Source organism: Talpa europaea, assembly GCF_964194135.1.
Source record: "Talpa europaea genome assembly, chromosome: 6".
NCBI lineage: Eukaryota > Metazoa > Chordata > Mammalia > Eulipotyphla > Talpidae > Talpa > Talpa europaea.
In genome coordinates this window covers 60,360,608-60,648,965 of record NC_140072.1, presented here as the reverse complement: position 1 = coordinate 60,648,965, position 288,358 = coordinate 60,360,608, and the positions used below count along the sequence as shown (strand labels likewise).

The following is a 288,358-nucleotide window of genomic DNA, read 5'->3' as shown; positions in this document are numbered from 1 at the left end:
TTACCTAAAAGGAAGATGGGATCATTTGTGAACAATCTTCATATCTTTTCTTGAGTATGGTTTTATTAGAGAGAGTGGGATCTGAGAAGGTGCACTCTCAACTTAGTAAGAGGCTTAAAAATTTGACACAGAGGGGCAGGGCCTCCACTTCCTGGCTGAACCTGGAGGCTGTGCATGAGATGGTCGGTGTGGTTCTGAGAAACAGGTGTTGGAGGAAAGGATCTGGAAACTCAGGAAAGGGATGGGAGGAAATCGGAAGAGAGATGCAGGGCCTGGGAACTGCATGGGTGGAGTAGCAGTTTCCCTTTGCCAGGGCAATTTAGCAACCACTGTCTGAACAGAAGGGAAAGAGGAGCTCTGGGGAAGTGGGCATTGGGGCTGCTCTCTGGTGGGGGTGGGGAGGTGGGGGGTGTGGAGGGTGAGGGGGTGAGGGGGTGAGGGGGTGGGGGATGTCTAGGTGGAATGGGGACAGAGATAAAATCCATACTCCCCAGAGCCCATTTCCCCTGCCCAATTTACTCTTCCCTCTTTTCCTTGACCTTTTCAATTTGAGAACCTCATCACTGGTGTCTTTTCCTCCATTAGCGGGTATTAGAGGTCCTGTAGTTGAAGTAAATCTCATCCGTGGAATTAATATTTTGGTACAGAGCTTCAAAGCAAATAGATGGGAGCAGTGTGAAAGAAGGAAAGAAGAAAATGTAAAAAGGCTGTCCGTGAATGGAATGAAAAAATAAATTAGTGTTTGTACTGGCAAATTTTCATCTGCTGGCAATTCAATGGGAAAAAAAAAAAAAAAGATCTGAGAAAAGGAAATCATCAATGCTTGCTTGACTAAATCCAAGCAAAAATATTACTGCAGGTTAAAGGAGAGTAAATTGAAATGTGTAGGCTCTAAGATTAATTTGGTACCATGTTTAGACTACTTTTAGTATTCTGGACTTAAAGTAACATTCTATAAAAACTTTACTTTTTTTACATAAAGTTTAGCTTTAAAGGGAATTAAGCATTTCTTTGGAAAGTGGAAAATAAATTCCTTGTCTTTGCAAAATAGGAATTGTTTCCCTTTTAGAGTTATGCATTATATTTAGTGAAACACAGCTTTGAGGAATTTTGTTCACTTTTGAAAGAATAAAGCCATCATGAGAAAACAAATCTCCGCATGTCCCAGTTTGGTATAAATGCCATAAGGTAAAAATTCTCTAGAGGAATTAAACCCCTACTTAATGTTAACATCACATCCCTGTCCCAAACCTGTGAAGAAGGAATGAGTCAGGAGGAAAAGGACATTGAAATGAGCGATAGAGGAATCAAAATTATCGGTAGAGAAAGATTCAGTAATGGAGGGACAAAAGATTTCTGAGAAGCATGAAGCAATGAACAAATGGTCTATGGATTGTGTCTCAAGCTCCTGTTTATTTTGGAAAAGTAGAGAATTTGGATCAGTATTTTTAGTCTTAAACTCTAATCCTTTTTGAAGTGCAACTGTACTAATTTACAAAATCCATGAAAGAACATGTTAGTGAAGTGCAAGAACTGGGAAAGAGGTATTTAGAACATTAGAAATGTTTTCAGATAAACTTGTAATTTTTTGAAAACTTTTCCCGGATTTTTAGTTGATCATGTTCTGAACATGAATAGTTGATCAAGTTCAGTTAATTCAGTTAATTTTTATGTTGATTGCACTATTGTCATCAAACACTATTGTCATCAAACCATGATATATGTGGTGGTTTTTCAACTCTTTTTGGATCTCAGTGATGATATATCTATTTTTACATTTTTCTCATCCTATAGTGTTATTTTTATTTTTAATACAAGAGCTGGGGTATAGGCCAGAGGTGCAGGAAGGTAAGAGGATTCACCAGAGACAAAGTGGGGAACAGAACAGGCAGATTGACTGAAATACACTGCTGAGGGGAGCAGTGGGTGCCACAGGAGAGGTCTGCCGCACCATGTGGGATTCTCACTGGCTGGCTGGGATCAAACCCACATTGCCAAGGCTGTGGACAGCTTCACAGCACAGCACTCAACCCACTGCACCAAGGGGAGGCCCTATAGTGTTAATCTGATTGCTATTAGCTTGTTACCACTATTACAAGAAAGTGACTTCAACCCATAGTGTGTTCTCTGGTTGTTTTCTTTTCTTTTTTTTTTTTTTAAAGATTTACTTATTTATTTATTCAAGATTGATTGATTGATACAAGCACTGGGTACAGTCAGAAGCGCGGGAGGGTGAGAGAATTCACCAGAGCCAGAGCGGGGAGCAGAGCAGGCAGAAGGACTGAAGTACACTGCTGAGGGGAGCAGCGGGCGGCAGAAGAGGTCTGCGCGCCATGTGGGACCCTCCTCCAGTGGCCGGGGAGCAGCCGGGGATTGAACCGGCGCTGCAGAGGCTGTGAGCAGCTTCGCAACCCAGCACTCAACTGCTGCGCCACCGCGGAGGCCCTCTGATCGTTTTATATGTGGTTTCAGTCAGGACAGGGCGCTGTAAGCTGTAGTAACAAATGGCTGTCAATCTCAGTGGTTTGTCAAAACAAGTGTGTTTCATGCTATTGCTGCATTTCCAGTGTAGGGATGGAGGGAGGCTTGTCTCTGTCATCACCCAGAGATCCAGATTCATAGAAACTCCATCTCCACACCTGTTTGAGGGCAAATTATGCACTGGTGCTTAAAACGTTTCCCAGGAATAAATATACATCCCAACACTTAACTTCAAAGGGGGAGGGAAATGAAATCCTTCCATTATCCAGAAAAACTGGGTAATTTGTGAATGGTCTTATATTCATCCTTTTTCTTGTCTCCCCAATTAGATTAGACTTTCTTAAAGGTCAGAGATTAGTCATAATTTACTTGAAATTGGTGTAACATGTGCTTCACAAAACACATACTACCACTTATTGAAATCTGAATAAAAAGCAAAAAGTAAGGAATTTTGAATATCAAGAAACTGTCATCTCCATAGCAGCCATTATCCATTTATAAAATGCCTACTATGAACAAGAATAGCTATCATTTACCAAGTCTTGTAGTAGTTACTAAAAAGGTTAATTTACCTATATTTTCCCTAATCCAAAACAAAACTACAAAAGGGAATTTTTATTATATTATTGAGACATTAACTTGACAAAGGATACTCAAGAGGGTGGTCAAAATAGAGTAAGAGCCTCTGTGTGTGTGTGTGTGTGTGTGTGTGTCCTATGTTTCTGCTTTATCCACTCCTTTGCTGCTCCTCGAGCCCCCCGACATTCTGCTATCTCTGGGTACAGGCATTGGATGTTTCCTCAGCCTGAAAATTGCACTCCCATAGTGGCTCATCCCTACCACCTTTACATCTTTGCTCAAGTCCTAGACCCTGTCTGGTCCCTTATTTAAAATTTCAAATATTCACCCTCCTCCTGCTTTATTCTGCTGGAAAGCCTTGTCACCATCTGACATACTGTACATTTTTACTTATTTATTTTGTTCATTGTGATAGGTTTTATTCTGTTTTATTCACTGCTATATCTATCCCTGAACCCTTTCCTAGATCAGTACCTTACACATAGTAGGTACTCCATCAGTGGGTGGATATGTGAGTGATACAGTAAATACCCAGTGCTACTCAAAGTGCTTTTAGATGAAATAGTAGTTTATTTCTGTGTGTATTAGAAAAAGTTTAACTAGCATGATTTTTCCAACTTTATCTATGCTTTTAAAGTTATTATTGGTTGAGATATGATTTCTTCTTAAAATATAGTCTGTATCTTGGTCTCGCTGGAGACTGCACAGTGTGTGCATGTATAAAAATTTATTAAGGGCCTCCCCTGGTGGCGCAGCAGTTGAGCGCTGGGCTGCGAAGCTGCCCGCAGCCTCTGCAGCGCCCGTTCGATCCCTGGCGGCTGGCGGGGGTCCCTCATGGCGCGACAGACCTCTCCTACCATGCCCGCTGCTCTCCTCAGCAGTGTATTTCATCAGTCTGCCTGTTCTGTTCCCTGCTCTGGCTCTGGTGAATTCTCTCACCCTCCCGCATTTCTGACTATACCCAGTGTTTGTATAAATAAATAAATAAATCTTTTAAAAAAATTTATTGAGCAAACACACTTAAGATCAGTTCTTTTTTCTGTTATTTCTCAGTTCAAAACAGCAACAACAATTATGTGGCCAAAAAGTGAATATAAGTAAAAATATCAAGCATTTGATACTTTGGGCAGTAATTGGCTATAGCAGAAGCAGAAATGATGGGATTTCAGGACCCACATTTCTAGATCTTACTGTCTCTCAGATAACAACTGGGACTTTGAAGGATGGGGGAGATGAAGTGACAAATCCCAATATATTGCCACATATGGCATTTGTCATCTGTGTGACTCAAAGTGTGTGTAATTTCAGAGGAGGAGAACAATAATCTGGATGCAGTGGGGTGACAAGTGTTGGTCCTCAGAGGATGGGCAGGCCCAGGGGAGCAGCCGCAGGTGTTGCAGACCCCACTCTTACATTCCCCTTGGTAAGTGCTGCGCCTGGTCGGCCCCAGAGGAGAAGAAAACACCAGCTCCTCTCTGCTCCTCCCCGCTCCTTCCCGAAATGCCACAGGTCTGGGTGCCATAGCCCCCACCTTCTCTGTTGTGGATATTGGGCCCTGGGCAGCATTTTCTTTCCTGGCAGAAACTCCCTTTGGACATTGAGGTTTGTAAAGCCTTCATCAGCCTGTTAACTAAACACTACCTGTGAACCGAAGCAAGGAGGCCCAGTGAAAAACACACCGGGCACCAACACCAATTCTGACCTTCGACCATTGAGAGAAAGCCATAGGGCAGGGGACAGCCACTAGGGCCAAACAGCCACTGCGCCATAACGCAGAACCCCACATAAACTCTTACTCCTCTGAAGTTTTCCTTCCATGAGCAGTATCCTCTGGGACAGGGAGGGCTGCATCCAATGGCGGTATGGTTGGGAAAAATACATGTTTTTCCCCCAAAGTCATTACTGGGAGTTGGCTTCTGCATCATGCCCCCTGTTCCACACACCCCTCAGAGGCTCCAGGGTGAATGATCCTGCATCTTGTTTGCATAACACTAGTGAGTTATTGACAAAATAAATACAATCATCAAGCATTTCTGTTGAGATGCCCTAGCTTGTAGCCAATGAAAACAAGATATTCAGATTGGCACCCCGCTTGATCCTCCAAGTGGCTTTTGAGCTTCTTGGCTGCATTCACAACAGGGAAGGAAACCACTGGCAGGGAAAGTGGAGAGCATTATGAGTCACCGTCCAGAGGGACACCTCTGAAGCCACTGCCTGCTCTGCCTCCCTAGATGCACTTTCTGCCACACTGGAGTCCTTTCATCCTGCTTGCAAAGGAAAGAAAATGCAACTCTCAAGTATAAGTAGGAAGAAAATGCAAGCTCAGTAAGAGGAAGGAGAGGGAGAGAAGACCGCTGACACAGCCACCTGATTGCTCTCAGTTACTCAGGTTTAATTGTTTGGAGGGAAAAAAAAAGCAATTTAGAGAAAAAAAAGAAAAAGGAGAAGGCAAGCATTTTGCCATCTTTGTTTTAGAAAGAAATTCCTTCATTCTGATGCAAACCAATTACACTGGATTGTACTTTTTAAAATTACAGGCACATTAAGCTCTCTGGCAATGATTTTCTTCAACCTTGTCTGACATTCTGTTTACACACATCCAGGGCAGCCTTATCCTAACTGACCTGCAGGCCCCAAGTTAGTAAGAACCTGTATCTTTCCAAGAGCTTTTTGTTATTTTAGTTACCAGAAAAGACTCCTTATCACACTTCCTCCATGAAGCCTGCCGGGGACAGCACAACCTCAGTACCCAATTCTTTCACATTTATCTCTTTCTCCCTAACATAAGGCTCACTGGAGAAAAGGACAACACGTGTGTCCATCATGGGCTCCCTATCAGCAGTGTAGACACCTCGCGTCAGGTCTCTTGTATCCCTCTGACCCTTCCTTGGCCCACCCACTGAGGCCTCTTGTCAAACCAAATCCTTGCGTCAGCTTCCATTTTAACAGGGATCAAGAATGCAGTCACTTCAAATTTAAAAACGTGTCCCTCCAAACTCAAGACAAACCTACTGACAGTTATATGCTTCACCAACAGAGTAGTGAAATTCCCTCTGCTTCTCCATTCACCCTCAATCATCAGCTTTACCTTCAAAACTCCCTAAAAACACATTTTCCCTAAGAAGCTCACCCTCATTAACCTCACCTTCCCTGACTTCAGTTTTTTCTCCAATCCCCAAGTTACTTTGCACATTTTGGCATTATTCTTTGTAATTATTCTCTAGTCATTTCATGACATTAAGTGAGGTGATCCATTCAAAATGCTGTGTAAACCATAATACACTCTCTAAAGGCATATTATTTTTATAATTGAGGCTTGAATTAAAGGAGCATACCTTCCATTTCTTCATTATCGGCTCGCACTGAAGCAGTGCCCTGCACAGAGCTGCATTACCAGACACGCCCCTGTATGATGTCAGCTGGCCATGGAGATCGGGGCTGAACCACCCCAGACTGAGAGCAGCCCTTCTGGGGCCGAGTGCAGTGTGGTCAGCAAAGGAGCCTGTGGGCTCTGCCAGCCTGATGCTGCCCCTTCCTGCTTGTGAACTGAGGTTACGTAGTGTCTCTGAACTCGGGTTTGCTCATCTGCAAAATGGGGTACTAACAATGTTACTCATGAGATTTAATGAAACAGTAAGTGCTCCATAGGAATGTTACAGGGAACAGATTGCGGACCTCTGTCAAGCACTTAGTAGAGGACCTGGGGATGGTAGGAAATATAGCTGTAACTATTCTAATGACTAGAGACATATATCACACTCCTCAGGTGTCCCAGTGCTTATTCTGGAAATATTCCTATCAACTGTCATTTCTGCCAGAAATTAAGGAAAATAGTAATTTTAAAAAGCCTGCATAGCTCAGGGAGAAGAGAGAAACAAACCCATGTATGTAAATCTAAGGCAAAGTAGGTCCCTCTTGCTGCTCTCTGAATTTAAGAATACCCCCACCCCCACCATGGCAAAATGAAACACTATCTGTAGGTAGAGGAGAAAGACCAGGACACTAGCTTAAGATATCCACCAGGGTATCTCTGAATAAAGGAATTATAGAGGTATCTATTTAAGTAGCTGCAAGCAACAGAAACTGTCTCTACCTGATTGGAACAGAAAAAGAATTGACTGAGTGGGTGTTGGGACATCCAAGGGAGCATTGGGGGGAGCTGAACACAGACCTGGGAAACACCAGGGGATCTCTCGGTAACCAGGACCATGGCAAAGTCACCGCACAGGGTCCCAGAATGAGGCCCCTGCCGCCTCTACTGTCTCACCCTGGAAATCCCAAAGGGCATCGTAACCTCTACCCACACTGGGCAGATGCCACACCCTGTCACTTCAGGCACCTGAAAACACAAGTGCCTGCTCCTGCTTCTGGATTCCTTCCTTTGCTGCTTTGTGTGTCACTCGGCCCACATTCCAGAACCTGACCAGGGGTGTGTGTCACTGGCACCAAAGTTTTGTGCCATTCCAGTGCTTAACTCCTAAAGTGACCCCCCTGGTGGGAAACCACCCCCGACACACACAAAAGTGAGGCTTTGAAAGCTGGACAGACAAAAGAATGGCAAATGTTTTCTATGATACAAGTGAGTTTTCAGGTTCTTTCTCTACAGTGTATACATACACAAATATATTACTTCATGATCACATACAGTAATAAATGTATTTTGTGTTTAAAGGTACACCTTCTATTGTAGGATTTTTAAAGTCTTTCCATACATATTCAAAATCCATGGAGTTTTCAAAAGATAAAGGAGAAATAGTCAAAAGAACAGTTGAGACCAGTGAGTGGGCACAGGGGCATATGTATATTTGGATTTTAAGATGTAGCAAGAAAGAAATGATCAAGAGACCAAATTGAAAAACTATGTTTGACACCTTTTTTCCTTCCCCTGCTCTGAAAGCAGGGGGATATCTAATTGCTTCTGTTTCCTCCAATAATAATCCCATAAATAACAAAAAGGCCTAGCGAGGCTCTATTCCCTCAGTATCAGATAACTATCTCGACTGTTTATGCAGTCGATGCATTAATTTTAGCGCGGGTTGGCTTTTTATTTCTTTGAAAGGAGACTCGGACAAATCCTCTTTGAGCTTTGCATTGAGCTCGGCTTTGCAGCCAAAATAAATTAGTAAAGTCTAGAACTTTGTTTTCAGAGTTTGTCAAGTTCTTTCCAGTGAAATCTTTCCTCCTGTTCCAGATGTTGTGGTTTTCTTGAGTTCAGCGTCTGATTTTCCTGCCCACATCTCAACCAGGAGATTTCATGGTGACCCAGAAAGGGATGGACACAGCTCATCTGCTCAGACATGACCCTGAGGGATGATTCCAAGAGAGGTTCCTGCTTTGGTGCTTCGGGTTGTATTATTATGTAGATTTATTAACTTTTTAGAGTCCTTTCTTCTGATAATGGCCCTTATGTAAACTTGGTTTATTTTATGTTCTGCATGGGCAGAATGTGGTGAAGACTTGGAGCAAGTAGGGAATTATTCTGTTACAAACAAAATATCCAGATTATTGGACAAATGTTCATTTGAAGCTTGAACTACTCAGGAATGGTCTCAATTTTCCATTTCTCTATGTGTAGCGCAGACAAAAGTGTGGGCACAGCTAATGAGACCAGAACCACCTCAGCTGACCCACGCAGCACGTTTTACCTACAAGACTGTAATAAGAGACAAAATCTTCCAGCATCCAGATATGGCCACAATGCTCTTACATTCATATGACCAGTTAACCAGAAGCATGCAAATAAATTTGGATGTCTCTGTACTCCCTTTAACATTTGAGAGACTATATATTGTTTTCCGCTGGGACATTCACAAAATGTAACTTGAGAAGGAAATTACTAAAAAAGTGTTGGTGAGTTTATTCAAAGAGTGAACTTCTTTGAAGTTTGATTCTTTCTAGTTTAACAATCTGTAGCTTTTAAATGTGGTTTATTGTACATATATTTTATAAATTTATATAAAGATATGTATTTATAGCTGTCTGTCCTTGACTTTCATTGATTTTTTTATGAACTGTCCCTGCTTTAATATCCTGACTGTATCCATCTCAACCTTATTTTTATTATTAAGCTAGAATATTAGAGTTTTCATCCTCTGCAAGGACGGAGGATTGTATTTTGAAGACCACCACCTGCAAGCCTTTTAGGAGGTGCCATCGGTACTTTTTCTGACATTTTAATAAATAGGAAAATAAATGCTGCCCACCAAATTGTCTAATGTCAACACTTACCTCATTCAAAATGAGTGAGTCAGTTTTAATAGATTTTACAGCATGTGCTGAGTACCTACATTTGATTCAACACAGTGTATCCAACGGCTTTTCTCCTCAAGCTTTACTCTTGGAAACTCTAAATCACCTCAATTCTCTGTGCCTCAGTTTCCTTATCTGTGCTATGAAGAGGGGAGACATAATAAGTGCTTAAACTGTCTTTCAGTTTCAAGTTTCTATGATCAGGATTTCTCTGATTTTATCTTCTTATCTATAAAAGAAGAAAGTTGATTCCACGTATAAGTTATGCAGTGCGGTATATGTCCTTTTCTGACTTATTTCACTTAGCATAATGTCATTATGATCCATCCATGTTGTCACAGATGGCAGGAGATATCGCTGTTATCTCTCTCTCTCACACACACACAAACACACACACACACACACACACCCCACATCTATCTATCACCTATCTATGCTCTGTCTTCATTCACTCATGATGGACAAAGCTGTGTGGCATCATATATATGTGGAATCTAAAAACAAGGGTACAAACTGTCAGCTATATAATGAATAAGGTCTGAGGATCTTATATGTAATATAGTGAGTATAGTTGATAATGCTGTTGTATAGTTGGTAATGCTGTTGTATAATTGAAAATATCTGAAATAGTAGAATTTAAATAAATATTTTTGACAAAAAAGATAAATATGTGAAGTGGTAGTTAATTAGCTAAAAGTGGTTTGTTAACTAGAGAAGGGACTCCTTTCATAATGCATATAAAATGACCAAAATATACACTTTACCTTACAGAATAATTGAGGTATAATTTATATTTTATAAATAAAGCTGAAATAAAAATAACTTTCACAAAGAAGAGTTGAAAAAAGTGAAGTTTTTTGAGTTTTAAAATAATATGAAATTAATATGTACTTAAAAATCAAACTATGATATTTCATGAAATAAAATGATACAGTTTTCCCTCATTTCTTATTTTTTTCACCTCCCCAACCTATGCCCCAGATGTAAAATCCATTCAGATGTTGATCATTCAGATAGTTCCAGGTTTATTCAAGCATTTTATATTATACTTTAAAATGAAAGTTAAATTATATGGTGCATTTCTCTGAGTTCTTTTTAAAACAAGGTATGATGACCACCTTGCCTTAATAAATATAGGTGTACAACCTTTTTAATAGCTATGTAATGTTCCATTATATGGCTATGTATTATTTATTTAACTCAAATTCTACTTGAAATATTTAAATTGTTCCTATGGCCTGAATATCTGCACATACACACAACCCCCCCCCCGCCCCATTCATATATTTAAAAGCTAATGCTCAAGGTGATGGTATTAGACATTGTAAGCAAGGCCTTGGGCAGATGGTTAAGTCATGAGGGTGCCCTCATGAGTAGGGTTAATGCTTCTCTTTTTTTTTTTTAATAGATTTTTTTTTTTTAAGATTTATTTATTTATTTATACAAGCACTGGGTACAGTCAGAAGTGCGGGAGGGTGAGAGAATTCACCAGAGCCAGAGCGGGGAGCAGAGCAGGCAGAAGGACCAAAGTACACTGCGGAGGGGAGCAGCGGGCGGCAGGAGAGGTCTGCGCACCATGTGGGACCCTCCTCCCGTGGTCGGGGAGCAGCCGGGGATCGAACCGGCGCTGCAGGCAGCCGGGGATCGAACCGGTGATGCAGAAGCTGCTGGCAGCTTCGCAACCCAGCGCTCAACCGCTGCGCCACTGGGGATGTTAATGCTTCTTTAAAAAAAAGACCTCAAGAAAGTTAGCTAGCTCCTTCTACCATGTGGAGGATACAGGAGTCTGCTACTCAGAAAAGGGCCCTCACTTGACCATGCTGGCAGCCTGATTCTTGGAGTTGAGTGTCCAGAACTGTGAGAAATAAATGTCCATTGTTGATACGCCAGCCAGTCTGTGGTATTTTGTTATAGTAGCGAGAACAATTGTTTATTTATTTTTCCTTTTTTTTCCAAAGATTTATTTTTATTTATGCATACATGAACTGGGGTGTAGGCCAGAAGTGTGGGGGGGAGGGTGAGAGGACTCACTAGAGACAGAGTGGGGAGCAGAACAGGCAGATCCACTGAAATACACAGCTGAGGGGAGCAATGGGCAAGACAGGACAGGCCTGCTGTGCCGTGTGGGTTATCTCCCTGGCCGGGGGTTCGAACTTATGCTCTAGTGGCTGGCGGATAGCTTGATAGTATGAGACTTAACCCCTGGACCACCAGGGAGGCCCCTTTATCTGTATTTTTATTTGAAATAAATGATTTCTAAGATTTCTTTCAGCGTGAATATTCTGTAGTTGCATACCTATTTATTATTTTCCCACATTTCCTGCATTCATTCAACACATACTTACGAGAATATATCATGTAGCAGGAACTACTTTATAAAACTTCAAATGAATGAATCGTGAATAACCAATTTGAACATACAGTGGTTAGTAAATTTCCAGTGCAAGCAGCCCCGAATTCCAGTGGATACCTTCTTAGTAATAGCTGGGGGGTGGGGGGGAGTAAAGCAGGCAATCGATAACAAGGAAATGCCCAAAAGTCACAACTATTTTTAGTCTACATTAGATGGGTAAGCATTTGTTGTTTTCTTGAAGAAATTTGCTGAAAATCTTCTGCAATCTTTACATGTCAATACATCTAAACTTCTTCCACCTTTAAAATAATCCTAAATCTTAACTTTGGCACCGGGTCTACTTAATGAAAAATAAATTTTACAGGATAATGCTATATGTATTCTGTCTTTTAGTTTATTTATTTTATTCATCACAGTAGAGCAGTTTAAGGTGATACTGCCTTTGTGATATCATCACTAATGAAAATAAGACATTCTTACTTCTAATTATTAATAAAAATAAGACATGTCTATTATGGATTGGTTACTCATGATATAGTAGCGCCAAATGCTTTACATATATTTTCTCTAATCCTAATTATACTTCCTGCAAGACATATATCACAGAGTAAGAGAAAGAAATCAAGATTCCTCCATTATTCATTTTCTCCTCTTTAATTTGCCCCAATGCCACTTCAAGTTTACTAAACACAAGCTTTCTGTAAAACCATACGTAGATTTTTTTTAAGAAGCTAGAAGGTCTTTATATAAGGGAGAAAGCTCAGAAAAAAATCCATGGTTGGACTAATAGTTAATATACTTTGAAACTAGCATATTGACCATGTCTCTCCACCAACCTCAAGCCTTTTAACATCCTTGATAGAGAGATGTGATTTGAAATCTTTGTCTTTTGGATTTTGGTTTTTAGTTTACTTTACTTTTGCATTCATTGAGCAATGCTTTGCTGTAAAAAGTGAAGATTTAACTTCAACCAACCTAAGTACACAGCAGCATCTCACACTGTCCTCTGCCATAAATGCATTTCCCTAAATGCCAGTCAACACTCAATTATACATATGAGGATTATCCATGTCAGAATTGTGTCCTGCTAATTTTTAATCCCCAAATGAATTTCTTCTGCTGCCCAGGGTGGCCTTTCCTGCCAGCCATGAGTGTCTGTTGAGAAAGTCAAGCTAATATTGACAATAACATGCATAAGATCTAATTAAAGGATGTGAATCTGCTGCCAAAGATTTTTAAAAATTAAAAATATGATACCTCCTGAGGCCAAACAGCAATGATTTGGGGATTATCGGTTACGTTGGATTTTCTGTACTACCACTCCCTCCCACTGGCATGTAGAATTGAACTGGCTGCCCAACATGTTTTCAGTGTTTTAGGAGGGAAGCCGTTGATTAGCACAGGACTGTTGTCATAGCACATGTCAGGCTTGATAATTATCGTATTTTCTTACAACTTCTACAGCTGCTCGTCTATGGTTCATTTGTCTCTAAAACTTGGGAAATAATTGCTTTCGGTCAGGAGTTTACAAGAGCAAAACCAACTATTTAAGTACAAATGATTAGATAGTATGCATTTTCCACATGATATCCAAATCATGTCCTGAAGGGGGTTTTAGGTCTTCTGAAGCCATACCCAGCTATTCTTTCATGTGCACATTATGTAACTAGTGGAACTAGATCCTTCAGTGTTAAATCACCTCAACCCCTCCCCAAGAGAATGTTCTAGTGAAGGCATAGAAATGGCTAGCACAGTGCCAATTTCTCAGTCAGGCCCTTGCATTTACTAAGCACAAAAACCCATGAGCTGTTCTAGCTACAGGGGAACGCCTCAGGTGCTTGAGAGTGATAAATAGCAGTCGATGGATTGAGCAAAGCTGTGTTTTGCCACAGTGCCAGGCCTTCCAAACTAGAAGAGAAAGGTCTTGGTCTTTGTGAAAGAATCAAATAGCCCAGAACAATCAGAAAATGTCACATTTCACTTACATCTCGTGGGCAGTCAAATGCAAAGTTCGTATTGTACTCCATTGTGTTTGTGTTAACTTAAAATTGCTTTTTCTCAAAATTTTGAGTTAATTAATGCCCTGAAGTAATTCAGGGTATTATCCTGAGTAATTTATCCTATAGTATCCTATAATAGTTTATCCTAAAGTAATTTATCCTATAGTTTCCCACCACCACCTGGTGGGAAACTTTATTGACCACTGGGTAGTCTCAGGACACCTGCATTTTTTTTTAAAGATTTATTTATTTATACATTCAAAAACTGAGGTGCAAGTCAGAGGTGGTGGGTGTGAGAGGATTCACCAGAGACAGAGAGGGGAACAGAACAGGTGGGTCTACTGAAATACACTGCTGAGGAGAGCAGTGGGAGAGTCAGGTGAGGTCTGCTGTGACATGTGGGTTTCTCCCTACTGGCCGGGGATTGAACTCATGCTACAGTGGCTGGAAAGAGCTTGATAGCACTGTCTTTAACCCCTCTGCCACCAGGGAGGCCCTGACATCTGCATTTCTAATAATGCAGTTTCAGATATCAATGTGGGCAGCAAAGGAGATATTGCCAGGCCCCCAATACACAAGAGCATGGATGCCAACATCCTGACTCCCTGGCTCTCAGTAGGAGGAGAGGTAAGATTTCTGATGATTCCTTTTACCAAAGACTGTGTTGGGGATAAGTGGCCAGGCTGTGTTTCCACCTGATCAAGGTGTCAAAATACTTTTCTAAACCAGAGTGGTTTCCATAATCCAGTCTGTCTTACCCAGAGACTTTGGAATACTGAGTTGCTCTAAAGAATAAGTTGCTCTAGTTCATTACTCCTCTTTTAGTTTAAGATCCTGAGAGGTGCTAGCTCCCAAGGCAATAGCATCAATTTGTAGCAGTACTCCAAGTCCACTTGACCTCACTTCAAGGGGGAAAAAGTGAATCCCTCATTCCAGGCCTCAGGCACATGGTCATCCAAGAGCCTTGGACTCTTCTTATTTGTCTCCTTCTTGGGTAGAATCAGACCAGAGTCTGATTTTCCTTACCCTGGCCTGTTGCCAACCAGGCCAGCCATCATAAAGACTGGGATTCAAAGCATTGAGACAAAAAAGGGACAGACAATTCCTTGCAGTAGCCCCAAAATTGCCCACATTTCTCTAAAGTCTTACTACAGATGTTGTTTACAGATTAAATGTTTTCATTCTAAACCTCTGTGACATTCCTTCCATGTGTTTTACTTATCAAAGATTATTGTTGTCTGCTCACCCCTTTCTTCTTATCCTATCTCTCTAGAAAACTAGATCCTTGGGCCCATGTGATGTCTCTCAGAGAGCCACATCTACCCAAACCCCACTGTTCTAGAATCACATCTCCAGTTATACCAGGATGCACACAACACATGGAGCACAGCACATCTTCATCCCAGCTCCTCTGCTAAAGCCAGGTCCTCCTCCTGATATGCTCTTTCCCTAGATACTCATTCTCTCAGTCACCCATGGCAAAGAAAACCAGGTCTTCTCACATCTAATTTTTATCACCAGCAACGACTACTATGCAGGGCACATAGTACATACTTAATCGATAACTGAATGAACACACATTTATATGCATGCACACACACAAAACTGATGTGATTATTGAAGAAGGAATTTAAGACACTTAGATGTTTTAACAACAAATGCATCCATTTAATTTAATACCTTCTCTCTACTGAGCTCCTATCCACTGGATATTCAGATCCATAGGAAATAGAAGACCTGGGTAAGATGTGACTTCTGCCTTCAAGAATCTAGTCGGGAAAAGAAAACTATACGGTTGGAAACAACCCTGATCAATCCAAACCTTCATGCACCTAAGGGCTAAATCTCATGGTATGGGCTCTCAGGACAGAGACTTCAGAAACTTTAGAAACGGCATATGGAAAGAAAGCTGTGATAAACAATGGAAGAAGCCTTCACGGATGGTGAGAGGACTGGAAGGATAGACAGAGGGTTAAGCTGAGAGGGGAATAATAAAGCAAAAAAGGAACTATGGAGAAAAATCTCACTCAAAATGCAGACACAGGCATGGGCGTGGGGGTGGCAAGAGAAGAAGTTTCCAGGACTAATGAAACCAGCTAAACAAGTCCTTCTCAGCTCTAAGTCACTCTCTTGGCAGTATTACAGGCTAACACTCCTTGGACAAGATGACCAGCCTCTGAAGGACATTTGAGGTAATCTGATCCTGTCTGTAACAAATAAATATATAATGCCATCTTTATTTTAAAACAGGGAGGAAGAGATGCCTAGCTGAAGCCTAGCTGAACCTTCGTTGTATTCCCTCTTTATAAAACTCTGTAAAATCCTTCTGTAAAGAGAAATGTAGATTTGTAGGCACCCTGGTTCTTGCAGTTGCAGACTTGCATCTTAGGCATTTTGGAGTGTGCATCTTGGCTTGGGCTAGCCTGAAAACCTTGCCACAGTATTTCAAGTGGCATCATAGAGCCCGAAATGCTGAAGTGCCAGCAAGGAGTGATTTTACCCAAAAAAAAAAATTTACTATCATCTGCAAAGTTGCAAAATATGACAAAATGGGTTTAAGTTGTCTCTATTGCCCCAACTTCAAATTCAATAAAATAAACCAAACTGCTGATGTTCTTAATAAACTTGCAAAAGGGTTTGCCTTTTCTTGGCAGTGTAAAAAATGGAATGTAACTTAGATGGATCAGTGGGAAATGATTATGAAGTTATTGGTTCCATTGTGTATTTCCTTATACGTATTTTTCCACATCTTTGATTGAGGGACAGCTTTGACATTAAAAACAATTATACTTCCAATGTCTCCATTTGTTGTTTTGAAATGTTTTCCACTTTCCCCAGCCACTCCCTCTTTGTCTCAGCCATCATGACTTCCACTCAATTGGATCAGATGCTGAACAAAACCCAGCCCAGCTGGGCTGAATTAGTTTGTACGCAGTTAGGGTTAGTTTGGGTGCTGAACTAGACCCAGTGACTGAAAAAGGAAGAAGTTTTCCACAGTTGATTGGCATCATCACAGTGTTGAATATTCAGGCACTATGTCTCTTGAAGCTCTGCCATCTCCAGGTGTCAATTTTGTCAACATAGGCAGTGGTGCCATCGCCCTCTCTTTCATAGGCACATGGACTACTGTCATTAGCTTGAGGTGCTCACACAGTGGAGCTCCAGCTGGGACTCATGTGTTGGGGTGGAGGGCTGATGAGATGGAGGCACATGTGTAAGCACCATTTTTAAGCACAATACTTGTGGCAATTTAGTTTATCTACACAAGATCTCACAACTGGCTAGAAGGGGCTTAGGCAGAGAAAAAAAGTCATGCCTCTTCCTTCTAACATTATTGAGAACTAATTCTCAACATTTTTTTAAAATTTATTTATTTATGCTTACAAGAACTGGGGTACAGGCCAGAGGTGTGGGGAGTGAAAGGATTTACCAGATACAGAGTGAGGAACAGAATAGGCCAATTGACCAAAGTACACTGCTGAGGGTAGCAGCGGGCAAGTCAGGAGAGGTCTGCTGCACCATGTGGGTAGCTCCCTGTCTGCCTGGGGAATCTAACTCGTGCTGCAGAGGCTGCAGATAGCTTCATAGGCTGCATCTTAGCTCCTTGTGCACCAGGGAGGCCCCAATTCTCAACATTTCTGCCTGTATCCAATGGCCCAGGATGTCTAGGCAGACTGCAAATATAGGGTTTAGCTGGGTGGCCATGTTCCCCCTAAAATTCTAGCCCATCATGGAAGTGAATGATCAAGGAAAGTAACTTCCATAAAAGATGAGATATTAGTATCCTAAATATCTAATCATACACACTTTTTTTTTAAATAAGATGCTCTAATTTTTTTTAAGTTTTATTTATTTATTTATACAAGCACTAGGTATAGTCAGAAGCATGCGAGGATGAGAGAATTCACCAGAGCCAGAGCAGAAAGCAGAACAGGCAGAGTGATGAAATACACTGCTGAGGGGAGCAGCGGGCGGGAGGCAGGAGAGGTCTGCGCGCCATGTGGGACCCTCGCCTGGTTGCCGGGGTTCAAACCGGCGCTGCAGAGGCTGCGGGCAGCTTAGCAACCCAGCACTCAACCGCTGTGCCACCAGGGAGGCCCTAATCATATACTTTTGCATTTAAGGTGTATTACAAATATACATACATTATCACAAGATAAAATAAGTTAAAATTAAGAAGGAAATGGTGAGTTCATCTCTTAAAATGTGTTTGGAAGAATTCCTTCTTCCTCAATTTTTTGGAAGAGTTTGAGAAGGATGGGCATGTTCTAGAAAGTTTGGTAGAACTCATTAATGAAGCCATGTGATCCTGGTCTTCCGTTTTTGGAGAGACTTTTGACTACTGTTTCAAGTTCCCTACTTGTAATTGGTCTATGCAAGTTCCTATTCCTGATTCAGTCGCAGATGGTTGTATGTATTTTAGAATTTGTCCATGTCTTCTAGGTTATTCAATTTACTAACATACAAGTGTTCATACTAATCTAATAATCCTCTATATTTCTGAGATGTCTGCTGTAATTTTTCCTCTTTGCTTCTGAATCCATTTATTAGAATGTTCTCCCTTTTTTTTTTTGTGAGCCTTGCTAAAGGTTTGTCCATTTTTTTTCCCCCCAAAGGGGCAACTTTTAGTTCCATTAATTTTTTTTTGGACTTTTTTATTTCCAGCTTGTTAATTTCTTCTATTATTATTTTTTTATTATTTCCTTCCTTCTGCTGGTGTTTGGTTTTGTTTGGTTTTCATTTTCTAATTCCTTAAAGTATGAGGTTATATTATTTGAGCTTTCTTGTTTCTTGATGTGGTCCTGGATTACTATAAACTTTCCTCTTAGTACCACTTTTGCCGTGTCCCACAGGTTCACGTATGTCTTTATTTTTGTTTCTATCCAGGTGTTTTTTTTATTTTCTCCTCTAATTCCTCATTATCCCAATAGTCATTGAATAAAATGTTGTTTGGTCTCCACATATTAGAAGTGCTTTCTGTTATGTGTGTGTGTGTGTGTGTGTGTGTGTGTGTGTGGTTGATTTCCAGTTTAATGTCATTGTTATCACACTAGATATGTGATATGATTTTGATATGATTTCAATCTTTATGAATTTAAATGAATCCAAAGTAAACTCTGATTTCAAAATATGGCTAATAAACCTAAAAGAATTGCTAAATCATTCTCTTTCTCTGGAGTCAATTTGAGACTAGCCTTCAGAGAGGGACTGAAAGAGAAGGTTGTTGTCTGGGGCCTACTGCCAATGGCAAGGAAGATAATAATAACTAATGGGAGAGGTATCTTCTGTGAAGGACATAGCTGATGGAATTAGGGGTCTGATAACCAAGTTAAGTTTTCCTTTCTTGCTTTATAATTCCTTTAAGTCATCACCAGGAACTTGCTATCCTCAATATTTGAGAAATAATGGGTAGGAAGGGTTATATTTTTTAAAGCAACAAAAAGACATAATTATTAGTAGAACAGATGTGCATGGGGACAAGCTGGGTGCAGTGGCTCGGAGGTTAGCATGCAATATCTGTGAGGAGGTAGCATTCTTTGGAAACATTTAGGAAAGAGCTTTTTTCAAGTTATATGGGATGCAGGACTGGGATTTTGTTACTTGTGTAGAGTAACAGGAGATGGAGTTTTGGGGAAGTCATACTACACAAACATAGTGAAGAATTTATGCACATACCCTTGGGCAATGCAGCCAGTCCTTTTTTTTTTTTTCCCCCCAAATATCTCTCATCACTTTATACTCTGAGTGTTTTGAACTGAGACTAATCTAGGTCACCTTCCCATACCCAGTGGATGGGTGCTGTATCATCCCATATAGCTCTACTTTACTAGGAAGCATAGCCATGCCCCAGTGGCTGGCCCCCTCCTGTGGGGAAGCGTGAATGAATGAGAGCTTTCTCACCTGCGAGGTTCTCCTTCTCCAGCACCAGCCACCAATGCCTGGCTGACACAGAGATGCAAAATACTAGGCCTCTTGCCTCAAAGGAAAACCTGTGGGGCAGTTCATCCTCTAGTGCTAGCCATAGGAGAAGCTGGTTTCCAGATGAGAACTTAACCTTGCTTTGCTTTCTTCCTCTTGATTGAGGACAAGAATAGAGAAAAAGAAAAAAAAAACTGAAAAGGAGGTGCTCCACAAGACCTGGCTCACGAGGAGGTGGGGGTAGAAGAGATTAACATAGCCATTGACACAGCTATGGAAAGCAAGATCCTTAGGCACAGACCACATAGTTGCAGAAACAGACTAGTATCCGTAGGTGCCGATGCCTAGATAACAAAGCATAACATCCAAGCAGGTATCCGAGGGGGGGGCATATCCAAATATCCAAAGGTAAAGATGCGGAGATTGAGCCCATTGTAGAATCTCCAGTCCCCTTCAAATTCTACATAGTTATCCAAAATTAGCAACCAACTGATGACTCACAAGGAGTGACCCCTCCCAAACAGAAGAAGACTCTCTCAGTGCAGTGTCTGCACAGGCTTGGGGCAGCAATTCCACTGCCCATCTGTGACTCTCTCACTCTGCAGGGCAGCAGCTGTCTGCCTGCCATTGACCTATCAAGGCCGCCCGCCTGCAACCATGCAGACCTCTCTCAGCAAACCTGTCCCTTCTAGGGCAACTTTTCCTGCCTCCTTTTGCCTATGCAAGTGTCTTTAACTGTTTCATCCCTTCCCTAATAAACCTGCCCTTTAAATGTAACTTACATCTCTGTCTCATGGAGAAACTCGCCTGGGAAACTTGCCACGTATCGCTGAAATGGGAGCTCTGGTGAAACCTTTCCCAGAGTAAACCCAAGGACCCCACACTCCAAACCCACAGACTCCAAAAACGACATCAATCTGACCTTTCCTGTTTCTCTCACACCTGTCTCTTAGGGGCACTTTCCTACAAAAATCACTTGTCCAAGAATCACTGTCTCAAATTATGCTTCCAGGGATGAGTCATCGTAGAACACAAAAACACGCAGCAGGAAGAGAATGGATTTTGGACAGGGTCTGTGAGGTTCAGGGGAGAAAAAGAAGAAGACATTAAGCTTGTAAGTGGTGGAGGATGAGGGAAATTCAGTCCATAGAGGGATGGAGAGATGGGCATGAGGACAGCAAGACAGTGGCAGCAGTGAGTGCAAAAGGAGGAGACAGGTGAAGTCAGCAGCAAGCAGACTGTGTCAGCAAAGCTATTTCCTCTGTGACCCAGGCCTCTCCGGGGACACACCCTGCCCAGTGCCTGGTGGGTGTTATGTTCTCAGCTTCAGCAGAACCAGACCTTTCAAGGACTGTTCCTGCTTGAACTTGCCCCTTCTGTCACGGTAAGAGGAGGTCTCCAGCTGATCCATTTGTTAATCCTCTGGATTAAGCTCACATAGAGTGAAAACACCACTAGGGGAGAATTCCTACAGCTTCCTGCTTGCGAGATTTGCCTGCAGCATTAGCATTAGGGCATGCCTCGCTCCAACAGCTACTAGAAACTCTGAGGCAGGTTTGAAAGAAGAAAAAATAAAAGCTAAAGGGAAGACTAAAAGAGGAAGAGGAGCAGGACAGCAGAGAGGTGGGAGAAGAGCAGGGGGCTCTCTCTCTCTTCTACAGAAGTCTCTTCATTGCTGCCTCTGTACTAAGGATGGAAGGAGGGCAGTTTTTTGGTCTTGATCTTTTTAGCATCATTGATAGGGAGTGGAGAGGAAATCCTAGGCCCTCTTGATAATATTTTGAGCAGAAGTAGTTTGAGGAAGAAGAGGGTGTCTTCTTGCTCTTGCTTCTTTACTACATGGAGTAATTATTATTCATGCCCTTGAGAGAGAAAAAAAAAAAGCTTGTAAAATGAATCATTTCTTAATTTGAGTTAAAACTCTAATCAAGAGTTTGCTTTGATTTTGCTATCATTAATATAGCTCTCTATGAACTCTTGAAGAAAGTCATAAACTCAGGACTGAAACATTACGGAAGATTCTGCATGAAGCATCTTACTATTTGAGGCATTTGGGAAGGAGAATGTTAGTGAATTTTGGAGACGGTAGTCGGCTTGGTTACAAATTCAAACCAGGTTAAAATATATTAGGTGGTTAGAATCCATTCATTCATTTAACAAAAATTTATCAAGCATCGCTTATGAATTAGGCATTGTACTCAATGCTGGCAATAGAGAGGTGAACACAGTTCTTATCCTTAAAAAGCTCACAGTGGAGGAGAGACATGTAAGTAAACAAAATGTCAAGGTTTGCTTGAAGCTTTATGGCTATATTCAGATCTGGCCACACAGGTTCATGAGCTTTTCGCTATCATGGCTGGAATAACCCAGTATTGTAGAAGATATTCTCTCTAGGTGTTTGAAATTGGCAGACCTAGCAGTGGAGTTTAAGGTAAATCTAACTGCATTGCTCCATGATTACCTGATCCAAGGGAAGCATCACCACATTAGGAACTCAACAAGAAAAGGGAAGGAAGAGTAGAATCAAAGAACCCAGTTCTTCCCTTGTGCCTGATGATTCCCCTTTCCCAGTGATGATAAGAGAAAGACAGAGAGTTGAAAGGGATTATAGATTATCTACAAATCCCCTCTTCCATCTAATAGCTCTTTATCCCACTTTGTTTGACTGTAACTTTATAATTCCTTAGCAAGAAACATTATGTGAACACTTTCAGGATAGAGTCCTCACCATTATTCAAAGTAGCACCAAACACATTTATTTTTTCCTTTGAAGCCAACATTTTAAAAGGATGCTTTAAAAATCAGGTCAGATCTGTGGAGGTTCTCTCATCAGTTTTTTCATTATGACCATCTTTCCTTTTAAGTCCTTGAATATATTCATAGTATCTTCTTAAAAATCCTTATTTGGGGCCTCCCTTGTGGCTCAGCGGTTGAGCGCTGGCTTGCGAGGCTGCCCGCAGCCTCTGCAGCGCCGGTTCGATCCCCGGCCACCGGGTGAGGGTCCCACATAGGGTGAATTCTCTCACCCTCCCGCGTTTCTGACTGTACCCAGTGCTTGTATAAATAAATAAATCTTTAAAAAAAAAATCCTTGTCTGATAATTCCAACATATGAGTCATCTCATGGTCTCCATTGCTTGCCCCCTCCCCTGAATTGTGCTATAAGTCAAATACTATTTCCTTGACCACATTTTCCTTCTTTACATGTTAAAAAATGTTTAATTATATGCTTGATACAGTGAAAGATATGTTGTGGGAAATCTAAGTTATGTCACCTTCCTTCAAAGGATATTTATTATGTTCTGTCTGACAACTAAATTATTGGTCGAGCCTTTATATTTGATTTTATCATTTAATTATTTGTTGTTTGTTTTAACCTGTTCCTGGAATAATTCCTAGACTAGCACTATTCTAAGACATAGTTCTTATTCTTTTATAAAGCAGGGTTTTCCCTTATTCTCACCCAAAACATTTCTTTCTTTCTGTGGGTCAGAACTCCAACATCTTCCTAAAATGTATGGCCTCTGTTATTGCTATTAAGTTTTTATCTCTGAGGCAGCCTGTCTATGCCACATCTCATGGATTTGCGAGCTTTCGCTGCACAGCCCCAACCCTCAGCCAGCAATTTTTTATGAATTCACATACAGACTTTGGAAGCCACCTCTGCATAGTTCCCCCTTATCCAGTACTGCATCTAGAACATTCCAGTACTTCAGGAACCTAGAACTATGATCTCTGCTTCCTCAGCTCAGCAAGACTGTTGTTCTGTCTGGTTTCTCTTCCTTGTGTTGCAGTAAAAAAAAATCCTGCCAGGCAGAAAAATGCGGCTATTATCCAATACTTAAAAATAGTTACCTAATATATTTATCCAGTTTTTAGTTGTTTTCAGTGAGAGGGCAAGTTCTATACCAGTTACTCTGTAATGGTTAAAAACAAAGGCAATGTGTTCTTTAAAAAAATTATTCATGTTATCGTCTGCATATCCTGACTAGAACAATGCCCCTCCTCCAGTCTGTGTGAAAGAGGTAGAGACAAGTCAATATCTTGGGAGAAGATGGCAGAGTGGAAAAAAGAGAAGAATCCATGTTTTTAACTGAATTTACCAACCTAATACATCTTACTTCCAAACTTCTTGTTACAGAAGGTTGTAAATGTCATCTTTCTTAAGCCATTTTTGATTGGATTTTCAGTTATTTGAGGCTACTGACACTTAGAGTAACTGATACAAGCATCATGTGTGCGTCTTCTTTTTTCAATCTTAGACTGTTCTGTCTCCTTTACACATTAGTCACATGATATCATATGAATTCAAATCCTCTCAAATTTCTTACCTAATTATGATAGTGTGCTATAAACTAAGGAATGTGATTAACTTAAACTGTGGGGGTGGGAGAGAATGGAGAGAGGGAGGGGGCAGAGAAAGTTATTATTAAGGTTGCTGATTACAGCAAATTCACCCAGACAATGGAATCATACAATGTTTGACTAGAAAGGCAGCAGACTGAAAGATGATCTGGTTCAAGGTTCTCTATCTGGGATCCGTTGAATTCCAAGGATGGCTTGGGATGAAAGTACACATCTGTATGTGTCCTTTTCAGAGACGATCCAAAGCTTTAAGGAGGTTTATAAGGTTCTATGACCCCTATCCTCAAAAGTTAGGAGTCATTGATCTATACTAACCTTTTCTGTTCCTCTGTTATTATCCAAATTAACTTTAACTTTGGGAAAGACTTTGCTAGAAGTGAGACTTTAATCAAGGATGCCTAACTCTTTCTAAGGTGTAATCAAACCAATCTCACAGACTTGTCTTCCCTGCTTATATGAGGGTGGTAGATGAATATGGGCTCTCAAGTCAGCCTAGTTCTAACACCATCCCCTTAACCTGGCACAATGTATTAATATTTGTTTCTTTAAGCCTGGGTTTCCAAATCTATAAAATAAAGCTAAAAATAATATTCCATCAGAGTTCTTTGTTTCAAGTAGTATAAAATAACTTTGGCTGATTTAGGCAGTAGGGAATTTATTGCACAACGATGAGGGAGTTCAAGGATAAGCCTACTAATGTTGCTCAATTTCAGGAATAGCATTCATATTATATTTTATGTTTATAAAAGCATCAGGAAGTCTGGAAGAACCAGACTTAAAATGACAGAGGGTGTCTAGACAATAGCCAGAACCACAGCCAAAATAATGCCACAAATCTAGTTGGGCAGGGCACAAATCACTGGAGTTGCTAACACTGAGTAATGGGGTTTATCAACCACTGCTAATGGGGTTTATCTTAACCACTGGATGCCACAATCAGCACCACAACACAATCCCTGCAGACCCTAGAAATAATGCTAAAGTCACCTATGCTGCCATTACCTGAGAAATCAATTCCCTGTTCTCCTGCTTTTTGGAGCTCTAGCTATCCATTTTAAGTCTGAGGCAGGGAACTCTGTTTAACTAAGTGTTGGTTATGAGTCCACACCCTAGCTGCAAGGGAGTCTGGGGACAAGTATATGAAGTTTTCTTGGCTTCTATACTGGGAACTTTCACCAAAATTCATATTATAGGATTAGGAGAGTCATGTTATTCAGAGGTCTGGACCTCAGGGGATGACCTTCCCAATCCAAAGTGTCCATGCCTTGGATTCAAGACAAATGGAAAGACTTAGAAAGAAATGTTCTTACTCTTTTTGGAATTAACTCCTATAGCTTGTATCTGTTTGATAGTCATGCTGATAGCTTATTTTGCTTAAAATTTATAGTGAAGATTTAAAATTTAAATTTTAAGGGAATTTTTATTTTTTATTTTGGCAGCTCCCTTTGAACACTTCACATTTTTCTTCTCCCTCCCACGCACACTCAGGCACACAAACCATGTAAAGTGATAGGCTGCAAAAGCAATGCAACCCAGGGTATTCCCTTTGGTCTCATTTGTGCTTTGCTGACATCTAATGCATAGTAGAGATATTAGCTAAATGACCAGTTAAAATGTCAAAAAATAATAACTCTAGAACATGATTACCAAGGTTTATAAATTTAACTGTAAATGTGAGAACTCCTCCTTACAGTGGGCAAGCGTTGCTTATCTATTTATCACTCCTTTTTTGTTTGGAAATAGACTCCTCCCTCTCTTATTGACTATGGTATTGCTGTAAACCAATCTACCTCTCTTCCCTTTATAGGGGTGAGCATGTGATTCATGCTGACTATTCAGATAACTTTCTCCACCCTAATCCCTATAGTCTAGAACTAGATTCATAAACCAGGGCTGGCCAACCTGAACCCTGTTTTGGAGTTAGTTATGATATTGGGAGAAAGTTTCTCTTGAGGGGGCCTCCCCGGTGGTGAAGCGGGTTGAGCTCTGTGTTATGAAGCTGTCCGCAGCCTCTGCAGCACCGGTTTGATTCCCAGCCGGCCAGGGAGCAACCCACATGGTGCAGCAGACCTCTCCTACCTCGCCCACTGCTCCCCTCAGCAGTGTCTTCGGTCCATCTGCATGCTCTGTCTCTGGTGAATTCTCTCACCCTCCTCCCGTACCTCTGGCCTGTACCTCAGTTCTTGTATAAATAAATAAATCTTTTTAAAAAAAAGTTTCTCTTGAGTTCACAAGCCTTTAGGGCCATGCAGTCTTATAGCTAGGACCCTCTATTGGATCCACCTCATGGACAAAGTCTGCCTGAAAATGAAGTCAAGCAAAGGCAAGATGAGCTCAATATACCTCTAAGTTACTTGAGTAATAAATTTTCCTCAGGACTTTAGCTAGCTTGAGTTCGTTTTGAATACTGACAATTGATAGAGTTCTATATTTACCCATGCTGCAAAAAAGTTTCAGACTTCTATGTGATATGACTTGAACTTTTAGTATGACTTGGGAAAACATTTAATGACAAAAATTACCATAATTCAGTAGTTTTTAAATTAATGTTGAATGCTCTAATCATTCAAGTGATATATTTGACGTTCTTTCTATAGACATTATTTTAAAATAACAATCTATGTGTGAGACACGCTATCTATTCAGACTCTAGAGAATGTATACACAAGTGGATAAATGGGCCCTTAGCAATCATTGTACTGCTACCACCAACCACCCCCTACCTCTTACCCCTGCCCCATATCCATGGTTGAAAATACTGTTTTCTTAGACTTCCAATACAATGCTAAGGAAAAGTATCACCATATTTTAAAGAGCTAGAAACTCTTCAGCCACTTTTGCAGAAAAAAAAAAAAAAAGCCATCAATTGCTTTCTGATAAGTTTTTGTACCCAGGGTTTGGTGTGAAGGCCTCAAAGACACACAGCCACCATTTACAAAGACATGTTTATAAGGATTCACCTGTGAGCCACAAGAGTTCATGAGCTTGCCTGGAAGCCCAGGAGAGTGAGCAGCCACTGAGAAGTGACTGATGTTCATGGAGAACTGGGTGCTCAGCAGGGCAGTGGCAAGCCCAGCATACTCCCAAGACAAAAACTGCCCATACATTTGAATGTAGTGCCAGGATCCATTAATGGTATATTTTATACTCTATCAGAAAATTCCACCAAGCTCCCATTTCTATTAAAAACTATGCAGGGGAAAAAAATGGTGAAACCCCAACAATAAAAGCCACCACTTACTAGGAACACCAAACCAGCCCTTCAAAAAGCTGACTCTGACTCAGATTGGATGGTATAAAACTCACTAGCTGTTCAATTTCCTTTTTGACCTGTTTTTAAAGTTAAAACAGTTTTCAAAGCTATTTATATAGCTGAAGATCTCTATAAAAATTTCTACACATTTTCAATATAACAAAGAACAGACTGCTAGACTATGTTGGGGTCAAGAGGGACTACGAGTGAGGGGAGGAAAGTCCATTATACCCTACTTCAATTTAGCCGCGAGAAAAAAGAGTGCCACCAAACTGAAAAAATCATGGACTTGGGCCTCCCTCGTGGCACAGGCGGTTAAGCGCAGCACTGTGAAGCTGTCTGCAGCCTCTGCAGTGCCAGTTCCATCTCTACAGGCCGTGGAGCAACCCACATGGTACAGCAGACCTCTCCTGTCTCGCCTGCTGCTCCCCTCAGCAGTGTATTTCATCAGTCTGCCTGTTCTGTTCCCCGCTCTGTCTCTGGTGAATCCTCGCACCCTCTTGCATATCTGGCCTGTATCCCAGTTTTTGTATAAATAAATAAATCTTAAAAAAAAAAAAGCAAGATTTAAAAAAAAAAAGTCATGGACTCTTCAAGAAAAATGTTAGCATAAAAGGAAGGGACAATAAATATAGGCCCAAGCTCTATAGCAACTTGATGCAATGCCACTTGGACCTTTGGTATCTGCGTGGGCTAGTAGAACTAAGACAGGAGAGGGTTCCTTTCACAGAGCTGGGCCATGCCTCTCTTCCACCTCCTGGCAGCGCAGCATGGCAATCTCTGACTCCAGGCACAGTTCCTGTCGTGGGATCAAATGTTAGGATTTTAAAAACTAAAGTTTGATATGGATGAACAACTGCCTATAAAACGCATTAAGCTCTTTCCCTGTAATGTATTTAATTTCACACTGACTGCTGGTATTGCCCTGAATGGATTATGGCAGGGACTGCCATTGTCCCACTAAACCACCCGAGTTAAATAATACCTTGGTGTCTAGGACTGCTCCAGAACCATTTCATATGGGCTAATACATGAAATGAATACCCTAGCTTTTCTGCAAGTGATTTGGTTTGGTTAAAAATAAGGACACATTGAATTGGTTTACCGCGCGAGATCATTTACTGGCACTATTTGGATTGTACTTCTGCCTACAGTAACATTTGCACCTGCATTTCGCCATTCATGGCAGCGGGGCATAATGACACACTTAGTGCTCGAAGGCATTTGGTGCTCAGAGTCTATTTACTTAACAGGCCCGGAATACTACTCCACTCCAGGGTCAGCCACTTCAGTTTGGCTCCGTGTTTGGATAACGATACCGCTTTCTTGTCCAAGAAGGGGAAATGCTATAGATAAGCGCCAACATCGCCTGCGCCGCTCCAAGATGACTTGATTCTTTTTCAAGAGCACTTTTAACCTTTAAGCACATTTCCAAAGTTATCTCCTCACATAGGCAGGATAATCACCTTGTTTCAGGAAGCTCTTCTCAGGCCATAGACACTGGAATCATTTGAGTCGCAGCCAGACAGGGCCAGGAGGAGGCTTTACAATGAAGCAGTTTCTCTCTGTCCCTTCAGCTGCACCTGTAACATAAACAATCATGCAGGGGAAGCACTTTGAAAGCCACTTAGCTAGGCCACTGCTGCCAGGGGTTTTGCTTCACTATCCGCGTTGGTTTGTGGCTCGCCTGGCGCTGGGAGGCACACAGGCATTCTGGCACATGCTTGAGGACCTGACCAAGCTCACCTAGGGGCTAATTATACAATTGTAGATGCTTATTTTAAAAGTGGTTTCAAGTGCAAGAGAGTGGAGAGGGTTCTTTTCTTTCCTCTGTATTGTTGTCTTTTTTTTTTTTTAAGTTAGGAAAGTATTAAAGCTTTGCTCATCTTTTTTTTTTTTCCTCTTCCCTTGCTTTTGAGTCTGAAAAGAATGCTGGAAGTCATCGGAGGCCTGGATGGAATAGAGAGTGTTAATTCTTCCATATCTAAGCCTCTTTGTCGAAATTCCCTTTGTCTCCTGCCCCAAGTCATTAAACACTAATCCCATCGCTCTCCCTAATCCGACGCACTGGAGCTGGAGTTCAGTTTCCGAAACTGTCTTTGTGGCTCTCCTAATAGACAGCTCCTCTGGATTGCAGTTGGTTCAGACGCATTTAGAGCATAGCATTTCAGCTCCTTAATGAAGTGCCCTTAATGAATCTTTTCCTCCTTCATGCAGTGAAGCACGGGCTTCAATTGGTTTAGTGTTAAGTAGGGGAAGATGCCGAGTCATCTCAGAGGCCCTTGCAAAATATGACTGTCAAAGGCAAAAACCTAGGAAACAGGCCATTGAAGCCTCCAGCCACTGAAGTGCTCATTTAATTACTAAGGATTTACAAAAGAAAATCTGCCCTTTGTAGCTAACAAAGGACAAGGAACTAAGAAGAGATAGTAAAGGGTTTTCCCAACAAATGATAAAAGAGGAAACATGGTTGAGTAAAGCCATCAGGGCTTGTGGAGGGAGCCTTTCACATTTGCTGCACAGGCTGACCTTTCCAAATATTAGTTATGCCCAGAGATATTGAAATCGGCTTCTCGGGTCTGCCAAGTGATGGAGGCCATAGTGAGTGTGATAAATTCTTCACAGACAAAAAGCCATTACAATGACAATTCACTCCGCAAAGTATTTGCTCAGGACACATTGGTAATCCTGGGGGACTTTGAAAAACAACATGGGGAAAAAAAAAAACAATAGAAAAAAATGTCTCTAAGCAGCTTTGTTTGCCTTTTTTTTTTTCTATTTGAGTAAATTGTTTACAGTCTCAACAGTTAAAGTTAACTTGGATCCGATATCCCTCCAACACAACAGATTTCAATGAAAATGCTAAGTGGCACTTGATCACTTTATATTTTCAAAATATATTGACCCATTTCATGGAAAGCTCAGCACTGTTTCTCCTTCAGTGGGAATATTCATTACACCCCATATATCTATTATGTGATATAATCCATTATATGATGGAATTAGTTGTATGACAAAATTATAGGAGATTGCGATTTATAAACATACATTTTAAAATATTAAAATACCTCTGAACCTATACCTCTGAATAATATAAGCATTATCTACCAACATTACCTCAATAAAAAGTAGTATAATTTCTAAAAATCAAGTTAAAATTTTAAAATTTGACAATATTAAGAAATAAGAAAATTTCCTTAAAAAATAAGAAGAAAAACAAGTTAATGGGAGCAAAGGAGTGCCATCCTCGTGGTCATAAGTTATTTGGTACTAAAAGCACAGGAAAACAGTCAACAACAACGACAGTCACAATGATGGAATTCTTTGGTCACAGTGTATGTGTGCCAGTGAAGTCACATCAACTGACCCATAAATCACCTACAGGTAGTAGGCAGAAAGTAAACAAGTCTTATCAGATTGATGTGTTAACTGATTAATTGAACCAAATGATCTCATCCTGCAGAGTAGGCCTGGAAAGACTTCAACTTTTTAGAAAATGTATAAATGTTACCTAGACCCATGGTGAAATCAGTTAGTGGATTAGACAAAATTAAGTTCACAGGACACAAAAGGCTTAGTTTTCTGATTTGGCAACCCAGGATGGCCATGTAAAGATGCTGTCAGTATCTGACAGCAAAGTCTGGGGCTTCCGAAATCCCAAGTTTTCCTCTTAATGCCAAGACTCCAACTCTCTTCATTGTACATGGCAGGTGACATCTTGGCTTTATCTTCATCGAGCATTTGAATAAAATTTTGTTTCCTTGTATTCTTACCAAACCCGTAGTTTTCTTTACTGGAACAAAAACAAAACAAAACAAACTTTCAACTCCCTAATGAAAACAAATCAGATACATTTACTAGTTGGATAAATCAGAACACAGTGATTCATCTCAGAATGAAACCACAAAGTTCTCCTCGCGGATAAAAACAACTGCATTTAGCATTTGGGCTGCATTTCAAATTCCAGTGCACGTCTACTGTTGGCAGTAAAAGTTCCACTTGGACATTGTTAAAATGTGCTCATGTGTTCGGTGCTTCTACTTTCATCTTAACTGACTTGCCAAATCTTTTTCTTTGGGGACTCAAAGCTCTTACACGCACTGAGGAAAAATTTCCTGTGCCGCATGTTAAAAAAAAAAAAAAGCCTAAATAGCATCAGTTGAATTTATGGGAGATACTGAGGCAATATGAGGCCAGAAGCCTGACCAGCTGAGTGCCAGCTGTCCTCGGGAGCTCCAGGCCTTGAGACTCAGGATTCCCTGAAGCTGGGCTGCCCATGGTGCATTAGATGATGATGGCCACATCCTAGCAGAACTCTTTATTTAATCCTTCTCTTCCTTTCCAGACCCTAACTTTTTTTTCATTCTCATTTTGCATGAGCAAGCTGCATGAATCTAGTTTCAAATGAAAACGTTAAAAAAAAAAATTGAAAGCAGGGTGGTGTGTTGGAAAGATCTCCAGAAGGCTCTACACTAAGGATTTTTTACATCCTTCTGAACTTCATTCTCTTGGCTACAAATTGGGGGGGAAGGGTAGTGGTGGATTAGATTACAGCTCTTTTTCTAGGGAGAGTAGGTATTGGTAAAACTTTTTTGGACTCAAGATTTTCTTTTTAAGAAAGGATGTTTCACTGAGCTTTTGAGTTAATAAGGGTTGGAAATGGTATGTTTTTCCTGGTGTTGGTTGATATTCGTTTCCAGCGACCTACACCAGCCATCCACAGCTCACATTTACCAGCGATACAGTGATACAATTGAGAAAAGGAAAGCGAGTAGAAGAATCTCATCACTTTTCTAGGAATAAGTAGCTCACACCTTGATCTTAACTCCTTCAGAAAGTAAAACAATAAAACAATGTTCTATGGCTTCCATCATTTCACAGACACTAAGAGGCCAGGTGTCGTGTAACTTACAGTCCCCTCCATATTCCTAATGCGTGAGCTTAGTACTGGACTTACGTTTCTGTGGCCAAAAAATGCATGGATGAATCTATTAGGTTGTAGATAGTCTGTAACTCGATCTAAAAAGAAGCTTAAGTTGTACATGAGAACAATCTGAGAAATACTTTTCCCATGTCAACTGTGAGGAAATGGACCGCTCTGCTGTGTTTTTCCTTTGAAACATAGGCAGTATACAAAATGGGGAAGTCAAATAGCTGGCATTACTTAAGAAATGCACACACTCATTATAAACCAAAACTATGTGAATTGAAACAGGGATGAAATTTTTTTCCACACCTATCAGAAGGGAAAAGAGTTGTAAGGGAGGATAATGACATTTGGTGAGTTCCCTGTGATGTCACGTGAGCCCTCAGAATATAAATGGGCCCTAGATTCTAGAAAGTGATCTGGCTGTATTTATGCCTCCTGACCAAGAAATTCCATGGGTCTCCCAAAGAAATTCTCAACCAGGGCCTCCCCGGTGGCGCAGCGGTTGAGCGCTGGGTTGCGAAGCTGCCCGCGGCCTCTGCGGCGCCGGTTCGATCCCCGGCTGCTTCCCGGCCACGGGAGGAGGGTCCCACATGGCGCGAAGACCTCTCCTGCTGCCCGCTGCTCCCCTCAGCAGTGTACTTCGGTCCTTCTGCCTGCTCTGCTCCCCGCTCTGGCTCTGGTGAATTCTCTCACCCTCCCGCGCTTCTGACTGTACCCAGTGCATGCATAAACAAAACAAAGAAAGAAAGAAAGAAAACATGCCTCTATAAAAAAAAAAAAAAAAAAATTATAAAAAAAAAAAAAGAAATTCTCAACCAGACCTGGAAGGGGCACATACCATTTGGTGCTGTGTTACTTGCAGTGGTGGTGAGTCTAGAAGATGAGGTGGTAATCCATGCAACAGATCTAATTGACAAGTCAGACATATAAACTGTATAGATAGGTTATGAAAACTGTCTGTTGAGTGAAAATGTTAAGAAATGAGGAGAGGGCCTCTCTGGTGGCGCAAGGGGTTAAGCACCACACTATGAAGCAGTCCACAGCCTCCACAGCAAAATTTCGATCCCCGGCCAGCCAGGGAGAAACCACATGGCACAGCAGACCTCTCCTGTCTTGCCCACTGCTCCCCTCAGCAGTGTATTTCAGTCAGCCTGCCTGTTCTGCTCTCCACTCTGTCTCTGGTGAACCCTCTCACCCCCGACATCTCTAGCCTGTACCCCAGCTCTTATATGCATACATAAATAAATCTTTGAAAGAAAAAAGAAATGAAGAAAGGTCTATAGCATAATTTTATATAAGTAAATTAAGAATATAACAGACCACTGCTGTAAAAATATGTGCAGATCCAAGTGATATCAAACATCTTAGAATGTAGATCTACTATAGGACAGAAAGATTTGAGAGTAGGAGGATTGAAGGACAAGAATAACCCCTTTCCCATCACCTAGATTTAACAGTTGTTTGCATTTCACTGCATCTTTTTCCCTGGGGTATTTTAAAATAAATTTTATTCATGAAATGTATTACCTATAAGCTTCCACATGAATCTCTAAAACTAAGTGGTAATGGATGTTAACAAGACTTACTGGGGTGATCGTTTTACATAATATACAAATTCAGATCCTTATTCTGTATACCTAATACTAATATGATGTTATATATCAATTACAGCTCAATAAAAATTTTAAAATGAAAAATGAGGATACTCTCTTAAGTAAAGCTAACAATAGTTTATGTCATAGGAAAATGATTATTTGTAACTACAGTTAGTCTCTCTGATTCTTTGGTGAACATAATTTTTTTTAATTCAATTTATGATTCTATATTTATTACGAAGCAGGGAGTCAAAAACTCTAGCTATCAGGGTAGGCTATGAGTATACTTACAATGTATCCACTAAATCTATGGCACCCCCTTTTCTCCTTTGTGAAATAAAGGTATTGAGCTAAGTTATACTATACATACACATCCTACATGCCATTACATTTCTTTCAGGGCAAAAAGAGGAACAAGTGAATTTCCAAAACTAAAGAAATTTCAGGGTGGGAATAATGCCAGTAAGCGAGCATTGAGTCACTGGAATGAGGAAAATTTGAAATGTGGGAATTTGAGACGAGATATTGAGGAATTTTCTAATTTGGCTTCTAGGTAAGCTCACCTGTGACCTTTAGGTTTACTAGCACAAGCTGTTGAAAAACCTTCATGTCCCAGGCATGAGTTTCTCTATTTGAATTTTTTCCAAATCTTTGCATAGTTTTTTTTACTGTTTCACTCTTGCAATTTTTTTTTTTTTTTTCCTGTAGCAGGGCAGTCTGGGCAGACTTCTGCCAAGAACATATCCAAGGAGCCTTCTAACATTCAGTGTAATAAAAGGAAGGGCTGGGCCTAGGCCCCTCTCCCTGCATTTGCATCACAAAGCCAAGCATTCTGCACAGCTCTTCTCTGTAAGAGACTCCCTCCGAAAAGGTCACATTAAGATCCTGTTGGGGCACAACTGACTGGGGGCCAGTTCTCATGCACCCTCAGGCAGGGCACTAATCTCAACTGCTCAGTTTCCTACCCCCAAACTAAAATTACCTCCTCTCTCTGCAGGGAACAGGGCAAGAATTCATCATGTCAGCATTTATTCATGTGCTTGATTCTTTGTGTAACAAAGAGGAGTTGTACAGGATTAACTTGTGCTAGACACACATCACCTCAGTAGACAGGGCAGCATCCCTCATGTCAGGATCTAACCTGGCTCCCTGTTTGTGAAGAACACCAATGAGAAGTCTGGAAAACTGGATTTTTATTTAATCTTTGCTCTGAACTACTGTCTGCATAAGCCCCTAAACTTCTCAGATACTCAGTTTCTTCATTGGTAAATGGTTATTTTTCAGATACCTTTAAGATACAAAATTTAATGCTCCCAAGTGCAATTTTTTTTCCTTTTCTGGGAAAAATAGCATTCCACACGGTTTTTAAAAAGTTGTTTAAAAAACAATATGAATACCCTTTCACCCACCCCATTTTGTGCCCTAAAAGGAACTTCTTCCATAGTCCTTTCTTTGTATTCCAAACATAGACTATCAAATTAACAATACGTGTATCCCAAGATCTCTACTTTGACTTCTAAGAATTTACCCTATGGGTGGAGTTGAACATGTATCTGGAGATACATATGAGGTTACTTGCTGCAGTAGGCTAGTACTAACAAACCAGAATAACTTGCATATTCATTAAATATAATGTGATGTGTAAGGCCACCACAAAGAATGAGGTAGTCTTTATGTTGCAAGGAACAGAAAATCATCTGTAAACTGATTTAAATAACAAAGGAGATGTATTGCCTCATAAGTAGGAAATCCTAGAGGACTCAGTTTCTTCTCAACAAATATTTTGCTGTCAAGGATAATAGCTATATTCCAAGCTGAGTTTTCTTATGGTTGTGGAAGATTTCTCAACTATAGGTAGGGTTTCTTGTTCCATTCCGAGGGGAAAGGGTGTGTCTGACCAGCTCTCCAAGCAAGAGATGGAAAGTTCATCTTGATTGTACAAGTATAGATCATATGGGATGACAATGGAGAGTATTGACTAGCTTTGATATGTCAGTGCAGGGTGTCATGCTTCCCAAAACTTGTAAGGGACAACTACTTCAGGAAAGGAGGAGATAATAGACTCCAGTAGGCGGCCATTGAATGTGCACATAGTACCAGCTATGAAGTTATTTCTGAGAAACTGTTAAATGCAAAAGGCTTGGTACAGAGGTGTGAGTGCAATATGTTACTATTGGCATGGAAAAGCATGCTTATACGTGCACAGACTATTTCTAACAATAATTTTAATCTCACATACATTCATTCATATACATGAAAGTACCCCAGGGGAAAAATAATAAAAAGAAAACAAACTTCTAAGATTCGATCCTATGTTGAATATTTGCAAATTCAAAGCTTCCTAAAACGCATTAGCATTGCATCAACAGCCCCTTCTCTGGTTTTGCCTTCCCATGTTGAATGATACTGTTCTTCAGGGTTCCCAGCAGATGAAGAGTATGCAGCAGAAGAAAACAAACTAACTCATCATGCAAATGACAAGGTAATAAATTATATATATGTGTGTGTTTGCACAAATCAATTTACAAATGTCACTTATCCTGAAAGAGTTTTTAAACAATGCCCAAGAGCTAATCACTAGGAACTCCACAAGGTGACATAAATCCATGGATATTTCTTTTCGTACTGAATCTCAGAAATACCTAGGGCTGCTCCATCAGTCACTCACTCAAAACTGCAAAGAATCTTAGCAGTTTCTGAGAGTTTGCTGAATGCCTGCTATTCAGTGGGTATTATATATTCATGGAGTTAGATCCTTGGTATAAGTTGAGTTTTAGTAAACTGAAGGAAAATTGGAAAAACATCTGTGCTGTAGGGGTGTCCCCCTCCCAGGAAAGGATGAGAGAATTTGATGTCCTCAGCCCATAGTGCTACTGAACAAAAAGCCAGGAATGACTTCAAAAAACCCATCGCAAACTGCCAGCACTAACTTTGCAAAATATAAAATTAAAATGTTTGTGTGCGTATACAAAAGTGCTAGGTACAAAAACTGATTTTTACCATAGATTAGAAGGTTCCAAATGTTTTCATAAATGGAAAGTATATCAACAAGGAAAACTGGAGTTAAAAATATACAGTGGTCAAAGCAAATGATTCCCTTTGACATATGCGAAAGACTGCTTTGCGTGGAAATTACTAGGTATTCACTCAGTCATTCAACAAACTTTTCATTTAATCCCTGCTGTGTGCAAGTTACTGTGCTGAGAGCTCTGGTGAAGCAGACACATTTACCCCATGGATAGCAGTAGAAAAAAATGTATTTGCAAAGTGGGTAATTATGAAATGGGGGCCAGACAACAGGGAAAAGTTATAAGTATTCATGAATGACAAGCACTTACAGGAAAGAAAATATTACAGAGGGTAACTTGCTCATTCAATATTAATTCATTTGGAAATAAATGTGGATGAAATACTAACTAAACTTGAAAGCTCTGGGGTTAAAAGACCTGAATGCACTGTGTAGTACTCCACTACCTGATGCACTGCACTTTATTCCTAGGTCTATATGAGATTGTGGAAGTAGAATTGTTAGCATAATTTTTTAACATGAAATTTGTACTCTCAACAAATTAACTACTATTATATTTTTATTATTACAGTTTAGTTGAACCACTGTTCAGCATTATTTCTCTGCCTTACTTTATTATGCATAGGACAGGATAGACTGTAACAGGTTTACAGATATTTGGGGGGGGGGAAGAAGGATTGCCGAGAAATACCTATTTACATTAAAGTTATGTTTATATACATTTATTCATTAGCAGTCCAACAGTTTTACCTTTTTGATATCACTCTAGCTCCTTAATGTTGATTCTATAGCATTTTAATGAGCTACTTATTAGGCTAAAGATTTACTTATAATCTAGCAACTCATTTGGTTTGTTCCTACTTTCATTTTCCTCATATAGTGTTAGGTCATTTTAATCAGCTGTTTCCCTGATCTTCGTGTACAGCTCTAACACCATCTTTATGACATTCATTTTAAAGCACAGTGAACTTCTTGGGTGGACGTTTTTACAGGGCAATGAGATGGGGGGAAAAGATAAAATTTACAAACACTCTTAAATTAGCTGTAAGTTAAAGAATTTTCTGGAAGGCTGGTTTTAAAGTCTTTCTTTGTATTGCCTCACTTTTATCAAATTTGTCATAAAATGACCTAGTGTCCTGAACAACTTTTTGTAATAGAATGCAATTCAGTTTGAAAGCTAAAGGATGCAAGATCACCTTATTGAACTATTGTCATTTATAAAGCACTGATCTCCAAGAAGGGGATCCGAAAGCTCCAGAGTCAGTCATCAGTCCCAGCAACTGAAAGACTGAGAAGGGAAAAACTCAAAATAAATTGTTAAATATAGGACATAAAGTGATTTATGACTCATTCCAGCTGCCCTGTGAATGATGTTAAACCTCACAGAGAAGCGCCTGGCTTAGGAAGAGCCCTTCTCTCTGTCAGCCTCAGACTACATATTAAAATAATGTGAGGTGTCTCACAACCATGTTTAACCTTCATTAAACCCCCAATGTGACATACACATATGAGAGAGTGTGAGTCCTAACTCCTGGAGTGTATCATTTAAGAAAACAGTGGGAACTACTATACAAATGAAAAGGACCAGGCATTCCTGGGAACCAGAAAAGTCTTGCTGCACCCCCACACGCAACACACACTCACACCAAGAGCTAACTTTGTATTTATTCCTTAACACTGATTTTTTTCCTGCTGTCTTTGCTGCTTAAGTTCCCTGGTATGCCTCCCAGCGCACACATACACATAAGAGAGAGAAAGAAAGAGGGGGGAGAGCAAGAAACAGCTAGATCATCTGGATCCATTTAGGAACTGAATTTCCTAAGTGCCAGTGAGATAAACAGACCCTATAATATAGTTGTCACCTGAACAAACCAATGTTTGATCAATGGTCCATTTGCTTGGTGGAGTGTGAACCTTGCTTGAGAGCCAAAATGACAAGTATTAGTAAATTATTATCATCAGCTATCATCAGACAGTTGGTTCACTGTCCTGCATAGAGTGAATTATGAAATAGAAATCTGTATGTAGCTATAACTGGTACTGCAGCATGACCAGATCATTGAACAATTGATTCAGCTGCTCCATACTTTCTGAAGAGATCAAATCCCTCTTCCGGAACCCTTGAACCCACAGTGGCTTGCTCCTGGAGAAGCTCTTAACACCAAGGCAAGCACCAGTGGTCTTTATTTTTAATGATGAAAATTAGTTTAAAAGTAGGCCTTCAGGGCCTCCCCGGTGGCGCAGCGGTTGAGCGCTGGGTTGCGAAGCTGCCCGCGGCCTCTGCAGCACCAGTTCGATCCCTGGCTGCTCCCCGGCCACCGGAGGAGGGTCCCACATGGCATGCAGACCTCTCCTGTCTCGCTCGCTGCTCCCCTCAGCAGTGTACTTCCGTCCTTCTGCCTGCTCTGCTCCCCACTCTGGCTCTGGTGAATTCTCTCACCCTCCCGCACTTCTGACTGTACTCAGTGCTTGTATAAACAAACAAACAAACAAATAAATAAATAACAAGCCTCTATAAAAAAAAATTTAAAAAAAAATAAAAGTAGGCCTTCACCATCAATATATTATACTTGTTAATTTGTACATTAAGAATCACATAAAACATACATTATAAAACACAGTAAATAGAAATTAGAAAAGGATCTGCTAAGATGACATAAATATTTCAAGTCATTTCTATTTTATTTTATTTATTAACAGCACTGTCACCTCTACGGTGTCACCAGCTGCTCCCCCGAGCAGTGTATTCCAGTCAATCCGCTTGATCTGGTCCCCACTCTGTCTCTGGTGAATCCTCTCACCCCCTGCACCTCTAGCCTACACAAAAATTTAAAAATAACCTCAATTTTATTTTTAAATACTTGGTATTATGGTGTCAAAACTTAAAAGTCACTTCACATAGATGTGTAAATCTGACATCACTGGTTATGGTCACCAAGGCACTGTGTTTATGCTTCATCTTCATTTATACCCTCCAATTATCAATGAATTTTTGTTGAGATTTGGCAAGTGAATTTCTGCCTTTTCTGTTAAAAACATTTCAAAAGGTATATGTGTTGATACTGTTAACATTTAGTTCAAAGCTCACTAAAATGTATTTGGAAGATTTTAAAATAGATTAGAACATTTTAGGGTTTTTTTTTTAAGATTTTTTAATTTTTTTTAAGATTTTTAAGAACTGGGGTATAGGCCAGAGGTGTGGGGGGTAAGAGGATTCACCAGAGACAGAGTAGGGAACAGAACAGGCAGGCTGAATGAAATACACTGCTGAGGGCAGCAGCAGGTAAGAGAGGAGAGGTCTGCTGCACCATGCGGGTTGCTTCCTGACTGGGAATTAAACTCGTGCTACAGTGGCTGGGGATAGCTTCATAGGTTGTGTCTTAACCCCTTATGCCATCAGGGAGGCCCCAGAACATTTTAGTTTATAAACTGCAGGGATACACTGATACACTGAGTTTTGTAGGAGACATGTGTGATTTTTATCAGGAATGAAAATCTCCTAAACCTTTCTAGGCAGTCTTTTTCAAAGTGTTATCTTTAGGATACTGAACTTCTTTCAAAGTACAATTTCTTCTCTCTCCATGTTAAAAATATCATGAATTTAAGGGAATGTTCAGAGTGACTCTAACTACTTGTTTCAATAAGTAGTCTTGCTGAGGCCTCCCTCAGCAAGGGAAGGGTGACACAAGGGGTTAAGTCTCAGTGGGAGCTGACCCACATGTTGCAGCAGACCTCTCCTGTCTTTCCTGCTGCTCCCCTCAGCAGCATATTTCAGTAGATCTACCTGCTCTGCTCCCCACTCTGTCTCTAGTGAAGTTTCTCAATCCACCCTCCTCCCCAACTCTGGCCTACATCCCAGCTCTTGTATGCATAAATACATAAAATAAATCTTTTTTTAAAAAGTAGTCTCCCTGATCATTTGATTTCTTCCTTTTTTCTAATTTCTGATGAGATCTGACTCACCAGATCATCATTGCTATTGCCCAGTATAAGACTCACCAAGAATTTGCTCAAGGAGCAGAAAGCTTATTTTGCCATATATTTTGCCAAAATTTGCTCATTTGTGCTCGCTTTATTCACACAGTATTATCTTCAGTTTATGGGTTTTATTAATTTTTTAACTTTTTGTTTTCTTACATTGTTGTTCTTTTCAGTGAATTTATAGTTTTCTTACTGGAACCTTTTTAATCCACTTGCCCATTCATTGAGAATTCATTTAAACCAATATTATCAACTATAATTGCCACTTAGGACATCATAGGTATAAAATATAATATGTCTCTATGTGGTAAGTGAAGAAAGTAAGACTGCTGTGACTGACCAACGGGTTTGGGGGTTTTCATTCTTCCTAGAATATTCACTTACCAAATGAAACTATGGTAATGAATGAATAAGGCTACCCGTGTTTGCCTATATAGTAAATACTATTAAAGCTTAACTTACTCCTTGTTATTAGAAATACTTACAGGGCCTTCTACTTTCTTCCTATGTCATTGGATTATTTTTGCACAGCCCACTTTGAGAACTAATGCTGTACTCAACTCTTTAGCCTTCAGGGCCTGGGATGGCTAATTACTGTTCATCCTTCAGGTTCTATCTGCAATGCTACTTCCTCGTGGAGACATTCATAGGTCATCCCTGCCTCTTAGATTAGTCCAGGTCTGTCAGATATAAGTTTTCATAGAATCCAAGAGTCCTTCAAAGTTTTTAACTGTGTGATTAAGAATGGCCTCTCTACTCTAGAAACTACAAGCTCCATGAAAGTTAGGAGTTAATACATTTCCTATTTTATGTCCAGCCTCCTGTATTCTGCTCTAACACTCAGTGAATATTTATAGGATGAATTAATGAATGATTGATAGACTGAATGTGGGACTTAGTCATACAAGACATTATAGCTTATCTACTTTCACCCCTTTATTTTATCAATAAGCAAACTATAACATAAAAAAGTTATATACCGGTATTGGATATGGAGAAAGGGAAACTTTGCACACTGATGATGGGAATATAAATTGGTACCATCATTATGGAAAACAGTATTGAGTTTACCCCCCAAATTAAAAATAATATTACTATATAATCATGCAATCCTACTTCTGGGTATATATCTAAAGGAAATGAAACCAGTCCCTCCGAAAGAGTTCTCCCATCCTATGTTCTTGCAGCAATTTTACAATAGCCAATCTATGGAAACAACCTATTTCTGTTGATGGATATATAAATAAAGAAAATGTATCACAGTAACACAGGGGACTGTCGTGAGGGTTCATGGGTGAATTGGTGAAGAAATTCTATGGGGACTATACCTGAGCGGGTGGAGGAAAGGCAAACATTGTTTAAAAATGAACAATGATGCCTACCAAAAGCAATATACAGATTCAATGCTATTCCAATCAAAATTTCAATGTCATTCTTCAAAGAAATAGAACAATTATTGATGAAATTCATATGGAATCACCAAAAACCCCAAATAGCCAAAGCTCTGCTGAAAAAAAAAGAAGGAAATGGAGGCATCACGCTCCCAGACTTCAAACTATACTACAAAGCCATAATCATTAAAACTGCATGGTATTGGAACAAGAACAGACACACAGACCAATGGAATCGAATAGAAAATCCAGAAATAAACCCACAGATTTATGGTCAACTAATCTTTGACAAAGGAGCAAAGACTATGCATTGGAGCAAAGAAAGTTTGTTCAATAAATGGTGCTGGGAAAACTGGGTCGCTACATGCAAAAGAATGAAGCTTGACCACTACCTCACACCATACACAAAAATCAACTCAAAATGGATTAAAGAACTAGACATAAGACCTGAAACCATAAAATACATAGAAGGAAATATAGGCGAAACACTACGGGATTTGCACATCAAAGACATCTTTACAGACACATCATCCAAAGCAGTGATAGTGAAGACAAAGATAAACAGCTGGGACTACATCAAATTAAAGAGCTTTTGCACAGCAAAAGAGACAATAACAAAAACAAAGAGAAACCCCACCGACTGGGAGAACATTTTTGCACCCAACACTAATGATAAAGGACTGATCACAAAAATCTGCAAAGAGCTGATGAGACTCAGCAACAACAAAGAAAATAATCCAGTCAAAAAATGGGTAGAAGAGCTAAAAAGAAACTTCTCTGAAGAGGAAATGCAAATGGCCAACAGACATATGAAAAAATGTTCAACATCACTTGTCATCAGGGAAATGCAAATCAAAACTACCATGAGATACCATCTCACACCAGTGAGAATGGCACATATTAAAAAAACTAGCAACAACAAATGTTGGCGAGGGTGTGGAGAAAAAGGAACTCCTCTGCACTGTTGGTGGGAATGCAAACTGGTCCAACCACTATGGAGAGCTGTGTGGAGATCTCTGGACCTACTAAACATAGAGCTTCCATATGATCCAGCAATTCCACTCCTAGGTATTTACCCAAAGGACACAGAAACATCAATTCCAAAGAACACCTGCACCCCTATGTTTATAGCAGCACTGTTTACAATAGCTAAGCTTTGGAAACAGCCCAAATGCCCAAAAATAGATGACTGGATCAAGAAGATGTGGTACATATACACCATGGAATATTACTCAGCATTCAAAAAAGATAAACACATGCAATTTGCAGCAACATGGATGGTGCTGGAAGGGATCATGCTCAGCGAAATAAGCCAAAAAGAAAAAGAAAAATACCGGATGGTCTCACTCATAGCAGGAATCTAGAAAACTTAAATAAGGGACCAGGAAAATGAATATAAGAAAGTGAAAATCAAAATCAACAAAAAACTATGAACCAGAGACACTTTTTGGGGAGTGGGAGGCGGGAGGGGAGGGATTGGGGTCAGAATGGGGTGTTTGCAATTGTATGGGGGGATATAAAAATAAAATTTATTATTTAAAAAAAATGAACAATGATGTAAAATATATATAAATTTTAAAAAGTATCACAATGGAATATTATGTAACTGTAAAAAGGAAGGAAATTCTATCATCTCTGACATGTGGATGAAATTGAGGGGTATTATAAAAAGTTAAAAACCAGAGAGATTCACAAATATAGTATGTTATCATTTGTAGATGGAATCTTTAAAAAAGCCAAAGTAGAATTCATAGAAACAAAAAGTAGAATGGTGGTTACAAGGTGCTGGGGAAACTATATAACAAGATTCTCATTGCAGTATTATTCATTATGATAAAAACTGGAATACAGCATAAATATTTATCAATAGGACAATTGTTAAATAAACCATCATCCAAGCTATTACAAATTTTGCTGCTGCTTAGATTGCAGTAACTCTACATTTATTGATGTGAAAAGATCCATTACATTGCTACTTTTTTTGAAGTATCCTAGCAAGTTATCAGTAGCCACTGCAGCAGGGAGGTGACCCACATGGCGCAGGAGACCTCGCCTGTCACTTCCTGCTCCCCTCAGCAGTGTGTTTCAGTAGATCCGCCTTTTCTGCTCCCCACTCTGCTTCTGATGAATCCTCTCTCTCTTCACACCTCTGGCCTACACCCCAGCTCTTCTATGCATAAATAAATAAAAATAAATCTTTAAAAATATGAAGTTCATAAATATTTGATATTAATTCATAAGCTCAAAAAGAGTGAAATACTGCAGTAACCAACAGTGCTAGTTAACAAAGAAGTAAAAGCGAAAATTGGTTTCAACTAGAGAATGATGTCCGTGTTTCACATCTAATAAAATAAACATGAATAAATGAGGTGAAAACTTAGAAAGATAACTAGTCTTGTCAAGTAGAAGTAGGTGTGGGGTGTGTGTGTTTTAAATTAAAAAATGAAATTCAAGACTCCTTTGTTTAATGAAGCCAGTTCTTTCATCTTTTAAAATGACAGTTAACCTCAAAACTGGAGTTTGGGAGAAAGGAGATTTAGGTCCTCCCTTCAGACATTAATAAACACTACTCCACATTCTAAAACTATTAGACATAATTTGGCATAATTGCCAATCTTTCCTGAGCAAAGACATGCAACTCAGTTGTTTGAACTGCTAAAGTCATCACAAAGAGCGGTCACTTCAGTTCAGAGCTCAAGGTTCCTGTCTTGAGAAAGGCACTGGGGGAAAACATACTCTTGGCCTTATATATTACTATAAAACTTTCATTTTCACGAACTCACCAGAGAAGTGGAACAGAAACACAGATTTGTTGAGACCAAAAGATACCTTCCACGGTACTGGATTGAAGAAAATTCACTGAAGGCGCACAGAGACACTTTTTACTCCCTCTCAGCCGAAATCCACTCTGAGTTTGTTGAATCTTGAAAGTATGAAGTACTTCATTCTGTGACATATGCTCCCTTAAGGTGACTTTCTGTCTAGCTTGTCTCATCTAGTTTAGATTGTCACCCTTCAAAGTAGACATCATGTATTTTAGAGTATTTTTCTCAGAGCAATATTAGGTGGATGAGTTTAGTAAATCTTAAATAGGAAAACATCTTCTGTCTCCAGTCCCTGCTAACTGGCCTTTGTTCTGCGGACTCCACATTTTAACGTGTGTGGTGTACTATATCCTTGCATTAAACTATTGGGGTGGATCAGAATTTTTGAAGTCGGGATTTAGTTATTCATTTAGAATCTATTCCCTTACATACAGCAGAAAGAAGAAAGGAAGACAGGGTGGGAGGGAGAAAGGAAGCAGGGACAAGCATATTGATTGATTATAGTAAAACTGAAGGTAGCCCTTCTGTCTGAACTGGACAACACAGAGCCTGTTGAGGGCCACCAATATTTGAAAATGACATCGTTCATCTTTCTTATCTCTGACGTATTTTACAATTACCTATTCTTTCCTTCTCATCCTTTCATGAAAAAAAAATATTAGTAAAAACATTTCAATGCTGAATGGACTTTTCCCAAAATATTCAGTTAGAGTATTTTTTTAAAGTTATTTTATTTTTGTACATATTAAGAAGCATGAAAATTAATCAGAAAAACACATACAGGAAATCTGTCTAGGATAGTAGACAGTTCTCCCTGCTCATGCAAACTTAATAACAGATATTTCTTCAGGATAGCTCAGAACTTGCACAGTGGAAGATGCTAGTTCTGTGCCGACTGTATTGCTTAATGATGAATCACTGAATAAATAATTGCCATCCACCGAGCTGCCTCTTTGGATAATTAGCAATTTCAATCTAAGAAAGATACTGTAAAGTACACTTCAGCTTTGACATCAGTAGACAAAACGCTGGGGTAAGTAGCAAAATCAGACTGCTTTAAACACTATCTAGAACTTTTATTTTCGATCATATGCACTTGGGAATTTCTAACTAAAACAACATTATATGTAACCCTTTTGAGCATATAGTAGCAAACAGATTTCCTAACAGAAATGGGATTTCACTATCATTTTAGAAATTTGCCCAATAAAAGGTTTTAAGGTAGAATTTATTGCGTGAACATAAATAATGCATGCAGAAATTGTGCTCGCCATTTTCACAACTCCCCCATCAAGTTTTCTGTGTGCATTTATTAAGTGCATACAGAATGATAAGATATGAAAGATTACCTGTGGTCACTAATTTGATTATATTTCTGTCTATGAATTAAGTTGATGGGTGTTTTTCACTTGGGAAATTCATTGCTCTGTAGTTGAAATACAGGTTCTCTGACCTCTGTCCCAAGCTTTATTTTGCAGCTGAGAAGACCTATATAAATGTGACACTAGGCAGAAGGTTCTCTGAGACTTGCATATTTGCAGCATTTGAGTAAGACTTACACTTAAACAAGAACATAATCAAAGGTTTTGCAAGTTCACATTTCAAAACTATTTCTTATTTATTACAAACAATATAATCAATTTTATATAAATTATATCAATTGCTTTATAACTACAAAAAACAAAAATCAGGAAAAGTGGTGCATCAAGATATAAAACATTTGCCACAGATTTGGAACCAAATAGGGAAAATTCTTCTCTCAGACATGATCAAAAATAGACTTAGATAAAATTTAACCCAACGACTTCTCTTACTTCTAAACTTTCACAAAATTACCAGGAAATTTAGCAAAACAAAAATAAAAAGAATCAGTAAAAAATCATTTAATCAGCTTATTACAATGTACAGTCTTCACGGTGATTTATATAAATACATTGGTGTTTAGAAATGAGGTTATTATGAAATATAAAGTAGAAGTAATTTACAAATATGCATAATTAAAACAACACTAATAATGTGACATTCTCCAAAAAGCTCAAGAACTTTTTTAAAAATTTGACTCTCATAATAATCATTGTAGAAAAATATGTATTCACTATTTTGACCACTGGACTTAAAAACAGTAGTTTGTTGTTGCTGGGGTTTTTTTTTATGTTTTTTGGGATTTTTTTTTTTTAAGAGCAATTTTGTCTTGTACTCTGAGAAATGTATTTTCAAATGAAGTGACCAGAATGACCAGAAGACACTACTACTGGCAGAACATTGCCAGGGAAGAAAAATTAGCAATGAGAGACACTGAATCATTTCCTTTGTTAGTGAAAGTCATAGGCAAAAGTTCTAAAATTATACAATTACAAAAATAAATCAAGTCAGCGTGTCATTTCTGCTTTTCTACATTAATAAATTAACTATGTAACATTGTTCAAAATTATGTCAGTTACGCATATAATAATCTTTTAAATTAATGAAGTGATGAAGCAGTTTGATGACACCCATGATTTACAGGGCTGCTTTTAGCTAATGTTAAAAGCCTTTCATTTAATAAATTGCCCCCTTGAGAAATTACCAAAAATGAATATTTTCTATGCTAAATGTTTCAAGGTTTACACTTTTTCAATATATTAACAAATGGCAAGGGAGAAGCATTTTTCAAAATATATCTTCTTTTACATATATTTAATTGAAATTAATTAGTATATTACTTTAGAAGGAAATGATTATACAAAATCATTTATGAGAATTTTTGTGAAGCAATGAAGCTAAATTTAAACAATGAAATCAATCATATTCTTACAAAATTTGTATAATGCATTGCGAATCATTTCAAGCTTTTTGATTAAAGAGAAACATTTCTAAGGAATCTAAGTTCTTAAAGTCTAGCTAATGCTCTTCACTCTTAAATTAATTATGGCTTTCATTATTTGTTTGCAGTGTTTACTGAGATTGGAACTTTATTACTAGTAAGGCTTCATAATTTTTATAGTAATTTGTCTTGCTTTGTTTTAGCTAAATATTTCTTCATGAATTGTTCTATGTGATTTTAGCTCCAGTGTATTTCTCAGTTCAATCATGAATAACAATAATCAGATCTTACAAAGTACATCATTTCAATCATTTCTTGTGGTTTTCTGTGGCCACAGAAACGTGGCTGAATAAAAGAGAAATAATATCTTATCAAGAGATGTTATATAAGTTTGTAAGGAAAGAAAAATAGATTTCAGTAAAGCCAGGACATGCTTGCATGTGATAGCAGCAAGAAAGAAAAGGAGCTAAATATAACCAGCAAAGAACGTCTGAAATTGATGTTCTCTGTGCTTATGGATTTGTTTTCATAATGCGGAGACTGATTTTTTATTCCACTTCTGAATTAGTAATGTGCCTAGTACATTGGGCCAATTTCTTTTCTAAGCATTTGCAGCTCCAACCCTGAAAACAAGAATAATTAATTCGTGCTTCTTGAGTCCAATGGATGTAATTTTAGGCAAGCAGATGTCAAGGAAATAATTTTTAGAATTCTTATAATCGATGGCAATGTAATGGAGAACTGCCTGTTGGCATTTCAAATGATTTTAAGGAATTTCAAACTTTCATCAATGAATTTTTAATGTGTACTAATAATGGATGCTCAGGGCTTTGTAGTCTAAGCACACAGTAAAACAGAACTTTAAGCGTATTATTTTCTTTCTAAAGTAGCTTGAATAAAGTACTAAAAGTGTTGGGAATGCAAGACTTTCAGTTCTTTTATAACAATTAACTGCCTCAAATGAGTCACCAACACAATTATTTGAGTGAGCTACATTTTCAAGAGTTAATCAAGAAAACTGAAAGGAATCCATGGTTTCAAATGCACATAGCCCATGTGTGAATATTTGCAGGAGAATCCCTTTTTGTATTAAAGCTACTTTTACGATCATGATTATCATTCCCCCTATTGATACTGCACATCCACATGAGTCTCCAGACATTTTGGAAAGTGGCAAATTGCAAAATATTACATATCTCAAACTTTGAAATAGCCAATATTATTAGCACTAATACTGAACTCTCATCATTGGAATTATTTCCAGGAAGTAACTTCAGTGAATATAAATTTATATGGCTGTAGAAAATGATTAGGATCCTTTGCTGGATGAACTAATACCTATTGAAATCTTCGCAACAAGAGGGGTGGGAAAGATATCAAGAACTCTCAGTGGATTGATGATTATCATCAGAAGGGCAGCCAGCTCTATTTAAGAAAGAACAGTCTGAAGTAAAAGCTTAATTTCTGGTGAATCAAACATCATGTTCTAATCCACACTAACTCAGGGAGAGAGGATATGACATCTCTGGACTTTAGTTATATCTATTCTTTTTTTTTTAAAGATTTATTTATTTATTTATACAAGCACTGGGTACAGTCAGAGGCGCGGAAGGGTGAGAGAATTCACCAGAGCCAGAGCAGGGAACAGAACAGGCAGACCAACGAAATACACTGCCCAGGGTAGCAGCGGGCGTGGCAGGAGAGGTCTGTCATGCCATGTGGGACCCTCTCCGGTGGCCGGGGATGGAACTGATGCTGCAGAGGCAGCGGGCAGCTTCGCAGCCCAGCAATCAACCGCTGCTCCACCAGGGGAGGCCCAGTTATATCTATTCTTTTTTTTATTTTATTTTTATATTCCCCATACAATTGCAACCCCCTTATTTTGACCCCAAGCCCTCCTTTCCCCACCCCCCAGCCCCCATAGAGTGTCTCTGATTCATAGTTATTTGTTGATTTTGAATTTTACTTTCTTATAGTTATTCTTTTTCTTGGTCTCTTATTTAAGTTTTCTAGATTCCTGCTATGAGTGAGACCAGTTATATCTATTCTTAAAATAGAATCATGATATCTATTTTTAACAAGAATTATAGCATTTTCCCCCTTACCTCTGTGGAACTATAGAAACAAAATGAAATCACATATGAAAGCATTTCAACTCTTTGAAAGAATTATGCTTATAAACCTGAGATTCAAGTAATTTTGGAATTTTCAAAGTCTTTGAAAATAGATAATGGTATAATAGCTTACTGATTAAAAAATATATTTATAATAGATATATATATTTATATATGTATACTATATAGCTTTATGAAATACATATGGATATATATAATTGCATATATATTGTATATTGTGTATATATATATATTCGTGTGTGTGTATATATATACAAGTCAGAAATTTTTATGTGATTTTATGGCATGTTTCCTTTTTTAAATTTGTTCAGTTGAACTAGTAATTTTATTCTCCCAGTACTCACTTTGACAAAATACCTGGAGAAAGGGCAAGGAATTTTCCCTAGCCTTGGAAGAAAGGGTTTATTTTCCCCCCATCATGTTCTAAATGGCAATTTTACATCTTAAATTGACTCCTCATAGGAACAAAAATTTGTATCTGTACTCTCTACCTTCAGAGCTACACTTTAGATGTCAAGCAAATCTTTTGCTTTTACCACACAGAGAACTGCAGATCTGCCACTCTTTTACCAGCGTGCACTAAGGCCTCACAGACACAGATCTAATAAAATGTTCTATTTATTGGCGAAACATTATCTGGGTCTCCTATTTTACTCCTGTGATGCTATTTGGCAGTTGCTCACATGTTCCAACTGAGTAGATGCCACAAAAATATCCCCTCTGTATAAGGAGAAAGAAGAGCCTAATTAGCCATGGACCCCTCCCTTCAGCTTCCATGGTGTCACAACCCAGTAGCTTCAGATCTGTCACCCCAAGGACCAGATAGTCTGGGCTGAGAAGATGAAGACAGGCAAAGCTAAGCATGAGATTCAAGGCCAGGTCCTGCCCCACTCAGAGGCCCTATTTCTCTGGTCAAATCCTCAAGTCCTACCACCCCCCACCTCCCACTGCTTGAGTCAGACCTTCTCAAAATGGAGTGCATGTAGCACCAAGTTTCAGCAGGGCAACATGTATTATTTGGCTTTTATTTTGTTTTTACTGTTACCTTCTATGCATAGTAGTAGTATTGTAATCCCATTTATGGTAATGACATAAAGTTCTGTTTAAAAATACATGTATTTAGGGCCTCCCCGGTGATGCAGTGGGTTGAGCACCATGCTGTGAAGATGTCCGCAGCCTCTGCAGGGCGGGTTCGATTCCTGGCTGGCTAGGGAGAAACCCACACGGCATGGCAGACCTCTCCTGCCTCTCCCACTGCTCCCCTCAGCAGTCTTCTGTCTGTCTGCCTGTTCTGCTCTCCTCTCTGTCTCTAGTGAATTCTCTCACCCTTCCATGCCTCTGACAGTACCCCAGTTCTTGTATAAATAATCTTTTTTAAAAATTACATATATTTATATTTTCAAGGATATGATTCAAACAATAGCCTGGGGGGAGCAAAGATAGGACAGAAATAATGAAAGCTGTTTGTGAATAGCTGAAGACTAGAAAATACTGAGACAAAGTATACTAAAGCAATTGTGGGGGAAGAATAACCACTCTCCCCTTTCAGCTACAATTTTAAAATAATCATTAAAATTCAACGGTAAAGTGCTTTCCCATAATTTTTATTTGATATCTTTACAGCACTAGCTAAGTGGATAAAATAGATTATAATCACCATATCACAGATGGGGAAACTGAGGATAGAGGGCTGAAGTGATTCACTGAAAGTCACACACTAATAAAGTGCTAAGAGAGGAATATTAATCATCAAAATAATGCTCTCTTCTCCAAATAGAAGACAGCTTTTAGTTTAACTTATTATTCAGTTTTAAAAGTCACATAAGCACTACAGTGTTAAGTACTGTTTTTGTATTAAATGTGTGCATTCATCCCCTAAATACTATTTCAGCACATTCTCCAACTGTAGGGCAATCGTGACAAGAAAACTCCTTTTGAGCAATATAGGATATGGACCGAACTGAACTAATGCATTCACAATGGTGTTAGGAGGTTAATAACTATCTGATAGAGATAAAACAACTTACTGATGGGAAATGCCATATTAAATCCCCCAAGTTACCATCGCTTGTATTAATGTTTAGTATTTACATGCAATAATGTTACAGGTAAAGAAAAACTATGAATATCATGCAGTTATTACACTTCTGATCAGTCCTTGAAGAGATGATATTTAATCTTGTCTGTCACGCTTGTAGGGATATCGGCGTTTGTCAGTGAGGACTGATGGATCGGGTAGTCGATAGGCATTTAGAGACAGGCAAATACATATATTTAGGAGATGCTGCCACTTTGTTGTTTTGTACAAGATGTATTAAAGTAAACCTTGATCTGCTTAACATTTGTTAAAAAGCAGAAGTCAACAAATTCTGATAATTTGTAGCTTCCATTGCAGATTCAGTTACAGGAGCTATATACCAAGGCCACAATAGTATGACACTCTGAAATTAAAATGTTTCCTAAAAAAATGTAAATATTTCCATAAGTTACATAAACATATAGAATGCCAATAACATTTCTAATATTACCAGCTGACCAAATACACTGAAGTTCTCAATATGAAAAACTGCACTTTCTGATAGAGAAAAAGTAGATAAACAAAGACATATCCCTGGAGTTCTTCGATAAAGCAGTCCATCCGTACATTCTCTAATAGAAAGTTGAATTTAGCTTTTCATAAGAATAGTTTTACCTTATGATTTATATTTTTGTAAGGGACAAAACCCTGCTTGTTTAATCATGTTGTCTTTATGTTTTCAAAGAGGATGTTTCTTTTAGAGACAGAAACAATATCAGTTTGGTAAAATATAGACAATGAGATGTGAAATAAAGTTCTGAAGTATAAAGAATTGTAACCTAAACTCAAAGGGAAAAGCAAGAAACCAAGAAACCACTTATGCAGCATAATTTATTTGAGCCCCCTGACCTTTCATGCTGAAATTAGCGAGTATTTCATTTTCCATATGCAATCACTTACTGTCCTTTCCCCACTATTAGTGTTTCAAGAAGCAAGGACATTTAAATGGGGGTGGGGATGGAGGCAGGAGTGGGGGGTGGAAGGGAGCCCTATGCTGATTGGAAGCTGAGCATGCAATCCACTAAAACTGACAAACGTATTGTCATGATAACTTCCGTTTCCAAAAGTAAGACTTCACGGAGAGAGACTAACAAGGGGAGCGAGTCACTGGAAAGTAACATCTTTCTTTGCAAGCTTATTTTTCAAGCAGTTTGAAAATACAGCTGTCCTCTTGCAGATGAAACTAGCAGAAAGCTCATTGTGAGTGACCCTAACTGAACACTTTTCCACTCAACCTCAGTGGTAGTTTGGCACCTTACGTGTCCTTTAAAGGCCTCAGATGATGAATTGTTACGTGATGTAGACAACTCCAAACCCGCGATCTTTGAGATGCTCACGACAAGCAACTTGGCTGTCCCCAAAGTGTCCTAGTTCTGATTAAACAAGGAGAGTGAAAGGATTAAACACTGCTTGTAGTGTGTCAGTATGCTTCACTTATTGTTCACCTATTTAAGAGCATTTTATAAGGGGAAAGGGGCGGGGCAACTATTCCTGTCGTTAGTTCATAGTCTTACCCCCTGAAACAATGATTCATAGTCAGACTCCTTACAACTCTAGTGGGAAGTATTTTCCTCTCCTTCTCAAAGCAGTTGGAAAACTCCTCAAAATGATAATTTCTCACAAAGTAACAGTTAGACAGTTGTTAGCTATGCAGCTGTCAAACCTGTCCATATATACTGAGGAGGAATGACTCTGCTGAGGTAAAACATGGTGGTGGGCTGGACATCTGAGCAAGGGAAGGGCTGGACATCTGAGTGAGGGAAGGGCTGGACATCTGAGTGAGGGAAGAGCTGACACCACTCGTGGAGGTGCCCAGGGACAGAGAGAGGCTAGGGAGTCTCCAGCAGTAGAGAAAGGAGTCAGACTGTTTTCTGCCATATTTTACCTCTTTCCCTTGACACACAGAGTGAAGCTGGTTACACCAGTCTGTCAGAGCAGGGCAGACCTGAACATGTTTGTAATTTGGGTTGAATGAGCTTTTCAGAAGTGCATACGCCTCCTCAGCTTTTTCAACCACTTCTCCCCCACCCTCTGCCATTGTCAAGACCACCCTCCCCCCTTCCTGCTCTGCCCAGGCCCCTCTGCCTTGCCTCTGACTGCTTTGGAAATAGGTGGTCCTTGAAAATAGGAAGAAGCTACTTAATCTTGATGAGGGTAACAAAGAAACTCATGGTGGGGGAAGGGGCATTATAACCAAATAACGACAATTTAATTTAAAACATTTATTCAGCAGATCCTATATGCGGGCCTCTGAAATGTTTTTAGGCCACAAAAAAACATCAAGATGTGAACAAAGGATAATGAAACCATTACTGAGTCTTTCAACTCTGCCAGGGTAACCTCGAGGAGAAGTGGCAGGAAGGGGCAACCAAACCCACAATCAAGTGGTTTGCATAAGATTAATCTCCAAGGAAGGGACAGAAACCAAGGCTTCATTTATTACCGGTTTTAAAATTCTTCAGCCAGGAGTGAATAGCAGAGTCACATACACAGAAAACTTCTGAATCAGATGCCCTGGGGCCAGGAACAACACATGTGAACTTTAAAAGTTTCTCTGAGGTGATTTGGACCTATGTCTCTGGATAAGAATAGCTATAAACCAGTAGTTCTCAAACTGGGATGATTAATCAGAAAAAACACCTGGAGACTTAAAAAAATGTGGGTTCCTGGTCTCTGCTCACACTGGGTTGGTCAAAATCCTTGGAGCTGGGTACTTGAAGATCTGTAGTGTGGAAAGCCCCACACGTGATGCTGATTTTGAGCATGATTGGTTTCTCTCACAACCCAATCAAGTCCCAACATTTGTCCTAGAGTCCAACTGAATAGGTCCACATGGGGTCTGAGAATAGGTGTTTTGACAAGCATCCAAGGCCACCCTGATGTGTGTGTTGCGAAGTGTGGCTACGATGAAGAGATAGAGCTCAGGTACTGAACTTGAGCTTTACTTGAAGTCTTTGTGTCATCCAATCATTTACTTACATATTGAAAAAAAAAAAATTGCCAAGCATTACCTGTGTGCCAAGCACTGTTTTAGAACTCAAGGAGTTTGTAATCTAGTGATGGGGATAAAAACACAAATAATTCTAATGTACTACAAGTATAGACCTGAAGTTACAGGTTCTGTAAAATGTTATATTGACACCAAAGAGGCAATAACCCCACCCGGAGAAGTCAGGAAGGTTTTCCAGGAAAAAAAAAAAACAACTGAATTTAAAAATAAGGCAGGAGGGGGTCTCCCTGGTGGCTCAAGGGGTTAAGACACAACCTATGAAAGTATCCACAGCTGCTGCAGCACAAGTTTGACCCCTGGCCTAGGAGCTACACACATGGTGCAGCAGATCTCTTGTGACTTGCCCACTGCTCCCCTCAACAGTGTATTTCAGTACATCTGCCTGTTCTGTTCCCCACAATATCTCTGGTGAATCCTCTCACCCCCCACACCTCTGGCTTGTACCCCAGTTCTTATATGCAAAATAAATAAATCTTTTAAAAAAAACTATAAAAAAAATAAGACAGGAGTTCTGGTCAAAGGAAATAATGGATAAAATAGATGCTGTGCTTCCGGAAGTGTGGTCTCTAGCCCACTGTTATCAGAAGACCTGGGGATGTGTCACCAGCAGGGCCCAGAATGATGCAAACAGAAGTTCCTAGGGTGGGAAATTGAAATGTGCATTAATATGTCTTTCCTAGGTGATTTCAAAAAAAACTAGTTGGTGAAAAACCTACTGGAAGAGAAATTTGGGAAGTGAGATTAACTTGGGAAAATATAAATGCATGATGTCAAAGTGGGGACTACTCTTTTTTAAAGCTTTAGAAACCAAGAGAAACTGTTCTTCTGGCCAAGATAGAGTAACAAGGACCAGGTGATGCATGTACCTGAAGCAACCAAAAAACAGAACAAAAAAAAAAGAAAGAAAGAAACAATGTTTTCAAGGCACTGGGCTTCAAGGAATAAAGGAAAGTGATTCGCTAAGGAGAGGAAAAGATAAGGTAAATACTGGACTTGTATGGAGTTTCCAGGCTGTGGTAAAGGGAGGGGAGCCTTCACCTGGCAGAGTGTGGCAGAGTCCAGGATTACCAAACAGCCAGAGCTCACATGACCTAGCACTGGAAGGGGAATAATGAGACAGCACCCAGTAATATGGGTGTATTTTGATGAACACCTTTATGCCAACAAATTTAATAACTTAATTAGTGAACAAATTTCTCAAAAGACATAATTAACAGAATTTACTCAAAACTAACGAGATAACCTGAATGTCTCTATTAAAGAAATTATAATTGTAGCTGAAAAGTTTTCCATTCATTAAATAAACAAACAAACAAAGTTAACAAATAACAGGCCCAAATAGTTTCACTTGTGAATTCTACCAAACACTTAGGAAGAAATAATACAACTCTACCCAAATGATGCCAGAGAATTGAAAACAAGGGAGTATATCCCTATTCATTTTATGAAACCTCTTATTACCGTGATACCAAAATCACACACAAACATTATAAGAAGACTATGTTCTTCATGAACCTAGATGGAAACATTCTGAACATAATTTTTGCAAATCAAATCTGACAATATATTAAAAAAGATAATAATTGTGACTAAGAAGTTTTAATCTCAAGACTCCAGTTAATTTAACACTAAATGATTGATGCTCTTCATTATAATAAAAATTAATTTAAAATGATTGTTTCAATAAATGCAGAAGTGTTCAGCAACATCCAATACCCATTCCTGATTTAAAAATAAAAACTTTCATAGAAGGTGTTGTGGGTTGAACTGTGTCTCTGAAAATATATGTTGACATGCTAACTTTCGGTATCTCTGAACATGGAAATAGATCTTATTTGGAAATAGACACATTGCAGATTTAATAAGATGAAGTCATATTGGAGTGGAGTAGACCTTAATCCAAGATGACTGTTGTCCTTATGAGAAGAAAGAGCAAGGCAAAGAAGGTAGATGTTGGTGTGAATGCCGACATATGGAGTAAAAAACTACGTGACAATGGAGACAGAGCCTGAAGGGTAGTGGCTACAAGCCAAGGAATGCAGAGGATTGACAGCACCCCCAAAGCTTTGAGGGGCCAGAAAGGATTCCACCCAGGATACATAACATCTTTATTTGCATCAAACATAATGGTTTATGTTAGAAAATTAAGAAGAAGGAAAATTCCTCTTTCTGAAAAAGGGCACCTGAGAGAGAACCTACCACTAACTTCATACTTTATGATGAAAGACAATGCTTTCCCCTAAGAGCAGGAATGTGACAGGGATGTCTGCTTTCATTATGCCATTCAGCATTACACTGGAGGGTCTAGCTAGTGCAGCATAAGAAAAGGAAAACTCACCAAGATTGGCAAAGGTACATAACATCTTTATTTGCATCAAACATAATGGTTTATGTGGAAAATCTTTGCAATTTACTTATAAGCTACTAAACTAGTAAACATTTTTACCAAAGCTACAATATATAAATATTAATATATAAACTAATTTGCATTTCTATAAAGACTAGAAACAAGCAAGAAACTTTTAATGCTATTACAAAATCAAAAAATATGAAATATAAGCCTCGGTTTCACCTCTGATGTTTAAAGAGCTTGGGTACTATCACTCCCATCTTTACAAGAAAAAAAACTGAAAAATTAAAAAAATCAACAACTTTTCTGGACTCATGAGAGAGTTGAGGTCCCAGGACAAAACATCACTCAAAATCTAAGGAGACAGGTAAATGCAAAGAACCAGAGGTGAGCTCTGCCCAACTGGAACAGTAGCAACTGGAACTCTAAGCTAGCAAGAACACATACATGGTCATTTTGAGGATGCACCAGGGCTCAGTGTGAATAGCATGACTGAACAAACTGGAGTCTTAAGCCATACACATTTGTGGGTTTTATCTCTAGGAATCTCACCAGGTTCTTGTTTTGAAGAGCCAAGAACACATTCCTGTGATGCTTGCAGGAGAATAAAAGTAACCATTTTTAAAAAGCATCCAGAGTATTCTCCATACCAAAGACCTATTCCCAAGGCTAAAGACTTTCCCGGAACCTTCAAGGTAGGGCCATTGACCCACTGCAGTCCACCTAACTCTCCTGTTTCACCTAAGAGGGGAAAACACAAAGAAACACTCTATGAGGGTCACTGTCTGGGACACAGGCTCATTAAAAACTGAGATCCAATCATGAGATTATAGAACACTTCTTTCCCCCCAAATACTACAACCACCATAAGACTGTAGTATAATAAGAGTGGATTATAGATGAAAGAGCTAAAAGGCATGGACTCTATTTAAGGAAAAGTACTTAGAGAAGTCCAAAGACAAAGGAAAGACAAAATCCAGAACACTAGTCAAATCTGAAGCCTTGCAGACACCTATATTTATAGGAAATGTTAAACATAGCCCAAATCCAAGCCAAATTAATATAAAACCTTACAGTTTAAAGTAGCTATCATGTTTATATTCCTATCTACCATGTTTGTAACTGTTTTCTCTTGGTTGCATTATTCTTTGTTTCTTTTTTTTTTCTTCCCCTCTTTTTTGCTTTCTCTGGTTGATTAATAGAAGAATGTTAGAATTGTAGCCAACTGAAATAGTTCTCAATAGTCAAAACTGGAAAAATTTGAGCAACAAAATAAATACAGTAGTATTAGAGTTTACCCCACACTATAAAATTAATATCCCCAAGTTCATACTGATAAAAATAAAATGTTTGAATATATAAATAAGTGGGGGAGAGGAAACAAATTTCCCATGCAGCAGAATTCCAAATAATTTATAAAATACTCCGTCCTCAAGGAGAGAGAGCCTAACTCCACACTCCTTAAATGTGAGTGGTCTACAGTGACTTCTTTCCAAAGAGTGTGATATAGAAAGGGAGAATGAAGAGTGGTTGTACAATGGAGAAACTTGACAAACTCTACCTCAACCATGGAACCAGCATCAGCTTTACGTTTGTGGGCTTCCTCCCCCCAAACATGTAATAACTGCACTCTAAGCATGAGAAAAACATTAGACAAATTTCAACAGAAGGGTATTCTAGGGACACCCTGGTGGTGCAGGGGTTAAAGTCTCAGCCCTATCAAGCTATCACCAGCCACTGCGACATAAGTTCAATCCCCAGCCAGGGAGCTAGCCACATGGTGCAGGAGACCTCTCCTGTCTCCCCTGCTACTCCCTTTAGCAGTGTATTTCAGTAGATCCACCTCTTCTGCTCCCCACTCTGTCTCTGGTGAATCCTTTCAACCCCCACTCCTCTGGCCTACACCCACTCCTCTCGCCTACACCCCAGTTCTTGTATGCATAAATAAATAAAAATAAATCTTTAAAAGAAAAAGTTTTGAAATTAAATAGTGTTAGTCCTTTAACTTGGTTCTCTTTCAAAGTTGTTTTAAGCATTTTAGGTATTTTGCATTTCCATATGAATTGCAGAATAAGCTTCCCAGTTTCTACAAAAAAATCCCAATCAAATTTTGATAGAAATTGTGTTGAATTGGTAGGTCAATTGAGAGACAATAAGACATCCATTTGGCAAAGTGCTCCACTTCTTCCAACTTATTCTTATTTTTCACAAAATAAGAAGTCAACTTCAAAGGAAAATAAATACTTTTGGTTTAGCTATGTCCAAGTAAAGGGTTGCTTGGGCAAGTCAATTGGCGGAGTTGGAGAAAGAGATTAAACTTCTTCATCCATTAGTAACAGGGTTACCCTGCAATAGAGAGCCTCTGAGATGCTGTTCTTTTCTTTTTTTTTTTAGATTTATTTATTTATGCATACAAGACCTGGGGTACAGGCCAGAGATGCAGGGGTGAGAGGATTCACCAGAGACAGAGTGGGGAATAGAACAGGCAGACTGACTGAAACACACTGCTGAGGGGAGCAATGGACGAGACAGAAGAGGTCTGCTGTGCTATGTGGGTTGCTCCCTGGCCGGCTGGGGATTGAACTCGTGCTGCAGAGGCTGTGAATTGCTTCATATGCGGTGCTTAACCCCTTGTGCCAACAGGGAGGCCCCCTGAGATGCTGTTCTAACTTGAAGTTCTATGATCTCTTGTTTCTGTTTGTTTCCTATCTGGTTTGCATACAGGAATTTGAAAATTCAAAGTTCTTCTTTGCTCTCCACTGTGTGGAAGATTCCTCTTCCTTTCTTTGTGTGCCTCCTTTCAATATTTTTCTAAATCCTGTGCTATCCTATGTTCTGAACAAAATAATCCAGTGGCTTCTGGTTGCCCCAGATCAGGGGGAACCCAAGTAGCCCTGGAACTCACAAAAAATAAAGTGTTGTGTGTGTTTGTGTGTGTCTGAGTGTGTGTGTGTTGTGAGTGGTGTGTGGGTAGACTATGTAGGAAAACTCAAATCAATAGGAGCAATTTAGTACACTGCTGTTCCCTTACGAAAGAAAAATTTTTCCATGCCACAGACATACAAACTCCCCCAAAATTGTTCTATTTGAATAAAACTTATAAACCTAGAGAAAAAAGATTCTGAATGAGTGCAAATACAATCCAAAAGATATTTTTTCAGGTAGCTATTAATGTTGGGACTTTTTTTAAGGAACTTTAGAACTGTAATAACAGAAACTATATTCTTAGGTTTCCAGTTATATCAAGAGTTCATCCATAGAAAAAATAACTTAAATAATGGTAATAATTATTAGAAACTGAATTTAAATGTAATTTGCCGGCCTCTCTGGTGGCTCAAGGAGGTAAGCACAGCAGTGAAGCTATCCGCAGCCACTGCAGCACAAGTTCAATCCTCGGCCTGCCAGGAAGCAATACACATGGTGCGGCAGACCACTCCTGACTCACCTCCTGCTCCCCTCGGCAGTGTATTTCAGTCAGTCTGCCTGTTCTATTCCCTACTCTGTCTCTGGTGAATCCTCTCACCCCAGCACCTTTGGTCTATGTATGCACCTATTGCCGTCTTTACCTACTGTTTTTTTTCTTGCTAAATGAAGAATATTCAACTTAGCAAAGAAATACAGTTCTATTAATTCAAATCTCCCTTATAAGAGTATGAAAAAACTTCATAGAAAAATATACAATGTTCACATTACTAGGTTATAAAGATTTGGAAAGGAGGGTGAGCTTAAAAACAATCTTTTTTTTTTTCCTAATGTAAAGTGATTTAAATTCCTCCTGTGAAAATATGACATTCATCTTCTATTAACTGACTTTTTTGTTTTTGAAAACATAAACTTTAAAACACATAGCACAGGGGCCTCCCTGGTGATGCAAGGGTTAAGATGCAACCTATGAAGGTATCCGAAGAAACTGCAGCACAAGTTCAATTCCAGCCAGCCAGGGAGCAACCCACATGGTGCAGCAGGCCTCTCCTGACTTGCCCGCTGCTCCCCTCAGCAGTGTACTTTGGTCAATCTGCCTGTTCTGTTCCCTGCTCTGTCTCTGGTGAATCCTCTCACCCTTCACACCTTTGGCCTGTACCCCAGTTCTTGTATGCATAAATAAATAAAATCTTTTAAAAAATGCATAGCACAAACTTTATTTATTTTTTTTAAATAATAAATTTTATTTTTATATTCCCCATACAATTGCAGCCCCCCCCATTCTGACCCCAATCCCTCCCCTCCCGCCCCCGCCCCCTAAAAGTGTCTCTGGTTCATAGTTTTTTGTTGATTTTGATTTTCACTTTCTTATAGTTATTCATTTTCCTGGTCCCTTCTTTAAGTTTTCTAGATTCCTGCTATGAGTGAGACCATCCGGTATTTTTCTTTTTCTTTCTGGCTTATTTCGCTGAGCATGATCCCTTCCAGCGCCATCCATGTTGCTACAAATTGCATGTGTTTATCTTTTTTGAATGCTGAGTAATATTCCATGGTATATATGTACCACATCTTCTTGATCCAGTCATCTATTTTTGGGCATTTGGGTTGTTTCCAAAGCTTAGCTATTGTAAACAGTGCTGCTATAAACATAGGGGTGCAGGTGTTCTTTGGAATTGATGTTTCTGTGTCCTTTGGGTAAATACCTAGGAGTGGAATTGCTGGATCATATGGAAGCTCTATGTTTAGTAGGTCCAGAAATCTCCACACAGCTCTCCACAGTGGTTGGACCAGTTTGCACTCCCACCAACAGTGCAGAAGAGTTCCTTTTTCTCCACACCCTCGCCAACATTTGTTGTTGCTAGTTTTTTTAATATGTGCCATTCTCACTGGTGTAAGATGGTATCTCATGGTAGTTTTGATTTGCATTTCCCTGATGACAAGTGATGTTGAACATTTTTTCATATGCCTGTTGGCCATTTGCATTTCCTCTTCAGAGAAGTTTCTTTTTAGCTCTTCTGCCCATTTTTTGACTGGATAATTTTCTTTGTTGTTGTTGAGTCTCATCAGCTCTTTGCAGATTTTTGTGATCAGTCCTTTATCATTAGTGTTGGGTGCAAAAATGTTCTCCCAGTCAGTGGGGTTTCTCTTTGTTTTTGTTATTGTCTCTTTTGCTGTGCAGAAGCTCTTTAATTTGATGTAGTCCCAGCTGTTTATCTTTGCCTTCACTATCACTGCTTTGGGTGATGTGTCTGTAAAGATGTCTTTGATGTGCAAATCACGTAGTGTTTCGCCTATATTTCCTTCTATATATTTTATGGTTTCAGGTCTTATGTCTAGTTCTTTAATCCATTTTGAGTTGATTTTTGTGTATGGTGTGAGGTAGTGGTCAAGCTTCATTCTTTTGCATGTAGCGACCCAGTTTTCCCAGCACCATTTATTGAACAAACTTTCTTTGCTCCAATGCATAGTCTTTGCTCCTTTGTCAAAGATTAGTTGACCATAAATCTGTGGGTTTATTTCTGGATTTTCTATTCAATTCCATTGGTCTGTATGTCTGTTCTTGTTCCAATACCATGCAGTTTTGATGATTATGGCATAGCACAAACTTTAAATGTTTAAGTGAATTAAAAAACTTTATTATTTATGTGGAAGTTAAAAAATCTTGAAACAATAATGAAGATATTCAGCTCTTCTAATTGTTGTAGAGTGATTAATTTTCTATTTTTTCTATTTATAAAAGAGAATGACTTTTTTTTTTGTAGAAAATGACACCTAAAGTGAGAAAATAATATAATGAAAGGAGAATACTATATTCTATATAAGCAACTAACATGCAATAAACAGGAAAATACCAAAAGAGAAATAGGTTGAAATGAATTGATGATACTATCAATGAAACTTATAGTCAATAAAATTAAAAAGTAAGAGCAAATGCTACATTTTCCAAAAATCAAATAAGAAAAGGGTAAATAAAAAAAGAGTTAATATTATTTATAAATGCCAGTCCATCTTGAGTATTTTCTTATGAAAGTAATACATTTCTGATTTTTTTTTGAAAAGGAGAAACTGGAAAGTATAGAACTATATGAGAGAACATTCTAGACATTTTCTGTAAACACTCACATAAAGTCTTACTGAAATAGAAGCATATGATTCTTGTGCAATTTGTTTTTTCAATATGTTTTCATCATCATATACCATATAATGCTCCTTTTCTTTCACTACTTATAGATTTGCTTAGTTCATGTCATGGGTCATAACATTCTATTTTGTGGATATATTGCAATTTAAAGAATTGTCTATTTTATACAATTTTTCTCTATTACAAGAAAGGCTAAAATGAAAATTCCTTCACATTTATCTTTGCTTACTTATGCAATTCAACTGCAAAATAATATCCTTGAATCTCTGGATTCAAAGAGATGAATACAACATTTTAATAAGTACTAATAAATTGCTCTCAAAATTTTCTTCCAATTTAGAGTCATAGAGAATGTATGAAAATTCTTGTTTCCTCTGCCTGTCACCAATAAGTGGGTATTGATATTTTTCATCCTTGTCAAATTATTATGTAATATATCTATAATTTATTTGCTTTGTTCCTTGAATTTTGGATAAAATTGAGTATTCCTCTCATGGTTATTTATTATTTAGATTTTTTTCTCTTAAACCACTCATTCTTCCCTGATTTACTTTTCTATTAGATTTTAGCTCCTTTTCTCACCAATTTGCAAGATAAATTACAAAATAAGCCTTTGAGTTTTGTTAGCCATCACCTCTGATTTTGGTGTCCTTTTATTCTGCCTAATATAGTACAGAATATTTAACTTTTACCTAAGTGTTTTATCTAAGAATATAATTGACCCATTTATTTAACAAATATTTATGGTATATTTACTATATGCTAAAAATATAATGATGACCAAGACACTCATTGACATGCATCAACCTTAAGGATTCTTGTTGCTATAAATGAGGCATTTTATGGGGCTTCTCTGGTGGCGCAAGGGGTGAAGACACAACCTAAGAATCTATCTACAGCCACTGCAGCACCAGTTTGAGATCCCCGGCCCAGACGTTACCCACATGGCACAGCAGACCTCTCCTGACTCACCAGCTGCTCCCCTTAGCAGTGTATTTCAGTCAATCTGCCTGTTCTGTTCCCTACTCTGTCTCTAGTGAATCCTCTTACCCCACCCCCTCATACCTCTGGCCTGTACCCCAGTTCTTGTATGCATACATAAATAAATCTTTAAAAACAAATAAATAAAATACCACTTGAGGTATTTTCTTCTATTATGTATTCAAACTAGTCATTTTTATAAAAATATAAAAGATATATTTATATATATAATATATATTTTATATATAATAAAATTTATATAAAATATATGTATATAAAAAATATATAATATATTATATATAAAATATACAAGACAATGCCAGCCTGGACACTAGCTGCTTCTGGAACAAGAAACTAACATACCCACCACCCAGTGTGGCAGAACTTGACACATGGTCATTCTTATGTAAATCATTTAAAATAAGAAAAAAATATTACAGTACTGTTGAATCCTGTGTATTTCTACTACCATAAAGTTAAGTATTAATCTGATGTCCCAAGGTGAAGCTGAAGTTGATGTCCTAAGTGCTTTTCTTTTCATTTTTTTGTGTATGTGTGTGTCCATAAATATGTACAGTAACAGTTTTGCATGATTAAAAATATTTATTTAAAAATAAATGCTATCATATTATGTATCCTTGGAGAGTTGTTTTTATACCCAAGATTGTTTTAAAGACTTATCCATGCTGGAGCTGGAAGGGATCATGCTCAGCGAAATAAGCCAGAAAGAAAAAGAAAAATACCGGATGGTCTCACTCATAGCAGGAATCTAGAAATAAATAAGGGACCAGAAAAAAGAATAACTATAAGAAAGAAAATATCAAAATCAACAAACAACCACGAACCAGAGACACTTTATGGGGGTGGGGAAAGGAGGGCATGGGGTCAAAATAAGGGGGATGTAATTGCAAGGGGAATATGAAAATAAAATTTAAATAATAAAAAAAGAAAAACAAACAAACAAAAAAAAACTTATCCATGTTGATAAGTAGAACTCTAGTAAATTTATTTTAATAGCTCCAGATTGTATGACTACAACATAATTTATCCAATCCCCTAATTCTACTTGTTTGCTATTTATTACAAACATGGCTGCAAGAAACACTGTATTTGTCCATGTCAACTAATACATTTTACAAGATATACTCTAAGGTATTTACAAGCAGAATTGCTGGACCCATGGAGCAGGGTCTTTGAGTTTATTAAATATTGAAAAATTCTTTTCCCAATTTGTGCACCATTTTAAGATTCTTCCAAGAATGTATCATGGTTTTCTTTGATCCATATCCTTTATTATTGTCAGATATTTAAATTTTTTGCTAACTTTATGTGTGAAAAATGGCATTTCATTGGTGTTTTATTTTGCATTTCCTCAACTACAGCAGGTTGAGCACATTTTCATACCATTTATTTTCCATTTAGGTTTCTTTTTATGTGAATTGCCTGTTCATACACTTTGCTATTTTTTCCTTTACCTGAATGTCTGTTTACTTACTGATTTGTGAAGTGCTCTTTATATCAATTCTTTGTCAGTTTTCTGTATTGCAAATATTTTCCTATAGACAAGATTTGACTTTTCACTTTGCTTGTGGTGACTTTTGTTATGCAAAATTTTATATTTTAATTGCATCAAATATATCAATACTTTATATTTTGTGTCTATGCAAGAAATCTTTTTCTATCCAGAAGTAATTTAGATATTCTCCTATATTATTGCCAAATATTTCAAAGTTTTATTTTAATATCACTTTCTCTGTAGGTTAAGATAAGAATATAATTTTATATTTTTCCATATGAATAATTACTTGTCTCAGCTTATTTTGAATAGTACTTCCTTTCACAATAATAAATCGTACCTTTTCTGTGTGTCTGGCTTCCATAAATCATCTCTCTGGTTTGGTCCATTAGACTGTCTCTTGTTGTATTGTCATCACACCGTTAATTGAGATAGCTTTGTAATGAGATTCAAAATTTAGTGGAGCAATCTTCTGCCTTATTATTATTATTATTCAAAATCATCTTAGTTATTTTTTTCCATTGTGGGAATGTTAACATCTTTTATGAATTCAGTACATATTATCTATAACTCCATTTTCCACACTTTCTTTTTTTTTAAAGATTTATTTATTTATGCATACAAGAACTGGGATACAGGCCAGAGGTGTGGGGGGTGGGGGCGTGTGTGAGAGGATTCACCAGAGACAGAGTGGGGAACAAAACAGGCAGATCGACAGAACTACACTGCTGAGGGGAACAGTGGGTGAGTGAGGAGAGGTCTGCTGCACCATGTGCGAAGCTCCCTGGTGGGCTGGGGTTTGAACTTGCACTGCAGCAGGTGTAGACAGCTTCGTAGGTTGTGTCTTAACCCCTTGCACCACCAGGGAGGCCCCCACATTTTCTTTTGTGTTTAAAAAATATTTTTTCCGTGAAGTTTATATGTTCCTTTTATCAGATTTATATATAATCATAGTTTGATATTGCTGATATTTAAACTCATATCTTTTTAATCATTTAATTGTTTCTGATATTTGGAACATAATTAATTTTTTACAATTAGTATATTAAGCAACCTGTTAATTTTTGTATTATTCCTATATTTGTTCAGGCTGTCATAACAAAACAACATAGATGGAAGAGTTTAAAAAACAGAAATGCATTTTCTCATGGCTTCAGAGTTCTTGAAATGGAAAGTCCCAGATCAAGTTCCAGCAGGATTAATTTTTGTTTTAAACAATATTTCTTGCTTTTAGGTGACCACCTAGCTATTTTGTCCTTACAAGGCAGAGAGCGAGAAAATCTTCCTCTTCCTATAAAACCATAGTCCTATCAGATTAGGGCTCCACTCTTAAACTCTTAACTTAATCTTAATTACTTCCTAAATACCCTATCTCCAGATATAGTAACACTGTGGTCATACAGTCAACATATGAATTTGGGAGATGACACAATTCAGTCCATACCAATTTCTAATATTTTGTTTGTATCATCTCTTTGGTTTTCTATGTAAATAATTATTTAATTTTTAATTAGTTTTTATTTTCCTTTTCCTATTATATCTGTTAGGATCATGATATTAAATAACCAGCAAAAACTATCCTTTACCTGATTTTGAAAGAAATCTTTTGTTTGTTTCACCAGTAACTGTGACATTTGCTGTATATTTTGCTAGATAAATGATGTCAGTATTAGTAACCAATATTCTCCACCTATATTGCTGATATTCTCTGTTTAATCCTAAGTGAGTATTCACTTTTTTGTGTGTATCTACTGAGGTAGTATTTTTAAGTTTCCTGGATTCATCTTTAATGTGTAGGATTATAGTAATACTTTTTTAAATTTTAAACCATCCTGGAATTTCTGGAAACACAGGAAATTTTTGCAACAGGAAAAATAGGAAATGAAATGACCTAGAAATGAGAATGTTCTTGGTATATTTGAAGAACAGGAAAAAGAGTGTTAATGGTTCATAGTTAATGCTAAAGTGGTGGAAGATGAGGTCAGCAAAACAAAATGCAAAGGGAAACCACTGGAAGTTTTTATTTTTTTTTAATTTTATATATTTTTACATCATTTTTCCTTTTTGCACAATGCATGCATTTTCATCTTGGTTATAGTCCCCATATAATTCCCACCCCACCCCCTTGTTTGATCCTACTTCCTTCTCCCCGCCCCTTCCCCCACCCATACTGTGTCTCTGGTTTATAGTTGCTTGTTGATTTTGATTTTTACTTTATTATAATTAGTCTTTTTCCTGGTCCCTTACTTAGGTTTTCTAAATTCCTGCTATAAGTAAGACCATCCAGTTTTTTTCTTTTTCTTTCTGGCTTATTTCGCTGAGCATGATCCCTTCCAGCTCCATCCATGTTGCTGCAAATTGCATGAGTTTATCTTTTTTGAATGCTGAGTAATATTCCATGGTGTATATGTACCACATCTTCTTAATCCACTGGAAGTTTTTAAGCATACATAACTTTATTTATGTTTTCAAAACACTGTAAGCATGCCATTTGGAGAATTCATTACAGGGAGGCAACTGTGAAAGGAGGGAACACAGTCATGAAGCAGTTCCAAGTGTCCAGACAAGCAAAGAAGAATGTGATGTGGAACAGAATGGGAGGTATTTTGGAGAAAGTATCAACTAAGTTGCTGATGGGTTGCATGTAAGAGAGACAAGGACAGCATAAAGATGACTCCTAGGATTTGGCTATGTTTCTGATGCAGTACTCAGATGTATATACAGATTTTATTTGGCTTTAGTTCAATAAATTTTATTGAATTTTTTCCATGATCCACTAAATATGTTCCCAATATACATTTTAGAGAATACAGGAAACTGGAAATAAGAAAAAACACACACACACACACACAAAGTTCTCCCACCAAATACAGGTTCTCTTAACTTTTGATTTATTTCTTACTAGTCATTTCTTTGTGCATACTTTCATTGTAATAAAATATACATAACATAAAATTTACCATCTAAATCAATTTTAAGTGTATAGTTCAGTGACAGAAAGTACATCTAAATTTCCGTGTTACTATCACCACCATCTACCTCCAGAACTTTTTCATCAATACAAATTGAAACTCTGTACTCACTAACCTATAGCTTACCCAACCCCTATATTTTTCATGTTAAGATTATATTCTACCTGTCCTATTATATTCATTTTGATCTGACCTTTATTTGAAAAGTTTAAGAGAGAATTTTTAAATTTCATTTTGCTTTTTTCTATATTGAAAAAAAAGTACCAAAAACAAAGAACAAAAAGTGTGTTTTCCTTTTGCCTAATCCAGGAATATTATCCTGAAGGTGAAGACAAAATCCAGATTTTAAAAATATTCTCTCATGGAAAACTAACTACTGAAATGTAGGAGACCAAATACCTACACTGCTGAGAAATAATGAATTTATTATTTCTTTGAAATTCTTCTCACCATTTTTTTGTCTACCCTGGAGATTTAGAGGAATTTCTAATATATATTCCATTGCACCATTCTTGGAAATCAGACTTTAATGAAACTTTTCAAAGTTCAGCTTCCAAAAGGTTGTTTTCATTTCTCTTCATTGTTTGCTTGCAATGAGCACAGCGCCACAGAGAGAGCTTGGCCCCAGGGGACAGTGGAAAAGAAAGGACACCACATTTCCTTGGTAGCCTAACAAACCAAGAGAAAAATTCAAAAGCTTTTGACTTTTTATTTCTTCACATACAATAGATTTCTTTATTTAAATTGAACAAATATGAAAACTGGAAGGTTCATTGTATGCAAAAGGGCAAACATTTATTTATTTATTTATTTATTTGAATAAAATTTTATTTATTTGCTATTGATTTACAAAGCCATCTATTCTGGAGTGACAATTTCATACCTCCATATGTGCCCATGGTTCCCTTATTCTTCACCGAAAGTACTCAAGCCATCCCCTGACTCTCTCTGCCCTCCTCCCTGTCCCCACCTAATGACCCTTATAGTTTTCACAGAGTCTGAGTTATTTTCACTGTGTTTTGTCTGTTTGTTTTCTCTGCTTGTTTATATACCACACATAAATGAAACCATCCAGTAACTGTCTTTTACTTTCTGACTTTATTCACTTAGCATAATGAACTCAAGATCCATCTATAGTGTCACAAAGGTATTATTTTTTTTTAATATTTTTGAGTTAATATTTCGTACATCATTATTTGCATTATGAGAGTGCATTAGGCTCTCTCCCCTTCAGGTGTTATAAAAGGCACTATTTCATCTTTTTAAATAGCTGAGTAGTATTCCATAAAAGGACAAACTTAAAAAAAAAACAGACATCTAGGTGTATATTTCTGTGCTTCTTTGCCCTGTGATAACTCATCACAGAAGATACTGTGATGAAGAAAATTCACCCAGGACAACTTGGAAAATGACACCAGCAACTCCTGAGCAGTATTTTGTCAATATGGTTCAGTGACAGGAAACCTCACTTTGCATATAGATTGCCCAGTTAGAGGAAATGAGCTGGTCTCCTCTTCTCAACAATTTTAGGAAATTTTGGTTCCCAAAGGAAAAAAGACTCCTCCAGAGAGTACTTCTTCACTTGCCCACATCTTCCAAAGTTGGGAGATTCCCACTGGTTTTAATGAAACTCTAGGCCTTGAATTTTTCTAAATAAAAAAGATGTGTTGAGAGTAAGGAAGGCTTTTCTCAAAATAACTTCTTTTGATTTAAAGAGAAAATGCACGTTCATTATGATGAATCTGTTTTTAGCTTTGTCTTTTCATGTTTGTGAACATTTTTATTAATAATAAATAAATAATATGAAAAGTCATCCATGTTCACTTCACATATTCCTTCACATAGATAGTGGATTCTGAATTTTCATAGCTACAGAATCATTAATAAAAATTCACAACAAAGGTAAATGAATAATTCAAAAAGGAATGGGAAAAAACACACATACTAAACAGTGACATGTTAAAATGGACTATGGTGGAAGACTATGGGTGGTAGGTGTGGTGCACTGCCATACATCCAAAGACGTGTGACCTTATACCTCTGAATCATAATACACTGTTGTAAACCAATGTTACCACAATAAATAAAATTGCATGTCAGAAAAAATGCAATTAAAAAAAATAAAGGTTCATTTTTAATACAAGTGTTCATAGGATGGTAGGAGAACTATTTAAATCATTTTATACAATGCTGACAGGTAATTCATCAAGAAAAATTAAAAGCCATAACAGTTTAATATCATTTATTTTTTAAAGAGAAAAACTATATTAATATCTTTTAAAGACCCAGGATTCTAATTTCCAGGTATCTATCTAAAATGTATTGGGAAATCTATACATACAAACTTACCCACAACCTGCACATTGTAGTTTAATTTTCAGTAGTGAAAAAGAAAATTAGAAGTAAACAAAATATTGAAAAATATGAGTGTAACCATATTATAGTGTACCTGTATACTGTATGGGGCAGGCATTTAAAATAGATACTAAATTTCTGCAATAGCTTGAAACAAGATAAAATGGAAAGTGAAAACACGTAATTGTTTAAAAACATACACCTGAAGAAAGAAATTGTCATTGGCTATATTTGGTGGAATAATAGATTCTGTTCCGTTTTCTTTAATATATCTTTCTTTTTCAGAACAATTTCGATTATCTTAAACATCCTGGTTTAAGAAGTCTCTATAATTTTAACATGATCAGAAGGGGCTGGGGGAAAGAAGAATGGCAGACAATTACTATTTAAATATCTAAGCAGCTGCATACACTGAAAATTGATGGAATTCTCTCTCATTTCACTTGCCATACAAACTTCAAAATTGTGTGGCCTAAAATGGGTCATTTTTTTGATCATTTTCTATAGTAATGTTTCTTTTATCCTTGAATGTAATAAAAGTTCATAGAATGCCTGATGAATCGACCCCAGCTGTGGACTGAGGTGGGGTAGGGGTCATTTTCATTCAATGTGACAATACAGCTCTTCAAAACAACTTCCAAAATAAAACCAATGCCAAAATGACCCTGAGCTGGACATGAAGGCAAGTACAACTGACCCCACTCTCCTATGGTGCCCATAACCTGTTCTGTCTCTCCAGGTCTTTCTTAATCCAGATCCTGGCACATGGGTGATCAATAAATAATTTATTGGGCGAATGCACTAATTAATTAATGAAAAAGCAATGTCTAGACTGATCCATTTAAAACATGACAGGTAATTTCTAGTGCTTGCTAGGATACATTGAGTATCAATTCCATTTTTGGCAATTGTTTTGAAGGGTTGCCTGCATTTAAAAATGCTGACTAATCATGAGACTCCAATCACTAGAAACTGGGGCAAATCTCATAGACCAAATTGACACTTATCTTACAGCTCAAAGTCTCCTGTGATCCCATTCAAATTAATGACATGCTGTGTCCAGTTATTAATTATACAGCTGCTCCAAGAATGGTTAATGGTTGTACCAGATGCATCCTCAGAGAGAATTAGGTCTATCTGTCCTGTCCTTAGTATAACACTAGAGCATATTGTTCTTCACTATAATGTCCCATCAAAGCCAATGTGGCAAATATTAAACATTCTAAACCTACTGATGGGCCTTTTGCTTATGGTTAGGGAACACAGGAAAACCTACTTGCAAAGTAATTTGCAAAGTAATAACAAGGTTTCCTACCCAAGTGATAGCTCAGAGGAGATTTAATTGGATAAAATTACCCCATTCCAAGAAAAAACTTTGTACTCTATGTCACAATTATCATGTAAGGATCTTGAAGAGATTTATGAACATTGATTAAACATTAGAACACCATTTTAAAGGAGATGGTGTTAAAATTACTTTACTGAACCCAGAGAACAGTTTCCTATTCCAAAGCATACAGCAAACAGTCAAGAAAGAACGTAGTCTGTAGTGATTTGACATTTGGAAACTTTTTACTTCCATTACATGTTATAACTAAAATGCTAAAAGTGAAAAAAAGTTTTTGTTTCCCAATGTATCATAATTGCCACAAAGGAAAGCATTTCTGATTGTTAGAGTTACAAATACTTAAATCACTTCTCTTGACCCCCTGAGATTTTAGCTGGGATAGTTCTGTTTACAATTAGTTTGTCCTCCCCTCTTTCAGCTATAAACATTTGGCATCAGCAGAATCAAAAATGAAATCCACAAATCACTGGAAGGGGTCTTTGTCCAAATAGCAGAGATTCCACCATTGCTGCACTATCTCTAGTTGCAGAGAATGCCCCCACATGGCTCTTAAGGCCCTGATTGCATCCTTAGTTTGCTGGGCAGTTGAGCATCTTGAATTAAATGGATATAAATGATTATGTAACTGGGCATAAAAGTGAATCTGAAGGCAGAAGGGCCAAAATTTCAATTCAGCACAATTCAGCATAAAAGATATCAAACTCTGAAGTTCTAATTTAATTATTATAACAACCCTCAATAATCTTGGATGCTACCAAAATGAAATGTGTATAAAAGCACTTCTCCCAGTGCCTGGCATAAAGGAAGCCCTCAATAAGTCCTCCCTCTGATGTGCCAACCGATTCCCCTGTCCCCTCAACCTGTGCTCCCCCCAGGAGCCTGAGATGTAAAACTGCTTGGTCCACGTGTCTATATGCACCTTAAATACGACAGAGCAGTTTTGTTTGTATTTGCTGAAGCTTCAAGTTTGCTATCAGATGTTTCTTTAAAAGGTTATAAATTATTCTCTAAGCTTTCTTTAAAAACAAATAAACATTAAAATGAATATGTGTGCATTAAAGTTCATAATCAATAAAGTATGATCAGGAGTGGAGTTAGAAAAAGTATAGGCCCACAAAGGAGTCAGACTTACCGCGGTCACATGAGCCTGTGTTGGGGAGAAAGCCTGCGCTCCTAAAGACGGAAAACTTCAATTTTGTAAGTGACTTTCCTGGGTAAGTTCTGATTTGGGGAAGATAAGCAGGACTCCTCACTTTACACAAAACGGGCAGTCCTATCTATATTTGCTCAGCTGGCCCAGGGGAACATCAAAATATGGGAATGGAAATTACATTTGTTGTTACTGTTGTTTTAAACCCACCTCCACATACAGTTGATCAAATAATCACACAAAAATAGGTGCCGGTGACTGAGTGCTTCTTTTTTTTTTTTTCTCTAAATTTTGTTTAAAATAGTTTTCTGTCAATTACAATTTTTTAAATTCTGAAATGTAAAGGAATATGATGACAATGATGAAGAGTGGGTCATACGGCTACATCTGCGTACCTGCATGTAAAAATTTGAAACTGTGGCAAGGCTGATGATGGTTCTCCCTATTCTCTTTTGGAAGAGACAACATGCCTAATATTGAAATCTTGGTCTCCCCGCCTCCCCCACCAGCACGACATATTATTCAACCCACAATCAAAAGATTTTCACTATGTTGTAGGAGAAAATATTTTGGGAGTGAAACTATATCTTTAATATTTCTAAGTAAAAGAATTCATATCCGATAAAAGCAATACTTTGAGATATGTCATATGCAAAAAGGGTACCATATAATTAGAAGTGAATTTAGACAGAAAGACAGAAAGATGAGATGTAAAAGCAGATAATTAGTGCACTGTTATAATTAGCAAATACTTCTCAATCCCATGGTAACTGTGCTCTGAAAAGGACTCCTGCCGGTTAACTAATATTTCCTGAAAGCAGTTTTCTTCTCTTTCTTTAAATGGAAACTTTGAATTGCTGTCTCCTTGAAAATCATGCTATAATATGCTATACATTGATTTATTCTGTTATTTTTTTGAATGTAAAAATACATCAGCTATAAGAATAAAACAAATATAGATGTAGAATAAAATAAGATCAAAAATCTAAATATTAACCTCGTGCCCTGCATATAATTTTGAATGTGATCATTCAAAAATAAATATTATTTGCACAACAAAAAATAATTGAAATACAGGGAAAACAAATGTTTGATTTGATCATGGTTAATTGGTTCAAAATGTCTAGACAGTGAGAATAGTGATGCTTTCTGGAGATGTGTTCTAGGAGTTTAAATATTTCTAATTTTACGGAAATGATAAAGAGTGAAAGAGAAAATAACTTTAAAAATTCAAGCAAAAACAAAGTTTTAAAAAAAATTTTCTCCTGCCTCCCCCACCAAATGTTTAGCATATTAAAAAGTGTAGTCTCTGAGAAATCCTTCCAGATGGACACCAGGACTTAGTCCATGGCCTTTGATTCCAAACCACTATACTTTAAACTTTATCTGTGAAATGGGGATGATTAAAATAGGTTCTCGCAGAATTTGGGAAAGTAAAGTAAGACAACAGACCTGGGAGATGGGCATACATTGTAAACTGTGAAATGTTTTATTAAATTAGGGACAAAATTAATTCTTGATTTTCTCCCTGAATAGCAAAAATTTATTTAGTACAGATAATTAACTTCAACTAAATAATACTGTTCTGAATGAAACCAAAATGTTGGTCGAGTCTTACCAATGACAGACAACAGGACCCAAAAGTTACTCAAATACTTTCAGTCAAATTGAATTGACTGGGACAAGCAGTGACATATGGTGACATTAGTTAGAAGGGCACTGCGACAGCAGAACAGGGAGAAAACATTGATTTATGAAATTTCTAACAGATTTGCCTGTTTGTCACTATCAAAAAATGTCAGTGGTAGTGAGAAATCAGGTAAACTCAATTTTTGGAGTTCATATCTTATTAAAAGTTTCCCAAGAGAATAGGGGGGTAGAATAGTGCAGGTAGCCTTAATATCTAAGTTAGCATCAAAGTATAAGGTAAATAAATTACCCCAAGTACCTACTCTTGTGTAGGATAAATATTTCAATGTTTTGAGAAAGGATTTCTGGAGGAATCTGCCGTACAGTTGGAAGGACTCCTTACAGGGTTGGAAATAGCCCTGATTGTTGTTCAAATCTGTGCTGACATGTCCATGATTTCTAGGGTCTCTAAGGTCACCCCGCTGGCCTCATCCTCATGAAGCAGGTACATTAAGAATGTGCAGTGAGAAGCAGTTCATCTTAAAAAGAACTGGGTATGAAGCTTTTTAATTCTGCCCATTTAGAATTACGGAATTCTAAATATTTTGATAAACAAACCAAAATAATAAAGCGATAGGCCAAAACAGAATGCTGATTAATACCAGCAATAGGAAAAGACATTTTTAGAAAGTGTTTTTAATCAGTTCCCCAGTATGGGGTTAACCAACTGTGTCAGCAGAACTAAATTACAGACTCATAGGAAAGGGGAAAAAGCAAATGAAAAAGAAGAAAATTTGGAAACAAATTCAAACTATTCCCTCCAGGGGTAAAAAGCTGGAAGCGTTGAGGGAGGCTCCTTGGTTGAGTATCTCCTACAAATAAACTCTGGGAAGAGGTTAACGGGGAAGAGTATCTGAAAATATGTAATATCTTTCAATCCAAGTTGGGATTAAAAAGGGTGTTGGCTGAATCTCATAGAAAGGCAAAAGAACCAAACTAAAGGGAGTTAATGCTCAAAGAGAGAAATGGGCATCTAACGTCAGGTTCTGAACCAATGGGGCAACCACTTTTCTGTGGGCATAGGCTGCTGTCAGGTCTCAGGCAGGTCCACCCCATGGAGCTCAAGTTGCTGGGAGTGCATTATTGCTGGGAAGGAGAACATGGCTGAGTTGGGACTTCACAGCAGTTGTTTCCAGAGCTTGTGTCGCTCAACTACACTCCTCTTCGTGCTGGGATAAGGATTTTGAATCATGGTCAAGTGAGAGTTATTAAAAAAACTTGATCCACTTTTAACTTTGCGGTGGTGGCATGCTAATTGTTCTGAATGATGCTTTTATGTTTTTCTTTTTATTTTTTAAGATGTTCTGGTTTTTATGTTCTTTTAATGAATTAATATTTCATCTTAATTTTGTGTTTTTTTTGGGAAAAAACACAATAAAAGTTTCCAGCAAATGGCATTTGACTTGCTGAGATATGTAAGCATTACAAGACATAAAGAAAGAAAATCTTGCCCTACAAATTCAGCATGCATTGCTACAAAGAAAAGGGAAATATGAAATCAGGGAGTTAAAGAAAGTTCCTCCAAAAGCTGCCTGGCCAGTGGAGAAAGGATTAAGTGTTTCAACCTTCAAACCACACTGACTATGCAGACTAAATCTAAAGGTAACAACAAAAAAAATAGCTTCTGTGTTTTTGACCTTTCTGTTCACTGTAGTCCCTTCAAGTGTATCTTTCAACAAAGACCTAAGTCGTCATTTTCAAACTCAGAGAATAATATGTGGAGTTTACAATGCTTGAAGGTATTAAGGAATTCTTCTGACACTTGATTTCCTTGTCAGGAGAATCTCAAAAAAGGAGGGGGGTGGGTGTGCAGCATTTGAGAATGAATAAATTGGCAAAAAAAAAGTTCAAAGTAGAGGCATTTATGTTTTCCTTTCCTGGAATATAAAGCATAGAGTTTCAGATTTCAGTGTTTTGAAGACTTTTATGAGAAATTATTGTCATTTTTATAGAATCCGATATACTTTTCAAAAATTGCTCATTATTATCATAAATGTGAGCCTTACAAATGTCTAAAATTGCAGTGATTATATTTCAAAATGCTGTTTGTAAAATGGAGGCTACGTATAATTCACCAATATCAGTAAATTTGCAGTTAGAGGTTTATAAGACACAATTGCACTTTAAATACCAAAACTGGATTGTAAACATCAGTGCCAATTTCTTCCTAAAATTATTGCTCATTTTTTCCCCTAGTCATTAATCCGCAACTCTTTCTTTGTCAAAGACCTCTTCTTTCTGTATTCATTGTAGAATATTTGTTGAACAGAACTTGGACATGCTGATGTAGAAAACAGAACCTGTTTAGAGTATGACATACTGAACAGATTAAAATGTGTTAGGTAATTGCTTCCCGAAGTGGAGTAAAGATGATTTAGGAGCATAAATCCAGGCATATAGTTTCAAATTTTTTACTTTATTTATCGCACTCTGCATTAGAAAAAAATACAAAATAAATCCTAACTATGATATAAAACTTCATCTAAAAATGCATTTATATGTTTTATTTTAGGTGAGACTATTTTACTTGAAAACAAGTATTAATTCACCTAAATAGTATATAAATAGTTGAAGTCATGTTCAAGGGAAACTGGGGGTAATCTTCTCCAATCCAACTTCAAAATATTAACCTCTTTAAAATTTACTCTGAAACAGGTATTATGATGATGTCCCAACACTAAACATTTTTGTTCATTATGAAGATACACATCTTCTGTCTATATTTTAATAGATATAAGAATTAAAAGTGCAATAGAAAACAAAATAATGTAACCAATTCATTCTGCCGGTGATCAACTTTTCAAATTCAATCAGACCATTTGTGCCGAAGTTGAAATCTGAACCCGTGTCCTAAGTCGGCTTGCAGCCACCCTCTTAAAGCCAATATCCAGAATCATGGCTGGGAACACCTGTACATGCAAGGAGCTTTTCTTCCAATAGGTCCAATTTCCAAATCATTCTTCAATTTCAGCCTACAATGACTACATACTTGCAAAGAAAACAGTTTGCAATGCAGTGTATCACAAAGGTCTGGATTTCTCAAAAGATTTTTAACTGAAAGATAAGTGACTCAATCAGAATCTAAGAAAATGTATTACCTATGCTAGGCTAGGATACAGCACATTACTAAGTGTTCAAACTCAAAGCAATCAGGCTACTTTTTACTGATATTCAATAAAAAATCATTCACACAAAATAAAAAAATAACTATACATAAACTATAGGTAAACGACTAGAGCTAACAAGTTTACAAGCATGTTTTCGATGCCAAACACCCAACTCAACATGACATTTAATTTAACAAAAATTTTGAATGAGAGGTTAAAAATAATCAGTGAATGGAAAGAAGCGCGTGACAATAATTTTATTTTAGGAGCACATTTTGTAGCTGAAAATCAAAATATTTCAGGATTAGAAGTGGCTACTCGACAATTTATTTTAGCCATAAAAGCCTAGGATGTCTTTGTAGAGGGTATGGTAGCCTGGGTCTTCCTTGCAGTTGGGTTCAAGGGAGCAGGAATAAAATGCTGTTTTTGTAAACTTGAAATATCCCAATGGGGTATTATGTCCATTTAGCCTCTGGAGAAGATCTTCTCACAACCTTAAAAGGCAAGCTGTGGAGGAGGGACAGTGAGGGGGGGTGTTATTTTTAATCCTGGGGTACATAAAGCTTTGAGCGTCCCACTCCTGGGTGACTTCGGCCAGTTTTCTGCTTAGGGTCACTCAGTCACAGGAAGTGGAAGCAAAGGGCCTGCGTTTGTTTGTTTGTTTGGGGGCGGGTGGCAGTTGGTTGGAGAAGAGCAAAACCTAAGACTCCCTACCATCATCACTCCCAAAAGCAGCTGCTCCCAGCTCCGAGCTGTGGGGAATTTTCCCCGGTCAGCAAGGCTCCCGGGCTGGGGCCTCCTTAAGGGGCTCAGTGACTAAGTGGGCGTTGGAGCAAGGAAAAGGGAGGAGCCAGCATCCAGAACCTCACACTCACACACCACCGACTGCACACTCCGCTGCTTTGGCAGGAGACAGGAGGCACTCACCTCCAGTTTTCTTAGGGGGTGGGGAGGGAGAAAGGTTTCTTCCCCGTTGGGATTTTGTATACGAGTGGGAGTGGGTATGAAAGAGAACACGAAGATATGCAGAAAAGAAAGAGAAGAAATTGGATAGGTTACTTAATTTCTCTAGTTCTCAGTTTGCGCATCTGTGAAATGGGGAAGTGAAACTAAATGCCTCAACTTAACCTTAATATTCTCAGGTGCTTTGCAGGGGAAGGGGCTATGAAAATTGGGCCCGAAGCAGAGCACTCCCATCGCCCTACTTGTGATGGCGAACTTCTTGGAGCAGGATGAGATAGCCTAAGGGACATTTTGTCCCATTAGCAGAGGTCAAGTCTGCCTCTGGCCTTAGCTCTACTTCAACGACGGAACACGCACACCCGTTTTTTCTTTTTCTTTTCCCAGGGGAAATGTGTGCGACTGAACAAGGGGAAGCACGAATAGCTGTGCGGAACAGTTTAGGAAAGTCAATATGCAATTATGCAAAGGTCTCTGATAAGGGTCCCTGGGAAGCAGAGCGGCACTCGGGGATAAAGGGGGCGTCCTTCCTGGAGAGTAGGGCGCGGGGAGGCTATTTTACTGAGCTCGGTTGGCGATCGGGTCGGGACCGGGTCCGCTTCTTAGCTGACTGGGTCTCTGTTCCGCACGCCCCCTCTCTCCGCGTGTAGGTTTCCGTCCGCGTCACTCTGCCCGCCCTCCCGCGGCTCGCGCTCCCGCTCCTGCCCCGCGCCCCGGCCCCGCCCTCCCCGGGCGCTGCAGTGGCCGCGGGGCTGGGAGCTGCGAGCGCCGGCGCGGGGCGCACGGAGCCGGCGGAGCAGCGGGGAGAGGCTGCCGCGGCCTGGCTGCGCCTGCCCTTCCACCCGGCGGTGGCTGGAAGCCGGGGGAAGGAACCGCATTGATCCCCACACGGTTCACCCGCGGCCTCTAATCCCATTAGCGCACCTGAAATAATAACCTCGGCCACAAACGCGCGCTTCTTCCAGCCCCTCCCAGGGGAGCCCTCTGAGACTCCAGTGGGAAGTCGGGGGACAGAGATCCCCAAAGCCTCCCCGTGTCTCAGACTCCCAGAGCACATTTGGCCTGGGAAGAGGCAGGGGAGATGGGTGGCATCCCACGGCTCACGGCGCCGCCGAGAAGAGCCGTCCAGGAACGTAGGCGAGAAGCTTCCAGAATTAAGCTAAGAGGCAAGGGGGCGGGGTGAGCCCGAGTCCCCGAGTCCAGATGGGGGAAAAGGCGCCCTCGGGTGCTCAGTACCAAGAAGCGGAAAAAAAGACACCGGTGCCCCTGAGTCGCCGCGCTCGGGTCCGCGGGTCCTAGCGCTGCCGCTCCTGGGCTGGTAATCTTTGCGGCCCAGACCTCACCCACTCCCTCCAACAGAAGCGAACCCCAAAGAAGAAACAGGGTAGCCATCAAAAATGGCGGGGGAGGGGGACATCGGCTGGAGAGGGGATCATTTCGCCCTTTGCCCTTTCCAGAGAGGTTCAGGGTCCCCCAAAGGATACGTTCTTCCAAACTATCCACCCTCACAGCCAGTCCCTTAGCTCCGCGCCAAGCCAAGGGTGAACGGAGACCCCGACCTCTATCTCGGGGAAGTCTCGCCTGCCGGGACCCCCCACCCCGCCCAGAGACTGGCGCGCTCTGCCTGGAGGCGGCAGGCCGGGGGGACGCGGTGCGGGGTGGGGGGGGGGTACCGGTGGCGGGGCGAGCGGGAAGCTGAGTGCGCCGCAGGGCGCGGCGGGGACCGGGCACCCCACCGGCACAGGCTACGGGACCGCCCTGCTGAGAGGTGTGTGGTGAAAGGACCCCACTCCGTAATTCCCGGGGTTGGCGCAGATCTGCAGGTAAAAGGAGTTAGCGTAAACGAGTTAGGATGAAACCTCGCCTCAGGTCTGTGGGCTCGACTGCGAACCTATTTGTTTGCGACTTACACGTGGACTTGTCCTGTTAGTTGTAAAACTTTGAAATTGGCCCTTTCTCGCATATATCGCCTGGGAAAAATGTGATTTTTAGCAAGCACAGTGATAGTCTGAGGTTAATTTTTTTTAAAAAGACAAGGAAAGATGGTATTTATTTTTCATTTTTAAATAAGGGCACGAAAAAAATACGTTTTCGATATTCACAAGTGAGTAACTACTCAGCAGGCGTCCTTCAGCTTCTTGTTCTTTCCTCTGGATTTTTCACGCTACTAGAATTCTTTCTGAGCTGCAGGAAGCCTTCAATGTTTTCCCTATTCATTAGATAACGCAATGAAATGTTAAAATATTTATTTTTGAATAATCAGTACTTTTTTTTTTTTTTTTTTTTTTGCCTGAAGGTTTTTACAAAATCTGCCCCTTTATCCAGTTGAACGTGGATGCTAATCATGACCGGTTTGGCGCATCCTGTTGCTTCAAAGGTAAATGTTTGCATTGGGTGACTAGAGCACGTCTCCCAGACCTAGTCCAGCACTCAGTACTTGCCCTGTTAGTTTAGAATGTATGCAACGTTTCAGTGCGGGTGATTGGTTTCTCTTAAGAATTTTCTACATTTTCCAGCTATTGTTAGTAGGATGGTGGCAGTTGCTATTGTTTTCATCTGGATCAATGGAAACAAATGGCATCTGATAAAATAATCATCTTTCATAGCTCTGTTGATAATGCTGAAGTTTAAAAGACACTCACCACCACCACCACCAGTTCTGCAGCACAATTGAAACCACCTCACTGCTGAGTAGTCAGCCAATCCAGGCTCTCTGATATATCTATATTTAATACAGTATTTTAAAGTCATTCTGACAGAGTGTTACATCAACATGTATATTTTGAAGTAGATCACTGAGATATATTTATGAGTTAATAAAGTGTCCTAAATCTGTCCTTTCTACTATTAGGTTTTTATTAAAAGGGACCCTACCAGGTCTTATTAAAATGCAATAAGGAATTTTAACTTCAGAAAGGTATGTAAACAGTTTTAAGAGTCTTTTACCTAAGTCAGTGTCTCTTCCACCAAAATCATATTGACATCTACATATTTTATTGGTGGTGGATTTAAATTTTTTTTCTTTAATCACAAAATCACCTCTCTATGGTAATTTTGACTATTCAGAAACTATGTCAGTAGCAAACTGAAGTCAAAGTTAGCTTCATGCATTTTTATACAAAGCTCCCCTAATGCTAAAACTCCATAAATATTTATTTAAAAATTATAATCAAAATATATAGTTTTTAAATATTTAAGATAACATCAAACAGTCTGAGCTACATAAAGACATCTGACTGTGAATTTCACGCACACTTTCTCCTGCATGTGGTCTCCAAGTGAAAACACCAAGGTTTCACATTTTTATCTGAGTTTGCCAAAATAGAACTGTACCAGTTTTTTAAATTACCAATTTCATTTTCCTCCTCCAAAAAGTACTTTTCTTGATGACTGAACATCATATTCCAAATTCTAAGAATCCATATGGATTATCTAGGTAGTAGATACATTGAACTTGACTATCAAGTAAACTGTTTGCGACTTACACTGGACTTGTCCTATTAGTTGTAATAGCCAAGCAAATACCAATATTTTTTTTTTTTCGGAGATGCTAAGCTTATCCCATCATCCTTTTCTTTCTCTTCCCAAGTTAACATTGTGCACAGGCACACATCCACACATGTATAAAATGTAGGTTCTCACCTGTGCCTTACTTAGTCAAGTGGTTGAGGCATGCCTATACTTAACATACAGTTCTAAAGCAAGACAAGACTACAAGACCTATCCTGTGAGTCTAAGTTGGTTCCTGTGGTCTCTCTTATTACTTACCAACACCAAAGCACCCCTTCCCCCCTATCCCGCCCCCCCCCTCCACCTCATACTGGACTAGAAAAAGATTTGTCATAGAGGTTGCAGTTTTTCCATTGTCCAGTAGACGGCACAAAAGATCAAGCCTTCAAATGCTGAACAATCACCAAGGCTGTTAGGTTTGGAGTGTGCTGTTCAATTTAAATAATCAGCCAGTGTTGTATATGTGAAGCAGAGAGGTATCTCAAAACTTGAGATAATTTGCCAAGATTTTGAAATATATTGATATGAACACATTTCTGTATATCCGTTCAACAAAAGCCTCCTTCAAATAATGCAGTTAAAAATGAGTTTAGAGGGGAATGATACTGAGAAGTTTATTACTTAAAAGTTACATTTAAAGAACTTTGAGAGAAATTATAAGGAATTTTCTTTTTTATTATCTTCTAATGGATAATGAAAATATATACAACTTGAATCTTCAGGATTCTATTCTGGAAATTTGTATGCGGTATCAATCTATGCCCTTTCCTTTATTAAACATAAGATAGAACTCAGTCCAGAAACTTGAACATTGTACTTCAAATGGGCTTACATATACATGTACATATAATGTATATTCATGTAAATATAGTAGAAAAGGAAAATAAATTTTTCAAGAGTTTGGTGAGAAGCACTTGGGAGATATTGGAGGATGAAACATTAAAAATAACTGAGTTGAAACTTTGCCTTTTCTAAAGTAATGTGTGAGTTGGGCTAATATTTATATTTTACTAAAAGGCTTCTATTTCCCTTTTCATTCTGCAGACACTCCTTATGTAGAAGGGGGGAGTAGGGTAAAGTGTGGGCTAATAACTCATTTCCCAGTTAATTTTATTAAGAATTTATAGCACTGTTTAGAAAGTTTTAAGACAACCATAAATTTTATTAGGAATATTTTATTAAGCCCTCCATTTAATTAATAAAAGACCTCTATAACTTCTGAAAATGTCAGAGCTAGTAATTATGTTAACCAGTGTAATTTTTCCCTCTAGAGACCAAAGCATTTTAATGATTTGAAATACAAAGGTACTAAGGAAAACACCTCCTTCCCCAAATTCTTTTTCTTAACTTTCGTATTATTCAGTTAGAGTATAGTGACTTAGACATTTCCCTGGAAAGATTGGGGAGCCTAAGCTGACCTTTCATTGACTTCTGAGCTGGACTCAGACATTCTTTGTTTTCTGAAGCAAAATGCAGTAAACAAATCTCCCAGTTCTTATAGCCCGGATTGCTTTGGGACATTTGATTAACATCTTCCCTAAACCCCAGGGTTAACCCCCTTTCATATCACCTAGCCAGGTTTCTCTCTTTAATAGACTTCTAAATAGTTTATTTCACTTTTCTCACAGCCATTCATTAGCTTTGACTTCTTGGTACCTTTCTCATATCACATCCAGTCTCTTATCTCCAGCATTCCTCCATTATCTCTATTAGATTTTAAATCTATTTTCTTTAGACTGTCCTTCCCTCCTCTTATTTCTGCTTTTTTGAAATGCAAATGCTAATGTAGGGGTGAGATGTGGAGGATGAACGTTCTTAAAGTGCAAGCCCACAGCCTCCACACCACAGGGCGACCTCAAGAGCAATCACAACATTTTAACAGGCATCTTAAAGTTAGGTGGCAGATGATAAACCCTTATCATTCTGTGAGCACAGCTGCCAAACTATATTGATTAACAGGCTTTTGTTTATTCTGGGTGGGCAAATACACACACATTTTTACCTTAAGAGGTGTCTTTAATTTCTGAGAGTTTTCGGACTGACTCATCAGCATGAACTTTTGGGACAAAAGCCCAATTCAGGTTACAAGTCTTTCCAAAGATACCATTCCTTATAGAAGAACAGAAAATTAGAGAGGAATTCTCAAAGAGGACTGTAACAGCCTAACAGAGCAGGCTTTCTTAAAATGCCTCCTTGAGTAGGATCTAAATAATAGAGACCTAGGCCCCAACCTGCCTTTTTAAAGTCCTGGGGGGTTCTCTATCTCTGGGAAGTTCCTCTGGGATAGAAAGTGTGTACCCTGCTGAGTATGGTAGGCTCATGTCACAGGAGCTTGGACCAGTGTCAGAACCCTTCGCTAGACCAAGTTTTGCAAAATAAAAATCATATTGCATTAAAAAGTGAGTATCTGAAATAAGGATAAATACTGTCACAGAACAGGTATAAATAATAGGTAGCATTTTGCTAAGATACAGAGAGCTCTCCTTTATCTTTTCCTTTTAATAAATGATTAATTGCTACCCAGCTAAAAGTTTTTTTTTTTTTTTATGGCTACTATATTGCAACTCCAGACATCCTCTGTGCAATTTCTCTCAGCAAGCCCCAACTGTACTAACTGTTTGCTAATTGTAAAATCCTTATCCAGAATGAGGTTTGGGCAAACAATTTGTACTACTGTAATTACATTGTAAAAGTATTTTAGTCCCTTGATTGTTCAGAATTAATCTTTTAAAGGCCTAGGAATAGCATTAGGTTCCCAGTTATAAATGGAAGGGGGAAGGAGAGAAGAAAGACACTTTTCAAAACTAATGAGTTTATATGAAGCCCACAAACTCAACCTATCTTCCTATTTTCCTTCTTTAAGGAAAACCTGCATGTCAGTCATTTAAAGTACATGTATAAGGTAACCTGACACATTATGGTTAAAGCTTTACAATAGTCTTTCTACTCTTTGAAGTTTGGGGTTATATTTGAAAAGGAGAGACTTACCTGAACCTTCATTTTTCATCTCTCCTAGAAAACAAAAGAAAAAATAACCGGAAAGCAACAATGCAAAATAAATTCTGCCAAAAATACATATCAAAAATACATATCAAAACCTCCTTTCCAAATCTGTTGAACGTGGCCGAAGAGTTGAGGTAACTTCAAACTGGCTACCTAAGTCTTTGCGGGATACCTCGTAGGCTGTTCAAGACTAGAGTTATCGAAATGTAAATTTCTCTCAGTAAAATTATACTTACACACTTTCTCTCGCAGTTCATTTAGAGATCATAAACGTAGATGTGCCCACGTCGATTTTGGTTTGATTCCACCCCCCTCCTCTTTCCTACCGCCAGCCGCGAAGCAGCCTGGCAGGCCTGCTGGGGAAATGGTGCTCAAACCGGGTGAGCAGCCGTCGGAAAGCGCTCAGGTGTTAGCGGCAGCAGGCTGGGGTTTGGGGGAGAAATTGCAGGCTGAGGGCCCAGTGTGGTCCTCTCGGTAAGAGGAAAAGGATCGCGTTGCTTGGACCAGCCAGCGCAGCTTCCCGAGAATTAAACAGAGAAGTTGCCTTCCTGAGCCGGGGAGGTGCCATCTTGGCCTGAAATTCTATTTTCCAAGTTCACTTTGGGGTGGGGGGGGGGTGTTCGGGCAGCATGAAAGCCCTGGTAATTCACGCGGGCCTGCCTGGACGTCCCGTGTGATCTACCCAGGCGTTGGTGCCAGAAAACTCTACTTATGTTTGCGATGGGGAAAAGTAAAAGGTTCTAAAACTTAAGCGAAGGGAAGGAGAACAGAGGCGACAAATAATGAGATTCTAGGAATTTTTTTTTTTTTTTTTTTTTTTTTTTTTTTTAGAACAGCGTTGTTTCAAGGCAAAGCGCATCTGAAGGCTCTGGGTGTGTCAGTCCTTTAGACACACACGGGGCGCGTACAGTGTTGAGGCGGAGGTGGCGTGTGGGAGGATGGGCTGGCTCAGTTGCTCGACTGTGGAAAATACACTATTGGGGGGAACTGGGCGTTGACTCGAGCTCAGTACTAGAAGGAGCGTTAGCTGCCGCTTAGGGAGGCTGCTTGCGCGCAGTAGAGCCGAATTGCAGATCCAAGCTCTGGTCCTCTCCCTGCGTCCCCTGCTCCTCGAAAGCCCACTTAACAGCAACTTGAATCATAGCCCCCGGACTGACGCAAATTCTCTTTTAGTTTGCGCATTAAGACTCGGTTGGCTTGCGTACAGTTTGGAGCTCTTAACCTCTTTCCCAGTCTCCGCGGGGAAGAGTCCCCGAACCTTTTTCAAATTATCTCTCTCTCCCATTCGGGATGGGGATTCGGTCCGAATCTGGCGGGATGGGAGGGAAGGGCGCCCAGGGCCAGCTGCTTTGGGGAAGTGAGAGCCTTTTGGCCACCTTTGGGGCGGGAATCGGGACTGGCAGTTTGCGTTCCCGGCAGATCGAAGCTCCCTGCTGATCGATTATTTGATAATTGATTTTCCCCGCAGCCAATGCGCGGCCGCCGTGGCGCGAGTACCTTCTGATTGGCGGAGCCCTCCTCCCCGGCTGCCTACCGAGATTTGGGTGAGCTCATTTTCCAGCCGACCGCAGGGGGAGTTTTCTGCGAGGCTTCAGCTGGAGGGAGAAAAAAAATCCTGTTCCGAGCCGAGCGAACTGCGAGCCCTGCTCGGAGACGTGAGGTTTCCAACCCGCTTGTGGAGCTGCTTGCTGCTGAGCCAGCTCGGCGGGTCAGAGCTGGACGGGCAGAATATTAAAAAAAGAAAAACACCACCATTAAATATAATAATGAAGAGCAAGTTTAGAGTGGGAGAATAAAGAAAAATAATTTTTTGTTTAAATCACAGAATAGGTATTTAAAGGGGAAAAGTTGAAATTAGTGGCTGGTTGGAGACTCCGAGTTGTGGGGAGAGGCAGCTTTTTGTCTGAAATCTCAGCTGCCGACGTGAATTTCTTTTTGGCACTGGATTTTCGCTGAGCCGAGTCGGGGACCGGAAAGCGGAGCGGGGGGGTTGGGGGGGAGGCAGGGAGGAGAGCGCGGGGCGTCGCCCGGGAAAGAGCCGGGGGTGCGGGCAGGATCCTTTCAGGCCCCAGCGCCGCTGAGGTCGGAGCCCCTCGGCGCCTCGAAGACAAAGGCGGCGCGGCCGTAGAGGAGCGGAGCACGCCTTCCCGGCCGCGCCGCGCCCTGGGCGCACGGCCGCCGCGCCCGGAGCGAGCCAGAGAAAGAGCCTCCCTCCCGAGGCTCCACAGCCTCGGCTCCGCCCGTGAGGTCTGGGCTGCTCCAAGCCCGCGTCGGGTTTCGCTTTCCGGCGATCATAAATAGCTTCGTGTTTGTAAACAGGCACTGGGGGCACATTCTCGACTCTCAGCTCATTGTTTCCTCCCTTCCTTTCCCACTTAGCGCAGGACGCTCGAGCTGGGGTTGGGGGCCTCCGGGGTTAGGAAGTGGGGGCATCCAGACCCCCAAAGTGAGAAAATGCAAGCATTTCCTTTCCTTGGGCAGGGTGTCCATCTCTGACAGCAAAACAAAAACAAAAACTCTAAGCCTGTTGTGCAGAATGCCCCAGCCATCTCCACTCCTCGTTCTCGGGACTTAGCAGAGCCTCTCCCAGCCTTGCTCCTGTTTCTCCTTGCTCTCCGCTGGACTTTTCTACTTGGGGGTGTTTAGTTCTGAGCATCCGATACTTTCCGCATCACCCCCTCCCCGAAAAATACTGGCAGACCCTAATAATTTCGAGGAAAAGTCACGAAGTCTGTGCGCAGAGCCCTGTGCAAAATACTCCTGCTGCTGTTTGTCCCGCATTTATTCCCAATTTATTTCAAGAGAATTGGGTTTGGGGAGGGAGCTGGAGAGGGGAGGGCGCGAGGAGAATTCGGAAAATAAAGCCCTGGGCTGGGGGCTGCTGCCCGCGTAGGCGCGCGTGTGCCCGGGATGTGTGGATGTTTGTGCCTGGGCGTGCGATTTAATGGAGCGCCTCTCTGCCTCTCCAGCGCGGCCAGAGCTCGCTTCGCGCACCCACCCCTGCCGAGGAGCCGACTTGCTGCAGCCCAATGCATTGTGTAAGACGCGACCTGTTATGGCCACCACTACTTCCGGGTTCTAGCATTCTGGTCGGAATCCACCTCTCCGCCTGTGCAACACACACTTTACACACGCACGGGGACTGCAAGCGGGCAGCATCGATCGTGGCTCCTTTAAGACAAACTCAGACAGACATTTTTTTTAACCCTCCTCCTCTAATCTCCCTCCAGTGCAGCAGTTGCAAAGAGGGAGAGAGAGAGAGAAAGAGAAAGAGAGAGCGAGCAAGAGAAGAGAGAAACTGATTAGGAATTAGGACTGATTCAAGGGAAGCAAGCGCTAGGGCTTTGTGCATTTGAATATTAACATTTGAGGTGTTCTGACCAGAAGAAGACAGAGCGGATGATCATTCATTCACCACGTTGACAACCTCGCCTGTGATTGACAGCCGGAGTGGCAGAAAGCCATGAGATTTGGTAGTTGGGTCTGAGGGGCGCTCTTTTTTTTTTTTTTTTTTTTTTTTTAACTGATTTTTTGGGGAGAGAAGACCTGCTTTTTTTGCCCCCGCTGCTGTCTTGGAAACGGAGCGCTTTTATGCTCGGTGACTCGGGAGCTTTGCTTCAGGTCCCGTAGACCGAAGATCTGGGACCAGTAGCTCACGTTGCTGGAGACGTTAAGGGATTTTTCGTCGTGCTTTAAAATTTTTTTTTTCCGAGGGAGTTTGCGTGTTTGTTTCTTTTCACACTGGCCTTAAAGAGGATATATTAGAAGTTGAAGTAGGAAGGGAGCCAGGGAGGCCGATGGCGCAAAGGGTACGTATTAAAAAACAATGTGGAACTCAAATGTGAGATTAAATTGAAACGTGGCTGAAAGACACTGTTAAAAAGTTTCCTTTTTTCTCTCTGTCTTTTGGAATGAAGCTCCTAAAGCTGTGGCCTAAAGCGAGAGGATTTGTTCAATGCATTTATAGATTAATCTATGTTACATGTAATTTTTAATTCCAGCAATCAAGTTTTTCTATAGATTCCTAACCAGCAACTATATAAATGAAAAATACAAGTCGGGGCAATCATCTGTTTGAAAAACAAAAGCAAAAAAAAAAAAAACAAAACAAAACAAAACCGCTAGATAACTAATGTTATAATTTGAGCATTCAGGGATCTGAAGTTTAAAGCTATTTTTAAACTAAAACAAGCAGCTAGAAACTTCTGATACGTTATCGATTATGCTCATCTTTAATATTACAAGTAGTTAGCTTTTTAAGCAAATAACTGTCATAGTGCAAGCATTTTTGGGGATCAAAAACATTCTTCTTTTAAAAGTAATTTTGATGTGCATGGATTTTTATGCAAGGTGATACTTTGAAAGTTGTTCTTAGAAAAGTCTTGTACTAATTGGATACTGAGCACACAGCTACTCGCTTTAAAAATGCAATACTAATTTCCCCAATATTCCTATTTGAATGGAAATGTAGTGAGAGTAAAGTGAGACAATGACAACCCAACTGAGGTAGTTTCTTAAAAGAAAGGGGGTCTACAAAAAGCCTTCCTTGCATAATTTGTGTCCTGGCCCTCAAAGCCCTGTTTGCAAAAGAAAGTTACTAGGCTGACACATTTTTCTCTACTCCTTTGGTGCAGGCAAATGTCAGCGTTCTTCCAAACTCTTTTCACACCTCTGGCTTTAAGGAGATGAAAGTGCCAGTTCCTCTTTTCTTTGAAAATCATTTCACTCTCAGCGCCTCCAAATCTTGGGAAAAGAACTTGCCTGTAATGAAGCCCTGAGAAAAATCTAAATAGCTAAATTTTGCACACAAAAATAATGACAATCAATATGAAAGTAGTTTTTCTGGAGGAGGAAGATGGGAGTTGTAAGTGCCTTTGCTTTTGAATTTGCTTTAAATTTGATGAGTAACATTTGCCTCTCTGACTTCTAATCTGGGGAGAAAGTTCCTAAGAGTAGAAAAAATGGAATAACCAACTAATCCAGCTATAGTTTTTCTGTAACTTGGGAGGAAAATCGTCCAATTCTAAATTCAGCTGTAATGTACAAGAAAAAGCTACCCTTCTCTGAGTTTCACTTATAAGGAGACGAGTTAGTTTTGTGTATTTTTGAGGAGCTCGTCTTAGAAAGCAAAAAAAATGCAGGGTCTTGCAGGACTGCCTAACCCCGCACTGGCAGAGAAATAAAATGAGAAGTCTGTTTGAATTCACATGCTTAGGGAAGCTGTTCCCATCATAACTTTTTTTTTTTTTTTTATTCCCCCTGATGGGAAGGGGCTGTGAAACTAGGCGGGTTTGCTACACTGTCCTGGCACGTTTTATTATTGTGATTTTGAGTTTCCTCCTCTAGAGACATGCACGTTTTACCTTCCGCCCTCCGGGAGAGTGCCTCTTTCTTTCCTTCTTTCTTCCTTCCTTCCTTGCCAAAGGATCCTAAATTTCTGAAGTAGTCAATAGGGACACCATTTAGAGCAAGACCACTCATTGTAGCAGAGTTTCACCGAGAATCCTAGGAGTTTTACTTAAAAAAAAAATGTTTTTAAAATAAGAAGTCTCAACTTTAGAGATGCAAGGCCACCTAATTCCGGATTGAAGGATCCAGCTGGACTGACATTATATAAGCTCTGTGCCCTGCCTTTCCCCTGTTTGCCCGCCTGGCCTCCTGAACCTTGTTTCTCTCCTATTTGTCATGCAGTACGACGATCTACCCCATTACGGGGGCATGGATGGAGTAGGCATCCCCTCCACGATGTATGGGGACCCGCATGCGGCCAGGTCCATGCAGCCGGTCCACCACCTGAACCACGGGCCTCCTCTTCATTCGCATCAGTACCCGCACACAGCTCACACCAACGCCATGGCCCCCAGCATGGGCTCCTCTGTCAATGACGCTTTAAAGAGAGATAAAGATGCCATTTATGGGTAGGTACGATGGGCAGCAGGTTAAGCAGTTGAGAGGCGATATTTCCCCTATTCCCTTTAGCCTTTGGTGACAGCAAAGCCAGAGCTGTCTGGATTGGAGGTACATTATTTCGTGACTTTTCATTCGCATTGCATGGAGAATTCGAGGGAGGCAGCCTGCTATCCCAGACGCCCCCCATCTCCACACAGGCTCGGCGCCAAACCAGCGCTCAGCTCAGCCGAGGCCGTGCTGGCGAAGGGGTGGCCGTGCGGGAGAAGTTGCCCAAGGTCCCCCGTCCCTTCTGAGACCCCGGCTCGATAGCTCAGCGGCTGGGAGTTCTCACTCGCTGGACCCTGCTTGGGAGAGCGTTGGGGGTTTTTAAATGTAGGCGCCTTTGTGTTGGAACGAAACTTTTAGTGCAAGGGAAAATCTTTTAAGCCACTGATTGTTCTGACTTGCTAAGTTTACTCAGCAACCGTATGCTGGCTCTGCCACCGCACAATAAAATCAAGGGAGGACAGTTTCAGGTCAGGCAAGGGGGAACATGCTTTGCATTTAGGGAGTTTGACCACTGTAGTCAAGGAGAGGAACTCGCTCCGAATTGTTACAGAGACCAAGAAACTTCTAGCTGTTTTAGTGCTTGGGTTCAAAGGCAAAACCTGCAGGATTTGGACAGAAATAGGTGTCGGGTGCTGTCGGCCGGTGTTTTCTGACTGCGGTTTATATTGTGTTCTCCCGGCCATTAGATTATACCCTGGACTAGTAAAATGCTTAGAAAGTCACTTGTGCCTACTGTGTGCTGGTGAATTTGGGGACCTCTTTTTACTTTGGAGAAACTTTTATTTCTGTTTATTTCTTCTTTTGAAAAAAAAAAAATCAGGCAATACTGACCCCTCACCGACTGAGAGACCTTTCTGCTTTATTTTCTGGTCCCTGGTGCTTGTTTAAATCCCAGTGTTCTCTCTGCAGCATTAACTGCAAATGGTTTAGGCTCTGGGGCAGAACATTTGGGGAAGCTTTGAAAAGAACCCCAAACTGTTAAATTCCCAGCTGGACTGTGAGAGCTAATAAAAGACTCAAGACACCTCCTTGGGCATTAGAAGAAGCTTTTTTTTTTTTTTTTTTTATGGGCTGAGATAAGTGACATCTAGGCCCCTCGAAATACTAGCAGCTTTGCCATTCCACAGAGACAAAATGAAAGGCTTTACCACAGGAACATTTGAAGGAACTTTCTTCAGGGTAGTGGGGGCCAACGGGGAAGGAGGGGAAGTGTGTAGGGAGATGAAGAGGAGACTTCCAGCTCTCTGAGGGCCGTGGGGTCTGGATCAGGCAGAGCAGACCCTGACAGTTGATCCTGCAGCCTTAGAGGTCCTCTTCCCAAGTTAGCTCAGTGCCTGCCACCGAGATCTCCCTAGCTTTGGGCTTTGTGAAGTGGCTTTGGAGGAACCCACTTGAACCAGTTCCCCCAACCCAGATAGATGCCCAGCACCTTTCTCCTGCACTAGGTCCTGGATGTGCAGCAAAGGAGCGAGGGCTTGTCGGGGTGGGAAACTTAATTCAAAATGGCTGCTGGAACCGCTTGGGTTTTATTCTTAGCAAATGTTACCAATGTCTTCAGCCCGACATGCTGAACTGATCCTCAGATACATCTATGGCTTAGGGCCTCCGGCTTCTGGACCCTAGGAGGGAGGGAAGGTGAGCAGTCACCTGGGGGTGAGGTGGGGGGGAGTAGATGACAAAATCCGGGAGGGGTCCTTGCCTTGAGCTCCTCAGGCTGTTTTACTTAGACACTTTTTTTCACTGACTCCAGACTAACCATTGTGTTGTTTGTTACTGTTGTATTTTCTTGCAGACACCCCCTCTTCCCTCTCTTAGCACTGATTTTTGAGAAATGTGAATTAGCTACTTGTACCCCCCGAGAGCCCGGGGTGGCGGGCGGGGACGTCTGCTCATCAGAGTCATTCAATGAAGATATAGCCGTGTTCGCCAAACAGGTCAGCAAAATAAATGTTTAAAAAGAAAATGAGAAAAGAACCCTTTACCCCCACCCCGGCCAGTGCATTTCAAAAGTAGCCAGCAAATAGTCTACCCTGTTATATCTACCCTGAGCTTTTCCTCCTAAACTAGTGTCTGTTTGCAGACAACTTAACACCCGTATCCTTACCAACTCAATGTCCATAACCTAACCCAGAAAGCTCAGTATGTGAAATAAAATCACAAACACCAGGGCTGTCGCAGCCTTTACTTGGTGAACGGGGACGCAACCTGAGCAGGGCAGTTGCTGGTGGAAGTAATGTTGAGCTTTGGCTCGTTTTCGGCTTGTTTGATGCACATTGAAGTGTTTCTGCACAGGCCGAACTTGGTGTCAAGTCCCTCCCGGACGTTCCCTCTTGCCCGGGACAGTGTAATGAGGCAAGAAACTAGGAGGCGACCAGATTTCAATTTTTTCTTTCTTTTCCCCCTTCCCCCCTCTCCTTCTCACTTGAATTTAGATTCGCGCAGAAAAACCTCTATTTTCTTCTAATCCAGAACTGGATAACTTGGTAAGAGCGGACCCCTTCTTTCCTACCCCCCACTCCCCCCTCCCCCAAACCCCCAGCTTTGCTTTGAGAACCCTGAGGTTTCTAGACCAGTCTTCCCATAGCTGCAAGTCGGGTGCAAATATTTCTGTCCACGGACAAGTGGTCCGGGACAAGATCCTGGGGAAATAAATTCATCTCGAGAGGGGCCGGGCGAGCGGGCGCGGGGAAATGCGAGCTTTTGTTTTTTATGACAGCCGGGCAGCGCAGCTCTAATCTGCGAGGGGATTTATCTCCTGCCTGTCAGCGTGTGTGCTTAAACTTTGCGGACTTCCCAGCCCTCAGAATCGCGTCAGGAGGGCAGCGACCGGGCAAGAGCCCTCGAACAACCAGTTTGCCTGAAAGGTGTGCGGAAGGCAGCAGAAAGTTTGTTACGTGAAAAGCCACAATCTGGGGACTATCTGGAATGTTTTCCCTGCACGCCTTCTAAGGAAACATCTTGTTCAGGGATGTGGTCCTTTGGGGCTTGGGTGGGGGCAGTGGGACTGAGAAAGGGGTGAGCCATGGGGGAGGAGAGTGTTTATGGTCCCCACTTAGATGCTCTGTTGTTGTTTTAGCTATTTTTTTCTCCTTAAGAAATATAAACCTCTAGATGGTACCCAGTCGCTGCTATTAAGTTTTAGTGTTATTGCCATAAATCAAAATAACTCTATTTACGGGGGGAGAGGGGTGGGCTGGAGATGCGAGAGCTGTGACAGCCAATTTCCTGCAGACTAGGAATGGGGTGCTCATTCTTTTTGTATCTTTGCAGATGATTCAAGCCATACAAGTATTAAGGTTTCATCTGTTGGAGTTAGAGAAGGTAATTTCTCCAGCCTCTTTTCCTTTTGCTTCCCCCTCATTCCCAAACATAGGCTGGGGGGAGGACTCAGAACAACTGAAGTTCGGGCTTCTGAGACATTTGCATAAATGTCTTAAATGTCTTTCTTTCTGGTAATTAGTGTCAAGGCCAATCTTAGCATCCATTTCTCTTTGCAGTTTAATTACAATTTCAGCCACTAAAACCAGGATCAGAAACGCCCCAGCTTTGTATTTATTCTTAATACCTTGCTGGCTTTTATAAATAGTTGCAATTCTATGCATCTCCCCTGATGTTTAGAATGATCTTGTGAGTTTGCTTCACAGGTTATACTTCTGTGGTCTCTTTTTTTTTTTTACTTCCTTCTCTTCTTTGTTACCTTTGAAGGGATGGAGGGGAGTTTTGTTTAGTTTTAGTGAGTTTCTGAAAGACAGTAAGAGAACAGCCCCGGCAGGTCAGACACAGGAGAGGCTGAGGGGGGGAGGAGGAGGAGCGGCCAGGGAGTCTGGAGGAGATGGTGGGGGAGGCACATTAAACATTTTGCAGAGACAAAGCAGAGTTGATAGTTGTGTCAATTTCTTGAATCTGTGAATCCTGCGCACACCCCACCTTCACACTCAAGAAGGAGTGTGGAATAACATGATTTTGCTAGCTGTTCTATAAATCTCAGCAATAAAAACTTAATGCATTGTAATTTAAACTAACATTAAAATGCAAGCACACTGGGATTTCTTGTGAATTTTTGCATGTCAGTGATGCCTGGGGCCTGTGAGACCACTCCACTTACACCTTAACATTTTGAAGCATTGTTTTCCTCTTTATAAAAATCCATTTTAATACTTTTTTTGTGGGTGCAGGACTTTTTTTACATGACGAGTACAAGCAATTTGACTTTCTCCTTTTTTTTTAAAAGATGTACCCTAAAAATCTTCTTATAGATAGAAACCCTAATTACAAGTATTATAGTAACTTGTTAGACATATATCCTATGCTACCTCAGTGCTGCATTTCTGGTCTTTTGGAGAAAAATAAATAAATATATATATTTATAGATATATGCACACACACACATATATATGCACACAACATGTGTGTGTGTGTGTGTATATATATATACTCACATTTTTTTCCTTTGATATATTGGAGGGAGACTTATCATAAAGTAACTGGATGAAATTAAATAGTTTACCTTAAATGTCACCCACGCAGGTCACCTCTCTAATGGTCACAGCCCCGGGAGCAGATGAATTTAACACGGTGTTGAATATGTTGTAGCCTGTGAATCATCTTGTCACTGTCAATTTTCTGGGATATCTCTATTTTGTAAGAAAAGAAAGTTATTCCTAATTCTGGATGCGTCTGGGGGTCTCTGGAGGACAATTGCCCTGTGTTTCCCCTATCTGGAAGTTTGGATCTCACAAGGGGGTTGGATTGCACTTGTCAATGTCATTTATGCACTTCTGATTATATTTCCATTTTTTTATTTCTATCATGATGTAGGTACACGAATTATGTGACAATTTCTGCCACCGGTATATTAGCTGTTTGAAAGGGAAAATGCCTATCGATTTGGTGATAGACGATAGAGAAGGAGGATCAAAATCAGACAGTGAAGATATAACAAGATCAGCAAATCTAACTGACCAGGTACGAGCTTTTCAATTTCAACATCCCTGGGAAAAAAATCTGTATGCATATTGCTTGCTGGGTCACTACCACCTTCTTTTATTATTTGCATATGATTAAGTCCCTTTTAGATACATTTCCATCGAAATGAAAATTTTTGAATAATGTGGCTATTATTGCTTCATTAAGGCTGGCTCTGGGATTCGACCTGGAGAGATGAGCTTGTAAAAGCTTTGCCTGCAAACTTGACCTGTTTCTTGTCGCTTTTAATTTTTGTCTTTATTTTATTTACCCTCTATAATAATGGGAGTGTTAACTGCCAGTGACCGCCTCTGACTGTAGGGCTTTGTTCTGGAGCATTTCCCCCCCTTCTATCTTGAAGAAAAGAAAAGTGTAGGGTCTGCTTATTTCTTATTTTATTAGGAATAAACCCAAGATAGGTGGTCTAAGAGAGACAGCCAGGGTTTGAAATCTAGCAAATGCTGGCTATTTTCTCGCTGTCTATACGGTTCATTAGCCTGTCTTGTCAGTTTTCCTCGGCCCAACGCTTCTAGACCTCACTGAACATTGCTTTGTGCAGTGCTCACTGCAAGCTCGCCCATTTTATTGTTCTTAATAGAAAAAATAAGACCAGGCTGAGATTATAAAAACATATAAATACAGAGTTTTCTCCTCCTTTCCACGCATCTTCAGCTGGTATGTGCTCTGGGCCTTCTGGGTTGGCAGCTTTGGAGAGTGCTCCCATATGGGGCACTCCTAGACTCCCTCAGTGTGGTGGGTTGGGACCTCCCATTGTCTTCCTTCTCAACTGCCGGTCCTTGCCGACTTTCCCCCCTCCTCCTCAACCACCCCCACTTCCAGGCCCTTCTTCCGCTAGGTTGCTAAGTGGGGAGGACTTTTATTGGGAGCTGCTGGGGAAATTCTCTCCTCTCATCCCAACACCATGGTTCACTCCCTGTGTGTGTCTCTTGCTGTGTCTCTGGATTGGTCCAAAGAGTTGCAAAAGGCAATGAAAGTGAAAACGTGAGGAATGGGTGAGGTGAAACCCCACTCAGGACAATTCTTTGTTGCGAATTGTTGCAAAGCTCTGGAGATTTGGGTTGCAGGCCTCCTAGCCTCTCCATGTATTAGGGAAGACCGGCCAGTTGTTTCTTTTTGGCACTTGGCATGTGAGTCCTGTCTTGCCCGGGAGAGATCAGCCTGCTTTTGTTAAGCCAAGCGCCAGCCAGCCATGCGGGGGTTTTCCTTTGCACGCTCTGCCATGACACTGTTGGCCAGCAGTTATCTTGCAGAGTCCTTGCCTGAGTGCCTGACACTTCAGTGTTGGTGTCATCTTAAAGTTTTCTTCTCTCACCTCCTTAGAATAAATTCCCAGCATGGCTTTCTCTGAGTAATCCCGATCCAGAGGCTGAATTCCTCCTTGCTCGCTGAATTCCCTCTTTACCCACGAGAGAAGTGGAGGGCAGGCAGAGCTGAGCTTTAAAAGCACCAGCGCGCTGGGTCCTTACTATTGTCTGACAAGTTGCAAACTTTCCGCGATGTAGACCAGTGCACAGAACAGCCAGCCAGTGCAATCCCGGCGCGGCCCCTGCGAGGTGGGAAGAACCTGCAGGAGGCTTCGGGACTGGGGGACTGGGCCCGGGCCGGGCTTGCTACCGGCCTCCCGCACGGTTCAGCCCGACAGTCCTAGCCACGGAGCTGTTAAATGCAGATTCCACTGAGGAACCCTCGGTAGCTGCTGTTGAATAAAAATTGCAATCCAACAAGCCTAACTAGAAAATGGGATTCTAAAAGCTCCGGAGTGCTGGGTACATAAAGCTATTTGAGCAAATTACAAGAATCGCTTAGGGGCATGAATGAAATCAACACTTTAATTGCCTCCAAAATGAAGATTTATACCCCATTTTCTCAAGGAATCATTATTTTATTAAAGTCAAAGAACAAAAGTTATGTTTTCTTTTTCTGGGGGGAGAATACAAAATCGATAAAATATCTCTGAGTTTCCCCCTACTTCTTAGGTAAACTTGTGTTATTCAGTTCCTTTAATTTGAGACACGTAGTTTGGTAGGCTGTCGTACTGGGTAAAAATTCGTACTTTTTTTTGTTACTTCCATCCCTAAATTGAGAAGTTTACCTACCTCTCTCCGCCGCCGCTTATAGGCAGCCTTCGCATCTCAGGCTGAGCTCGTGGCGCTGTGGCCTGTGCGCGTGGGCGCGCTTGCGTGACCCCTAGGACGCACATGGGTCTCCTTCGGGGGCAGCAGTAAAATCAAGTTTGTTCTTTGTAATTGTCCGCTTCCCAGGAACTAGTGTGCTTGTATTCCCTTTGGAAAGGGGAGCGCACAGAGCGCGGGGCGCACGCGGGGCGGGACTGTGCGTTGGACCCGGAGTAGACTTTCCTATCCTGGAGGTGGGGAACGAGGGACAGGGCACTAGGGCCGCCCCGTGGGCGCTAGTTCTCCGGAACTGGAGTCTGTGCCGTCCCCCAGAGGCGCCAACCGCTAGTGTGGCACCCTAGGGACCGGGCCATGAAAGGATCGCCTGGCCACCTGTCTGCGATTTCGACCCAGTGAGTGAGTTTGAACTCGGGCAGAGGCTGCGCTTAGGCACTGCGTGCTTCAGGTGTGGTGCGAGCACTGGACCGCGTTAGCTCATTAACCTCTCTGTCTCTGGGGCCTGCTACAGGCAGGGTTTATTTTATTTTACTTTTATCTTGGAGGGCGTGAAAACTGCCACCAGCTCAGGGACCTGAGATCGACGACTTTTATACCAGCCGGTTTCCCGGAGGGTTAAGTGGGAGGAAATCCACTTGGCCTTGTAGTGTTGTTGTTGTTGTTTTTAATCAGATTAAGATGCCAGTAGAAGCCATAATCCAGTTCTTCCCCTATCTTCTCTTACCTCCCACAAGTCCCCCCCCCCCATCCCCCTCTCCCAGCCCAGGAGGCTGCCGGAGGTCCCAGGCCCAGATCCACTTCTGGCCAGAGCTGGCCTCCCGTGCGCCCTCTCCCGATGGCTGCACTCCTGGCTGAGTGGGAAGCTCTGCCAGCCCCAGAATGAGGGGCATTGGGAGACCCCAGGGGGTTACCGGCATGGGCCAGGCTTGCAGAGTTGGACCCCAGTGCTAGGCATTGAGGTAAGGGTTGAACTTGGTTGGTGGCAGCGGAGGATGAAGACCTGGGGCAGCCGGGAAGTGGGGAAATGTTGGGGGCAGGGGTGCCTTCAGGGTGAAAATGGAGGCACCAAAAAGCTTTGGGAAGTGTCTGGTCCCCCAAACACTAGATTAATTTAGGCTGTCCTCCAGGAAGGGGCCTTCAACTGAGATCCGCCTTCCCAGGGTTGTCTGTTGCTCATCACTTTTTGAATCTAAGTATTTCCCATTCCCAGAACCAGTGGAAAGAATGGGGAGAGTAGCTAGCAATCTCCAGGCCCCTAAGGTCATCTCTCCCAGAAAGTGGCTACCCAGCTTATATGGAGCAGGGACTATTTGGGTCTAAGCTTGGGGGCCTGGGGGCCAGCCGGAGTTCCCCCACTAGCAGTGGGAGGCAAAGAAGCCATCCCTTTGTATTACCATTTTTTTATTAAACAGCACTCTCCGGAGGTCCTCAGAACCTGCATTTAACATCTCCTGGGTTCCCCGTTGCATGTTAATCCAGATTTGTGTCTGACATCTGGAGAGAAGTAATATGGTTTTCAGAGATGGAACCAGAATGCTGTGCTCTTCAGGCAGGTTAAATGCCAAGTGCTGGTGAGCTCCCAGGGGAGGGGAGGTGGGCTGCGGCCTGGGCTGTGAGGAGGGCGCTGGAAAGCGCCTGTCTCCAGGCCTGAGGATCTAGGAAGCCAAGGGCCAGTGAGCTTTTGGTACGCAGGTGGGCCAGGAAACTCTGGTGGGCAAGGCTTTATTTAAACATTTTAAAATGTTTCTAAAAGCAGAGTTTGAGTTAAAATTCTTAACATTGAACTAGGGCTTGACTGAAAATGCCCCCTCCCTCCAAAGTGGGATAGGGATGCATCCAAGGTCTGTTTCAATTTTCTCTTTTGAGAGGTGTGATGGTAAGGCATGAGGAACAACCTAATGTCCTTGATGAGCTGGATCTGAAGTTTTAGAAAAAAGTAGACCTGCCAGGAGGATTTACTAATAGTAGAAATGCAAACAATTTATTTTCATCCAATAAAAAGACACAACGGGGGTGGGGTGGGGTGGTGGGAGGCCCCTTGGTAGAGTAGTTTATTTCTAAATGCGCACTTAAATTGTAAATACTTTATAGGATCTCACTTAATGTCTCAATCTTGGAAACTTTCAGGCAACAGGCCCTACAAGCCGTAGGGTCTTAGGATCACTTAACTTTACTTTTGATTGTTATTGTGGGTGGTGTGATATACTCTTAATTTATTTTTAAAAATATGTCAAAGGGAAATTATGGCAACATTCTCCTTAATGATTAAATAATAAGGCACTGGCTGCTTGTCACTACATTGGCTAATTGGGATGTTCCTTCTAACCCCCTTATTACTTAGTACCTTTTGAATTAAAAAGTTGTTTATCAGGTGTGTTTTTATTGTTACTTTCTGGTTGGCTTTTAGTCTGTAGTTGTATGTGAACTTTGAATAGGGCTATATTGATTCTTATTAGGGGTACTTAAAAATATTTTAGAAAAAAAAGTATGGGTGAGATCTCTCTCTCTCTCTCTCTCTCTCTCTCTCTCTCACTCTCTTGCCCCCCACCACATTGTAAGTGTGGTTACTTTATACAAAGTAAAGCGCCCAAATAGTAACTATTGTTCAGTGATTTCACTAGGTCTGTGCAATAGGTCACTCAAATAGCAATCCCTCTTCCACCAGATGACTCCATTGCTCACGATTTAGAAATATGTAGAGTGATTGTGTGTTCTATTGCCATCAGTTCTAACTTAGCAACTTTATTAGAAAACACAGAGAAATTTAAATAGTAGAGAAAGTTAAGGAGGAGGAAGAAAAAAGGATTAAAATATGGGCCCTGATTTCAAAAAAGTAACTGAAATATCATGCTATAATTGCCCAACTTCAAAAATAAACAAATTTTAAATCATTATGTTTTCAAACACTCATATGTTTAAATGTTAAAATGTTTGTCGCAGTCCGAAAGATTTAAAACACAGCTGTTGCTGGGTGATGGAAGGAAAATGATGCAGTAAAACTCCATATTCTTGAAAACAAAGACTATTTGTGGTCCCACAGTAGAAATGGGTTTATTAAGGCCAAGCAGATAGGCTAAAGGATTAGCATGGGGCCTACTGTTAGGAAACTAGCTTACCTTCCCGTGCAGGTGGAGTTGGAGAAATGGTGAAGAATGCATAACAAGTTATATTAAGACACTTGTCATAAACGAAAGTACTGTCAACATGAATTTAAATGAAGTATTTTCATATTGGTGATGTTATGCTTTCCATTGCAACAACAATATTTTCTTGTGAAACATAAATATGCCAAACAAATGTGAAATGCTAAAGTTTTAATAAATGATCATTTAATCATCAAACAACTCAAATATGTATACAGAAATGTTTAAAGGAAAGTCGGCCTATAGCCAAATTCCAATTGGCTGTCCCTCCCTATAGCAGGGAAATAATAAAAAAAAGATCTTGAAATAGGACTTCCTGTAAGAAGGTCTATAATTCAACATTATTTGACTCCACTGTCAGGGAACTACTTGAAGGATAGTAACAGATACCATTCTCTGTCGTTTTTGTTAAACAGTCTTAAATGTTTGTAGCTGTAGCATTTCATGTGACTTTTTGGATTATAATATCTGTTACATCGGTATCAAAGTAGTACTTAAATTTATGTTGTGATAGACACAAAAGTTTTTACCATTTCTCCTGAGTGCAAAAATTAGTTTACTATTTAAAAATTACATCAAAATGATAGGAAAGTATTCTTTGACAAACAACGAAATAAAAATAAAATATATGTGGCACAGCAAATCTGACAGTTGTGTAGATGTTAGACTTAGTGCTTTTCAAATTCAAGTAAAACAGACATTGCTGCGAATCATGTATGGCTTGCGGTTCTTACACTGCAGGAAAGAGTATAGTGTGGGTATGATACCTGTTTAAAAAGTTAGACTCTAAAACATAAAATAGAGTCTCATGGTTTAAATTTTAGTAACAACTGCAAAACTCAACTTTTAGGATCCAGTAAAAAGTTTGGATATTTCACTTTCCCTATTATTTGTGAATAAACCTGCATGTATAAAATCAGTTTTGAAAGGTTCAGGCAGATAAGTATGTGTTATAGTGTAAAAGATAAAAGAGCTTCTTTACTGTATCCTTAATTTAATGTGCCACAATTTCAGGATTATAGGAATTTGGGAAAGCTTTTGGAGCCGAAAACAGCCTCTCCAGGAAGTATACCTATATCGGAGCAGTTGCTGGTTTTCTCACTCTTACAAATTTGATGTTTTAATAAACAGTATAAAGGATACCTTGTGAAATAAGTGTGGGTACATTCATTTAAATATTTGTCACTAGAATCCAATTTCAATCAATTTAATGCATTCATGTGTGAAGAATTAAAGCAATTGGCAACACTTTACTAGACTCTCTCTGAACACTCTTTTGCCAAATAGCATTTCTTAATCTAGGAAATATGTTCTTGTTAAAGGAAAATACAAGAGTGCAAGTCTTTTGAAATTATTTTATATTTCTGGGGCTTGTGGATTCAGACTGCATAAAATCTACTAAAACATAGTATAAAGAGTTCATCCTCTAATAAACCAAAAACCTATTTCTACAGTCAGTGAATTACACCTGTTGTTTATTGGTATCATGAGTATTTATATAGTTAAATGCAAATTATAGCCAGAACTAAGTCATTAACTCTTTCAGGTACGTGATGACTTTTCCACCACTGTCATCCCTGTGTGTGGCGTAAACTAGTGGTAGATAAGTAAGTTGTGAAAATAACTTTGATATTATTCACAATGCTCAAAAAAAAAAAAAAACCACACTGCTTTTCAAGGGAGAAAATACGACATTTTAAATCTATTTCGACTATTGATTCCTTCCTTGATAGTTTTCATGATTCCATTTACAATTAATAGAACTTATAATCATGAAAAACCTTGCATATGAAATGGTTGTGGTTCTTTAAAAAGCTTAAATGAAATCATATTTTTCCACAGAAAGTAAATGTTGTTACTATTAATAAGTGTACTAAGTAATACTTTAAATGACTACAACTTTTTTTATGATTTAGCAAGTTTAAGCAATATTTTATAGTCTTGTTATTTTTTTATTTTGACACAATACAAACTCAAATTTAATTGGATTTAAATGTACATTACTTTCACTCATTTAGAAAATAGTAATAAGTAAATAATTAACATTTTTGGATGATGTTAGAATTATTCCCTGACAGCATTTGCTAACTTAGAATTAATTATTATTGCTGATGAATTCCCATTTCTGTGGATTTTTTTCTTACACTTCACAACACAACGTGGTAGCGTGTTTATTATTCATTAGTTGTAAATATCTAGGTTGTTGATTATTTTTTAGTAAGGTAGAACTGTAGCTCTTTCCTTTTCCTGATCACTTCTTCCCCACTGTTTGGATGAGCCTTCTGTCTGAGATTTGAATTTGAACTTGTTTGCTAGGTCTCTTTTCCCTGTTTGAGGACCTTGTGTGTTATTACCCATATGTGGATTTATTTTGCTGAGAAGATGAAAAATCTTACTTTAGGATGGGAATGAATAGAGAGACCAGAGTCATCAAATATTCCCAACCTGTGCTGTGCAATTAGGTAAAAAACTGAAAACTGTTATTCTTGTTTGACTTCCCTAGGGCTATGAATACTTGGTATAAAGATTCATATCAGTCCCTTTGTGTTCTTCCTCTTCAGGACTAAATGTTTGTTTTCAGTGACTGTATTCTTAGCTGATAGTCCATATTTGTCCCAGACCTCCATGATTTGCATTTTATTCTGCATTTGCATTCACATTATGTCCCTTAGAAACTCTTTAAAGTGAAGTGTGTTTATGACTATCATGAAACTCTGGAAAATGAAGTTTATAATGAAATCAGCATAGTTTTTGAAAGGACAATGAAGAGAGCAATTTGATGTAAACTCAGAGTTTTCTTACGCCATCCCAACTTACAAAAGACTTAGCTCTTTGCTTTTAAAAACATTAGAAGCTGTGAATAAGAATTTCTTTGATTGTAAAACTCCTCTTAATGTCCCCGTAGGATGTGTTCTTGAACATTAACTTAATTTGATAGACAAGCTATTATTGACCTGTGACTTATAATATTTTCCGTTATTCAGGGACTATTTCTTAGTGATTTAAAAACTTATTTTCATCCTAAATGCTGTAGAGTGTCTGAGTTTCTAAAGGTATGTTCACACTATTTACAAGTGTACATAGTTGTGTGGCTAATAAGGCTACAAAAGGAGACACTTTGGGGGTGGAGATTAACAGTTTTTACAAGTCCCAGTAAGCTAAATAGTGTAGGTGGGTTGTATTTGGATATTTTTTTAAACATAAACTTACTTTCTATTTACTGCGATATTAAATTTATTTACATGGAGAAAAAAAAAACCCAAACACTGTTTCAAGGGACAAAATATGACATTTTAAATCTAGCTATTTCATTGATCACCAAGACCTAGCAATGTAGAGAGAGAATTAAAATCACAGCAAATAGGTAAAAAGCTATCAGCTATGATGCTACAATCAGAACAGAAACTTTAGCAGCAGAATTAAATTGGACATTTTGCTTAGTTGGAAGATTAATGTGAAAGTTCGTACCAGATCTGGAGTTGTTTTAAGCTCTGCTTAAAATCCCTTCTTAAGACTATTTTAGTGTAAAAACTTGGTGATAACTCACCATTGAACAAGTGGTGAGTTTTTGAAATTGTTCATTCATAAAAGACTGAGTCTCAGGAGTAGCCACACTGCCCTTCACTCTTGAATAGTTCATATAAATGTGTTATTTATGTACCGTCTATTATATACATTATTTATGGGAAATATGCTATATCTCTGCAGAGCATATGGAATTTATCTTTGCATGATACGGGGGGCATCTTTGCCAAAAGTGGTATAGCCCTAAGTAAGATAATAAGGATTAAAGATAAATATCATCTCTTACAGAGTCGTTATGTGCTTGTGTTTCATAACTTCAGATGCAAATGCATTTTCCATTTTCATTTTAATTGTCATAGTTTTCTTGGCTCCCGCTTCTGCCGATTGAGAATCAAAGATTTTACATTTTGAATTGATTTTTGGTGATAAATTAATATGTTTGAGAGAGAAAGAGATTGAGTGATAGAATCTTTTAACCCCTTCATGTCTCTCAGCATGCTTCTCAGTCCCTAATGTGTTTACAATTTTCTAAGGAATATCATCCATGAAATTTTAATAATGCTGGTTGTATAGTTGCTGACCTGGTCTATTGTTGCACCATATTTGGGGATTTCACAAGCTGTATTCAGTACCAAAACCACCAGGAAAATACTAGATTCATTGTGTCCTGCACCTCCTTGCACCAAATAATGAGACTTGTAGACTGTGCTTGCTCTGTGCATATCAATTGTATTGTTGGTGTTCAAGTATTTTTTATTCTAATAATTATTCAAAGCCAGTAACAGTCTGCATTTGAGTGAGTATAAACATTTTTATTCTGGAATTTGGAATTTGTAGCAACTCAATTTTATTTTCCAAATTACCCTGCCATTTCAATTAGGTGCATTGTTCTTCACTCTACTGTTTCGACATTCTAAAGGTTTGCTTGCCACCCTAAGAGTGAGTTGTTTGAGTGTTTAATATTTATTGAGGGCATGTAAAGAACATGCCAATAGAAAAAGAGGAGAATAAAGCATTAACAAATCAATTATGGGGCTTTTCTTTACTTGTAGTATACTTTTAATACTCCAAATACTCTATAACTGTTAAAATAGTGTGAATAGCCTCAAGAATAATAGCCTTGGGTATGACTGAAGAATGGCTTTCCGATTAACTGGAATTCCTTAAAAAGTGCACCAACAGTATGATTTTGCCTCCTGCTTCTGAAAGTCACACTTGATTTGGTTGTTCTCTCAGTTAAATGCCTTGAAGTATAAAGAAATTTAACCATTCTAGAAGCCAGAAACTCTGATTAAATTTCAAGATGCTTTGAAAAAGGCCTCTCTGATTATTTTACCCTAAGATAAATAATGAAGGAAGAGGAATATCTTCTCTCCACCTCTAAATTTAACATTGTGAGAGAGCTTAGAGATTCAGAAATCCTTGAGTAATGACAAATATTTAAAACAGAAAATTTGATTAAAATCCAAAAAAGCTAGAAGTACTTCCAGAAAAAAACCATAGGGAAATTTGAAAGTACTCTATTGCTATTTTAAGTGGAAATCATTGGTAAATGTAAATTTCCATGATCCTTCTAAACAAAGTATAATGCTAGAAGGTGGCATAAAACAAAGTCTACGTCTTGACTTTTTTTTTCCTTCTTATATCAAAATTGTGAATTTTCTGGTTTGAGCGTTTAGAAGTAGAAAAAAGAAAATTTCAGAAACACTTGAGAAAGAACAATGAAGTGTGTTGATTGTAACTTTTAGTTACACAAACTTTCAAGATGGTGAAAATAGATGCCCCCCGCAAAGAGATATAGAGTTTAGAGTTAGAGCACTGGTGTTTGAGTCTGGGTTCTGTGGTTAGAGGTTAAGCCACTTCACCTCCAATAGCCTCAGTTATTTCATCATCTGTAGGGTGATAATAAAACTCACTTCACTGAATTACTATAAAAGCCAAATAAGAATGCAGGAGTGCATTTAGGATACTAAATCCTAATAAATAGTACATTAAAGAGTATTCTGTCTTCTTGAATTCTGCCCAATCTCCACAGCCTGAATTTGATTTGGAAAGGAAATACTGCGTAGTTGTTCATGTGGTGTTATTTGATAGACTATTTTATCATATAGTTAAAAAAAAAAAAAAACCTGTTTTCGTCTTGCTATGAGCGATCTCCGATTTCGTCATCATATAAAAGGGGACTGAACACTCAGATATGTTGCTGAGATAGTACAGTGAATCACTGCAGACTGGCTCTTGGTTAAACTTCAAATAACAGTCACGTGCAGATCTTGTGCTAAGTACTTTCCCCCATATTTCTGAGTGGAAATGCTTCATGGCTAAGGTCCACTTGCTTACAATGTCTCATTATCTTCTTGAATGCAGGATACAATGTTTTCTGTGCTATGGGATGTTCTTTTTACTAGGGTGGTTGCCTAGAAAATTTTGTGGTTTGAAGTTGTTTTATATGAGACGCTTTTGAGTTTATTTTATCTTAATTTGTTTGCAGAGTGAGGAGCACTGATTACTGAGTTACAAATGTAAAATAAAGCATTGGGAAGCAAGCAAACTTATAAAAAGGATTTTATAACATCAGGTATGCTGGCAAATAATTTATAGAGCCTTTTGCCACATCTAAATAGAAATGGTAGAAAATAATCTAAATTTCAGCAGGAAAATCCTAGCAGATAAGTAAAAAGTATGCTTTGAAATATTTAGTTATACATATCTGGAAACACAGCATTGCCAATTGGATTAGAGGTGTTAAAACATTTAACCCTGAAATGTCCAATACAGCTCACACATACAGTTTCAGGAATAAAAGTATATAGGCATTACACTATAGGAGTTTGTTTTTATTAAGTGTGCCAGCCATAATAGACATAGGGAAAGGAGAAGCTATTAAAACATAAATAAGTACTTTTACTTAGATTCCTAAGTGTAGTGAGGCTTTTATTCTGTTCATGAGATTTTTCTCTATAACAAACTACTTCATGGAATTTGACCTTTTGGGACATTTGAATAATTTCTAGATTATTCCACCTAATTTCCAGTTTTGCAACTAGTTGTCAACTTTTGGTAGCATATTCCCTTTGGTTCTAATAATTCTTTTCCTTGAAATTGTTGGAATATACTTACCCCATGTAGAAATTTCTCCTGTATTCTCAGACCACAGTGAGGTAAATGCTGTGTGGATTTCAGCAGGAAAGCTTTGGGGGAGTGTTTTACACCTGCAGACTTTTTTTTTTTAAGATTTATTTATTTATGCATACAAGAGCTGGGGTATAAGCCAGAGGTGTGGGGAGGGAGGGTGAGAGGATTCACCAGAGACAGAGTAGGGAGCAGAACAGGCAGATCTACTGAAATACACTGCTGAGACAGGAGAGGTTTGCTCTGCCATGTGGGTAGCTCCCTGGCTGGGGATCTAACTAGTTCTGTGCCCCGCAGTGGCTGCAGATAGCTTCTTAGTGCTGACATTTAACCCCTTGAACCACCCAGGAGGTTGTGAACTTTTGTTTAGAGTTGTTGTCAGTTCATTTTTTAGTTTCGTGGATGCATTCATTCAACTCTGCAGGTTACTAGAGATTTGAGAGTGTGAGAGTTGAGAGGTAAAGACAGCAGGCTGTGGAAAAGTAGGATTTTAAGGAACATAGGGAAAGTGACATAGTGCTGAGCCTAAGCTTCATGGCACTACCGCCTGCCACGGCAGCCAGCCTTAAATATTGAGAGGAGGAGGCTGGGCCACTTGCAGTAAAGTAGGCAAATATTTAAGGGCCAGTAGATTTTATTTTATTTTGTTTATTTATTTTTAAAGATTTATTTATTTATTTATACAAGCACTGGGTACAGTCAAAAGTGTGGCAGGGTAAGAGAATTCACCAGAGTCAGAGCGGGGAACAGAACAGGCAGACTGACTAAATTCACTGCTGAAGGGAGCAGCGGGCACAGCAGGAGAGGTCTGTCGCACCATGTGGGACCCTCACCCGGTGGCCGGTGATCGAACTGGTGCTACAGAGTCTGCGGGCAGTTTCGCAGCCCAGCGTTCAACCGCTGCGCCAGCAGGGGAGGCCCACCAGTAGATTTTAACTAAAGAATCTGACTGATAAAATGTTTTGTCTTTTATTGTAATATGACTAAAAACAATACAGTTCATTCTCCCCTTCTTTTGCCTTCATCCTCATACACGTGATGGTGTATGTTGTTCTGTGAGTGTGTGTGTGCGCGTGTGCATGTGTGCACATGCTGTGCAGCTCCTCATGCCTGAGCCCCAGGCTTCAGTGATTCCTGCAGCTCATACAATCACCTGATACAAAACTTTTCATTTAAAGATGAAATTACTCCTTGGAGAATTTTCACCAAAGGCAAAAAAGCACAAAAATTCTTCTCCTCCTCTCTGCATGCCTCATTACACAGAGATAGAGGATTCAATGTTTGAAAAATTATCATTTTTGTAGGTTTTATTTGTGGTACGTGAGAACTGGGAAGTAGAGAACTCCATTTAGAAAAGGCTGTCTGCCTCTACAAACTACTCACCACTACTAGCACACTTGTGTGTGTGTGTGTGTGGGGGGGGGATATATGTCTATATGTAGCTATATAGTTATTTTTTGTCTTTTGCTTTCAAAGCAATACATCAGAGTTGGCGCTAGTTTTGGGTTTTAGATATTGACCTTATTTGATTTTGAATTAGACACACTTACGCTGTGTGTAAAGATGCCGCTGGCACCAATGCAGTGAGCACCGTAACTAAGAGATAATTGGATAATCATTGAGTTGCATTTCTGGATTGAAAGTCCACAGTGGCAAATACGGTAGGGCCAGAACTGTGAGGAGGGGAAGTGTGGTGTGTTGGTAAGAGCCACAGATTCTGAGGGGGGCTGCTGGATTTCCATTGTATCACCACTAATTTACCATCTGCCCTGAGTCACCAAAATTACCCTCCAGGCCTTTATTAAGTGGGGTAATAAGCACATTTTATTGTGGCATTAAAAGGGGGCTGGACAAGAACCCTGGCAGGCCTACAGACTTGGCAGTGGCCAGAGAGTGGGGGCAGGGACAGGGAAGAATGAGAAAAAAGGAGGAGAGTGGTTGGAGAGAATCAGAAGAAGAGTGTAAGGGAGAACGCCCTTTAGGAGTCAGCCCCCCTGTGGAGGCAGGTGTGGGTCACCACCAGGGATGGCCTCAGACCTAGGCCTGTCCTCGCCCTGCATGACAATCACTTCTTGACACTTTGTCATCTTGCTGCAGGACAAAGTGTGGACTCAGAACAGGTTTCATCTCCAGACCATTGCCATGAGCATTTTAATGTAGCCCCTGAATCCACAGCACACTTGCACACTGACATGTTAATCTGTGAGCTTCTGGTATTTAAAAACATCTAAAAATTTAAAAGATAACAGAACAATTTTACTGCGTTAAAACAAACAAAAAAACCACACTGCTTAAACTTCCATTTAAATGAATTTTGTTTCATGATTTCCAGGGAGTTTTGAGAAACCTATATAAAGAATTTTTGTCCTGAATTATGTAAACTTGAGCAGACACAGGCTCAAGGGTGTATAGTTTGAGAGGAGCAGGCTTTACCTTGGGCTCTTGCAAATTGGAATTTCTGCAGATCAGACTCAAAACATCATAGAAAAATCTTGGGATCTCCCATTGCTCAACTTCAGGTACACATGGGTAAACATGTCTCCCTTTCTCACTGCAGTACCTGAACCTTCTGTCGTCATCTCTATGTATGGGGTCTCTCAGGGCGCCTTTCCTCTGATGGCATCACTGACTGAAAGGTGTATGAAAAGTTATGTTTGCTCAAATTATGTGCCTTTAAGGATCTTGAGAGACGTTGCTTAGGCAGAGGGTAGGGGACTAGTTAGATGTGGTTACCTGACTAGTGTGGGGCAGAAGCATTCAGTGAGCCACCTGCTGTGTGTGGAGGTGCTCAGGTATTCAGGTGTTCAGTGAGCATGGATCCCCACAGATGGGGCAATGTGAGCCTGCATAAAGCAGCACCATGCACATTCCCCCCTTAGACTCGTGACTCCTCTGATCTGGAGGGACCAGAGTGTTCACTTTTGGAGATGAGCCGGCTCTTTCAGGCCACTAGAAATCATTTACTAAAGAGAACCTGGTGGTTTGAAAGAGTGAATGCATTTCCCCAAAGAGACAGTTGCCTATTGAGAGATACATACCGTTTTCAAATTTGAACACTCTGATTATTTCATCAGTTTTTGCATAATTGCTAATTGACTTCATAAGAGTCAAGATTATAGACTCTCAGTTTTCCACTTTTTGGAATGGGACTGGTAGGGTGGACATTTTGAAGAAAAAACTCTACAACTTCTGGTTGGGAAAAATGATTCTGGCATCATACTGATGTGATGAATGACCACGTGAGAAGATATGTCAGTGAGTGCTTTGTATACTGTAAAGTGATTTATAAATATTAGGTATCAGATTTAACTTGGGGGCAGGGGGTGGGGGAGAGGAGCAAACCACCTGTAAAATCATGTTATTTGAAGGTGAAAATAAGATCAGTTTGCATTCCCTGAGCAGACACCAGCTGGGAGGTAGCCCAAGGCATACCAAGCTGTACACGAAACCAGCTCAGGTTAACTGTTCTTTCCAGAAGGTCTATAAATTGAATACACCTGTATGTAGATAATTCAGGGTTGACTAGGTCAACCTGTGTTGTTACATTAAAAACTATGGTGGCTGCTATTTGTTGAGTGCTTGTTGCACATTTGGCAATTTACATGTTATGTCTGCAGAGAAGTATTTTTAAGATCCATTTTTGTATTAGAAAATTAAGAGTTAGAGTCATGTGGACCAGATTTCAAACTGGGATATGTCTAGCTTCAAATTTCCTGATTGTTTTTTGACTTTGTTCATATATTTTTATTCATATATTTTTTATAGTGGTATGCATTTTTATGTAATGTGTGAGTGTGAGTTGTTTTCAAGTTATGAAACCATTTTTGATGTTTTATAATGCTTAATATGGGTGCTAATTTAACACAGAAATCCTCTATGTATCATTTAGGTTATTCATTGATTCATTCAAAACATATTTTTTAAAGATTTATTTATTTATGCATACAAGAACTGGGGTATAGGCCAGAGATGTGGGGGGTGAGAGGATATACTAGAGACAGATTGGGTAACAGAACAGGCAGATCTACTGAAATACACTGCTGAGGGGAGCAGTGGGCGAGTCAGGAGAGGTCTGCTGAGCCATGTGGGTAGCTCCCTGGCCAGGGATCAAACTTGTGCTGCAGTGGCTGAGGGAGCTTCATAGGTTGCATCTTAACCCCTTGCACCAGCAGGGAGGCCCTCAAAACATATTTTAATCTAGTATGGTACATTTGCCTGTGATGGCGGCTGTAAGGATGAATGTAGTACAGTCTGGGACTTCAGAATAGTCATAATGTAGAATAGTAGGCAGGCACAACAGGTCATCACAAAACAGTAAGAGAGTGGAATGACAGAGGTGTGTGTGAGGCCCTCTGAGTGGTTACAAGTAGGCACCTCTTGTCTGAGGACAGTGTGTGTGTGGTGTGTGAGTGTGTGTGTGTGTGTGTAAAGTTATTCTGGTAGGGGGTTATCTGAGTGGTGCCCTAATTAATTTGGGACTGGAGCCAGAATATAAGAGAGAATAGGGCATTCTAAGCAGTGGGGAAGGATGAACATGGGCCCAGAGGAAGCAGCAGAACATATTTGCCAGAAATCACATGCTGAAACACAAGGAATAGAGAGAGGCATGATCCCCAGTGGGTAGGTTATAACAGGCATTGTACAGTAGGCTGAGGACCCCAGATTGTAGGACTTCTGCAGGCACCAGGAGTCGTTCACTTATTCAATGGTATTTCCTGAATGCCCACCACCTGTTGGACACTGTGCTGGATCCTCAAGATGTAATGGTGAACACACCTGACTCCAGTTCTGTCTGCATGCAGCTTGTGTTCTAGTACAGTTGAACTCTTTTAAAACTGGGGAATGATGAAGGCCTTAATAATAACAGCAGTCACTAAGATGGAAAATGAGAGATTTATTTGGGAACTATTCAGAGGTGAAAACAGACAAGACTGATGACTAATGGATGGGGAGCTGGTGAGAGAGTGGAAGGGGGAGAGGGAAGCAGAAACATTGATGGCTCTCAGATTTATTCTATGGATGGATGGGGTGACACCTACTAGAACTGAGAACAAAGGAGAATGACTAAGCATTTGGTGGAGAGATGAAGTTTTGCTTTATTCAGAAGACATGATGATTTTGGAAGTTGCAGTTTGTCTGTTGGAAAGTTGGTTAGTGGAAGAGCAACTAATGATAGATTTAATTTAGTTCACTTAGTGCTGATTGTGAGTGCGTACCACACACTATGCCAAGCCAGGAAAGAAGGAGACTGGGAAGATTCAGATACCATCCTTGCCCTGGAGGAGCCTATAATCAAGGAGGTCATGGTTCCTGTTTCACTACCAGATGCCAGTACAATTGCCTTATTAAAACACACACACACAAACACACACACACATCACTCAATGCATTTTTTTAGCTCATCATTGAAAAATCTTGTTTTGAAGCATTCTTGAGGACTGATGGAAGGAAATGGAAAAGTTCCACAGAAGATATGGTGAGAATCATAGCTTGCTTCAAATATTGAAAGTGATTGTCTTTAAGGGTCCCAGGACTAGCTAAAAAATGAGTAGAAATTAAAGGGAAATTAAATTGGTTTATTTTTTTATGTGCCATATTCACACATTAACCAAGAACTTCCTGATGGAGCAAAGCCTCTAACTGACTGACTCCACTTTTGACAAATGAAGTAATGTGTGGACCACTGGCTTTCAATGGTGAGTTGGACTGTAGACTCAGCGACCTTTAAGGTCTTTCCAGTCCTGTTTTTGCGTTTTGTTTTTTTTTTTTCTTCCCCTGTTTAGACCTGTGAACATCTCCTCAAAGAGTGGTTCTCGACCTTTAAAGAATCTTAGTCCTTTGAGAATCTGATGAGAAGTTATGGACATCACACCCAGGAAGAAAATATGCAAGTGTGTACATAAACACAAGTACTGTTAAAATAAGACCCTGACCCCTCTGAAGTCTTTCACAGGGTGTCCGTGGACTTTAGGTTAGGACCTCATGTCTTATTGGATTTCCAATAGACGAGAACAGAGCCTTCACTTACTCTGAAATCATATATACATTGAGGAAAAAAGCCTCTTTGGGACTTAATTTAGAACCATGACTAAGGTTTGCTATACATCTAATGCAATGCATCATTGATGTTATTCTGTCAACCTTACTTTACAAATGGCCCCGAGCAGCTCACAACTTCATAGATATATGAACCTAATCATATGCACATATTTTATTTTAAAAATAATAATGATGTTGTTTGGTGTAACCACATAGAGTCACAGAGATATGTTACTGTAACTGAGATTCCCTGGTAGATGAATTTTGGGGGAGTTCTTTCTGATTAGGTCTGTCTTACATATTTATACTAGAAGAGTTCATGAGCTATTTCTGATGCTCAGACTTTAATCATGCTTAATGAACTGAACTAAGCATAATTCTTGTTCTGTTTTGGTAACCTTGTGGATTTCTTCTACTGCTCGGTTTCGTGTGACTACACCATTCTTGAAATGCTAATACCCAAAATGCTAATTCAAGAGAGGACCACAAAAGTTAGATTTCATTTCAGAGAAGTGCATTCAGTGCTCACAGGCCTTTCCTGAAGAGCAAGGCTGTGAGAAGAATGCTATTAGGTGGGAAACACTGGTTCCTACCTTTGGTGAACACACAAATTTAAACATATAGGTTGCACAAAATTTGGATAAACTGAGGTGGAATCCAACATTTCTTGCATGAATGCCTGTATAATGTGGCGATAGCTGTGAGAAAAGAGGAGCCCGGCATCTAAGACCCAACACAATGAAAATGCAATGAATCGGAATGCCTCACAGATCATAGCGGAATCAGAATTTCCAGCAAGGAAAATCTTTTCATGGTGAATTAAGTGGTGGATGAAGAAAAATGGTGATGAAAAAAGGTAGGCACAGATCACAAACACTGGGCTCAGGGCTCACTGCTGAAGATTTAAGAACCTTAGCTAAAGCAATGCAGAATAGAATGTGGAAAATTGAATTTACTAAACAATTAAGCATTGAATTAATCTACATCCTGCACAGTAGAAAAGTGGGGGAGGGAGCAGGGCAGAGCTGAATAAATCAGTGGAGCTCATTAAAAGATAGTGAATATATCAGGTCTGTTGTAGCATAAAGGAGGACAGTTTCCTGTATAACATGGAATAATTCTTTGGTTCTAAGTCACCTTTCTGGAGTCCTAGTCTTAATCAGATTAACAAGCATGCTTCTGATGAGGTTAGACTGTTGCTCTGTATTTTAGCTTGTTATCGCTAGCTTTTCTATTAATTACAAGTCAGATCACCAGTCAACAATAGTAGTGAGGGACAACATAAATAAAATGAGAGTGCCCAGGAGATGTCACTCGCAGGATCTCATGCATCCTGAAACTCCCACGGGTTCCTGCAGCCTCCCACATGCCTTGCCGGTCTTTTGTTCAATTACAGTTAATGCAATAGTTTGCCATTTTCTCCTTCTAATTATATTTTCAAGTGGGATTTGTAGCACATAGAAAAACATCCTTTTACATGTCGAGGCACCGGGGTTTTGTGCCTGGCATTGTCTGTCCCCTGGGTGCTGTACCATTCTTTCTGCAGAGCTCTGAATAAACAAGTCCCCCTTTTAGAGCTGCAGTTGTACAAACTGAAAATTTATGCATTAACTGTTTGCATTCTGAGCATGTGTTCCAGATTATGTCTTACAGCATTCTTCTGGTATGCTGCAGAATGCGTGTTTGTCAAAAGCACTTCTTTCACAGTTCACATATCTTTCAATCACAGAATCAGCAGATCAATTAGCACTGTTTTGAGAATATACATAATGGTTGAGTCAAACCTATAAGTGGTGCCTCTTTTTGTGACTTCATTTAATTTTTCAGGCTGCGTTAATCTTCTGGCCAAGATTATGGAGTAGGTGGCGGGCAAGCATCTTTTCAGGAACTGGGAAGCTTTCCCTTTGATTCTTACACAGCGCCTCTTAGATGGGATCTTTACTTTTCTCTCCCTGGGTGTCTGAAACATTTTGATCTCCTCCACCCTTCTTATCTTCTCTGGGATATGAAAATACTTGTCAGGAAATAAGCAAAGAGGGCTTTGCTTATGCTAGGCATATTAAAAACGTGGAGAGGGCCAGTAAACTTTGTACTATACGGTCATGAACCATGGTATTCGATGGCTGAGATGGTGTATACATATTTGACATCCAAGATCGCCCTGCTTTCCCGCTAATAGTCTTGAAGACAAATGTCACTTCCAAGCCAAGAACCAGCTTTCTATTTTGTCTCATTCCTACTGTGCAGGATGACCAGTGACTCATAAGACTGTTTCTGAAAGCTAGCACTAAAAGCTAATTAAAATCTTTTCTGGTGATAAAGGAGAGATTTGGGAGAAGTGTCGCCATGATTGTTTTCCTCAAGAATTTAATTTACAGCCAATTTTTCCTATTTCAATGTTACTTTCAAATGCACCCAGTGATAAGATGCAACATCTGTTTTCCGTTCAATAGTACAAGAAGGCTCGGCATGGGGCTGAGTGTACACAGTCCATGTGAATCCATTGTTATTCTCATTTCTTTTTTGTCCCGGTGCCTAGTCCATTTGCCATGTACCACCAGGCAAACAGCTGACACATACTAGCTATTATGAGCCCCGGCCTAATTGTGAGTTCTTAAAAGCTCTGCCATGTTTGTCTTCTAGGATGAATCAGAGGCCTGTATAACCACAGTGCTGTAGACCCCCACTCTCATTTTGCAAGTGCAGAGTAGCAGACTGTGATGCCAGAGGGTTTGTTGATGTTAAAAAATATAGTCACAATCAAGTGGCAGCATTTTTTCTTCCTTTGTCTGGAATGGTTTTTGTTTTCTTTGCTTGTAAAGCATGCAATTACTTACAGAGTAATGGTAGATATTCGTTTAGCTGAGAAGCAGACATTGGCAAATTTTGCAAGTGCCAGCGGAGCCTGAGTTGGAGTTGTTTGTGGAGAGGGCTGAGGACGAGGGCATGGCTGCCCGCTAGCCTCTGTTGCTTCGTCATTCCGTGATGGCATCCTACCTGACCAGTGTTAACACACTACTCTTTGGATTTCTGATTTGTGCCCCACAGCCCTCTTGGAACAGAGATCACGATGACACGGCATCTACCCGCTCAGGAGGAACCCCAGGCCCTTCCAGCGGTGGCCACACATCACACAGTGGGGATAACAGCAGTGAGCAAGGTAGGAGAGGTTGTTGCATTTGGTTACTTGTTTCTTTTTTAAGGATTGGAAACTCTCACACATGTCTAGTTAGTTACTATTTAAACAGTTTTTCCTAGACCATAACCCCCCTATCATTTGAGAATCAGCTTCTTTTATTTTAGACCTCCCACCCTTTTCTTCTTCTGTACATTTCAGCTGCCCGACTGCCTGTCACCTGGCCACCTCTGTTAAACAGGGCCAGTGAATTGACCTAGCACAAGATGAGAGAAGTAGATTAGAAGCTCGAATGTGCATAAATAGTATGCCACTAATACCCTGCTATGCAAATCCAAACGATTACTATGACTTGTCCTCAGAGGCTTTCAAGAGATCATGAAGAAACACCCACTAAGATTACAAGTTAATAATGTCTTAAGATGCTTAGAAGGCAAGGGTACTTCAGAAACCCATGTTGGGTTCCCTCTCCCCTGGGCTGAAGCCATTTCTGGACTTATCTGAATCTCTTATTGAAGAGTCAGACTCCAGGAAGTTAGGAAGAAATGAAAAGAAACAAGACCAGTGTAACCTGCATGATGTGACTCTCCACGCAAATGCTTGGCCGCCTACATCCTGCCTCTAGCAGGAAATGAAGTTTAAACATAAAGTTAAACTAGCAGTGGTGAATGAGTGTTCAGGTGTCTTGTACTGCTTTGGATGAGATCTCCCGCAGTGGATTTTGCATTCAGTGAATGCAACCAAAGTTTAAAAGAGCATTCTCTGAGTATAAAAATATGACTTTATTGACGTTGACTCTGAGCCCACAGTAGGTGCATACTTTAAAATCTGGTTTTGTGATCGTGTTTCACTGGAGTGCTGTGACAACAAAAAGATTTTGTGTTCTGACTTAATTGGGCTATACCAATTAGAATTGCAAAACCTACAATGAATTTAATATGATAAACTTGAAAACAAAAAATGGCAAGTTCATTTTTTTAGGCACATGTATGCTGTTTGGGCCAGGGTAACTCCCAAACACAGAGATTTAAGTATTTGGGACATTATATTGTACAAAGAAAGTTGCTGACTTCATCGCAACTATAAGTGTAGTCAAAATGGAGCCTGGAATAGTAAACTGGTTCCCAGCTGAAGCAGAAACAGGTAACCTCTGACCTCTGACTTTTGCTGGAAAATGATATGCAGCATAAATCCAAGGGGCCTTTCCTCTTTCAAGTATTGCACGCGTATGGTGTAGTGTTGCTGTTCACAGCGCGTAGTTAAGGTGATGTCAGCACTTTCAATAGAAAGCTGTACTTTCAGGATTCGACTTACACCGTGAATTTGCAGGAAGGTATATATGGAATCTAAATTCTTCCCCATCCCCCCCACCCATGTCCACAATTGTTACCATGGGGTCATAGCCTACTGTTTTCTTTGTTTTCCTTTTCTTGCTTTTTAGAAAATATGTCATCACAAACAAGCAGATAGTTTAGCTGCTGTTCTGAAGACTAGCAAGCTGCTGCAGTGTACTTGAATATAGATTATAACACACAGATTTTCTCAGACATAATCTGATAATAGGAATTTCTTCAGGCAAATTCCCCCTCCTATTTCTTCCTCTCTGGCATGTCATAACAAGGAATTAGGAATTTGCATGTTTCTTTTCCCTTCAACTGGTGTTCTCCAAGGCCAATTTAAGGATGTATTTGATTATAAATAGGAGTCCTACATCCTCCACATTACTGAAGTTTTCCACTTACGTTTCTTCCTGTCCTTATATTTTTCATATAAGGTCAGTATAGATAAGATCAAATAGCTTTTTTCAAAGCATTTTCACATAAATGATCTCACATGAACCTTTTTAAAAGAATCCTAGGTAACAGTAAAGCAAGCCTACCCCTATTGGACAGATGAGGAAAATAAAGTATGTATGAATTGAGTACTTTGTTGAGGTTGCCATGTATATAGTCAGACCGAAAATTTCAGACCGAAACCTTCCTGATTATTTATATAAGATTCTTCTCATCACACCCTCTGCTCGGCTCTCCACCAAAGAACTAAAGTTGATTATTTCCATGAGATGACCTAGAGCTTTCTGTGCTGGTTCCCCTGCCTGCCCTGCCCCAGCTTGATAACACAGGTAGAAGACGTTGCACCTTTAGTCCTACCTGGCCTTCTCCATGGGTTCTCTTTAGCAATGTGATTTATTCCTTGCTAAATGCAGACTGATGCTTACAAGTGTTGCTGCAACGACTCACACACATTGCCATGCCAAGCACGGAACTTCTCAGCCTTCCTTTCCTCCCTGAGACCTGTGGAGCTGGGTCTTTGTGCTGCCTTTGGATTAACTGCACAGTAGCTTTCCCCATCTCCCCTGCCTGCCTTTGCTGGCAGCGTGGATGTGAGAGCTGTGCCAGCATTTGGCCTGTAGTGCATGTCCTAAATAGTTATTTACACAGTTTGAGACCATTTTAGTCAACTGGGTAAATAACAGCCCTCTTCAAAAGATTTATAAATCCATAAATATGTCTTTATACATACCCAATAGACAGAAATAACTCAATCTGTCAAGAACATATCCAAAGAGGTGTTTCCCCCACAGACAGGAGTAATACATATTTTAAAACTTTCTCTGCTGTATTATTTGTACTGCATTTTTTCTTCCTCATTCCTGTTCAATTTTCACCACTTCATTATGGCACCTGTGGCACAAAAAAAGGAAATCCCCTAGGCTTTGGTCCTCTGCTAGATAACCTTATCTGCTACACAGTGTAGACATCTAACAGGCTGTATCTCAACTGAGGCCTGATGTTTTGGACTTTCAAAGTAAATAAAATAAAGTAAGTCATCCAGGAAATTTGTAACGTTCTGATAGATTTCAAAATATAGTAACAGTTCCTAGAATTTCAGCCATTTGGAGGATTTTGAGTGCCTGATGATAATTTTGCCAAATTAGTGGCTGTTTCAATGGACAGAGTAGGTTTGACCTAAATTTTTTCTTAAGCTTAAAAAAACTACAATATCCAATCTAGGGCATTCTAAAGAGAGTCTAGGTGAGGTGTATAATTAAGAAAATAACTAAAACTGTTGTCTATTCGGGGACTCAATAATGTTTATTCATGATTTACATAGTGTAGCTTTCCCCTAAATCAAATTATTTATCATGGCAACTCTTCTTATGATAGCCTTTCATTTAATATTAGCACTTATGACCCCTAGCAGGAAATCAATACTTTGAAAGTGAAGTTCTTTTAAATTGGCATTTAAAGGAAAGGCCTACCATCTGTATTTGGTCGAGGGTTCTGTGACTGCTGTTACAACATTGATTTTGTCTACTCTTTGACTTTCTCAAAGTACTTCCAAAAGTACTAGAATCTTTATTTAATCCCTGTCAATTATTTGCTATCGTCCGATTTCAGAAGAGAAAAAACTGACACTCATAAATATTGAAGGGTGAATAACATTAGAGGAGGCTCTAGGATCTTGGTCTTGGCCTTTGTAACTGCCGTCAGACAGGGTGTTTTGGGGATGCCCAAGCAGCAACTCATAAAATGAGCTACACATTGGCAGATACTTGACCCTCTCACATGTACTTTTGATTCTACCTACTGCTGCTGTCCTACTGACTGTCATCATGGTCTATTCTAGGAAGTGTGTGGTCTGGTGTGGGAAAACGCCAAGCAAATCTGGCACTTCCCCGCCTGGGGTGTGTACTCTCCGGTGACAACATGCTGCAGCCCCTCTACAACTGCTGAGCAGTGTCAGCTATGACTGACCACAGTTTGAGTTTGGGCACATCTGTATTTTTAGTTTAAAGTCAAGGGAGGAGAATGAGTGATAGTAATTAAATAATAGAAGAACATTGGAAGGGCCGAGCTGTCAGTCAATCAGTATAGGCATTTCCATCCCTCACTTTGTAAATGAGGTCATGGAAGTTCAGAAAGGCCAGGAGACTTGCCCAAAGTCACATCCTCAGTGATGGTAGAGTCAAGACTTGAACCCAACAGTCTGACTCCCGAGCCCACACTCCTAACTACCACATCCTACTTGATAAAATACTTTAGTGTGATAGGATGGAAGGAAAGATTATTTGATGAGTGTTCTTTCCACTGTCAATTCTGCCACTCTTTCACCAGTGTCTGCGCTGGGCTCTGTGTGGTTATGAGTGGAATGGCGTGTTAGCCTCTGGGGGCGGGGGGCGGTCATACTTGCTGGGGAGTGGGAATCTAGTTTTGTGTGTTAAGTAGAATGATGATGGAGGTATTTACAGAGGAGCAGGCTGATTGATATGATTGATTTGTATTATGTATTAAGAGCCTATACGATTTCACTCATTCAAAGATTTATTGAGTTGAGAATAGGACATAGAAAACAAGGAAGGACATTTCTCTCGAAGAACATTTCCCACTTAAAGCTCATCTCATTTTCCTCTTTTGTGAGGGAAAGAAAAAGTATTATTTCTACATTGAAATCTGATGTGAAACATTTCACTCCTAAACGACTTTAATGATCGCTAGAACTCTAAAACCCACTTATGAACTTCTCCTTTGGGGGCAGGACTCAGATCAACAATAGTATCTTTGCTCCCACACACAAAAAAGCACAAAACAGCATGTTTCTTTAAAGAGGAACAATTGAAAAGCACTGCTATTTCTTTATAATAATGTATCAATAGTTGCATCACCTCCCACGGCCCCATCCCCCACCAAGCCAGCTTTTGTATGAGTTCAGGCAACCCATAGGCAGAAGGCAATTCCATTTATTATTGAAGGGAATCTCAAGGCAGTTGTTTGAGACCCGGGAAGCCAGCAGGCAGGGCTGGATGAGAGGGGCTGGGGAGCAAGGGGAGAGGGAAGAGGGAAAGGGCCACATTATGTTACAGATGACTGAGCAACGATTTATATTCCAGCTCGCCTTTTTACATGAAGAAGAAAAGTAATAACAGCCCAAACCCAGGCATTTGAAACAGTCAGCTGTCCGATGAATAATGGGATAGGTGGGAAGGCGCTCTCTGATTGGATGTCTTAATGAGCACATTTCGCACAGAGTTTGGGCTGCCGGTCCCCTTGACCTTTGCCCTTTATTGACCAAACTGACACTTCATTTTTCACATACTTCCAATTATGGCTGGGCTTAAGTGTTGCCCTCCCTCCTTTATTTCTTTCCTATGGACAACTTGAGAGTGGTAGAGGCCACAGAAGATATTTTAATGTGAAAAACTACCCTCACAACTCAGGGTTAGGGTATAATCTGTGATCTGCAGTTTCGCAGATGAAAACACAAATTCTGCTTGTTTAGCGACAGTTTTCTTCTTGAAACAAAATTCCTACTGATTCAAAAAACATAATGTTTATAAATAAACTGACAACCCTGAAGATGAAGACAAATGTTTAAAAAAAAATGCTTGGTTTTTTTTTTCCCCTCCATTTATCTGTTGGTCAGTGACAGGGTCTGTATTTGTTCACACTTCTTAAGCCTCGTACTTCTGCTTGGACTTCTTCTATTTCAATGGCACTAGAATGCATTTTCACTAGTACACTTTGGAGAGGAGAAATAAAATATAATTGTGACCACAGGCCTTAACCCTTAGAACAAGGCCGTGTGTTACTTTAGCTACATTTAATGTTGGACTGCAAATTAAAGTGTGGCCTTTTCCTGCAGTGGCAGGCAGAATAGGAAAATGATTTCCTGATGGGAAAAATCAGGTGTAAAAAAGAAACGGGAAGTTATTATACTCCACAGATTCCTGTTATCAAAAGGTCCATATTATTAACTTATCAAACATATTGCCTTAGATGGATAGGCAGAGAATTGTTTTCCCAAGAATGTCCCATGCTGTATTCTCCTTCCTTTTTATTGACTCATCACATGTGAGTAACCATTTTCTGTTCTCCATTTGCTTGACTTTTAGCATCATGAGAGCAGGTCATCTTAAAACAAAGAAAAAATACCTTCATCATCTAAAAGTAGTAACTGTACATTTAGGCATGAACTTGACCCTAAGTGTTTCGCAGATAATGCATCTTCTCACCGCTGGTAAACTTGAGGCCATTGCGTTTCATCTTAAATAACTGAAAAATGCATTTGAAATTATTTACTCTCGAACAGATCTCCCTCTAACACAGAAGTTATTTGTCTTAAAAGTGGATGAAGTGTTACCTACTTTATTATGTAGCCCTCTGGCATATCTGTGGCATATTTTTTACTATAATATGGTAATAAAAGAATATGTAAAAGGCAGACAAAGGTTCTCTCTTTTCTGTAAGGTGACCTCTGTTACCAAGTAACTGCTTTACTTATGAGCTTATTAAAAACTCAAAAAAAAATGAGCTTTTCATACTTCACAGGCATTGATGTGAAAATGAGCTGTCCTGTGAGTAGTTTTCTTGATCATTTTTAGAACAATTGATTAGCCAAAGAGCTCCTGTCATTAGTTGACATTGACTGATAGCAATTTGTCACAAGCTCTGAAGGTCAGCTAGACGGTTGGAGTTTCAGCCTGTCTTTGATTGACCTTTACTGATTCCATCCTCCTGTGATTGGGTTTGAATAGGTCTGACCCTCAATTGGAAAAGACAGGGCATTAGTCAACAGGATCATTTCTTATATTTTCTGTTGATTGCTCATTTTTATTTATGTGTGAACTCATAACCTGGATATCATGTCAAAATTTGTACTCTCATTTTTGAAACTGAAGGGTGTGATACTTGTCCAGTATGGTGCTTGTAGCCACAGTCCCACTTTCCCTTTGGTTTGCATGTTACAGTGGACACGGTGTACCTCGGAGACTTTGCTGCCGACGCTTGCCATTGTCTCCTGTGCAGACACTGGGGTTTTGTTGAATGCGATGGATCACAATTTTGTTGTCGTTCTTATTTCTTAAGAAACACCAATTCCAATGTGACTTGTAGAACTTCTGAAACCATACCAATCCTGTGACTCCCCTAGAATGAATTACATTGGTCTTCCAAGAATCATATGAATGAGAGTTTTAAATAAAAAATGAGTGGTGAAGAATTATATGAATGATGATGTTATGGCAATTCATCATTTAGCTCTGCACCAGAAGGTATGAAAACTTTTTTTAAAAGGTATCTTTTTTTGGCTTTACTCACTCTACAATTAGAGAAGTTTCCCTGACTGGGACAGCATCAGCTTTCATTGAGAGTGGAATGTATTCTCTAGTGCAACGGACCCACAAGTTAGTAGTTCACGAAGCTCAGTTCTTTCCAAAACTGTAAGGTATTTTCCAAAAATGCATCACATATAAAAGAATATATCCCACACTCATAGTAATAACATGCATTTTATTGCCTGTTATAAATAATAAAAATGATGATCTGATCCTTGAAAACCCAGATCTTGATGTGTAACTATTTAATTTAGTTTCTAAATAAGGCCTTTCTTTTCTTGTGTTCTCTTTCACTTTCCCTTCTCATTATTCTGCATTGGGTTTTTAACTATCAGCAATAACTTGTTTTTCAAGTCAGCCTTCCTAGGCATTCCAAGGCCACCACACACTACCTGGCACAGCTTAAACATGTGTTTCAGTTTCTACCCACGAAAATAAATGAGGAGAGAATCCATTTTCCTAGGTGGTGGATTCTTCACACGGTGTCATTCTTGGCAAGGCAGAAGTGAGGAAGTTAATTTTAGGGAAGCATCCATTTAATGTAGCCCAAGGAGATTAAAAAGAGTATAGTGTTGTAATTGCTTCTGCATATGAGCCAAAATATTATCACGAGTTGTATTTAAGGGGGGAAATATAAATTTATACATTCTAGTCAAGTCATCAAAAATGGATTAAGCACTTACTGTGTGGCAGGTGGCCTGTGTGAAACCATAAAAATGAGTAGGTAAGTTGTAGTATTTGCCCTCAGGGGTGTTGTGTGTACTACTAAGAGCACCAAACACATGTAAGTGAAATATCTGCTAAGTACTGAATACTCTTAGGCAGCTCAGAGCGTGTTTATTTCATAACGTCCTGGTGGCCCAGGCACTGTGATTCTGGGGTCAAGGCTGTTGACTGAAACACAGGGTGGGTGGTATTTGGCCTAACTTGCAGTGGTCACCTCTACCTTGGTCTGCTGATGGCCTGGGAGAATCCGCATCGAGGGAACCCTGTGAGACCAACTTTAATCCAGAGCCCACTGTTGAGAACTTCACCCAGTCCTCCCACAAAGCCACATGGCCACCCAGAGCCTTAATGTCTGAACCACAAATGTTATCATTGCTTTCTCTTCCGCAAGTCACTTGTTGTGGCCTCATATTCATCCCCTTCAGGGACCTTGACATTGTTGGGGAAAGGGAACCCCCTTGGCAGTCTGGTGAAGTCAGTGGACACCTTGTCAGACTAATGCATAAAATAAGATACTGTTCATAGGACTATAAGGAAAACATTGTATTGAAATCCAGTTACGGAAATATTTTTTAAAACCAAGTTGCAACATGGTGATGTAAGTGCTTGTTAAATATGCATCAAATTTTTATAATTTTTATTTAAGGTTTCCTATTAATTCTACTGTCTATTATATTTTTGAACTAGTGATGAATGTAAATGATGTTTGAAGAATATTGGTAACATCTATACTGTGGTGTGTAAATATGATTTCCTTTGGTGACAGTCACAGATCCAGTTACTAGTTCTGTGGTTTGTTACACACGTAGACACATACTTAAAGAAATGCTCACTGCGGTTAGAGATTAGTGAGAATAAAATGTATTTTTCCCCTTTCCTAATTACATGGATCTTTTGAATTCTAACTATGGACCCCCTTGGTGTGGGGGAGGACCTATGTAGGCCAGTCCCAAAACTTCTAAACTTAATTTGTGTCATGTGCACAAAGTATTCTGTGACGCCCCTCAGGCTGGAGAAAACACCTCTCTTCCGTGTTGTCATGGTTCCCTGTGTCTTATCCTTTTTCACACATTGAAATGTGCCATTCGGGGGTCAGCCACCCTGGCATGCTCCCTGGGAAGGAACTGTGATTTCTGCATCTTTCAGCATAGTTATGGGCACATGGCCATCGATGAATAATTATTTATTGAAGAATGCTCTCATTACACTGTATACCCCCAGCACTGATTTCTTCTGGGTGCCAGATGGCTAATCTTACATGGCAATCTCTGTCAAAACATAAATAGATACTGAGGTTTCACCTGTCCTGACTCCCAAAGATGCTTTTTGACAGGGGGCCTCAAGGAAAGAGTCAATGGGTAGCATTTCAGCGCTTGGTTGCTGTTCTGCCTACTCCTCCCCCCAGATTCCATCCTTAGGCCCTGAATGAGCTTGCAACAGAGGATGGGTGGAGACTGGCAGCAGAAATTTCGTATCTTTTGAGGGGCTTTAGGATAGGAGGTGAAGGTGAGTCCTGAGACAGGGCCCTGTGTCAGGGGGAGCTGAGCCATCCTGGTAGAATTTCCTTATGTCTTTTGTTGCTCTCAGCAGCAGACATGGTTCTAGCCGCTGGATATGATATTTAGCTCTGCTCCTGAATTTATCTCTCTCCCCCGTGAATGCTAGCACTAATTAAGGATAGTGGTAGAGGTTTTGGCCGTTGGCCTAGCAAAAACTAACCCAAACAGTAAATTTATGCCAAGCATCTTCCTTAAAAAGAGGTAGGTGTTGTCTCCCTCTTACATTGATTGGTCCCAGAAGTGTAGTTGGTTAAGTTGGGTTTTGCTCAAGTGTCTGACTTAGTGGATTAGTTCAGTCTTGCAGATAATTTTCCATAATTACTTAACCTTAAAGCATTCTGTGTGATTAGTACAATTAGCTTTGGCTTTCCCCCATTTACCAATATCAGCCCGTATACATTCCCTCCTAGACATAGCTCATTGTATTTCCTAAGACTGCAAAACACAGAACTTCCTTATACTTATTTCCATATCAGGAGAAAAAGAGAGTTTGACGTTACCTAGAAAATCTTAAAATTTCTTCAAAAGCATGTATTTTTAAACTACTCTCTCAAATTTCCACCCCTCCCTCCCCTGCAGCCCTCCAAGATGGCTTCAGATATATGAAGGGTAGAAAAAAACAAAGCTAAAATCATGTATTTTTAGGAAAAAAGGGAATTGAAGAGTGAATGCAGAAAGTATTGCTTGCCAATAGGCTTGTTGCCAGATTATTAGCACTTAAGCAGGGCTCTCTCTTTAAAAATGTCATGCTTTAGTTTGACTCTTTCCTTGAGTGTCCATATTAGATGCGCCCATGAAAGCAGGACAGGTCAGCCTCAACACTCTTTTATACTTTGATGCCTTAGGAAGAAAGGATATACCTTAATTTTAAAATGCAGTTATACCTTCTCCCCTTCATTCTAAGAAAGGATTTAAGGAATTAACAAAACTATGTAGTACATAATAGGATAAAAATAATTACATGAAGAAATTAGAATGAAAGGAAAATAAACAAGAGGACATTCAAAAGGGTGGAACAATGGAAATGCTAGGAATCCTTTATCACTACTGCTGGAAGTAGGAACTTAGTTTGACTCTGAACTTCCTAGCAGCCAAAACAGAGATTGAGGTATGATTAGTTACAAGAGTTACAGCCTCCATGGAGGCTGCTCAGAAGAATCCTTGATGGCATTAAGACCTGAGAGAGATTCTCCCCGTGTGATTGCTCACACCGAGGGCTCCGGTGAGATGGCATAAGCTGGCATCCTCAGCTGGGTTCTGGGGCCCCTCCTGCAGTCCTGCTGGCTCCTAGCACATGCTGCAAATATAGTAGGTGTGTGATAGATATTTTATTGTTGGATGTGGTGTGATGCCTGCAATCACATTCAGCTCATTCTTTTTTTTTTTAAATAATAAATTTTATTTGTATATTCCCCATACAATTGCAACCCCCTTATTTTGACCCCAATCTCTCCCCTCCCGCCCCCTACCCCTCATAGAGTGTCTCTGGTTCATAGTTTTTTATTGATTTTGATTTTCACTTTCTTATAGTTATTCGTTTTCCTGGTCCCTTATTTAAGTTTTCTAGATTCCTGCTATGAGTGAGAGCATCTGGTATTTTTCTTTTTCTTTCTGGCTCATTCTTACTCTAACTTCTTGGTATCTAAATGAGTCTCAGTTTCTATGGTTGAAAAAAGACGACGGCCTGCCTGATTTGAGCTAATGTGCTGATTATTTTGTGATGCCATGAATTCTTTCCTCACTATTCTGTCTCCTCCTTCTGACCATTTTGTGTTGGGCCTGATCCACTTTCCAGTCTTTCCTTCCTCTGCCTGAGGCTGAGGACACAAAGGACACCGTGGTTGCTGTCCCCTGAAACTGGGTCAGTGAAGCCAGAGAAATTCAGATAAGTAATGGTTAAAACTGAGATGTGAAGAAGTTGAGCTGGGAGGCCACATGGCAAGATCCAGGTGCCATTGTCTTTCAAAGCAAAGTTTCTGAGGGAATATGATTTCAGCCTATAAACTGGAGGAGATGGTGTGTTATGAACATTTGGTTTATCACATACCAGCACCAGAACATCCTCTTATGTGAAAAGAATAAACTTAGTGCAAATAAAAAGTTTTCTTGGTATTGTGAATTTCAAGCAGATGAGTGTAAGATTCATAAAAGTAGAAGAGCTGAAGACAGAAATAATCATTCACTAGAGTGAGTATTCATTGAATGTCCACTAGGTACCAACGCCGTGCTAGATGTGAGGAATAAGAAGGAAGGAGGCCTTTCCTGGAATCCAAAAGCTGACAGCTGGGTGGAGGCACAGACAGTTAACATGTGGCAGGTCACGTCTTGTGGCTGAGCAGGTCCAGCATGACCTGGAGTGGAGCAGTGGTGCCTAACACGCTGGCAAAGATGTAGCCATCACCTGAGGGAGGCACAATCTCTCCCTGTCTTTCGCAACTGGCATCCTTAATTGTTCCTCGCACCCTTTCTCATGGAGCCTGAGTGGGCCCCTGTCCACACTGCACCCCAGGCAACCATTACTTCCCCATCTCCAGACTCAGCCTCAGACAAAAATGTTGGTTTTTTCCCCCCTCTAATCCTTCCAGCTAGCTCCCCCAAGGGATGAGTGTGTCATGGAAACTTGGGACAGATGGTGAAAGAAATGCAAGGGCATGTGATGCAAAGAGATTGGCTTGTGTAAAGGTACAAAATAAAGAGAAAGCATGACGTTTTGGAGGCTTCATGTGTGCCTCAGCATGATCAGAGAAGCAGGTGTGGAAAGGGGGAATCTGAGGTGAGACCAGGTTGTAGCAGGGGTCAAGTAGATTATCTTTAGGAGATAGGAGTTTGTTTGGGAGGCAGTGGGGAGTCTGAAAATGTTCGAGTTGTGTCGTGGTCACTTCTGAGTGAAGATGGGATAGATTCAGGGCAGACCTGTGGCTAGCGTGTTGAGGACACGGCCTGAAGCAGAGGTGGGAGAGAACTTCTGAGGAAGAGATTCACCTTGACTGAGCGATTGACTGCATGTGGGCATGGTGGGGTCCAGAAAGTAGGGGATGCTACTGCTACAGACCCCACGTCCTTCCAGCACGCTTGCTAGCTTCCTCAGTGTAGCTTCACCTCTCTAGCTATGGGGAAAATATAGCTGGTCATTACTAATTATGCCTTTTCCCCCACACCCTGTCTGAGGAGTGGTGACACCTTTCCACCCCTTCCTGAGGGTGACTACTCTCTGCCACCCTGCTGTCCCTCAGACAAGCTCTGACTCTGTGGAGGTCAGGGCTGAGTAGAAAGGAAGAGGCCAGTCATGCTATCATGGGAATTTGGTGACTCATTTCATCAGTTTACTGCTCTGAAAATGAGGTGACTTCCCTCTTTGCTTGACAACTGAGTGATGAACATTTCCTGAGTATTTGTGGAGTACATGTTTTGTTTCATGGGCCTTCGTTCATGGACGCCCAGTGGATTCTAATCCCAGTGTGCTTCAGCCTTTATGCTTCCCAGGATGTGTGTTTTCTTTTTAATGTAGAATTCTTAAATTACCTGCCTGAGACTTGATAGGCTACAGGATTGGAAACAGTATGCTCTTGGTCCTGCTGATACAACTCGGCTTGTATTCACTTTTTTTTGCCAGAATATTAAAGAATGAAGGATAAATTTTATGCTGACATAGTACTTATTTGACTGAACACACCGTGATGTGGTATTTAGTATGTCTACACTGAAAGTTGTCTTTAAAATTGTGGACCTCATTTTGTGCATCTAGATTTTGGGGGTTTTTTTGGTTTTTTTTTTTTTGGCTTTTAGTTTTCACTTTTTTTCCCCAGGATGTGGGTTTGTGTATTTTTAGAAAGATTGTTCTTTACTTCGATTCCAGATGTCCTGATGCTCTTGATAGGAAAGGAGTCAGCTTTGGAAAACATTAATTGCTCAGCTAAATGATGGAATGTTAATAAATGCCACATAGGAAGACATGGAAGCATTACTTTCAGGCCCAAAGATTGTTCCTTAGGCTCATTTTTCATAATTGAAGTGGAGGCAGGGATTTGCATTTTATGGGCCAGAATTGTCGCCTTTGATAGTAGCCATAGTCCTTAGATTTAATTTTCATATTTCAGATGGAGGCAGTGGGTTTAACGTGTCTTACTTTGCAGCTGGAACAGATTCTATTTTTAATTTGTAAGTCAAATATGGCAGAGAGCCATGTGCTGCCCGGATCCAAATGCATAACTCCTGTTGATATCAGTGAGTTTCATGATGGATTGGGAAGAAGTATGTGGCCTTTATTCCAAATATCTATCTGACTCTTTAGAATTAAACATGCTGAACAAATCCTAGCACTTTTCAAGTTAAAATGAAGTCTTTTCTAATGTAGCAACCATGCTGGCTTAAAGGAATAATGCAACAATTCCAAATAGACACACACACATAACCGTAGAATTGGTTTTCAGGCAGAGAGAGGCAACTGGGCTCAGGAACCTGGCTGGCATAGTAAAGGACATGGCTGTATTGAGCTACACAAAATTGCCTTTAAATAGAAAAGATAAGAGGAGAAAGCCTTTTCTTTGGCTGGTACTCTGCTCATGGGAGCACACACGTGGCTGTCGGTGAGTGATTCTAGCAAGAACCCTCTTGTACTTCCTCACTCCTATTACCCAGCGGTGGGAATGCTATGGCAATCTTCATTCAGAGCTGACTGATGTTTGCATGTATAAATAAGTGTCCTCAAATCATAATTGATATAACAGGATTGTTTGATTACCTGGCAATGGCCTTGTTCTGAGATAGCTTTGGGAACACCTGTTTGTTGGGAACATTTGACAGATCTCATGTTTATTACCCAATTGAATGTCAGTAGCAATTGCAGCTAAAGATAAACAAAAATGCAAGTACTTGTTGACCTTGACTTTTTTCCACAAGATATTGGACTTGATGGCTCTATTGCTGTTGAGCTGATAAGGGTTATAAACAGTAGTTTAAGGGAAATGTTTTATTCCCAGAGGAAAATACCCTATTTGCTGTGGGAAATGACAACAGACATGTATACCCTTTGCCAGATTTTCTTAGCTCACCTTTATTTGGCTGTGGGAAAAGGAGGGGGGGGCAACTTTTTATGGCTTTAATAGACATTTTACATGGATTGTTATAACTTGTGAATGGTGTAGTTAGCAGATTGAATACAATTTTAGAAAAAGCCAATGATGTTTCCATGATTTATGATACTTGGTAATATGATTTCTTTTGAAACTATCATGTTAACATAATATTGTGTTCAGAGATGCAGATCTTGTAAAAATGGAATAGGCTTATGGTGCCAACATATTCTTTCAGATTCTAATTAAAAACATAAGAGTGTTGTTACTTAGTGACTTCACTGGTGACAAGAGAGAAAATTTACCTGGTGATCACTTACATGGAACACTATGAAAGTGTGTGCCCAGGGGGATGTGGCAGTCAGCACTTTTCTTTGGACACGAAGTCTTGATTCCAGATTTGAATCAAATAACTCTGGACCATTAAGGAGCCCCCATTTTTCGGTGAGGCACAAAGCCTTGGCGACCTGTCCTGTGTGCTCTTAAAAATCCCACTGCACACTGCGTTTTCCCTTTGAGGAGAGGTGCTTTGGCTCAATGCCACTGGCTTCAACTTTTGCTCTTAAAATGTTGTTTTGATGCATACTGTAGGGATGGCTGAATTGATTTCTGTGCATAAACGGTGTCCTAGATTCTTGCCCTGTGGAAATCCATGGAATTAAGAACTGTAGGTTCTCTCCCGGAGTGATAAGAGGTAAGCAAATGATTAGATATGCATGCAGGGGGAAAAAAAATCGAGATGCTCATAGAATGGAAATAAGGGTCTATATAATTTGCAAGTTTAATGTAAATGTAAGCCACTAATACAACTAATAATTTAATGCTAATATGTGAGAGTAAGTAAATGCAATTCTAATCATTTCCTATTTGGTGTGTTCTCAGAGAATCCTGAGTAAAAATGTACTATATTAAAACATTTCCCTGACTACCCAGGATGAAAATCTAGTCTGCTGACAAACATGGCCTTTTGGAAAACTCTGGAATTTCTCTCTTGACAGAAGTCATAGGACAATTTGAGATTGCAGAATCTAAGCCAGAATTTCTTATAGAGAGGCTTAGAACACTGGGCTATGAGATTTATCTGAAAGATAGACAAGCTAAGATTTCTCCCACTGTGCCTTCTTAAGTAGTCACTGATATTACCTAATAGTTCAGAATGGTTTCTTTTCTTACAAATAGGTGACCTTTTACTCTGTTTTTTGAAGTATATAATTTCTCATGGAGTTATGTCAGACAACTTTTGGGAACATTTTTGTGAGAACAGGTTCATTGAATGAAATTTTAAAATATAAGTAAGAGTGCCATATCATATATAACCAAGAGAGGAATTCATGCTTTAAAAAAGCAACAATGACAGAATAGAAGTGTTCCGCTTTCTCCAATTTTCTTCTCGAGGCCCCATTTCTTTGCTTGTGAATGTCGTTGGAGAATAACTGCTTGCTGACTTCTACTTTTCTATGAAACTTTTGTGAAGAACAGTGGAAATCTTTGCGATGACAGATGCCATTGCAGATTATGATGATGTCCATTACTTGGTGAATGATATTAGGAAGAGTTTATTTTTGACGTGGCACAGACCCTTCCTTTCTACAGAAAACTATAACCAGGGATTTTTGTTTAAAAAAATACTTCCTGAGGATTATTGGGGATTCTCTGGTTAACACATTAGACATGAGCAGAGGCAGGTCCCCTGCTCTGTGTGTCCCTGTCCCCTGCAGCAGAAGGCACAGGACCGAGCTCAGACGCCTCTGGGCTAGAGGAGGGGGAATGTGGAGGGGCGTGCTCTACATTCGTCCTCCTGGTCACTGAAGGATGTGGCAAGGACATGAATTTTTTGTGGCTGGTCTCTAGATTGCTGCTAGGAAAAGACTTCTGCGTTTATCTGCATTTTTCTGAACACCAGTCGCTGTGTAGCCACCTCCCAGGCCACTTTGTGGGAACACTTTCTTTATGGTGGATGACGTGGCATTTCTTGTCACTTCCTCAAATTCCTTCCCGCTGCCTATCAGTACTGCGCTGGACTTATCTGGCTTGAGCTTCAGCCAGCCAGAGCTAATCCAGGTTCCTATTTCAGAGGAGCACAATGACAGCAGTGACGCTGCCGTTTCTCAGCTTGTGACCTGTGCAGCTGGGGCACAGGGGAGGGAGGGCGGGGGGGGGGGGTTGTAACGGGAGGTGGGAACAGAGAGGACAGGGGGTATAAGGGTTGGGGCCATTGGCTTGATTTACAAGCCTGGTTCCTTGACTCTCCTCCTTACTCTCATCACTTTGGCTTCTCTACAAGGCTGTTATTTATTTTGATGTGGAGTTGGATGTAACTTTTCTAACTCTCACCTGAAGAAATAAAGGGCATCTTTACCTGAGCTTGCTTTCATCTTGTCCACTGAGGTTGGTCCTCACAATTTTGAAGCTCTTAGAGGAGGATTTATGAATTGGGATTAGAGGATCAGGTTATATTATCAGGTTAGGTTATATTCTTTTGTTCCGATCTGCCATTTTTCAACAAATATTTCTCGAATACCTACTATGAGCCCGGTAAATGCTGGATAATGGGAAGGAAAAATCTTCTAATAATGAACATATTTTTTCATGCTTTTGGTTTATGAAGTGTGTCTACCTCAGTTTGTGAGCTTTACACCACTGATCTACAGCCAGGCAGCTGTCCACATCTCCATTTTATAGGTGAGAATTGCCTGAGGTCTGACGGGATGTAAGTGGGAAAACACCAGGATCTGAATCAGCTGAGTTTTTCAACTCAGGCACCTTTCTTCTGTACCAGGTTAAGAAGTAACCAGTAACTGATATCTTCTTGGCCCATTTATTTCTGAAAGGCATCCACCAATTCTCTTTCATTAGGAAGAGAGAAGAAATACTACAAAGAGGAAGAATCTTTAAAAGGAAGTGATCAGGCACTCTTTAGCATTATATTTCATTCATTCATGCATGCATATACAGAGTGCCTCCTGTATACCAGGTGCCATGATAAATTACAAGACAAAAAAAGATATAAATTATAGCAATAACTGCCCTCAAGGAATTTGCAGTACAGTGTTTGTTTCTCCCCTCACTCCTGAGTTAAGAAATTCTTGGGACAAATATATTTCCTGATGTTCTCTTTAGGAGTTGCCTATTGTTTCACCCAGTTTGACTGATTTTCAGGCATGAGGGAATTTTAGCTTATGATTAGAACCAAAGTAATCTTCCATTGGTCTCTCATTAAAAAAAAAAATGACTTATGGCCTCCCCTGGTGGCGCAGCGGTTGAGCGCTGGGCTACGAAGCTGCCCGCAGCCTCTGCAGCGCCAGTTTGATCCCTGGCCCACCAGCGAGGATCCCACATGGAGCACAGACCTCTTCTGCCATGCCCGCTGCTCTCCTCAGCAGTGTATTTTGTCTGTCTGCCTGTTCTGTTCCCTGCTCTGGCTCTGGTGAATTCTCTCACCCTCCCGCGCTTCTGACTGTACCCAGTGCTTGTATAAATAAATAAATAAATCTTTTAAAAAAAAAATGACTTAGGTTTCACTATTTGGGCAAAATTGCCTAAACTTACCTGTAAAAATGGAACAGTATTCGTGTCGTGTCTACTTATAGGGTTGTTGAGAAGACTAAGCAAGTTGACTGATAGAATTTAGAACAGTGTGTGGTACAAAGTAAACATTATGTATGTGTTAGCTGCTTTCATCTTCATCTGGTTTCTTTTTCTCTGTGGAAAAGCAAGTCTCTGGTTAGTACTGGTGCTCATGTCTGAGTGTGAGTGATAGTGTAACAAGGAATTGAGAAAGTAGTATTATTCCCCAATGAGTCTTCACTTTACAATGGAGAGTGTTTGTCTGCCCTTTTGTCTCAGGACAGAGGACATTCTAAACTCAGTGGGCCCCTGAGATTCCCACTCATACAAAACTCCCTTCTATTGTCCATCACTATCAAATGCCCCACGTCATAAATCTGTCACTTTTACTTAGGAGGCAATGATGAAGAAGTGAATGATTAAGAAGAGACTTAGATTGCAGATGATACCCGTCTTACCACCAGCCTCTCGTCCACTGGATTCTTTTAAACAAGGGCTAGTGTTCTTTCTACATCACATATTTAGGTGTCTGTGAGAAAATGAGCTTTGCAGTGTCAATCAGGATGACTTGGTGAAGGGTGTACCTCTTGTTGATGATTAGATCGGGCCAGGGTTCAGGGTTCTCTGAGCACTAGGTGGAATTTCTTCCTGGAGCCCAGTTAGGATGGCGAAGGAGTTTGCCCACTCATAAAGTTTCTTCTTACAACTCTGGCCTCATCCTGCCACAATAATCTTTGGTCTTTAATGAAACTCTTGAGCAGTATTAGACCTTTGAATTACAGTATGTCTTACTGTCAGTAAACTTGAAGCTAGAGGAAGACAATCCTCAGTATTACAGATAAATCTTACTAAATATTATACAGATTTTAAGGACTAGTTTGTAGCAATTACAGTTGGTAAAATAAGGTTCCACTACTATCTCTTGTCTATTAATAGTGAAGAGGAGGGTTTGATTCTGGGAAGTTAGGAAGATGGTAAAACTAAATTGACAGGCAGGTTTTTGTTTATGGCAAATCAGCTTAACTACTTCTTTCACCTGCAGTTACTGGTGGTGCTGGCTGTCACCACCTTCTCTTCTTCACCTCATTGCCCAGGTTCCTTCTTGCTCTTTTTCTATGTACAGTGTTGTGGTCTAGATATGATGAGGGCAAAGACTCTTTTTTCTATTTTCACTATTTTAATTTCTTTTCTATCCAGTTATGTACTTAAATATTTGGAAATAGTTGCAAACCCATCCCTTTTCAAGGAAGTAAAGGTGTTTGCCTAACAACTAAATATGATCCAGTTCCTTTTAAAGAAAGGAGTTTCTTATATATGTGGTGATGACTGTTCTCTGTGGCACAATAAATTGACGATGTTGAGGGGCCATCACTCCAAAGTGGAAAATATAAAAGTGGAAAATGGAAAATATAGGACAAGACATGTGGAGTGTTGCATTGACATTCTTTTCCCACATATTACTTGTTAGCATATCCCCAGTTTTGTATTATGACTATCTTTATCTGCTTGGAAAACTACGATGAATAGTATAATATATACCCTAACTCATCATCCCATTTCAATAATTGTGAACATTTTGCCACATTTGCTTCATCTAAATACATGAATGCAGGTGCATGTATATGTTACTATATAATCTAAAGTTAAAAAAAGAATATTTGAGAATCCATACATTTCTGAAGATATAGATAAGTCCATGAGATCTACAGTCCTTCATCAAAGCACTGGCCTGCTTATATTGAGTCTTAGACACAAATGCTAAACCACCAGGATGTTACACTTGTGTTTGACTCCATGTGCAAATCAGCTCACAGTGGTCAATTTCTGTATTAAATACTTGATAATGTACGTTTAGTGCAGGGAACTTTCGGGTCTCATTCTATGAGAATTTGGCAGACTGAGAAGGTCGCGGTTTTTCAGGAAGAGGTGCTCAGTTGCATCCCTTCTGCACAATATAAGCTCTGTGCCTGGGTTGGACAACCCATATAACCTCCCTGGAATGAAATTTCTCCTGTAAATAAAAGAAGTTGGCCTAGATGGTAATCTATCTGTTTTCCTTCAGTTCTGAAATTCTGAAGTTCAAAGAACCAACTTGAAACTTTGCATACAACTTAGATAGAATGAAGAACTCCCAGTAAATGATTTACTTTTGCAGGTCAGTATAGTCCACATAATTTCATGGTGAGGAACAAATTCTAGATGTAGGACTTAGCATTGGTAAGAGCATTCAAATAGTATTGACCATCCCAGTATCTGAGTTTTCAGAATATCTGGGTACAAAGTAGTGTCGTGTATTTTATTCTTTTGCATAATGATGTAGCAGAAATGGTCCAAATGCTAATCAGCTTTTTTATTTCATTTGGAATATGAAACTACTTTCTGTGGTTATTAATGAGATTTTCAAGTGATTTATATATTTAGATGCTTGTGTTTTCATTTTTCATGTTGGGGTAAGGGTGTGCATCAAGAATGAGTCCAAATAGGGCCTCCTGGGTGGTGCACTGAGTTGAGGCTATCCGCAGTCTCCGCAGCGCCTGTTCGATTCCTGCTGGGCCAGGGAGATTCCCACATGGCGCGCAGACCTCTCCTGTCTCACCCGCTACTCCCCACAGCAGTGTATTTTGGTCCTTCTGCCTGTTCTGCTCCCTGCTCTGTCTCTGGTGGATTCTCACCCTCCCGTGCTCTGGCCTATACATACCCTAGTTCTTGTATAAATAAATAAATCTTTTTTTTTTCTTCAAAGATTATTTATTTATACAAGCACTGGGCACAGTCAGAAGCGGGGGAGGGTGAGAGAATTCACCAGAGCCAGAGCAGGGAGCAGAACAGGCAGAAGGACCGAAGTACACTGCTGAGGGGAGCAGCGGGTGGCAGGAGAGGTCTGCGCGCCATGTGGGACCCTCGCCTGGCAGCCGGGAATCGAACCGGCGCTGCAGAGGCAGTGGGCAGCTTCGCAGCCCAGTGCGCAACCGCTGCACTACCGGGGAGGCCCTAAATAAATAAATCTTAAAAGAAAAAAAAAGAATGAGTCAAAATATGTTATATCAAGCAAAATATCTTTTTTATTCATGAATGAGGTTGCTTTATAAGGTTTGTTTCTGATTGGTAAAGTATATACTTCTCAGAATAATATGAGCAGATCAAATATACAGTGAGCATTTCAAATGAAGAATTTTTAAAAGTTTTGATCCAAATTAGCTGACAATTAGCTGCCAGCATTTATTTGTCATCTTGCATTTAATCTATTGATAACAAGCTGAATACATCTGTCCCAGCAAACAAGAATAACAGAAACTTCATTCTGATAAGGGTTAGTGAAATTTCCTGCAAAATCTTGTTAGCATAACATCTGCCTTAATAATGGTATTAAAAGTGGGGAGGTAAGGAGGAAGATAGAGGTATTCTTATTTCTAATGTAAATATCTTGCTGCTGTCTATCTGCCAGTCTTGGGTTCCCTAAAGTTAATTCTTCCTTAAAGTTTTTGTCTTTAGCTATTTGATGAGAAGATTACACTGCTACAGTCCAGCTACAAGGGATGTATTATTTGAACCTCTTCCATTGTTTTTAAAATCATTGTTTGTGTTGTAATCCTTTCAAAGAGCTAGCCAGTAGCTGCTTTCCTGTTTAAAGAGTAAGCTCTTTCCATTGGCAGATCACCTTCATTTAATCCTCTGAAAGTGCATACTTAATTCTTAGCAACAATGCATTTTTAGCATTAAGACCTTATTCTCAAGAAAAACTGAATACGGTAAACAAGGAGAAAAATAAACCTTAGTTGTTTGAAAAGTTAATTGTGTCTAGGTTTTGAAAAAATATATATATTTAGGTATATATGTATATATCCCACCTGGTATAATTAGCCTCTGTAAACACTTGAACTACTTTGTAATTGAAACACTATATATATAATTCAGGAAGCCGATATAGAAAGGTTTTTCAGGTTGATTCCTAATATAGTTGGTTTACTTTTCATCGTTGGTGTTACTTTGGGGTTTTATTACATTAAAATATTTCTGTGATTGTTACTATAAACCTTCAACCAATTTGCTTAAATATTGGAAGCTAGCAGGATGTACAACAAGCATGGCATTGTGGAGAGTATTGCCCTGGCCCGAGTCAAGTGTAGTATGCTGCAGAAGCATTGTGCTAATTTTAGCTTACAAAGAGGATGAAGATAAACTGCCTACTGCTAGTTTGCCATATGCTATCCTGGTGATAATATTCAAGTGCAAAATATTCCATAGAGAGTCTTATTGTTTCAGTAAGAGAAGCTTGGATAAGAGTTAAGCAAATTTTTGCTCAGTAAGTTTATAAGAAATAATGAAGTAAAACAATTCTCAAATGCAGGTAGATGAAATCTGCTAAATTTATTTTGGCTTTATTGACTTTCATGGGAGTTGACAGAATTAGTTTTGGTTTATATTTGGTCCAATTTTATCTATTTTTCACATGTAAATCCTAAAAATCAATCTGAATAAATATTGATCTCTTTCAGAGAGGCAAAAATATGGTTTGGATTGCATAAAACTGCTTAAAAGACAGCATCCCTTGAAGTTCAATAAAAGAATAAAGCAATCTGTTCAACTGGTTTTAAAATAACACTTTAAAAAGCCTTTTTAAAAATGAAAAAGTCAAAATCCATTACATTTCCATATTTGGCAAATTCAGCGCCTCCAGTTTCACCGAAGAGTGTTTGACCTATTTATTTGTCACTGAGACCACTTCACAGTGAAGGGATTGTTAGTTCCTGCAAAACTGAGAAAAATCCAATGTGCATAGCGCATTTGCAGATGGAAACAGACTGTGTAGCCGGATTTGGAGGGTGGGTTGGCTGGAAGCTTTGTGTTAACAACTGGTGAAAAGCTTGACCTTTGCTTGACCTAGGTCAAACAAACCCCCAACTCAAGAGCTCTCCTTTGACATGGATACCTGTTTGGGGAAGGGGCCAGGAGAGACAATGGAGATGAAATTATGTTATGGGCTTGGAAGCTTATTTCTTGAAAAGTTCTAGATTACTTGACTATTTGGGGATACAGTATTCATTTTAGAATGTTACGAAAGACAGCATATCTGTTTGTAAGTGTTAAAGCAAAAAGATGATCTGGAAACCTTCCTTTCTTTCAGTGATACAGGCAATGCATAGTTCTTCCCTCCAATGCAATGTGAGCTGGATTGTGATTCACAGAGTTGAATGAATGGGCTGAGCTCCACTGATGAAAACATTTGATAATGTGGAAAATAAAAGCCCTGGCAAGGAGGAGATGGCAAAGCTTCCATTGTTTGTCCCCACACTTTGTTTTTATAGGGGTTCTCACAGGAACAAATAAATTGGAGTAAATAAAAGCAAAATAGCACTGTTAGTCCGTATCGTGGCCTCACACATGCTCACGAGTCAACTTTGGCAGGAAACTAGCAAGGGTCTGTTCCCTACCATTTGCGTTGCATCTTTATCTCTCCGGTTCATTGTTTGCCACTGAGTGCTTAAACCTCAACTTCCCAAGTAAAAGCTTCCTGTTGCTTGCTTTTAAATATAGTTTTGTTACAACAACCACCCAAAAAATGGAGAAATGTAGTGAGGAAGCCAACTGATGAAAAAAGAAATAAAGCAGGGCTAGTTCCATGTGATTCTAAAACTTCAGGGCTCACATGCATGAGGCAGGTTACTCTTGCTGCAGAAACAGTCCCTCTAAGAGACCTGGCTGTGGGAACCATCTTCATGCCTTCACACGAGGTCAGAAGCGAAATCGAACAATGAAAATGTTCAGTGTGTCTCCCATCTGCCCTTTTGCTGTGTTTGGTTTCACTTAGTTTTAACTTTTAAGCATTGCTTGTGGCTGGAATTTTCTGCCCTTTCAATGGTAGGTTAGAGGAGAAGTCATCCTTTATTAATTGTGCGCCTGCTTCGAGATCTTTTAATGTCAGTATATCTGAAAAATTGTATCCATTCCTATGGAAAATGTGGTTCTTATTCCACCTTAATGGATGGGGTTACTCTGATACTTCCTGCAATTTTGGAGGAAAGTGCAGCAGTTTTCTCAGGCCTTGGATATAAACAACATTGTTTATGCTGTTTCCACTCTTCTAGTCCTCTGTTTGTGCAGGCCCTAACACAAGTGGGTCTGTTTTGCATTTAAAAAATTAGCGTATGTTTTCAAAATCAATCTATCAAGTTAGGGCAAGAAATGTCATAAGAATGCATGGCTGGGGGTTACCAAATTCTGGCTTTCGAAGCTTACTTGACAGCCATTTGCAGGACTGATTCTACACTCACGTGACATGTGGGGCTTGGTACACCCCTTTAATTCCATGATGGAAACCACTGATTTGGGCCTTTCGCTCCTCTTCATTGCATAATTCACCAAAAGCTACACCAGAAAAATTGTTGACACTGCACAAATGACCCTTTTTGTAGAGAACTCCCCTTGTGCTAGGATGTGAACTACGTTGAGAAAGTATGTTGTAGATATTTAATAATGAATCTATTGTCATCACAATGTGTACTGTGAATTAAAACCTAAAGGACGATAGCTCATGAAAAGAGGGAGCACTCACTTACTAATGCACTTGTGTGTACAGAGGAGGCAGGAGGCTGAGAGGGGTGACCAGTGCTTGTGTGCTGGAGAGTCTTCACCAATATGTCCTTGCTGTCCCCCAAGAACGGAAGAGGCAGCTGACATGCCAGGCAGCCATATACCTTTCAGACGGTGTGAACTGTCGCTGTCCTTGTACAAACAACTCCACGTGGAGTGTAGTCGAGTTGCAAAGTAGAATATGCCTGCAGCTTGTTTCATCCTGTGAGTAGGGATGCAGACTTCCCTGGCAGTTTGCTAATGTGGGACTCTGGGTGGAGAGCTGAACTCTGAATTCTTAATGCAGCTCGCTCAACACTGCCCAAATGTGTTGGATAACTCTTATTAAACGAAGTTGCCTTCTCTACCCTGCTTTTGAGAAACTGCCTCCTGGGTACTAAGCTAAGAAAACTGCTGCTCTCATCTGGCTGGGTCCAGCAGAAGAAGGATGTCAGGAGAATGCAAATGCTCATTCTTTTGTTCTAGTCTCTGGCTCATTCCAAGCTGAGCATTCCTAGACTCCATCAGCTTGTTTCTGGGCATCCCTGGGGCAGAGGTTCCCCGAGAGTAACTTGGTTGCTTGTGCGGACCTGGCTGTTCTATCTGGTGGCCAGGCGTCCCACAAGGGTGCTAGTGAAAAGCGTGCTTATGCAGTGACTGTTGGTCATTTGGAAGAACTCTACAGTGGGAAAACTTTCTTTTGTTCGGTTCAAGATACTGCAAGTTTGTCTCGTTACTCTAATGAAAGTTGCATCTTCTTGATTATGCCGTTGAACACATTTGGGGACCAGTTACCACACCCTTACTTCTGGATAAGTCATGTGACCCATTCCCATGCAGGTATGCCCCATCTTCATAAAGAGGAATTAGAGAAAGCCGATGTTCCCCAAAGGTGAATTTTAACTTTGGAGGTGGACTTTGGGATCATGCTTCCTGGCGGAGAAGCCCGGTTAACACAAGCACATAATCATATGACCCTTGATGTGAAAACTTAAATTCTGTAAGACTAGTTTGCCCAATAGATTTTCTTTATCCCTTTATTTCCTAAGGCGACCAGAATTAGCAGAAATGGTGGTGCTTGCTGTTCTGTAGTCTGATTTTGAGGCATAAATCTCCAGAGCTCCAGAAACTTGAATCTGGCGTTCAAGTTTCTTCTCATCTCCCTCTGATTTTCCCATGGTTGTTAACATATGGGCAAGGATGCATCCTCGAATTCTGCCTATTACAATTCATCCTCTTCCATTTTAACATGGCTTTGCTGTTTCCCTAATTATAATATTTGAACCTGTTTTATAGTTATGTGTGGACCCTGAGTTGCTGTAAGGACTGAGGGATTTAACTCTTGTTAATATTGTTATTACTCTGGTAGTTATTTCCATATAAATGAATTTCCCTTTTCAACTGTATCTTTAGAAAATGATCTTGGTTTTCTTCCACCATCATATCAATGATAATAAAATAAGCCCAAAACTTATAATTACTCTTTGCATATCCTCCATGGAGTGCTTATAGACTATCCACTTGCTGTGATGTTAATTTCCATTCATTGCAAATGAACAGGAACAAAATATTTTTGACTGTTGGATTCCACCTTTTGCATAATGTCTGCATTATGAATCCCCTAACAGTAAACCACACAGTCCACTGTCATGCACTCTCTGATGTACTTCCTAATAAATAGAGCCAGCTGAAAATACCAATGTTCTTCATTAAATGCAAAATGATCATTTTACTTCTACTCTGAGTGACCCTTGTGTCACTTAATCAGACCCATTTAAGCATACACACACATACACACACAGAGAGAGATGAGAACATGAGTGGATCATCCATTTATATTTTATTTGGTGGCAAGATGAGTAGAATTTAGGCTAACGATGACTCTTCAGTCATCCAGTTGTTTTAGCATTATATGTGGTGTTGTGATGGACTGTACAGAAATACAGATTTAATCTGTCTAATGAACATCACATTTCGGCAGTTCAGTTGTGATAGAGTGGTATTTGTGACCAAAAAGAAAGTGGCAAAAAAAATATTCTAAGACTTTCCTCTTTCCACTTTTCAATTAGCTGAGTCAACCCATCAGCCAATCATCCCATGTGTAATAGAGAAATGGAGATTTAGCAAACTTCTGGAATATATGACCAAAATCTTTGTTAAATTTTCTTAGTAATATCTTATGTATATTCCATCTATATGGAAAGAGTGAAACTAAGGAAAGAAATTTAATTATTTTCTGCAGAGGAAAAAAAAAGCTGTAAAGGTTAAAGTGCTTTTCTCCTGCCTCCATACACCTCCATTAACTCTAAATACATATACATAAATTTACAATGGCAGTTGGCCATCCGTTTAGCAACACTGCCTTCCAGCTTGTGGTAGCACCTAAAGATATATCCTGATAGTCAAGACCCATTTACTGTGCGCAAGGAGCTTCCAGTCTAATGGCAACAGCTGGTTATGAGCAGGCCATGGAAGTATGGTCAAGTGGTAGCTCTAATTGTTTGCACATAGAAAATTAACTTACCCTTGTCTTGGGGGATCCAGGAAGCTGTCTTAGAAGAGGCATTTTTATGGTATCTTATATTTGTAATCCCACTGGGTTTTTCCCAAGAGTTTTTCCATATATATAGTTTTCCATATATAATTCCAGATATTGCCTTTTTTGAATTATCTTGTTCCTTATTATCAACAGTTCCTTTGGAACAGAGCAAGGGAGACTTAGAAGAATTGAGTTGCTTCACAACAGCTATGCAGATAGTAGTGGCTGGCTGGAACTTGAGTCCCAAGCTCTGACCTATAGGTCAGTCATGAGTGCATATGTTTGGGGAAGAGGGGGAACTTGGAAAGATGAGAAATAATGGCCTGATGTTGTGAAATCATTGCTTGACCATCTGGGAATTTGCCCTGATACACTGCCAAGTTTAAGAAAACCTGGAGTGATCATTCCACTTTCAAATAGCCAAAACATAACTTTAAACACCCATTTTCCACTTGAAAAAAAAAAAAAAAAACAACAACAAGGAATATATAAAGTATACATCTCAGAAGAGAGAAAACTAACATTAATTAGCTCAGATGAGATTTCATAATTTTGATTTTCATTTTTTTTTGTGATAACATAGGCTAAAATAGTCACATTTCATGTGTTTTCAGGTTTTTGATGGAGATAATCTTCCCATTCTTTAAAGTCATGTATTTTTTATATCTGATCATACTCATGACAGAAGACAGATATCTAACTGTGGACTTGTGGAATCCACCATTCATCTTTCCAGTCATTTTGCTTAGATCAGATTGTCTTTCCTTTGGCCATCTCTGTTACCAGGGGGAGATCTCTGCCTCAAATGTTGAAGAGATAGCTGACTTATGGAGAATTATTTCAGAGATGTGAATTATTTCAGAGGTGTTTTTGGAAGGAAGGATTCCTTGGGTGTGAATGAGATAAAGAGAATGACATTGCTTCCACACCCTTTTGATATCAGATTTGGAAATCAAACTCTCACAGACCACCTAGATTGGAATGAATGTGATTTGGGGCTGTTTCCCAGTTTGGCATGCCAGATGAGAAGAAGGCAGGGAATGCTGAAGCTTAGGAGCTGTGCTAGAATCTTTGCACCACTGAACACGGGTACCAACAGAAGGCTGGACTGGCAGGACTAAAGTATCCCCTTTCTTAAGGGAATGAAGGCTCGGAGAACCTAGTCTGGATATAGAGCCGGCCTCTGTGCATGCAGCTGGGTGGTCCAAGATACAGTGTCCAAGAGGTGTAGCAAGTTCAGGCCTGGCATTTCATATACCCTGTCTCATAGGTGGGGCCATCAGCAAGGAATTCTAGGATGCAAGCCAATGCAGAAATCAGGCGGGGCTAGGATTGGCATTCCGAGGTCTGTTTTTGAGGGAGAGGATCCCCTCCAGCTGGCAGTTCATGGGCACAGAATTCAGTCCTGGGAAAGAAGGCTTGGGGAGGAGGGCTGGGGGTGAGTGAGGGAATAGAGACTCTGAGCTGACTTGTGGCTGGGTCAGGACTAGGGTAGGGAATCAGGAGACAAGCCTGTGTGGGAGGATTGCATCCGAAAGAGGAGGTGGAGGTGGGGAGGGTGACTTGAGGTAAAGGTGAGCAGCAGCTCCTCTGAATCCAGGTCTAAGGGAGCACCACAGAACTGAGACCAGTCTGGATCTTCCTGTCTTTGTGGGTGATTATCTCAGAAACCAAGGGTGCCTGGGTTCCAGGTAGACTTTATGGCGAGGCAGCAGCAGAAACTCACAAAGAGGCGTGAGAAGAGAAGGGTGCCTGCTGCTGTCAAATCAACCCCTGTTCTGTGGGAGTGAAGCTGATCTGCCGTTTGTGGATGAGAACAATTCATGGATTCTACTAATTCCTTCCTGACCTAGGTGGATTTGGGGTTAATACATAGGAAGCATTGTCTGGAGCACCCCACAGACTGGCACTGCTCCCCCTTGAGCTTGGGAGGCAGCGTCTGCTCCAGGCTGGTGTTTCACAGGCAACCTTGTTTGTATTTCTGTATCCCTCCCGGAGGGGAGACTTTCCTTTCTTTGCTACATAAATGGTGAGAGAAAATAAACTCTCCTGTGAGCATGTGGCTGGTCTCTTTTCCACCCTTCCTCTGCGTGAGCGGCCTGGCTGGGCCTGCTCAGTGTGCACTTCCCAATTTCAGAGTGCAGGCCGTCTCCAGAGAGGCCGATTTCCTCCCAGCTTTCCTACTCACAGGATTCCAGATTCCCAACATGGAGAAACACTAAGAACCATGTGTGTGATGCTGGAAATTGCAGCAGAGTTCTTTATGTCCGTCATTCTGCAGTGACTACTGTGGGCCCTGATGGCAAGAAGCGGCCTCCACAGGGCCATGTTCTAACCAGCACAGGACACCCCTCTGTGTTCTGGGAGCTGGTTATTCAACTCTCACCTTTTACATGAAGTTTTTCTGTGTGATTTTCTCCTTTAATTTTCAGAGGCACATTCTGGAAAATTGTCTTGCCTTTTTGCTATTTTTGTCTTTACCAAAAATTGGAGCTGACTTTCTCTGGATGCATAAACACTTGGTACTTCTCTCCCTCCTTTTACAGTTCAGAGGTGGTTTTCATTTTTAACCCTTTCCCACTCACATGCCACTCTCAGTTTGCATGCTTCTTGGCTCTTCCTTCCTTGACTTCAGTGGAAGGGATATGATTCAAGAAACATGGACACAGCCCACATTATGGGTTGGATTTGGAAGTCTGATCTGGAAGACCTCTGGAAGATCTTTCTGGAGATTAAGGAAATGCACCTTGATGGTTATTACCTAAAAGGTGCTAAAGGGAGAGTAGAGCCCTTCTAGAATGATTAGGGGTTTCGTCTTGAGTCAGATCTGGATTTGAATACACAAGCTCTCTCTCCTTATCTGTAGAGCAGCTGGTTTCTCTAACTGCGCATTGAAAGCATAGGTTATTGCAAGATGACATGAGATAAATAAAAACATACTTATAAGCTACTTTCATAATCACCAGTAAATACGGTTTATTTCTATTGGTTGCTAAAACAGTCTTTGAAAAAAGTCCATAATAAAAGTTTTTAAGTACAAAGAAATTTTTTTTAACCATGATAACAATTTAACTTCAAAGATTTTTGTGAGGATTAATTGATCCAGGAGAAATGCCAAGCCCAGTTTCAGGAACCTTGTAAGTGTCCAATAAATGTTAGTTTTTATTTTACTTTTGTTCTTACTCTCTAGACAGGAGATGGACACAATCAAAAATTAGTCCTGTCTTTCTGCAGCGCATGCATCTCACTTTTTCTAGGCCTGCAAGACAGTCTTAAATGATAGAAGTTTTAACAATATTTTTTTTACCCTATTGGTAAAACAAAAGCAAAAATAAAAACCTTGCAGTTAACGACTGCCAAGGAAATATTATTTAGAGAGCTGAAACCACAAATTATCATGAATTAACCTATTTTGGGTGGGAAATGAGAACTTGTGTCAGTTCATTTGGTTTCCAGGGCATCACCCTCCACCAGTGGCTGCCAGCCTATGCCACAGGGCTCTGTAGGCATCACTGCCTACGCATTAGTCTGACGCACATTACAGAATTCCAGGTCACTCTAGGTGTTCTTTGGGGCAGGAGCTGGAGAGGCGGGGTGAGGAGGAAAGAAAAAAAAAAAAGGTATACAATGCTAGGTGATGTGATAAATATTTTATGCAGCTTATTATACTTACTCTGCCCAATAACTGGAAGGCTTAAGTACCATTACTATGCTCATTTTTTCCAGAGTGGCAATAAAGCCTTGGTGGGGTTAAATCACCTGTCCAGCATCACACAACTCTTAAGTGGTGAGGATGGTGTTCAAATGACCCTAGACAACTTGACAACAGAGTCTAAATTATCCTCTTATAATACTGTTAGCGTGGATGGCAAGAGGAGAGCTTGTCTACGCTGAGAAGATGGAGGGGCAGAGAGGGTTATGGTAACAACAGAAAGAGGAGTCCCCAGTGTGAGACATCCTGGGTTCTGTCACTCCAGTTAGTCCTAGAGTCATCTGTGAGCTTACTGGCTAGAAATGAGGACCCGAATAGCCTCGTCCCCATCCTTGCCCCCCAGGTGTCAGTGGCCTTCACTGTATCCAGTGAGGAGCGGCATTCCCCACCTTCCATTTTAACTAGGCACCCACATGCACCCAACACACTTTCTAGCTTTATTGCCCAGAGGAAAAGATCCTCCAGAACCTTCCCAAGGTACATACTTTGGTCTGTAGGCCAGCAGCACAGCATCTGCAGCCCCTGGAGCCTGCTAGAAATGCAGTGTCTGGCTTGTCCCTACTGAATCCGAAACTGCATCTTGACAAGATCCCAGGTGCTTTGTAGTACGTGCAAAGTGGAGCCACACTGCTCCAGAAAGTTAATTTTATCTCTACTTGTCCACCAAAGCAAAGTCACCCCTTGCTGAAGTGTGCTTATTTTGAAAGACAAGCGTCCCTGATAAACTGGACAATTTTATGTGCAGCACTACAAATCCACAAAAGTACTGAGCCAGGGCAATCAAAGAGAGGGCTAGGGGCTGTGAGATGTGCCAGTGATTTGCAAATCTTTTCTTTGGAAACAGTTGGATTTCTAGATGATTTTATTAAGAGAATAGCAAGGCTTTATTTTTTAAATCTCAACTTCTGTCTTATCCATTTTCCTTCTAACTATACATATCGCTTCATTCTCCCCAAAGACGTGCTAATCTACATTTCACAACCTAGTTCCATTTCACTTTGTATGCAAAGAAATCTGTCTGTACAGAATACCATCTCCCCCTCCCCAGTCCCTTTCTCTGCTGTGTCTTGCTCTCCCATCCCCCATACTGCACCTGCAGCTGCAACTTGGTCCTCCCTGCACACACCATTACCTTCCCTGAGACTTTCTTATGGGTTGAGAGCAGAAGGAAAGGGTATTGGTAAAGGATGAAAGGGAGATTTGCCCATGAGTGACTTGAGAGAAGATACCGGAAGCCAGGGAGAGTCTGACAATGGATTGGGGCCCCGTGTTTAACCCACTCTTATTGCTCATTGCAAAGGCTCTGCCCCACCTCGCCACACCAGTGCAGTGAGGCCCAGTATGTGAGCAGAATTTCCACAGAATGTGAGCATGTTATACTGGTTTATCTGGTGTCATTCAATAATGATGTGGTTCAGATGAACAGAATCCTACTTTTTAAAACATTGAGTCATTTTTATTGAGATAACACTGGCTTACAACACCGTATATAATTTAGGGGAGTAGAGTCACACCTCCTCAGATATTGTCACCTCCCCATACTCACCACCAAAGCCCCTGTAAGCTTCCTCCATAGTCCTTGGACTCCTCTTTTCCCCACTCCCTTCCCCTTCTGGTAGCCTCAATTCTAGAATCCTACTTTTAAAAATAGTAATGAAAATATTTCTAGACTACAAATATACTCTGCCGTATCTGATTATAACGTGCTTAAAAAATAACTGAAAGTCAATAGATAGATGAGTAATGGCACTATGCTATATATTTTTCATTTATACAGCCTCTTTAACTACACAGCTGTTTTCCCCTACACTGCAGGTCCTCAGTATGCTATGCTTTTAGATTCTTAATTTTTGGGTTTTTTTTAATCTTATATTTTTACAAAGAGTTCAGCTATAAGCTATGAGTCCGGAAACCAGATGAATAAACTTTTGAAAACTGCATCTAAAATAAACATAATTCTCTTTGGGGCTTTTGATCATTTGTAGAGAGTATGAGCTTTACCACATTTAATCTGTGATTCTAATCCAGTGCGTCTAAAATTTGGCTGTACATTTTAATCATCTTGGAGGCTTAAAAAAATCACTAATGCCCACATCTCACCCCCAAAATACTATTTTAATTGGTCTCTGGTATGTGTAAGCGTTAGGATTTGTAAAAGCTACCTTGTGATTCTGTGCCTGGGCAAAGTTGAGAACCAATGCTTCTAATCTGCATGCCAGAAACGTCTTTTCAAATTCTACTTTTCAAGTGTGTTCTATATAATTGAGTTTGTTAAAGAAGTAATCCCTGATAAATAATTGTTACCTTCTCTTTGTAACTCTACATAAAGACATGCAAAACACTATAGAAATTTAAAGTTATACGGAAAGCTTTTGAAGATATCACAAAAATAAATGGTCTGTGTAGGTATGTTTGTGTGTCAGTGTTTCTATTTCTGTGTCTCTGTCTGTAGAGCATTTATTTATTTATTGTTTAAAAGATTTATTTATTTATGCATACAAGAACTGGGGTATAGGCCAGAGGTGTGGGGGGTGTGTGTATGAGGATTCACCAGAGACAGAGTGGGAAACAGAGCAGGCAAATCGACTAAAATACCCTGCTGAGGGGAGCAGTGGGAGAGTCAGGAGAGATCTGCTCAGCCATGTGGGTAACTCCCAGGCTGGGGATGGAACTCATGCTGCAGTGGCTGTAAATAGCTTCATAGGTTGCGTCTTAACCCCTTGCACCACCAGGGAGACCCTAGGACATTTATTTTTGTTTGAGAGCATTTATTAATATATAATTTATATATTTTCGGAAGAATATTTCAAGCAATGAACTTATCATACATTACTGTATGCCTGTCATACATTTAAAGTGACCTTAAAAAATAGGCAAAGTGCTGATTCCTAAAATTTTCTCTCAGATGGTGGCTTAAAATAAAAGTTTATGACTTTGCACTGTTTTGCATTGGAGTGTATTTTTCTTTTTTGTTCTTAGGAAAAGGTTGGGGGGATTTCCATTTTCTTTTACTGTTGGTATAAATACATAGATTTCAGTAATATCTTGCAGGGCACTCACATCCTGAAGTTTCTAAGACTTCATTAAGAAGTTATGCTGTTTTTGCAGGGATTTTCCATGGTGTTTAGTTGTAAGAAAAAATGCTGAATAGATGAAAAATGAGTAAAATCTGTGTTTTTTTTCTTTCCTATTCATCATTGCTGTTTGTCCTCTGTGTGTAGGCAACTAATTTGCTGTTGTTCCCCTGAGGGGAATTCAAGTCAAAAAGTCAGATTGAGTTCCTAGAAAAAAGTATTCCTATCTCCAAAGAACAAAGTGCAATGATTCAAGAAAAGAAAATTTAGAAAATTTATCCCATTTCTTGGTATATGCTTTGTATCTGTCCTCGGTACTTATAAGAACACGGACATAAATAAATCTTAAGTCAGCTATACAGATGGATACTGACCAGTTCCAACTGACAATTCTTGAGTTCCATGAATTTAGAAAGTCCAGTTTGTAAATCCCATCAACTGCACATTAAAATATGGACAAAAAATTTTTGGACTCTAAAAATCCAGTAAATATTATCATTCTGGGTCTCATTTAGTTGGTTTCTTTCCATATTTTTTTAATCCAGTTTTGTTTTTATGCATTATTTGTGTTGACAGTGAAGAATCATGACGTGATAGAAGCTTAATTGAATGTGTTATTTATTGTAAAGAAGTGATTCCAAATTTATTTCAACAGGCTGGCAATCCCTGAGTTATAAACACTCAATTTATGAATGACCTACATATACACACCACCATCTCTTACTTTTATTCTTACTGATTTATACCCACAGGACCCATTTACTGTCACCACAAATTCTGTGAAAAAACTTGGAGTGTTCAGAAACAGGTGGCTTCCCAAATGTGGGAGGGCATAGTGGTGGGGTGAGGTGGGGTGGCCATGGTGGGATATGAAAGTCAATTTGGAAACCTCCACTAGGTTTTTCTGGAAGACTGACATCTGTTGATTAAAAAAAGAAAGAAAGAAAGAAAGAAAGAAAAAGAAAAACTTTCCAAATACAAGCTGTATTAAAAAAAAACAAACCTTTATTTATTACTCCACCTGAAATTCTGCCATTTAAAGAGTCACTTGCATTAACAAATCTTTCTTTAAAGATGCCAACATTCTGGAAGGGTGGGGGTGTGAGTTATTCATTCCTAGTCTGAATTTGTTCTTTCTGAGTGTTCTCTACCTAAACTCTGGCTCAGATCGTCTAGACTGAAAGACCGGGCATTTTGGTTGTTGGGAAATGAAGGGTGTGAACTAAGGGCAGGAAAAAAATAGATCTAGTTGAGGTCACCATGGTGAGAGGCCAAGTGCATCTGTAAGACATTGGAACACTCAGAAACTCCAAGAAAGAGAAATTCAGAAATGAAGCTCCTAAAGGCAATTACCCTTATGACAGTATTTTCCTAGGTTGATTCTATGCACAGAAATATGAGAAGAAACTTATCTTCCTTCTTATTCTTATACTTCCTGATTTCCTGCAGCCAGGGCACAGATGTCAGCTAGAACTCCATTCACTTAATGAATTACTTTGGCTTTAATGAGCTAGCCTTGGGACTTAACACCATTCATAACTGGCTTTTATGTAAAAACGTATTCTAATGTCCAAGAGACATACTTACAAATTATCATCAGAATGTAATCTGTGCCTACATGGGGGTCTATCTAAATGGACTCATTGTTCTTCCATTGACCCTCATCCTTCAATCTTGGTTTGGAATGAGGGGATTTGTTAGTTGAACTAGAAAGAGACACTGGGGAATGTAGTTTATTAAAAAGGTAAAATCGATGTACTATTAGGTCGTGTGACAGCGAGGACACGAACAGCGCCACAGAAATGCCCTTATAGGTCACGACTCTCAGAACTCTCCGGATAAACACCCAAATCCTGATCACAACCCACAAGGTCTGGTGTGGCCTTTGACCTCTCCAGCCTCATCTTGTCCTGCTTCCCCAGGTTCCAGTTATGTGCTTGTGTCACGCTTCCTGCAGACACACCCGGGTCTGTCCATGCTGTTCCCGTGGCCACAGTCCTTTCTCTGCTCTCTGACTTTTAGTCTATCCAATTTACCTCGTTGACTTCAATTCACTCTTCAGATTTCTGCTTGAGATCACTCCTGCCGAGTCAATTTTCTTTGTTTCACACACTGATAGATTTATTTTTATTTCTTTCTGATTGAGTACAATTGTCCATTTATTTGCTATGATTAACATCTGCGCCCTCTAACTGGAAAGCTCCATAGAAACAAGAACTCTTCTGATTTTGTTCACCATTTGTGTCCCCATGATTGTTATGATGTTTGGAACAATGAAGGAATTTAATAAATTTTTGTTTAGTGAATGATTAACAATGACGCTATGCAAAAGATGATTACCTACACAGGGCTCATTTTTGAGTACCACATTTTTACTCTTTAAAATAGGGGCCAGGCCTCCCTCATGGTGCATGGGTTAAAGTCTCAGTGCTTTCAAGCTATCACCAGCCGCTGCAGCATGAGTTCGATCCCCTGCCCAGGAGTTAACCCAAATGGCGCAGCAGACCTCTCCTGTCTCATGTGCTGCTCCCCTTAGCAGTGTTATTTCAGTAGATCTGTCTGTTCTGCTCCCCACTCTGTCTCTGGTGAATCCTCTTACCTCTCTGCACTTCTGGCCTACACCCCAGTTCTTGTATGTGTAAATAAATCTTTAAAAATAATAATAATAAAAATTGGAGGCAGTACGTTCCTAGAGAGAGGTCCTTGCTTCTGGTCTGTTTCTCCATTTTTTTCCCTTTAGCTTTCTGTGATGTCAGGAGTCCACTAAAGGGCAGAAAAAAGCTGTGAGCTCATTCCATAGTGGTTAACGATTAACACATATTTGTCACTGTTTAACAAACCTAAATTCAACTAGAAAGGAAAGGTTCATAGCAAATCTCTGTGAAGCCAACCTAAGGAACCATATCTAGACATTTCTTTTTGTAGGTGCCAATGATATGTTTAGTTATAATTTCTTTTTCTTAATCTCCCTCCCCCACCTTCTTCTTACCTTCATCTTTTTAATCAGTGCCATAGGGTATCTGTTAACCCCTTTGTAGAAATTCGCACTGTCTTGGCACAGCCAACCTCTCATTCCTCATCTGGGTTTCCAAAGGATTCCCCTCAAAATTTTCAGGAAAGCCATGGGTGGTAAAATAAAATATATGAGAATGTGCTTTCCTTTGTTATTCTTTGATCAACTGAGAATCACTTTGAACTAAGAACAAGGAAACATTAAGCACCTAAGGATGGGAGGAGATACAAAAGGGAAGCTGAGTTAAGAGAACCTTAATTAAAGTTAAACTTAAAGTCAATCATTGGATTTAGACTATGGCATATTTGTATATTGGCTGCAGATTTGGAGATATATTAAGTGAACTTTGTTTCTCTTGAAAATGTCTATTGAGATTTAAGGGATTGTATTATGTTTTCATTTGTCTGAAAAAATCCTTTCTAGTGTCCCTTAGGACCCTATGACATGTCTGCTCTGTACTAAAGTATCAGATACCGAGGCTCTCAGGTAAACCTGTTGCTGAAAAACTGTTGCGGCAGGTGTGGAGGAATGCCATGGTAGAGACTGACACAATAACAGGGCAAAACCAAAGAAAGCCAGGGTTCCAGAATTAAATATTTAGCCCTATATGCATAAAGTATGAATCTGGAGTCTTAGCTCATGGTCAGATTGTCTCCTTAAAGACAGCTGAATTTATTTGCTGTGGTAAAACTGAAAGATAAGTATAGAGTTGTACCATAATTAATTCATTGGGAGAAATACAGAAGAAGACAGATAGCTTTCACTTCATTTTTTAAACTCAGGAAATATGCACACACAGCAAGAAATTTTAGTTTTAAATTATAATTGCAGAAAGTAGGGGTGTATTTCTGAAGGCTTATGGCAAATGGCAAACATTATAAAGAGCTCAGATGCTTTCGCTGTTAGTCTAGCTTTTGTCCAAGATGAACTTAGATTCCAAGGAAATTTCTAAGCGTTGGAGAATATGTTCTTTTATGTTTTCTTATAATTTATTGTGTTTTGTTGGTGATTATTTTTCAGGAGTAAATTTAGGTATGCATCACAAAGCATTGTAACAATTGGAAATTAAAACACTCATTCATTTCATAAGCAATTGATAAGTCTGTACCCTTTACATCCAAGTCTGTACCCGTTATGCCAATGTCACACACTGAAGTTAGAGAGTCTTAGAGGTGAACACCACCCTGTTGTCACTTTCACATATTCTGTAATCAGATTGTGGGGATGTGTATAGAAATCATCAATCCTAACAGAGTGTGATGTGTTTGGATGGAGGAATGTAAGAAAAATCAGTCAGAATTGGGGAGTGGTGTCACTAATCTGCTAGAATCCACCAAATATTTCTTATAGGAGATGGCAGTTAAACTGGGTCTCAAAGGTCACCAAGGAGTTTTCCACACTTGTTGGGAGGGGCGGGGGAAGGGAAAGATGCAACAGGGAGAGGGGCCTGCACAGGGAGACAGGAGGAGGCTGGAGAGCAGTGTGTGTGTGTGTGTGTGTGTGTGTGTGTGTGTGTGTGTGCTGAGAACATCACGTAGGCTCAGGTTCGGGGGTGGGGTGTGAGTGCCAGTGCACATCAGGACTCTGCAGAATACCAGCTGGAAACACACCAGGGAGAGTGATGACGACAGGCCTTCCGTGCCAGGCTAGAAAGTGTGACCTTTCTCCTGCAGGCAAAGGGTAGCCACAGAAGTATTTTAAGTGCCAGGCTAATATGATCAGATACATGTTTTAGAAAAATCATTCTGGCAGCTATTACACATTCTAAATGAAGACAAAACACCTCCTTAAAACCTCTGAAGTATTCTAGCTGGTTCCTGAGAAAGGGTTGTCTATAATTTTTACCATTTATCCTCTTAACACAACACAGAAACATTATCCCATCTGAGTTCTGGCTAAGTAGACATAGTCATGATCTAGAGAAGTAGGTTTTGAATAGTTTTAGGGTTTTTTTCACAAACAACCTGGATATCGGCTATATCCAGATAGCCCCCTTCGAGGATACTCAGCCCCCATACTGGTGGGATGTTAGCACCAGAAGCCAAGAGAGGCAGGAATGTTCTACATGCTATTTAGGGGAGGGGGGTATGCCACATTCTCTCTCACATGTATGTGTTACATGAGGAAACAGACAAGAGAGATGATTGTAAATGGCTTGGATTTTTAAATCTAGGCATGTCTGGGGGACAAATCCTCTAAGCCAAAACACTTAAAGAGGAAAAAGTAAAAGATTAAGGAGAGGACCTGACTTGAGACTTGGGAGTCCAACCCAAAATTGTAAATGGAATGATCTTGAAGCTAGGGTGGCTTCCAGCTTGACTTCTAGCAAAATGAAAGGGTCTATAGCTTTACGCTTTCATTTGCCCTAGCAGTTGAAAGTTCATATCCCTAATTAGGAGTTTGGCCTCCATGACAGAAAGAGCCTCTGACAGACAACCCATTTCATTGATACCTGCTGGCCCACTGACACCAGAAGTTCCGATCAGTTGTGATGTAAATCTTAGTCCCTTTTGGTGGGTTTTGTTTTTGCTCCACTCAGACTAGGTTCTTGGGAATGGCAGCCCTCGGGGAGAGAGGGAGTTAGTAGGGAGAGAAAAAGAACCAGGAGCAGGGCTTTGACCTGTCGGAGAGGAGCCCCTGCTGACACGGTCAGTCTGACCCATTGAATGGCCTGAATACGATAAATGCCGCTTTATCCTGCCTTGAAAGGCAGGAGATAGCACAGTCTAAATGCCTGGGCATGCTTAAATAGGCGACTCGGGATGTTTGAGTTGAGCGTGTTTGAAATCTGAGCTCTCTGACAGCCTGGGAGCTGCCACAGGTCACCTGCCTTGCTCCGCAGGGACAGGCCCAGGTCTCACAAGAAATTGTCCGTAGACGAATTGTAGTACAAATTCCTTTCTTTGTTGGTTGGCCTCTTTCACCAGACCATGGCCTATAAAATTTTGTAAAAACAATTCTTAAATATTATTTGAAAGGGCAAATGGCCCACGCTGAAAGGTTTGACAGTTTGACATATAGTGCATGGTTTTGATAGCTCGGAAACTGAAAAGTGTGGCCAAGATTCTCCCCCTGCTTGTTAGAAGCCTGGTGTTTTTTAAATAGTGCCTTGTTGTGCGCAGAGTTTCTCTGCTCCTAGCAATCTGACAGGCCACTAGTCTGCTTCAGTGATCTTAAATCCTTTCAGACTAATTTGTGAGAGAGCAGGAAAAGCGCTAGCCACCTTGGAATCCAACATCCAAAAAGCACAGCACCAGGTATTGCCAATTAAGTAGCCATTGGGATAATCACATCAAAGCAGATCGCTCTACAGTCTTCTGATAACACCAGAGCCAGTGCCTAGAGAGAGGAGCCTAGAGTTTCACGTCAGTGAAGGGAAAAGAAAGGATCTGAGTGGCCGATCTCATCAGAGCCGGGAAGTTGCAAGGAAGCGGATTTCTGCATTAGAACGTTGCATATGTGCAGTGGACAAGCTCAGCCCCCTCGGCTGCCTCTGCATAGCCAAAGGCCATTTTCAGGAGCCTCTGGCCCTTCAGACTCTGGCCCGCTAGTTAATTGCCACATGGACTTCATGACACATGGGCAGATAATATGACATTTTCGGTTTCTGTCACTAGCAAACGCCACAACGTTGCTTGCACTAGTTGCTAAGAAGCTGTCAGAAACCATTAGCAATTGGCTAAAGTTGCCCTATGGCATTTCCTCATAGCATCAGCAAAACGAGCATAAATCACCCACTGGAGCCTACTGCTATCCTAATGAGGCTGTAAGCTTGTTTATGGACTAGCATCATTTTTATGATTATTTCCACCTTTTCAGTTTGCCTTCACTTGGCGGCAGGAGAAGTCAGCTCCAGGAATGAAGTCACTGCTGACATTTTACAAATGTGGTTCAGAGCTGCTGCCCGCTGCCGTGTGGCCAGCCGGCGTTCTCCAAGTTTGTTTAGTGATCTTAAAAATAAAAAGAAGGAAATAAATCCTCCAGGGACCACAGAGAGGTGACTGTATCAAATTGCAGAGTGAATGGAAATGCTAAAGGTACAATTGACCATTTAGACTCTCCTCTGAGGTTGAGACGTTTCGAGATCAATTTTCAATTTTAGAAAGTGGAAGAGGTTAAACAATTTATTAAAATCTATGAAAGTGTTTGCTTTTAGAATAGTCTGTTTTATTATGCTCTTCTCCATCCCCATCTTCTCTATTTCGCTAACTTGTGTCAGGAAGGAGCAGGGTTTATTGTTTTAGGCTTTTCTGAACATGCACCAGTATTTACACTGGATTGAAAGCATTTGCTTCCAATGAAAATCTTGTCTTAGATTACAACCCAGCAGTGTAATTTCCCTCCCAGATGGGAGTAAAGTAGCTGTATTTGCCTAAAAACAGTAGGAAGAACAAACTGTGCATTAAGCCAAGGCTGTTTTTGGCTTGAGCTAATGATGTAATAGAAACCTTTTATTCGGGAGAGGTCACTGCCAGGGACTGAAGGGGGTGATCTGGCTCCCGCTTGAAAGGTTTCTCCATTGTATCTACATAAGTCTTCACTTAAAAAAATTCTGTTCCTAATGCTTCTGCTTTCATATAGCAGAAATAAACAGGAAAGGTTCTGGTGAGTGTTACACATGGAATGCAGAAAGCCTTCCTCTCCTAATGGAGTATATAATTCAGGTGCCCTCAAGGCACGCTTTCAGGAATTCTTTTGCCTGAGGTAATGGGAAGCTAAGGCTGCTTTAAGGCCTTGATTATCTATTGATGCACAAAGCTGGAAAAAAGTCATCTCCTCTGGATTATAGTACATATTTCCATAAATTATCAATGAATTCTCTTCTAGGCAGGCACTAGGCATTGCCTGCTAAATTAATCTGAAGGGGTTTGGAGGTGGATAGAAAGGCTATTTTTTTTTAAGGTGGAAAACAATCATGGAGAGGTGGTGAAAAACTGTCCTTAGGTTAGAAGCTTTTCATTTTTAATCAATGGACAAGTAATATGTTTCTTTTCCTGGGTTACCTTTTGCATATTGAAAGTGGATTAGCCCATTGAAATTTTAAATGGCTGTGGAGCTGTTTGCTTTTCTCATGTTTCTTTAATGAATTGTTATTTTATATGGTGAACTGCTCCCCTGAATAAGAAGCCTCTTTAAATACTGGACTTTCAGAGAATTTATTAGGCAAATCCGAGGGGACTTCTTATCAAACACTTAGTCATGCAAATAGTTTGTGGGGTGAACTGAGCACTGATTTAGGGATGTGGGGGTCCAGTTCTGCCTGGCTGAGGGGCCTTGGGCCTGTTACTCAACAGGAAGGGAGCATTTTCTTCATTGATTCAGAAAAGGCTTTGGAATTGTAGATCCTCATGCTCTTTTTCATTGAGAACCCAGACCCAACATGTGGGATTTAAAATACAGTCAAATGATAGATTTTAAATGAATAAAAATTCAATTCAGAAAAGTTCTCCAAAAGTTTTGTCAGTTTTGTGGTTTTTGCTGCCATAGCCAAAATGGTGACGTTAGATCCTCACTTGGCAAAGTTTTTAAATTTGAACTCAGTGTAAGTCGAGGCAATTTAGGAGACATTTTCTTATTTTAGAGGTGGAGGGGTGTCTCCGGAGGCAACTGTTAAGAATAATTGATTAATTGCAGTGGATGAGACTAAAATAACTGAAATCAAGATAAAGAATTCTTTCTATGTGTAACATATTTGGGTAACAAAAATAAGAAATACAGAATTTCAGAGAGCAAAGTAATTGAATCTGAGGCTATTTCCAGTGTACAGTCACTGGGAAACTTGTGTGACTCTTTGGACTGCATGAGCTGTTCTCCATGGCTCTCCAGGCATTACCCAGTGGCGGTGCTCTCAGGTCTGTTTGTCACCTCATTGCTAGGCTTTGCTGCTGTAGCTCATCTGAGCCCAGATCAGCCTGTTCCTTACTAAAGGCCAGTAGCTTCCACAGAGAGCTGGGACGCCAGGTGGAGAATCATCTTAGACAGAACCTAAGTTACTTTTAGTGCAGCAGGTTTAGTTCATTGTTTCCCCTGTTGACTTTTGTGCCCAAACACAAAGTATTTACTTTCCATTTGTACCACATGATTTGTTTTGGACAGTGTGACTATATAGGCTGAAATTTCTTTTTTTCCTTATTAACTATGGCATTGTAAAAGGAATACTACTTTTTTTTTTGTTTGTTTTATTGTGTACACAGAGCCAAAGAAATTTCTAGAAAACAGCAACTTAAATTTTATACAAAAACCAGTGGAAAAACAGGATTCGAAATACAGCCAAGTGTAAGGAGATGACTTTTCAGTGATAAAAATTTGGACTAGAAGAAATTTTTTAGACACTGCCTGAATTAGTGTAATATAATTCCATTTGACCATTAACTTTTATTTAGCATTACTTTATTTGATTTCAATAGTAATGGTTTTCTAATTTAAAACTATTCCAGTTTTTTCCCTCACAAAACTTGATACTCTTTATGACAGGAAAACTTACATACTCAAAGCATTTTGATGCCAAACTGCTTGCTTATATGATGGATTATCTACAGTTCCATGGCCAACTTTAACTGGTCTTAAGATAGATCACTCATGGAAATAGTTGATATATTCCATGTATCTTCTCACAAACTGACGTCAGTGACTTTACGTGGTTTTGTGGGATGTGAAGACCCAAGCCAGACAGCAACAATGCTAAAGGCTGCCGCCATATTTAATGCCCCAGTCAGTTACCCTTCACATGTCTCAGCTGTACACAGGGGAATGATTACCATGGCAACAAAGCTGCTAAGGGATTGGATATTTCCCTCCATTCCCTTTGACCTTTCACACTGTTCTTGGAAGAAGTTCCTTAGACTTGACTACTTTTGAGCTTAGGCCTTGTTCTTTCTCTTTGTCTTGAAAAAAAGAGTACCAAATAAACGATTAATCATTTTATTGCTCTTTTGGTTTTGTTTATATCCAAAGGCATTCTATTTGAATAAAGCATGTCAAGGTAGCATCAGTCAAAATTTGATTCACTATGTTTGCAGGTGATGGCTTGGACAACAGTGTAGCTTCCCCCAGCACAGGTGACGATGATGATCCAGATAAGGACAAAAAGCGTCACAAAAAGCGTGGCATCTTTCCCAAAGTAGCCACAAATATCATGAGGGCGTGGCTGTTCCAGCATCTAACAGTAAGTGGATTCTAAATGACATATGTACACTAAATATGGACAATGAACCCGTTTTGCTAGAGAAAAATGATCCCTCTGGACTTGGAATATTTCTTAAATCGCTGTGTTCCCACAGTTTTTGCAAAAGTGTTAGCACTTGTTTCCGAGATACTACCCCAAATGAGGAGTTTTATTTGAAGTTCGCTATTGCAATTTTGTTAACTTTCGAAGTTATAAGGTTTAGGAGTTCATGTACACTTGTGATCTGAAGTATGTATGTTAATGATGTCGCTTCTCTCAGTGTGACTCTTAAGTACTTAGACACAGCTCCCACTAAGAAGAAAATAAGACAAACCCCAGAGAGAAGGACTTAATTTCTTCTAATGCTTTACTGGACCTTTATAGCGAACAGTCTGCGAAATTTAAATCTTGTTGCAATGGCAAGATGCTCACATAATTTGCTTTTAAGTGGTTTGAATGCACTGGCTTCCATTACAAAATGTTCATCTGAGTCAGAGCTGCACAGTGAAAGTTGTCCCTGTATTTAGAACTGTAAAGGAAAACAGCAATATAGAGTCAGCTCTTCCTGTGTAGTCCCTTGTGACTTTTCAAGCAGAGTAACAGTTTATATTGTCTGTGTGAGTATTGCTGTTTTCACTGCAGGAATTCTCCTGGAGATGTGAGAAACTGGAGATTTGGGGCTTTATGCCACTGAGGGATTTGTTTTGTTTGGTTATTGTTCTGAATGAATTTCATGTTCAAAATATTTATAATCATAATATTTTGGTGGATATTTCTATAAGTGCATACTGATTTAATGACATCTATGGAAAAAGACGAAGTGAAAAATTATGGGTAAAATGACATTTTAAAAATCAGAAAAATTGTTGACCAAAGGGACTTTCAATATTAGGGATAAAGAGGTGAATTTAGACCAGTTGTAGTCTAAGCTAAGATGAATGAATATTAAAAAAACTTGGCTTTTTTTTTTAATAGCAGGAGCAAACCTTTTATTTTAACTATTTTAACTAACACAGTTTGTTCTTGTTAAAGTCACTTATTTTCCTTAAATATCAAAGTTAATTCTGTGTTGGGGCCTCCCCGGTGGCGCAGCGGTTGAGCGCTGGGTTGCGAAGCTGCCTGCGACCTCTGTGGCGCCGGTTCGATCCCCGGCTGCTCCCCGGCCACCTGAGGAGGGTCCCACATGGCGCGCAGACCTCTCCTGCCGCCCGCTGCTCCCCTCAGCAGTGTACTTCGGTCCTTCTGCCTGCTCTGCTCCCCGCTCTGGCTCTGGTGAATTCTCTCACCCCCCGCGTTTCTGACTGTACCCAGTGCATGTATAAACAAAACAAACAAACAAACAAACAAACAAATAAATAAATAAATAAATAAAACATGCCTCTATTAAAAAACAAAACAAAACAAAACAAAGTTAATTCTGTGTTGCCGCAAAAGTGTCCATACCTGTTGACACTTAAGCCTGATGTCCACATTCAAAGCCATGTTCCTCTTTGAGTCACACTGATCCAGGGATACCTGCAGGGAACATGGAAGGCTACATTGGTCCTCTTCCTCTGGATAGAGGCTGTGCCTCCAATAACACTCCAGGGTATAAATTCAGATTTTCTAATCTCAGTGAATAAAATTAAAACGGAGAGCAGCAGGAGTAACTGAAAATAAAAATAGCTTCCTCCCTTCTTTTCTTCCCATCATGATTCCAAACAGTAAGTAGGATATGTTGATAGCTTTTGAATCAACGTTAGGGATTGATGCATCAAAGATTTTGATTGTTCCACTTATTCTAGCATCCTATTAAGTTTACCTAAAATCTGATCTGAGTACCATTACTTAGCTGACACTTGTTGCATAGGTAGAGAGAGCTTGAGATCTGCCTTGTGCCAGTTACTATTGAGTGTTATCAACCATTACTGAGGGGGAGAGGAAGAGTAGGGTCTAGAAGGCTTTTAGCATGAAAAACAGTGTGATCAGGAGATAAGAAATGGCAATTGGTCAAAAGAACTGGTGCAGCCATGCTGATATTTCATCACCAGAGCTAACCTACAGTGAGGAGATAGGTGGGGAGAGGGGACAAAACAGGTCAACCCTCAAGTCTCTACCAAACTATTTCTATGTCCTATACTAATAGAAAAAAATGAATAGATTTCCTCAGCCTTCATCTCAATCGGCAAAGGAGCTCAGGCTTTACTCGAAGCTGAGGTGCCCCTGAATAAAATATAATCAAATATTGGTTTAGACAGAATCAGGAGAGGCAGAAGCAAATTCTTTTATTCATCTACCAGATTTCCTGGTTTTCTAGGTCGTGTCCTTGTGAAGACCCTTGCAGAGAGCTATATTATCTTCTTAAAAGAAAAGAAATAAAAAAAAACTTTTTAGCAGCCAGCACGGATGTTGCCTGTATTGAAATATTTTATGTGGTCCATATGTAATTGGGACAACAGAAATAGAAATTATACATCAACTGCCTGATTTCTTGAGGTCCGGCTCATTTCCTCATTTTTGGGGCTGTGCTGGTTTGTAGCACTTCTGTAGAAGGGGAAACCCCTTTGGCCACATCTCCCTGGCTTTCTATGAATGCTCATAGAAGTTGCCTCATGGTTTCCATTGGGATATTTCCACCTCCCTCCCCATTCTAATGCCAGCTGCTCGTACAAATGTATTAATAATCATAATGGTCTCTGAACAGCAAATGCTCTTTTAACATCATCTGAATATAGAAAAGTTAAGGGGTAGATTTAAATTTTCTCCCCCTCTCCTTCCCTCAATGGGAAAGCATCCCCTCCCTCTTTTCTAACTGCAAGAGCAAATAGATCTCCTGTTACAAGAAACACCCTACTCTTGTTCTGTTAGACCTCTTGAAGAAATGCCAGGACTGCTTAGGTAATATTTGTAGTCAAGAGTTGATTATAATAAAATCTATGGAAAAAAATAAGAGTTTAGAGAGTTTTGTTGATTGTCCAAATGTGAGTAACTACTGACATCTACTTCTGTGACTTTATTTCAAGTTTTTCTTGTGAGGTCTTCAGGGATGTACAATTCATTTGGAAGACTGTACCAATGTTAAGTGATCACATTATTGCTCTGTGATAAATGCAACTTGTCTGGAAAACCCTTTCTGAAAGCTTGATAGACATAAAAGAGCAGTGGAAACTCTGGCTAATTAAAACAATAGTAATAACAATTTATTAGCAAAATGTAAAAACTAATCTTTTAAATACCAAAAGGCATATTATAAGGTCTCACACACCTTTTTGAAAGCAAATTGCTATTTTTTTCTTTTACAAATAAATAGGTCAATCTTTTCATTGGGCTTTTATTCAGTTTAAAAAATCTGCCTTTGAAAGGGTATTCAACCATTTGTGTGTTAGAAGAGTGGAATGGGCCCTGAATTTAAAAAAAAACCCTTTCTGGATTTGCACCCCAGCTGCATCAGAAAAATGTGCAGTTCTGTAGTTATCCACAGGTAGACTTAATCAGTAGCATATTTTACTACTCCAAAGAGAGAACTAAAGCTTCATTCTTAAGAACTCACAGTCTCTAGCAAGCTGAACTGGACATACTTGTGTATAAGGAAAACGATAAAAGAAAAGGGAAACAGGTTTTAAACTTTGGTGATTATGGGTAAAAGGAGATTTCAGTGATGTAAATTTCCAACTTAGACTTAGTTGAGTATTTGCCAATTTTGATAGAGGTCGCTTAAAAAGAGACTATTCGCTGCAATTGAAAAGAATGACTGAACTTATTTAGACAATAAGAGAGAATTAGAAAGAAAATAAAAGCATTTATTAATAGAAATGCTTGTTTTTGCCTGAAGAAAAATTGTTGCAAACAATAAAAATACTTAATATTTGTAATTGAGTCTCTCTCTAGTCCAGTCAGTTCAGGGGCATGTCATGTCAGGGTTTTTTTTTCCTTACCTCCTTTTTTTTAAAGATTTTATTTATTTATTTATATAAGCACTGGGTACAGTCAGAAGCGCGGGAGGGTGAAAGAATTCACCAGAGTCAGAGGGGAGAGCAGAGCAGGCAGATGGACAAAGTACTGCTGAAGGGAGCAGCTGGCAGTAGGAGAGGTCTGCGCGCCATGTGGGACCCTCGCCCGGTGGCCGGGGATCGAACCGGTGCTGTAGAGGCTGCGGGCAGCTTCGCAACCCAGCGCTTAACCGCTGCGCCACCTGAGGAGCCCCTCCTTACCTTCTTCTTGTGGGTGTTATTCCAACTATAAATAAAACCTACTAGCCATAATGTTTAAGCTAGATGTGTTTTGCACACTATGGTTTTTTTGCTACACAGTGTTACAAAGATATGAGCTTGCCTACTGAAGAGGAGGAGGAATAAATAGGATGTTTAAGGTCAAAATCAAGGGTCCTTTTTTTTTTTTTCCTACTTTAAGATATTACGTTTTGAAATATAATCTAAATAGAAAAACAGTCAATATGGTTCTCATTTAAAAGATGCAATGTTGTATTTTCCAATGTGGAGCTTTTGTGTGTCCCTAGACCCCTGAAAGTTAGGGAGAATGGAGATTTTGTTAAAATGCATACCTGCAGATTCAAGTGAAGAAACCTTTCTCAAGGGGTGACACACTTGGCATTGGCCAGCAGGGGAGGGGATCCTGAAAGTCATTTGAACACATTGGATTCCCTATCTTTTCACTGATCATGAGGATCCCATTGAGTTAAACCTTCCCATAGAGACAATAATTGTCTCTAAGTCAGATTCACATATTTTGCTATCTTCCTCCCTGCCTCCCACCCATCCACCCTCCTTCCCTCCTATTCTCCCTTCTTTTCTTCCTTCCTTTTTGGGGTGAACTTCTAGCTTGGAAAATATTTGTGTGTATATGGTCAAATTTATGTCTTATTTCTGATTTATTAAACTTTCCTCTCAATGTGAATGCAACCAATGTGAGGGGTTGTAGAATCTCCCGGGTTGAGAATGGCGTTTCCATAGAAACACTATTAGATGAAAAGTGCCCTGTGGGTCCGCCACTCAAAGGGTAGAGTGAATGGAATTGGATTGGGGATTGAATACACTAGAAGAGACAGATGTTGTTTCATTGGTTTTGCTTTTGGTAACAAGATCTGCTAGCGACATCTTAGTGCCTCCATCTCTCTGCTTGCAATGTTGGGAGAATTACCCTCTAAATATTTTGACTTATTACAACGAAAAAGCTCTCATAATTGGTATACAAATAACACATTCTGTTGCTCAAGGTGAGTGAAATGTCAAAAGGTAGATAAGACAGAGGACTTCTAATTTGTTTCACTACTCACATTTCTGTTTTTCTTTCTATTCCTCACCTCTCTACTGTGCCAGTTTTAACAGTGACTCTTCTTACTGTCCCTTATCATCAAGCGTCCCTCAGTTACCATCAGTCCTAAGGTGGTGGACGGGAAAATCCTTTCTCCGGCTCTTGCCTGAAATGTCAATCAGGGTAATGCAAAGTTTTTGGGGACGTCAGTTCCTCCCATAACTAGTTTTACGACTGTCCTCATGCCCTTGTGCCTGAGCCGAGAGAGGTAGTTTGTGGAGATAACAGCAAATTTTGACTCTGTCTTCACTACATGTTTTCTTCAGACACATTATTAAATTCAGATAGGGATATAACTCACAGAAAGCCACATTTTCTCTCCATATCTTTCTTTTACCAATTTATCTAATTTTAACAAGAAACTGAGAATTTTACAGGTCCACCAAGCAATTTAGACGTTTTTCTTTTTTAGAAAACATGTCCGAAAAAAATAATATAGGAAGTATCTTAAGAAGTATGAAGTATGAAGAACTTAGAGTTATTTCCTTTCAGATCTCCATGTACCATATTAAACATGAACTCTCTTAAATCAATAGGAAGAATATCTTTACAGTTACCACTTTTCCCCTTATGTGTAGTTGTCATTACTTTCACAGGCTTTAAATGATGATGTCAGAGTAAGACTTTGCTGAAACTAAACCAGGCTTGAATGACAAGGTCCCATATCTTAATTTTAAAAGATATCTGCTACTCTGGAGATAGCAAATTCCAACTTTGATTAGATAGGACCCTGACTATTATTTGCTCAATTGGGGATCATTTGTCTCAGGAGAAAAATGGAATAGATTATTTAATTACTTAGGGGAACTACTGGAATGCCCTAATTCTTCTGTGATATACAGCATAGAAACTCTGCCCTAATAATGAAGCAATGAAGCAGAGTGGTTTTTAGATTCTGGGACAAACTGCCTTTTTCTTATTCTTAGCTGGTTATTGAAATCCTAATGGGATGGGTGATGAATTTTCTTAGGTCAGGTAAACTGAAAAGGCTACAGCTGGAATTCTTCACCCAGAAGAATCAGAGTTAATACTAATGATCATTGTGAATTAGAAGATCAAAGGCGAAGCATCAGCCTGTTCTCCAAGTTGTTGCCCCAGAGGCCATTAGTGACCTGGCGGAGCTCTCTCCCAGGCTTCCACACACCTCCTTCCCTTTGCCCTGGCCTCTCTTCCCCACTCAAACTTATGCACCTCTGACCTGGGATAATTGCAGTCTGTTGATGAGGAGCCATGGGGTGGGGATACAGGGATAATCAAAAGCAAAAACAAAAGTTCACCTTTTAAAATTATCCATTTATCCATAGGACTTAAAGCAAGAGTGCTCACGGGGGTTCTGTGTTATTTTAGGGATTCAGATTTTTGTGCTCGGTCATATGGTTTGTTGTTTAGTTCACTGATGATGGGTACCTTATATAAGGGACTTGAATAGAGTTTGACTAGAAATTTGTTGGATTACTCTAAAATTTTCCTTTTGTTTCCAAAGCTAAGTTCAAGTACACTACAGTTTGGTTTTCTGATGCACTCTTAATCAGGTTAATTAAATAAAGGATTAGATTAAAAACAAAAGTGCCCATATAAGCACGATTTATTAAGATGATGGTTGCTGATGCACATAACTGTTTGAACACTAGCCAGCCATTTGTACTTCAAAGCATATATCAGTATCATGTCTTCTTTTGATTCCTCCTAGTGATGATATATTTTTGAAGATAAAATATCAAACTCAGTGAGTGCTCCTTCCCAATTTATCTTTCAGATTAAAACTGGAGCACCATATAGATATGTGTGAGTGTATTTTTTAAATCTTAGGAATTTTATTTAATATAAACTTGACTTTTTACTTTCTCGACATTTAAGATTTCTAGTGAAGGTATCTTGCTTTAAAGTATGAAGATCTGACCAAAGGAAAATCAGATGGTTTTGTTTTAGAAAGGATTCCAATTTGGTTTGGTTGGTTCGTTGTTTTGCCAATGGAAGTAAATCTGTATGTTGTGGAATTTAGGATACCGTTTGACTTAACAGGAAACACCCCATAATATCTCCATTCTTTCTTGTGGATGTGTGACTATGTGTTCCTATCTCTGTACTTGGATACTTTTCCGTGGAATGAATCTCTTTGAACCCCTGCCATCTGTACCAATCTTGGTAGGGAACACTGATGCATTTTACTTCTTTTAATCCTCTAAATAGCTATGCTTAGAGCTCTGATTTTTCTCTCTCTACTGCTTGCCAGAGGGCAACCAGAGGGAGGAGCCCACATTGCAACGAACTGTTGCTCGTGTCATGAAACCCTCATGACTTACCTGTGGTGCACTGGATGCCATGAGGTTGCAAAAGTTATTTTGTTGTGACTCCACAATGATAACAGTAGGGGTTGTCTAGCTTCACATCACCCTGACCAGGGTGCTGGCGCTTCAGAACTGCTTGTCTCTCCATCTGCGAAGTCCTGAGCCTGGTAAAGTTGGCTCATGTCAATGGACATGATACCTCAATGTGTCAAGGGCAGGAGGGAGCCCTCAGGAACTCAGAGAAGGCACTTGTTTCTTGTGGGGGGCCCTATAGAATGCCTCTGAGAGCAAAAGAGAGTAGCTGAAAGTTACAACAGGCAATTTTCTAACATTTTAAAGACTTTTTTGTTCTTTTTTCTGGCCATTTCAAATTGTCTTCACTCACCAAATTATAGCCCAGTGAGCGTGGGTCCCAAGGAATTGCTCTATTTTTGAACACTATAGAGAGAAGATAAACCTCACATAACTTGATGGTATAAATGCAAATATCATAAGTTAGTGGTTATTGAAATTAGACACAAATTACTTGGTTTTATAATATTCAAATTATTCTGAAATAGAGACCTTTGATTTGACTTAAACAACAACTTGAATTTGAATGTCTTGGTGATATTACCCCTTTAAAAAAAAAGACAACATATATGAACTTAGTTTTCTAGGTGTTTTTGCTTTCAATTAACATTCTATGGTCTGATTTTATCTGTTCTCACATTAACTTCTCCCATGACACAAATGACCTCTGAGAATTTGGTATTCTAGAAAGTTCTGGGACATCCAGAAGCCAGGAGGTGTGATCCTAAGAAAGATCAATGAATAGAGATCATTTCTATTGTGGTTTATAGACATTTAGGAATAATTCCTATCTATTATTTTTTTAAAAAAACATTTTCCAAACTTCTTGGAGGAGAAACTTCACAAAAATGATTTTATTTCACTTTTAAAAAGAAATGAGGTTATCTTCTGCTAATACAATGTTACTTTCATCATGTTTTCAAAAAGATCTAGTAATTGCTTGCCTTTTGACATGGGGTCATCTTATAGAAAAATTTGACTAAAAGACTAAATAAAATTAAAATCTGTATCTCTTCGGTGCTTTGTAGCTTAATGTTTTCACGTGCACCGGAATCTCAGACAATCCTGTGAGGTAGACAGGATGACAAAAATGAAATTGAGGGAAGTTAATGATTTTGCTCAAGGTCAAAAATTAGGAACTGGCTGAGCTGAAACCAGAATCTTCCTGACTTAAATTTCCATGTGCTTTCCACCACGTTGCCTCTCAAACACAGAGCAAATTGAATTGTGTTGTGGCAGTTCAAAGGTATAATTATAATCTCATTCCATGAAGGAGTTAATTAGTGTTTTTTAAATAAAAATATGAGCCAGAGGGTTTGGCATAAGACTTTATAATGCAGCCTGGTGTTATTGGCACTTAAAGGTCAAGGATGGCCCTTTCCTCTCTAGATTCTTTTTCCAGACAAATCTGGCCATGAAAAGGCATAGCCACAGCTATTGATATTTTGTGTAATTGTAATAATTTATGCATTGTTAGAATTTCAGATACTGAACATTAACTCTCTCCCTCCCTCTTTATAGAAATATTTAAATCTCTTCCCTTGTCTGTTGCTAACAATGTCTGATAGTGGTTTGGGGGTGAGGAATCCTGGCTCATGCAAATCCTAACTAAACCTTCGAACACAGAATTTAGCTCCTTGAAGATCTTTGCCTGTCACGTGTCCAGGGTGCCAAAGAGCTATGTCTTTAATTTGCTTTATGGAGATAGAGGAAACTGCTTATGCAGCCCCGATTACTCTTGAAACTACAATCCCACTGTCGTTTCTCCGCAAAGAAGGCTGCTAAACCCTGGAGAATTAAGTCACTGCTCTGGGGTATGACACTGAGGTCTGATCGTTTTAAAGCTAGTAATAACCAGAATCCTAAAATTCTTATGAATAAAATGTAATTTTAGTAATGTTTCCATAAACAGTGGTAATGGTGGCATTTTAGTAGGCAGTGACATTAGTCACATCGAAATTGTACCACATTGGCTTTTAAATTACTCCACCTGTCTGTATGAATAGAATTTTCAGTGTAAAAGCAGAGAGACAGCTGCTGTTAATGTCTCCTTCTCCCTGTGCAGATAATGCTGGCAAATCTACACGCATAAAGGACTGGTTTGTGATGTAAAACGGTACCTGACCCTGCTGGCTCCAGAGCTACAAAGCAATACCTTTAATTACCAGTGCCTGTGCTTAGTTGTTGATATAAAAATGTCAGCTTCCAGGGGTGTAACCTCAGGTTCACTCCCTCTAGTCATGTCACCCACCGTACACTCTTTTTCTTCCACCCACATCCGGAGTAGGATGGGCGAGCATTTATCTTGATGTGTTTCAGAAACATGCAAGGCATTAATACTTAAAAGGAAAACATCTAATACTGTATGAACTTGATTGATGATCTTCCTGTTGGAGAACTTTTAAAGATGAGTGGAATCTGATGCCTTCTTTCTAGCCAAAATAGAAATATGGTGCACTGTTTATGCCTTCAAAGGGCTCAGCATCATTCATCTACTAGAAGTACAGGTTCTCGTGTGTGGGTCAGGGTCAGGCGTTTCATACAACAGGAAGGGTACAGGGTAGAGAGGCTTGAGACTCTTGTTGTGTTACATTTTACCCCTGCTTCCTGTTGCTGCACGGCGAACTGTTCTTTCTAAAGAAACCCATGCGTTCCTGGCCTTTGGCGTGGGGTCTCTTGCAGCAGCAACGTGGAAATAAGAATGGGCCAGCCAGAGGGATCCTCCTGTTCTAGATGCCTGTTGCCAAGAGTGTATTTGGTGAAATGGTAAATAGGAGATACACTTGTCTGGCTCATTTGTAGGCATTCTTTTTGACTTCTTTCACACAACTGGTGTTTTCGTGTTTAATTTAACAAGGAATGAGTAGTAAATGAAAGCTGCTGCCTGAAATCCCACTGTGAGCGTGTTTTGCACTTGGCTCCCCAGTGACAAGGCAATTTGTGAAATTATGTGATGGAGTAATTAGATGAAGCCAGGGCTCCTGATTGTTGCCATGCATATGTGGCGAGGGTTTGTTGGGAAGAGGGAGGGGGAGAAAAAAAAATAGATTATTACCCTGGCAAGTTGGCTCAAAGCTTCTTCATTTATTTGTAAACAGAATATTTAGTGACCACATAGGAAGTAGCTGTAATCACCAGCTCATAAAGAAACCACAGCAGAGCTTTTGGATTTTTGCAGAGTGCTCATGTAAAATTTAAGCTGGGAGGCAGAATCCCTGTTAATGTAATTAGGATCTAATTTACCACCCTTTGCACACAGATGTAATAATGTCTAGATATTTATTCTATCTTTAAGCACGTTACATATACCTCAGTGCAGCAGTTACTGAACAGAAACAGGTGTGAGCACTTTCCTAATTCGTTTTTACACTGTAAACACATAGCAATTTAAGGGAAATATTTACCAAAAACGAGGGGAAGAAATGTCTGCAAATGAGGCAGTAATGGACAGTTGCCCTTTATGTACTGATGGATTTCTCAATGGTTAAGTAAATTAAAGCAAATGCTAGAAAAATCAATAGGCCAGCATAGTCTTGGTTTTGCCTCATAGACTTCAGGACAGAATGACAGATGTGGTGTCTATGACCCATTTAAGTATTAATGCTTGAAGAACTGCTTCTGTATGCAAGGTTATAGGCTTAGAAACATTCTGCTATATTAAATTACAGACAATAATATTTTTAAGTATATGTGGAATTTATATGTTTCAGTTAGGTTGTTCGTACGTGTTACATTTATACTGGAAGATTAGTTGCTTAGTTGTTGCAGTAGCGCCATAAATCAGTCTTGAATGTTCCCACACGGAAACATCTTCATAAGGCTGTAGTTGGAAGGTGAAGATGATGTATATTGAGCTTACGTGGATGGTGGAGTGAATCTGCTCAATAACACTCTATGTGGAAACCAAATTAGATTTAATTAAGGGGTAGAGGCGCAGAGGCTCTGGAAAAAAAAATCTGTAAAATACCATTCAAATGTGGCTTTATAATTTGGTTAATCTCCAGGGCGACGGATGCATATTTTACATCCGAACCAACATGGATAATGCATCTCGTCGGTTTACTGTCACAGCATGTGGAATTTTAGGGCTGTTCTAATGTTCTAAGTGGTGGGTATTAACCTCTGAGAATGAGAAGGCCAGCCTGTGGTAGCACCACAGAGTGCTCATCTTTCCCTGCATTGTTCCCATTACCAACTTCCAGAGAAATAGTGAACACACGGTCCCAGCCCTGGTTGGATGACTACTGGACACAGGGACATGAGAAGAGAAGCGAGGCAGGTGCACCCGAGAGTAGTGGCTGCAGGCACTCAAGCTGGTTTGCAAAACCCTCCAAAATAACATGGAGGGTTGACGTGATGATCCTGGTAATTGGGGAGAAGGTGCCTTTTGTTGCTGAGAAAGAGAGTTGTGCTGCCTTGAAATACCCTGTTTATCTTCTTATGCTGAGTGAATTTAGACAATAATTACTCTACTTCCTTCTTTACTTGTGGCAAAGCAGACACGGTCCAGCCTATGGTTTCAAAAATGACTATGTAAAGGTGATATTGTGATAAATCATCGGAAGCATTGCTGGGTTGACGTGGTGGGGAGAAGTAGAATGCTTGTGTAGGTTCTAAGTAGAAGACACTTTCTTGATTTTAATTTTCATACAATATGGCATTAACATTCACAACTTTCCTCTGAATCTGTATCGTGAGACTTAGTAATGTGCACCTTTGGAGAGTTAACTGAGATGTAAAGAGGCACTTTAAAAAATGAAAGTCTGCCTTCTGAAAAATCAGAAAATGGAAATGACTACAGAATTTAAGAGTCTTTTGCATTTTCTAAAGTGGTGCTTCTTCAGCTTTAGTGTTCATTCGAATTATCTGGGGATCTTTTTTTAAATGAAGGTTCTCATCCAGTGGATGGGGGCTGAATTGCTCCTCCCGGTGGTGCTGATGCTTCGTGTCCACAGCCCACACTTTGCATAGCAAGGACTCAAGGAACAGAGGCAAGGTGACAGCTCATAAATGGATGATGGTGTCCCCCCATCTTTTGATTTTTACGCATAGGCTTTTTTTACCCTCTCATTTTGCAACTTAGCCCATTATTTTTATGTCAATTAGACTAAAGTGTTTCAGTTTTCCTTTGCTATCTTCCAATACTCTTTCTGTGTATAAGAACTTTCATTTGAATGGCAAAGAAGTTTTGTTTTTTTTTTTTAAGGCTATTTTTTAAGCGGCTTTAGGATCATGATAAAATTGAAGGGGAGATACAGAGATTTTCCCTATACTTTCTGCTCCCTATACATATCAGTGCTCCCCTAACCAGGGCTTCTTTGTTAAAACCGATGAATCCACACATCATTATCACCCAAAGTCCATGATTTACATTGCTCTTGGTATCCACAATCTCTAGGTTGGGACAAATGTATCATGACAGGTATTCACCATTGTAGTATCATAGAGAAGTTTCATTGCCTCTATGTATATCAAAGCATTTTCATAGCATCTCTCAAATACACAGAAAGTGTCTGATAGACTGAGGACTCCACAGATGTAGAGGCTTTTTCTTTTGGTCTTGTTGATAGCGCACTTGTGTGTCAGGGTGAAGAGGTAGTTCTGAAGGTTGAATGACACAGTCTTGCCCTTCACCCTCACCTGGTGTTGGTGCCCTGGCGACAATGTGCAGGGCAGGGGTGATGATGCAGGGGGCACGGTGTGTGCAGTGTGTGTGCTGACTCCCAGGCTCCTGCTCAGGCCCTCTGCATTGGAGGCCTTTGTCAGTTAGAAAAATAACGGAATCACTAACTGCAGAAACAATATGTTTGAGGAGAAATGCTTTTATTCTTAGTACCATTCACCAACTTTATGTCTGCTCCAGGAAATCCTTTAGTATTTCTGCTGCCTTGTGTACTTTATCTGCCATGGACACACTCAATTTACACAGCATCCTAGAGATGAATTTGTTTTAAAAACTGAGCATCTGAAAAGTATCTTCTCTTTAGTTTGGCTGAGATGTAAGGAATTAATATAAGTAGCCCATACCTATTAATCATTGCTTAGCAGGTAAATTCTCTCACTCGTTAGAGTTCACGTGCTGAATGTAGTTTCTAGAAATTAGGTCATTTATTTTGGTCTAAGTCACTGAGGATCAAAGGTCATAAGGAATCCAAAAGCCATTAGTCAGGGTTCTTTTCTGGACCCCTTAGATGTCATTGTGCGAGTCACCCATGGCAGCCCGGGCCTGGCCTGCTGTCAGGGAGCTGGCAGGGTGCCTACTTTATTTCCAGTTTGCATAGATAAAAAGCAGAGCAGCTACTCTCAGAATCACTATAAAAATAAGCTTACATAAAATCTCCATTTGAAATACAGTATGTGTGTGCCCCGGCATGCTTTCTCTTAGGGAAGCCATGGGATCTAGAAATCAAAATTAAGAAAAGAGACTTGCATAGGATGGTAGGATGGCAGCGAGGGTGGGGGGGTGGGTGGAGAGGGGGTGTGTAATTCTTTGTTTTAGTGCAAGCATTTGTAATTCATTGTGAATTTAGCAAAGACCAGAGTTTCACAAAGAATTGTAATGACAAACAAAATGTTTTAATTTGCTAATGTAAAATAAAAATTGAGGCATCATTTTAGCTGTTGCCAGAAATACACATTGCCATCCCCTCTTGATGATATTGAAGTACATCTGGCAGGAATGAGTTTATGTGTATCAGAAGTGGTGGGTAAGAGATGTAGGAAAGTCACTTCATTTACTTCCCCCATTGAGCCCTGTGGGTTTTAGACCCACACCTTGAAGTGAAAACATCATCAATTACCAAGACGACAGGCGCCCAGGACTTACTTCGTGAAAGTGTTCACATTTGGACCAGAAACCACGAGCCCTCAGCAACATTCATCATTTCAGTGTCTAGAAGAGTGATTGAGTAAATGGTGGGTGAGTTTCCAAGGAAAAAAGGCCAAATACACATGCATGAAGTGGAGTACATTTGAATTTTTAAAAATCAGGCTTGGAGCTAGAATCCTGTTTGATCATAAAGTTTATTAATTATTATTATTAAGTAGTTCATTTGCATGTGGCCTTATAATTAATCATTAAGCCCTCATTTATAAATGAAGGAAGTGGAATAGAAAAGATATTTACCACACATGTTCGTACACAGTAAAATAGAGACCAGAAAAAATACTCAGAGCCCAAACTTTCAACCTGCTGGACCTCACCACTTCCATAGCCTGAAGCTTAAAATTATGGTTTGTTATTGCTCTTGAAATCACCTTCCATACACAGTTGACTAGAGATGATGAGAATTGAGGTGGAAGTCCGCCTGGCCTCATCTGAGTCATACCTTTGCCACAATTATTCAAAAAGCATCACCCAGCAGAGCTGTGGCTCACGCTGAACGGGTGAGCTCTCTGTGGCTCTGACTCCTGCATTGCAACAAGAGTGAGAGTGTGTGTGGTTGGAGAGAGTGGTTTTGCAGGTGGCAGGATGAATACAGGGCCTCTATCTGGGAATACCTCAAGTTGTTTGCTTTGTGTGGAGATGGCTGGATTGGTTTTCATGATGTGGTGACTTAATCTCACCACCCCCGCAGGGAAAAGCAACTTTCAAAGGTGTTTATTTTTCCCCCACCTTTGGTGATGGCTAAACTTTAAGTCATATCTACCCTTATCCTCAAATCGGACCATCTGAATTTTTCCTAAGTGAGTTCAAATCCTTTCTGTGCACCTACTCTGTGCAAGCAACCGCATCGCTTGAAGCTTTCTAAGCACTTTTGACCAGAAATCTAAGTACTGGTACAGTTTGTAGCAAGAATTGGAGAATAGGAGACATTTACAACAGTTGAGGTAAGAAGGTTGTGGTTGTGGAGTGTAAGGGAAAGGAATGGTGGAAGGAGTTTTGGAGAGAAACCTGCATCTCATAAATAGGAGCCTTTTTCACTGGCATGCGTGTACCATGTCGTAGAAGCTGAGTACCTGAGGCATGCCAAGGTGAGTCCCAAGCTGTCTCTCCTCTGAGCAATGTGGGTAGAGATTTTGAAAAGAATAATAAAATGACTAAAAGTCAGTCTGATTATTATTATCACCATGTTACCTGTAATTCTAAACAATACTGGTGAATAAATACTCCACCTGCCCCAGACAGCTCCCACCCACCCTCAACTTGGTGGCCACTGCTAAGTACTTTCGTGCTTCTTTTCATTGAATTCCCACAAAGGGAGGTCCATTAGTGTCCCTATTTTACTGATATGAAAACCAATGTTCAGAGAGATTGAACAACCCCCTAAGGTAGCACAGTAACCAGCAGCGGTTGGTTTGAACTCAAGGCTGCCTGACTCCAAGTCCTGTTCCCATCACCACTTGGGAGTGGACATTTGATACAGCACAGCAGTCAGTGTGAGGCCCTGTCGGGCAGTCCAGAGGCAGCAGCCTCAGCAGTCTTGCTCGCAGAAGTGTGTCAGAAGGAGGAACTGGTTTTAGGGGGAAGATGAGGAGTTAAGTTTGGGAGAATTTGTGGTTCTGGTGGTGGCAGGAAAGCCAGGTGAGTTGTTGGGGGCCCAGTAGTTAGAAATAGAATCACTGGGATGTAGTGAGGGCACAAGGCTTTGGTGTTACCGCCACTGAAACTGGAGATATGAATGAGTCAGGGGTCCATGGAGTGCAGAAAGAGAAAAGGAGGAGGTCAAGGGTAGAATTTGGGTGGTGCCTACTTTTAAAGATTGTCTGGAGGAAATAACCTAGAGAAAGAGATGAATGTAGGGGGATCTAACCCCAACTATGCAGGAGAGTCAACCGATCTCTGGGGTCCCTTCCAGCTCTGTACCTTAAGGAAAGAAAGGAAGATGCAATGATAAGAAAGCAGAGTCCATCCCCCAAACAGAATCCAGCAAGTGCAACTGGCTGCTGTTCTATCATTGTCATGTTAGTTGAGGGCATCTCTACGGACCCAGAAGCTACAATTAGGAGCCTAGGAGTCATCTCGGGAAGTTCCCTCTCCTGCCTTCACAGATAATTGTTCATACCCAAGTTCCATCAATTTACTGTCCTAAACTCTCTTCCATCTCTTCCCCGAATATAGTCCCACTACCACTGCTTCATTGTCTTCTGTTTGTCCCTTTGCCTGAATAGCCTCCCTTTGCCTGAATTGATTGTTTGTCCCTTTGCCTGAATTGATTTTCTATAAACCATTCCGCATTTCACCACTACAGTGACTTTTCCAAAACACAAAATATAGTCAGTTCTCTCCCCTACTTAAAATTCTGTAATATCTCCTATTGCCCTTGGGATACAACATCTTTGGCCTGTCATTCAAGGACACTTTGAGGTCTGACACTGGCTCACTGAGCACCTATCCATATATGCTGACCCTATCCATATATGCTCTCCATGCCATACCGCAGCCAAGGGGAAAGGGCTACGTTCCCCACAAGAGAATGTACTCTGTGCACCTGCACATGCTGTTCCTTCCTTGGGAATTTGTCACCTCCATGACCCCTACTTGCTTCACACTTTCTTCTGCATCCTTCACATCTTATCTCAAATGTCACTGCTTGGGAAGCTTCCTGATCCTCCCCAGGAGAGAGGAAATGGCCCCTGTTGCCAGACCCATAGACCTTGATGGCCATCTGATAGTAATTATCATGGTGACTGTTTATTTATGAGCTACCCCCTATCTAGAGGTCAGGATTTAATCTTTCATCTCCATATCTTCAGAACCATATTATAGATGCTCGATAATATGTATTGACCAAATGAGTGAGCAAAGTTTCAAAACAGAGGTGAAAAACGCTGATAGTTTTATGAAGGAGAAGGACTAGGAAAGGACCTGGTATAAGGATTAGAATATCACCAGTGACTTTTGAAAGAGTCATTTAAGGCCCTTTGGAGGAGAAAGAGGTTGTGTTATGAGGCCTGTGGGTGATCCTGCAATAGAGGTAACAAAGGTAGATACTTTTGCACTTTCTTGAGGAAATTACTTAAGGAGACTGTTTGGACAGAAGCATAAAGAGAAAGGTTCTCTCTTTGTATTTTTTATTTGAGAGAAGGGACATTTGAACATGTTTACTTGTAGGATAGAATCCAGCTATTCTTTGTGGAATTATTACTATGTTACTTGTAATTTATTAATACCTGGCCTAATTATTTATTTGAACAATAGGAAAGGGGCCTTTGAGAGTAAAAGCAAGAACCAAGAATGAGTTGGCAATAGAGAGGTTGAGTGGGGAGAATGATGAGATGGCATCTCAGAGTAAGAGCTTAGCAATTAAGTGTGAACCAGGAGAAGAAGGCAGAGAGATGTAGAAATTGAGAAGAGGTTGAGTCTTGGGTGCTGTTCTCTTCTAGATCTTTTAGTAGTCAGGAGGCAAAGTGAGCTGCTGAATGTCCAAGGAGTAGGATTGGGAGGTAGAGGAGAGTAGAAATGTTGGTAATGTAGTAGGCAGACCTAAATAAAAACTTCCACACTGACTGCAGTTGAGTCTCCATAAAGCAATGGTGCTGGATACCACACTGTGATCAAGCACAGCCTGGACTTTTAGTAGATACATTTTATAATCCACCTATTATTTTTTTAAATGAAGCAAAACAAAAAATTCATATTGTTTTCTTATAGGAATAATAATTTCATCTTTCATTCATTAAAAATCAACATCATGGGCAAAGTCATTGAGCCCAATCTGAGCTACTTAAGTTTGTACTATCATATGTAGGTTGGTGAAATTGAGATTACATTAAAGGTTTTATCTCAGTTTTGGAGGAAGTTATCATGCAATTACTGTACATTATCTTTCAATGCTGATTGTAGGAGAAGTTTGCAAACTTGTTATTGATAACCTTTGAATGTGAGTTCAACAAAAACCATGCAAATGCAGCTGTCTGCTGAGATAAAATTTTTTCATGCCATGATATATGAGAGAGGGGGGATTTTTAATTTACCTATAGCAAATGAACACAATATTTAAGAATATTTAAGCAACTATAAAGGTTAACAAGAAAAACTATCTCAGCTATGCTTCTTAAATCACTCCTCTGTCAGAGGCCTCATTTTTAACAGTGGGAAGGAGAGATGCCTGGCTTGAAAAGATTCCTTTAGCTTCCCAAGTTGAAGTTGAATTGATCTTGACATTGCTCCAGAAGGGACGACTATTGTCATTTTGGTTTGATGGTAAATGATATACACCTGGCTGCAAGAAATAAAAAGACACCGCACACATAATGAACAGCTCATTGTCATACATAAAAAACAGTTGGCTCAGTGTGATCGGCAAGTCACACGATGACTCATTTGTAGTCTCATGTTGGAATAGTAAGGACTACTGACTGGCACAGCAGCTTGCTAAAAGGAAGATGGATAGAGAGATAGGTAATAAATAGATAGATAATAGATAGATTGATAGACAGATAAATGTCTCTATTGATTTTTGAAATACGTTGTAGCTAAAGAACTAAAGTTTCCTATTCAGCGCTGCAAGGCAATATCAAGACAATGCTTGAAAGCCAACTCCCAGTAGTGGGTTTATCGAGGGCTCTTTGGCCCTTGTCTTTGGGATTGCCAGAGTGCCATCAGCACCGCTACACAGTGCATAAAGGCGAGGGTCATTTCTAGGACAGATAATTGAAAATTAATACTCACTGACATTGTCGAAGGAATGATATGTCAACCTGACAGGGCCTATGTGCTTACATCTGCTGATTGGCTGCAGACGAAGGGTCTGTGTGACAGGATTAGACCCCAGGCCCAACTGCAGCGGGGCCAAGGATGACGCAGCCATTAATCACCAGCTGCCATCTTGGGCCAAGATAGTGTCTATGTAATCATTCCACATCCTGTGTGTGGCTGGCAAGTGGCATCTGTTGTATTCTAGAGTTTCGAGGTAGGGCTCTCAAGAAAAAAACAGCACTGTGTGGACATTTCTTTTGTGTCATCTCACCAGATTTTTTAGTGAGTCACATGTCCCTTTTCTTCTTTTTTTTTATGAAACTAGCTATACATTGTGAATGAATAGGGAAGTTTTAGTGGCTACTAGAAAGTTTCTGAGGTGGTGTGTCTTTTGTTCTTTTGGGAATTGGTGTTGATGAAATTTTGGGTCTCACCATAGATATCCAACGAAAAGAAGAAATTCAAGAAGAATTAAACTGAAGTTACTTGCTGGGATTTCTTTTTTCAATTCTCAAGAAAATATTAAACCCTCTATGCAGATTTCTGAATAGAGGAAAAAGAGTTCTATGCAATTATTTTCTTATCCCTGAACTTACATGAACAGCACTTTCCTGCCTCATTTATAATAAATCTTTAGTGAGTTAACCCATTGCTCCAGCAGTTACACGACCAACAATTTACTGAACATGTATCCCTTCGAGAAAAGAAAGTTGGGGCAATCAAGAGACATATGACACCCCGATTATGCCTTCCTAAAATCAGGTACTCTGGGGCTAGTTACTCAGTATAGGTTTCCACTGCATAAAATGTCATAAAATAGGGCTCTGGAGAGCAGCCATTATCACGTATTGGTTAACATTACAGATTTTTAAATCCCAGTTGCATTGGAGCCATGGGAGGAAAAAAAAAGCTTTCGTCTGTAAAATCTTGTTTCCCTTTGTTCTTAAAATAAATGAAGCCATTAAACAAAATATATGCATATGAGTTGAGCTCATCATTTGGCATCATCAAAATGATGGAGTTTTGCATTTTTAAAAATGAATACTGCCATCTTTGAAGGTTTGCTATAAGGTATAGATCCAAATGGACCGAAGGTTTCTAAAACTTCATATCTTATTATGTATATTTCTTTCTTTAGTTTGCTTATTTCATTATAATATAGTAGAATTCTTTTTAAAAAGACTTAAAAAAAAAAAAAGATGGCATTTTTCCCTCCAAAAATCAAGGGATGAATTCACTGTTAACTCTTGATGAGTTCATATTGGGAACGTACTGAAATTGAAATAATTTCCAAATACCGTATTTCCAAAGATTTGTTTTTAATTACAGTGGCATTTGGTTGGCATGCAAGGGTGAGTTCTCACTCTTGATCTATCCTAACTGGAGCCCAGGCCAAAAGATTCTCTGCTCCCTTTTCTCGAGAGCACACTTTTCTGCCAAATGTGGCACTCATCCCCTGCCAAGGAAGGTGGGCAAATTGCCACTTCTGACTTCCAGCCACCAAAGACAAAGGCTCTCAAACACCCGAAGTCCAGTGAGCCAGAATGGCCTCACACCTTCAAGGTTTCGGATTATTGATTCTTTCCCCCATACACTTTATAATATGGAGTACTTTCTCGGTGCCACAGTCAGTCCCCAAGGGTGATTTAGGCACTTACAGGAGCGTGTGAACCCTTGAAGGCCACTGGAGGGTCATTTAAGTGTCCTTACTCATGTGCTGAGGCCTGAGTACATATTCAGTGTCAGTCCCGCCTCCTACATCTTGCTTTCTTAGTGTTTCTTACGCTCTTTTAGTAAGAACATTGTAATTACTTACTTCTGTGAAGCTCAAACAAATTCCAGCAGGATTGTAGCTGAGTATAAAATATCTGATATGAAAAACATGACCTTCTTTCCTTTCAGCAGGACCAGTTATGGGCTGTGTGGAGAATGTGTACTTTTTCCACACAAACTGCAACTTGAAAATGCAGGGCTTCTTAAAAGAATTGCAAAGAATTTCAAGATGATGACAGCAGTGCATTAAACCAGGCCTTCCTCGGTGGGGGGTCCTGTGTGACTGACCTTGAAGCCTGGCTTCCCTTTAGATATTCTAGAAGTGAATGTATCCAAATAAAGAAAACTGCAAGAAAATATTAAAACCTAATTTAACACTAGGAAAAAAAAATACTGAGATTGCCTAGTCAGATCATCTTCCCTTCAAATGGAAATGATACATATTTTATGACTTTTTACATAGACTAGCCCAACCTTGAAAGTCTTTTCAAATTCAGCGTCTGTTCACTAAGTGCTAGATACAGACCGGGCACTGTGTTCAGCTACTGGACATATGTTGTCTTATGTGACTGTTTTCAGTTTTGTCATCCTCATGTTACTGATGAGGAAGCTGAGACTCAGAGACTGAAATGCTTTGGTGACATTTGCACAGTTTGTATGGGTTCCAGAACAAAAATTTCAGCTATCTGACTAACTCAGCATACCTGGCTCTTCCTCCTCAAGTCAATAATTCTTAAATGTTTTCCTTTAGATCTGCCACTTGTCAATGTGTAACCACATCCCTGAAGCAGAAACAGACTGATGACTACTCTCCAGGCCCAGGCTGTCCTCTGAGATGATTTAGGAAGGGGGAAAATTGTATATGGACTTCTCATCCTGATGTCCCACATGAAACAGCAATGAAAGACACACTAAATAAACTTAAGTCTAGTGGTTTCCAAGAGGAATCCACCAGGACAGTGGCTAAGGCCAAAACCTGTCTTTGAGGGACCAAATGCCATTTTGTAAGACTTTTCAGCTTTTCCTGTTAGATTACGATATAGGTTTTTTTAGACATGTTGACAGTCAGTCGAAAAGGTGTTCTGCTTTGCTTGATTTGATCTTGAGTCCTGTTTCACCTTGAGTCTAGGGCAATGCATGTTTACCTATTAAAACAGAAGCTGGGTCTTCCCCCATTCACAGTGGGTTTCTGATAGTTGTGGGTCCAGCTTTTTCTTTTATCATGAATAAGATAAACTTTGAGCTTCAGTGGACTGTAAAGAGAACTAGACAGAGAAGCAGGAGGCCTTGGCTCCTGGTCACCAACCTGCCATGTGTCTGCCCTGAGTTTGTTTTTTCTCCTATAGAATGAGGGCAGTATTACCTGTCTTTTCAAACTAATCAATTAATTAGAAGGCTCAACATTGGTAAACTGTAATTTAAAAAACTCTGAAAATGGAAAGTTATGCATATGTTAGGACTGTGAGGAATCACCCAAACTCAGTCTTTAAAAAAAAAAAAAAAAGAAGGGGTTAAGTCATAGTGCTATTGAATCCTTTCACTCGGCCCCCACACATCTGGCCTACACCCCAGTTCTTCTACGCAAAAATAAATAAATAAAATCCTTAAATAAAAAAAAAAAAAAGAAGCCCAAACCGGTCTTCAAGTTAACTTTGATGAATGCCCTTGTTAATGCTGCTTTATCTTGTAGTCTTGCTGGTGACAGATCTGGCTTTTTCCCTCTCTAGGATGTTTCCTGAGCATCTGTGAGATCTGGGAGAGCCCCACGGGAGTGAGTCCGCAGCCATGCTAGCATTTCTCTGTCTGTTTAGACTGAATCGATTAAGAAAACATAATTTGGGAAACAAATACTAGGGATCCACCCAAATTTTGACCAAGATTCTTCCTTCTATAATCCACTCTGGAGACAGACAGTGAATTAACATCAATAAATGCTTTGGGGAGTTAGAAAGGGTTTGCTTAAGAAGGTTCGTAAAGATAAAGGTAATCTTATTACTAAAACAATTTAAAGTTTTTAGGCTTTTTTTCTTGAGGGGAAATTCTCCTAAGTTTGATGGTAAGATAAGTGTTTTGTTGTTAACCAAGATAAAGTATAGTGCTGAATAATCTCTTAAATTAAAAATTGAAGTGTATGTTGCAGAGAATAGAGATAATTAAATAGCTTAGACTACAATGAGTAAAGGAAAAAGAGTTTTCATGAAAATTAGCTTAGTAAAGGTAAATTGCATTTGAATCTTAACTTCAGATCTGGGTGCTCTGCTATTTGGCATATGTTGAATTGATAATGCCTGTGTGTTAAAGAATTCTGATTGTTTCTTTTGCCTCTCTCACAGCTTATAAAAATGCAAGCAGACCCATCTAATGAATATTAATAGGAATGATGTCTAGATAACACATAAACCCCCTGGATCTGTGGACTTTGGATGGAGTAGTCAGAGAGGATTTCTGTGGCTTTATTTAATACCAAATTTACATACTTTTAAAGAATAAACATCATCTTAATATTTTAATATCAATATTCCAAAGTGGAGATTTTAGTGAAATAAAAAGCTTAGTTTTTCCTTCCTTGAACATTATGTTCACCAGGGCCTGCATTTTAAGAGACAGGAAACTGTTAGCTAAAAAAGAAATTAACTTAATCCCCCTTCATTAAGTTCCAGTCTTTTTTTGTTACTTAGAGACAAGTAATAATTACACCCGCAGCAATGCAAAGCATGTTTTACACTTTTGTTATACAAAAGAACTGCAGTTGTTAAGGTGACAGCAAAAGAAAATGAGAACATTGATAAATACTGATATATTTTTTTTCTTAAATCTTCTCTGACTCTTGAAAGTAAATTTCACTCAGGTGTCTGAGCGGCATTTTAATTCTTTAGCAGCAAAAACCTACACATGTGATTTTAGAAAATGTCAATCAACTAGCTAAACAATATTTTCCCAGCTAAGATTATAAACACAGCAGCTAAGTGGGTGGAAGAGATCTAAAATGACTACACATTCCAGTTCCTTTAGAATGCATAAAAGGTGGGCATTTTGTTTTCAAGTTGGCATTTTTTGGATGGAACTTTTAGCAAGTACACAGTAAACCTCAACCATGTGTATTATTTAAAGCTCTCTCTCTCTCTCTCTCATTGTGAAAAGACTTTTTACATTTTAGCTTTACAAAGGGGGAAATCATTAAAATGTAGTTTGTACCATTACCTTCCATTATTTGTCATCTTTATGGCTGTTCTATAGTTTTCATTGCACCTTTAATGGTAAGCTTGGTCAGGAGAGGTGAGCGGGAATGTGCACGCACTTGGCTGCGGGTGCTGGTGGCAGTGTCTGCTTGCTGGGCTTCAATCCACGTCCCTGTAGATTTTAATGTCCCCACAGACTGCTGGCAGCCTGCTTCCAGCTGTGGCAGGCATGATGCAGTGAATTGCTTTTGAATGTTCTTTACTCAAATAGGCAGTAATTACAAGCTTAAAGAGGTTTAGTGGTCCAGTAAACTACATAATCACCCCTGAATTAGCCCGGGCTCATCAGTCGCAGTCCAGCAAGCTCGAGTCTGCTGTTTGTATGCAGCCTTGATCACATAGCAACCTGATCAGCAGGTGTGGAACAGCCAGAGTCCCCCATAAACACAACTGTCTACTGGGGACAATGATCTCTAATGAGATGAGGCTACACCATCGCTGTAATTTAAGTGGTAAAATTAGCACTAGAGAATGAGTACCAGTTCCAGGGGTCTTTAGTCATATTGGGAACAGTATGAATTCTCCATCTCTCTCCCTATCTCTAGATTTCTCCCTTTTTCAAAAAAAAAAAAAAATCTCACCAAATGTTCTGTCGTTGCTTCAAACTTATGGATACTTTATTCTTTATACGAGGATTTTTCCTGAATATTTAATGCTAGTCAGGGCATCTGTAAAGGCAATCATGGTTACTGTCAACAGACTCATTGCAAACTGCTATGGTTATATTTCATATTCTTGTCTTTTCTCTTAATGCTTTCAAAACCCTTTCACTCTGCTTTTTAAAGTGGAGAAAGTCTTCCTCAGGTTGATGATAGGTCTCCTTTTAGTTGGCATGTTCTCTGAAAAGGCAGAGATGAGCTGTATGTAGCTTGAAAAAGATCCTTGTTTCACTGGAGTTATTGTACAAAGTGGTCATGAGCTTTCTTTTCAGAAAAGTGATCCAGTATGGTGTGCCACTGTTGGTTTATTTGTTAAAATGAAATTCTTGGGGAAGAGACTGGATGCCAAAACAGTCTCCTTTTTGCTTTCTTCAGTCCTGTGGTAGGTCCCGTGAGATGGAGAACTTGAATTTCATTACACTGCAGTTGGTGACTGGACAAGGAACTTTTGAAACAAATAAATAAATTGGAGTGCATTTTGTAGAAGCTTTGGGGGAAATTATACATGCTAAAAAGGACAAATCAAATAACACAGTAATAAATGCCATGGCTACAGAACTAGACTTCTTCTTCTTTTTTTTTATTATACTGTTTTTTTTTAATTTTATTTTTATATTCCCCATACAATTACAACTCCCTTATTTTGACCCCAAGACCTCCTTTCCCCCACCACCCATAGATGTCTCTGGTTCATAGTTGTTTGTTGATTTTGATATTTTCTTCCTTATAGTGATTCTTTTTCCTGGTCCCTTATTTAAGTTTTCTAGATTCCTGCTATGAGTGAGACCATCCGGTATTTTTCTTTTTTTTCTGGCTTATCAGAACTAGACTTCTTAATGTCAAATCCCAGCTCCATCTCACTTGCAGGTAATTTAGACTGTGCCTCAGTTTCCTCATCTGTGGAGTTAAAAACACCTCATAGATTTATTATAAGCATTAAATGAGTGAATACTTGTAAAGCACTACCAACATTGCTTGGCACAGAATAAGCATTATATAAATATACATATATAGATATATATAACATCATATAATTATGAGTGAAAAGGATGAATAATTGTTGAATGGGGTTGCTAATTTTCTGATGTTTATGTGAAATAATCTACATATCCATGCTAGTTGAGGCCTTTGGGGGTATCTCTAATCTCAGTGATGCTCATCAGTCATACAACAAATATTTATTGGGTCTAGAACTGGGTTTGTTGCATTGTGAATGGGAATGGTATTCATGTGTTTTTATTAGTATTCTCCTAAAATGAAATGATTCCAAATGTAATTTAACTCACATTTGATTAAGAATCACATAAGAAATGAAAGTAATTGACAACAACAAAAAAAAACAGAACAAATTATTTCAAAGCAGACAATTAAAGGCATGTTGTAGTGTAGTTGGGTGGAATGGCGGGGATTTGTTTCCATGATCCTTAAAGCGTGTTCTCGTATGTAAACCACCATCATTCCTGTATTGGTAAGCAGTGCTACAAGTATTAATAAAGTGGTGGACATATTAGTTTTCATTGAGTTTTATGTCCTGTAGCAAAATCTACTATTAATTCCATTAACAGAAGTGAGTTACAGAAACAGAAGACATGTTAACACACACATTTAAATCATAGCTTATGTCTAAAATGAATAGTAGTAATCATCATATATATATATATATACACATGCTTAAGTCATCAGAAATGGGTGGTATTGCTGTACCTATCATTTAAAAATAGTTTGGAAATGAGTTTTCCCAACTTGGATATTACCACAAAATTTCAAATGCCAGTTCTACTGCTGATGAGCTGTGTGAACATGAGATTGTTATTTGTCCTTTCTGTGCCTAAGTTTCCTCATCTGTAGAATGAGTATAATAGTTGTGCCTATTTCCCAAGGTTTAGTGGCAATTTATCAAGTCAGTGCATGTGAAGTATTGGTAAGAGCACCTTGTGCCTTCTTGGTAGCCACCACCATGACTGCTCTTACCACTCTTACTGGTATCACTAAGCTACTATTAGTAGAGTTCTTTGGTTGGATGCTGGAGAAAGTGGAGTGAGGTTCTGGTGATCTAACTTTCACCCTTCAGCACAACCCCTGCCCCTTGATGTCTGTCCCCAGGGCAGGAGCTGTGGCTTGTGGGTGTGGGTGGTGGGCTGGACAGCAGAGACTCTCTTGGATGAAGGGTGTTAAAACTGCAGCATTTTAATCACTGCTCATCACAATCAATAATATTGCTCATGCTTCACTATACTATGTTATGGTTTTAAAATGTGTAGCTTAAAAATGGAATGGAGGGCCTCCCCTGGTGGCGCAGCAGTTGAGCGCTGGACTGTGAAGCTGCCCACAGCCTCTGCAGAGCTGGTTTCATCCCCCGCCGCTGGCGAGGGTCCCACATGGCGCGCAGACCTCTCCTGCCACACCTGCTGCTCCCCTCAGCAGTGTATTTCTTCAGTCTGCCTGTTCTGCTCCCCGCTCTGGCTCTGGTGAATTCTCTCACCCTCCCGCTCTTCTGACTGTGCCCAGTGCTTGTATAAATAAATAAATAAATCTTTTTTTAAAAAAATGGAATGGAGACATGGGAAAGAACTGTCAGTGGGAGTGCAGCCATGTAGAGAAACACCTGAGAGGACAGAACTGGCCTCAGATCTAAGTAGTTGTGAGTGTTTTGTGTGTTTTTGATCTAGCTAAAGCCTCAGTTTCCTCCCCTGTGAAATGGGGCTCAGCATCATCTGTACTGTCAGGGGTTACCAAGAGTCCTTGAGGTAGTGCATGTTAAGTGTTTGCCCTACTGACAATCAGTAAGAGTTCAAGTCAGCTCTTACTTAAAATGATTCAAAGGACACAGAAGTAAAGTGTGGGTTTTCTTCCCCATCCCCATTCCTACCCCTGCCCCCTGCTCCTGCCACCTTGATTTTCTTATTGGACTTTTTGTGTTTCCCTTTATAACCGTGGTCTTCTACTAAGAAATCAATATTCAGGGAGTTCATTAATAATCATAACTATTCAAAATAATTTTAGCACTCTTCATGAATTTTAATACTTTTAGGAGAAGGATATAAGTAATTGCTAATTTAGAGTCTAAATTTTATATCTTTAATGCATATACTTCAAAATATTCTTGTAACATATATCTAGCTAATAAGGACTACATCTAAAATACCGCTATTAATATAGAATTGTAAGCAACTTTTTAAAAATCCCCAATAAAAAGGACTATGAAATCTCTTACTACAAGCATCTTTTTTAAAATTTAATTTTTGTTTTATGTTTAATTGATATTTACAAGAAATTATAAGATCAGATAAGAGAGACAGCAAGGGGTTTTAGTATTGGCCTCTTCAATTAATTATCAGACAATGTTTTCACTGTTTTGTATTATAAATATAGTCTCATTAGTGCGAAAGAAAATATTGCATCGTGCTATTACTCAGTGCTGAACATTTCCTTTCACAATTAGGTCATTTTCATGTGATAAGATGGAGTTTAGAGGTTCCACCTGACTTTTCTACTTGCATACCCCCACTAGCAACTTCCTATAACTCTTGCTGGATATGTAAGAAATCGGAAGGATTGTTTGGCAAATGCCTTGAATAGACTTCAGACAAAGTGCCTGCTGAACAGTAAATGGGGCACATTTCATCTGAGCAACTAGGCAATCCAGGAAGTTGGTGGAAAATTAAGAAAGCCGGTTGAAATTCTGTGACTTCACCAATGGTGCTGCAAACATGTTTGGCTTCTTAGCCCGTTGGACACTGCCATTCTTTTGATTCCAGCATGTGTGAGGATGCAGGACTCAACTACTATGCATTCAGGCTATGTTCTTCGACTGCACGGTGCACTGCTTTTGTAATGCAAATAGGAGGCACAAAGTGTCTCTTTGATAATGTGCAGTCAGAAGACAAAAAAGCATTCACTGAAACAGTAAAACTAATTCATAAAGCTGAAAGACAATAGGGGAGCATTATGGATTTTTTTAAAGGGAAAAAGTATCCTAGATCAATGTAATTGTCACAGTGTAAGCTATTCATAGTCAATGCATAAGGAGAAAATAGCTGCAAGTTTATTTAAAGTGGGAGAAGTTTTTATAGGCAAAAAAATGAGTTAAACAAATATAAATATATTTGGTTAGCAAGTTTCTGCTTATCCTCTTTAAGGTCGAATATACAGCTGATTATTTTAACTTAGACCCGCAATTAAAATTACCCTCTCTCTCTTAGAGACAAGACTTCAGTAGAAGTTTTAAAGGAACACTGATATCTAATAGTTAAAAGTCATATGGCAGATTTTTTTTTTCTTTAGAGGGAGTATCTCTCCATCACATGCCAGAGTTTAGCTCAAGGTCAACTTATATTAATGCATTAAACTTAGCTGTGGAGGAGGCAAAGGGCTGGAGGAAAAAGGATAAAAGAAGTTCCAAAATTGTTCTTCCAACATATTCAGCCAAGCAACAGAACATTGCCTTGATAAGGTTTATATTGGACAGTTGCCATAATTCCTCCTGTTAGATCAGCTCCCCCGGTACCTATTCCCATACCTTTTAAAGTATAGCATGTAACATTTTGCTTGAAAATTGCTTCCACCTCTATTGCTTTGTTATAGCTGTTTTGCAGTTTCGGTATAGAGGCAGTTCTGTGTCACAAGAAATTACTAATCTGAGGCTTGAGAAGGGGCAGCGTAGCCTTCCATTATCTCACCAGCGAGCTCTGTACAGGATTATTTTCAAATTTTCTGCTACCATTACAATGTGCTGTTAGAGTGGGCAAGACAGTGAGGGAGGGAACGTTATTGAAACTTGGTTACTAGGGTAGATAAGATAAAGTTCATCACTGTCTTGGCATCCACATTTGCAGTCAGGGGTGGAAAATTTGATGAAAGGGGTACATTTGGTCAAGGATATCTTTAAGATATAGGGCTGGACATTTTCCATCTGTGAGTAATGAAGAGCTCCCTGTTCCCCATTGATGCTCATCTGAAAGAGACTGCTTGATTGTTTACATAAATAAATAAATTTTCTTCCAATGTATCATCAATTTGTGAATACCACACAACCAACCTCAAACCCCCCTCTCATCCCAGCCTGCAGAAATAAAATTGGAATGGTGCAGAGATAACTTTCTTTAGAAACTTGCCATTTTCTTTCTGTCACTGTCTATTCTTTGAGGATGGTAAAGTGACAGTTCAGACTTCACTTTTACATAAGCTATTTTTAGATTTTTTTTCAGACGTTACTTTCACTATTTCTATTACACAGGACATATACTCTGGGGATCATTTTATTCTTTGATGGGATTATTAAGCAATCACTGTTCTACTAGGTCATTATTAGAATTCACACGTCAGATCCAGAAACACAGGAAGAGTGGCAAATGGTTTGTATTTCAGCCAGAATCTTACACTGGAAAAGAGAAGCCAGGGTGTTGATAATTGAAATAAGGGTGATCATTTTATGAGTTATTCCCTTTAGCTGGGCTTTCACTGCCCGCAAGTCACTTATTTCTCCTCTGAGCCCAGCATCTCTGCTCGCCAGTGAAGCCAGCCTGATACATGTGTGCAGATTGAATGCTGGAAGGGAGGGTCAGCTTTACCCATACATAATCACTGTTTTATGGCTTTCACTCATTCCTGAGGTGTTAATGCAGATCAAATGGGAAACACTGGAGAAAGAGCCCTGGCAGCTACTGTACTGCCTAGCTCTCCCGTCTCAATCGTTAATTCTTATTGTAAGATCTAAAGGTAATTTTGTTTGCTCTCTTAATGCATTGCAGCTCTCCCAATGGCCCTTGCATATCCTTTCTCAAATTCCCATCTTGATCAATTGTTTGCAAATAATTAAGCTTTTAAGAGATAATGGCATGAGGCTAATGTACACAACAAAGGCGAGGTCTCCTGTCACTGTCTATTGGACTGTGGTCAAATTTGCTTTGATATCCCAAAGTGATGAGGTTGATTGGTATATCTGGCAAATGCCATCCGTCTTGGCTTCACAAGGACCCACTGATCTTTCTTAAACTAGTGTCCTTGCTGCTTAGATGCAGTCATAAGTAGCAAAGGTGTCCAGCAAGGGCTCACCTAGGCACCTAGTTGCGATGGCCGGCATGAATTCCTCACTTTTTCTTCCTAAAATGGCACTTTTCTTTATCTCTTGCAAAATGACAACTTTTTTGCCCCCATGGCCTCAGTGGTCCTGTGGGAAGAAAGCAACAGGGCTTTGAATGTTTTTGCAGCTGCCTTATTTGTGGTATGTCAGGTTCTTGTTAAGTCAAATTTTTGGAATCTACAAAAGAATAATTCATACTGTCCACCAAAGCTTATCTAGTAATGATGCATAGGATTTAAGATATTCAAATATGTTGGATGTCAGTTAAAAAGACTACTGCTTTGTGAATTATTGGCTATGGACTAACTGCCTGATGTCATGACTGTCACATGGTTCTAGCAATTAAAGATTTTTGCCAGAGAATTGAAAGTTCATGGGGCAATAAGACCAAGACCCACAAGGAAAAGAAAAAACATTCAGCTGAACTGCTATGGACATGGATTTAGAAATTGTGTTGATACCTTTTTCCACCCTTAACAGTGACCAGATTATTATAAGATTTAATTTCATCCAGGCTCTTTCATGTGTGTGTGTGTGAATACATACATACATATATATACATATATGTGTGTGTGTGTGTGTGTGTGTGTGTGTGTATATATATATATATATATATATATATAAAATCACCTAAACAACTGAAAATTGCTTAATGGAAACAGAGTTCTGGGTCTCCATAGCTTGAGGCAGCCTAACAATTATCCTGCATGAAATTAGACACAGTTTGTTCCAATTACTTAAAATCAGATCACATGAAAAGTGATAGAAAAAAGGGTAGAACTTTCTTATTTTTTTGATTTTTAAATTATGAAATCAGAGACTGCATGATGTGAAGAAATAACCTAAATTTGCACTGAAATTTCGAGGACCATCTGATTGCTCCTTGAAGTTGTAATGATTCAGGTAATTCTAATGATTCAAAGAGAATTTTTCGACACCACCACTAGCACAAATAAAATGTGAATTCCATTTGCTTTATAAGGGAATGGATGTAAAACTTGTTCACACACAGGCATGCAAAATTTGTCTTGAAAACACAAAACAAATAACTGACAATTCTCAATTTTCAAAGTTAACTAAAGTTAAATGGCATAAATATTAATTTTTATCCAATATTGGTCATAATGTTAAGATGACTAACCAAAAGGTGTTGCCATCCAGCTGTAGTGAAGAGAATGTTGACATAGCTATTTATTCTATTGAAAAATCACACTGAAATAGACTTCCAAAGGACCTGCAAACTTTTAAGCAAATATTATTACCCAAAATATTATAGATTAGAAAACATCTTGTGTGCAGTTTTATATGGCAAATAGTGCCATAGGAAGCTGGGTGCTCAAGATTGCATATTTCAAAATCAGATTTATAGTACATAAACATTGCTTGGTTATATAACCTCTATTTTTGATGCATCGTAGGCCTGTAGATGACAAAATTGAGAATTAGAAAAGTTGTCCCTTGTGCAAAGTCTCATAGTTGGGGAGTGGCAACATAATTTGCACAATTAATAGGATCACATTTACCTATGTACAATTCTTTAACTGTTGTAGACATGGAACTACTATATCAAACCACATGATAAAAGATTCGTTTGGTTTGTATTGTGTGGCAAAGCTTACTGCAGTGGGAATTATATTTTAAACTTTAGAGAAGTGGACTGCTTTTAGTATCTAATCATGAGGTTTTGCCTGTGACAGTGAGCATTATGTTGAGTAGGGTGATTGTAACTATGATCTTATTCTATTATGAGGTTTATATACTTTTATTTGAAAACTCTGGGTCAACATCAATTTTAGGAATGAAGTAAGGAAAGTAATGTTGTGGATCTCAAATTGGATTGCTTATGTTTCCAGTGGGTTTTGAAAAAAAAAATTAGAATACATTTTTGTGTTGTATCTGAGTTGAGAGTATCTGTGTAGCATGGCAAGTTATAGCCATTCCTCTGTTCCACGAATATTTGCTGTTTTCCTATTATGTGCTAATCTGGGCTTGGAGGATGATGAATGAGAAAGGTACAGACTTTAAAGTTGGAAAGTGAGCGGGCAGAGACACATCAGTAAGGAAGCAAATACTCAGACCAGGTGTTTCAGAGAGTAATGTTTGCTATTAGGGGAAAAAAGAAAACGGGCAACATGTACGTGAGAAGGAAGTCTGTGGAAAATTGGCATTGGAGCTGAGACATGGAGGTGACAATGGAGCCAGAGCCTGGGAGTAGAGAGTTGGGAGAAATGTGCAGGGGGGCCGAAGAGTGGGGTGGGGTGAGAAAAGGCATAAAGCTCTGGAGGGTGGACGGGCCTAGATGGTGCGGCCCCTTGCAGGCCATGGTGGGCAATCTGCAGTTTTCCATCAAGGGACATGAGTGGAGATCATGAAAGATGTTTGTCACATCCTTTGGTCATGGTGAAGCTTAGACACTGGGAGGGAAGCGGGAAATATCACTGAGTTGTGTCACTGCTGACTGTGCCTTCCCCTGGCCAGTTTCCTCACCTGTAAAACAGGAGGGACAATAGATTCCATTTATGTCCCTCAAAGGGATATAATGGGGATTAATTACCATCCTGTCTGTAATATACTCAGACCTCTTTAGAGAAAGGCACTATATTCCATGAAAGCAAAGTCTTATTCTAATTGTATTTTTATTGATTAAGTGACAATCAAAGACAATGCTTATGGGAAAAATTGCTGCATCTCTGCTTTCCACAAACGAATCCCATGTGTATAGATATAGAACATTTAAACTCACATGTAAGAGCATTGAAGTGGTCATTAACGAGCCTTCTTAGCATCTAATCAGACATTATTAATGAGATTAAAAGCTATGTTAATTAACATTCAATAGACCAGAATTTAGTTTCTGATGGCACGGATAGTTAAATTGAGAGTTCGGGGTGCCCTTTCCCATTCATAACAGAAAAAAGGGTTGGCTCTCAATACAGTTTTTTTTTTTTTTAATAGCTTTCTTACTAACTTGCAGTGCTTCAAATTAGTCAATGACTCTATAATATGGAAACCGCAGCCGCAGCCTCAGCTTCCCTTGTAGGCCTTAGAAATGTATATTTCAAATACAGGTATTATCACTATTGAACAAAAAGTATTTGTGCTAAAACTAATTTCTGTAGAATTCTAAACATTTTTTTTGGAGAGGATATGAATTTCATTTTAGTAGCTAATCCTATAATACATTTTTATCTATTTAACTCATGGGGAACATAGCTGGGCTTGTTCTTCGCACACAAAATATGCTGATCTTTGACCTCTTACTGGCCTGTGTTCAGCATCTCAGCATGTGTTGACATTCAGATATGAAACCAACTTTGGTTGAATTTCATATGTTTGTGCTTTGCAGAAGAGTTAAAATGAATAGTGGCTAAAAAAAAGATATCCACTTTAATTTTGATATTTGCATCCGGCAATCTGGTGTTTTAGAGTGAGAATATCATTCTAACATGGTGTTTAACTGCTAGGAATCTTAACCTGAGGTTGTTGGTTTCAGTGGTCCAGCCTTAAAAAAGTGTGCTTCTGTAAAAAATATTACACCAAGGTGGTACACTTTTCTATGGTCAAAAGGGCTTATTCTTGTTTTAACCCAAGAAAATACAATAAAGATCATACTGAACTTTTTGTGTTTGCAACAAATAAACCTGTTAAAGGATAAACTCAGTATCAAGGTTCTGCAAGTATCCTAAGTAGCTATTTATACACTTCACTAATCTTTGTAATTGGCTTGTCTTTTACTGCCATTAATTAGATGATGTAGTATTCCATTAATAAGAGTGACACACCTCAGCATTTTTACCTTTAATTATAGACTTCACTAGACACTTAGGTTATTGACAAAAGAGCCTCTGTGTGATGTGATGGGCACACACCTCATTTTCTGCAGCTCATGCATATTTGTTGTGGAATCCCTGGTGCCCAGTGTGTGGTAGGCCCTACACCAGCTACATGAGATACATATATATATATTTTTTTTCCCAAAGTCTGTATGCATCCATGTATCTTTTTTGTTCTCTTTCAGCACCCTTACCCTTCTGAAGAACAGAAAAAGCAGTTGGCACAAGACACGGGACTCACCATCCTCCAAGTGAACAATTGGTAAGTCACTTGGCTTCTTGCGCACGCAGTTGGTTTCCCTTCTGGCAACCTGTGGCTAATGTTTTGCATGAAGAAGACACACCCAGTTGTTGCTGTTTTCTCCCGGTGAACACTACAGTGAAAACAATCCTTGAATGATAAGCAAGAGAGGCTTCTTAATATGGAAAAGAAAGCACTGTACCATACTCTCCCTTTCTCCATGAGATATATGCTCCAATCCCCCCAGGGAAGCCTGAAACCAAGGATAGAACGGAAGTCTACATATACATTGTGCTTTGTCCTCTACATACCTGCCTCTGGTCAAGTTTAATTTATCACTTGGCATGGCAGGAGATTAACAACAGACTATTAATGAAATAGAACAATTGTCACAATACATACTGTAATAAAAGTCAGGTGAATGTGGTCTCTCGCTCTCGAATATCTTATTTTAGGTAGTATTTTAAGACCAACGTTGACTGCAGGTAACTGAAACCCCAGATAAGGGGGAAAGACTGCATTTCTTTCCACCTCCTTTATACGTGGGCAGATCTTAGCTATAGTATAAGTGTCTAATTCACATTTTCTAGGGCTGGTAAATGTTTCTCTCTTTGGAGCTTTTTCCCCTTCAAGATAATCGATACTACACGGGGCATCATCCTATTTTCTATGAAACAAGAAAATCCACCATCACATATCAGTTGGGGTTTAAACTCATTGAATAACTAAATTCAGTTAGACTTCATTAGGGCTATGTATTCAAGGAGGGTTTCCCTTCCTCCTATCTCCCATTTATTGAAAAGAAGAAATTATGTTTCTACTTTGAAGCTATTCAAACCCTGATATGTCTCAGGGCAGTGCAATACTATTTCTAAATAAATGTGTAAATTCCTGATTTGGGGGAAGCTAAGATTATGTACCAAGTACTAGCCCACAATATTTTGACTTAATGTATGGCAGTGCGGCAGGAGGCTTTGAGAAAGTATGATTTATTACCCTTTGTGAATGTGCTGAAAGCCAAGTTTTATACAATCACCCAGAGCTAGAGTCATATTTGAAGGGTATGGAAATCCAATAGCCTCGAAAACTAAGTGTATCTAATTAATTGTCCCAATATTTTTAGATTAGTGATTATCATGGGGAAACCTTATCCTCTTTGAAGTAAAATCCAGAAAAGGTCCAAAGCCTGGCTGGGGAAAGAAGAGGGCTGGGAATGCTAGTTTGTAGACAGAAGTATTTCTTGCTGTTCAATAAGTGTCAAAGATTAATATTACAGAATCTCTGATTACATGGCCTAATCCATTTTGGTGAATAAATTTGTTCTTGATGTCCATTGCACCTACATTAACAGACCCTTCTCTGTTAGAAAGCCTGGGAGCCTTTGGGAGAGATTTCAGATATATTAAACCCCATTACAGAAAATGTAATTTCTGTCAATATAATCCCATGTATTCTTCAATTTAGTATTTTCGAGATAACAAGCTACTTACAATATATTTGCCTTTGGAGGATTAATTTACAAAGTGCACTATCTGCAAGACACAGACAGACTCACATAGGCATTGCTTGTAAGGGTTATCAATTTCTATGACCTTACTACAGCCTTGGGAGATCAATTTTTGCAGTCCTGTTTGTCAAGTGGATAGGGAACCAACAGAAAACTTGCTCTATCTCAATGTTACCAGGAGCTGTGTTGCTGCTGAGGTTTTTGGCTTGCCAATTTTTATTGGCTATCAAGATTGTGGATACTACATATTTGAAGTTAGCTTTTCAAAATGGTCTGCAATTTTATGGGGTAAACCATCAATTTTGCATGCACACCTGAATTTCCATGTATTTTTGAAGTTAAACTGATGGTGAGGCAATTTTAATAAGATTGGAGGCTGCACAAATGTATTTCCTTGGGAAATGTTCCCGTTTGGAGAGCCAAGGAGTGGCAGGGTGAGCTCTCTAGTTAAGGAAGACAAAGTGCTGCCTTTCAGGTGATCTATCACACCTGCCATCTCTTCCGCCACAGTGTTGCTAGCAAACTTCATCCATAAACATTGTTACCAGAGAGCAAATTCCAAAACAAGTTGCTCCCTACAGGTGAGCCACCTTTTGGGCTATTCTTGTGGATGCAGGGTCAGGCAGGCATTCCTGAGACACCAGGCAGGATGTCGATGTCACCTTGCTAGATTCTGGGCACAGCCAGTGATCATAACACAACTTGCTAAGTCTAGCAATTAGAAGGGAAAACCAAGGGTCTTCAAAAAAAAGTTATAATACATAGCATAACATACTGTCCCAAAGCATGTACAAACCTCTTCCTTGGCTTTTTTTGACACTGAGATTCAACTTTGCAGAGGCATAAAACTTAGTCCCTCTTTACTTAGTTATGTGAATCATAAACACAATTCTGTTCCCAACTGGCACTGGGCAGTGTGAGTTCTTCTACTTCTAGATGAAATTAGAAATGACTTTTATTTGCAGCTCATTGCTTTGCTTTTGGCAACTGTTTCAACTCTGACAACTTTGTAGAAAAGAATTTCCCTCAAGTAACTAAAAGTTGCGAGAAAGATGGTTTCTCTTAAATGTGATGGATAATGACATTCTCCATATTTGATTTGTGTTTTATCCATTTCTTAATTTCATACAAATGTTTTTCTTTTAGGGAACTGATAATAAAATTTTTTCTCTTTAGGCTTTAAGTAGGAAATCCGATACAAAAATGGGGAAATGCAGACAGTACTGTATTGAAACCGAAGAAGTCAGAGAATCTTGAACTGTGACATTCTTGAAGACTAAACCATAACCACGAAGTGGTTTTCAACTTACCTTATCATAATAAAAAAATGCACATAGCTTTTTTTGAGCACTTGTAAACATTTGTCCTGTACTGAGCACCAGCCCAAGTTACTTCCTTCTGAAAATAACAGTTAAAAAAATCTTTATTAGTATTTTAGCATTTCCCCTTCACTTAATTTAGCCACGACTCTTAAAAAGTTGTGTCTTACTTCTTGGATTTCTTAAAACTTGTTAACACACATGTACATTTTGTGTGAACTATGAGTCACTGCTGAAGAGATTTAATAAAATGCTGAAGGGCAGGTTGGGTGCAGATCAGTCATAATTATTGGCAGCAACATAATGTATCAAAATACACCGTATGTAAGTGAAAAATATAAACTCATGTCTAGTTGTTAGCTTGTCATAGAAACCCTGGCCAATGCAGCTGTAAGTTAGATTTTGACTGAAAAGTGAGCCAAGAAAATTTTGGTGCATTGTAATGCTTCTTTATTTTCTTAATTAAATCATTTTTATTGAGGTACCATTGTTTTACAGTACTAGTTTTTATTTGTTTAACTCATTAAATGTAGAATGTAATGACTTAAAGGCAAACTTTATTATTCCAGTCACAACTCAACGGTTTAATATGATTTCAAAGAACAATCTTATTTTCAGTATCTACCCACCTGTACATAGTCACCTCTATGAAATCCATGTACATATATATTGATTCTTTGAAATTCATGATTTTCAACAAATCTAGAATTTAGATTTTATGTTCTCATATACTTCAAAATTATATATGTTTTGAGGGTATCAATTCAACATGTTTTCAAATGTATGTTAACACAACATGCCCAGCATCTAAGCACCAATAGCCCTCTCTCAGAGTATGTGATGGTTCTCTTACTCCACCAGAGGTGACAGAACATAAGCGATATATATTATTCCACTCCCCCCCACTGACTAACAAAAGACAAAGCAGATGGGATTTGGGAGGAGAGGGAACAATGGGGAATTTAAGTGCAAAGTGATCAATTTGATTAAGAGAAAATTTGGATTAAAAGAAGTATGTCTTATGACTCTTATGTTTGGTCTACTTGTCAGAATGAAAACTGAATGGAGGAATCTTAAAATGGTTGGTATTAGTACTTTAGGAACTGGGCCCTGAGATGGGATGAGAAGCTTATTAAATGAGATAAATCTAAGTAAATAAATATGTTGAGAATTGAGGCAATTTAGAAAATAATTTGGGTTACAGTATTTCTACCTTAATTATCTAAGTTTTTGAGGTAATTATATATTTTTTTAAAAATCAGCTTGTATAGTTCATTGCCCATTGCCTGAATATTTCAATCTAACATGCTGGGTTATGCTAGTTTTTGATATATATGTTTTAAATGTGTGTGTTCTTTTTCCTTTGCTCCCTCCCAATTAGGACTTAGTTTACCAAGTGATAGCTAATAACATTGGGCGCCTCCCTGCTTTTTCAAAAATGTTGTGGTTGAGACAAATACTTCTGTTATATCAGAAGTGAAAAAATATTATTAATATGTTGAATGATTTAGTCATTTAAGTAAAAACATCTTCAATTTTGATATGAGATAATTTTTTAGGTCTTTAAGTATCTAGGTAGAACTTCAAAGAAAATACAAATATATACACACAAAGTCAATAATCAGTTCCTTATCTCTCCTCAGTAAACCAAACTTTTTTATATATTGAAAATCTAAGTGTCAAATAAGAGCCCCTCATATGGTCACAGTAATGTTGCAGACCTGGGGATTCCTGTGATGAAAACTTGCGCCTGCAATTGTGTCTTACTTGGGGGGATACTTTAGACGCTTCAGCAGAGTTCTAGCCTAGCGTGTACTGGATACCTTTTATAGTTTCTTTGCTTACTACTTCTCATCCTAACACTTTCCTATTAAGACCTAATGTTAAGTGATTATCCTTTTATGCCCCAACAAGGCAATATGGGTTTTAGGTGCAAAATATATAGTGTATGTGAAATACAGTATTATGTGGAGAGATGGAGAGTGGAGTCACTCTCCAGCAACAGGGAGCATAAAATTCCTGGGAGCATCCTAACATCAGAGGTGACACGTGAATTTAGCAGCTCTGCAGTTCTCAGATTTACTCCACATTCCAGATTTTCCTAGTTCTTCATGTTTTGCCTTCAAAACTGCAAAGCATTCAGGCATCACCTCCTATTTATTACTAGTGGGGGGGGGGAAAGTATGTTATCCTTAGAGATTTATGCCACTGGCAGCTAAAATATAAACTTATTTTTAAAAAATAGGACCTCCCTTGTTATAATAAACAGATTCAACTGTTAAAGGTCAAGTTTCTTTTTGAGTTATGGTAATAATGTAGCAAATACTTATATAACTAATCAAAGATTCTATAAATATAGGTACCTGTGTAGATGTAAATGTTAAAACATTCACAAATTATCCTTTCAACTTCTGTGATCTAAAAATCAATAGGGGGTCAGAGGGTTTCATAGAATTGCTCTGCTTTTTCTTCCAACATAATTTAATAATACATTTTACAGATGTTGTTTAAACATTAGGCACAGATTGTTTTGTCAATAAAGCTAAACAGAGACATGACACAAAAGCAAGGAAAACAGATGTAAAAAAAAAAAAAAAGTGCACCATGCAAGAGGCACTGGGTCATTTGTTTGCTATTCAACTACAGAATGAAAGTGCAGGGTGTATACTGATTTTCCTTGCCCAAGAATCACCTAGGGATGGAGCAACTTCACACACAAAAGGTAATTTTATTAAGCAGGTGGTTTAATTTTTCCCTTGAGAATTTAAGTGTAAACTATATTTAAGGTAGACTTCCTAATTGATCAATGGGGTAACAGGTGCAGTAATTTTGAAAGAAGAAGGAGAAATAGAAATAGAATAACTCTCCAGCATGCTTTAGAAGGGGTTGTTGTTCTCTAAGCCACAGTTAATTGCTATGCTTTTCACCTTGAGTGTCAATTCTAATAATATTACCTTTACAGGCGCTTATTCTGGGCTTAGATTATAGCAATCAGTAATACTCACTAGATAAAATACTGTCTAGTTGCTCATAAGAAAATATTGAAATCAGTCAAAAAATGTTTAGCTTGCATATTGCTTGAGACAGAGCTGGCGAGGTGCCAGTCAGGCAGGGTATTATTAGGAAAGCTGAGCAAATAGCTCGCAGGGAAAAGAGCTGTGAATTTAGAAACCTTCAGGTATTGTCATGTTAGGGAGTCTTAGGAGTTCAACAGAGACACTGCTTTTGTCTGCAGATTTGAAAATTTCCAGCAAACAATCCTTTTTGAAAATGACTCTGCAGTCTGTTCTGTATACTTTGTTGTTAGTTTTATACCATAAGTGTACTCAGAGCTTTACACCCCCACTGTTAAATCATATCATTAATGCTGGGAAAATCCGAAAACCACTTAGGAAGGGGTACTCATTGGCCTACTGGGCTGCATGGAAAAGGCGTGCCCTTTTGACCACCCACCTGTTCTGGGTGTGAGAAAAGAAATAGAAAAGGTGCGGGGTGTAGGAAGGCAGTTTTTGAAATCCAAATAGTGGTTTGTGTAATTGCTGTTTCTTCTCTAGCCATGCACTCAAAGACAGTTTCTGAGCTTCTTAGGACAAAAGTGTGATGCCTGAGGTTGAAAGTCAGTGCAACCTGCGGAAGCATTTGAGGACCACATAGGTTGGGGGTTCAAGTGCTGTCCAGAGCTGAGTGAGCTGGGAGAGACTACTCATCATGGACTCAATGTTTCTGAAGATCTGTGGTCCCTTTCAAGGCAGTGAAACTGGTGGCTGGGTGGCTGGCTGAACATGGTGTGTGGGTCAGCAGGATTTGCTGCAAGTCCTAATTAAGACAGATTTCTTGTTTTCAGTGTCTCGACACACGTATCTGGCCAGAGAATGGAAAGAACTCCCTACGTGTCACGCCACCTGGCAAAGCAGGAACCGACTCCCTTGAGCTTGCAGAGAGCATGGGGAGTGAGGGGGCTGAAAGGCATCAGGGTCAAGGGGGAAGAGCCTCAGCTCCACAGGTGGCTAAGGAACACAACCCCCTGTAAACCTCATGGCAACATATAGTTTACTCCGGGCGAGTAAGGGGAGGGAATGCGCAAGGGAAAGATTTCATCTGTCCTCCCAGCTCCTCACCAATTAGATATGTGTCCTTGCTGAAGTCAAGTCTTTTAACTCTATGGACAACAGCATTAAATAGTCAGGAGGACTAATTAGTGGGACACTAAACCCCATCCAGTTCCAATATTCTAGACTATATAATAATGTGAACAACTCTGACTCCAGCTTTACACTAGGAATGGGGGAAAAAATAGTAAGCCCTTTGATAAAGAGATACACAGGAAAATTAATTAAAAAGTTGTTACTTTTCTTCATCTTAAGCAAAACAAGCACTGTAAAGTAAAAACCAAGATGAAATTAAACATTATCGCAAGACATGAAAAACATGTGTGCTGTCATTTTAGGATTCATAATAAAGATAAATCAGTTGTTTTTAGCAGTGTGCTGAGTCTGTGAAGGGCATGACAGATAATAGGCTTGAAATTTCTGGAGTTATTGTACAGCAAAATTTGTTTTTTCCTCAGGCGTTCAATCTTTTTCTCTAGTAATTTTGTACATGACAAACTTTTTAGTGGGTGCATTAATAATCTATAAGTAATGGGTTGTCAGGTGTCAGTTAGATAAGATTAAAAGACTGTTTAAGCATTATCCATTTGCTTCTTTGCATGAGTTTTATAGGTCAGGAGAAATAACTTTTTGAATTGTGGTTGTGTGTGCACATTGCTCCCCCCCTCCCCTCTCTCTCTCTCTCTCATCTGGCTTCACTCCAGGGATGTGTGGAAGAATTGTATTACATTACATAAATCCTACATGTAGGAGCAGATTTGAAACTCACAGTGTGAATCAAGGGGACAAATGTCTCAGCGTCTTCTGTAAACTTATTTTACTTTGCAAAATGTTACTCTTTTTCTTCTCAAAGGAAACTTTGTCAGGGGAAACAGCTCAGCTGAGAGGGACATTGAAGCTTTAGACACTAGGAGTTTCCTAGCAAGTCAGGTTTAGGTCTATTCTTGTCAAATCTGTCTTAAGTGTGTTTACATATAGTTTGCCTTTCTGGTATTTTCTGCTTGCACAGACCTGATCTCCACCTATTTTGTGTCAACAGTTGCTGAGGCTGGTGTTGGGTGATTAACCATTGAGCACTGAAGCTCTGAGTGGTGCCCACAGAGACTCTCTCTCCTCTCACTTACATCATCATCTTGCTTCAGGCTGCGCCTACATAAAACAAACAGCATTTCTGAGTGGTTAAAAAGTCAGCCTGAAATATTGAAAAATGGGGCAAATGTTGCTTCCTTGTTGAATAAAACAATTTTCTCAAAAATGGAGCAGAGCCAGAAGCGTGGGGGAAGGAAATGTTTCTGAGGGCAAACGTCTTGGATCTGGTCTGCATTGCTCCAGTGTGTGAATGCCTGGAACTTTGTGTAGATACTTAGGGGTTTGCTTTGTACCTCTTTTAATGTTTAAAGGAGAAGAGAACATTAAAAAAGAAAAAAGTCCTCTCCATCAGTATGGACGCTTGTAGTTGGCAAATATTTGGCTCTCTTGATCAATACCTGATATTTTCTATTTTATTTTCATTCTTAGGAGCCTTTAAAGTCAGACGCATTAATATTGCAAATAACTCTTTTGATCTCTTGACACCTGAACAATAACAAATAAACAAAAAACCTTAACCTGTTCCCATCCATGAGGGTTCCCTTTTCCTTTATACTCACTTAACCAAGGTGACTAAAGGACTAATGCTGCAAAAAATTAAATCCCATCACTAAAGAAGGGAAAAAACATTTCCTTTCTCAAGCACATTAACCGTTTATGGTCCATGGGGCTTATTGGCCCTGGAATCTAATGTAATTCAGCTCAAAAATAAATTTCCTATCTTTGAACATACCAGACATAATATTGATTTTTCAGGTTAAATGCACTATGCATATATATACACATATAATTAACATAATTTATAAAATCATTAAATATAAATATTTAAGTTCCTGGTATTTTCTGTTAGGAAGCTGGTTTAAATGTAAATCAGTAGTTTTGAGGGGTTTTGTCCATTTGAAAGGTTTTGTTGGCCTATATCACTAGAACATCTGCTATGGTTGACTTTATTTGATCCCTAGTTTGGGTCAGAGTTCAGATGTATTTGGAAAGGGCAGGGAGCAGGGGATGTTGAAAAACTAATGGAAAGAATTGTATGTATCCAAAGATGTCAGATCTCAGCCCCCACAGCCCGTCACCTGGCAGTACTGTTTACAGAAAGGAAAGTACAATAGGTTATGGCAGGGATTCCCAGCCTCTGGGCCAAGTCAAGGCTGGGAGGGAGTGAGGGGGTGGGGGGTGGAGGAGACAGTGCAGAAAAGGTATATCAGAAACATTCTGAGTGAAGTTAGTATTAAAAAGGTCTATCAAATTAACTTTTGATTTTAGTCATGCTATTTCTTTTGAAATCTCAAATAACAAAAGAATTTGAGATTTTGAAGATAAGCTCACATACTGTGCAATTCATTCATATAAGTCATTCACTGGTTTTTGGGGGGATTTTCAAAGTATGTGTGCATTTATCCCTATAGTCAATCTTGGAACATTTCACCATCTCAAAAACTAACTCTGGGGCCTCCCCGGTGGCACAGTGGTTGATCACTGGGCTGTGAAGCTGCCCGCAGCCTCTGCAGTGCCGGTTGGATCCCCAGCCGCCTGCGAGGGTCCCACATGGTGTGCAGACCTCTCCTGCCGCCCGCTGCTCCCCTCAGCAGTGCATTTCGTCAGTCTGCCTGTTCTGCTCCCCGCTCTGGCTCTGGTGAATTCTCTCACCCTCCCGCGCTTCTGACTGTACCCAGTGCTTGTATAAATAAATAAATAAATCTTAAAAAAAAAAAAACAAAAAAAAACAAAAAACTAACTCTGTACCTTTACCTGTCATCCCTTCCCATTCTTCCACCCTCCGCTTAACCAGTGCCTGGTAACCTATCTCTTCAGGTTTGCCTGTCATGGACATTTCATACAAATGTGGTCATATAGCGTAAGATCTTTGTGACTGACTTCCTTTGCTCAGTGTTTTCAAGTTCTACCACGTTGTAGCATGTAACATTATGCTTCATTCCTCTATGGCTAACATTCCATTGTGGGGCTCTACAGCTTTTTTTATCCATTCATCAGTTGATGAATATTTGGATTGTTTTTAACCTTTTGTGGCTGGAAGAATTAACATATAAGTGTTTACACCATTAGGTATTATTTTTTTTTAAGATTTTATTTATTTATACAAGAACCGGGGTACAGGCCAGATGTGCAGGAGGGTGACAGGATTCACCAGAGACAGAGCAGGGAACAGAACAGGCAGACTGACGAAATACACTGCTGAGGGGGTGAGTGAGACAGGAGAGCTTTGCCGCGCCATGTGGGAATCTCACCGGCTGGCCAGGATCAAATCTGCGGTGCAGAGGCTGCGGACAGCTTCACAGTGCGGTGCTCAACCACCTGCGCCACCAGGGAGACCCACCATTAGGTATTTTTGAAAATCCTCATGACAGTATCCCAATAAACACATCTTAGGTTCTACAAGTTGCAAAGCACTTTTCATAAATACTAACTTACTGCATCATCACAATCCCAGCACCTAATGAGGGTATGAATTCAGAGCCAGTAAATGGTCATTTTCCTACTCAGTTTTCATACTCCTGCTAACTACACACTGTTCCAGTTCTCTCTGCTCTGGGCCAGTGTTTTGTCTGTGATAGGTATGAGTGAGATTGGTCAAAGAAAGGAATAATTACTCAGAAGTGAAATGTGCAGCCTCCCCACTTTCCCCTGTATGATAGATAAACATTCTTCCAAGATTTGAGAGGATCTGAGAGAGGGTCACTTTGTCAGTTTTGTATTCCTCATTTGAAAGATTTGTCACATACCTTGGTTGTTAGATTTCTGACTGTAAGAATAAATGGTGACATTGAGTGTAACTGTCTATAGATTAGGATCTATATATTAGCTAGAGCTTTGGGTTCAAGTTTTACTAGTTGAAACAGAAGTTGCAGAGAACATTCTAAAGAAGAACACAGGCCTCCATTCAAATTAAGCCAACTTTGTTTTGTGATTCTATAGACAGTTGGTAACCAAGTGAAAGCAGAAAGCAGGTTAAGTTTTGAGATATCCTCCCTTGGCATGACTGGAGACTCCAGACCTGGCAAGTTTTTGGTTAGTGAAGGATTGAGGAGCTGGTGGAACTAAAAAAGAGATCCTAGAGACAAGAAAGAATGCAGAAACTTGGGGATAGTGCCGGGATTCTCTAACACCTCCTCCTGTGTTCTGGGGCTGGTCACCATTGGAACACAAGAAAGTTTTGTTTGGGGGAGAAGTGCATGATTGATCATTAGGGTGACCATACACCCCAATTATCTATGGCATTCATAGTTATTTCATAGTTATTGTCCATTGCCTAGCATACTTATCAGTAATGTCCTCTACTCTCAAAAAATCCCGACTTAAATGACAGATTAGCTGATCATCTTATTTATAATGGAAATTGGTAGTGAATTAAGATTTATTTTAAATAAATATATTGTTATATAATGTTTAGGGATATTTAGTGATTTTATTGACTTTTTGTTAATATAGGAAAATTAGAGTTTATATGAAAAATGGTTCCGCTTAGACCTAAGAAAGACATATCTTTTCTTTGAAGATATTATAGATATTTGGAATTTTTTTTTTACTACGATAAGAGATTTTGTTGTATTATCCTAATATATCTGAGTGCTTATACATTGTGCTAATAATCATTTAAATTCCATATGCTTTAAGTAAGCCAATGTTTTCCTTATATTTATAAGGTTATACAAACTCAAATTTGGCAAATTATCACACTTAAATAAATATTTTATAAATACCATTTTGTTACCTATGCTTTATGTGACCACTTGTCCATGATATTTAAAATATTTTTATGTCAATGGATATTTATTTTAAGGTGTTACTTATGTGAGGTTTAATGCATTATCCCCACAATTGAGTTTGGAGCCTTAGTGATCTAGAAAATAGCCAGCAAGCAGTAGCAAAAGATAGAGGTAGACACCACCCCCACCCCCAATTAAAGAAAGCACTTTCGCTTTGAATTCAGGTGAAAGTACAGAGTTCAGCAAGCTTATATTGCTTTTAGAATTAAAAAAAGTCATTTTACAATTTGCTCTCAAGGAAAACTTTGTATAATACATACCTAATGATGAAGTATTTGAAAGTTATTTCAACCTCTGAAGTCCAAAACAATGCATGGGTTTTGTTATTACTTTACATTATAATTTTCAACTAACTAGTGCTTTTTTTTTTTTCACTAGCTGCTTTGAAGAAAATTTTATATGTAGTTAAATTCTTCAGTTGTCTTAGACAGCTTCAGTTCTTTCTAGAATAATTTGACAAATATGCCCATCACTGCTAGAGAAGGGGAAACTTCTCAGACTGTTGATTGATGGTCTTGTGATTTGGGCAAATTCCAATATTATGTTTCTAGAGTAAATGAAGACCAGAGCCTGTGCTCCCATCTCCCCTCCTGTCCATTCACCTCCTCCACCCCCAGACACACAGATGATGTATTGCAGTCCTGGAACTGTCAGATCCTGGAGGAGGTTGAGAAACTAGAAAAAGGTGCCAAAAACATGATTTCATAAAGTTTGATTTGAGATTGAGTCAACTTTCTTGAGCATCTTAAAATCATGTTTCATGAAATTTTATTTCACAAAGAAAGGGAGTGGAGAAGGCTTGGACTCCGGTGATCACCAGTTATGGGTCATTAAATCCAATAAGTAAATGTAGATCTGAAAAGAAAAATTCCAGCTAAAGATTTTGAAGTTGATTTCTTGTACAAAGGAGCAGAGCTATTTGGAAGATAGCTAGAAATCTTCCCCTAAAGGGTTTGTTTATAGAACATGCCTTAGAATTATTAAGTGCTGACTTTTAAAAATATAGTATATATTGTTTTATTGAAATGACTGTGATACAGTTGAAAGAAATGCTACATCCAGAAAATTTATGGAATGGAAAAAGAAAAAAATCCTAGAATTCAGCAGCTCCCTTCCAATCTGTCATTTTATATTTGAAGATTTTTCACAAAGCTCAATTCTACAAAAGTATTTCTAGAAATTACCAAACATGAATTTTATATCGGTTAAGTATTATATATACACATTGTTTTTTATTGAATAAAGAAAAGGGCTTGCAGAAATCGCCAGTACTAACACTTAGAAACACATGGTATTACTTTTTGTTACTATTTGAGTATTCATGAAGGTATTCCTAGCTAGACATAAAAATCAACCAAAGATATAATAATTAATCCTTTCTTTAATGGGTAGTATAGATATAGAAGGTATCTCTACTGACATGTTCTGCTCTTTAAGAAATCTTTTCCTAAAAGTTGATAATTTTAGCTTCTTAGGCATGGGAGGGTAATGTAAAATGATATTTCTTCATATTTGACTTCCTGCTGACTATCTACTTATGCCTAATGGCAAGGAGCACTATAGGGATGTAAGAGAGTCATGTCACTCTTCATAAACAACAACATCTTGGTTTTATGTGACTTACTGAGTTGCCTGTGGCATGCAAAAGAGTAAATATGGGCTCCTCTTAATTCAGTGAATGAATAGCATGATACACACTGAAGGAACAGAATTAATTGAGTAAAGGTGAAAATATCATTTCTGAAAGTGAGCAAGTAATTTTTTTTTTTTAACTTTTGTTGGTTTTACAATAGTCATACAAGGAGGACAGAGGGGGCAAGAGTATAGGAAGAGGGTAAAGCTTTGTGGAAAATGTTGCCTGTGGAACCGGGGAAGTGTGCCTTGTGCTGTGGTTCTAGTGGATGCCCACTATGATCTCTGCACGCCTTTTGGTTCTCATGAAGAGGAAACTAAACTTAGCAATCCAGTTTTGTGGGAAGTAACCAGGGCAAGGAGTGGAGGATAAACTAAAGGACAAAGGTCAACTTTACAAAGCTGTTCTACCAGATCTTGTTCAGAAAACTATTCAGAAAACTATGCAGTATCCAAAGACTGAGACTGAAAGCAGATAGGTGGAATTAGCAGAATGAAAAAAATTAAAAAGTCTACTGATAAATAAACATCCAAGGGGACAAAGAAAAGAAAGAGCAAAGCAAAACACTGTATTTACCTCCCATTCTCCTTGTCTGATTCCTATTTTTTTAATGCTAATAATAAAATTCAAATTTGAGATCATCCTGTCTCTGATTTTTGAAGATTTTACTCCTGTTTCAGTATTTCTCTCCATCTTATTAGGGCTTGAGTCCTATACAAATAACTAGATAAAAATAAATATATCTCCACAGAGTTGATCAATTATCTTCTTTCCTTTGTAAAACCTCTTGTTTTGAGAAAGGAGATAGTTTGTTCACAGGTAGAAGTTGGAATCATTGATTCTATGAAAAAAAGAAATATAAGAATTATTTCACACTGGGCCTCCCCTGTGGCGCAGCGGTTGAGCGCTGGGTTGCGAAGCTGCCCACAGCCTCTGCAGCGCCGGTTCGATTCCCGGCTGCTGGGCGAGGGTCCCACATGGCTCAGACCTCTCCTGCCGCCCACTGCTCCCCTCAGCAGTGTACTTCATCAGTCTGCCTGCTCTGCTGTCCCCTCTGGCTCTGGTGAATTCTCTCACCCTTCCGCGCCTCTTGACTGTACCCCAGTGCTTGCATAAATAAATAAATAAATAAATAAATAAATAAATAAATAAATAAATAAATACATAAATAAATAAATAAGAAATACTATAAAGAATTCAGTCTTCTACAAATTCAGTCTTCTACCATCTACAGGGTGTCCAATTCTCTGAAATTGCTTCACAAAAGAAGATTGTATTTTCAAAGCAAAATGGAATATATATATCTCTCTGTGTGTGTTTACATGTATATATCATGATGTTCAGAATGTAACATGGAAAGGCAAACAAGATAATTACCAGCCTTAATGTACACTTAATTAAAAGGTTTACCATTTTAAATGCCCAATTTAGGCAAATAGGAACTACATTCTATTAAACCAAGGTGTGGAACTATTTTAATCAGTAAGAAATATTGTCCTGTTACCCTGTGTCCTTGACATTGCATATATGAGTTTTAAGCACTATAAATTTTAGGCATCAATTGTGTAATTGTAAAAGTTTTCCCTTACATCTTTAGACAAAGTTTTAAAAGAGGTGTAATTAATATAGAAGATTCTCAAGATTGTGTATATTTTGTGAACATATTTTGTATTTTTTCTAGTTGTTGGAGAATTTTTTTAAATTGTAGATTCAAAATTGGAATTTTTTTTTGTTCTCTTTAAAAACATGGTTTCGTCTATGTCCAGCTTTAATAATATGCATTTATATATTGAATACAAACACACAAACTTAATGATTTTACTAATGCTTCTTGACATAACGGTACTGTAAGTAGGGAATATGTTCATTTGAGTTCACATAAAATCTAAAGGTCTTTTTGGTTCAGAGTTTAGAAAATTCTTGATAATTTAGAATGTTCCACAATGGAAAGTAAAGCATTCTGTCACAAAAGCAGGGAGGATGAGACACAAGGTCAAAGGGCGTTTTAGAAACAAACAGCTGGACCAGTTTATTTAAACAGATACAGGGATGGAGGAACTGACCTCTGTTTGACTTATAGTGGGAGGAGCAAGAATGTCATTTTATTACTTTGCCCAGAAGGAAAATGTTTTTGTATCTGAATTCACCCCAAAGCCATCTAAACACATGACTTTGCTGTACATAGCATAATTCCAAAGAGAGTACATTTAAGAGAGCTGAAGATAACGATAAAATATACTAGAGTTTAAATGGCCTGAACAGTAAACATTAAATGTTTAGATGGTTTTCAGATTGGAAGGTGATATTATTTAAACAAATATAATCCTGCTATTTACCTAGTTATTTTTGGATAAACATGTCTATTTTGATAGCAGATGGTGGATAAAAGGTGTCTTCCCAGAAAAAAATATTGTTGCTTTTTATAAGAACAGGAATTTTAATTCTGAGAGCTTATTGTATCCTATATGTTGGTACTGTTCATTGTATGGAAAAAAGCTTGTAACTAATGTTTTCAAAATCAGAAGTTCCAAGCACTTATGTGGTCAAAGTGATTAGATGTTCTTAGGTTTTCAGTGTCCTTTAATTTTATTTAATGAAAGGATTCTCATCTTTATAACTATGTGTCCAGTAGGAAGCCTACAACTGTGTTGTCAATAACAACAAATGGTTATTGTCACCAAACCGACCCAAATAGCACTGAGTACCTGTGGCCCCTTAGCTAAGAGACTGATGCGGAACTGACTTTCCACATGGGGACCAGAGCAGACCTGGAGTAACTGCATGTAGTGTTGTTCTACTGAAGACCTTCCTGAAGCTGATCCTCAGCACACTGATCAGAGTGGCCCAAGTGATGAGGAAACTCAAAATCCTAGAACTCACATTCTAGAGGGAACTTGTTAAGAATCATGGATGTTTAATCTAGGGGCTATAGTTTAAATATTTGAAAGGCTTCCTTGAGGAAGTGAGGTTAGACTTGTTTAAATTACTCCAAGGAATTGTACTAGAGAAAGTGTTTTAAATCAAGTCAAGCAGAATCCTCTAGCAGTTTGCCATGTCCACAGATGGAGTGCACTCACAGGTAAGGTGACTGGTGCTGTGTAGGAATCAGTCTGGCAGAGGCTACCCAGGTACTTGGTGAGGATAACAGAAGGGGATTCATGTCAGTCACCAAGTTTGGTGATGACTAAAGCCCTAAGTTCTTCTATGATACCTTGGGATTAATAGTCATAAAGTCAAACCTAAGCTACTTTTTAGGAAACAGTCTTTGGAAACCCGAATGTATGAGTACAGAGGAAACACGCTTTGAACATAGATAAGTCAAATAACTAAATTTTCTTATCTGTAACCTTATCTTTGTCTATTTATAGATGTAATATAGTCATCAAAATCTCCAGTCTACAAAATGTTCAGACATGCTATTCCTGGGCTCAACTATAGGGTTTTGCCTCTGGTTTTTGGCTGAAAATCACTTAAATTTTCAATATCTAGTGTGGAATATTCTAGATGGGTGGCACAATAGCAGCCATGCTCTGGGCAGGATGTTAAGAGGGGAGGGTGCTTGCTGCCATTTGCCAGCTGTGTGTCATTCAGCAAAGTATTAACATCTCTTGGGTAACATGTGACCTCAAATAAATCACTTCATTTCTCTGAGTCTTGGATTCTCATTTGTTAAAAGACAATCAATCGTCTTCCTACTTTTAGATGGAGTAAATCAAATCTATAAAATATTATGTTTTTGAAAGGACTTTAAAGTTATCAGAGTTCCTTCCCGCTAAGAGTTTGTATATTATGAATAGTCACAGGAAAGACGTTTTTGCACTGCTACCTATGTTAGTTACTATGAAAATTACTTTTGGTATATGCAGAATAGTAATATTAAATAATTTTCTAATTGGTCATGCAGTGAAGGCAGCTAATGAAAAGGCAGATTTTTTTTTTCATTTTAATTGGTTATTTCACATGGTGTTTGTGCTACACCTGTGCTTATAATGAGAATGGAGAATTAATCTAACCTTCTGCTCACATGATTCCAATTTTCATGGTTTATACAAGATAATGATAACCTGATTTGCAACACAATTTGTTGGAGATCTGTGTTTTAAATATTTTTATTAGCAGTTCAGGGACTTCATATACAAGAACTGATCTAATATATATTGCCAATAAGAGTTAGCATCAACAGTCTCCTTTAGTTAGATTATGGTCTCATTATTTATTTTAATTACTCCTCAGATAATGAAAGAACGTAAGAATACAGGATACTGAGATTCTTAAACTCTCATGAACCATACACTTGTATTTTAAATACTTGTCCCACTTTGTTTAATGGTTTGGTTTTGAGGAATTATTTTCCTTCTCAAGTGGGCAGATTTATAAACTAGAATGCATACTGGACTGTGGATACTTTAGCTATTAATAATGCATTACTAAACTTTTCATTATATTTTTTTATGTGATGCTCATGTTTAATATATTCAGATCTGAACTGAGCACTAAAAGCAGTTTACTGTTTCAAAATCGAGTATGTCCTGTTCATTTTCTGTACCTGCTATGGAATTCTTAGTATTATGTAATACAAACTGATCTCAAGAGTTAGAAATTTCAATAGCATGTCTCTGGAAACTTTGTATTAACTACTTTAAAAATTTTTTTTCAGTGGCTTACCATTTTTTGAGGGGCTACATAAATTGCACCCCTAAAATCTTATTAATGTTTAATAAAATTATTTATTATAAATTTTCTGGACTAGCTGGAGAAAGTAAGATTATAAGTTCAATTACTGTATAGTTGTGACCTTGCCTTGACCTCAGACTTTGCATAAAGAACCAAAAAAAAAAAAAAAAAAAACCTCTAAGAAATCTCTACAAGGAATGCGTTTCTCTGAAGTCCCCAGCGGTGTGAGTTAGTGGTGATAAACTCCAGACATTCTCTCATTTGATGGTGTGCTGCCGTCCCAGTTCATTATCTTAATAGTGGGCATTAAAATAGAATTAGATTTGCAAGAGGTAGGAAAGGTTTTGATAAAAACTGTGAAAACGAAGCCGAGAAGGTAAGATTGAAATGTTACTAATTAGGAGAAGTAACAGATGCCCTCTGAACATCTCACTCTCTACACCGAATTTCTCCCCTTGCAACTGAAAAGAGTGGTGGCTAGTATTGTTTCCTGAAAACTCTGCTAATTCCCCCATGAAAAGATGAAATGGAAGTGTCCAACTGTGGTAAAACAGGCAAACATAAATCAACTCAGAAACCCCAAGCCTGTGTACTCAAAGGTCACTGGGGGTGATAGGTTTTGCAGCATGCGAAGCTGCACATAGAGCTGTGGAGAGAACCAAGGCAGCCTCATTTTGCCATCATCTAGCTTTGCTCTCGCTGTGATTCATCCGCTCTTCTTCCTCCCTCCAGCCTCCCACCCCCATTTTTTTTTTTTAAGGAGTAACGACTTGCTTTACTCTCTTATTTGCAGGTTTATTAATGCCCGGAGAAGAATAGTGCAGCCCATGATAGACCAGTCCAACCGAGCAGGCAAGTCCCCCATAGTGACTGTATTCAAGTCACGCAAGCGAAAGCCATCCTCAAGCCATTCACCCGGAGGTCCCCTACCTGGTAAATAGACCGGGAGTGAGTGCTAGGAGCTCCTGGCCATTAAAACCAAACCAGTTTCGTTTCATAACACCACTAATCAATTTAACGTTATTATGAAACATTTGGAGAAGGTGGGGGAAAAGCCAACAGAGAAAAGTAACTCAAATCATATGCTCAGTTACAATATTCTTTGTACACATTCAATATATTAATGTTATTTTTTTTCTGAGTTTGCCTTCCCAGCTCTTTCTGCTACTATGACCACTCCCTGGTGCATGGCTTGGTGTGGAATTGCTGTAAACTTTATTACCTGTCAAAAGGGCAGAGAGGTCAGGATCGCTTGTGGGACTCAGTAAAGTTCAAAGACATTCAATGAGGTAGAGCTTTTGTGTGCTTTAATAACCCAAGGCAGCTTACTTCTGAAGCAGCTTTTCATGTACAGTTAAAACATGGGATTCAGGTAGTGATATAAATACACGGTTCTAATTTCTCAGGTCTTCTTCCCTTCATATCCATCTTCTGGTGTTCAACTTTTTACAGAAAATTCTGTTTTGTTTTGTTTTGTTTTGTAATCTTGAGCGTAAAATGGCAATATTTCTGTGGCCTTGTGGCTTGCAGATCTAAAAATCCAAGAAAGCTCTTTCTGGAATTTGTTTGTGTAATGTCATGTACCAGTCAGATCAGAAACAGCATTTAGGAGGGGTAATGCGTGTCTCCACTTCCTTTATAAAGCGCTCTCTCATCTCATAGAGAGCATGTCATGGAGTCAGTGCACACTTAGCCCTCTCTCATCTCATAGAGAGCATGTCATGGAGTCAGTGCACACTTAGCCATGTTCCTGTAATATTTTTTTTTTCAATACTCATTATGTGATCACCAGACAAAAGCCCAAACTTAAGTTTCTACATCTTTGCTGTTCTTTGAACACAGTGTTTTAAAATTCTGCCATGTGGTTGTGTAGAGAAGTACTTGAGGAGAAATTTAACTTTGATGATTTTAAAATTTTACCCACCTGGTATGTTCCCTCTGTCTCCTTCTTTGGGATCTTATTATGTTCTCTCTTAGTCTCTCTCTCTCTCTGGCTCTTTCTTTCTGTGTCTTGGAGACTGTGATTAAGAAGCTGTGTTCTACACTTTTGTAGTAAGTCAAGGAACACCTTATAACCCCGACGGACAGCCGATGGGAGGTTTCGTGATGGACGGTCAGCAACACATGGGGATCAGGGCACCAGGTAAGATCTTGCCTTTGTGGTGGCTTTTCATTTTTAACTCCAAGAGGTTCACCCCTCATCAGCACAGGTAAATTCATCTCCTCCTTTACTGTTGTCTCGAGCTGCCTGCCTTGCCTGCCATCTGTGCATCTGAGATATTGCAGTGGGGGAGCCAGGATCTTTATGCGCTGAAGATCTTACTGTTTCTCAACCCATTGGAACCTGTTTTTTTTTTTTTTTTAAGGGTCTTTTGGCACTCTCTGTTGACTTTGCTCATTTTCTGGCCTCTTCTTGGATTTTTATCTCCCTTCTAGGACCTATGAGTGGAATGGGCATGAATATGGGCATGGAGGGGCAGTGGCACTACATGTAACCTTCATCTAGCTAAGCAATCGCAAAGCAAGGGGGAAGTAAGTACAAATGGGGTCTTTGTTTTCACTTTGTCCTAGGAATATTTTTCCTCTTGCATTTTCTTATGTTCTCCTTGCCCATAGCTTCATGCTTGTTCATCCCTTTCCATTAAACTCCTGGTTTCTTGCTTCCTTCATTTTCTCCTTGGTTGTGATCAAGCTTTTAAGCTTATAAATACTGTGTATGATGTACATTTATCCTGTGTGTTGCTATTGTACAGTACTGACCACATGACAAAACAAGAAACAGTCAGGAGGTGGGGGAGTGGTTGTCATAGCAACAGACTGATTTGCAAAATGTAAGCAGTCTGCAGCAGTGCAAGGAGAGGAAAGAGCATGTCCCCAAAGTGTCATAAATCTGTCTAACCGCAGTTGATGCATGAGTTACATTTCTACACTAACCTGCAAGACACCGAAAAGCCAAACAGAGACTTCTTTTAGGAAAAATAAACACTAGCTTTGCTTAGGGTAAGTAAAGGCATATTTTGAGCTTCAGTCAACTAAACTTTGATTTTTTTTTCTTAGTTTATTCCTTTGTCTGTCCATCATAATGGGATTACGTGTGGCAATGGAAAAAGGGAGAATACAAAATAGAGGTGTGCACAGCAGGCTGCAGGGCTTAGCCCAGGCTAATTGACTATATCCAAATTAAGTATGCCATCACTTGCAGTGTGACAAATGGATTTGACTTATTCAGTATACAAAAATAGAGATCATTAATGCAATCTTCAGTGGCAAGCCTAGTGAAGTGGCCCAGGAAAACTGTCCCAGATTCTTACTCTTGGATTTTCTTTCCTAAAAAGACACTCCAGCAATTCGTGTTCAAACAAGTAAAACTGTTTTGAACACCAAAGCTCTTGTTCACTTCCTAAATTACTCCTAATAGCATTGCTCTTGCTTTGTTTCTGAAATTAAAAGCGGTTATGTCAGAGTCTTGGTTGTATCTCTGATTATATTAACACACTATTTAAAATCACTGCAGAGGCCGTGGGTAATTCGTACTGTTCTTCTTCTCTGGGTGTGAGTCACATATAAGTTTAACAATTAGCTCTTGAAAACATTCCACTGAGCTCAGGAATGCAACAGTCTTATTACCTCATCATGGAATTCTCTAGCTTAGTTAATTTAAATATTGTTTCTTAGTTTCTGGGTCAATTAAATTTAAATGATGTATTTTATGCTTCGTGACCAATTAAATTAATAGGTTATTACAAAAAATATTATCATCTTTTTTGATTAAAGAGCTGTGGGTACAGTATATTTTATAAGCAATTTTCATTAGTTCAAAAATGTTCCTTTAGGCTAGATTAAGCAGCCATTCATTGCTAGAGCCTAGAGACCTTATTCGAAGGTGTTCATCGTATTCACAGTGCACTATTACTTAGAACTAAAGCCAATTGAACCTACTTAGCAATAGCGTTATGCCTTTCACCCTTGATGATTATGGAGCTTATAGCTCTCAGAAACAATACACCTGTCAGTTTCCATCAACTACAGCAATCCATGCAGAAGACAAGAGGCCCCTCAAAGCAGGAGGGGTATTGTTTTGGTCCAATTTTTCTTATTGTTCTCAAAATCATTGTAAGGTGGACAGGGTTTTGTGAAGCTTTCTTTCTCCTGCTCTAAAAGACCACGAGGAAGGAATGCATTGATTACTGTTTTGTTTTATCAATTTTTAAAAGTATAGGTTTTGCCAAGTAATTGCCCTTAGTAAGTCTGTCTAGTCTGGCTTCGTGTGAGCTGTTGGATGACCAGTGCTGGGTACTCTTGGGCTCTTGCTAGAGAATATTTCAGGAGACAGAAGTGTTTCTTCAGACCAGAACTCACCAGAACGGTCTTTTTTTTCTTAGTAATTATTATCCATGCGTGCATGCATGCATGCATTCATTCATTCATTCATTCATTCAAATGAGACCTTAGTAGGCAGATTTGATAGCAGTGACCAAGAAAGGAAAGGAGAAACAAAATGTCTGTTTCAAGCATGACATTCTTCATTTTATTTTCTTCTATTTGATGCCAAAGAATACTTTAGAGACCCAAGTTCCCTTCATCACAATGTTCCCTGGCTTTCATAGTATTGCCATAGCCAGAACCACACTATTGCTTTTTCATAATATTTTCTTTTTGTTTCTTTCTTTTGAATTTCTGCAGGGCTGCAAAGTATGCCAGGGGAGTATGTAGCCCGGGGTGGTCCAATGGGTGTGAGTATGGGACAGCCAAGTTATACCCAGCCCCAGATGCCCCCCCATCCTGCTCAGCTGCGTCATGGGCCCCCCATGCATACGTACATTCCTGGACACCCTCACCACCCAACAGTGATGATGCATGGAGGACCGCCCCACCCTGGAATGCCAATGTCAGCATCAAGCCCCACGGTTCTTAATACAGGAGACCCAACAATGAGTGGACAAGTCATGGACATTCATGCTCAGTAGCTTAAGGGAATATGCATTGTCTGCAATGGTGACTGGTTTCAAATCATGTTTTTTCTGCAATGACTGTGGAGTTCCATTTTTGGCATCTACTTTGGACCAAGGAGCATCCCTAATTCTTCATAGGGACTCTTAAAAAGCAGGAAATACCAACCGAAGTCAATTTGGGGGACATGCTAAATAACTATATAAGACATTAAGAGAACAAAGAGTGAAATATTGTAAATGCTATTATACTGTTATCCATATTACGTTGTTTCTTATAGATTTTTTAAAAAAAATGTGAAATTTTTCCACACTATGTGTGTTGTTTCCATAGCTCTTCACTTCCTCCAGAAGCCTCCTTACATTAAAAAGCCTTACAGTTATCCTGCAAGGGACAGGAAGGTCTGATTTGCAGGATTTTTAGAGCATTAAAATAACTATCAGGCAGAAGAATCTTTCTTCTTGCCTAGGATTTCAGCCATGCGCGTGCTCTCTCGCTCTCTCTCTCTCTCTCTCTCTCTCTCTCTCATTCTCTCTCTCTCTCTCCCCCCCACACTCTTTCTCCATTCCCCCCCTTCTCCCTCCCTCCGTTTCTCCCTCCCTCACTCTCCCCCCCCTTTCCCTCTCTCCCTCTCTCTAGCCTGGGGCTTGAATTTGCATGTCTAATTCATTTACTCACCATATTTGAATTGGCCTGAACAGATGTAAATCGGGAAGGATGGGAAAAACTGCAGTCATCAACAATGATTAATCAGCTGTTGCAGGCAGTGTCTTAAGGAGACTGGTAGGAGGAAGCATGGAAACCAAAAGGCCGTGTGTTTAGAAGCCTAATTGTCACATCAAGCATCATTGTCCCCATGCAACAACCACCACCTTGTACATCACTTCCTGTTTTATGCAGCTCAAAAACATAGACTGAAGATTTATTTTTAATATGTTGACTTTATTTCTGAGCAAAGCATCAGTCATGTGTGTATTTTTCCATAGTCCCACCTTGGAGCATTTATGTAGACATTGTAAATAAATTTTGTGCAAAAAGGACTGGAAAAATGAACTGTATTATTGCAATTTTTTTGTAAAAGTAGCAGTTTGGTATGAGTTGGCATGCATACAAGATTTACTAAGTGGGATAAGCTAATTATACTTTTTTGTTGTGGATAAACAAATGCTTGTTGATAGCCTTTTTCTATCAAGAAACCGAGGAGCTAATTATTAATAACAATCATTGCACACTGAGTCTTAGCGTTTCTGACGGAAACAGTTTGGATTGTATAATAACGCCAAGCCCAGTTGTAGTCGTTTGAGTGCAGTAATGAAATCTGAATCTAAAATAAAAACAAGATTATTTTTGTCATGCTGACTCCACTGCTTGAAAAATTTGTTTATTGCCCCCTAAATTTTTAATGATTAATGGTAGTAAATATAAAAAAAAATCATTTTAACTCCCTAAGACATGTACGTATTTTAAAATTTTAACCACAAAGTAAATTATTTAATAGTAGTCACTGATTTCTTTACACTGACTTAATGAACTCCTAATATCAGCAAATTTAAGGCCCGAGGGCACTAAACTAACTGTAGACTCAGATTACATCCAACAGAATTACTCATCTAATATCAGAAAATTATTCTTGCACATAATGGCAAACCTAAGTACAGTTAAGTCTTTTACTAAGGATGTTACCGAGGATGAGCAGTATATGTTTATTAGGAAATTAACTATGTGAATTGAAGAGACCAGACTTCAAAATCTAATTTTTATAAATATGTTCTATGTTCTCATTGGATAAAACTGGTTATTAACCAATTTTCCAGAACAGCTGTACGGAATTTCTGCATGGCAGCCAGCTAAATGGTACAAAATAACATGTTTAAGTTGGAATAGCTTATAATTTTATTTGAATAAAATTGCTGCTATAAAAAATGCTTCCCAAAGCTAAGGAAAAGATACAAATATTTTAATTAAGGCAAATTCATTAAAAAAAATCAGCCTTTTAGTAGTGATTGCTTTGCAAACAAAGGATGGGTCAGAGCAAAGAGCCTTAAACTCAAATCTTTCACTCAGACCCATGTCACCCTATAAACCCGCCCTGAACAATTCTATTTTCTCTTTGAAAAGAAAAACCAGCTGTGTGTTGGCTTTACTAGGTGATGTGTGATTGACTGACTTACCTGCTGGAGCAGCAGAGCTTACTCTCACCTTTTGTTTATGGGGCCTTGTTTCTAAACATGTGGATGAGAGAGTCACACTCAACCTTCTGCAGCCTCACCCCCCACAGCGCCCCCACCCCACTCCACCCCCACCCCATATATGGGATTGTTTAAGTTTCCCATTTGGGCTCAGTGGCAATTCTCCCACTACATAAATAGTCCATATTAGTGAAATAATTCTCTTTTGATAGGTGGTTACTAGCAGTTAACAACCATTTATTTACTTTAAAAATTAATAATAAACTTTATAAACTAACCATCCACTTGCCCCTCCTCCCCAGCACATGCCTGGGTGATTTGGTTATTTCCAGCCTTTATTCTTGGAGGAAGCTTTTGCTGGGGTGGAGGGGGAGTGGGGAGACAGGGGAGGAGGGGGGGAGAAGGAGAGGGAGGGAGAGGGAGGTGGAAGGTGGAAGGGGGCTTGAGAGAGAGAGAGAGAGAGAGGGAGAATGAGAAGGTTATATGTGAAGAGGAATTAGTGAATATGAAGACTATGAAGAATGAAGATCATTAGTGTCCAGTGAATTAGAAAAAAAATAAAACAAACTGTGTTCTTTCTCAGCGTCCTTCTGAAGGTTTTGAGAGCCTTGCTCTCTGCCGTTCTCCCCCCACACCCCCTTTCCCCCCCCTTAACGCTATTTTAGCTTTTCCTCGTGTAAATTTCAGAGACAGCTCGGAGGTTATTGAGGACACTTACCCGAAAGAGGGAAATAATAGAGGTGCTGTGAGTGTTTTTTGATGTTTCTTAAAAGGGAAAAACAAAACGCCCTCTTCTAAACAAGGGCACACAATTGTACCTGCTTTTTATTTTTATGGGGGGGGGGAGGGCGTTGATGGAATGATACTACTTTTGAGAACGATTTAAATATTTTTCAAAGAAATTAAAAATATTTTACCCTCATATTTAATCAGCTGTAATTATAACACATTCAAAATGAATAATATGTCTTGACAGTATTTTTATTGTTATTGTTCATTGCGTGATGTTCGACTGCTTTAGAAGCACAGGAAAGAGAAGTAAACGCGCTACAAATGGGGAATTACCCTCGTTTAGCATTAAAATTCATTTAGATAAAATTGCCACAAACATTTAAATGGGAAGATTAGTTCCCCCTCACGCCTTATTGCACTCGCTCAATGGTTCCGTTAAGAACATTTTACACGTTGGAAATTCCGTCTTCTCAGACGGCTTGCTGTTTCCTAGTTACCCACATTCAAAGCAAAGGCAGCAGCAAAGGCAGCCACAGCAGCAGCAGCAGCAGGAAAAAAAAGTTTTGGCAACTGGTCTGTAATTCATGGGCCGCTGGCCTCAGCCTCGCCTGCGCCCCGAGCAGGCCGCCCCCACCCCGCACCCTGGCCCGGCCCTGCCTCCGGCCCCCACTGCGGGTAAAGTGCGTGGTCCTGTTCTGGAAGCAACACATTACTAGATGGGCTGTATTTGTGTACAATGTTAAAATAGAAAGAAATATCAAAGAGTCAGTCAGTCCGCTCCTCTGCCCTCTTTGCTCTGTACAGAGGGCTTGGTTTTAAAGAGCTGAGGTCCTGCATCTCCTATTCTGATTCCCTAAGGCCCTCATTTTGTTGCATCTCTCTTCTGACGGGACATTTCCAGGAAATTCACCATTGCTTCTTGCTGTGCATGGGTTTGGAATGTGCGAAAGAATTTGTTTGCAAAGTCCGTGCAAGGTCTAGTTTCTCTCTCTCTCTCTCTCTCTCTCTCTCTCTCTCTCTTGCTCACTCTCCCGCCCCGCACTCTGGTGCTCGGCCTGCCTCCTCTCACCCCCATTCGCTCCTCTCTCCTCCCCCATCTCTCGCTCGCTCCTCCTCCCTTCCAGAGCGGCGGAAAAGAAGAACCTCGGCTTCGACTGCCATCTTTTGGGGATTTGGAAAAACTACTCGGTAGGAAACGGAGGGAGGCGGAGGCGCGGGGGGTGGGGGGAACCCCCTTATTATCCTGTGTCGGAACTGGCTCCCTTAATCTGATGCTTAAATATTTGATGTGGAAAAATTACCCATAAAATTAGTTACTAACAATTTCAAATTGAAATCACTTATCGAATTATAAACGCATTAAAGCTGTATGGATGGTATTAGGAGTTCCTCGGGAGGCAGCGGGTGTCTCCTCGCCGCGATCCCAGCCGGCGGGCTCGGCCCGAGGGAGCGGCCCCCGCACCCCTCCCCCTCCCGGGGCCGGGGCCGGGGCCGGGGCGCGGGGCTGCCGGGCGCTCCGGGCGCCGCGGTCCGGGCCGGGGCCCGAGGCGGGCGGCCAGGCCCCGCGGAGGCTGCGGCTCGCCGGCGCGCGGGGCAGGGAGGAGGAGGAGAGGCGCGGCGGGGGGAGGCTCCGACCCCGGCGTGGAGGCGCCTACCAGGAAACTTGCTAGTGGAGTCGTGAGTTTCTGAAAAGGAAAACACCAGCCTAAGCCGCCTCCTCCCTCGGGTACCTCCCGGCCGCTCGCAGCCTCGCGCGGGCCTCGGGAAGCGCGCGGTGCCGCCCCCAGCCCCCGAGTGCCGGCCCGGGCGGCGGGGAGATGCGGGGGGCCTGGGGCCCGCGCGGCCGCCGCGAGGACCCCGCGGGGACGCTGCTTCCTCCGAGTCCCGCGGGGCGCGGCCCCGGCCTGGCGGGGTGCGTTGGCCGACAGGTTCCTGCCGAGAGCACCCGCGGGGCGTCTCGGGCACCTCCAGTCTCCTACCCCCGTCCCCGTCCGACTTAGAAAGTCAAGTCTAAAGGGATTACAGAGACTTCGTCCCCGGAGACCAGGCGACCCCGACTCTACGCGGATGCTTGTGCAGAGGCACCTCCTGGGGGACTCCGGGCGGGGCTGGGGGGCGCTTTCCACGGATCCGCTCTGGGTGCTCGGAGATGGCCTAGAGGCTTCTTGATTGACTCAGTTTGCAAATCCCCGGGTAGCTTCGGAAGCGCGAGAGCTTGGGGCCCGAAGGGCATTTGGGGTCTGAGCAGCGCCAGTCTGTCGGGCCGCGAGTGCCGGGGTCCAGAGACCCTCGCGGGGGACCTGAGGGCGGCACCGACACCTCAGACAGGCGCTCCTCGGATCACCTCGAAGCCTCTGCAAACTTTTTCTGCCTTTCGGATCCCAGCAGGGCCACGGCCCTAGTGAATGCGGCAAAACAAGATTTGATTGCAAAGCTCTCGGTAGGCACTTGGACGCGGGGTGCAGTGGCATGGAATTGGGTGGTGGGGCGCCTTGCCTGGCGGGCCATTTCCCCTGGCCTCGCGTCCCTCTCACGTGCTCCCCCCACTCACTGTGCGGCAGCCCAAGGCACGGACAATGACCAGGGGCAGCGTCCGCAAGAGTTTGGGAATCGCAGGGCTGGGAAAGAGCGGTGGAGGCGGACGGAGGGGGGCGGAGGGGGGCATCGCCCCTCTGGGGAAGCTGCTGGGGGCGGGGGCCCAATTTGCTCTCGACGCGTCTGTAGCGTTCTTTCAAGGTGGAGCTGGAAGGAAAAACAAACAACATCTTGAGCCATCAGTTCGCCAATATTTGAACTTTTGAGAGTCTTAGCCCTAAGAAAGGATAAACCGAGGGTCTCGGCAGGAACTTGAGGCGCACTAGGGTCTGGGTTCTGGGGGGCGTCTCCTGAGGGCTGGTCCTCTGCGAGCCGCCTTCTGCCCGCGGGGCGCCGGTCCTACCGCGGGGAAAACCCTGGCCGTGCAACCCTGGAGAGAAGGGATTTAGTTTTAAGCCAGTTTCCCATCGATCGGGTCGGCAATGCTTACCCCTGTCCACTCGGAGACGTGCTCACCTCTACCCTACAGCGTGAAGTTCATTACTGGAGCAATGATCTTACTCTCCAGGCGGAAAACGAGCCCCGCACCTCGCCAATTGGGGGAGCAGTGAATAAAGTCACCTGCTCGAGCGCCGAGGGCGGGGGCCCGTGTGTCTGGGCACGTAGAGCCGGGGTCCTTCGCCCCGATCTGGGTTGTGCCCGGCAGGGGTCAGGAACCCCGCGTCTGTTTTCTTCGGATTGGCGACCTCCTCGAGGGGTGGGTTTGTACTCACATGCCTTCTTCCTCCCGGCCCTCCAGCTTCACTTCCTAGGAAACCCTCAGACCTCAGCGTTCTCTTACTCCTCCCTTTACCAAAAGTGTCGAGTTCCCCTTCCCCACCCAGGGACCCCCTTCCTCTGGCCCACGTTCGCCCACCCCCACCCCGCTGGTCCCGCGCAGCAGTCGGAGGCACCCGCGCCTTTTGGCGCCCGCCTACCTCACCCACCATCCTGGACGTGGGTAGGTGGGTGGGGAGAGCTCAGCCAGACCCTGTTGAAGCCACTTCCTGAGGGCACCCTGGGGCCTTCAATAACCGAGTCCTCAGTCTAGGGGAGACCCCCACGTCCACTGATAATTCCGTCTCTAAGAAGCCTCCAAAGCGCGGTATACCCCTCTCAGCCATCAGCTCTCCGCCCCCTCCCCCCAGCCTTGGCATGGAGAAGCGTCTGGCACCACATGGAGGTGGAGGCAAGCCACGCGCCCCCTTCCCTTACTGGCAGACCCACGAGGCGCCAGCTTGTTCTGGGGACTCAGTTTCCACCGGACAGTGGTGAACGCCGGGGAAAACACAACGCGATGACTGTGTAAACTCACTTCCCCGAGGCCCCCACCCCACCCCAATCTGATTTTCGAGACGCGCATTTTCAGGTAGCCCTAAACTGTGAACAGCGAGCTTTGTGTGTTATCTAGTGGGGGTGGGGGTGGAAGGGGAGGGGACTCCCACTGCCCGCTCTAGTCTTTAATGTCTGAAATAACGAAATGGCTGTGTGGCAGCTGCTGCTGGAGCCAAAACTAACTCTTTGGAAGACGGAAAAGAGTGAAAGGCAAAGAAAGACTGTTCATTTTTTTTCCTTTGGTGCCGTTCGGGATGTCATCTGTTTCCTTGGCGACTGTGTTCAGCCCCGGAGCCCCTGGGCTCCTGGATTGTTAGGGGGGAAAAAGCATGCTATTTCTGCACCGTCATTTATCACTGTCACCGCATAATGATTCCCCTTGCAGCCCCTTATTGATGTTTGTAATTGCATTATCTCATAAAGGAGGATGATCAATGAAACCGAGCCGTGCATTCTGGGGTCAGAGGAAGCCAAAGTACTGTTTGTCCCCTTTAATACAACAAGTACTCATTATCTTTAGGTCTGCATTCAAAAAATGATCTGATCTGGGGCTGACCCTGTCGGACATCCCAACACTTTTAAAAACGCGGTTTGTGTAACCTTTTGCTTAAATGCTAAATCAAGTACCTGTCTTGCATTTCAACGAAACAAGATGCTAAAAATGAATGGGAAAGCATTTCTTCTTTTCTTTTTCTTTCTTTTCTTTTTCTTGGGAGGGGTGCGATCGTCTGAAGACAAGATTTTACACTGCAACTGTTTAGTGATATAATGTGGAAAAGGCGACCCCCATCAAGGGACCCAAGTTATCTAATGAATGAAAAAATGGGAGTGAGGAGGAAAAGGTATCTGGGAGCATTTAACAAGGTCGGTACTAAAAGATCAGAATAAAATCACATCCGGTTTAATTAATAAGCGCTATAAACCGAAATAATTCCCGGCGATTCTGCCCTTGCTTCTTCCTTTTACAGAGTCATATCTCTTCCGTTTAGATGAATGACTTTTGTGCCAGTTCGATTCTCACAACAACAATAACTAAATCAGTTGAACACTCTGTATCTAAAACCGTCTACAAACTCCAGCAAATAAAAAGAAGTTCATTTGTCTATTAGGGCAAGTATTTAGTTCAGTAGAAATGTGCCAGTAACGTTGAATGGAGTTCGTGTAATCCCATGAAAATCAAGTCATCTTGTTGCACTGAAGTAAATGAAAAAATACAAAGGTATAAAGGTCCAAGTGTAATTTTAAACTAAATGCATTATTGGACTGTCACAGTGAAGATGTGACTGGGTGGCTGGGAGAGAGGGAGTGGACATCAACTTAGTTCATATTTGACTTAAAGATTTTAGAAAAGAAACATGTACCCAAGGTTTGGTCATCATTTTAATTTGTGGAAAGAGGTGAACTGGAAACAATCCTAATCCATCATTTCAATAAATAATGGCGAATAACTCTTTCAAAGATGAAATGAAGTTGAGATTATTTTAAATACTGCAAGTTTGTAGTACCAAAAGGAAAAGTTTCTAATCCTCTGAAGATGAATTCTCCATGCTAATAAGACCACCAAAAAGGAAAGAAAAGTGCAGATGTCTGTTTTAAAAATTATAGAAATAATTTCTAAGATAACTATAAATGACTATTTAAAATAAAATGTTCTAAGTGGAAAGCCTTCACCATGTGGAAAAAAATGAGTATTTACATAAAACAATGTTCCGATAATTAGACAGAGCTTGACATAAAACCTTAAATTGAATGATAACAAAACAAAGGGCTGAAATAGTCTCACTTGGAAAAAGCACTTTAATGATAAAGCTTTAAAAAGTTTTAACTGTGTCAAACTGTCACTTTTTCTCTAGAAGGCAGCTTCTTCTAAAAGTATTATTTTCCAGGAATCCTGTCAAGTCACCTTGAAATAATTTATGTTTTGTATTATTTAAATAATCTGGCACTTTCGTTCTTTGAAAATGCTCAAACTGAAATGGATATGCAGCCACGCATTTATTTGATATAAATGGTATCTTGTCGTTAACATAAAATATTAAAGGGAAAATAAAACTTTGGGCTTTGTCAGTTGAGATAGATATTTTTAGCACAATTCTCTGATTTTCAAAATACACAAATGAAACCTTGATTTTAACCAATCAACACAAGTCTTTCTCTTATTTAGTTGGGGATCTGGCATCGTGTACGTTTTCTATTTTTAATATTTAGTGTTATAGCCCACGGTTAAAATAATGAAAAATTAGTCTCGTTTCAGAAATTATTTATTTATGGAACGAACATGATTAAAACATAAACACACACACAAACTGCAGCTGCAACAGAAAAAAAAAACTTGATTTACGGTTATTAAATCTTTGATCGCCATGTTAATGTTTCTTTTTCTACCTTTCATTTGCATTTTAATCTATCGAATCTTTACAATTTTGCTGCCTTCTATTTCAATGATTGATTACAGATCTGAAATAAGAAAACCCAAGCGTAGCTTTTCTTTTCCCCTATCTTTTCTTCACTTTTTTTTTTTTTTTTCTGTTTCCTCCTCCTTCTCCCCCGGATAGATTTCTGAAACTTTCTCTCAATGCTAATATAGACAGGACAAATTAATTCTACTCTTTTAACTGTCAAAGATATAAATAAAAAATGTTTTCTGTCCCAAACGTGAATATTTTCCCAGCCGCTTGTTTGCAAGTCGTAAAAGATCATCCCAACAAAACGCAATTAACAGCGAAACACACTCACCCACACACAGATACACACACACACCCCCCGTGTATTTTCTTAAAGGATGTGCTCGTGAGTTAAAGAAAGGTGAGGAGTTCACCGTCCCTTCACCGTCAGCCGCGGCTTCTTTCTCTCTCACACTCAGAGAATTGTCTGGAGTTCTCTCTGGGATCTGAGTCACACACACAAACAAACAAACACAAGCCTGGTGGGGGTTTGCAGTGGTTAAGTTGTTATCTTGAGATAAGCAGTCTAAAGACAAAAGGGGATGCGGCGGAGGTCTGTTTGTTTTCTTTCCCCAGCCTACCCCGGCGCCTACGCCCCTTCTCCTCGCACCCTCCCCACGTTTCCTGCCGCGTTTCTCGGGCTCCTCGGAAGAGCCGGTCATTTGCTGACCACGTTGCCCGGACGCGTCACTTTTCGCGCTGGTGTGAAAGCAAGTGTGGCGGTGGTTTTGGAAGGCGCGGGCCGGACCTCTGCTGGGCTTATCCTTCCAGCCGGGCCGAGGACCCCTGAGGCTCCGGAGGGCTCTGGCCCGGAACAGATTGCGCCTCCCGCCCGGCTGGGGGTCGCGGTCGGGGTGGGAGCCGCGCACTTCAACGCCTCGCGGCAGAGACGAGCCCCAGGTGTGAGCGCAGAGGCCGGTGGGCGTGTGCGTGGGCTCTCCTGTCAGCCGCGCCCCTGGGAGCCCGAAAGGAGCGCTACCCCTACCCTCCTCCGCGCCATCTCTTCAGACCCCCCTCTCTGGCCCCCCGCCCGGGGATCGAGTCCCCCAGATGGGGTTTTAATGCCCGCAGATGCAGAGGAGCCCTCAGCCGAGCGAGGTCTGACTTGTCAGGCGGGTCCCGCGGCAGGCGCAGGCGTCCGCAAGTGGCGCGCTGAGCCGGGGCGGAGGACGAGCCGGAGGGGAGAAGTCAGAGAGAAGGTACCCGGACCCCCGAAACCCCCAAGTGGGCCTGCACTATCAAGAATTGGGGCGAAGGCCCTGAGAAGTAGAATTGGCCGGGCAGAACCGCTCCATCTTGGCCCTGGGATTCCGTGCGCACCCAAGGGCGTGCCCCCCGCGGGGGCACAGAACAGCTCCTCAGGGCCTGTCACTCGGGATCCGCGTCGCTCCCTTTCTCCTAGAGACCCTCTGGGCGACTGCCAAGACGGGGGAGGTCTTCATTAACGTGGACTCACTCGCAAGGTGGTTAAAATAGAAGGGGGCGGGGGAAGACATTTGATCCGGGCCGACCCTTTGTCTTGGAGCAGATTAGGCAGCCGAGAAATAGGAGGAAAAACAGAAAGTCTAGACAGGAAAACTTATTGTGTTCACAAAATATAAAAATGGACCAAGCGGTCTAGTACCTCAAGGGGGGAAGACAGATCCGTGTAGACAAGTGGGTAGACAAGACTGGGAAGATTTAAAGTGAAAGAAACGGCAGATTATTAAGAAAGTAATAGTAAGGTGTCCCACACACTACAGTTTTATTGTTGGATAGCAACTACCCGATTTATTTATTGCCAGGGCTGTATAATAGAGATAATGACCACAAACTCAAGATAAATTTTTAGGCGCCTAGCCGGACAATTCTTTTTTATTTAAGAGAGCGAGTCTGAAAGGTGAGTCTCATCTCCTCCCCTCTTCGAAGATCCGTCTTGCTTTCTACCATATTATAAGCATGACATGCAAATAAATAAGTGTTGCCGGGTTGGTGTGGGTAGGCCTGCAGATTTATTTCAGGTGAGAGAGGAACAAACGCGGAATATGAATTTCCGCGAAGCTGCGGAGTGCTTCCTTCCCTCTGGTTCTCTGTCGCCCTCTCCTCTCCATCTCCCTCCCTTTCTGTGGGAGCAGAGAGCGTCCCCTGATAAAAACATTAATGTGTCATGTCTCAACTCCCTATTCCTTGACGTATAGGTCTGGGGAGGGATGAGGTGCAGTGACAAATGCAAAAGGCATCCCCAAAGTAGGTTGATTTGCTGGGACTGCTTAAAGCGACTCTTGCCGACAAAGGGAAGGGTGCGTTGTAATCATGACTTCCAGCAGGGGGGCGAGATAGGAAGAATGTTAAGATCTTTTTGAAATGTGCGAAAAGGCGCAGAAAGTTTGCAGTTCGGATCTGGTAAGGGCCCTCACTAAATGAACACATCCCAAGGGGCGTCTCCTGGCCCTGGGAACTGGCCCGCCTCTCTTGGTCCTGACTTTCTCTCCCCGAGTCAGGTGAACGATCCTGTAGTCAGGTGACGGAATTACTGTTGACCTTGCTTATTGACCGCCAAGGTCGGAAGGGAGCTGGAGGCCTCAGGTGTTGGCTCCCTCTGACGCAATGGCGGCGATAATAGTCACCCGGCTGCTCCGAGAGCCTCCCCTACCTGCACGCTGCGACAGACACCTCGGGGAGCCGAGCCTGCCAAACAAGTAGTCAGCATCCTCTTCCCATAGTCTTTTTTTATGCTTCATTTTGGGCTAATATTCAAACATACGGTGTTGCAATCTCACCAGAACCACTTATAGTCACAATTTCCTTTCATGTATGCTCGGTCAGGAGAGAAAAAGAAAAACAACCGTACAGCTGACAACCTGACAGTGAACTGTGCTGAAAAATAGAAGCTTGGAGGGAATAGGAGGGGCGATCAGGTGTCCGCAGAGTGAGGGAGAAACGTGTGTGGGGGGAGAGAGAGACCTGGAGGGTGCCAGAGTGGAATCCCCTGGCGAAAGGGGATGAGGCCAGGAGAGAAAGCCGGAGCCAGCTGAGGCGAAGAGAAGAGGTTGTTCCTCTAGTTTGGTGGTTTGTGTGAGAGAAGGTGTCAGGAGGCTGAGAAGTAGGACAGTCCTCTCCAATCTTTTACAAGATTGGTGTCATTCAAGCGCAACTTTATTTTGAACCAGAATATCTGTTTCAATGATTTCCATAAACACGTAAATTATCATCAGCAGAGCCTTCAATATTTCTCTTGGTACTTTATTAAGTGTTATTGCAGAGGCCATTTATGAAGTGAACGCTTCAACTTTTAATCTTCTGAACATTGACGTGTATTCCACTGAGTTTCCTTTTCCAAATCTAAAATAACAAAAAGAAACTAAGCACATTACATGAAAAAGTGACAAGTATTTTGCTCTCAGCCTGGCAAGTTGCCTTACTCACTTCAAAGGATGATAAACTAATTGTTTCCAGAGTTTATAAGTAATTAAGCTATTATTCAAGGAATTTCTGTAACAGTTTTATTTACGATACAACTTCTAGTTAGACTAACCAGAGACAAGTCTTCAAAATGCCAACATTCCAATAGTTGAAAACTCTGTCCTTATTGCTAATTATTTATTTTTATTTTTAAAAACATTGGAAATGTAAATATGGTTTTCTTCCACAGTATGTGCTAGGTGGAGGTCATTATGTATAATTAATGCTGAAAGGAAAATGAACGTGTAATGACTTCCAAAGATTAAAACATCTGTAACTATCAAGTAAAGCTTTTAGAAGTTAATTTTTAAAATCATTCAGCTTGATTGGTAGAAATATGTTAGGTAGGAAAATAGTGTCCTTTCAGAATTCCATATAGAAAGTTAAAAAAAAAAAACTTAAATAATCTTTGCCTTTTAAAAACCTTCGGTGCCTGGGCAATAAATTTCATGTCAGGGAATGCTGAGGTTGAGTTTCTCTGATTTTGCAACAGAGAAACAGGCTTATTCACCCTTCGATTAAAATAAAGTGAATGCTTAGGAATCTTTTCAAATATACTAAATTCAAACAAATTTTTTTTCCATTCATGTTTGCCATTTTAAAATAATTAGGCTTGCCCTAAATGAGACAATATTCATGAAAGGAAAAAGTAAGACTTTAAAGGAAATGATGAATTATTTTGTAAATTTCAGCAAAATAGATTAACATTTTCTTAGACATTTGTATATGTAATAATTTTATAGACTTATATTTTAATCATAATATATTTTAATATATTTTCCATCAAGATGGCATCAGCTCTTTTTTGTTTGTTTTTAGTGAAAGCCTGTTTTATTGTCAAATGAGGAATTTCAAAGCTAGTAGAATATTTATGTTAGCAGAAATCATATTTGATGAATAATAACAAGATAAACATGTGAAAATCCAAAGAGATAACTCTAAAATATTATTTGAAGTAAAATAAATTTTCTGGAAATTGTTTGCAAAAAAATTAAAATGTGAACTAATTCAATATTTACTACCCTCACCACAAAAAGTGGGAAACGATCATTACAAGGGGTGGAATCTCAACATAATAAAAATTATTTAGGCTACAGCCCCTTGTTTCAAATAAAATTTGAAAGCCAAATCAAAAGTCTGGAGTTGGTTGGAAAATGTTTTTAAAAACTTCTGTGTAATTCAAGGTCAGAGTTGTTTATGGAATATTATAAAGTGTGGCAATTTAAAACTGTCATTATGTTACAATGTCTGAGCAATGTTCGAGGTATTTTCTTTATTCTAATAACTACCACTGCATTATTAAACATAAAACCAAAGTGCCCTGGCTAGTAGCAATGCAATCTCAATTGTATGACACTCTGTAATAATTGACCTTCTGGACACCAGGCACACTTGGATTCACTTTAGGACACTTAGCTGTTTAAACTGACTTCATTACAGAAAGACAATGGTGACTTTGTTGCAACTGGCACCTGCAGTATTTCCCACAACACATGGGCCATACCTTGCCAAGACAGCCACCACTATGATTCACACCAGAGCAGGAAGTCAATTCTAGGCACATTTTATAATATGAAATATGCTGTTATGATTAAGGAGAAATGAATTCTTTTTGCACATCTCTCCGCGGCCTTCAGGAGATGATTAGAAGCCAGTTTTCTGGTTTTCCTGCAGTAAAAATATCGCCATACGAATGGGTGCTGCAATGTCTTTATGTCGAAGTTTAATTGTTAAGGATTTTATGGTACATTGAATTCAAGATGTCTATAATAATGCATTCCAGGCAGAGTAATACTGTCAAGCCACACCTATGCCCATGTTGAAGAGAATCCTTGAATGAACCAACCTTGGTGATGGTGGGTGCCACCAAGTCAGTGACAGACCTCTGGGTGATCTGATTAGTAATCCCAATTCCATCTTTAGTATATAGCATGTAATTTATCTTAAACGTTCCTTTCCCCTAATTTCTAGTTGATATTAATATATTTACGCTTTCTAAATCCCTTTACATTGCGGATTGTGGTAAGGAATTGCTTTAAATTACAATAATGTAATAATAAAGTCCCTCTATCAAAGAGTTCTAGATTTTTTTTCCAAAGGAGACCTGCTTCATAAGGGAATATTTCTCTGTCCTCAAAGTTCTAAACTCTTAGAACTCTGAGTTTTGTTTTTTTTTTTTTCTTTTCCCTGCCTGGCTGCCAGAAATACAATGCTGGTACCTTATTGTCCTAAAGGATTTGCTGCAAGTACTTAATACCTATATTGATTAAGTTGCCTCACTGAAATCAAAGGTGGCTTTTCCACCAATGACTGAACTGGGACCCAGTAGATTGAAAAACAATATGCCATATTCCAAGAGAAGGGTTAAAACTCTCCCACCAGCTTATACCTATCCTTCCTTAACTTGAAAAACCCATAGATTTACTAGTTTTCATTCAAAGCCTGTCTTAATCTAGTCTGGATCTTAAATCTTTGTATATTTCTATTTAAAAAATTCCATGCACGCCCGTTTGCACTGTGTTAAAATCTTGAGTACCTCTTGTCCACTGAGCTGTGAGCCAGACAGAGAGTTGCTAAGGTTAACAGGCACTGTCTCTACTCTCAAGAGCTCATCAGTGGTGGAGCTGTCAGGAAAACCATAATCCCAGTCTGTGGCAGTATACTCAGATGCTGTGGGAACACAAGGATAAAACCAGCAAGAAAGGGAGGAGCCCCAAAATTTGTTGTGGTAGGCTGAGGTGAGGAGGAATAGAGATCCAGAGATGTTTTTATAGCTGAGTCCAAGCAAGAAAACAAGCTTCGGGCCTCCCCTGGTGCCTGCAGCCTCTGCAGTGCAGGTTTGATTTCCAGCCACGGCTAGGGTCCCACATGGCGCACAGACTTCTCCTGCCACGCCCGCTGCTCCCCTCAGCAGTATATTTTGTCGGTCTGCCTGTTCTGCTCCGCATTCTGGCTCTGGTGAATTCTCTCACCCTCCCACGCTTCTGACTGTACCCAGTGCTTGTATAAATAAAAAAATAAATCTTTAAAAAAAGAAAACAAGTTTCTCTGAGTATAGGCAAGGGGATGAATTTAATGCATAGGGGACAGAGGAATCTTCGAAACCAATCAGGTGGCAGTGAGGCAACCCAGAACTGAGCAGTGGTTGGAGCTGTTACCACCATAGCCTGGAGGGGACAGGGAACAGGTAAGTGTCTGTACTACAGAGTGGGGTCACTTGGTGGAAGATGTAACCAGAGCAGGCATGTCTAGTGGGGGCTGGAGATATGGAGGAGATAGGCGAGGGAGAAATGTTCTTTTCTTTCACTCTGTCATCTCTTACCATTTTCTCCTTTTGTCTAAAACCCTTAAGAAAACAACTGACACTCAACCTGGGACATCTAAGATCAGCCCTCTTGCAATATAGAGCAGGCAAGCAATAGCTTTGAAAGCAAACTGTTCCAGCATTAACACAGCTTCTAGGCAGACACAGCTTCCCCCACCCCACCCTGCCCCACAGCGGTCTTATTTGATTTCTCCAAGTGAAAAGATTTCTTCTTAATTTCTGAGGACACTGATTTGAGAATATTGATGGAGGAGAAGGGTGTAGCAGCAAGGGCACTGATTTGGGAGACGAAGTGGCTTACTTAGAAAGTAGTACATTTGCCAATTTGAACAGCGTAAATGGGTAGGAGGCAGATATTGTAGGATGTTAGTTAAAAATTACAGCAACTAAGGATATGTAACAACCAGTAGCTTCTCTAACAGCTCAACTTATTAGCAACCAGGGTCCAGGGTGATGTAGATCATAGGTGCTGACACTGCAAAAAACAGAGGCATAGTTGAGTCTCCAAACAGGTGCAGTTCTACCCAGGAGTAAATGGTGTTCCCGCAGGGAAACACAGGCAGCCTACTTGACTATCTTCAGTTAATTTATACTGTTATTAGAATCAGCCACAAAGCCAATGAAGATATTGATCCAGTCATTTTCATGAACAAATTAGAAATTGTTCAATAGTCCTGAGAAGAGGGCTAAATCAAAGATTTTCTCTTCCATGTGATTGGAATAGGTCAGTCCAAGACCTAGTTTAGTTTAGGGGAGGTAGGACTAGACCAGGGAGTGAAGGAACTGTTAGGGGGAAAAGGATGTCCTAAAGCTAATTCCATACAGGCTTTGTGGACTCCACCCCCACCCCAGGCCAAAGCCAGACACTGGGAACTTCAAATCCCATCACCACCAAAGGGAAGGTGGCTGGGACCTGAGGGTGGGGTTAAGCAGCCAGGTTGGTATAAAACCAGACACGTGGGCTTTGGGGGGGTTCCCCCATTTTGGCTCCCCGCCGGCTCGCAGTGTCCGGCCAGCTCTGAGGGTGCTTTTTGGGTTTCCAGGTTGGCGGATCGGGTAGGACGCATTAAAGACTTTATTTCCCTATTTTCTCCCAGAGTTGTACATTTTCCTTATTTCCTTTTCTCTTGTAAATAAACCTTTTATTAACCTTTTGTGTGTGCCTGTAGTGGAGTATTAATAAGTCCTTTGTAAGCGCGCGGGTGAGGACCCATAGCCAGGCAACCTGTTCAATATCGGGGCTGCTCTATAACAGAACCAGTGAGGAGACTGTTGTTAGGATAGTGGGCATTAGGGGTGAAAAGGAGGACTAAGAGAAGATGTTTAGGAGAAGGGAGGTTAGTCTGCATGTGGGGCATGAGGCATAAATAGAAGTGAAAATGATGGCATTGTTTCTGATTTGAGAAATTGGCAGATTGTGATTTTATTTGCTGAGATAGTAATTTAAGAAGAGGGGGTATGTAATAAAGAAAGATGGTAGCTTTGAGACATTTTGAGTTTCAGACTTGTTGGTGATCAAGATGAAGATCCTGCAAGGGAAGGAGAAGACGTGAGTCTGCATTTCAGTAGAGGTCTGGAGTGTAGAAGAAAAGCTGGGAGGAGGTATTGGGTAGGTTATTTGGGATCTCAAAAAGTCTATGGTAAAGGAAAAGCAAGGAATAAGATTGTTGATAAAAGGAAACACAATGACTTTGTTTTGCTTTGAAGATGGAAAAGATTAGAACATATTTGCATAATGAGTAAGGAGGAAATGTTGAAATGGTAGGAAAGAGGTGTTAAATTTTGGAGAGGTCCCCCATAAAGGTGCTGTGACTCAGCAGTGGGCTACTTTAGCTTCCAAGACTGAAAGTAAGTGAAGAGGGTATGGAGGGTATGGGTTATGCCCAGACCGGGGGCTGGATAGGGGATTGCAGGGAGAATTTGCGAAATGTTCACTTCACACCTGCTCACCTTCATTTTCTTTTCTTTTTTGAGATATGGGTAATGAGGTCATTTCATGATAAGCGAGGAAGAAGGAGAGTAACCAGTCTTGCACTAAAAATTCTGTATCCCAAGAACCCCCTTGTTCCTGGACAAACCAGGAATTTTGGTCACCTAAAGTGTCGAGGAAACGGAAAGACCTTGACAGTAAGCCTAAATGTTAATAGCACCATGGAAAATGGGAGAGGGAGCTGGCCTGAAATGCAGAGGGTGGTGGGCAGTATCAAGGATTTAGGTGGAAAACCTTTTATACACTGCAAGGTGATTTTGTTTCTTTCTTTCTTTTTTGTTTTAAAGGGACTATATTTTATTTTTTAAATATTTATTTATTTATTTATTTATTTATTTATTTATACAAGAGCTGGGGTACAGGCCAGAGGCATGGGAGGGCAAGAGAATTCACCAGAGACAGAGCGGGGAGCAGAACAGGCAGAACAACTGAAAACACCGCTGAGGGGAGCAGTGGGCAAGACAGGAGAGGTCTGTCGCACCATGTAGGAATCTCCCTGGCTGGCCGGGAATCGAACATATACTGCAGAGGCTGCAAACAGCTTCACAGCGCTGTGCTCAACCTTCTGTGCCACCATGCAGGCCCAGCAAGGTGATTTTCTTCAGTAACACTGAAACATTTTGAGTTGCTTCTCTACAAGAGAGTGCATTAACTCACCCAGATGTGTGCTTGGAGAACTTGTTTTCGATCCAAAATATGTAGTATCGGAGCTCTCATCAGGAAAATCAAATGAAACTCAGGAGCAAGATTACTGGGAACAGTCACCTGCTAGGTGGAAGATAGCAGATAGTGGCATACCTGGTATACTGTGTCACTCTTTTTTCATGTTTACATAATTGACAAATGGCAGAGTCACAACATTTCACAACACCTTGCAGCACCGCTGAGATGTAGACATGCATTCATAATATATCTTGTCTCTAGAAGAGTAACTGAAAGCTGTGGTCATTAAATAGTGTCTTGGGATAAGAAGCTGGGACTTGGGCCTCCCTGGTAGCCTAGGAGTTAAGTCTCAGCGCTATCTCCAACTTCAGTCCCCACCAGGGAGCTAACCCACATATGGTGCAGCAGACCTCTCCTGTCTCGCCTGCTGCTCCCCTCAGCAGTGTATTTCAGTAGATCTACCTGTTCTGCTCCCCAGTGTCTCTGGTGAATCCTCTCACCCCTATCCTACCCCCCACCTCTGGCCTGCAGCCCAGTTCTTCTATGTAAAAATAAATAAATCAAATCTTCAAAAAAGAAGGAGTTGAAGAAGCTGGGACTTCAAGGTCCTACTCCACCATCAACTCTTCATTTCTAGCTCAGGCTCTAGTCTTGTGTTCTGTGCAAGGCATTCCATGGCAATAGTTTGCCTTCTTCATTGAATTATATATTTTTATACCCGGTAGATTCAAATAATAGGTGGAGTGTTGCCTTCAGTGATTTATTTTTTTGGGGGAAATGAAATATTTGGAATAACTCCCAAATGAGTAAAGAGGTAATTTTTTGTAGTTTTTGTCTATAGTTAGAATAAACCAGTACCTCTAAACTTAACAGTGTGAAACAGAAATAGTATACAAAGGGAATCCAAACTATTTGAGTTTGGTGAAAATTTGAAACTCAGTTTGGATAGGGAAGTTACTCAAATCTCATCTGAAACTTGACTCAGTTTAGCTCAATAGTCTTCATAAAGAAACAGCAATTGAGAATAGGAGGATTGGCTCATGGGATTTCTCAACTCCCAATTTCTCCTGTAACTACCAAGAACAATGACCAGGAAATATGAGTGTTATGGCTTCAGGCACTAGGAGTGCCCTGGACTGGTTTGTGCTCCCCTCCCTCCCTCACCACCCCCCATTCATATGTTGATGCCAGAACACCTTGTAGCCTAGAATGTGACAGTGTAAGAGACTGGCAATCTTTAAAGGTGTCATTAACATTAAATGAGGTCCTGTGGGTGGACCCTAGCTCAATCTGACCTAAAAGAGACACTAGGGAGACTCAGGCACAGAGGAAGGACAAAGACAGGCCTCAGAAGGATCACTAATCATACTAATAACTTAATTTGGAACTTTAAGCCACCATCAGAAAAGAAATTTTTGTTCTTTCAGGTCCCGCCCCATCTCTCTACATCTGTGGTCTGTGTGGTCTTTTGTTATGGCAGCCCCAGCACACTCTTACAGGGAAATTTAGCTTTTGAGTCCTTCAGTGATCTGAAAAATTGTAGACCCATTAGGGGGAAGCATGTCCTGAACAAACTCCAGAGATAGGTTTTATTGGTCCCACCCCCACTCCAGACCACAGAGATCCAAGACACCAAGAACTACAAATCCCAGAATGTCATCATCACCAAAGGGAGGATTGCTGGGACCTGAGGGTGGAGTTAAGCAGTCAGGCTTGGTATAAAACCAGGCACATGGGCCTTGGTGGTCCCTTGGTTTTTTGCCAGCTCTCAGCGAGCTATTGGGGATGGATATTTAGTATCCTAAACACTCAGCTCAGCAGAACTGGTAGGATGCATTCACGAATTTATCTCCCTCTCTTTCTCCCTGAGTTATTCATTTCCCATCTTTTGTAAATAAACCTTTATTAACCTTTGTGTGTGCGCCTGCAGTTGAGTATTATTATAAGTCTCTTTTAAGCTCACGGGTGAAGACCCACAGTCAGGCAACCCCATACATACAGGGACTGCCCTGTAACAGTTACATTGTTTTTTAAAAATACAAGGACAAACCCAGGAGATGTCTGTTAATAAAACCCTGCATTTACACTAGCTTTATTTATCAAATACTTATAAACTCTTCAGTGCTTCTGTGGAAGGTGACTTCACTGTTCTTTGCTCCTGGGTGCCTGGGCTTTTTGGCACCTAAACTCCTGGACTTTTCTGCCCTTTATTCAGCTCATAGGGCATCGATAGTCACACACACTCTATTCGAGCCATTTTTAAAGTACAGTATGTTTCAAATGACAATGCTGCATTTTTAAAATGAAATTTGGTTATGAAGTCTGTAGGCAGCATTTTCGTTGTTTAGTAGGAATTAAACCTGCACGTGAGCACAAAGGTTAAGTCAATGATTTCATTCCCTTCATTACTGTGAAATTCAGGCCAGTCATCCTATCTGGTTAATTCTCTTTAGTATTTAGACTATCTCAGGTTGATCTAATGTTTGGCACTTTTAATTAAAAATGATTTTCTAAAATCCTCCTAGGCACACGATGTTGACAGGAGAATCTCCATGGCATCGAGTTGTATGTTTCAGTGAATAATATGTTGATATCAGATTCTACAGAAAATGTTACAGAGGACCAAAAGCAGATCAGATGTTTTGTGAATCTATGTGTAGTGGTTGACTTAGCATAATCTATCCTGATTTGGAATGGCAGCTTTAGAAACAATGGTGGGTAATACATTGAACCTCTGTGCACTGCAAGATATTCTTTAAGTGTTTGCCTTTTTGAATTTTCCTGGTCATTGTTTTTGGGAGTTAGATGGGAAACTGGGAGTTGGGAGATCATATGAAGCAATCCTTGCATCCTCAATTTCTAATTATGTGACTTCGGTGAAGTCAATCACAGAGAGCAACAGTTTATTCATCTATAATGCCGGGATGAGTTCCATTTTCCCAGCTTACCTTACAGATGTTTGTGTAAGTGAAATTTAGTGAATGTCTCTGAGTGCTTCATAAAAGGGGATAACAGATTTATTATTATTATTATTATTATTATATAATGTAATCATATTATTATTACTGCAGTTTCCGCTAACATAAAGTCCTTTTGATATTGCTTTGTCCTACTCTAAATGAAGTAGTAACTGGGCTCCCTTTAGTGATGACGATCACAGCAAATGGGAGGATTTCTTGTTGGATCAGAGTTTCCGGAAAGAATCTTCATTCCACCCTATTATAGGAAGTGTCTATTGAAGTATGTTGTTGATTTTTTGTTTTCAATCTTACATTAGGTAGTGATTTTTCTTTCTCTACCAATTTTCCTAAGACTTGATTTTTTCAATAGTCAACCAAAAATTTAATTGATACCTCAGATGGAAATCTTCCAGAACCTAATTTCAAGCTTCTGCAGTGTGTGTGAAGGTATCATCCCAAAGTGTAGTGGGAAAGACTCTTCCCCTATGACTCCCTTTCTGAAAGTTTGGCCAGTTTCTAGAGTTTATGATTCCACTTGTGCTGGAGAATATTTTTTTTCTGAATACAAGAATAATAAAATATAAATCTTAGTCACTCTGCATCAGTAAACTGAATTAAGAGAAACTTAATATGTTTTCACTTCCTGCAATGGGACATAGGTAAATGCCAATTAAATGTCAAATAATTACCATAAAATGCTGCTTTTGAATCCAAATTACTACCTGGACAATATTCTAAACCATCCAGATTTTTATTGCCTTGACTATCAAGAGTGTGGGCACACTGGAATGTCTGTGGGGAGGGGACAAAGATGACCATAATCACCACTGGGAGTTGGAGGATGGGCATCAATTTAGATCTACAAAAATAGAGAGTCTGGTGTAACAAATCTCCATGTATCCACCCCTCAACTTAAAAAATTAGAATGGTCAACATTTTGTTACTTCTGTTTTATTGGTTCCTCTTCCTCTTCTCCATCCCTTTCCTTCTCCCTATTTTTTTTTCCTGGAATATTGTAAATTAAACACCAAATCATCTCAGTTTTAAAAGCTTCAAGATGTACCTCTAATCATGACTTTGTTTTGCTGTAGTTTTATAATTTTAAATTTTTCAAAAAAATAACATCAATCTATTTTTTTTAAAGATTTATTTTATTTATACAAGAACTGGGGTATAGGCTAGAGTTATGGGATGTGAGAGGATTTACCAGCGACAGAGCAGGGAACAGAACATGCAGATTGAGTGAAATACACTGCTGACGGGAGCATCGGGTGAGACAGGAGAGGTCTGCCACACCATGTGGGAATCTCCCTGGCCGGCCAGGAATCGAACCTGTGCTGCAGAGGCTATGGACAGCTTCACAGCGCTGCGCTCAACCCCCTGCACCACCACCAAGGAGGCCAAAAAAATAACATCAATCTAATAAAACTTTAAACTTTAGAGAAAGGTTGCAAGAAGAATACAGGGAACACCTAAAATTCTTTACCCAAATATCACTAAGTATATACATTTTCACCTTGCTTTATGCTTCTCTCTCTCTAACTCATATTATTTTTTTCTGAACCACTGGCTATTGAGTTGGTGACATTGTTCCCATTACTAGTAAATATTCTAGTGCATATATTCTAAGACAAATAACTTTCTTATTAAATGTTATTAAATGAGGAAATTTAAGATCAATGTTATTGAATTCACAGTCTATATTCAAATAACATCAATTGCCACAATAATGTCCTTCCTATCATTTTTTCCTGACAATTTTTTCCTAGACAATTTTTTAGTCTTTCCTGGTATTTCTGTTTTTAAAAATTATTTATATATATATATTATTTTTTACATCATTTTTCTTTTTTGTACAATGTATGCATTTTCATCTTTGTTATAGTTGGTGGTATAGTGGTGAGCATAGCTGCCTTTCTGGTATTTCTTGACCTTGACATTTTTGAAGCATCCAGCATAGCTATTTTGTGGAATATCCCTCAGTTGGGGCTTCTCTGATGCTTCCCTGTGATAGGATTCAAGCCATGCATTTCAACAGGAACACCACAGAAGAGGCGAGGTTCCCTTATGCCTGGTGTTGGAAGGTAGCTGATGTTGTTTGTTACAGTATTGGTGACATTACCCAAGTAATTCTGTTTTCCAAAAATATGCTTAGCCTCCTATGGACATATTTTGATATCCTAGGAAAGTCTGCAAAACTCAGCCTACTGGCTTAGCACTTAACTTTGTTCATTTGATTAGTGTTGTCTGCCCAGTAGGGTAGAGTTTAAGTATATTATTTTAAAATCCTGTTCTGCATCAAAATGTTATTCACAGGTTTACATATATTCATTGATGATATTCTAATTCTATCATTTTAAGATGTTTACCATTTGACATTCAATTGTTATGGACGAGTTTTTCATTTTATTTTATTTTCATTTCATTTTATTAATTTCTATCAAAGTGAACTAATGGATTCTTTTTTTTTTTTAAAGATTATTTATTTATACAAGAACTGGGGTACAGGCCAGATGCACGGGAGGGTGAGAGGATTCACCAGAGACAGAGTGGGGAACAGAACAGGCAGACTGACGAAATACACTGCTGAGGGGAGTAGCGGGCAAGACAGGAGAGGTCTGCCACCCCATGTGGGACCCTCGCCGGCTAGCTGGGATTGAACCAGTGCTGCAGAGGCTGCGGACAGCTTCACAGCCCTGTGCTCAATCGCCTGCGCCACCAGGGGAGGCCCGGATTCTTATTTTATTTAATGGGCTTTGCTTCATTACTATATTATTTTATGTTGATGCTCAAATTTCTCAAGTTTAGTTTGTGGGACTTCCTCCTGCTGTCCCTGCATCTTTTTGTTTTATCCAAAAGGAGGCTGAACATCTTTTTGATTTATCCAAAAGATACCTTTCGTACCTTCCATGCTGTAGTAGGGAGCCGGCTCACTCAATCCTGTCCACATGCAAAGTTGCAATAGCCACAGAAAGAACTCCGTCTCCATCCAAATCCTCGAAATTCCCCATGCATTCCTGAAGTGAGTCAGTGTGGCCAGCCGAGGAGCTCTGAGGAGAATTAAGTGTGCTCAGTTAGGGGGAAAGACAGTTGATAGCCTCTTATTTGGGGCCCTGATGGTGGCTTTCACAGAAAACATTTCCTACAAAAAAGTCAAGCAAGGGGTTTCCTAATTTCTGGCTTCTGTCTAAAACAGGTTTTTTGAGCCAGTTAATTGAACGTAAATTACAATTGACCTTGGAGGATTAACTTGCATTTGGGGGTCATCTCAGCTGTATAGCTATTTGGGTGCTTTCTAACTGCCTGAGCTTTTATATACTTTTCAGCTAAGTTAGAGATGAAAATGTACCACTCAGGGACATTATAGGAACTGTTGACCTTCTCTGGTCAGTTTGAGGTCAAGGAATTAATGTAGAGAATTACCAGAAGATCTATAAATACATATGTTTCTTACATGAGAGGTATCATTAAAAAATAACGTTCATTACACTTAACTGTTTCAGATCTGTGTGTAATAGTTGAATGGCAGTTTTATAAGGACATTTTAGTTTGGGGACACAATAAAACATTCAAATTAAAAAATTCTAAATCTACACTAACAGTAGGATTTCTAAAATTCCATTGTAATGAAGCCATTTTGACATTAAAAATGTATTGGTTGGTCAACGCTGTGTTTAAAGATGACTTATTCACAATGAAAGCTGGAAACATTCTTTTGAGGTCAATTCAGTTCTGAAAGTAATCATTGTAGCCCATGTCTTAAAATTTGTTCTGCCTCTTTGGTGTATCAAAAGGTTAAATTAGGGGCCTCCCTGGTGGCCTAGGGGTTAAGTCTCAGCACTATCACCATGATGGCCAGGGAGTTAACCCACATATGGCGCAGCAGACCTCTTCTGTCTTGCCCGCTGCTCCCCTCAGCAGTACATTTCAATAAATAGATAGGTTCTGCTCCCCACTCTGTCTCTGGTGAATCATCTGACTCCCCTGTACCTCTGCCCTATACCTCAGTTCTTCTACACACAAATTAAAAAAAGAAATTGGTATGACAGCTTCCTCCTGGAGAATAAGTGGAGAACCTTTGGACATAGAGACCTGGGACCAAATAATGTCACATTTATTAATTCTTTCTTCATATTGGGGAAGTCCCATTATCATTCCAAGCATCAATTTCCTCATCTTGAGAAAAATTGACAACTTGTAGAATCAAATAAAAGCTATGTATAACTTTTTCTGCAAAGTGCATACCCCTCATAGAGGAGGCCACCAATGAGTGTGCCTCCTCTTCCCTCCTGTTCTTCTAACATCATGGTAATCTCCACCTTTCATTTGTTGATACCAGACTTTGATCTCAGTGCTTGGGAGAGAGAAATTACTTCCTATTTACAGATGAGATAACTGAGACCTCAAGAAGTTAAGGACTCGTGCCTGACTGCTAGTGCTTGGGTTTCAAGTTCAATGCCAGAATCCAAGCTCTGAATTATTAACATCTCCTGTCTCCTCTTTTAGACCATGCACTTTTCATAAATAGTATCTCATGGGTTTACACAATATTATTAAGTTGATTCCATTAAGTGGATTCAGCTGAGAGTCGTAAGTTGTGGTAAGATGGAATTAAAAACATGGTTAGAAATAGACATATTTAAGAGTACAGGAGAAAAGATACAGGAAGGTGAGAGATACACTGGCCAGACAAAGTCTCCTCCTGATTTTAGCGCTTTTTATCACTTACCATATTCTAAATCAGAGCTTAAAAACATGCAAGATAATAATTGTTCTAATAGTAATATTAATTGAGCATATGGGCCTTATGGAATTCCTACTTAAAAGTTATAAAAAACCCTCTGAGACATATTTATTCCCTTATTTTGGAGGTAAAGAAACTGAGGATCAGGGAGGCTGAGGAGTAATGCAGATTTCCTGCTCCAAACCAGGTCTGGGTGACATCAAAGCCCTGAGTCTTCTCATCCCTCTATGCCACTTCTTGTGCTGACAGAGCTGTTAACAAGTTTTTCTAGGTGCCTGGTGCTACCGCACCCCAATTTTCACCCCTATAACATCTCCAGTGGCTTGAAAGAATTGGCAATTATTGGATATTTTCTTTTCCTGCTCAAAAGTTGTTTTTTATGACTCTAATGAAGTCCAACCCCTAAAACTGACAGTATTCCAACCTTCACCACCCGTTCACAATTTGGAATTAAGGGAAGACTTCAACAGCAGAAATCTTCCTCCTTTTCAGGATAAAATATGCTTGGAATATTCCTTAAAAAAAATCTTGTACCCTAGTCATTTATGCATTGCTGCAGCGAAGGCCGATACTTGTCTATCCATTTCTCCTGCCTCCTTAAAGAAAAGTTTGATTTTAGTTAGGCTGTTGTCATTCACCATTGAAGATAGTTCTCAGACTCCTTTGCAGCTAAGTGCAGCCATGAAACTGAGCTCTGAGCAAAGAGCAGAAGTACTGGGGGCCTCCCTCGTGGCGCAAGGGGTTAAGATGCAACCCATGAAGCTATCCGCAGCCACTGCAGCACAAATTTGATCTCAGTCAGGGAGATACCCACATGGCATAGCAGACCTCTCCTGACTCACCCGCTGCTCCCCTCAGCAGTGTATTTCAGTCAGTCTGCCTGCTCTGTTCCCCACTCTGTCTCTGGTGAATCCTCTCCCCACCCCACACCTCTGGTCTGTACCCCAGTTCTTGTCTGTATAAATAAATAAATCTTTTTAAAAAAAGAGCAAAAGTACTTAGTGGGGTCCTGGGAAAACTGCTTAAACAGAGTTGACTCTGCTAGGAGGAAACCCTTTTGCCTCTCTGTTCTTCCACTTTGTTGGACATCAACTAGGAGGTGATAACTAAAATTCTGCTAGCTATCATGAACCAAGAGGTGACCTTGAGAATAGAAACCACATGGTAGGAATGGTAGGACAGAAAGATAGGAGCCTGGATTATTGATGACCGTAGGAATCACTTTACCTATGGTAGGCTACCTACCTCTATTTTACAGGAGAAAGAAACTTCCTCCCTCCCTCCCTCTCTTCCTTTTTCCTCTCTTATTTGTCTCTTTTAGTTTGGGCTTTTCTAGTATATGCAACCAAGTGATTCTAATTACATTTTCCAAAAATATGCTTGGCTTCCTTTGGGCAAAACAGCCTACTGGCTCAGCATTTAGTTGAATTTGATTTAATATACACATTATCAAAGTATCATGGAAATACAATCACAGTTGAGTATTTTAGATCTTTAAATCCTTTAACATATTTTTGGGCTACAACACTTTCAGCAGCTAAAAATCACAGTAAATTCAGTGTTTTCTCCTTTCTTACTGTTTAATTCATAAAAGTATAGGTTTAGAAGAAATTAAGATCTTGTTCTTCTAAGGCTATTCATACCAAGCTACAATAGACTTGGAATAGATTTGATGCTTTTGTGATAAAAATATTGCTTCAAACAGAACTCAAAATTTACTCCAGGGCAGATTTCCCCCTTCCTTTATACTTATGTTAACATCAAGCACAGACTGACACAACATCATCCCGTTTTCCTGATAGACTGAACTTTGGGCACAAGTGTGAGGTGCATTAGGAAGGTGTAACTTTATCCTTGAGTTCCTGGGTCAGTGGAACTGTTTTCCTAAATAAATGTAATTCATTTAAAGACAGCCAAATATTATGGTATCCTGGTTACTACATTTAGTTATATTTTACCTTAAAAAAGATGTTTTGGTAAAAATATTGTATATATCTCCTTTGTTGACTAAAAGAGTTAAAACAAATAGACCAGAAAAATGAAATCCCAAACTTCACCCCCAAAGCCTTACAGAGACAAGGAGAGAATATTTAGAGATTCTGGCAAAATGAAGTGGAAATTTGAGCAATCATCTGAAAAATTCGGCCAGAAAAGTTTGAAAATGTTTATTCTGTTCTCAAATCTTCTTTGCTTGGTCCCATCATAGATTAGAGTGACCTGAATTTTCTAGACAACAGTCTTTTTGAATTTTTTATTTTTTTTACATCATTGTTCATTTTTAAATCATTTACCTTTGCCAATGCACCCATCACCACAGTCCCCTGTGCTCCTTCCTCCCTCCCTCCCTCTGATGCCTCTCCCTCCTCCTCCCCTGCAGGATGTCTGTGATTTATAAGTGTCTGGTTTTGTTTTGTTTAGACAACAGCCTTAAAGTTTCTTTTAACTTCTGTCTTGAGGACATGGTCCTTAAGTACCAAGTACTCCCCATCCTAAGAATTCCCAGGATATCAAAATGTGCAGCAAAATCCTAAGTTGCAAGTGTATTCTCCTATGAAATGAAGATTGTTCACAGAGTCATTAAGATCATACAATTTGGCTTTTTTTGGTAAGGAACTTAGATTTGATCTATTTCAGTTATGTGGAAACTGAGATCCAGGGACTTTTCAAAGTTTCACAGTTTGTACATATGTTCTATTGCTAAAGTCATAATGTTTCACTCTTTTTGCTTATTTTCTACAATGGTCCAGTAGAGAAAATAAACTTTTGTCCATCAGTTTAATATTTGCTCCTAATTATGCTTGGCATAAGTTATGCAATAGGAAGATTATTACATCAAAACCTTCAGTTTATTTAACCTGTTGAAAGTTACAAATATTATACACCTATAAAAGGCATGGCTAAGTGAAAAGACTTCCTCTATTTGAATTGATAGCACTCTAAGCCATATAGAAAAACAGAAATAGCAAACTGCATATTGATTCCCAAGCAAATCAAGTTAAGTATCTTCTATAGACATAGAGTCAGATAATAAAACTCGAGAAAATAATTTAAGCTCTTCTCTATTTTCAATGGAACTAGGGAATTTCCTTTAAACTTTGCATGCAGTATGGAAATAAGGTTACTAAAGTAACCATTACAACATGTTTTCATGAGTGTTTATTAAGAAGCCCCAAACCTTTGTTAGTAATAAATCGACTGACATACCTATAGGTTTAAATCTTTTATTGGTTACTGATTAACTTAACTGCTCTGCCTGACAAGCCTTCATAATAAATAAGCCAACCAGCAAGCGCTTCCTAATCAAACCAACTTTGTTTAAAGGACTATCACTAAAACATGATTTACGCGCTAATGAATTTTGCAATCAGCATGTGGCAGTGTACAAGTTTCAACATGAATCTAAAATGTAGAAATCTGAAGACACTGAAGTTATTAAAAATCACACCACAATGCAACTACTTTTAATTAAAAAGAAATATATCACATTCATATTTAGCAGCAGCATTATGGAATATGAAAAGGATAACTCAGGGTTACTTTTTGAACACAACCCAACAAAACATGGTTATTGTTGCTTTGAAGGGTAATGATTCCTTTTCAAGATCAAATTACTTGCTATATTGATTCAAATCAAGTAAAAAAAAATCAAGATAAGAAACTTATATATATTCATGTGAGCCATGTCAGCAGATAAGTATGGATGATGGGGTCTCAGTAAGAAAAGTTGCTTGTAGGTTGGTTTGGGTGGGTTTTTTTTGGGTATGACCAAATTCTTCTTAGAAAGCTTTTTTCAACCACTGTTTTTTCTGTCTCTGTTTTAATTAATTAAATTATTGACAATGAAGTTGTAACAAAATAGTTTTGGTATAAAAAAATGGTACCAGATCTTATAAAACTTAAAAAAAATCTTGCAGAATTTAAGTTTTAAACATCTGTCTGGACAGATGTCAAAATGCAGAGTGTTACGCCATTATGCCACGTAAGTATCTGACACTATGTTATTACTCTTTAGTTAAATATTCACAGTGAGATTTTATGATCTTTCTAAAGAAAACTTGCATGAGAGAATAACCTCATCTTACACAACATAATAAGCACTTTAAGTGAAGGAATTCCAGGGTAAACAAAAAATAACTTCCTGTGCTAGTTTTTACATCTTATTTAAGACACCTGGAATTGTTTTTATCAAGAAGTGAAAAAAAAAATTGCTCAACAAAATGTAATGGTTGTGATTTTATCAAAAACTATATTATTAATTTTTAATATTTCACTGGAAAGAGAATTCTAGTGAAAATCTTTCATATAAACAGTGAGAGGAATTACATCTGGGGAAAAAAAAAACTTGGTAATGCTGAATCATAATTGATATGGACTATATATTATATTACATTAAGCAATATTTTTCAAGAAATAAATGTTATTATAAATACAATTTAATATCATCCATACAATAGTAATTTGGTAAGTAAGACTTCACTGAAAGGAATATTCAGACTCAGATCCTGAGATCCTGAGATGTTATTTCATTCCATGTTTTCCTCTATCCTCAACCCTCCAGATCAGATACAGTTAGTTTACTTGATGAGTATTTTCACATTAAGATTATAACTGCCTGGGGGAAAAAAGTTTTTAATGGTGTTAAAGTGATTAAGGAAGCAAGCCTCTCTTCTCTCCCCAGAATTTACTAGCCCACTTTGCACTAAGTACATCACACAAACAACCCCAATTTCCTTATGTTGCCAGGAAGAATTCTTCAACAAATCTGTAATTCTGTGTCAGAGAGACTAACAATAGCACAAGCATCTCACTGTTTACTTAATGAGATGTGAATGGAAGTGTGAAGGTGAAAAGACAGATTCTAGGTTAGAGGCTGGCAAGGTGAGACTGCTGCTGTAGCACACGGAAAAACCCCTGGAAATGTGTCTGAAATAGAGTATCCCCTGCCTTCTTCCCCATCTTCCTCTTCTCCCCCTGAATCTGTCCCTTTCACCCTTCCTTGCTTTGGGGAAGTCCTCTCTATTTGCTTTAAATACTGAGATACATTAATTTGCTCTCAAAACCATCAGATTTAATGTTGATAAGTCTGAAGCAGTTTAGCTTTGGAAAACATCAGTTAATGGTTTCATTTCCTTTGTAATAAATGCTTTGTGATACCCTGGTCTCCAGGTCATACCCACTAGCGATGTCACCATTACGGCTTTCATCATTGAATGAGAGGAAGGAAGTTGGTGATGAGTTATCAAGAAATCTTAGGGACGATGGTCAGTGCCCTGTTACCCTTTTTAAACCCTTTGTACCTATACAGATGATCACATGAGATTATGTCCATGAACCCATTATAAACTGCGAGTCCCAAACATCAAAACCGAAGATGCCAGGGCTGGTGATGATGCTCCTGGCAATGTTATTAATTTATAGACTAGAATCTGGCAGCAACTTTACATCTTCTGATTATTTTACAGCCTCCAATATCCTCATCTGTATCGATATAAACTAGATTGAGCCATTCACTGGGATTCTAAAGCATTCTCTTGTGATTCTTCTTCCACTATCATCTAGAATTATTTAACTAATAGAGGGGAAAAATGGTTTTACTACCTTCAGTTTTCTAATCCACACTTCTTAGATTAATTAGGAAATTGTCCCACGCTCTTTCCTCTCTGACAGGGAGTACTTGGCAGAAAGGAAAATGCAAATGTGCAGCAGAAGCTGCTTAATATTAGTCAAAATAAACTCTTGTTCCAATCTTGTGCACATTGAATGATTCTCACTGGGTAAAATGGGAGTGGAACTGTGAGGAGGGAAGGGAGGAAGTTTGCACATAGGCTTTCCCTCCCTGTCTCATTTTCAACCAGGTAAAATGGAGTTCGAAAGGACCAAATTCTCAGCAGATTTGCACAGCACAGTAATAGCCTTTATGCTTGGAAATTTATGGGCCATGGACAGTTTATAAGAAACGATGTAGTTCATCAGAGAGCCAGACTGATGGAGCACATGGGAGCATTCTGCACAGGAAGTTGGGTTTTGGAATAATACTTACTTTGATAGAGTTGTTTTGTTAGCTAAGTAAAACAGTAGGGAAGCCAATGGCCACTTAGGCTTCAAACATAAATATATATTTATAAGTCACCCAGCTGCCTAATTGAGAGCTGTGGTGTTTTCACTAAGTATATCATCACCAGAAAGCAGTAAAAAAAATGTCATCCACAAAACCCCAGTCTCGGCACAGATCTAGTCAATCAGTCCTTGATAATTTGGAGATAATTAAATGCTGTCTAAATACTTCTCTCTTAAAGTCATAGGCTGAGAGAGAGTGGTGAGAAAGATGCTCCCCTCGCCTTTTTGGGGGGTGGGGCATGGGTATGTGCTCTTGCATTTAAGGTGCTAAGATATAAGTTAGCATCTTACATTATGCTCTGGGGAGCAAAGTGCTGTTATCAGAGATTTGAAATTGTGGTCTGTGGACTCCTGATGGGGAGAGTCGGGAGCTCAGAGGAGCAAGGGTTGGGCGGACAATTGTCTGGTGCTTTCAGGTTTCACAGAAGAAGGTTAAGCAGGAGGTGGCTTGTTAAATTTGAGCAGAGAACTGGAAAATAAGATTTCACACTCCTGAGATGGGGAAAGCGGGTGAATTTGGAGTTTGTCTGGGAGATTTGAAAAAGGTCGGGTGTGCTATAGTGTTTCTCAAATTGTATTTCAGTGCTTATGTACGAAAAAAAAAATAGGTGCTATAAAAAAAAAGCAAAGGGTCCCTCTACACATGCCATCAAGTCAAGCGTCCTAGGTAAATGGGCATCTTAAAACTCAAGTAATTATTTGGCCTCTGGTAATAAAATGCACACCCTCTTCTGCTTGGCTGGACCCCCTAGAATTCAGGCCTCACTAATGATGCTTTGCTACTGTGTCTTCCATTCAAGTCCTGTCCTCCCTTTCTGTTCTCAAGCCCCCTTCTCCGCTTTATGGCCATGGCTTTAATGATTTCTCCCTTTTGCTTTGAGACCCTGAACTGGAATTGAATTGCAAGTGGCAGCAAAGGAGGCTAAGATGTGTGTTCCAGTGTGAGGTCTGTTTCTTTGTGTGACCTTTGCAGGAGCCTCGCCTTCCTTCCTGAAGGGACCAGGGGTCAGGTCCTGATGTCCCCTAGTTCTACATTATATTACCTTAGACTTATTCTTGTTGTCAATTCCACCCTCCTCCTCCAGGCTAGGGTAACCATCCCTTTCAGTCACTTTTTATAAAATTATTCATTAATGCTATTTGACCTGCTTTTCATATCCAGTTCTCCTTTTCAATTGTTTTACTATTTTTTTATTTTCCTTTTATTTCTATTCTCTTTGCTCTTTAAGCTTATCTTTATATTATTATAAATATATGCTATCATGTTCTGCCTTTTGAACACTAACCCCCTTTACTCCCATATTTGATGGTTTCTCACCTAACCTAACACTAAACACATTTTAGGCACTTTATAAATATGTCTTGATTGATTGGTTTAATAAGAGTTCCCGTGTTTTAGACCTCATCTCTGGATAGTCTCATATGTTTCTGGAAACTGGAGTTAAAGTCATTCTTCACCTACTAAAATATGAACACTGGGTCAGGCAAATCACACCTGTGCAATCTCTAGTCTTAAATCCTCAATTCTTAAGGGGCTGACTTAAAGGATGATCCGGTCTCATTTCCCCTGCTCCCATTCAAAATGAACAGGAAACATAAAAGGCCTTCAGTATATTGGATAGCAGTCAAACTTCTAATAGTTTGGTTGTGCTAGGAAAATTAAATCTTTTAGTGTCAGAAACACCCAAACACTTTCTTTTGGTTCTACCTTGTAGGAATATAAAATGAGAGGATTTCTCTGCTAAGAGTTATAAATGTTATGAAATAACAACTCATTGGAGAGATAACAGATAAGAATCCTTAAAAGTATAACCTCAAATTAAATCCACATTTCCTTGTACTATAGAACAATAAAGGCATTTAATAGCTTGGAGAAAATGTTACTCATTGCCCATTATCTTGCTACTAATCTATGTATTTCTATAAAAATGTGATAAATTTTGTACTACGTTAAGTTCATTTTAGCATATACTTAAATCTACTATTTTTTTAAATTCAGGGAGGGAAATGATTGGTTTCCATTAATTAACTTTTTATTGAATAAACCTCACAATAGTGTAAAATAAAAATTTCCCCCTAACTAGCATTATTTAACTTTCCTAAGATTATCTGAGTCTTCCATGTGTCTTATATCCCCATCACACTATGGTTCTTAGTTCTGGCGTAATTCCCTTGTCTTAAGAAACCTAATATACTGATAGTTATTAGTAATACTAGCAATATGCTGATAATTACATAGTGATTTGGTACTTATTGATATAGTGGTATTGATAGTTGTTAATAATTACATGTCACAAAATGTAATATTGTGAAAACTTAGGCTATATGCATTTTAGTAGCTGGAAATTATTTCCATTTTACTCATTCTCATTGTATTGTTATATTTTCACCTATCAATTGTGTGTGGATAACCCATTAAGAATCATTAACACATTTCTCATGAAGTTCCTCATTTGGTAGGATTTATAAAATAAAATATCTTTGTCTCAAAAAAAGAATAGACAATAAACAACAACAAAACTTTCTGATAAAGTTGGGGTTTGTAAGTTAATTTAATAAAGATTCATCATGGTATCCATAATGTATCCATAATGTATTTTCCTGTAAAATTAGCAGTGAGGTTTATTTGACTTACATGAAAGTTCAGGAATACTTATGGAAATGCCATGGTACATTATGGTACCTGCAACATCAAAACAATTTTTTGTTATCTGTTTAGTACACATGATGCTAGGCTAAATACTGCACAGAAGAAATAGAAGTGTTATAATACAAAAGCTACTCACTTGATAATGATGGAGACTGATGAACGGAATTGCATTAAAAAATACCCCACTATACAGCATTCTTTTAGATATATAAAATTAAATAAAAGGGGCTGATCACAGTCTTCCTTAAAGTTTTCTAATGTATGCCAATAGATGTCAATGTTATATATTGCAAAATAGAATTCCCCCAAATTCAGTGAACTGTTATCTAGTTTTAAACCATGTGATGCCTAGGATTTATGCAATTTTTCAGGAAGAACTGAAGAAGCTTGTGTGGTGTGAAATCCTTTATTGCAGAGGGGAGACAAAATGATGGCCACTTTTGCTTTAGGTTTAAGGAGATTGTATTGTTCCTCAACCCACTTTTGAGGAAGGTCTACATCCTGCTCTTTCCCTTTTAATCAAGTTCAAAAGTACGACATTATAAGGCTTTATCATAAATAAATATATTGCCTTAATGTAGCAGTCTGTTCAGCCTGAGGTCTGCACACATTCAGTATACTGCAGTGTAAAGGCATGTCTGCAATTTTTGTGATTATGTATTCCAAAAGATGCAGCATTAATACTAACTCCTGGTAAAGCAGGAAGTCTTAAAAGGTAGCTTATCCATCAAAAGGAAATTAGACAAGGACCACTGGTTTTACTTTTAGGAGTTTTATGGACATTATTTCGGCATATACTTTTGGGCTCCATGTAAAAGAATATGGAAGAATTATCTGGAGGAAATCAAAACACCAAGAGGAGGAGAGGGGTTTGAATGTTTTCTATTCAGGTGTGGAGACTTCAAGTCAAACAACTTATTCCAAATAGGTCGCAAAACTGGCAAAACCCATGGAACCTAGCAGAGGCAAATGAAAACTGCTCTGTTAATATGCTCTTGTCACCCACAGACTCCCCAATAAAGGAACTCCAATATAAGATGACCTCACAAAAGAAAGATAGGAGACCACCCAAGAAAGAATCAGAAGCCATAACAAACAGGAGATGAACAGTTCCCAAATGGGACATCATGCAGTAATCTAAATGAGACTATATATTTCAATATGTTAATTGCTTCTAGACAAAAGAAATAATAGAAATCACAAAGAAACATCAGACACTCATGGAAAAAGAAGAGACATATTTGAAAAAGAGCAAAAATACTCCTAGAAATGGGAAAAATCCTTACAATTTTAAAAATGCAATGACTTTTAAAGCTATGCTAATTTAAAGGTCCAACAAGTAGAATGGTAGGACAGAACAGAGATTCCAGAAACATATCCAGCCACCTATGATGGTTTGTTATTTGACAGAAATAGCTTTACAGATCATTCCACCGGGTCAAATGCAGTTATACAGAAAAAAAGAAAATTGAATCCTGCTTTACACCAGCTACAAAATCATATTTATGTAGATCAACTCCTAAAAGTAAAACCAAAATGTTAAACCTTTTGGAGAAAATTATAGGTAAATATCATATCAGGATACAAAAGAATTTCTTAAAGTACTTACAAAATAAAACCCGTATGATAGAACAACTAGATACCTGTGTGCAAAAGAATGAGACTACATCTGTATCTCACACCATACAAAAAAGATTACTAAAAAATGCACCAAAGGCCTAAATAGATGAATTTAAGCTTTTTTTTAGAAGAAAAAGGTAATTGTAACTTTTAATCACCTTGGATTAGACAATGGTTTCTTAAATATGACATCGAAAGCACAAGTAACAAACGAAAGAGTAACTGAACTTCAACAAAATTAAAAATAATCATTTTCAAAGGATACTATCAAGGAGGTAAAAATAAAACTTAGAGAATGGGAGAAAATACTTTCAAACATATCTAATAAAGTACTAGTATTTAACGAACTTTTACAACTAAACAATCAAACGACAGCACAATTTTAAAAATAGGTAAAAAGCTTGAATAGACATCTACCCAAAAATATATGTTCAATAAGCATGTGCAAAAACACTCAATATCATTAGCTATCAGGAAAATGTAAGTGGGAGGCACAATAAGATACATACCACTTTACACCCACAGGGATGGTTATAATAAAAAAGATGAACAATGAAGGAGTATATGGGAAAATGGACCCCTCATACATGGCTAGTAAGAATGTAAAATGGTGTAACCCCTTTGGAAAATGGTCTGTCAGTTCCTGAAACTTAGAGTTTTTATATGACCCAGTAATTTCATACCTTGGCCCATGCCCAAGATAATTGAAAACATGTCCACCCCAAAACTTTTATATGAATGTTCATGGTAGCAATATTTATAATAGCCCCAAAGTGGAAAGAATCTGAATTTCCATCAGTTGATGAATAGATAAATAAATGTGGAGTATCTATATGACTGAATGTTATTCAGCCATAAAAAGAAATGAAGGAAAAGAAGTCCAGTCACAAAAGGTCACATATTGTATGAATCCACTTATAGGAAACATCCAGAATAGGTAAATCCACAGAGAGAAGAGTAGATGAGTGGTTGCCAAGGGCTGGAGTGTGGGCAAAAGGGGAGCAGTTGCTGATGGATATGGGATTTCTTTTTGAGGTGATGAAAATGTCCTGGAACTAAATAGTGGTCATTTTTGCAAAAACCACCCAATTGTATACTTTAATAGGATGAATTTTATGTTATGTGGATTATATCTCAACTAAAAAAGAAAATAAAGTTAAAGAAATGATTAATTTGATGTTAAAATTTAAAGCAAAATCATAAAGGAGCATAGATAATTAGCTAAGACTCATTATTCAAGATATTTATGTAACTCCTACAAATAACTGAGGCAAAGGCAAAATTTCTACCAAATAATATGCATAAAAGAGGAAAAGGAAATTCACAGTAGGGGAAACACAAATAACTAATAGTCACATATAATCAGTGATATGTAAATTAAAACAATAATGAGGGGCTTTCTCGTGCGAATTCAAGGATGTGCTAATAGCAAAGCTTTGAAAAATATGTGTTCAACAAAGAAAGAATTGATATATAAATTAAAATGTTTTCATACAACTGAAGACAGTAAAATCACTAAATGAACTAAGTATATACATATGTATATATGTAGGTAAAACTAAAAATGATGCTATTGACTCTAAAAATCAGTTTACAAAAGAGTATGGACAGAATTAAAATGCTAATGTAAAATAAAGAATATTAATATGCAACTTGTTGTAATTCATGTTGTTTGGCACAGAATTATAGTAATCAATACTTATGTAACCAAAGTATAAAAAATCAGAAAGGGAGGAGTCACAGCATCTTTGGGATATTGACTAAATCTCTGGGGAGGGAGGGAAGTGAATGGATCTAGAAGAAGATAAAAGGAGCTTCCATTGCATCCATTACATTTTGTTTCTTTGACAAGAGTCAGAAGAAAGCATGGCATAATAAAATAATAGCTACATTTTATTAATTGCTAAATATGGTGTTTTAAATCTTATTCTCTGTACTTTATTGTGGATGTGGCAGTTAAACATGTTGTCTATATTTAGATTTATTATAATAATGATGAAATAAATTTTTTACATACTTAGCCAATGTTTGCATTTTTTCTTTGTTAAATTACCTTGACTCTTTTGCCTAGATGACTACACTAAACCAATAAAATAAATTTTATAAAGCTAAGTTTTTGTTTTTCTTAGTGTTTAATAGCAATGAGAATTCTGTTTGGTTATGAACAACAAAATAATTTCCAAATCACGTACCCAAGGTTGCCCATCCCCTCCTGGGTAAATGCCCAACCAAACAGGGTTGGCCCAAAGCAGGGCCACTGCGGCCCAAGAGCTTGCTACAAGTCTAAAGCACCTTCTGGTGGGGACCCTTAAGAAAGGGGCAGAAGAGACCCAGCACACCTGGAAGGAAAGGAGCTAAATCAAAACTGGCATTGCTAACCTCCCCATGGGTCTTTCACCCAAATCTGTTTCAACCAGTTCAAGACCAAGAAGCAAGTGCAACTTCTTCACATGTCTCTGCCCCATGTGTCTCCTCCATCTCTCCTGCTCTCCATCCTTTTCCCTTCCTTCTCCAGTCTTCTCTCTAGCATTTCCTCCCTGCTCTGCTTCACCCTTCCTTGAGTGGGTCAGGGAACTTGAACCCTCCCCTTTCCCTGGGGATTACCTTGTTACAGTATCAAGTCTGTGCTTGAGTCAGGAAGAGCAAAGGACAAAATGCACATCCGTCATGTCTGCCCCTTCACGCCTTCCCTCCCCAGTCACATGTGTTATATGGAAAATTCTTGGAAGTCTCAACCAAGAACATCCATTTTTTTCTTCAGTGGCCAGAACTAAGATGATATTCTAACATGGAATTTGGGAGAATTTGTTTAACTTTTCCTTACTATTGGAGTTCTATAGATAGGATTGAGAGCCGGGAGACTGAGAAGAAAGCAGCACTTTCCCAGCTGATGACTGTGGTGATCCTCAGTCACATTTATTGAGCATGTGCTGTATGTCAGTTGTTGGAGCTTAATACACTGTTTCATTCTTAACCCTTTCTGCAGTCCTAGAGCTAAGTACCTGTATTAACATCCATTTTAAAATGAGGGAATTGTGCCTTTTGGAGTGGAGCATTGAAAGTCACACAGCAGTGGAATAAGGACTTGAGTTCAGTTTTCTCTGACACCCAGGGTTGCCTGGGGCAGGTTTTAGCACTGCAAGTCTCATGGTCAGTCCTGAAAGAGTGGATCACCTATTGATGCTCAAACAGCATGAAGGTAGGAATTCAATTAAAATGTGTTGAATGTCCAATTTAATAACTATTGTTTATTATTTTCCATAAATGTTAAAAGCTTGCAATACATTAAGAATACAGCCCTTCATATCACATATGTATTTTTCTTTTGCCTTGTAGTTTTTATGACTCTTTGATATACAGATATTTTAAAGTTTTATGTATCAAATCTGTTTTCTTTTTGGGGTTCTTCCTTTGCTTTCATGTTTAGATAGTCTTCCCTAGCCTACCAACCAAAAGTTATATTTTCTTCTGATTCTTTTACAGGTTACTTTGTAATTCAAAGTAAAATGGGGATAGGCAGGAATGGGAAGCACTTTCATGCACATGTTCCATTTCCCAGGTTTGAGTGTTTCAGAGCCATAAGCTTCTATGCTTGAAATGTTCATCTCAGGAACTGATTTAAAATCCATAACTTAAGGGAATGAAAACTCTTCCCTATGCCTTCCCAATGTGCAACACACATGTGTCTGCTCTGCAATCGGCAATCATGTCAAAATGTGTCAGCTCATTTCATATTCTTTTTAACTATCCTTTGATTAAGGGAGCACTGTATCAACTTATCTAAGTCTGCAGACAAATCTACCTTCAAATTATTAGCACCTGGTGAGAAATACCCTTCCCATTCTAAACACCAGTTCATGATGTCTTATTTGTAATTCACTTGATGATATTGATATATCATTATAAATATTACATGTGACTAAGTCTTTATACTGAAGCTTTGTTCTTGAAAAATGGCAGAAAATGTGAATTGCATACTGTGTCCCTGATACAGATGTGTGGATCTAGACCAAGCAGGTGTGGTGCTAGGCTGAGGTGATAAATCACCAGCCCCAACGGTTTTCATGTTGGAAAACATGATATCATTAATGTTTATCTTGCACCAGTGGGTAAACTTAGTTTTCTAGCCAATGGAGTGGAAAAATATTTGTGAATTCACTGTATTGACAAATAATTCTTAGAAATTATTTTATTAAAAAACATATTTAATACTATAGTTCAGGCATTGACAAACATTTTGTAAAGAGCCAGATGGTCAGTAATTTAGGTTTTGCTGATCATAAGATTTCTAGTGCAACTTCTCAACTCTGCTTTTGAGTACCACCCAGATTCCTACAAATACATACCGTGGCCTGTGGGCTGTAGTTTTCCAACTGCTGTTGTAATTAAAGAATTCATCCCTTCACAACTGAGTTTTTTTAATGGAATGAACTGCCATATTGGAAAATATTAAACAATGTTCCTATCATTGCTATTTGAAGACTTTGATTCAATGTCTTAAGGTTAAATTGGAAAGCCCTTTAAAAATTACTTGAAAGAAGAATCAAGATATAAATATGAAATTGTTTGTTAGGTTAGGCAATATCAATTTCAGGCAAAATATTTGTGTCTCACAGTTTATTTAATATTAGTATTCCATAATTTTTCTCCTAAACAAATACATTTATCTTCTGTCAGAGAAGTGATTATAGTTCTTAATCCCAGTGGTAGTAAAGACAGAGATGCATATGGGTCCCATACATTTGCTAGAGTTTGTTTCTAAGCAGTCACAAAAATTGAATACTCTAGAGCTCTAAATTATAAGTTTGGATAGTCTGCTTTAAAGCACAGTTTCCATATCATAAAGGTAGGTGTGCAAGATTCATCCTTAGTAGCATTGTTTCATGCTTTAGTAAATCAGGATGATTGACTGAAACTTTTGTTTCTGTTTTGATGGATTCGCTCATGGTACAGGTTTTAACCTGTGTGTCAATCTCTGATTGGAAGTCATTAATCATGTTTCCAAGCTAAATACAATTTTGGGGGGAGTGGTTTTCCAAAAGTACCATCTATCTTTGTGTGTGTGTGTGTGTGTGTGTGTTAAGGGGGTACATTAAATATATACATAAATGTATATATTTATAAATGTATATATTTCAATAAGAGATTGACTTAAATATATACATTTATGTATATATTTAAGTCAATCTCTTATTTATTTACATAAAAATTCAATGCTATCATTGCTGAGAGGAGGTTGGAATTCATACTTTGAAAAATTATCAATCTGTAATAAGGCTTTTGTACTTTTCTTGTATTTGTCTGTTTTTATACTCTCAACTGGTACTTTGTTTTTCTTTGGTTCTTGGCCATTTTTGGAGCTACATCCAAACCAATTGGAGGTGATATGTAATGAATAGGTGGATATTCAAGCTGTGGTTTGCTAAAAAAAAATGAGGTGTAATGTTAAGGTAGCAGGACTGATTTTTTTTAATCATGCAATTAACTTTCAATGATTTTTCAAATGTTTTAGGCAATGAACTATATATTGCCTCCTAATTTTTTTTTGAAAGACAACTTTCATTTACTTGGAGACCCATTTTAAGTTTCTTTACTGTAAAAAGACCCAAATCAGACAAAGCAATCCAGACAAAAAAGAAGAGTTTTGTTATCATTCTCAGACTTCAGGCTATAAAACAAAGCTATAGTAGTCAAAGCAGTATGGAACTGGAACAAAAACAGACACATAGATCAATGTAATAGAATTGAGAGCCCAGAATAAACCCACTCTTACATGGACAGTAAATTTATGAAAAGGGGGCAGGAGTGTACATTAGATAAAGAAGAGTCTCTTTAACAAATGGTGTTGGGAAATCTGGACAGCCACATGCAAAAGAACAAGACTAGATCACCACCTCATGCCTTTATATAGCAATTAACTCAAAATGGACTAAAAACAGATGCAATACCTGAAATTTTAAAATACATTGAAGAAAACAGGTAAAACATATCACATTGACTTCAGGGATGTCTTTGTTATTTCATCTACAATGGGACGATAAACAAAAGGGAATATAATCAAATAAGAATATAACAAACTAAAAAGCTTCTGTGCAGTGAAACTATCATTAAAACAAAAGACACCATACCAAATGGGAGAAAATATTTGCACATTATACATATGATATGGGGCTAATATCCAGATCTACAAAGAACAACAAAAAGAAAACAAATCAATCAAAAATGTGCAGAACTCATAGACACTTGTTTTTTTTTTTCCCCAAGATTCATTTTATTTATTTATTTATTTATTTATTTATTTATTTATTTATTTATTTATACAAGCACTGGGTACAGTCAGAAGTGCGGGAGGGTGAGAGAATTCACCAGAGCCAGAGCGAGGAGCAGAGCAGGCAGAAGGACCAAAGCACACTTTGAGGGGAGCAGCGGTCGGCAGGAGAGGTCTGCGCGCCATGTGGGACCCTCCTCTGGTGGCTGGGGAGAAGCCGGGGATCAAACCGGCGCTGCAGAGGCTGCGGGCAGCTTCGCTACCCAGCGCTCAACCGCTGTGCCACCGGGGAGGCCCTCAAATAGACACTTCTTTAAAGACATAGAGATGAACAACAGGCACATGAAAAAAATTCTCATCATCACTTATCATTAGGAAAATGTAAATTATAAACACAATGAGATACCATCTTGCACCTGAGAGAATGGCCTGAATAAAGAAGTCCAAAAACAAGTGTTGACAAGAATGTGGGAAAAAAGAAATCTTTGTACACTGGCTGGAATGCAAAGTGAAGAGGTACTTAGGGAAAACAGTGTGACGATTTCTCAAAATTGTAGACATAGATCTACTATATGACCCAGAAGTTCTACTCCTATATTTCTACCTGAAAAATGCAAAACAATAATTTTAAAGGTTATATACTATGTTCATTGTAACACTGTGCACAATAACCAAGTTATGGAAAAAAGCTAAGTGCCCAATCACAGACGTGTGGATTAGGAAGATTTGATGCATATGCACAATGGAATATTATTCAGTTATATATACAAAAGATGAACTTGTGGCATTTGTGACAACATGGATAAAACTGGAGGGGATAATGCCAATTGAAATAAGTGAGAAGGAGAAAGACAAATATCACATGGCTTCACTAATAAGTGAGATATAAAGAAAAAAAAGGTCAACCAAAACCACTCCAGTAACACAGTAGAAATCTGTCTGTAGAACTAATTTACCAGGAGGGTGGAGAGCAAAGTGTGGAGGGTACTCAATGGACTATGGTGGAGAACTAGAAGTGCCCTAGTGGTGGGTGTGGCATGGCTTATGCACATCTGAGGAGGTGTGATCCTATGTCTCTGGATCACATACAGTGTTATAAACCAATGCCACATCAATTACAAATGTGTATCTATATAAAAATAAATATATATGTGTAAGAAAATCTCTTTCCTCTGTATTCATACCTTGCAAAAAATATGTCTGTTACTCTCATAGAAAGATAATTTAGACAAATGTATACTGTCAATTTATGTTCTTTCAAGAAATCTATGGATGCTTTGTTGCTTATTTCCAAAATTCTCACCAGCCTAACAAGATAATGATGGGAGTTTTCTTTTGCATATCTGTAAATGATGTTATCCTTTGTGGGGGGGTGTCCTGGAAGTGACCAGATGAAAAGACAAGGAGAGTAATTCTTTATTCCTCCAATGATGGAGCCAAGTGTTAGAAGGGAGCAAGCTAGAGCCCTGGGGTGGGAAGTGGTAAGGGAGAAAAGAGGTTATTAAAGAGAGGAAATACTCAAAGGAACAGTACTTGAGTTTATGTTTATTTAGAATAGACATAACTTGAGAAAGATAAAGTTTGCATTAACAAAGAAAAAGAATTAACCACCAATAAGTTTGAATTCAGATAGTGGGGCATGATTTCCTTTGGTACTCCTAAAGTAAGTACTCCAACTCCCACCAACACATGAATTTATTGTAAATAAATTTATTGCAAAAAAAATTTATACCTAACATTTTGTCAAGGATTTTTGCATTTTTGAGCATTAAGGAGACTGGCCTGTAGTTTTCTTTTCCTGTGGTATAATTTTCTGGTTTTGCTATTGGCTTCAGAAAGTATGTTTGGAAGTATTCCCTCTTCCTCAATTTTTGGATGAGTTTGAGAAAACTAGGTATTAGTTCCTCTTTGGAAGTTTGGTTGAACTTCTTTGTGAAACTGTCTGCTCTTTGACTTCTGTTTTTGGGGAAACTTTTGATTACTGTTTCAATTTTCTTGCTTGTAATTGGTTTGTTTGGGTTTTCCATTTCTTCCCTATTCATTTTGGGATGATTGTATTTTTTCTAAGAATTTGACCATCTTTTCTAGATTGTTCAATACTAGCATGAAAGTGTTCATAGTAATTTCTTCTGATCCTTTGAACTTCTGGGATGTTGTAACTACTCTTTCACTTAATGAAGAACACTTCAAAACAAAGAAGTAAAATGATAAAAATTAACCATCATTTGTTATCTCTAGATATTAATGATAAAACTTGAAAGTGTGTGTTCTTCCAACATTTTCCTTCTTTTTTCTTACTTTTAAAATTTCTATTTATTTCTTGTTTTTATAAAAGAGCGTCATTTATGATATTTCATAAATTGCTTTGTTACATAGCAATACATCTCTCTCTAACTTTGTCAATGTGTTTTTCCCCAAGTAATCAAAAATTAATTTTAATTAGCTTTCTTTTCTAATTACAAATACAATACACATTTGCACCAAAATAATTTAGAAAATATACAAAAACTAGAGTAAAAATAATTTCTAATTCTGCCAAAAGTTGCTGACATTTGTTCTAAAGGGCACTTGAAAGAAAGTATTATGCTAAAATAAATTAGGGAAATTTTGGATTAAATACCCTTAAACAGGTTTTCTTTTATTGTGGGGCTTCTCAGAACCTTAAACATAGTAATTTGTATTGTGGTGCTTATAAGAAAGGTTATAAAATGCAGTTTTCCAAAAGCCCTTGGTCTTAAATTCTTTATTCCAATAGATTTTATTTTCCTCATTACACGTTTTGGTAAATGTTCTTTACACATACCCACATAAGCACAGTCTTTACCTATTTTGAGTGATTATTTTAATAACTGGGAATGAGTTTAATATATCTGGATCATCTACGTACATCAATAAATAGGGATCCACATCATTGTTTCTAATAGCTACGAAGCATACTACTGTTTTAATGCACCATGATTTTTTTTTTTTTTAAAGGGACTGGAAGTGGCATTTTCTTTTCTTTTCTTTTTTTCTTTGTTTATTTATACAAGCACTGGGTACAGTCAGATGCGCGGGAGGATGAGAGAATTCACCAGAGCCAGATGGGACAGCACTGACAAAGTACACTGCTGAGGGGAGCAGCGGGCGGCAGGAGAGGTCTGTGCGCCATGTGGGACCCTCGCCCAGTGGCCAGGGATTGAATTGGTGCTGCAGAGGTTGCGGGCAGCTTTGCAACCCAGCGCTCAACTGCTGCACCACTGGGGAGGCCCAGCACCATGATATTTTTAAACAGCCATGTATTGGTGAACATTTAAGCTGTTTTCATTTTTTTTGCATTCGTAAATTATATTGAAATCAATACCCTTGTATATTTCTTTCTGTACACATGCCCAATAATTTCCTTAGAAAAGAGTCATGAAAAAGGGATAGTACAGGCCTATTAATTTATAAGCATTCCAACATTTGTTTCTTTGCCCAGGAATATAACAGTTGCTCATAAAATATAGTTAGGATGAAGTTTTCATTCAAGTATGTCTACTCATGAAGGAACAATTAATAGGAGCAGAGTGGACTATTGGAAATCAGTTTGCAATTATTCACAAGACTAGTCACCAAGATGGTTTCTTCAGTATAGAACTTGGAGCTCTCATCATTAAAAAAATAAAGTACAAAAGCAAATTCCAAAATTCCCCAAATATTATTCCACTCATCCTCTTGTAGAGAATCAAAAAACTTAGTAGCAATACCTATGGAGTTTCAAGTGAAAAGGAAATGCATTTAAAGTTCAAGTTAAGATGTGAAACTAGATCCCTATTATTTCTATGAATGATTTGCCTCTCCTCATTAATTAAAGCTCAACACATTCCACCCAGTGTTTTATTAGAATTATGACTCCACTGTGTCCATAATATATTTCACTGGTGTTTTCATAGGTTGGGGTCTCATCCTACTTAAAATAAAAAGTAAATCTGTTTGATAAGATTTGCTTTGTCTGAATGCAGGAGTCTGCATTGAGACTATTGAACAATTATATACAGGATTGAGCAAAGGCTATTGTTTGCTTATGTGGTAGATTGTGATCAAGAATGTTAATGTTATCTCCACGAATGCTTTTTAATTTATATCAAAATTGTATAAACAGGGTCACCAGGGTTAAATGGGATGTCAATGACCTATGAAGATCAGAAAGTAAACAAAAGGTCTTAACATAAGCATGTAACCTGAACACCTCGAGAGTTGTTGTATATTAAAAGGCAATTGTTTACATAAAGAAAGGGAAAATTACTTAGTGCTAATTCTGTTTGTGCCAAACTCCTCTTATTCAATGCATCAACAGAATGGTGGTGAATGGGGGCTCACTCTGCCTATTTTGAAGGGCTGAGAAGAGAATCAGCATGAATTATCTTTTCTGATCATTTCAGCACTGAGAAACCGACCCATTTCCTTTCTGTGACTGGTTGGCTTTAGGCTAAATTCTTTCTACAGGATAGGAGGTGTTGCTGAGGTAAGGGGTGGGGGGGCATGAGGTACCTTAGTAAGATTAAAGGAATAAAATGTGGGTGACAGGAAGAGATGGGTAGATTCACTAAGGTACTTGTTCAAGGATTTCTTTGAAGCCCAAACTTCCATCTTCAAAAGGAATCCCAGCCAGATGCAGAACAAATGGGATCATGTTTTTGGGTTCAAGGGTGGAGGAGTGCTGTGTCCTGAAAAATTTCATGAAAAAGGACAATGAATTAAAAAGAAAACAGATTTTAAATCATGGATCCAAAACCCAGGCAATGAAGAACTCATTGGAGTAAATAGTTTAACCCTAAGAAACAAAAGATGTATCAGCTCTGCAAGCCCACGAGGACATGATTCAGGAGGCAGTAGGGTTTAGCGATTATTCTCATGACTCTGAGGTCATGCTGCCTAGAAATGGACTTAACGCTTTCCTAGTTATACTGGGTAATACTGGGTAATGCCTGAATATCTGTGCCTGAATATCCTCATGATTAAAATGAGTGTAATAATAATAATAGCTATCCACCGCTAGCTAGGTTAGCTACTACTAGCTACTAGTAGTTCAGTTAGTTGTGGCCTACTGATCGCTAGGTGAATGGTGAAGATTAAATGAGATACTACTGCAAAGTGTTCAAAGCAGTATTTCACATGTAGTACCCACTCAGAAAATATGCTAACTGCCTGCCATTCCACCTGATAGTTTAATCAGTTTGGTTCTTAATGACTTTTGGATCTTCAACAGTCACCTTTAAAATGTTAATAATGCACAGGATTTTGCCTAAGTTGCTGTCCATTGATGAAAATATAACAGTGATTCTTTGGCCATTTATAGTGCCTGAATGGGAGAACACTTCAGAGACCATGTGTCTAGGTACTGGGAAAATTCCTGGGACAACTTCACCCATAGTTTATGCCACACTTAACCCACAAGTTACAGTTTTGCTAATTGCTAGGTAATTCTTAAGCCTCCAGCATGTCACTGCAAAGCACTGGAAAAAGAATGTGCCTATGTTGTTCTGTGACACAAAATACACGGTTTGATACATTTTCTGGTTCCTTGTCTGAACTCTAGGAAGAAAATAAAATGCCCCATTCAAAGGAACTCATGCAGTGGGAGGGGCTCATGAAAGAATTGTGCAGATTAATTATGAAAGACAGTTAAGGAACTGGGGAGCTTTTGGGTGCAGGCTATGGAAAGTCATGTTAGCACATGGCTGAAGCTGTAGGTTGGCCACAGACATGCTCGAGGCATCAAAAGGTAGGTGAGGCATGATGGGAAGGACAGACAGATAGACATTCCCACACACTCAATTAAGAAACTATTCTATAATCTTATCCTGTTGAGATGCCAATAATTATTTTATGGCCTAATAATATTGTTTTGGAATTACATATGGCAAAGTACAGCATTATGGTGTTCTTAGCATTTGGGTTTTGTGAAGGTGTTCATGCAATCTCAACTGCAGTTTTGGTCCAGTGAACTAAGACGTCTTTTAAAATCAAAGGCAGTTGAAACTTTGTTTTACTAGAACTGTGATTCTCAAACTTTTTGATCTCAGTATTCCTACACATCTAAAAAATCCTTCAAGGGCTTTTGTAATTCTATCTATTTATATTTGCAATATGAGAAGTTAAAACTGAGAATTTTAACTATTAAACAGCTTCATAGTGCTGCGCTCAATCGCCTGCGCTATCAGGGGAGGCCCAGTATTCCTTTCTTTTATGAAAATACATTTTATATAACAAAAAGACCAGCAAAATATTCAGCCTAATAGACAACAGATTCTTGTATCTGCCTCTGCCTTTAATTTGTTGTGGTATTTTATACCCTGGAAAACTCCACTATAGTCTAATGAGATAATGAGAAAGAACATGGAAAAATATTTCAGTATTATTGTGGAAATAGTTTTGAATTCATGGGCTTGCTGAAAAGGTCTCAGGTAATCTCTAGGAATCTCCAGACCACACTTCCAGAGCACTATTATAGAACAAAGGCATAGGCTTGGCAAGGCTGGTTGACTTGATTTTGTTGTTGCTGTTGTTATATTACCACAATATTTTGATTTTAACAGACTCATTTTCTCACACTGATTTGGGAAATGTCTTGTATTGATAGTGTCTTCCAGTGGCTATGGACTTAGTTGTAAATGTTATTGTCCGTGCAGACTCAAACTTGGGTTATAGATGTTCCTATTTTCTCCCTCGTGGTTGAATTATGTGCACTGTTGCTACCTTGCATTGAGTTTAATTGCTATTTAAAGACTCTCCCTTTCAGGACTTATTATAATTTGCTGTTAAAGTGAAAGGTTACTATATATGGAAAAAGATAAAAAATGAGGAGTAGTGTAGTGGGGCCTACATTTGACATCAGTGAGGCAATTTTGGAAGAATGAACAGAATTCGATATTTTCATACACAAAGAGTACAAATGAATGCTATATGGTACATAAGACAGGAATAAACCCACAAGTAGCTGTGATTATATTGTGTGTTATGACTGAGAAATGGTCAAACAATTGCTTATTACATGCCAGTTGAAGTCACAAAAATTGCCAGGTCTCTTGGTATAGAGGTAAGATATTGCATAGCATTAAAACGGTTGTGTGACAAATTTCTGCATTTTGTCTGACACAGGATTGTTGTATACATAGGAGTCATTGCTTAATTGTCAGAATTTTTTATTTCTCATGTGTCCATGGAATAATTCATGTCTTACCATTTGAATCATTTTAGACTGGGTAAAATATTTATAACAATATTCTTGACTGGTATATTATTTTCCCAGATCTGCCTTAACAGGTTAACACAAACTAGGTGGCTTAGAACAACAGATATTTATTCTTTCACAGTTCTGGAGGCCAGAAGTCCAAAGCCAAAGGTGTCAACAGAGTCATGTGACTGCTGAAATGGTAGAAGTGTTCTTTGTCTCTTCTTTCTAGTTTCTGGAGGTGGCAGTAAATCCTTGCCATTTCTTGCCTTGTAGGTGCATAATTCCAATCTTTGTCTCTGAATAACAAGGGTGCTCCTTGAGTTTCTATCTTCTTATAAGGACACTAGTCATGTTGAATTAAGGGCCCACCATACTCCAGAATCACCTCATCTTAACTAGTTATATTGACAATGACCCTACTTCCAAATAATGGCACATTCTGAGGTACTGGGACTGTAGTCCTTAACCTATTTTGAGGCCTTGGTGTGATTGAAACCATAACAATTGTTCAGTAATATACAAAGTCTATGACATAAAAAAAATTCTGTTTCCAAATTCTGTTTCATCTTCTTCTCTCTGAATACAATACAACTAGTACTTTCCAGGCCCCTTACAGTGAAACAGGACTGTGTGATTAATCATGGACAATGAAATCTGAGCATGAGTGACACCTGTGGCTTCTGGGCTGAGGCAGTGCATGATATTTTAGTCTCTTGATTCCCCTTAGGTAGTGAGAGTTGGAGCTGTGTGTTGAGATGGGAGCAGCTTGGATCTGGGAGTCAACATATGGATGGTGAAGTGCTGCACTTTGGATCATTGTGTGACCTACAGCAATTCTGTGTCAGTGAGAAATAAATTTGTCTGTGTTAAAGCACTGAGATTTGCAGTTGTGTGTCTTAGCAGCATAATCCAGCTATCAGAATGATACAGGACAATGAACCAATGGGTACAGGACATGAAACTTTGAGCTTCTAATACCTTTTCTGCAAATGCATCTACTAATTCTTTCTGAGGATGAAACATTTCTTTCAATATTCAAAAAATCAATTATCATACCACACACCTTATTAATAGAATAAAAGATGAAGCTCATGTGATCATTTCAATAGTTGCAGAGAAAGTATATGACAAAATACAACACCCTTTTATGATAAAGCACTCAATAAACTAGGGCGAGTCAACTTCTTCAACCTAATAAAGGGTGTCTATGAAAAACACACACCTAACATAATGTATACAGGTGAACAACAAAATGATATCACCCTAAGGTCAAGAACAAGACGACATTCAATCTCACTAGTTTTATTCAACATTGTCCTGGAGATTCTAGCCAGACTAATTAAACAAGAAAATAAAACAAAGGCATTCAGTTTAGAAAGGAAGAAGTAAAACTATTTCTATTTATAAATGAGATAGTCTTATGTATAATAAATGCTAACACACACAAAAATAGAACTAAGAAATGAATTAATTCAGCAAGGTTGTAGGTTACAAGATCAATATACAAAAATTCATTTTGTTTCCACATATAAGTAATGAACAAATGAAAGTGAAATTGAGGAAAAAATTCCATTCATAAAGAGTTAAAAAAGAGTAAAGTACTTAGGAATAGATTTTATTGTTTATTTTTATTTTTTAATTTTCTTTTTATTTATGTATTTTAACATCATTGTTCATTTTAAAACAATGTTTGCTTCCCCCACCTCAGGTGTAGTCCCCACAGAATTTCCTTCACCTATGTACCCGTGTACCACCACCTCAGTCCCCTGTGCTTCTCCCTCCCTCCTTCTAATTCCTCTCCCTCCTGCTTCCTTACAGGATGTCTCTGGTTTATAATTGTCTGTTTGTTTTTGTTTTGTTTTGTTATTATTTTCCCCCTGATATCTTACTTGGTTCCCTTATTTCTCCTATAAGTGAAACCATCTGATAATTTTCTTTTTTCTTCTGAGTTATTTCAGGAATAGATTTTAAACATCAGAAGTACAAGATATGTACACTGAAAATGATAAAACATAGGCAGAAATTAAGGAAGACCTTCAACAATGAAACTTTATTTCATGTTCATAGACTTGAATGTTTACTATTGTTAAATTAGTAATATGCTTCAAATTGATCTACAGATTTAATACAATCACTAGCAAAGTTTCAGTTGCATTTAATTTTTTTTGGTAGAAATTATTGAGCTGATGCAAAAATCTATATGGTAATTCAAGGAACCCAGAGTAGCTAAAACAATTCTGAAGAACACAGTCGGAGGATTCATGCAACAAAATGTTTTTTTTAAAGTTAATAAAATGAAAATATCATTCAAGTTGAGATCCTAAAGGGCAATATATTCGCTTTCCTTTTTCTGTTTTATCTCCATGGTAAAGAACAATAACAGACTCACATGATTCCTTTTCAGGAGAGCAATATCTTTATTTTGAAGATAAGTTAATATAAGCTTACTTGCACTCATCAGGATGGACTAAATCATGTTCATAACAAATTTTCCAAATCTCAAAGTTTGATAATAATGATTTTATATTTTTGCTCCTATTACAAGACAATGTAGGTTGGCTGGGTGCTCCATTTCACACATGGCTTTCTCACATTCTAGGATATAGGCTGATGGAAGAGGCACTATCGCAAACATTGCTGGGTTTGTGGCAGAAAGGAAATACTAAGAAGATTTTGCATGAGCAATGAAATGCTCCAGCCTGGAAGTGATGCACCATTTTTGTTTATAATTCAGTAGACAAACCAGTTATAGGGTGCAACTCAACCACCAGGGATCCTGGGGTGTGTAATTACTCCACGGGCTCCCAAGAAGAGGAACTTCAACTATGTGGTGAAGAGACTAATGGCTTATCTAATTGTAAAATATTTAAATAGTAGAGAAGTATGTCATTCAGTAATACCCCAGAGATAACCACTATTAACAAATGAATGATTTGGTGTATATTTTCCAGACTGTTATAAAAATATGCATTCATGCTCACGCCACACACAATCTGATTTAAAAGGTTCTCATTAGAAATGTCATTCTATAATCTGCTTTCTCCCCACTTAACTATATAGCAGACTCACAATTTTCCTTAGTAAGACATTTAAGTCTAGCTCACATCTTTTGACTGATGAATAATATTCCATTTTATGAATGGACAATGATTTGTTTAGCTAACTCCCTGTGGAGGAACATTTAAGTTCTTTCTAATTTTTGATATTATTAAACTTATGCAATCTTCGTTAGTCATGAAAATACATTTTCATGTATAACCAGTGACTGAAGATGCCAAACACATGGTGAGCGAAGAAAAAAACATACATATTCAAACTCTTTTCAGATGGTTCAGCACATTTTAGAAAGGCAATAAAGGTTAGGAATTCTTAACTATGTTAATGTAGCAGGTCATTTACATTAGCATTTCTAGTGCTCCTTTAAAGTTCTGGATTCCAGTTGAAGGAAAAAAAATATGATTATAAAATTTAACATCCCATTTCTAAAGCTATAGATATAAGGTATAGTGCAGGATTAGTGTCCTGTCTGAGATGTCTGAAGCTCCTGAGAAATGAACACGATGGTAATGTGTCTCCTCATGTGTATTTTATGTCTGGTCTCAATTTTTTAACCACATATATAGAAAGACTAGTGATTTAAGAGTGAAATCTGAATCTGAAGACAATTGGGGTTTTAGCAGTTTAAGCCAATCAGGAATACACTTTGGGGGAGAGTGGCAACAATCGGTTTCGATGGTTACCTAGTTTGTAGTTGGTTTGGGGGTGGTGGAGGGTGGAGAAGGTTAGTGTGGGAGATAAACGAATTCCTGAAAGTATGAACTTATTCCCCAGGCTACTCAACTCAACTCAGTTCACCTGGGAGCAGCTTCTGGGGGATTGTCACTCTGAGCCAGTCAGCACCACACTTGGATCCTCACAGGAAAAACAAACCCCACTGATTTAGCTGCAATACTGGGAGGACTTGAGTAGTTCGAGTCAATTCTAAGTCAGCAGGGAAAAAAATGGAGGGAGTGAGTGTTAAAGATGCACTGGTGTGATGGGCCTCCAGGGTGGTGCAGGGGTTAAAGAGAGTGCTATCAAGCTATTGCTATCCATTGCAGCCAGCCAGGGAGCAACCCGCATGGTGCAGCAGCCCTCTCCTGCCTTCGCCTACTGCTCCCCTCAGCAGTGTATTTCGGTAGATCTGCCTGTTCTGCTCCCCGCTCTCTGGTGAATCCTCTCACCCCCCGCATCTCTGGCTTACACCCTAGTTCTTGTATGCATAAATAAATAAATATTTTTTTAAAAGATACATTGGTATCTCTGGACATCTTTATTCCCCCAAAGATTCTACCACACTGGAGCTTGGGGTGTTAACATATAAATTTGGGGACAAAGAGGACACAAGCTTTAAGTCCTTAAGAAAGAGTGTTAAGGATCCTATTCAGCCCTCAAGAAGTTTCTGCAAAACTGAAGCTTAAAAATTTCTATTTGGATCACCTCTAACCAAAAAAACCTCCACCTGAAAAATGGTGTACACACAGACATTTATTGTTTTGCTCTCCACGGGGTACACATTCCCTACCTTTGTTCCCACTGTCATCCCTCATAGGAAATCCTTGTACACTTTTTTTTTTTAAGTGGTGGATTCAAGGGAAAATTAAAGGAAGAAGCAAAGCACATCAGAGTTGTTGATTCCAGGGGCCAAGACCCAGACACTCTGCTGTTTGCTCATCCCCCCCACTACCCTTTATGCCTCTGCTACCCAAATAGGTAATTTGATTTGATTTTGCTTTCTACCCTAAATTCCACAATTAAAGAGCCCTCTGGGTTAACAAGTATTTACCTTTTAAAATGTAAATACTTGTGTTTGTGTGTGTGTGTTTAGGCAAAGAATGCCAGGTTAACAGATTTAATTCTTCTGATAATGAGGGAGACTGGTCAACCCAAGTTCTTTCCTAGCTAGCTTGTGGACCACAGCGACCACAGAAGTTGTTTGAAGTGGAGGAGTGGATGTGGGGCAAGGGCATGATGTGGTGCCATTGTGTTCACCTGGGCACCTGGCACCCGGAAGAGAGCCTGTCCCGCAGTGTGTGCTCTAGATATGCACTGGGCAATGACCTGACGAGAGGCAATTGAAGTAATCTTTGTAGAGGATACTTGTAGGTGGGGCTTGAGTCCCCACTAAAAGTGCCAAGATAGCGCATTGTCTGCTCCTATTTGCCAAGATTCCTTGAGCACATCTCCTTGTTTTTCTCCCTCTTCTTGTCAGTCCTTGCAGGCTTTCCTCGGAGGCTGTCTCATCTAATGTTATCACTCTAGATAAAGGATTCGCTCTCCTTAACTTGTATTTGATAATGAACAAGGGCCAGCCTCATGCAGAAAAAGGATGCAACTTTAGGAAGGCACTACTGATTGGTGCCTGGAATCTTACATCCGTCTTCATTCCTTAGCTCAAGGTTTCATCATATTTGGTAACATAGCAAAAGAGCAGTAGACACTTGGGTTCCAACATTTGCTTGCCCTAAATAACTGAGTGATGTGGCACAGAAACTTCTTGTACCTTGCTTTTCTTAGATACCCCATTAGTTCAGTTTGAACCTGACAACTGTGCTTTCTGTACAGAGCAGACATTGACGGTTTCTAGTGATGTCATTCCAGACTAGATTTACTATGAACATTAGTAACAATGTTATATTACTTATTTTGGAAGTAAGAGAGTCAAATATGAGAAGCCAGTTTGTTTCATGTCTTGTTCTTTACTTTTGATGACTCATTGAATTTGAATAATTACATAAGCATGCATGAAAAGAAAGCTAAGATGCAGGAAGAACCCATCATTTCTGTCAAAGAAAGGGTTAATTGGAACTTTACTCTGGAGAGAAAAGCAAGATTTGGGGAGGGGTCCATTCCCCTCTGCAATGTTGATACTTCTGATTCTTGATGGAGAAAACGATACGTCTCTCGGTCTGATCCCGGTTTCAGTGTCCTCATCTGTGAAATGTTAGAAGTGGACCAGATGATCTCTAATGTCCAATTGATAGCTAATCATTTTTTCTTTTCTTGAATTTATTCATTTATTCAAAAACAACTATTGAAGTCATACCATATGTTTTGCTTTTTCTTAGCACTGAGGATATACATAATATCAGAAGAACAAACAAATACGCCTGCCCCTGTGGAGTTTACATTTTATTTTACTCTGTTTTTTAAAAAAAGATTTATTTATTCATACAAGAACTGGGGTACAGGCCAGAGATGAAGGGGGTGAGAGGATTCACCAGAGACAGAGTGGGGAACAGAACAGGCAGATTGACTGAAATAATTGCTGAGGGGAGCAGCGGGCGAGTCAGAAGAGGTCTGCTGTGCCATGTGGGTTGCTCCCTGGCCGGCCGGGGATCGAACTCATGCTGCAGAGGCTGCAGATTGCTTCATAGTGCGGTGCTTAATCCCTTGCACCACCAGGGAGGCCCTGGAGTTTACATTTTAGAAGGAGAAAGACACATAACAAACAAATACATAATCAAAATTTAATTCAACATATACATGTATGTAAGTGTACACTTCAGGGGGTGTGAAGGATGGAGGAGAGAAACATGAAAAGAAGGGGAGGGGAATCCGGAGGCAGAGACTATTTAAATGAAATGGTTTATTTAGATGTAAGTACTGCCACGGGGATGGAGGTGGATTCACATAAGAAAACTCCATCTAGTTCTCTCAGACCCCGTGCTTTTGATGGAAAGTCTTTCCTATAGCCATCTTTGACTGGATTTCATTTATTTTTTTTTGTATAAAACCAAGTTATTTATTTTTAATTAATAATTCTTAAAGTAGCATTATAATTTTAAAGTTCAGTATAATGAATACTAACAGACACAGTTTACCTGAGTAACTACCATCCAAAACAACTTATGTTCAGAAATCTCCATCAGTCCCTTTTCCAATCAACTGCACACCCTCTCCCATATACACTGGCTCTCTGATATCCTTAAGCAAAGATTAGTTTTGTCTGTTCCCAGCCTTCATGTAAGTGGAAACACACAGTATATACTCTTTGTTTCTTTCTTCTTTGATGGCACTGAGCTTCATGGTGATGTTTTGTGTACAGTATTTTGCACCTTTTATTGTTGAGTAGTAAGCCATCGTAGAGATATATTTGTTTTTTAAATAGACGCTTTGCATGAATGAACCTTTTCCCCAAATATGGATCAGAATCTTGCTATTCAAAGGTAAGTGTAGAACTGAAGGGTAGAGTGACCTGCTGGTGACTACACTGGATCACCCAACTCATTGCTCTCCTTTTAGGGACATCCCTTTTTGTAGTGTCAGTGATTTCTAAGTCACTCTGCATGACAACAGGAGCACACCCCCTCTGTGCCCCCCCCCCCACCAATGCATCAGCCTTGCCTGCCAGACACACTTGGTTGTCAATTCCCACTCCTGGGAGTCAGACCCGTGTGACCGTTCCTCTCACCACTCATCCAGTTTCTAGACAAGCCCTTGGTCAGCCAGTTATTTAGCCTGAGTTCCTCTCGATGGAGTACTTCCAGATGGAGCAGCAGCAACCCAGGTCCTCCGCTGCAGTGTCTGGCAGGTGTTACCTTTTATTCTTAACCGGGTTAAGAGATTCCACCAGAGTAGGTGAGGTTCCTGGCTCCTTTCTTAGCTTGCTGCTCTTTTTCTCTTCTTTTACTTTTTAGTTAGAATGTGATGACAAACAAAGCTGGGGAGCTGAGGTTGGAGGGGCAGGAAAATGGCTCATCCTTAGGGCTTGTTTTTCAAAGCAACCCATTTTCCTATTGACCAATTACTGAACAGAATAATCCTGGCTGATCCAGGGAGGCGATTATGACATAAGAAAGCATACCCTGAAATTGTCTCAGGGATGTGTAACTCCAAGTATACAGTTTTAACAAAGAAGATTTTACTAGAGAAACAAATTGTATTTGAAAGGGTGGCTCTGTCAAGTATCCAGTTAGCTGATGCTTGGCCTCTGGCGGATGTCCCTTTGTATCTCTGGTGCAGTGAAGAAGTTCGAGACCACTAGGGAGAGGCATAGGCTTACTTGGCTTACTTGCACTTGGCTGCCCCACCAGACAATCTTCCTGAGCAGTAAGGAGAAAAGAAGCAGGGCAGCCAAGCCATGGTTTGGAGATATGATATGTATCATCAGATCTTTTCTTCCCCACGATACCCAGTTTCTTTCTCCTCTTTTGAAAATTAGACTCCCAATGAATGACTGCTCTGTAGTATATTGATATAGTGGAATAATACATGACAATGAAGAATAAAATTGGAATAACATGAATTAAAGTGGATAAATCCCCCCAAAATGGAGTGAAAACACAAATGACAAATGGACAATATGATACAATTTATGCCAAACCTAAAAAATATGCAAAATGATTTTGAATATTGTCTAGGAAATTTACATATATATTAAAGTATGAAGTTATTATGCTTCAGGAAGATTCCCTCCAGGTTCAGGTTTCCTTCTGAGGGGACTTGGATGGCTATGCATTTGGAAAGGGTGTGTAAGGAAAGATGACTACGCTTGTAATATATAATTTTTTAGCTGGGTGGAAGTTTCAAAGATAGTCTATATTGTTATTAGTAAGTAAATTTTTATATTTTCAAAACATTTAACTATAGATTAGTAAAAAAATTGCAATAATATTGTAATTTTTATTCTTTAAATCATTAAAATTTTAAAGGTTTAATAATCACTCATTTTTACGTATGCCATTATCTGATTTTGGTAAATAAAGGAAGTCTGGGGGTGCTCTTGATTTCAAAATGTCTGTATGTCAATGAATTATTCTTTGAAACAGTTTCACCTTCAAAAAAATGCATGATATTATGTCAATATAATGAATGATATGGAAGATAGGATTTCAAATAAATGCTGTTCTAACCCCTTTTCTCAAAGAATTTAATTCGTGTATTTATTTATTTTAAGATTTATTTATTTATGCATGCAAGAGCTGGGGTACAAGCCAGAGATGCAGGGGAATAAGAGGATTCACCAGAGACAGAGTGGGGAGCAGAACAGGCAGACTAACTGAAATACAGTGCTGAGGGGAGCAATGGGTGAGACAGGAGAGGTCTGCTTCACCATGTGGGTTGCTCCCTGGCCAGCTGGGGATCGAACTCGTGCTGCAGAGGTTGGGCATTGCTTCATAGTGTGGTGCTTAACCCCTTGTGCCACCAGGGAGGCCCTAATTCAGGTTTTTATTGAGACTGTTATGTCTACTGCACTGGTATCATGGGGGTGGGGTAGAAATTTTTTTTACAAAGTATGGAATGCAAAATCAAAAGCAGAATTCCAGCAAATTTCTGAAAGAGGAAATGCAGTAGATGTAATGGGCATAAAACCACTGGGAGCAATGGTAACAGAAAGTGCAAATGGGTTTTGTGGAGTCAGTTCAGCCTCGTGCTAGTCCGGAATGGGGCGCAGGAGCTAGATTTGGGTGAGGGGTTTCTGTAGATGATATTTAACTTCTCAAACGTAGGGCCCATATGCTTCCTCCTTCCCTGCACTCCCAAGGTCCTGTGAGAAGAGCCTTCTTTACTGTGAAAATCTACAAAAGCCTCTCTGAACTTGGGACCCTGCTAGTTAGGACCAGAACCATGGGCGGTGCTGACACACAGCATGCTTGAGGATCTGAGTGGCACCCAAGGAGAATGGAGATGGAAAGGCAGAGTAAGAGAAATGATGCAATTTCTTTTCTAGCAAAGGAGAAGGATAGCAGAAATGAACGAGATCTGTGAGGAAATTTATATTAGGGGGATAAACAAATGAGTTTTGTGCCCGCCTCTTTAAGTCTCTTCAATGCCATGTTCATTTCTCTTTTTTGATTACCAGGTAGTGTTGTCCTCAGTCTCCTGGGGCATACTTCTTTCCTGATATGGCACAAACTACCCCTCAGGGCTTAAAGACATGCAGATGACAGATGATGAAGGTATGCATCTCTTAATCAAGCTGCTGTATTCGCCCATCTAAAGAGCTGTTTAAAAAACATATCTAGCAGATCTCAGCCTCCAATGTTCACATCTTATTTACTCCAACTTTCACTTTTGAAAAATATAAAGAAATTTTCATGCAGGCTGTGACCAAAAGAGAGTGCAAGTTAAAATTTTCCTTGCAGGGGAAGGTCATTTCTTTATTTTAAATTCAGTTGCTGATTTCATTTAGTTGCTATCCTGACCTTCCAGCCAACTTAAGGCCTGTTTAGGCGAACATTGAAAATACAAATCTGCAATGCCAGAAGGTTTTTCTACATGGTGCTGTGTTTAGATTGTTCTTTTTTTTTTTAAGGATTTATTTTATTATGAACACAAGAACTGGGGTACAGGCCAGAGGTGTGGGGGGTGAGAGGATTCACCAGAGACAAAGTGGGAACAGAGCAGGTGGACCGACTGAAACACACCACTGAAGAGAGCACGGGCGCCAGGAGAGGTCTGCTGTGCCATGCAGGTAGCCCTCTGGCTGGCCAGGGATCCAAGCCATGCTGCAGCGGCTGTGGACAGCCCCATAGGCCACGTCCCAACCCCCTGTGCTACCAGAAAGGCCCTGTTCTATTTTTTTGAATGGTAATGACTATTACCTCTATTGGTTTTAAGCTGGAGGAAAGTGCTAGAGTACACTTTCCTTCTCTGTTTACCTACTGAGCACCTACTATGTGTTCAGTCCTGGCTGGACCCTTTCTACCCAAGATAGCAAAGGTTATATTCCTACCATGCCATTCTACATGTCTACACACAGAAGAGACAAGATGCTGGGAACAACTTTGACATACAGCAAAATAGCTTTGGTCTGTTATTCAAGACTATTCAACTTGCTTTACCTTTGCTGATATTTTCCTTCAGGTAAAGTAATTGCATAATGAAATGTTATGAATGTAGGATGGACTATAGAGTTGGGCTCCACAAGTGGGAGATTAAGTCCACAGATTATAAAGAAAAAAGCCTCACCTAGTAAACTTCTAAGAAAGTCCCTCTAGAAACATTCTGGGTGGGGATGGCTGTACTTCATAGAACTTTCTGACATATATTTTTCCCCATGTCACCAAATTGATCCCCATCCCTGGAAGCCAATGTGCAGCCTTTTCCCCACACTGGTCCCCAGGGAAATGTAAAGTAGTTGTTCTTCTGCAACCAAAGTTTGGGAATACACATATAGAGATAGGTACACAAAACAGAATAAAGTAGGTATTTGTTTTTCTTTTTTTTTTAAAGATTTATTTATTTATTTATACAAGAACTACGGTACAGGCCAGATGCGCGGGAGGGTGAGAGGATTCACCAGAGACAGAGCAGGGAATAGAACAGGCAGACTGATGAAATACACTGCTGAGGGGAGCAGCAGGCATGACAGTAGAGGTCTGCAGCGCCATGTGGGACCGTTTCTGGCTGGCCGGGGTCAAACTGGTGCTGCAGAGGCTGTGGACAGCATCACAGCATGGCGTTCAACCACCTGCACCACCAGGGGAGGCCCAGAATAAAGTAGATATTTGACTATTACTATCTGCCATCCTTCCTAGTTGGAAATTTGGATCTTCTTTGAGATATTCATAGGGATGAGGTGACATGTAAAAAACCATATTTCTGTTTCACTCAGTGTTATGTGAAATGTGCCTTAGTAAATATTGCAGACTAGCTCAGATAGTGCTGATCTGTTCATCTAATATATATAGTTATTATCTATTGAGAACCAGACCAGAGTGATTTGTATAAAGTTGATTTTATACAACTTTGTATAAAGTTGCTTTTTTGTAAAGTTATATAAAGTTTGTACAAAGTCACTATTTTAAAAAAAAAAAGATTTATTTATTTATTTATACAAGGACTGGGTAAAGTCAGAAGTGCGGGAGGGTGAGAGAATTCACCACAGCCAGAGCGGGGAACAGAACAGGCAGACTGACGAAATACACTGCTGAGGGGAGCAGTGGGCGCGGCAGGAGAGGTCTGTCGCGCCATGAGGGACCCTTGCCGGCGGCCGGGGATTGAACTGGCACTGCAGAGGCTGTGGGCAGCTTCTCAGCCCAGCGCTCAACTGCTGTGCCACCAGGGGAGGCCCAAAGTCACTTTTATACAGCTTACAATAATTTTCCCTTTTGAGTAGTTGTATGTGTCAGGCCTTTACATTTCTGTACGTATTGATAACCATTATAAAATCCAAGACGGTGGACATTGTTATTCTATGTGTTTCATAGATGGAGAAACTTAGGCTGAGAAACATTAACTGACCCGCTAAAACTTACACAGACAAAAAGTGGCAGCACTGGGGTAGAGATGCATTTCTTGTCTGATGATGGAATCTGTTTTCTGTCTGCTTTACCAAACCTCCTTCATGTTCAGCAACTTGGACAGAGGAAAAGTGTGGGAGCTGAACACTTGTTATCATGTGGGATAACACATGTTATCGTGTGGGATATCAATCCAGAGAGTTTGCTAATAAAGACAGATACTGTGAAGTTTTAAATTTTGATCTTACTAACATGAAAGTGTGTCAATAAGACAGGTAAACTTTACACCTAAACCCCGCACTCCTTTCAGTGGCTAGAAAATTGCTTCTGTATTGTACGAAAGAGACTTTATCTACCACTCAGAAAATGTGTATAAAACAAATGCAAATTTGGGGTTGTTTTTGGTGGGCAAAGGGTGTGGGTGCAGTGAGTGATACATTTTAATCTATGATTTATGAGCCTGACATTGACGTTCATTTAGCTCCGATTATAAGTAAAGTAATTCACTCCTTAATGAAGGGTACCCTGCATGCATGACATATTGACCATGTGAGCCAACAATCATTGCTTTGAAACAGGCCTAGGTTACGTTTTCTTTTGTCATTGAAAGTAGGTTGTCAGTTTATAAACTTAAAATAAGGCCTACTGACCTGCTATTATTCCAAAAGTGTTTTATTGGTGCATCAGAGAAGCACATACTGAAATCAACAATTGAAATGGAGGGCAGGGTAAGGTAAAAATAGAGATGCCAGGCAGATGGAGAGCCTTTTCATGCATTCATACAGCTCCCCTCAACTTTTCACTTTGAAAGAGTCATAAGCCTATAGAAAAATAGAAAACTTAGTAGCATGAAAATCTGTACACCTTTCACCTGGAGTCACCAATTGTTAACATGTTGTCACTTTCTTACACACTCTTTTCTTTTGAGTGTACATGTATGCATGTGTATTATTTTAAAGTAAATCATGACATTTTACTCTTAAATATTTCAGCACGTATTCCCTAAGGACTAGGACAGTCTTTCATATAGCCAAAGTACTAAATAACTAGAATTATTAGCTTTATACACCTAAGGAATTAACAATTCAAGGGTAATCTAATACACAGAATCTAATATACTCTACTTTCCCCAGTTGTCCCTAAAATATATGTTAAAATTATATTTTAAAAATCCACAGTTCAATCAAAAATCACACCTTACATCTGGTTGTTAAGCATTCACACAAATTTGTTACAAAATACAGATGAATGACCTAAAAGGTCTAGAGATAAAGTGCTAGTAATGTTTTGTACTAACGTATCCTAATAGACCTACTTGTAAATATGTACTTTATGTTTATGGTCATTTTTCCCACAAAGTATTGCGTTCCATTTTCTCATTGGTTAAATTTAAATTGGTGGGAACACAGAGATATTACCTATTTATAATTTAAAAACCTCAATTTCATCTAATTAGTCTGTGTTTTAGTCTAGGGTTTCAAAAATCATTGTAGGATTAAACCCCCAATATAGAGAATTCATCCTGGCCTTACTCAAAAAAGGGAAAAGAAATGTAACTTGTTTACTTAAAGCAAAGTTTTTCAGGGATATGTTGAGAATGACCAAAAAAGTCTCTGATATTTGCGTTTTTTTTCCAATTTAGACTTGAATGAACTCTCTTGAAAGCAAAATGTGTTATAATTAAAAATGGAAAGAAAAATTGATTTTAAGGAATGTTTGCTGGGGTAAATGATGGTTTTATTACTGTTGTGGACATTCGGAGATCAAATTGAAGAGAACGCGGTTGAATTCAGTGATGCAAATGCTCTTCTCAGCTGTAATTACACTGTGGAAGGTCTTGGATGTCTCATTGCTTTAGAGTTGTTTTTAAAGGAGACATTGAGAAACTGTGTTGCATGAATTCCCATTGGTGTGCATCTTACCTACTCTCTTTTGTGTCAGATTTAATGTTGCAAAACTATTGCAGAAAATAGAGGATGAGAACTGGTGACATTTTATGTTCACTTTGTAGAAGACAGGAACTTGGTTTTTAATGACGCAAAACAATATTATCCTCTTCCATATTCAATCACAAAAAAGGCTTATGATCAATACAGTATATTTAAAGCCAAAACCAGAAACCAAAAACCTTTGCCCATTGGCAGTTGCTATTGAATTTGAAAATCAACAAGATTTTTTTCCCATTCTGTTTGATGGTAAAACAAGGACATACTTAGTCACATCGAAGACATACTTGCCCCCTTTTTAACATCTGAAGTAAGACTATATCTTTATAGAGATGTCATGAACTTTAAAGTTAGAAGTAATTTTTCCTTTTTTAGTGACAGCTATAGTTGATGACTTAGATTCAATGACTTAGATTCAAGTTGCTTCTTATAGTTGATGACTTAGATTCAATGGAATATAACACTGAGCAACATATTTCAATACTCTACTGAACAAGCCTCCACTATCATATACCACCCCCCACCTCATGAGTATTCTGTAACAAGGGGGATATAGTTTTTTCATGAAGGTTCTAGAACTGAGTATTTGTATGGTTGAGAAAATCAATGTGTAATCCCAAAGAACTTACAACATAAAAGATGGCATATATTTAGTTAAATCAGCAAATGCTAAAATGGTTTTACTCAAAAATATCAATGGCTCATTTGTTAGATACCATTTTGAGGAATATAGTTTAATGGGCTTTATCTAGTCAGCTTCTGCATTTCTACTTCTGGTTTTTGTTCAATTTATGTAGAGAGTATCAGCTTCCCATTTAGAGCACTGAGTAGTTCTACAGTGAGAAATAATAAATATTTTTTTCAAAGTCCAGGCAGCATGGACAGTGGATATCAGCCTGCTGTTCACTTAGCCCAAGATTAATTCTTTAGACAAAACATTTTGCTAAGGAGGGTGATTTTTATACTTGAAGAGATAATTCACAGATTATTCCAAAGTCACTAAATTATAGTTATTGCATTTCTTTGTCATTAAGGATCTTGAAAGTAGCTGAATTCTTATTTCAGAAAATGTGCAGTGGCTGAGCAAAACAACTGTTTGAACATGGTGATTGATTCTGGGCACCCAGGACAACTCCGTGCTTTCACAGATGGGTGTTGTTACAGGGGCTCTTCTGGCTCTGGGACCATCCAGATACACAGGTCTTGGTGACTGTGGATGCTTTTCACATAGTTTAGGGTTATTCTCCCCTCTCATATGAAAATTTTGTGGTTAAGATGAAGTTTCAAAGCAGCTACACTGCTGCTGTCACTAAGAGATGGGCAAAATTCATGTGTGTCCCGAGTCAGCCTAGCTCAGCTGTGCTGCAACTCTAGAATATCAAGTCAGCATACACAAAGGACCTAAGATGTTTCATGAAGAACCAGACCTGTTCACACAATTTTGAAATGATGAATCCAAGCATTTTGTCCTGGACTCCTGAATACTGAGGCCTTGTGTGAAAGAACACTAAGGCTTCATTTGGAGAAAAGAATTAGGATCTTGGTAACTTTTATTTTCAAGTCTTGGAGAATACATATATACAGAAAAGTATGCAGAGTATCCAGCGAATTTTCACAAACTGAATGTACCTACATAAACCAGCATCCAGATGCCAAATTAGACATTTTCCCCTTTTATTAAGGTTTTATTATTTTTTATTTTATTTTATATATTTTTTACATTATTTTTCATTTTTGCACAATGTATGCATTTTCATCTTGGTTATAGTCCCCATATAATTCCCACCTGTCTTGTTTTGATCCTACTCCCTCCTCCCCCCTCATAGTGTGTCTCTGGTTTATAGTTGCTTGTTGATTTTGATTTTTACTTTATTATAATTAGTCTTTTTCCTGGTCCCTTATTTAGGTCTTCTAAGTTCCTGCTATGAGTGAGACCATCCGGTATTTTTCTTTTTCTTTCTGGCTTATTTTGCTGAGCATGATCCCTTCCAGCTCCATCCATGTTGCTGTAAATTGCATAGTTTATCTTTTTTGATTGCTGAGTAATACTCCATTGTGTATATGTACTACATCTTCTTGATCCAGTCATCTATTTTTGGGCATTTGGGTTGTTTCCAAATCTTAGCTATTGTAAATAGTGCTGCTATAAACATAGGGGTGCAGGCGCCCTTTTGAATTAATGCTCTGTGTCCTTTGGGTAAATACCTCAGAGTGGAATTGCTGGATCATATGGAACCTCCATCTTTAACAGGTTGAGGAATCTCCACACAGCTTTCCATAGTGGTTGGACTAGTTTGCACTCCCACCAGCTGTGCAGGACAATTCCTTTTTCTCCACATCCTCGCCAACATTTGTTGTAGCTGGCCTAGTTCTTTTAGTATGTGCCATTCTCACTGGTGAAAGATGGTATCTCATTGTAGTTTTTTTTTGTTTTTGTTTTTTTGTTTTTAAAGATTTATTTAGTTTTATACAAGAGCTGGGGTATAGGCCAGAGGCGCAGGAGGATGAGAGGATTCACCAGAGACAGAGTGGGGAGCAGAACCGGCAGATGACCGAAATACACAGCTGAGGGGAGCAGCGAGTGGGACAGGAGAGGTCTGCTGCACCATGTGGGACCCTCACAGGTCGGCCAGGATCGAACCAGTGCTGCAGAGGCTGTGGATGGCTTCATAGCGCTATGCTCAACCTGCTGCGCCACCTGGGGAGGGTCTCATTGTAGTTTTGATTTGCATTTCCCTGATTACAGTGAAGCAGAACACTTTTTCATATGCTTCTTGGCCATTTGCATTTCCTCTTTGGAGTTCCTTTTTAGCTCTTCTGCCGATTTTTTGGCTGGATTATTTTCTTTGTTTTTGTTTAGTCTCTTCAGCTCTTTGTAGATTTTTATCATCAGTCCTTTATCATTAGTGTTGTGTGCAAAAATTTTCTCCCAGTCGGTAGGGTGTTTCTTTGTTTAGGTTACTGTCTCTTTTGCTGTGCAGAAGCTCTTTAATTTGATGTAGTCCCAGCTGTTTATCTTTGCCTTTGCTATCACTGCTTTGGGTGATGAGTCTTTAAAGATGTTGCTGAGGTGTATGTCATGTAGTGTTTTCCTATATTTCCTTCTATATATTTTATGGTTTCAGGTCTTATGTCTAGTTCTTTTGAGTTTTTTTTTTGTGCATGGTGTGAGGTAGTAGTCAAGCTTCATTCAAATTGGAACTTTTTCAGCACCCTGGTTGCCTCACTCATGTCCCTTCAATTCAGCCATCCCAGCAGGAACTTAGTACTTTATCAATTTTAATCTTGATGGAGCATGCTCTATATTACACCAGGCCCATTAATTCAATGGACACAAACTCCTCTTTATTTTTAGTAACTTCCACAATACAGAGCACATTTCTCTGAGCATCTGCAAGGGGTTGATAGATCTGATGGGAAAGCAACTCCTCAGGTTTTCCCCCTAGAAAATTCTCATGTGATGATGATATGGCTTTTTGTACTACTACTGCTCTTCATACTTTAGATTTAGAATGGGATCATGGACAAGAACTGAAATAGGTACCTTATAGAAGGGCTGTAAGAGAGGCAGAAGGGATCTTTCTG

At 39.5% G+C, this 288,358-nt stretch overlaps 1 protein-coding gene across 3 annotated transcripts; it reads left to right on the top strand.

The window, feature by feature from the left end:
- Positions 1-86,822: 86,822 nt before the first annotated feature.
- Positions 86,823-220,367, top strand: MEIS1 (Meis homeobox 1; the record flags this gene model as incomplete). 3 transcript variants are annotated; one of them, XM_084235563.1, is made up of 13 exons in its annotated part: positions 86,823-86,901; positions 87,447-87,522; positions 91,670-91,896; positions 93,729-93,870; positions 94,369-94,419; positions 95,207-95,257; positions 96,755-96,901; positions 117,942-118,053; positions 161,995-162,140; positions 197,223-197,299; positions 216,194-216,252; positions 217,454-217,543; positions 220,084-220,367. In XM_084235563.1, exons 3-13 carry the CDS (start codon positions 91,697-91,699, stop codon positions 220,365-220,367), a joined length of 1,359 nt encoding a protein of 452 aa, XP_084091689.1. In that variant the 5' UTR covers positions 86,823-86,901; positions 87,447-87,522; positions 91,670-91,696. The 3 variants fall into 3 exon arrangements, with proteins under 3 accessions (XP_084091689.1, XP_084091690.1, XP_084091691.1); XM_084235564.1 differs by lacking the exons at positions 86,823-86,901; positions 87,447-87,522 and having other exon boundaries at positions 91,676-91,896; positions 96,755-96,942; positions 117,899-118,053; XM_084235565.1 differs by lacking the exons at positions 86,823-86,901; positions 87,447-87,522; positions 220,084-220,367 and adding an exon at positions 217,837-217,895 and having other exon boundaries at positions 91,676-91,896.
- Between the last annotated feature and the right edge of the window lie 67,991 nt (positions 220,368-288,358).